Here is a 205,355-nt window from a genome sequence, read left to right as displayed (position 1 = left end):
AACTGGTGTTACGTTCCACGTATGTTTTTGTATTTTGTTTTTGTTTTTCCCTCTCTCTCTCTTTTTTTTGTTATCTCTCTGTCGAGTTTTAGGTGACGGTAAAGCGGTGCTCATCTTGGTGGCGTCATGACGCTCTGACGTCCCAACCAGCGTACTGCCAATCTGCGGGTGGCTGATCATTTAAAAGGCTTTGGCGGCATTGGATTGATCTGCTTGGAAAAGCCTAAAAATAAAAATATTTATTCAACATCATTACAAGACTGTGACACCTGAGTAAAGCAGTGAATAAAAATATACAAGTTTATCACTTAAGCCAACGTTTTCCCTACCGCAGGCAGTGCACCCACCACTCTGACGGAGCAAACCACCACAAATTCTGGCCATTTTGTACCATAAAACAGAGAGCCTAAAATTCTTTTAATAAAATGTTCACATATGGAAATGTATCACTGATTAATTAGTAAATTATTATTTTAGGATAAAGCAAAGGTAAAAAGCAAGGTTAAATGCAACCTTTCTGTAAATGAGGCGATGACATGTTCGCTGGGGTTTTGCTCCAGGGGGTTGAGAGTTGAAAAATAAGGTTATAGTATATATATATAGAATATATATATATATATATATATATATATATTATAGCCTAAGGAATATAAGAAATATAATTATCAAATGTATTAATCAATGTGGTATATCTCTGACAGAAGGAAAAGAAGCAGGTCATTTTAGTTTGTCAGCGATAAAAAAAGAAGTACAGCTGCTTCAGTTATCTTTTTGGAAGCACTATATACCAGTCGAAACTTGTAAAGTCCCCGCACTGTTTAGGGGCCCCCTCAGGAAAGTCCACCAATACAGAACTGCAAAAATATGAGTACATTAATAATAACAAAACATATATATTTCCTCATATAACATTGCAGCTGATTTACTTCTGTTGTAATTGTATTACTGTAAATGAATTTCCTCTTCATTTATACACTAAAGCTGTTCATGAACATTGTTCAAAATAATTATATAATCCACAATATTTGTTTAGCTCACATGTTCAGTGTGACAAGTGGTTGGTTTAACGCCTGAACAAAGAACCATGGCTGCCTTTTCACCTTGCTCATACAAATTAGTACGTTTTTTGCTAAATCAAATGTATTTCACGAGTTCGTACAAATACCTACCCCTAACCCCTCCCCTAAACCTACCAGTAACTTGGATTTAGACAAATCGTAAGAATTTGTGCAAGTGACCCATGTAAATACATACAAATTGGTCGTGAGATAGCGTTGCAACCTACACCATCACTGAATAATACACAGATTTTATGTCAGTCGATGCAGCTACTTTCTTTAAAAATATTTGAAAAATATTGGCCCAAGAGGAATTGCTGTACCTCTTGTATTAGGTCCATACATATTTTTGGTAGAATCCACATTTCCAGTATCATACACTATTGGAATAGCAGGTCCATTATCAGTTTTTCAAGTCCCGATTCCAAAGCTCACAGGGGATTTCTGGGAAAATTAACATAAAAATTCTTATTTTTTTTTTTATTTTTTTTTTACAGAATTGTAGTCTTTTGCCTTTAGCCTATATTTTATTTGAATATTAATAATATTAATAATATAAAATAATATATAACTCAAAACTACTGTCAAAGTTTGTCTCACCTTGAATAAATTGAAAAGGTTTCCTCCGTGTCGAGTTAAGAAGCGATTTTCAGTGTGGTATCTCAGGATGGAGGCAGTGCTCCAGTTTTCCATCACCATATTATTAGGAACGTGCCACACAGACACATCCTGTGCCGCAATTCCAAAGTATCCAGGATTCTGTGACAAAAAGAAAACAGACTGTTCATTCATTTTGTAGATTAACATGTTTTCATTTTTTAATGTAATAAAAAAATTACCTTGTAATCATCACTTGTAGCAGCCTCTGCAGTTCCAAATGTGACTCTGTTTGCCCATGTTCCTTCTCCATCAGGCCGGTTTGCGTTGCTGCCCTGATCACTAGACCAGCGATCACCAACAGTACACTTTCCATACATGTTGTTTTCATGAACTGGTGTTACGTTCCACGTATGTTTTTGTATTTTGTTTTTGTTTTTCCCTCTCTCTCTCTCTCTCTCTCTCTCTCTCTCTCTCTCTCTCTCTCTCTCTCTCTTTTTGTTATCTCTCTGTCGAGTTTTAGGTGACGGTAAAGCGGTGCTCATCTTGGTGACGTCATGAAGCTCTGACGTCCCAACCAGCGTACTGCCAATCTGCGGGTGGCTGATCATTTAAAAGGCTTTGGCGGCATTCCACCTGCAGTGAGCGTTTGGGCTCGGACCTCACTCACGCTTGTCAAGCCAGAGCCAGCCATCCTTTGTGTCTGCGAACTGTTTATTTAGTCTGTGGTTTATTGAGACAGCACCTGGTTGTTTGTTTCTGTGTAATAGTTAAGCTGACGGAGTTAGAGAGTGATACAAGTTTCTCGTGTTAAATGTTTGAGCCCATTTGAATTCTGGCGTGAAGTCATTATGTCAACCGAATAGTTGACAAATAATGAACCCTTTTGCTGCAGACGAGTTTCTCGTGTTAAATGTTTGAACCCATTCGAATTCTGGCGTGAAGTCATTATCTGTCAACCGAGGGGTTGACCGATAATGAAACCTTTTGCTGCGGACAGCTCAGAGATAACATCAACCTCCCTGACCATTGTTAATTCCGTATAGTGCGTGACGGCTCGATTTGGTAGCTAGCAATTAATGTTAGTTATTATGTGGATGTTCGCCTCCCTTGTATTTTTGTTTATTTATTTAGTGGAGTTTAGTTAAGGCGCCGTGCCGAAGTTTTCGGTTTTGTTACTACATTTTATTTTTGGTAGTTAGTTTAAGGGCGTGGGCGCTAGTTAGTGGGTTTTGTTTTGATTATTTCTTTTCTTTGGCGACATCCTCTTTTTTTTCTTACTTTCATTGAGTTTATGTCTTACTTGTGTTGATTTATTTTTTACCGTGTTAATAAATGTCGGATATTAATTGCATCCCTTGTTGCTTGGTTTGTTCCTCCCCACACTGCAACAGCTGCATCTCATTTAAATGTTGCGGTCATTCCACTTAACAACTTTAAGCACGTAACAGCTGGCCACCAGCGTCCAGCCGCCGCCCGCAGTGGTCATATCACAAAACGTCTGGTAAAGGACCCCACTTGGTGAGGTCAGATAGTACAGACCATCTGCATTAATAGAAGCATTGCTGAGTCACCTAAATTGAGTTATTGCTTGAGATAACAACAAAAAAATAACATTCCCTCATAAACATGATATTTGTCAAGAATTTCTTTGCAGCTTCGAACAACATATTTAATTCTGTCCAGAAGTTTTTCAACCTCATAATTGATGTTGGTATCATTGATATTAATGCATGGTGCTGCTGTTACTTGTATTCTTTCCTTAGTTCCCACTGTAGAAAAATCATAAAAAGAGTAAACACTGGTTAACCCATGGCATTTTGTAAGTTTTTCATGTTTTACTCCCACAAGATGGCACTAATCTACCTTAAAAAAAATGGATTTTAAATTCCTTGTCTCTATTTTAACATGGAATACTGCTTTAATTGAAAAATATATTAGAAACAATTGTGAATTATTTTCAATGGGGAAAAATAGCTAATAAAATTGTATACATATTGCATGCACAGTATCATAACATACCCTCAAAATGTTAAATAATAATAAAAAATATATATTGAAAAAAATATATATATACATTACATTGGTTTTCCTGAAAAAAAAAAAAAAATTAAAAAGTTAAAATTTAAGTGTGACACCTAAATGGAGAGGACAAGAGAGTTAAGAGAAATTGACCCACTTTATATTAAGTGGCCTTAATTACTACTACATTTAAATTAATCATTTGATACAATGCACTTATTGTGTACATGAAGAGTTTGGTTCCAAAACGCGATAAACGCCATTTTCAAAAAAATTGAGTTTCCGCCAAAATCAGTATAGTATCTGGTCTGTATTGAAAAGTCATTTATCATTTTTGCGCAAAATGTGATATCCGTCATGTTATTCTGTCATGTTTTCTCCCTTTCTTTCCAAAACGCGACAAACGCCAGTCTCCTTTTTCTGCAGAACGTGATATATCCGCTCAACCAATCACAGCGCACCATTCCACCCACTGTAAACATTGAAGGCTTTTTTAAAAAGCCGTTTTAATACCAATGTACTCTGCAAATGTGTTTATTTAACCGTGCGGTGGCGCCAGATACTCGTTAATCGGTGATGACAAATAATTTATAACATTAACAAGATGATCCGTTGAATTCATTTTGGGAGCAACGGCTGAATGTATTTTTAGTAAAATGCCTGTATATAAAATAAATATTGGCAAAGTTTAGACTCTGTCATATATGTGAATTAACTTGCTTTGTTGTGTATTTTCAATTTGAAAAATAACTTTTATATTGATGGATTAATTGCATTTTGGAAAAAAAAATGTCATGGATTTATTGCTTTTTGGGAAAAAAATAATACGTTTTTATAATAAACTTTTTAAAATAAAAATGTAGATTTGAATTTTTAATGTTTTTATAACCAAAAGATGCTATGTGAAAGTTTGAAACAGAAAATAGTGGTTTTCATCTTGCCACTTTCTTGGTAAAGAAAACACCTTTTTACTCAAATTAATCAAAATGGACTTATTGCGTTTTGGAACCAAACTCTTCACATGTTTTTACATTGTACTTATATTTTAAAAACACCTGCATGTAATTACATCTGTAATTAATTTATGTAATTACATTTATAATTACACTGTTGACCCATCCCTTAACCCTTACCCCTACCCTTAAACCTACCCATACCACCAAAGCTTTCCCTAACCTTACCCATATCCCACCTCAATAGCTGCAAAAGTGTTTCACAATTCAATATGTACATTGTACTTATTTTTTGATGTAAGTACATAGTAGTTAAGGCCACTTAATATAAAGTGGGACCAGAGAAATTAGTGTCAATCAAATCAGATAATTACACTTAATTGATTTAGCATCACAGAAGCATAAACTCAGTGCGAGACTGAGAAGGATCCCAAAAAACATTTTTGTAAGAAAGGATGATTTTCTGTCCAGTGTTTCTTGGGAATATCCCGGATGAGCCCCCAGATCTGTTAGATTTTTTTTTTAGGTAGACTATCTGAAGCCTTGAAGCTATCAGTCATCAGCTGAAAACAGACGCCTCAACCGCATCATGATGTGTGGCAGCAGCAGCAGTGTGAGGTATCATGTTTATACACACAAGATCAAGCAATAACCTTCAGGATGTCCTGGACATCCAGTCAGAGTACAGAGGTCAAACCGTACCATAAATGGCATATTAAGAAATATATTAACAAGAGATGTGTGTGTCTATAAAACAAGGGCAGTCTTACACAATAGTAGTCAAAAGTTGTAAATCATATTCTACATTTAATGTACCCAAGTGCCCACTTTGCCTTGTGTATGTGAATATTTATCACCACAAGCCAGGCACAAGTGTTCTGTGGAAGCAAATTTATTGAGGTAATATTATACATATGGTCATGACACACATCTATTAACCAAATATAAAGCAAAAAAAAAAAAAAAATAGACCTGATTCTTTTAGCAGGCATTGGCCAATGCAGACAAACACCCCAAATGAGTTGCCATCAGTAATGATACACAGTAACATTTAGCGTCATGGAAACCCTTGTGGTCCATGAAACCCCCTTTTTTTAAATTCTATCACTTGATGAGGTTCCATGCACATGTTCAGTTACAGGGTGCATGTAACTAAGAGACAGAGCGTCCGTTAAAGACACAAATTTGACGAAGTATGTCCCAAAGCTTGCACACTCTTTTACTACATATTCAAAAGTATGTACTTTTTCTTCACAAAAACAGTACATACTTTTAGGGTGAAGTATAAGTGGGCGAATTGGGATGCAGCAATTTTATTTCTTGGGAATCTGACTAGGATCCGGAATCCTATTCTTATCAAGGAAAAACCTGTAGACATTGCTGAACAATAAACAAATCATGTTTCAAATTTGGCATCATTCACTCCAAATTTGGCATCATTCACTCCTCATCATGTTGTTTTATCTTTTGTCCACACAATAAAAGTCAGAGGATCAATGTGGTATACCTCTGACAGAAGGAAAGCAGGTCATTTTAGTTTGTCAGCAATAAAAAAAAAAGAAGTGCAGCTGCTTCAGTTATCTCTTTGGAAGCACTAAATCCTGCATTAGTACCATAGCCATCCCAGTTGAAACTTGTAATGTCCCCGATTTATGATTTAAGTCTACAAGATTTTATGGGAACAACGCATCCTTAGATATGCTGCACACCTCAACAAGCATGTCTAATCAGTTGAATTCATAAAACAACTTATTAATTAAAATATTTGCAATAAAAGGCCCCAATGAAATGTTATTTTTATGTTTTAATACAAATGTATCAAAAATGTGGACATGAAGGCATAAAACATTAACAATTTATCTTTTAAAATGTAATCGAAAAATGTTTTTAACAATTCCATTTATTTTTTGGCAAAGTGCTGCACAACAGAGGTTTACTGTTCAAATTAAAACATGGAAGAAAAATTGTGTGATTATTCCTTTAAAAAATAAAGTTTTAATCATTTTATTTTTATTATTATTATTATTATTATTGTGAGAAGTACGTTCTACTGTACAATAGTATTGATATTCTGTTATAAAGAACATGTCAGAATAATTCTGTTTACTGACACCAATGATTTTAAAGAACAGTCTCTTCTCTCTTCTGGAATACTTTGCTTTGGTGTTTACACTGGTTTTTCAAAACAGCGGCACCAATCTCACTCTTTTGTACAACAGCAGCGGCTCTGGGTACATGATCTAAAGCTCAAATCTAACTGGATGGCCCATTTCACTGTGGGGAAATGGGGAAAAAAACAACACATGATCTTACTTTGTCGCGCTGTGGTTGAGGAGTTACGTCACAAGGCATCACCATTCAGAAACAGAATCTGTTTACTGACGGGAATTTGTTGCGTCACGTCGCTGTGTATCCATTGTAGACAATGTGATGTCACTGATTATTTCTATTGTCTTTTGACGCGTCACGTCGTGCTGCTTGCGTCCGTTGTAGACACGGCGTTACAAACTCACAAACCTGTAAACTGTGAGCGCTCAGTCATACTTGCTATGGTAAGGTTGCACTCCACTTTTATTACAGTTATAATTCTTTCTCTAAATAACGCAGCTTGGCAGTGTTATTTAGTCCCTTTTTTTTCGCTTCCTCCTTTTCCATTTCTTTCCAAGAAACTGTGGTGTATCATAAAAATGCAAACAAATATCACACTATTTTTCTTGGTCTCATTGTCGAAGTAACCATGGCAACGGATAGTGTATCTTTCTAATATGGCAACGCCTTCCTGTAGTGCAAATGCCGTCATGTCACCTTCTCATTCAATGTCACCTTCTTGTTTCAATTCAAGTGTGTCATCGCGTCATACATTTTGACGCTTAATTGCGATCAGTGTGAAAAGCCCATACCTTTGGCCATGGGCTGTGTCTGAAATCACATACTTTCGAGTAGGTACTTATTTTGAACAAGTAATTGCTAAAAAAGTAAGGCGCAGATTTCCTTTGTTCTCGAACAAAACTGGATGCGTGCTATCATATACACAGTTCTCTCTTATGAACTGCCTCTCCTCTCACTCAGATATTGAGTGCGCACGCTCAAACTGTGTCCTGTGCACTCGCAAATCTCTCCGGGCTCTTGCATTTGAAAAGTATTCGCTTCTGGATTAAACACTGTCAAAAGTTATCATCCAATCAGAAAAGATGACTGATCAATGAAAATGCTACGTGGAATCTTATTGGCTGAGAGTGAACTGTGCCTGGAATTCTTTCGACAAAGATGGATGTTTAATTTCTTTACAATTTAATAATATTAATCAAATTTTACCTAGTCTAACTGCATCACATTACAGGTCAAACCCCAATTTATCTAAACAAACAAACAAACAAAGTTTTTTAAAGTTATTGTGGTCGTACATTTTGTACTTGTGTTGAAATTTATTTAAAAAAATAGGTAACATTTTACAATAAGGTTTTTATTTGTTAACATTAGTTAATGTATTATCTAACATGAATTAACAATGAGCAATACATTACTGTAATTATTAAAGGAATAGTTCACCCAAAAATGAAAATTTGATGTTTATCTGCTTACCCCCAGGGCATCCAATATATAGGTGACTTTGTTTCTTCAGTAGAACACAATTATGATTTTTACTCCAACCGTTGCATTCTGTAAGTTGTATAATGCATGTCAATGGTAACAAAAGAGTAAAAAAAACATGCACAGACAAATCCAAATTAAACCCTGCGGCTCTTGACAAAACATTGATGTCCTAAGACACGAAACGATCGGTTTGTGCAAGAAATCGAACAGTATTTATATCATTTTTTTTTACCTCTGATACACCACTATGTCCAACTGCCTTGAGTGCACGCATGGCATCCAGTGCGTGAGGTGTGAGGTTCGTTAGCTCTCGTGAGGTAGTTTAAACATGGTGCCTGTTTTGTTTGTTATACAAATGGAAGTAAACCACTAAAAAAACATGGTTATATTACATCAAAACAGGGCAGCTTTACAAATAAAAAGGACACATACAAAGATCTTGTTCACATACCTCAGTTGGATGTGGAAAAACCATAGGCACAGCTGATGGTTTAAGTCTTACGTGATCCTCTCCTGCTAAAAATGCAAACTCGCCATTGGCTGGTGCATCAAAGGAGGTGTTTTGGCTTGTTTGTCCTTAAAAGACAACAACACACACCTCTCAATAGTCTCTCGATCGTCTATCGATTGTCTCTCGCCATCTCACGCATGTCACTCCCAGATGTATCTCGGCGACCGTGCTCACATCATGATGCTCCTCTCTGAGACAGACTCTTTCTTTCTTATTTTCCAGCCATCTTAATCTTAATTCAAAACCTTGTTTGAAAATCCTGCCGAAGACCCTTCCTCGAAAAAGGAAGGATTGCTCCAGCTCGCACGCACCGAAACTCCTGCAGAAAGGTGAAGTAATCACAGCAAAATTACCTATGCAAGTACTGAACAATTTCTTTCAATGTACTTCAAGCTTCCATGTGTAAGTTGTGATTTTTCTTGCGTGCGAGTGGTGTTAATGGAATGGTAGCCTAAATGAAGGGTACTGATGCATTTGGTGAGTAAGTCTAGCGTAAGAGGTTGTCTAGCACCTGGGTGGGTAGGATGAGTTTTTTGGATGCCTTTAATAAGCAGTGAGGTCTTTGAGTTTGTTATTTCGGAGGAGGGTGAGCCGAAAATTAATTTGTGAAAAAATTGGATTCCACTTAAATAGTCTTTAATGGAACCAACTTAGAGGCTCTTGGTTGTGTTGAGGTAGGAGACGAACGACGTAATGGTGAGCAGAGAAAAGTCTGGGAAAGGTAGGTTAAATATGAGAAGAAAAGTTTTAAAACATCTCCAAACAGTTAAATATGATTGGAGGGTTCTGGGCGAAAAGGCTTGGAAAATTAAGTTGAGACAAGTGTCAAGCAGTGGTCTCAAAGAGTGGTTTATGGGAAGATTAATTCTGAATAGTGAGGTACTGGGGTCGGGTTGGGGTCCGTTTCTGGAGCCAGCTGTCTGGATTTCTGGAAAGCAAAGCGGGACAGAGAGAGTCAGCAATTTGATTTTTTGACCCAGGTACATGCTTAGCTGTTATAATAAATTGATTGCAACCTGCGATCCAAATAAGGCGTCTAAGGAGTTGCATCATAGTGGGTGCATGAGAGCGGGTTTTATTAATGCAATGCACAGTTGCTTCATTGTCGCAGTAAACAATGTTTTTTGTGGTCCATTCTTTCCCTCATAGAAAAGCTGCTATGATGAGAGGATAAAGTTCAAACAGTGCTGAAGAGGCCGAGAAATGCGTCGAATCTAAAAGCTGAGGTGGCCAAGTAGATGCGAACCAACGGCCTTGATAAAATACCCCGAAGCCGGAGGGAGCTGCATCGGTGTAGAGCTGGATATCGATTGGGAGGGACACCAAAGTATTACAGAATACTGTTCCATCTGTTTAAGGAAGGTTATCCATCATTTTAGCTCGTCACGGCATGAATTGGTTAGAGAGATTTGGTCATCTAACACAGCAACGGAGGATGCGAGGGAAAGAAGATGTGAGATGAAAGCATGGCCCTGCGGGATTATGAGCATTGCGAAGTTTAGGTGGCCGAGCAGAGATAGGAGTTTGCGCTTAGAGCTGTCTAGTAACATCGAAGAGACCAGAATTATTCTGTCAATTTTCTCTTTGGGTAAAGAAGCCTGGAATTTAACGATGTCCAGATTGATGCCTAGGATTTCGATGGACATAGCTGGGCCCCTGGTTTTGTCCTGGGCGATCGGAACACCTTGCTCAGAAAAAACCTTTTGGACTGTAATGAGATGCGCTGCTGGGATGGCATCAGGAGGCGAGATGATTAATAAGTTGTCGAGCAGGTGAATAAGGTTAATAATTGCGTAAGTGTTAGAAAGAATCCAGCAAATTGCTTCAGATAGCATGTCAAAGATCTTGGGTCTGCTTTTGTATCCGAAAGTTAGGCAAGTAATATTTTTTATGCCATCGGACGCCGAATAAATACCACGAGTTTGGGTGGATGGGCATCACCTTTAAATGCCAAAATAATGTTGACTTTGGCGAGCCAATCGCCACGACCAGGGTATTTGATTAATGATATTGCTTGGTCAATGTCGTGGTAGTGAAGAGAAAACTCTTCAAGTGGGATGAGGTGGTTTATGCTTGGAAACAGACAATTGTGCAAGGCTGAGAGGTTGATTGTTAAGCGTTTTATACCAGAGAATTTCCTTGTAGCCACTCCAGTAGGGCTGATGCGAAAGTTTTCGAAAGGAGGAATATAGAATGGTTCGATCATGAAGCCTGAATTAACTTCCTTATTGATCAAGTTGTCCACTGTGTCGGGTTCTGTAAGTGCAGATTGAAAATTATCACAAATCATATTTTGTGAGGGAATGCTTTCTAGAATGCTTTCTTCAAAACCATGCTTGAGACCAGACAGCAAATATTTAGTAAATTCAAGATCAGGGTGCTGAGACTATTACGATGACAAACATAAAAAAATTCACATGACAAGTAATTTCTTGAATTTTTATTGGTAGATTTTCTTACAGGGCATATAGTGTGGGTGTGAGCGCCACCACAGTAATTGCAAATGTGCAAAAAATCATAGAGTTGTCTTGAGCAGCCGCCTGTATTAAAATGATTGCAGACCTGTCGTCTCGAGGAAAAGGCTGTGGCTATTCCTTTCTTGGTTAGGAACTGGAATTGAAGGAATTGACGGATTTCCTTGGGGACAAGTTATGGTGGAATGCACAGGAAACATTTCGAATGCTCAGGAAGATTTTGTTGTGGAAATCCGTTTAGGGGTAATAGGGGCACTGACTCCATTGGGCAGTTTGAACAGCGCATTTTGCTGAAAACAGCTTGTGGTAAGTGTAAAAATGTGTTCCCCTTTAGGATAATGCGAGCTCTGCCACTATGACGAGATAGTCATTCAGCTATGGGGAAAAGCAGTGCAGATAATTTCTGTGTATTGACCGAATGCGATGCAAAATTATGAAAATGAAAGGATTTGAGATGAGATATTATTTGGAGTTTTTAAAGTGACTAAAAAAAAGTCGCCACAATCAATCTGCCATTTAGAATCAGATGGGGAAGCAAGGCAAGGCAAGGCAAGGCAATTTTATTTGTATAGCACATTTCATACACAATGGTAATTCAAAGTGCTTTACATAAAGAAGAAGAATAAAAATAGAACATAAGGAATAGAAATAACAGTAAAAACAGATAATTTTGCTATTTGGATTTTATAAAATGCATTAAAAGTCAGAATCATGATGATACATAAAAGATATAAAAATACATTAAAAATGAAATAAAAACAGGAAAAGAATTTAAAGAATAAAAAGATAATACGTATAAAATAAAGTGCAAACAGTTCGGACATAGCACAGTGCTCAATCAGCAAATGCATAGGTAAAAAGATGTGTTTTGAGTCTGGATTTGAATGTGGCTACTGTTGGAGCACACCTGATCTCTTCTGTAAGCTGGTTCCAGCTGCAGCTGGCGTAACAGCTAAAAGCAGACTCTCCCTGCTTTGAGTGAGCCCTTGGTATTTTTAAGTGAGTTGATCCTGATGATCTGAGTGATCTATTAGGTTTATATTCTATGAGCATATCTGCAATGTATTGAGGTCCTAGGCCATTGAATGATTTATAAACAAGCAACAGTACTTTAAAATCAATTCTAAATGCAACTGGAAGCCAGTGCAAGGACCTGAGGACTGGTGTGATGTGTTCATGTTTTCGGGTTCTGCTCAGAATCCTGGCAGCAGCGTTCTGTACGAGCTGCAGCTGTCTTGTGGTCTTTTTGGGAAGACCAGTGAGGAGCCCATTACAATAATCCACCCTGCTGGTGATGAAAGCATGAATAAGTTTCTTTAAGTCTTGACTGGAGACAAAGCATCTAATTCTTGCAATATTTTTGAGATGATAATATGCTGATTTAGTTATTGTCTTTACATGGCTACTGAAACTCAGGTCTGACTCCAAAATCACACCAAGATTCCTGACTTGATTTTTAGTTGTTTGACCCCTAGAGTGAAGGTACATGTTCACTTTGAGAACTTCATCTTTGTTTCCAAATACAATGACTTCAGTTTTGTCTTTGTTTAACTGAAGGAACTTTAGGCACATCCAATTTTTAATTTCATCAATGCATTGACACAGGGAGTCAATGGAGCTGTAGTCGTTGGGTGATAGGGCTAGGTAAATCTGGGTGTCATCTGCATAGCTGTAATATGCAATTTGGTTCTTTCTCATTATTTGGCTCAGTGGCAGCATATATAGGTTGAACAGGAGGGGTGCAAGTATTGAACCTTGAGGGACTCTGCATGTCATGGATGTCCACTCTGACTTATGGTCACCGATACTCACATAATAACCTCTCCCTTCTAAGTATGATCTGAACCATTTAAGGACCATCCCAGAAAGCCCAACCCAGTTTTCGAGCCTGTCAAGAAGAATGTTGTGATCGACAGTGTCAAACGCAGCACTGAGGTCAAGTAGAACCAGCACTGATAATTTACCTGTATCTGTGTTTAGGCGAATATCATTTATTATCTTTATGAGTGCTGTTTCTGTGCTGTGATGCGGTCGGAAACCAGATTGAAAGTTATCAAAGTATCCATTCAAGCTTAAGAACTTGTTCAGCTAATTGAAAACAACTTTTTCAATGATCTTGCCTATGAAAGGAAGATTTGAGATTGGCCTGTAGTTGCTCAATATGGTGTTATCCAGATTGCTCTTTTTCAGGAGGGGCTTAACAACTGCAGATTTCAGGGATTTTGGAAAAGTCCCAGAGAGAAGTGAGGCATTTACCACTTCTAGGAGATCTGCTTCTAAACAGTTTAACACTCTTTTGAAAAAAAGATGTGGGAAGTGTGTCAAGGGCGCAGGTTGATGTTTTAAGGTGCTGTACTGTTTCTTCCAAAATTTTACCATCAATTGCTTCAAAATCAGACATAATAGCTACTTTCTGAGGTTGTGATCTGATCTGTTTTACCCCAGTGCAGCTCAAGGATGTGCTGATCGCCTTTCTGATATTATTAATTTTCTCAGAGAAGAAGGAAGCAAACTCACTACATTTGCTGTCTGAGAGCATTTCACTGGGAATCTGACTTGGGGGGTTTGTTAGTCTCTCTACTGTAGCAAAAAGAGTGCGGGTGTTGTTTAAGTTTCTGTTTATAATATTTGAGAAGAAGGTCTGTCTAGCTTTGCCTAATTCCACATTGAAAGCATGAAAAATATCTTTATAGATGTTATAATGGATTTCAAGTTTTGTCTTTCGCCACATGCGCTCAGCTTTTCTGAATTGTCTTTTCATATTTTGCACTGCTGTTGAGTTTCTCCATGGTGATTTTTGTCTGCCAGGGAAAGGAGTGATGATAGTTCAATATTTGGACCTGATAAAATCTGTGCTCTGATGTTTCTGGCGAAAGGGGAAGCAATGGCGTTTGGAGGTATGGGCAGGGGGGGGGAAGACTGGTAGGGGCAGGTAATTCCTTACAGTGCTGGAAAAACCTGCGGAGTGAGGCTGATTAGAGGACGGAGGAGGGTAGCAGCATTCCTAGCAGCAGCGGAATCTGGGGCCTGGCCCAGGCTCGCTGAAGGCCCACTGCCCCTACCTGATGATTGGCCATGGTCCAGTCTTGCTGTAGAGAAAGACTGGGTTTGGGAGGTACGTGGTTTTTTAACCTTACCAATTTTAGTTGCTTTAATGGACACCTTAGAGGGAGATGAGGGTTTAAAAGGAACAAAAGTTGACTGCATTTTAGTGTATAATTGATTTAGTTCTGATTTACTCATCTCTTTCGAAAAATGGACATCAGTGTTGATCAATGCTTGCCTTAATCCCAGCACTGTCCATTTCTTGATTGCAGGATTGTTTGGCTGGGCCATGGAGTAGGAGGATGTCGATGAAGACGATGAGAAAGAAGGTGTGTGTCTCACCGGTGGAGGTGAGGGCTGGTCTAGACGTCTCGAAGTGTGGATAGCGGAGTGGATGGGTTGGTCCCCTGGAGCATAGGTTTTATCAGCTGGCAATTTTCAATGCACATTTAAGAGTGCAAGTTGCAATTAAACAACAATAAAAATTCTAATATGTAGTACGGTGCATATATTTGTTACAGAGTATTTCGGCGGTCTCCATAGCAGTGGGTAATCCAGGAAGTGGAATTAAACTGCATGACTTTGAGAAGCAGTCTACAACAACTAGGATGGTGGTATTTCCTTCTGAGACAGGGAGATCAGTAATGAAGTCCACTCCTAGGTGTGACCATGGGCGATCTGGAACGGGCAGCGGCAGGAGTTTCCCAGCTGGCAGATGACGAGGAGACTTGGAGATGGCACACTCCCTACAGCCCTGCATGTACTTTCTGACATCTGCAGCCATCCCTGGCCACCAGAAGCATTCTTTTAGCAACGAGAGGGTCTCATTGACCCCCGGATGACCAGTGCCAAGTGACGTGTGAGCCGAGTGAATGATGGGAGTGTGTCGTGTAGAAGAAGGTAGAGCAAGCCAGGTGGACAGCCCGGCGGAGGGTTCGTGGAGGCATTGGAGGAGGGAATGGTCTCTTCTGACCAGGTGATAGGACACACGATGAGCGAGCTAGGGATGATGGGTTCAGGTTCCTCAGTCTTTTCCTCCGGAGCATGTATGCGGGAAAGAGCGTCTGCTTTCACATTTTTAGTACCAGGACGAAAGGAGATAGTGTAGTTAAAGCGGGAGAAGAACATGGCCCAGCGAGCTTGTCTAGGGTTCAATCTCTTTGCTGAACGAAGGTATTCAAGGTTTTTATGGTCCGTCAGTACCAGGAACGCATGTTTGGCTCCCTCCAGCCAATGCCTCCACTCTTCCAAGGCAAGCTTGACCGCAAGAAGTTCCCTGTCACCGATGGAGTAGTTGACTTCCGCCAGGCTGAGCTTGCGGGAGAAGATGGCGCATGGATGGAGTCTACTTGGCGTCCCCTGCTGCTGTGACAACACCGCTCCCACTCCAGTTGTTGATGCATCCACTTCAACGATGAATTGTTTCTCTGGGTCTGGATGTACGAGTAAGGGAGCGGTGGTGAAGGCTTCTTTGAGCTGGTTAAAGGCGTTGGTGGCTGCCGGGGTCCAGGACAGAGACTTGGGCTTATTGCGGAGCAGGCTGGTAAGTGGATGGGCGATGGAACTGTAACCTTTGATGAATCGTCTGTAGAAGTTGGAGAATCCTAGGAAACACTGGAGTTCTTTTATTGTGGTGGGTTCTGGCCAGTTGGTAATGGATTCCACCTTCCTCCATGGCCTTCTCCTCCGGGATGGAAAGAGGGTATATCTTACCCTTTGGCACTGGTTCACCCGGAAGCAGGTCGATGGCACAATCCCATGGCCGGTGTGGAGGCAGCTTGGAAGACCGTTGCGGGCAGAATACATCACTGAAGGGGGCATAACACTTGGGGATTTCGACGGAGCGTTGTTCAACTGGACTTTCGATGGACGTGGCGCAGAGAGAGAGGTCAGGTGATGGAGGTGGTGGAACAGGCAGTTCCGTCAGACAGCGAGTGAAGCAAGTGTCGCCCCACTTCAGGATTTCGCCCGTCTTCCAGGAGATGGTAGGGTTATGCTGCTCCAACCAGGGGCGCCCTAGAACCACGTCAGCGGTGGAGTCCTCCAGAACCAGCAGATGAGCTTCCTCTTGGTGAAGTAGACCGACTTGAAGGGTCACAGGTTCAGCCACTGTGCGGACGCGCTTACGGCTCAGGGGTCGGCCGGTTATAGAGCAGATCTTGTAGATGGTCGGAGACGGAGTGGTCTTGACACGTAGGTGGCGACAGATGGCACCTGAGATGAAGTTGCCGGCAGACCCCGAGTTGATGAGCGCGACCACTGTAAGGGAGACATTGGCAGCAGTAAGATTGACGACAGTAGTGAGTGGTTTAATTTTTCGAGCAGCAGGAATAATGGCACTCACCAGGGGTCGCGGCGGTCATGTGGGGCATGCAGCAATCACATGCCCCGGTTCACCACAATAGAGACAGAGACGAAGGGTTAGCCGGCGACGGGGCTGGTTCTGGAGTGCTGACGGGTTCGGATCGGCAGAGTAGCACGTTGGAGAGGAACTGGTCCTGGTGCTCTTGGAGGCATGCCTGCATGCGAGTGGCGCAGCAGATGGAGAGCTGGATGAACTTTTCTAGGCCGATGGAGTCCTCGCATGCAGCGAGTTGCAGCCGCACCCGAGGTTCTAATCCTTGACGATAGGTTGTTATCAGGGCTTGTTCATTCCATCCGCTGAGTGCTGCAAGCGTTCTGAATTGCAAACCATAATCGTAAATGGACATTGATCCTTGTCTTAAATTATAAAGTTTCTCACCAGCTGAAGAGTCCGTGATCGGTTTCCCGAACACTTCCCGGAAGTGGGAATAAACGCGAGTAGGATTTGGTTACAGCGCCCCGCTTGGACCAGATGGAATCGGCCCACTTCAATGCTTTGCCGCTGAGCTGAGAGATGATGAACGCTATCTTTGAAGTGTCATTCGGGTACAGGTGCGGCTGCATCTCCAGGACCAGTGTGCATTGCAGCAGGAACCCGCTGCAATCCTCCGCCGATCCTGAGTAGGGCGCCGGTTTGGCCATGGGACTGGCGTATGGCGGCAATGAAGGAGGACTGTTGACATTGGCTGTGGTGTTCGCTGGTGCTGGTGCAGGTGAAGGGACCATGACTGGAGAAGATGGCGGTGGATGGATGGCCAAGGTGCGCCGAAGCGCATCCACCAAATCCTGAAAGGGGTCGGGCTGGCTCATACTGGGTCTGCGGTGTTGGTCCGGTCTTCTGTTACAGTAGACAGGAGACAGACACAGATGTAATAGGTAACGGTTGCTTTATTTGACCACAGTAGAGAAGGGTGAAACACACAGGTAAGTGAACTGGTTGTAGATAGACTTGAGCATGGAATATGAGGTATATTTACTGTCCTTTTCTTTGCAGGTAGATACACGCTGGAGCTTGAAGATCGCTGGAGAACTTGGGAGCTGACGGGAACACACTCACACAGCAGACGAGGCACACAGAGGGAAGAGACACGCTAGAGACAGGTGAGTATGCGAAGAGGAGTCCTTGAGGTAAGCATAACATTGAGGGTATGCGAACAAAACCGGACGTGGAGTACTGTGTGCGTGTGTGCTTTATAGTGCTGTAGATGAGTTGAGTGATGAGGTGCAGGTGGCGGTGATCAGTACTCTGGAGAAGGTGCGCGCTGTGATTGGGTGACGTTGGAACCTGACGTGTCTGTGACAATATTTTTCTACTGTTAGATTATTGCTCCCGAAGTGTGCCTCATCCCAGTCCTCTTAATTGACCCTTCGCTAAGCCCCGCCCTCCTTAGTTACTGTTGCTATGCCTGTCAAGCTTTCGCGCCTGGCAAGTCGATTACAGTATGTATGCACCGCTGTCAGACATTCCGATGTAGATAATTAGTAATTTTTGGCGAACAGGTGAAATATCTGAGCGAGCAAGACAAAAGGGACTGCAGTATGCATTTGAGGGATATATCAATGATATAATATGCAACTGATTAGAAAATAATTTAATCAAAATTGAAGCTAAAGCCTATAGGTCCCAGTGCAAGCAGCAGCCGCCTCATACGCTGACCATTCAAATGGGAAACACACAAATTGAGGAACAGCTTTGTTCATGCACAGTAAGTGAAATTTGCGAAAATAATCTAATAATTATAAATCAGACAGCTTATCCATAAGTCTTGTGAAATAAAGACATTAGCCTGACCACTTTGCAATGATAACATTCTCCCACTTATATTTTTAGCTCATAAGTGATTACTGTTAATGAACTGATTACTTTTGCATACCAACCTTTTCCTTGGAGATCTCCGGCAAGCACCCTGATGTTCCCTCCCTAACCCAGGAGAGCCGCAATCGGATTGGAGTACTCAGGGGTAGGCCATCCATTAACAAAATGCTAAAATATTTTGTATGTCAGTCAGCCTCCTTCTTGCCTTTAATCATCTTATTTTACGTTCAAATATATGCATTATGAACAAAGAACCGTCATTATTTACAAGCAAAGATGTGCTGAGTTAGCTAGTGAGCTAACATTAGCGTCCTCTTACCTTGGCGCAAACGTAGGTGTTTTTGTTAATCCTGTCGAACGAGGCCTTCCGCACTGCTTGATCCAAGTCCGGTATTTCTCCCCATGGGTTTTAGGTTTAGGGAAGGGAAAACATTCCACCACCCTGTCCAAACTTTTTAGGATACCGGGTATCAGATTTACACAATCCATGGAAGAAGCGTCATGGAAGTTGTTCCAGTACATAAAGAAAACCAGATGTTATAGTATAGACTATAGCTTTAACAGAGGACAAAAGACCCTCTGTTTACCTTTCTTCAATGCTGAGACCAACACTTTAAACATAAAATCTTTCATCTACCTGACTAACGAGTTTATAGTCACTGAATATGTTTGTTCTGAGGTAAATGTATGTAATGTAACATTGTTTACAAGCGGTTTTATTAATGTATTTCCGCGGTTGGGGTGCCACGTAATACGGGCATGCAGTCTCAGGGGTTTGGACGGGACCCCATCTGCATTGGCACATCAATTGCCTCAAGTTGCTGGCAGTACGCCTTGCTCTGAGCCGCCTCAAAGGCCTGCTTCAGGGCAAGCATGTACTGGTCCGTATGGACAACACTGCGACCGTTGCGTACATCAACCGTCAAGGTGGTCTACGCTCCCGTCGCATGTACCAACTCGCCCGCCATCTCCTCCTGTGGAGTCGGAAGCATCTGAGGTCGCTTCGCGCCATTCATGTCTCCGGTGTGCTCAACCGTGTGGCCGACGAGCTATCACGAGCTGCGCTGCCAGGAGAGTGGCGACTCCACCCCCAGGTGGTTCAGCTGATCTGGAGAGAATTCGGAGAGGCTCAGGTAGACCTGTTTGCCTCACCAGAAACCTCCCACTGCCAGTTGTTTTACTCTCTGACCGAGGGGACACTCGGGACAGATGCACTGGCTCACAGCTGGCCCCGGGGCCTGCGCAAATATGCGTTTCCCCCAGTGAGCCTACTTGCACAGACCCTGTGCAAAGTCAGGGAGGACGAGGAGCAGGTCTTGTTAGTTGCGCCTTACTGGCCCAACCGGACCTGGTTCCCAGAACTCTCACTCCTCGCGACAGCCCCTCCCTGGCCCATCCCTCTGAGGAAAGACCTTCTTTCTCAGAGACGGGGCACTCTTTGGCACCCGCGTCCAGACCTCTGGAAACTCCATGTCTGGTCCCTTGGACGGGATGCGGAGGTTCTAGGTGACTTACCCCCTGAGGTACTTAACCCCATCACTTCGGCACGTGCACTGTCTACGAGACGTGCTTACGCTTCAAAGTGGAACCTGTTCGTCGAGTGGTGCTCTTCTCGCCGGGAAGACCCCCGAAGATGCTCGACCAGAGTCGTGCTTTCCTTCTTGCAGTAGGGTTGGAGCGTAGGCTGTCCCCCCTCCACCCTCAAAGTCCATACTGCTGCTATATCCGCTTACCACGACCACTTAGATGGCAAATCTGTTGGTCAGCACGACCTGGTCATCAGGTTCCTTAGGGGGGCGAGACGGTTAAATCCTTCTCGTCCCCTCTCCATACCCTCTTGGGACCTCACTCTGGTGCTGAGAGCACTTCAGATTGCTCCCTTTGAGCCTTTGCTGTCAGCAAACTTAAAGATTCTGTCTATGAAGACTTTGCTGCTGGTGGCATTGGCCTCCATCAAGAGGGTAGGGGACCTGCAGTCATTTTCGGTCGACGAATCGTGCCTGGAGTTCGGGCCGGGTGATAGCCACGTGGTACTAAAACCCCGGCCTGGCTATGTGCCCAAGGTTCCTACCACTCCCTTCAGGGACCAGGTGGTGAACCTGCAAGCGCTGCCCTCGGAGGAGGCAGACCCAGCCCTGGCTTTACTCTGTCCAGTCCGCGCTTTGCGACTGTACATAGACAGAACCTAAAGCCTCAGGACCTCAGACCAGCTCTTGTCTGTTATGGAGGCCAGCAGAAGGGAAAGGCTGTCTCCAAGCAGAGGATGGCCCACTGGATAGTGGATGCCATCGCCCTGGCTTACCAAGCTCAGGGCGTGCCCTGCCCGCTCAGGTTGCATGCTCACTCCACGAGAGGTGTCGCATCCTCCTGGGCGCTGGCTCGTGGTGCCACGCTGACAGACATTTGTAGAGCTGTGGGCTGGGCGACACCTAACACGTTCGCTAGATACTATAGCCTTCGTGTCGAGCCGGTCTCCTCCCATGTTCTCGCCACAGGTCAGAGGCACGGAGAGGCCCCGGCTTAGTGTCGGCTTGCTGCGCTACATGCGCTTCTTTTCTCCAGAGAGTCCCTACAAGGCAGACCCTGTCGAGTCTTCCGATATCCCTTCGGCAGCCGACGTGGCGGAGCGTCTGGCGCCAGGCCTATACTCCGTTGTATCCTTGAGAACCGGGTTTAGGCTGGGTTCCATATGTGTGACCCTACGGGGATCCCATATGGTTGGTTCCACGGTTGCTCCTAAACAAAGCCTGTGTCTTTCCCTCTGGGAGAACCTACCCTTCATCGGGTTGGAGTCACCCCAGCTCTTCCATATGTAGCACAGCCCTACAGGGTTAGTCCATATGTACTTCTCCACATAACTCCTTTGGGGAAGGATGTGGCTTCCGCAGCGTTCCTTTCCCAGCGAAGGGTACGCTTTCCCAGCGTTATCCAATAGTCTCACTGAATGGGTTTTGGGGAACAGCAGTGATCGACTCTCTCTGTGTTAGCCCTGTCCCACCATCCTCAGGCAAGGGGGTTCAGGTGGCTTACAACAGAGCGCTGGAAGGGGGCAGCTCCTGTGGCGCTTTGGTAGGGATTCCTATTCGTCGGTCTGTCCGACGTACGTCGAACGTGACCGACTGAATGGGAACGTCTCGGTTACAAAGGTAACCCTCGTTCCCTGAAGGAGGGAACGGAGACGTACGTCCCGTCGCCACAGTCGCTGTACCCCGCTGATGCTGCCGCCTATCCGGTTCGGCTCCTCAGCGAAAACCTGAAGATGCAACGCACCTGCTGCTCATTATATACCTGCGCTGCGAGGCGAGCAGCTGATGCATATGATTGCATGCCAATGTGCATTGGCTCGTTTTAGTTACACTCGAAGTAGATTGGCCTCTCTAGCGAGATTCCTATTTGTCGGTCTGTCCGACGTACGTCTCCGTTCCCTCCTTCAGGGAACGAGGGTTACCTTTGTAACCGAGACGTTTTTAATGATATTCTAATATCAATCTAGCTTACTGCAGTGTGCAACAAGTGAACACTCTGCAGCAACTCAAATACATTTAATATGATAAACAGCTCTGTGTTACCTCATACGCTTCTTCATCTAGTGACAAAAATACTACATACTGTGCAGTGGTGTAGTCCTAAAAAAATAAGTGGTGTACTATTACTATTACCCCCCCCCCCCCCCAAAAAAAAACAACAAAAAAACAAAAAAAAAAACAAGTAATTGTACTTTATGTTGTTGTTCACTAGTAACATGCTTCACTGAAAACAAATAAATACAGTGCATTCTAAAATTGGTTGACATTTTTAATGCTTTACAGTTTGACTATTATTTAAACATGTTGCTTTGGAATTATATTCACTGTGAAAAGTGATATCTGAAATTAAAGTTTCATTTTATTCAAAAGGGTGTTAAAAAAGCCAATTATTCGAAATCTAATTTATTAACATTATAAAAATGTGGTCACAAACAAACAAAAACAGTAATCAGGCTGAATGAAAATTTAAACCACTCTCTGTCAGTAGGTGGCGCTTATGGAGCAGCAGAAATAGAGCTGTTTCCCCGGTAACCTCTGTAAACTCAGTTTTATATTATTTATTACTATATAAGCGTATCAGTTTGACAGAATTGTCTACTTCATTGTGTTATAAGAAGTCAAACTATCATTTTCCATTATAAAAGCATTTGTTATGAAAAAAATTGCCTATACACATAGCCTATAGAAACAAGATGTCACAGATGTAATATAAATCTAGTGAATTCCCTTAATAGGTTATAAATTCTACAAGTTAGCCAAATTTACCATAATTACTATAAAACTATATAAATTCTAATAAGGGAGGGTCATGAATAGTTTAAAAAGCTCCCTAATAATTGTTGGGGCAAGATTTGTCGTCCTCTTTTCAGTCTTTTGTTCATTTTGTCCATCAGTCTAGATCACGTTTGACTTTCTCTATAGCGTTATAAAGTGTTTAACTCTCAATAGAATTCAAATGGATCGCACATTTTATCATCAGTTTCGGGATGGCTCGTGGAAATCTTTTCACACTTTTGGAGCTTAATAAGATTCATAGTAGCAGCCTAGTATGTTTCGCTTTTGATTCGCGCACTAATGCATTAAATAAGCAAGGCTTCATTTGCGTTTATGGTCTTTTCAGTTTGTACGGGAACTTAGCGCTTATAAAAGCTCTGAACGCATGATGTAGGCTATATAATTAATGAATAGTCTTATTTCCTCACCACCATATTTCTCACGCCGAGACCGCTGCAGTGAGAGAACTGCACTCAATGCGCCGCTCAAAACACCGAGCGGCTTTGATCGGAGTCTCTCACTGCAGCGCGAACACGCACAGCCTGGTTTTTAACCGATGATGAGCGGAAAAAGGTAGAATGACAGAAGTGCTCATGCACCAATTACAACAAAGAATCGCGAGTTTACACAAAAGCATTGGACACACAGTTAAAGGAGAAGATAACAGGACATTATTTTATGGACTTTCGAAGCAAAAACAAGTGGGTATACGCAAATACTGATCCTTAGAAGTCGTAATACGCAAACAGTCCTGAGCAAAAAGTAAGCATACGGCGTATGCGTGCGTATCGCCCCGACTACACCACTGATACTGTGCCTTTAAGGGTCAAAGACGTTTAGTCCACATCAATAGAAATTTACAAAAGTGATTTTATATACCTAGAAACCACATTAAATGCAAGTGAAATGTCTATTTTTAAGGTTTCAAATAAGTTTTTTGGAATAATAAAATGTCAAAATGTGGGTGAAATAATATTCCATTGTAATTAAGTGTAACACTTATATTTATATAAAAATTTAAACAACATACTCTAACCTGTACGCATTAAAATATATAAAAGAATAATCGAGCATACTAAATTGTATTGCATTTTAAATGAGTAAAACATTCTTGCTGATAAATGGGCAAATCCTAGGATAGTGGCAATGTTTAAAATGTTAATTACAAGTAATTAGCATTTGGGGTAAAAGTAATTAGTCTTTAATATGGCATAAATAGATTTTTTGTTTTAAATATCCCTGACAAGATTGCTACACTGAATTACATTTTAGTGTGTCTTCTGTAAATCATGGTAAAAACTAATTTAATAATTTTTGCTCAGAAGAAACAAACAAATTAACCCTCTATGGTTTGCATTATAGCTCTAACTATGAATTAAACAGAGCCATTCTGATGTATTGGAAAACAACAACGACAATTCAAAGTTGTATTTTACTTATTGTTTTGATGCTTGAAAACCCTTTTTCACCTTTGACCCTTAAATCAACACTGAATTGCATATTGCATTTTTTTTTTCTCAATATCGTATAACCCTACCTCTTTCTTCTACTCTTCCTGTTATGTCAGACATCTTTTTCTCCAAAGGGCCATACGGCAGTCCATGGGGAGGCGATTTCTCTGCTCCCTTTCCTTTTTGTCATTATATCTCCATTTGTATTATCTCCCTAATTTTAATGATTTTTTATCAATGATTTAGCTTTTCTGCACACAACCACATCAAATGTTTCCTTAGCTTGCCTTATGTTTTTAAGCTTTTTGTCCTTTTTCCCTTTTTTTTGGAGGCTATCCTATAGTATCTCTGTGTAACTGATGTCTATATCTTGGCATCTCTAGGTGTTGATGGTATTATAATATAAATTATGACTATATGTTTCACACTTTTTTAGTAGGCTATATGCCTCTCTAATCCCAGCTTGCATCTATTCATAACTAGTTATCACCACAATAATGAGACAATATTTAAATATTTGATTAGTCTTTCTTAGGTATTTTAAACTGGCTGTTCCTCTATTCCACTGGTGGGAATAATGTTGTTCAATAATCAAAATGTTATTCAAAGTCTATGTTGGAATATGTTCCCCACTTTCTGGTTTATAAATTAGTCACAACCAGAAAGGGTGAACTTTCTCTCTCTGTCTCCTCCCTCTACACACACACTTCTCTCCTCTCACAGCCCCGCCTTTACTGCACTCTCTAGTTTCCTCCTCTCTCTGTCAGAGGTAGCTCCACCTTTATCTTCACTCTAGTTTTCTCCTCTCTCTATCAGAGGTAGCTCCACCTTTAGCTTCACACAAGTTTTCTCCTCTCTCTGTCAGAGGCAGCCTCCCCTATCTTCACTCTCTAGTTTTTACATTGCAGGCTCAATCACACACTTTTTAAAACAATCACACACCCGGGTTTTCACTCACGCAGCACACTTTGAAAATTACTGTACACCAGTTTTTGCAAAAAATGGAGAAACTGAGTTTTCTCTATGAACTTTTGCTTACTTGTTTTGACTTATTAAGGACTGTGTTTCCGTCTGGATCGCAGCACTTACAGTCTGGAAAGTGTCCAGATAAACGACTGTTTTTTTTCAACAGTTCTTTTATAATATTTTACATATTATGTTGGATTTCAGTGTCCATTAAAAACTTGGTTTTCCATTTCACAAAATCAACAGGAATATTCACATATATTTTTAAACAATATTCTCATATGCTTTTGCCAACTTTACACCAAGCAATACAAATTTATTATATATCAATTTTTGCTAAAATGGAAAAAGTTTTCTCTGTTACCTTTTCCGTTATTGTTTTGACTTATCAAGGGCTGTGTTTGGTCAGTGTCCAACCAAATGACAGAGCCAATTTCTGGGAATGTTTTCATCAATTCTTATAATTCTTTTACATTTTTTAATCACATTTATAATTTGGAATTTTAGTGTCCATTAACAATCTTGTTTTTCCATTTCACAAAACCTGCAGAATTATTCACATATGCTTCCAAACAATACTTTTCATATGCTTTTATCAACTTTACATCAAACAATAAAAACAGTTAAAAACAAACCAAGCAATTCTATTTCACTTTCTACCTAATTCTGCAATATACACAATATTATATATCTCAGTCACTTTTTTATCAAATCGCCCTCCCTTCTCAAGGCCTTTTTTATTTACAACTAACAGTTCCCGTCTATCCGGCAGTCAGCTCGGAGCCCCCGCTCAGCGCCGGGTCCTCCCGTCCGCTCTGGCTATCACACAGACAATCGTGATCACACAACTCAGCGCTTTTCACACATACATACGTATTTCACATACAGACATAACATTTATGTGCCCCACTCAGGCAGACAAAAACGCACTTCATGCGTATTTGGACAAACGCACCTCATGCGTTGAACATTTAGACGAACGCACTTCATGCATATTTAGACGAACGCACCTCATGCGTTAAACATTTAGACAAACGAACTTCATGCGTATTTAGACGAACGCACCTCATGCGTTAAACACTTAGACGAACGCACTTCATGCGTATTTAGACGAATGCACCTCATGCGTTAAACACAAATATAAGCAAAATTGCTTACCTTATTTGTATAGCGCCTTTGTTTTGTGAAGCCTCATGCCAGCACGCCCACCGCAGTTCCACCCCGACCTCTTCCTGGCTCCTGGCTCAAGGCTCGCCAATTATGTCGTGGCAAATTTGATGTTTCTTTGTCCCTTCAGATCTGGTCTCGAAGAAAAACTTGCAGAGTCTAAGTTTCAGGTCTCAGAAAAACTCACAAAGTCGAAGTTCCAGGTCTCAGAAGTATTTAACTTTATTGTCAAGCAACAAAGTGAGATGCCAGCTCCGCATCTGAGGCTCCCTTAGCTGGGGCACAGTTTTATACCTTTTTCTTATCTCTTAAAAACACACCAAATTAATATCATTGGCTTTTTCTTATCTCTTAAAATACACCAAAGTAATATCATTGGCTGGTAATTTTCACTCTAACAGTTATTTTCCATGATATCATCTACGGGGGCTCTTCTCCCACACCTCCTTCCCATGTACTCCCCGACCTTTCTGCCATAGACACTTCACTAATATAATTGCAGGTGTTGCTTATGTAAGATAATTTTCTTAGTAAGGGTGACCAGCTTCCAGCTACTGTACATCTTTTGACTTCATTTCTCATAGGCCTTCTGCCAACTGATGGTCAACCCTTTTCCCATTGGCCAAATGAAACATTTTATCAAAACAGTGAACACTCCCAGAGGCAAGAGGCCTTCATGTGACACCCTTGACAATGTTCTTGTTCATTTCACAGCCACCTGTTGTCTAGTGGAAAATTACAAACAAAATATTCTTAGTGGTCAAGTAAACTTGTCTGACCCTTGCAGTTACAAAGGCCAAGAGGGCCTCACAACACTTCTAGCCTTTATAATAAGCAAACAAATTCTACAATTGTTTTCTATTGGATGGATAAAATACTCCATCAAGGGAAGGTACCAACACTCTTCTTTTCCAGTAAGGGGTGGCGCTATTTCTGCATGACCGTTATCAAAAAGGGTTTGCATGAATTCCTGGAAGTGACTTTTCATGTGAGGATGTTTGTTCAGCATATGACGAACTGAAGGATGAATGTAGATCACATCAGAAGTGAATTCTGCTGTCAGCATACTTCAACATGTGCTGCATTTCTCACTCTCATGCTAGTAAAGGTTAAACATAACACTCTTAACAAATACATCGCCTCCAACTGGAGGGAGAGGAAACTACTCCAGTAAACTACTCCAGCACACCTTCTACTTTTGAAAGTTCCCTGCCTAAACCTGATCGTGTGTTCATGGAAAAATTTGACCCAAGTAAAATGTGCAATTATTGTCATGAGAAGGACCACTGGAAAATGGATTGTCCAGTTCTTAGAAATAAATCTAAACATACCCGTTCCCCTGTTAAGCTGTCTGTTTCTGCAGCTCTGGTTCTGTCTGAGGGTAGAGTCACTAAACAAAAATCTGTTGACTTTTTCTCTTCTTATTCTCCTTTTATTACAGAGGGGTGTGTGTCTTTGGTTGGAGGAAAATTCCTGTTTTCCTGATTTTGCGAGACAGGATTAGTGGATTCATTTATTTTGGCATCGTTTTTTTCCCTGCAATCTCATACTAGTGAGAATGTTTTAAAGGTGCCCTAGAATGCTTTTTCACACGATGTAATATAAGTCTAAGGTGTCCCCTGAATGTGTCTGTGAAGTTTCAGCTCAAAATACCCCATAGATTTTTTTTAATTTTTTTTTTAAACTACCTATTTTGGGGCATCATTATAAATGCGTTCCCCACCCTGAGCTCGTGACTCTATAATACATTGCATAAACAAAGTTCACACAGCTAATATAACGCTCAAAATGGATCTTTACAAAGTGTTCGTCATGCAGCTTATCGGATCATGTTTACATTTGATTCAGAATGAGTTTGGTGCTCCGTGGCTAAAGCTAACATTACACACTGTTGGAGAGATTTATAAAGAATGACGTTGTGTTTATGAATTATACAGACTGCAAGTGTATAAAAATGAAAATAAAAACTTGTCTCTGTGAATACAGTAAGAAACGATGGTAACTTTAACCACATTTAATGGTACATTAGCAACATGCTAACGAAACATTTATAAAGACAATTTACAAATATCACTAAAAATATCATGGATCATGTCAGTTATTATTGCTCCATCTGCCATTTTTCGCTATTGTTCTTGCTTGCTTACCTAGTCTGTTGATTCAGCTGTGCACAGATCCAGACGTTAATACTGGCTGCACTTGTCTAATGCCTTCAACATGGACTGGCATATGCAAATATTGGGGGTGTACATATTAATGATCCCGACTGTAACAGTCGGTGTTATGTTGAGATTCACCTGTTCTTCAGAGGTCTTTTAAACAAATGAGATTTACATAAGAAGGAGGAAACAATGGCTTTTGAGACACACTGTACGTTATTTCCACGTACTGAACTCTTGTTATTCAACTATGCCAAGGTAAATTCAATTTTAAATTCTATGGCACCTTTAATTTGAGTAATCGGAATGAATGTTTTGTCTGTGCCTCTTCATACAGTGAATCTTCTATCTGATTTGATCCAAGGTAAGGTGTGCGACCAGCTCTGCCAGTTGAAGGAGTTCACATTATTTTAGGAAATGGTGAATGGGTCTGGGCTGATGGTCCAGTGTTTCCCATAGTTGCACTTAAAAAAGAAATTGAGCACAGTTCAGTGAATCAAGATGCTGTATGTGCAGTGACTCGGGCCATGACACAAATAAAGAGGAATGAATTGAATGATCCGAAGGACATTTCATCTGATAAAGTGTGTACTAATGTGTTTATATCTGATTTGTCCACTTTTTCTTACCCTGTTTTGGCAGAAGAACATGGAAAGGAACAGCGAATTTATTCCTCTTTGGATTAACTTTTTCAAAGTGCTGTCACTCCAATGGAATTGGGTAACATTTGTTGGGGATCCTGTTTTCCATGTGGTGGTTCCAGTCAAGTTCTGACATATTATGATTGAAGTTGCGCATGATAAATCTGGTCATTGGGGTGTGCTTAAAAATTATTATCGCCTGTTGCGTCATTTTTTTTGGCCACGAGTAAAACGAGATATCTCTGCTTATATTAAGCAGTGTAAAATCTGTCCGTTAACCAGCCTTGGGACCCTCGGGCTAGGAAACACCAGAGTCATGGTTGATAAATTCAATGTAGAACCCAGCTTCCTATCCACTGGAGCTTGGGTACTATAGAAAATTGTGCTTCGGGATGTTTTTAATGTGATCCCAGATAATAATTTAGATACATGTAGATGGTCTCCCACAGGAGTAAAAGATGATGTTAGTAACAAGATAAATTCTGGGTTATGTAATAATTTAGGGACTTGATGTCTGGTGAAAAATGAACCTCCAAAACTTATTTGATTTGTCATTGCAATCTCGTATAGATTTATGGTTAATATCAGAGGAGTTGACATCCTTTGTAGACAACGTTACTATTGGTCCTGCAGTTTTTACGGAACATTAATCTAAGATGTAACAATAGAAAGAACATGTGCAGAAATGGATACTGGATTTTAAAAATTTCTTGATTAGTGTGTCCATGTGCGTTTCCCAAAAATGCACTGTACATGAATGCGTGAGAACATGTCTATGTGCTACTTAAAGCTAATATTTGTGCCCATTTGCAAAGTGCTGAAATATAACCTTCAGTGCATTCCAAACGGGATATATTACCCTTTCGAAGGGCACTTCGAAGTGAAAACAATCATGGCCGCCATATTGAAGGGTCATTCCAAACCGAAGTGCTCAGAACAGGCCACTTCAAAGGGCCCTTTGGAATGATGGATTTTAAAGGGTACAACTGATGGACACTTTGGGCCCCCATGATCCTTTGCACTTGGAAATTGTTTGGCATCACAGAATGGGTACAGGAGGCTCAGAGTTCGATTTTACCTATAAATGTATGTATAGTATTTTTCTATACTACTGTAATATTTATACAAGTTAGATTTAGTACATTATTATGGTCAAAACGACATTGTACTTCAACAAAAATACTTTACAGCTACCTTTATCAGTCCATTCAGATGTTTCCAATACATAGACACAATATAAAATATGGGGCGATAAACCAAAAGTAAATAAATAAACTAATGTTAAATAAAAGGCGCAGATTGCACAATGTACTCATCGTTCAGAGTGTGTTTTTTTTTTTTTTTGGTCAACCAGCATACTAAATGTGCAACGAAGGTGCCTCCTTGATTGGCTCGTTAAGATGATGCAGAAGTGTGTTCCAAAAAAAAGAGTTTTTTTTTTTTTTTTTACCCCTACACCCTTCACCCCTTCAAAACTCTCACTCCGGAGGGTAAACCCTTTGAAGGGATTAGGACATAGGGACGAGCCCTTTCGAATGGAACACAGAGCTTATATGGAATCATATACTCAATGTTTCACCTAATAATGGTCATCTGATGTTGATTAGCAATCAAGACAAGTATATATGAAGCACCTACCTACAGGCTGAGACTCTGAAAAATGGCTGAACAAAAGGAAAAAAAAAACCTTTTCAAAAAAATGAAATTAATGTCCTTTAACAAATAACAAAGATGTTATTTTCACCAGATTTAGAGGACACCATACAAATAAGGAAAAACAAGGACATTGCTACCAAATTAACAGCAACCAGGAGGGTAAAAGATCAGGCTAGGAGGACCGCAAGAAGTGGCAGGATTTTTCAAGTCTGGCAAAAAGGAAGAGGGCACTGCAGAGGACTGCAATTAAAAAAAACAGGTGATCGGACCAATGAGTCCCCCCTTCTCACAGCAGAGGAAGAGAAGGCCTTGTCAATACTTGGCACAAGTGCTTCAGATGGCATTAGTACAAATATATTAAGTACAATATGTACTTCATCTAGTCAATACATTTCTACAGGTACAGAGAAAAAAGTTTATTGCAGACATGTTTTACCAGCACTTTTCTACGTATACAGAAGCACAACTTTTGGTCATTATGAACATTACAAACAGAGGATAGATTAAAGGAAGATGTAATCTGTACAATTTCTAAGCATGCCATGCCTTAACTTTCTTCAAGGCAGAGCCTAATGTGATCACTTAAATTGATGATAGGTAGTGGGATATGTGAACATTTTGACAGCCTGATTACCTTGATGTGGTTCCTTCAAGTAAGGATAGTATATAGAGTCCTCACTAGACACATCATGGCTGCTTTTTCAGTTAAGAATCAGAAAAAAACAAAGACAGAGATAACCACGAAGTAGATTGGTGACTTTAAATGCCTTCATCAGAAAGCATCAAAACCCCTTGGATATCCTTGATGACATGGCTGTAATTGGGAGTTATCATTTGCCAAGAGGACAAAGGGAGGCATATATGCAGCAACATTCATCTTATTCTTAATATCACAGATTACAGTCACCTTCTATTATTTTAATAAGGTGTTCGATACAGTGGAACACAAATTCATGTCTGCAACATTAGAATACTTTAAATTTGGAATTTTTTTTTTTTTTTTTTTGAAAGGCAATTACAACCCTGAATACACAGAGTGTAGCAGCTGCATTATAATTATTCATGGGACTTCCTGTAGATTTTTTATTTCTAAAGGGCATAACGCTGTCCAATCTTTCAGTTTCTTGTTCTGCTTGTCACACGGGTTCTTTTTTGTTATGCAAATATTAATTTCTTTCAAGGTATTAATGTTTAGGGGAATTAATTAAACATTTGTCAGTTGGCTGATGACACTACTGTGACATGTGTGCTCTGTTTTGGTTTAGTTTCATTGTGTTTTAGTTCTGTTTGCCTGTGTGACCAAGTTTTCTAGTGTGTTCCCTTGTTTAATGATTCTGTTCACCTGTCGTTCTATTTCATTAACTCATTTTGCCTGTGTATATACAGTATACTCTTTGTTTTGTTCAGTTTTTTGTCCGGTCTCGTCTTGTTTATGTGGATGTTTCCCCTGTAATTCTTCTGTGGATTCTGTGGATTAAAGTTTTGATAGAGTTATTTGTCTTTGTGCAAAAAAATGCTGCAGAGGTTAGCAAAACAATTGAAATCATAATAATCTATCTAAGATATCTGGATCTTAAATATTAAGAAACTGACCTTAATATTACGGTCTGCATCATAACTTAAGTAGCACTTGAAAATCATCGTAGATCTACAAGTGCACTAGATTAATCATAAAGCCCTAAGTGCATTGTAAGAACAACCTGCAGGACAATTGGCTGGTCTGGTAAAAATGCTGCCCATTTTACTATGAACAAAAAAAAAAAAAAACATAGGTTAAATACCATTTTGGTGCTCAATGTTGCGTTTGCTGTAGCGCCTCAGTTCAGTGAGGCGCATGTGAACCAGTGATGCGCGGGTTGATCCAAAATGAGCGGGTGCCTGCGGTCACCCGCGGTCACCCGCGGTTACGAGTCATCCAAAAATATTTTTAATGATATTCGGGTCGCGGTCGGTCGGGTCGTTTGAAATAAATATGCCAATTAAACCTTTGTAATTTTCAGTTTTACTTAATAAAGGTTTCAGTTTTACTTTCATGGGTATTTGTGAACATTTATTTATGGTTATTGTAGCCTCAGTCTTTGGCTTAGCCTACCTGTTTTTGTTCGTCTAAAATGCGTTAATAAATACTTTATTAACATATTCTATCCCTGCATTTTGTGCTTGTGAGAGCTTCAATTGGGCATTCATGTGGCGAAATAGCCAAGCCTACTAATACAAGTGAGAAATCCTTATTTACCTTTTGAATGTTGAGCGTTATTAACTTTTGAATAAATGCTGACGCGGGACAAAATGCCCGATTTCCCAACACGTTGAACTGAGCAATGAAATTGTACAATTTTAATAGGCTACGTTACTTTTAAACGCATATAGGTCAGTAATGTCAGTTTTATGTATTTTCTAAGAGGGGGCAGGATTTTTGTTGGGAAAGTCGGGGGAGAGACGCGCACTTCGATTAGACTGGATAAACACATGCAGCATCTTAAATGTTAAGAAAATGAAACTAAATAAATGAATAAATCAAGCCTTTATTACATAACACTACAACATTCAGAAAAAGAACGGTTTGCGCTCCTAAGGGCTTTCACACTTTTCCAAAAGTGGGCCTTCTCTCAGTTGACCTGCTGATTAGGCTAATTCTTTAAGCAGGGTCGAAACATAAACATCGCATTCATCAATAATATGCATCTGACAGCTGAAATGGAAAATGATGGGCCGCCTCAAGAACTGCCTGCTCTCGCCGCTGCACCTCTGAGGGCACCACGTCAGGTCCTGAAATATTTCTCTCCTCCACAGGCCGGATATTATTGGCCAGTGAGGCTGATGGGGGGTTCTTACGTCTATGGCCCAATGACGCTACAATGAGCATTTACTGCTTTTAAAAAAATGCGGGTCAGGAAGCGGGTCGGGTACAATATTTTCTTCTTTTTTTTTTGCGGTCCGAGTTGCGGGCAGGTTAGTTGAAAACGTCGGTCGGGTGCGGGTTGTTTATACATTGACCCGCGCATCACTGATGTGAACTGATCCTCTCCTCTCCTCTCAGTCATGACTGAAATTACATAGGAAATGAATACGGGTCATTTTTGACCCATGTGTGTAAAATGGATGTAGACAGACAAAAACTGTGTTTGTTTATAAAGTAAGAAAGAAAAAATGAACATAATGATTTTTTACAATCAAAAACAAGATATTTAAGGAATACCTGGAATAAATGAATGATAAAATACATTTCTTTTAAAGATTCAGCAAAGAAACACTCAACCATGATTGAAATTACATAGGAAATGAATACGGGTCATTTTTGACCCATGTTGCGCATTAGAAGGGTAGTGATACAAAAATGATTTTTATTAAAAAAGTAAGAAAGAAAAAATTAAAATGAGGATTTGTGATGATCAAAAACAAGTTAATTGAGGAATACCTGGAATACTGAATGATTAAAATAATTTCTTGCAAAGATATAGAAAATAAAAACTCAGCCGGGTCATTTTTGACCCATGTTGTGCATCAAAGGGTTAAGAGAGCAGCCGCTGATGATGACGCGCTTTGAAAGATGTACGGACAAGACGCACCCAGGCGTGGAAAGTTAAAGGTACTCTAAGCAATCCTGGGCTGAGTAACTTCCTGTTGACATTCGAAGTGTTGTCAAACAAAACAGAGTCTAGCTAGACCCTCCCTCCTCCTCCTCCTCCTCCCCCTCCCCTCCGTGCTTCCTGAAACAGTCATGAACACGCATTTAAAATCATTCTTGTCGGTTATTGGCTGGAGCATGTTTATTATGTTAAGTGGTCCAGGCTGCACCAGTTTGTTTTTATTGCCGTTTTTGGAGCTTGTGGCGACTACAGAGACCGCATTTTTTTTGCAGTGTGTTCAGGGGACAGGCAGCTAGCGGATATAGTGAGGAGATGTTTGCTGTATGTGACAAAAAATGTTTTGGCCTAAAAACATGTAACATCGCTTAGAGCACCTTTATGTATACCCAGGGCTTAAGTGTGCGATATTGAGACAGACTAAGCAAAATTAATTGTATAATAATAAATTAATTGTGTGCGCAATTTAATTCAAGTCAATTCTTCACAATTTTACATGCACATGATTAATAAATCGAGGGAACGAAATAGTAAATAGTGCGCTCTATTTAGCCTTGGCCTACTGTTTTTTTCCTGCATGTCGGGACTCTATTATTTCAATTTTCCTATTATTATTCCTGTGATATCTGTGAGTTCGGAGTTTATATACGCTGTTAAAGTGACCCTGTGTGGTGAATTTTAGTATTGCTATCTTTGAAGTTAGTTAAGTGATACTTGTGAAACTATTCATTTAAAATCATTTAAGAACAAAGAAAATCCAAACAACTGATTGAGTTAAACAAAAAAAAAAATTACACAAATATAAAACATGATTCAGTGTCAATTGGTTTATTTTTGTTAACTGGCAACAACACTTGATACAACTTGCCACCAATGGAGCTACGATCAACTTAGGCTTACGATGCTTTTGGGAAACACTACCCAGGACGTGACGGAGCAGACGGAGTGATGATGTGGTTTTCCTGTGGATTTCAGAAGTAGGCACAAACTGTCCCTTTTTGCTGCCATGTGTGACAGTCAAGGAAAGACTGCATGTTTAACATGGACTTGAGTTTGTAAATGCACTTATATTAGGATTATTATTCAAATGTTCCCTAACACAAGATGTTGAGTGTTTAAAGCTATGAAGCATCCTTATAATTTCAGATGTATATTCTACTCAGGTTCATGACTCGGCCAAGTGTGGTTTAACAGGAACTCGAAGACGAATTAGTAATAACAGGCTTTATTAGCAGAACAGAACGTAACCAAACCAAGTATGTTCATGGAATATGTTAAGGGTCAGTAATTTCACTCTAATGGCAATGAAAAGGACTTATTAATTGGAATTAGAATTAAATTACTGACCCTAAACATACAAGCTTGATAAAAATGCTCATTTTAGAAGAAAACTTCAGATGGCACTTAGAGGCTTTTGCATCTGAAGTCTTCATATGCACTAAAAGAAGCCTCCCAATAAACTGCTAATCTGACAGGGTTTTTTTTTTCATCACTTACAAACACCATACACATTCTTAGTTTATAGACCAATATAAAATATACAGTATATATTGTAAAGGAATATTATTTTGTAACAATTATTTTTGTCACAAATTATTGTGTATTCAGGTATTAATCACTGTGGTGTATCTCTTACAGAAGGAAAGGAAGCAGGTAATTTTAGTTTGTCAGCGATAAAAAAGAAGTACAGCAGCTTCAGTTATCTCTTTGGAAGCACTATATACTGTATTAGTACCATAGCCATCCCAGTCGAAACCTGCAAAGTCCCCGCACTGTCTAGGGGCCGCCTCAGGAAAGTGTCCACCTCCACCAATACAGAACTGAAAAAATATAAGTACATTAATAACAATGAAACGTATCTATCTCATCATATAACATTGCAGTTGATTTACTTGTGTTGTAATTGTATTACTGTAAATTAATTTCCTCTTCATTTATACACTAAAGCATGAATTTTTGCCTGTGGTGATCAGCAGCACTTCACAATTGCTGTTCATGAACATTGTTGTAAATAATCAATAATATTTGTTTAGCTCACATGTTCAGTGTGACAACCGGTTGGTTTAATGCCCGAACAAAGTGCCAGGGCTGCCTTTTCAGTATTGAAGACTCTGAATGTGATGAATCCAGGCTCAAATATTGCTGAAAAAAGCACAGAATATATAATTGATGATGGTCTGTCATGATAGGTCCATGCACACAGCATTCATTCATTAAAGTGATTGGATCTCAACATTGATGATGCTTTGTAAATAATAGGCCTACAACATCATCAAATAATACACACATTTTATGACAGTCAGTTGACAGTTGACAGTCAGCTACTTTCTTTAAAAATATTTGAAAAATATTGTCCCAAGAGGAATTGCTGTACCTCTTGAAAATGGTCCATACAGCATTTTGGTAGAATCCAAATTTCCAGTATCATACACTATTGGAATAGCAGGTCCATTATCAGTGATGCAAGTCCCGATTCCAAAGCTCACAGGGAATTTCTGGGAAAATGAAGATAACAATTATTATTATTATTATTTTATTTTATTTTTTATTTTTTTTACAAAACTAGTCTTTTGCCTTTAGCATATATTTTATTTGAATATTTAAAACTCAAAGCTGTTTTTAAACTTTGTCTGACCTTGAATAAATTGAAAAGGTTTCCTCCGTGTCGAGTTAAGAAGCGATTTTCAGTGTGGTATCTCAGGATGGAGGCAGTGCTCCAGTTTTCCAACGCCATATTATTAGGAACGTGCCACACAGACACATCCTGTGCCGCAATTTCAAAGTATCCAGGATTCTATGATAGAAAGGAAAAAGACTATTAATTCATTTTGTAGATTAACATGTTTTAATTGTGAATGTAATAAAAATTACCTTGTAATCATCACTTGTAGCAGCCTCTGCAGTTCCAAATGTGACTCTGTTTGCCCATGTTCCTTCTCCATCAGGCCGGTTTGCGTTGCTGCCCTGCTCACTAGACCAACGATCACCAACAGTACACTTTCCATACATGTTATTTTCATGAACACTAGCCACCAGCGTCCAGCCGCCGCCCGCAGTGGTCATATCACAAAACGTCTGGTAAAGGACCCCTCTTGGTGAGGTCAGATAGTACAGGCCATCTGCATTAACAAAAGCATTGCTGAGTCACCTAAATTGAGTTATTGCTTGAGATGATAACAACAAAAAAAAATTCAAAAATACCATACCCTCATAAACATGATATTTTTCAAGAATTTCTTTGCAGCTTCGAGCAACATATTTAATTCTGTCCAGAAGTTTTTCAAGCTCATGGTTGAAGTTGGTATAATTAATGCATGGTGCTTCCATAGCTCCCACTGTAGAAAGATAAAAAAATGGAGTTTTGCTGTAATGTGAGTCAGAAAATGTGAGTTACATAGTGAAATATATTGTGATTAAAAAATATGATGATGTTCTTAAGAGAAATTAGTTTCAATCAAATCATTACACTTACCTGAATTATCGTCACAGAACCATAAACTCAGTGAGAGACTGAGGAGGATCCCTGAAAACATTTTTGTAAGAAAGTATAAATTTCTGTCCAGTGTTTCTTAGGAATATTCCGGGAGAGCCGCCAGATCTATTAGATTAATTTTTAGGTAGACTATCTGAAGCCTCAAAGCTAATGTGTGGCAGCAGCAGTGCAAGATCTCGAGAGAATGATCAAGCAGACACAAATGTGGTACCATAACATTATCAAATTTGAGGAAGATGGGTCATATTTATACACACATGATCAAGCAATAACATCCAGGATGTCCTGGGCATCCAATCACAGTACTCAGAGCTCAAACTGTACCATATATGGCATACCCAGAAAGGTACTTTACAATAAGGTTCATTAGTTAACAGTAGTTAACTACATTAGTTAACATAAACTAATAATGAACTGCACTTACACAGCATTTATTAATCTTTGTTAATGTTAATTTCAGTGTTTACTAATACATTCTTAAAATCTTGTTAACATTAGTTAATGCACTGTGAACTAACATGAACAAACAATGAACAACTGTATTAACTAAACTAGAGGTCTCAAACTGCAGGCCCGCGGGCCACTTTACGCGTGGCCACTCTAGTCAATGTGTCACCAGCCGCGCCGCGGTGCGTTTTAGAAGCGTCCCAGTGGCGCCTCGCCTATTCTTTGACGGATCCCGCGTCCAAGACGCGCAGCTCAAATACAAAATAAAGTCAAAATAATCACCCTGTATAGACTCCCGCTTATATTTTCATCACTAGGATGCCAGAAACTGACAAGAGAATCTAAGTTGAAAAACTTGAAATTTCTTTGTTCTTGTTGTCCATAACTGGACTTTTAAGTGTATTAACTTCATCTGTATGCTACAACAAAATAAAGTATGGCATTGCAATAAACACAATAAAACCGTACAAAATTTAATAATTTAGCCATTAAAAACATTACAAAGTAAATGAAAACAACGTTGGACAGGCAAATCTCGTGGTATTGCGAATCCAGCATTTTCACTTCTAAAATGCTTCTGGTGTGAGCTGACACCGCGCAGACGACGGAACAAAACCTGGCCGGAGCCGTAACGCACCGCAGACGCGTGCAGTGTAAAAAAGGCTTAAAGGAGGCTTTAAAAGCACTCGCGCAAGTCGCGAGCGTCGATTTAAACCACATAAATACGTCCGATGCTACCAATAAACGTTACCGATGCTCAAACGGCATCTTGGACAAGTGTAGATCAGCTGTGTGAGCAGAAGCGCTGTCAGGTGTCTGGCAAGAAATAGAATAGTGTAAATGTATTCAGGGATTGCATTTGTTCAGTACAGTGTTGTTCAGTGCAAGATTTTGATGTTATCTAAGCTAAAATAAAGTAAGGAAAAATGTTTGCACTATAATGTACGTAACAATGATAGAGACAATGCTGTTTAAATTTTTTGTTAAGTATGGCAAAAATATTTTAGTAATGAAATTTGAAGTAAATGAGAAATAATACAAAGGAAAGTACGTTTTCAGAAATGTTGCACTTTCTTGTGCTTGAATGTTAAAATGGCCCTCCTATATGAGGTGTCAATCACAGCAATTGCCCTGGCCAATTTGAGTTTGAGACCCCTGCTATAAGCACTCAATTCTTGTCTATCCATGGGTTTCATGCTACGTCACTGTGTTTTATCGTCGCCATTTTTGTGTCCGGTCACAGCTGCGTGACCTGTAGAAGTCTATGGTAACAACTACTGGTGGAAGACCAAAAAAGTATTCCCAGAAGGTTCACAACATGCCCGGGATATGTTGTGCTGTAAACTGTAACAACAGTCATCAGAAAAACCCCGAACTGCAATTTTATCTAATTCCAGAGGAGTTAGATCGGTGGAATAAATGGTTGGCTTCTATCAGAAGGGACCACTGGCAGCCAGCATCCAACTCCAGATTGTGCAGTCAGCACATTGTCTCTGGTAAAGCCATCAATTAAACCAATTATAACCTTTATTTCTTTGCTCCCTTTTCCAGGAAAATAACTTCAGTTGCCATTTAATTAACGTTAGCAGTGCCATCATTCAAACACACCATGAGCTTATTATACTGGGACAGTGATAAAGGTAAATAGCCCACCTCATGTCTGAGTCTTGTTAACAAGAGGCCAAAACGGACACGAAGAGGAGAAAATTCTGTAGCAGGCAGAGCAGCTCGCTGTTCAGAATGCTAGAAATTTAGGAAGAAAATATAAATATTGAATTTGGGGTGAGGGGTTATATGAATTCATCTGTAAAAGGAATTTCGATGGCAACGCCATTTTATTTTACTCTTACCTCAGAATAAAGTAGCTAATTAGCGCAGTTCAGCTTTGTTTACAGCGGTAACCAAGGAAACGCTGTGTCACTGCTGTTCCATAAGTGTCACCTGCTGCCAGAGAGTGAATATGCCTCTCATTCAGCCTGCTGTTTTTGTTTCAACCTTTTTTTGTGTGTATAGCATATAATTTCACAAAGATAGTCAGACCGTTCTGTTTTTGCTTTAAATCTTGAAATTAAATCTAATTCAAATGAAAAACAACTGCTCATGCAACGTGTGTGGCATCTTTGTTTGGATTGTGATTAAAAAGCAGTGGTTATCTCAGCCATTTCAAATGAGATTTCAAATGAAATTAGATTAATGTATTTTTGTTTATTATAATAATATTAATATTAAATATTTGCAACCAGTATCAGAATCTTCCAATTTGCTTGTTAAAAAAAAAAAAAAAAAAAAAAAAAAAAAAAAAAATCAGAATCTAAATTGAAAAAAAAACTAAATACAATCTGGGCTGTCTTTTTCTATCAAGTAGATCTTGTCTTTCATAAAGGTAGAAGTCAGGGATCTTGGGCTTAAAAAGGTTGGTGACCACTGGTCTAAAGCAAGTGTTGTCAGAATGTTTAATAGTACATTAGATGTCATGTATGTTAGACTGTCATCACTTATATTTTGGCCATTGAAACAACAAATTCAGGTCAGTCTGCCCATGTGTTTCAGGGATAACTTTAACAACTGCACTTCTATCATTGACTGTTTTGAAATATTCATAGAGAAGCCAAAGAAGCATCACAACACTGTAACATATTTGATTGCTTAATCAAAGATGAAAGTCTCTGACCATTGAAAGGATACTTAATCGATCACACGCCAGGCTCATGGCAAGTACAGGTCACCACACAATCTGGTGATGCACCAATCCATGGCAGCTCGGGGTTAATGATAAGCCCTGATGCTGCGACGTTGAGGTCTGCATGGAGATCCTGCATCGCCATCAGGTCCGGATCTCTGGCAGTGTCCTCATTTTTCTTCAGTAGAAAATTGACAGGAACAGGGACAGCAAACTCTCTAAATCAAAGATGAAGATTTTTCTGTCCTGGATGCCTCATGGAAGGATGATGCCGTAACTCTCCCTGCTCTCTGATAAAACCACACTCTCGACTTTCTCTGTTCCCTGGTCTTTTCCTCAACTAACAATTACTCAAAAAAGAATTGAACTATCAAAAGAGCTGTAATTATCACAAAGGAATGAATCTAGTCTTAATGAATTAGGTCATGTATATATATTGTCAATTTGACATTCTGATAATAACTGTATAGCACTTTTCAATACAGGTTGCACTTGCCGCTTGATTTAACAACACACTTGTTTTAATGACAGCCATTCTTATTTCTTACCTGCTCTGGTGTGAGATTCAGATCCTCAAAGATTTTGGCACCCTCTTCCAGCAGAGTGGGCAAATACGTTTCAAGCCTGGTGCTTGCATAGAGAGTGGTCAGAGGTGTTGGCAGATCCAATAATACAGTCTTGGTCATGTATCTGAGGGAATGGCCTTCGGTGACTGACAAGGATGGCACTTTTCTTGGGCTTTGCCTCTTGGCCTTCACTTTGGTGGAGCTGTGCACAGAACTTGAACTCATCAGCAGATGGTGTCATGTGCTGCAAATGGTCATGAGTTGCAACTTGCTCTTGGTTAGCAAAGATGTTAGACAACTCATCGTACTTCACTTTTTTGTTTTTGGCTTTGTCCATGTGCATGGCTTCTCAGTGCATGTTTTTCCTTCTCTCTTGTCAACAGCAGCCAAAACTGTGTACATCAGTGCCGCAGTGTGGGAGCATACCTCTCCCAAACCAGACATGCATGTACAATGTGCCATCACCACTGTCCCTTCCTCCTGCACCACCATCCATGGACATGTTGCTTTTGTGTTCAAAGCCTGGGAATGATTGACCTGTTAAAGGTGCCATAGAACACTTTTTCACAAGATGTAATATAAGTCTAAGGTGTCCCCTGAATGTGTCTGTGAAGTTTCAGTTTAAAATACCCCATAGATTTTTTTTTAATTCAGTTTTTTAACTGCCTATATTGGGGCATGTGCTGATTCAGCGTGCGTCCCCTTTAAATACTCCCCGCCCCAAAGCTCGCAACTCTATAATACATTGTATAAACAAAGTTCACACAGCTAATATAACCCTCAAAATGGATCTTTACAAAGTGTTCGTCATGCAGCCTATTGGATCATGTAAGTATGGTATTTATTTGGATGTTTACATTTGATTCTGAATGAGTTTGATAGTGCTCCATGGCTAAAGCTAACATTACACACTGTTGGAGAGATTTATAAAGAATGAAGTTGTTTATGAATCATACAGACTGCAAGTGTTTAATAATGAAAATAATAATGGTTCTTGTCTCTGTGAATAAAGTAAGAAACAATGGTAACTTTAACCACATTTAACAGTACATTAGCAACATGCTAACGAAACATTTAGAAAGACGGTTTATAAATATCACTAAAAATATCATTATATCATGGATCATGTTAGTTATTATTGCTCCATCTGCCATTTTTTACTGTTGTCCTTGCTTGCATACCTGCATAAAGTCTGTTGATTCAGCTGTGCACAGATCTAGACGTTAATACTGGCTTGTCTAATGCCTTGAACATGGGCTGGCATATGCAAAAGTTGGGGGTGTACATATTAATGATCCCCACTGTTGCGTCAGAGTCTGTGTTATGTTGAGATTCGCCTGTTCTTCAGAGGTCTTTTGCACAAATCAAATTTACATAAGAAGGAGGAAACAATGGTGTTTGAGACTCACTGTATGTCATTTCCATGTACTCTAATTATTTAACTTTGCTGAGGTAAATTCAATTTTCAATTCTAGGGCACCTTTAAGTGAAAAATGTAGCATCTTAAAATATTGCTGTATCTTATTTAATATTATGACAATTTTTGAAAAGGCCATCATCAGCTGGGTTTCCATCCAATTGTCGATTAGAATAGGGTGAATTAACACGCTATTTGCATAGGTTATAAGGTTGATGGAAGCATGTTAATTCGCATTTGTTGCAATTTATTTATGTGTTTTGGTAACAGTTGCCCTGGCAGTCTTACGTTTTGATACCACCGCTGTTCACGACTCCTCACTTGATTACGAGTGTCTATTAATATCATAGAACAGCTGATGGAAATGCGCACTGATTAGCATTTTGTTTAGCCGTATTTTCATGAATGCGTGTAAAAGATGCAAATGTGTTGGATGGAAACCCAGTCTACATGAAATGTCATACCTAGTTCTAAAACAAGAGCCTCTAACGTTAGTTAACGTCTCGGTTACATAGGTAACCCTCGTTCCCTGAAGGAGGGAACGGAGACGTACGTCGGACAGACCGACGAATAGGAATCTCGCTAGAGAGGCCAATCTACTTCGAGTGTAACTAAAACGAGCCAATGCACATTGGCATGCAATCATATGCATCAGCTGCTCGCCTCGCAGCGCGGGTATATAATGAGCAGCAGGTGCGTTGCATCTTCAGGTTTTCGCTGAGGAGCCGAACCCAGCAGGCGGCAGCATCAGCAGGACAACGCCTGTGGTGATGGGACGTACGTCTCCGTTCCCTCCTTCAGGGAACGAGGGTTACCTATGTAACCGAGACGTTCCCATTCAGTCGGTCACGTTCGACGTACGTCGGACAGACCGACGAATAGGAATCCCTACCAAAGTGCCACAGGAGCTGCCCTCTTCCAGCGCTCTGTCGTGAGCCACCTGAACCCCCTTGCCTAAGGACGGTGGGACCAGGCTCACACAGAGAGGGTCGATCACTGTTGTTCCCAAAACCCACTCAGTGCGACAATTGGATAACGCTGGGAAAGCGTAGCCTTACATGCGATAAGGAACGCTGCGGAAGCCATATCCTTCCCCGAAGGAGTTATATGGATAAGTACATATGGACTAACCTTGTAGGTTGTACAACATATGGAAGAACTGGGGTGACTCCACTCGGTGAGAGATGGGTTCTCCCAGAGGGAAAGACACGGGCTTCGTTTAGGAGCAGCCGTGGAAAAAGCCATATGGGATCCCCGTAGGGTCACACATATGGAACCCAGCCTAAATCCGGTTCTCAAGGATACAACGGAGTATAGGCCTGGCGCCAGACGCTCCGCCACGTCGGCTGCCGAAGGGTAACCGGAGGACTCAACAGGGTCTGCCCGTAGGGACTCTCTGGAGAATAGAACGCGCATGTAGCGCAGCAAGCCGACACTAAGCCAGGGCCTCTCCGTGCCTCTAACCTGAGGCGAGAACACGGGAGGAGACCGGCTCGACACGAAGGCTATAGTATCTAGCGAACGTGTTAGGTGTCGCCCAGCCCGCAGCTCTACAAATGTCTGTTAGCGAGGCGCCACGAGCCAGCGCCCAGGAGGATGCCACACCTCTCGTGGAGTGAGCATGCAACCTGAGCGGGCAGGGCACGCCCTGAGCTTGGTAAGCCAGGGCGATGGCATCCACTATCCAGTGGGCCATCCTCTGCTTGGAGACAGCCTTTCCCTTCTGCTGGCCTCCGTAACAGACAAAGAGCTGGTCTGAGGTCCTGAAGCTTCGAGTTCTGTCTATGTACAGTCGCAAGGCGCGAACTGGACAGAGCAAAGCCAGGGCTGGGTCTGCCTCCTCCGAGGGCAGCGCTTGCAGGCTCACTACCTGGTCCCTGAAGGGAGTGGTAGGAATCTTGGGCACATAGCCAGGCCCGAACTCTAGGCACGATTCGTCTACCAAAAATGACTGCAGGTCCCCTACCCTCTTGATGGAGGCCAATGCCACCAGCAGCAAAGTCTTCATAGACAGAATCTTTAAGTCTGCTGACAGCAAAGGCTCAAAGGGAGCAATCTGGAGTGCTCTGAGCACCAGAGTAAGGTCCCAAGAGGGTATGGAGGGGGGACGAGGAGGATTTAACCGTCTCGCCCCCCTAAGGAACCTGACGACCAGGTCGTGCTGACCAACAGATTTGCCATCTATGTGGTCGTGGTAAGCAGATATGGCAGCAGTATGGACTTTGAGGGTAGAGGGGGACAGCCTACGCTCCAACCCTTGCTGCAAGAAGGAAAGCACGACTCCGATCGAGCATCTTCGGGGATCTTCTCGGCGAGAGGAGCACCACTCGACGAACAGGTTCCACTTCGAGGCGTAAGCACGTCTCGTAGACAGTGCACATGCCGAAGTGATGGTGTTAAGTACCTCAGGGGGTAAGTCACCTAGAACCTCCGCGTCCCGTCCAGGGACCAGACATGGAGTTTCCAGAAGTCTGGACGCGGGTGCCAAAGAGTGCCCCGTCTCTGAGAAAGAAGGTCTTTCCTCAGAGGGATGGGCCAGGGAGGGGCTGTCGCGAGGAGTGAGAGTTCTGGGAACCAGGTCCGGTTGGGCCAGTAAGGCGCAACTAACAGGACCTGCTCCTCATCCTCCCTGACTTAGCACAGGGTCTGTGCAAGTAGGCTCACTGGGGGAAATGCATATTTGCGCAGGCCCAGGGGCCAGCTGTGAGCCAGTGCATCTGTCCCAAGTGTCCCCTCGGTCAGAGAGTAAAACAACTGGCAGTGGGAGGTTTCTGGTGAGGCAAACAGGTCTACCTGAGCCTCTCCGAACTCTCTCCAGATCAGCTGAACCACCTGGGGGTGGAGTCGCCATTCTCCTGGCAGCGCAGCTCGTGATAGCTCGTCGGCCACACGGTTGAGCACACCGGGGACATAAATGGCGCGAAGCGACCTCAGAAGCTTCCGACTCCACAGGAGGAGATGGGGGGCGAGTTGCGACATGCGAAGGGAGCGTAGACCACCTTGACGGTTGATGTACGCAACGGTCGCAGTGTCCGTATGGACCAGTACATGCTTGCCCCGTAGCAGGCCTTTGAGGCGGCTCAGAGCAAGGCGAGGCAGCAACTCGAGGCAGTTGATGTGCCAATGCAGATGGGGTCCCGTCCAAACCCCTGACACTGCATGCCCGTTGTACGTGGCACCCCAGCCGGTGGCAGAAGCATCTGTGAACACCACAGCATGCCGGGACACCTGTTCTAGGGGCACTCCTGCCCGAAGAAACAAGGGGTCCGACCACGGACTGAAGGTTCGGCGGCACTCCTGAGTGATTGGCACCCGGAACGTGCCGCGCTGCCACGCCCATCTCGGGACTCGGCCGTGAAGCCAGTGCTGAAGCGGTCTCATATGAAGCAGACCGAGCGGTGTTACAGCCGCAGCAGCCGCCATATGCCCCAGGAGCCTCTGAAAGAACTTCAGTAGGACCGCTGTCCTGCCATTGAATGTATTCAGGCAGTTCAACACCGACCGAGCACGTTCCTCTGTGAGGCGTGCTATCTGCTCGACCGAATCCAACTCCATACCGAGAAAAGAGATCCTCTGCACCGGGGCGAGTTTGCTCTTTTCCCAGTTGACCTGAAGCCCCAACTGGCTGAGGTGTCTGAGCACCAAATCCCTGTGTTTGCACAACTGATCCCGGGACTGTGCTAGAATGAGACAGTCGTCTAGATAGTTGAGAATGCGAACACCCTGTTCTCTCATGGGAACAAGGGCTCCCTCCACGACTTTCGTGAAGACGCGGGGAGACAGGGCCAGCCCGAAGGGTAGGACTCTGTACTGATATGCTCGACCTTCGAATGCGAATCTCAGGAATGGCCTGTGTCGCGGAAGAATTGAAACATGGAAGTACGCGTCCTTCAGGTCAATCGCTGCAAACCAATCTCGGGGACGGATGCACTCGAAAATGCGTTTCTGCGTGAGCATTTTGAATGGTAGCTTGTGGAGGCTCCTATTCAAAACTCGCAGGTCCAAGATCAGTCGTAACCCGCCGCTTTTCTTGGGTACAATGAAGTAGGGGCTGTAGAACCCCGACCTCAAATCGGCTGGAGGGACCGGCTCTATCGCGTCCTTCGCCAGTAGGACTGTGATCTCCGCACGCAGGACAGGGGCATCGGCATCTTTCACTGTAGTGAAGAGGACGTCCCTGAACTTGGGGGGGAAGCGGGGCGAACTGAATCACAAAGCCGACCCTGATGGTCTGAAGGAGCCAGCAAGACGGACTGGGGAGCGCTAACCCGGCTCGCAGAGACCGTACAAGCAGGACCAAAGGGACCACCGGTGTACCCACAGCAGGGCAGCGAGGTGGTACACAGGGACGCGGCTCGGGGGGCTCTCTTTGTGAGGCGGCCCGAAGCGGCGTCACAGTGTGCTAGGCAACACTTACCTGGCTCCACGGATGGACAGAGGGAGCAGTCGAGGCTTTGGCTGCCCGCTGCTCGCTGCTGTCCACTGGCGACAGAAGAGGGGGATGAGAGTGGTGAGGTTTTTCACCTCCCACTGCTCTCCAAACCCTCTTCAGACCTGGAAATGGAGGAACTGCTCTTTTAAATTTGGGTACCGCTGCCTCTTGGGTCAGTGGCGGAACAGAAACAAACCCAATAAAAGGATTTACCACCTGGCCCTCCTCCAGGGGTGAAAGAGCAGCCCCACCCATCTCTGGGTCGCCCGTCTCAGGGGTGATTCTCACCAACCAGTTAAACAGCTGCAGAGACGGGAGGCGTCATCTCCCCGCAATGGATACAGCAGAGCCTGCTGGGCCGGAGTTTCTTGCAGGGGACGACACCCTTGGCGACGAGCAGACTGAGGGGCGGCCCAAGAGGAACTCAATGGTTTGTCAAGGGAAGCTCCCCGATCCGCTACTAACTGAGGAGAACCGCTGGGCTCAGTCCTCGACAGTGTCACCGAAAAGGCCACCTCGTAAGATGGGAGCATTGAGAAAGCATTTAGCTTGACAACCTCTCACACCTCACAAGGTAAGCCAGGGGGCACTTCTGGACCACTGAGGTGGACATCGTCTGGCTGAGGGCCTGCGCCGTGACTTTGATCACGGTTAGTCAACAAGCGCAGCTCAACCCCAGCACAGAACTACCCTCATGCAAAAAGAGTGCCTTGGCCTCACATGCAGGGTGGGTGTGGTCTGTGTACAGCCACCCCATCCAAGAGGGTAGTGAGAGAGGAAAAACTTATGCAGATTCTGGCACCTTTGGCATTCCATATTTATGGCACCAATATACCCCCATACTGCCAAGTTTTCCATGCACATCTGGAAGACCCAGGAAAGCATGGCCGTAAACTCCGAATCTGAGTCAGCATAAGCACACACCATTACAGTGGGCAGCGTCACCCTCATTTCCAGAGCATAACAGCACTCTCTCCGATGCTGCAATCGACGTCTGTCCCTCAGCTGGAGCTCTGAATGAAATGCTAGGTTCCCCTATGAAAAGGACCAGCAATTCAATCCAGAAACTGCACAGCTTGCAATGCGCTAGAGAGGGAGGGGCCCTAGGGGGTTGGTTCCCTGAAGGAACCCCTCAACCTCATGTCACCCAAGCCATATCAGCAAAGTAGACCTCTACTGGTGCACCAGAGAGGGTGCTACAATGGAGATTATGCAAGGGAACCGCGCATCTAGAGCGCCGAGCGAGCGCTGGGTTGCCGTGACAACCCGCGCTGCAGCCCGGCAGCTCGACGGCACACGACACGCAGAGGAGCGAGAGGTTTGCTCTCGTTGATCTCCACGGTCTCCCAGAGTGTCGGGCAGACCCGAGGCTGTGCTTTTACACACAAGCAGCAGCTCGCCAACAACAGAGGGGACTCAAGCTTCCCGGAGAAAGAAGAGTCACGACCGGCGTGTCGACGTGATCATGTTCTCATATGAAAACATGAACACCCACGATCATCATTTCAGCACGCGCCCAGACATGTGAAACGGTGATCGTGGCCGTCAGTGAGGACAGGAACGACCGCATCCAGAAACACAAGTAGGATGCTGTCTTTAAAAAGACGCGAATCTACTTGTGTAAGCTCTTTCAGGGACTTTACTCTTTTAGAAGTGCTGAAGCACGCAGGGGAACGGCCACCGCAACACAGACAGGGATTGTGTGCAGCCTGTCGTGTGCTTTCTCTCTCTTTGAAGGCGCTCACTCTTACCAGCCGTAAAAACAGCTTTTCAGCGCTCAAAAGCGCACCGTACCGGCCGTGAGAACAGCCTTCTGACGCTGTCAAACAGCTATTTGCTCAAAAACGGCAAACGAAACAAAAACAGAAAAAGAGAGGACTGCTGTGCTGTTCGCCCGCACTCGGAAAAAAAGAGAAGTTCAACCAAAAAGCTTGACTCGTCTTCTAGCAGACACTCGCTTGCAGAGAACAGGTTTTAGTTACACTCGAAGTAGATTGGTCTCTCTAGCGAGATTCCTATTCGTCGGTCTGTCCGACGTACGTCGAACGTGACCGACTGAATGGGAACTGCAAGCTAGTGTGCTAAAGTTAGCTAACCAGACTAGACTTAACCATTACCAAAATAACACGTTTGATAATTGTTGTTGAATCACTTACATGTCCTGTGATCACAAATAGATTTTTTTTCTCCAGATACCTATCTTGGTGTCGTTCACCCATCCTGCAATGGCGTATGTATAGGCATCTGTACTCTTGAAGGCCTTCAGGCTTTCTCCGCTGTATGGTGATGGATTATGTACAAGATATAAATGTCCAGAAAAGTAAGCTGGGGTAGACGTGTCACAAATTTTAAGGGACAAAATACAGTCGAGGGTAATAAATAAGGATCACAACCAATAACAGATGTTTTTTCCAAAATATTTTTTCCATCTCATTTAGATGAGAAGTGTTAGTTGCCATCTCACATGAACGCTCTTAAGATGATGCTGCTTTTTTGCAGTTTTTGTCTTATGTGTATTTTCTTTTTGTTTCTCCCACGGCTGAAGCCGGTGGCTGTCCCACCGCTGAATGTGTTGGACGGTGTGCTTTGGCCTGCCCGCAAAAGCCAGTCATAAAAATCACTGATTGCATGTAAGCCTGCTGGCATGTGATTCTGTGGGTTTAGGAGTGTAGTTTCTTTATAGTCTGTGTATTTAGTCCTGTTTGGTTGTGCCATTGTATGATTCATTTTTGTCCATTGTATGTTTTTCTTTATTGATTTAATTATTTTGTTTAGCTTGATTTGGATTATTTTCCATATTTGTTTTGTACTTATTTTTCTATCAAGTGTCTATTGTCAATTACGTTGAATATTGTGTATTATTCTTGATAATTTGGATAATTTTTGATAATTTGTGTCTTTTTAATGATTTGTGTTTTATATCAGGCTTTATATCAGGTTTCTTGTGGTGTTTTAGGCCCCTGAGTCGGGAGGCTAGCTGTTCCAGTAACTTGATGGTGGTGTTTGGAGCACAGAGTGTGGATTGCCGGTTGTGATTATTCACTTCACTTTGTGCGTGCGCATGTGGTTTAGGAATAATCACTTTGCAGCTAGCCTACCCTGCTACAGGTAAGCCTCCAGTTACTACTGTACTCAGCTGTGATCGTTTACCTCATTCCAGCTATATTTCTGTCTGGTCTTTTAAGTGTTTTATTTGATCATTGTGAGTTTAATAAACATTTTGTATATTGATACCTATTGTCTCCGCCCTTCATGGTAACGAACCTGTGTGTCTGATACTGTCAGTATTCAGTTCCCCTTATTTTAAAGGGGTTGCGTAGTCAGCATTAATACATTTTTCTTGACAGTTTTGGTATTTTTAGTGTAATTGAATTACTCCTTGTTACCCCTCCCTACAAGAGCATGTTGCAACTTCAAGCTTCAGTGACTTCAGTGAAGAAGAGGAAGAATGCTTGAAGACAACAGCGTGGGCGATAGAGGAAGGACATTCGGATTAATAAGCAAGAGATACAGAATGCCTACAACAGGGAGATTGGATCATACCAAGCATTGATCAATTGACGAGTAGCCTAATATGAATTTGGAATTCCCCAAAAGGTAGTATAAAAGTCCGAGGAGTTGCTGCCTGCATTAAGCGTAGAAGAACATCTGATACCCTAACAAGGGGTGCCTAACAGCATCTCCACTATTGCTGGATAAAGCACGGTTATAGAGCTTTTTAGCTTAAGCTGATTTAAGTTTTATTTTGTTTTAATTTGCATTAAATGCTTTGTATAGTATCCAAAAAAAGAGATATTTTGTCACGATTGCATCCATGAGACTGTTATGGCCTGGTCTAGGTCAGGTCTGCAACATAAATGACACAACAATGAATGGCCATTTAAGTACTCATTTTTATTTATGAAGTTGATCTTTTAGTGTGGTAGCAGTTTGAGAGTACAAACAATATAACAAAAAATAAATAAATAAATAAACAAAAGAAACTGAAGCAAATTTTCAGGGATGAGCAAATGCCAAAACAAACAAAGAACACTCTAACTTCCCATTAAAGAAACTAACTTCCATGTGCATCAAAATGAAGGAACCATAATACAACAATATAACCTCACTCCTTGTCTACCCAAAAACAGGAGAAAAAGGTAATGGCCAAGTGGCCTACAAAAATAAATAAGGTAAGGCAAACCCAATCTTACACCACCACACAACACCACAACTCGCTACTACTGTGCGAACAGATTGCCCCACCAGTTTAGTCCGATTCCTGAACAAATGACTCTTATGAGCGGGTTCTTTTTAATGAATCAAACACAGTGCCACCTCTGTTGTTCGATAACCAAAATGACTCAAATGACTCTGTTCTTTTTAGTGCATCAAACACAAATATCTCACTACGTATGATTAACTGTTATATTTTTATTATTATTATTATTATTTTAGTTTTTATGTTTGTTTGTGTTTTTGTAGTAAAAGGACTGGATCCAAATGTTGAATTTATGCCCCATTTAAAAAGACCATGTCATTTGTGTAACCTTTTACATGTCCACAATTGTTTTAAGTTAGAAATGTTGAACCTAGTTCAAAAACCATTGTCACAAACAGTGCTGGCATTTCTTTCCGAATGCAACAAAAACTACTAGCTGGACTGAATTGTGATGCGATTCATTTGCGTGTGCATTTTCCACAGAATGCATACAGTAGGCTATGTCCATTACTGCGAAATATAATATATTTCAATATAACTGAAATATAATTCTAATAATAAACACTATTATTCCTACTCTCTTGCTTAAAAGTTTAACCCCAGAAAAACTCACCAGCCGATTTTTTTAGTTTAACGCATTAATGTTTGCATTATCAATTCAATAAGCAGAAGGGCTAATTATAACCATAATCGAGTTGTTTCAAATCAATACACAAACATCATGATAAATTTGCTTTAATAATTCTGAATAGCCAGGACAATTTGTCAGTTCATAAACACAATACAACACAAAAACAAGCTCATAAATAACAACAAAATTACATATTAAAATAATAGCTTTAATAATAAATGTTATGGCTTCCATGCAGTCAAGAAGACACCTTGAAGAATCAGACCCAAAACCGAGCTATAATTAGTTTTTGCTCTACCCCCAGCAAATGAAAGATGTTACTGTATAGGCGAAGTTGCAAAAAAAAAGTAGATGTGGTACAAAATGTTACAAAAATGTTTTTATAAATTACCAAATACCTTAATTTTAAGTATATCAAAATAAACTACAAAATACAGCAGCCACACCATGTATCAAATAAACTACTGTATTTTTGTATTTTAAAAATACTGAAAAATACTTCCACTTAACAAGTAAGATGTTGAGTGTTTAAAGCTATGAAGCATCCTTATAATTTCAAATGTATTGTACTCAGGGATGTTGTCACGACTCAGCCAAGTGTGGTTTAACAGGAACTTGATGAAGGCAAAATGGTAATAACAGGCTTTATTAGCAAAACAGAACGTAACCAAACGTGTTATGCAATATGTTCATGGAATATTTTCAGTGTAACTTATAAACTATGAAACTAAAGTACGTTTTAATCCATTGTTTGAACAGCATTGGCAACCCTTTGGTATTATTTGAACATTATACATTTGTTTCCATTTGTGAACAGTTGGAAAAAAAACATGAACATTGAGAGGTTAAAAGTAAGTTAGGTATACACTAAAAGAAGCCTGCCAATAAATGGCTAATCCGACAGGGTTTTTTTTTTTTTTCATCAGTTACAAACACCATACTCATTTTTAGATTATGGACCAATATAAAATATACAGTATATATTGTAAAGAAATATGTTTGAGCAAATTATTATGTAGCATATAGATATTAATCAATGTGCTATATCTCTGACAGAAGGAAAGGAAGCAGGTCATTTTAGTTTGTCAGCGATAAAAAAGAAGTACAGCAGCTTCGGTTATCTCTTTGGAAGCACTCCATCCTGTATTAGTACCATAGCCATCCCAGTCAAAACTTGTAAAGTCCCCGCACTGTTTAGGGGCCGCCTCAGGAAAGTGTCCACCTCCACCAATACAGAACTGCAAAAATATGAGTACATTAATAACAACAAAACATACCCTTTTCCTCATATAACATTGCAGCTGATTTACTTCTGTTGTAATTGTATTACTGTAAATGAATTTCCTCTTCATTTATACACTAAAGCATGAATTATTGCCTGTGGTGATCAGCAGCACTTCACCAATGCTGTTTATGAGCATTGTTGTAAATAATCAATAATATTTGTTTAGCTCACATGTTCAGTGTGACAACCGGTTGGTTTAATACCAGAACAAAGTGCCAGGGCTGCCTTTTCAGTATTGAAGACTCTGAATGTGATGAATCCAGGCTCAAATGTTGCTGAAAAAAACACAGAATATATAACCGATGATGGTCTGTCATGATAGGTCCATGCACACAGCATTCATTCATTCATTCATTCATTAGTTCATAAGTGATTGGATCTCAACATGATGATGCTTTGTAAATAATAGGCCTACACAACCTGATCTCACAGCAATTCATACATATTTTACAAGGTGGATAATTTGTATGAATTTGTACGAATGACCTACCCCAATCCAGCCCCTAAACCTACCCATCACTAGGGTTTAGACAAATCGTATGAATTCGTACAAGTGACGTTGTACAAATTCGTACGAATTAGCCACCACATAAAATACATTCAAATTGGTCGTAAGATAGCACTGGCCTACACCATCACTGAATAATACACAGATTTTATGTCAGTCAATGCAGCTACTTTCTTTAAAAATATTTGAAAAATATTGTCCCAAGAGGAATTGCTGTACCTCTTGTATTAGGTCCATACAGTTTTTTAGTAGAATCCACATTTCCAGTATCATACACTATTGGAATAGCAGGTCCATTATCAATGTTGCAAGTCCCGATTCCAAACCTCACAGGGAATTTCTGGGAAAATGAACATAAGAATTATTATTATCATTATTATTATTATTTACAAAATTGTAGTCTTTTGCCTTTAGCCTATATTTTATTTGAATATGTAAAACTCAAAACTGCTGCCAAAGTTTGTCTTACCTTGAATAAATTGAGAAGGTTTCCTCCGTGTCGAGTTAAGAAGCGATTTTCAGTGTGGTATCTCAGGATGGAGGCAGTGCTCCAGTGTTCCATCACCATATTATTAGGAACATGCCACACAGACACATCCTGTGCCGCAATTTCAAAGTATCCAGGATTCTATGACAGAAAGAAAACAGACTGTTCATTCATTTTGTAGATGAACATGTTTTAATTGTTGAATGTAATAAAAATGACCTTATAATCATCACTTGTAGCGGCCTCTGCAGTTCCAAATGTGACTCTGTTTGCCCATGTTCCTTCTCCATCAGGCCGGTTTGCGTTGCTGCCCTGCTCACTAGACCAGCGATCACCAACAGTACACTTTCCATACATGTTGTTTTCATGAACGCTGGCCACCAGCGTCCAGCCGCCGCCCGCAGTGGTCATATCACAAAACGTCTGGTAAAGGACCCCTCTTGGTGAGATCAGATAGTACAGGCCATCTGCATTAACAAAAGCATTGCTGAGTCACCTTAATTGAGTTGTTGCTTAAGATAACAAAAATAAATTCAAAAATACCATACCTTCATAAACTTGATATTTGTCAAGAATTTCTTTGCAGCTTCGAGCAACATATTTAATTCTGTCCAGAAGTTTTTCAAGCTCATGGTTGCTGTTGGTATCACTGATATTAATACATGGTGCTTCTGTTTCTTGTATTACATACATAGCTCCCACTGTAGAAAGATTAAAAAAAAAAAAAAAAAAAGAGTAAAGTTTTGCTGTAGTGTGAGTCAGAAAATGTGAGTCACGTAGTGAAATATATTGTGATTAAAAAATATGATGACTTTCTTAACCCTCTGGTCCCCTTTGGTCAAAAATTACTGAAAAATTTTGTTTTTTTAATTTTTTGCTTCATTGGAATGGAATGACTCTTGCTGACTTTTGTCGGAAAGGGTTGAAAAAAAGCCACACTTGGCTCCTTCTCAGTCAGAAATGACTGCCACAAAGCAGTAAAAACAAATGAACAGCAAAGAAGAGGTTACATAAGAGTACAAAACAGACACACCCACTCACTCACTCACACACACACACACACACACTTTTATACACACAAATGAACTGGCGTGGCTGTAACAATATGGTACAATTGAGCCAAATTACTCAAATAAGAGGTTGAAATCAGATCAGACCTAGATTTATTAAGCTGCGATACCTGTTCAGTTTTGTACATTTTTATTGAATTTTGATGTTTTGTGTAACAAAATGTCCTCCTCTGTGTTCAGGTTTGACTATAGTAAAATTAATGCAAAAACTAAAGCTTTAAATCAATATTTGAAAAAAAAAAAAAAAAAAAAAAAAAAAACCTTGACAAAAAGTAGTCTGAAAATGTCTTAGTATAAATCCAAATCCATAACTTACTAAAAATAAGTGTTTATGTCTATAAACCACTAGAAAATTTATAAGCCACTTTATGGGAACTTTATAGGAATCTAGTGGTTACACCATGGCATTATGCAAGTATTTCATTTTTTACTCCCACCAGATGGCACTAATCTACCTTAAAAAAAAAAAATGGATTTTAAAGGATTAGTTCACTTTCAAATAAACTTTTCCTGATAATTTACTCACCCCCATGTCATCCAAGATGTTCATGTCCATCTTTCTTCAGTCGAAAAGAAATTAAGGTTTTTGATGAAAACATTCCATGATTATTCTCCTTATAGTGGACTTCACTGGCCTCCAGACGGTTGACAGGTCAAAATGACAGTTTCAGTGCAGCTTCAAAGGCATTAAATGATACCATACAAGGAATAAGGGTCTTATCTAGAGAAGCCATCGCTCATTTTCTAAAAAAAAAAAAAATTAAAATTATATATGTTTTAACCATAAATGTTCATCTTGAACTAGCTTTCTTCTTCTCTATTAGAATTCCAGCAGTGTAGAAACTTTTAAGTGTATTAATGCCCTCCACAGGTCAAAGTCTGAACTAATTGTTATATTCTTGCACAAGCATATTGTATATGACAAATTTTGACCATTGGAGGGCAGTAATACACTTAGCAGCATCTACACTGCTGGAATTCAAATAGAGAAGAAGAAGAAGAAGAAGAAGAGAGCTAGTTCAAGATGAGCATTAATGGTTAAAATGTATAAAATTTTATTTTATTTTTTTTTTTAGAAAATGAGTGATGCTTTATCTAGATAAGACCCTTATTTCTCGCCTGGGATCGTGTAGAAAGCTTTGAAGCTGCACTGAAACTAATTTTGACCTTCAACCGTTTGGAGGCCATTGAAGTCCACTATATGATGAAAACATTCAAGGATTTTTCTCCAAAAACCTTAATTTCTTTTCGACTGAAGAAAGAAAGATATGGACATCTTGGATGACATGGGGGTGAGTAAATTATCAGGAAATTTTAATTTGAAAGTGAATTAATCATTTAAATGCCTTGTCTCTATTTTAACATGTAACACTGATTAAATTGAAAAATTTCAAAACATATTAGAAAACAAAAAGTGAATTATTTTCAATGGGGAAGAATAGCTAATAAAAATTTTATAAATATTGCATAGTATCATAAAATACCTTCCAAATTTTAAATAATAATCAAAAAATATTATTGAACAAAAATATATTACATTGGTTTTCCTGAAGAAAAAAAAGTTACATTTCAAGTGTGACACCTAAATGAAGAGGGTTAAGAGAAATTAGTGTCAATCAAATCAGATAATTACACTTACTTGATTTAGCATCACAGAACCATAAACTCAGTCCGAGACTGAGAAGGATCCCAAAAAACATTTTTGTAGGAAAGGATGAATTTCTGTCCAGTGTTTCTTATGAATATCTCGGACAAACCCCCAGATCTGTTAGATTGTTTTTTTTAGGTAGAGTATCTGAAGCCTTCAGTTGGAAACAGGTGCCTCAACCCCTGTGATGTGTGGCAGCAGCAGAAATGCAAGATATCTCAGGAGAATGATCAAGCAGACACAAAGCCAATGTGGTACTATAACATTTGTCAAGTTTAGTAAGGAAGGTGGATCATATTTATACTCACAAGATCAAATAACATCCAGGATGTCCTGGGCATCCAATAATAGTACAGAGGTCAAACCGTACCATATGTGGCATATGGAGAAATATATTAACAAGTAAGATGTTTTTGATGTGTGTCTATAAAAGAAGGGCAGTCTTACACAAGAATAGTTAAAAGTGGAGCCTAAAGAAAAAGAGCATACAGTCTGCAAACTAGTAGAACAGTTTTTCATGATTAAAAACACTCTGAAAACTTGCAAACCTGAAATGGTTATGTGTTTGGTTCAATGTTTTGTGTGAAGAATGTTTACTAAAAGCAAACATAGTGATTAAACTGTCTTTTTTTCTATTATTTGAACAAGACAGTGTATTAACTTACCATTTCCATGAGCTAGTAGTAAAGTAACAGTTTTTTGTTGTTCTTGGTGTCTAAAGTGGCTTAAGGAAATTATGCTTATTTACATCCTTTTCTTGTCAACTGATGATTTATAATTAACTAAAGTAAATAGACATTACAGAACTTTAACTGTAAACAAGAACATAAAGAACACTTAAGAAGAAGACTTCCTTGTGCGCTTTACTGGCAAATATGACAAGAGAGAGATTGTCTTTCTTGGGAATCTGATAGACTAGGATCCGGAATCCTAAAATTATCAAGGGACAACCTGTAGATATTCCTGAACAATAAACAAATCATGTAAAATTTGTCATAATTCACTCCCCATCATGTTGTTATCTATTTTTTTCACACAATAAAGTCAGAGGATTCCAATGTTGTCAATGTTCTTTTGGACTCCACAGATTTGTATTGTATGTTTTTCACAGAAAGAAAGCCATAGGATAGTTGTCACCTAAGGGTCTGAGGCAAAAATCCAGTTGTATAAATGCTGATTCAGCTCATTGTCAGCCTGCTATCAGGGGATGAGCGGGACCATGGGCCAGTCCTCAGTGAGTTTGTAGAGTGGTGCGATAGCTCTTTTTTTACAGTTGAATGTATCTAAAACTAAGGACATGATCATTGATTTTCGTAGGACATCACCTCCTCCTACAGTCACGGTCATTAAAGGCACGGACATTGAGCTCGTGGAGACATACAAATATCTTGGAGTCATTTTAGACAACAAACTGTGTTTTGAACCTTTGGTTGACGCTGTCTCAAAGAAAATCCAACAAAGATTGTACTTCCTTAGGAAAATGAACACTTTTAATGTTTCTTCAGAAATGATGTCTCTGTTTTATCGTGCTTTTATTGAATCGGTTTTATCTTTTTGTATAGCTGCTTGGTTTGGTAGCCTCTCCCTGACAAATAAAAACAGACTTGGTAATCTGGTCAAAGTGGCGAGCAAGATTTCCAGGAGAAGTCAGGCTCAACCTGGGGAGTTATACATAAAACAAGTCCAGAGGAAAGCTAGAGTTATAGCTCAATCACAGGATCATCCCCTTAGAATAAAGTTTGAGCTTTTGCCCTCTGAGCGGCGCTATCGAGTTCCTAGCTGCCAAATAAAGAGGATGCAAATATCTTTTATTCCGTCAGCTGTGAGGCACCTTAATGGCACTTAGCACTTTGTAATAACTAGCACAAGTTGCATTTTTGTACTTGATCGTGTCCTGTATTTATTTATTTATTTGCACATTAAGTACATTGGACGTTACTGTGAATTCCTTCTCTGCTGGTTGGTTTTTGTTGGTGAGTGTTGTTGTATGTTATGTGTTTTATGTGGAGCATTGCTGCAAATCCAATTTCCCCTTGTGGGACAATAAAGGTACTTTGACTTTGACTTTGATTCATTGGTAATCTATGTTGCAAGATAATGGGTTTTTATGCCCTTGATGTCGAAAGTGTATTAAGTGGCTGATTTATGAAAAAACCCATGAGAGGTTAAAAAGTAAGTTAGATATGCACTAAAAGAAGCCTGCCAATAAATGGCTTATCTGACAGGTTGTTTTTTCATCAGTTACAAACACCATACACATTCTTAGATTGTAGACCAATATAAAAGATATCAATGTGGTATATCTCTGACAGAAGGAAACTAAGCAGGTCATTTAGCTATAAAAAAGCCGAACAGCTGCTTCAGTTATCTCTTTGGAAGCACTAAATCCTGCATTAGTACCATAACCATTCCAGTCAAAACTTGTAAAGTTCCTGGTTTATGATTCAAGTCTACTGATTTCTGAGAACAACACATCCTTAGATATGCTTCACACCTCAACAAGTAACCTTTGAAATAGGGTATGCATCCTGTAGAGCAGGGGTTCTCAAACTTTTTGGAGGCAGGGATGCCGTAGAGGGGAGAAAATGTTCTTAGGACCCCCTCATAATTATAACAGGATAAAGCATATGCTTGCTACAGCTTGTACTCTTGTAATCAAAACGCATGACTAATTAATTGAAATTATACACAATTTATCAACAATCTATTGAAAGTTACATTTTTAAGGCCATATGGAATTTGTTTTATTTTTTTCTCTCCAATTTAACGGTTGAATTCAATTTTAATAATCACGAAGCATGTCTAATAAGTTGAATTCATAAACTTTTAACAACTTATTAATTTATTAAAATGTTTGCAATAAAAGGCCCCTATGAAATGCATATTTTTAGGTTTTAAAGCTGCAGTAGGGAGTTTTTAGAAAACGTTGACTTAGACTGAAAATTTGAACAAGCACAATTCACAGGTCACTCCCCCTTGCTCTATGCTGCACTACAGCCCTCCCTCCACAGCTCCTCCCCCATCACAACGGAGCCTGCCATGAACGCGCAGGCTAGTAAGCAAGCAGGGCCACCGATGACGGCGGATAAACAGTTATAGCACATTCACTGGTACGGACGAAACATCAACAATATGATTTACATTGACTATGGCCTGCCCATACTTTGACTACAAACTTGATCCTCAAAACATTACGTATTTTGCAATACATGTAATGTAACTATATGACGTTGCACTGTTTCTATAAGTAATAAATAGCTAGTAAGATAATATAACGGTAACTAACGTTACAGTATGCAAGTAATTATTCTATCGATATGTAATGCTAAATAAGGTTTGCTAGTACATTATTTCAGCAACATGACAAGCCAGTGAATTAGTAGGTTTCAGTAGTTGCTTTGCACAGTGCGTGACATTTTATCTATATGTTATGTGGCTAGAGTTTTGACACCGAGTCAATGGGCTCTGACAAGGAATTCACACCCACAGCGACTTCGAGGAGTCAACGGGCGGGGAGAAGAGGAAGCCATGGTGTGCGCGGAGCATCAGGCAGGGAATAGGCAGGCCTGTTTTGAAATTATCTTAGTTGTGTAGTTCTTAAAAAATGAAACAAATCAAGCAGGGATACTTACTTGTCAAGCAGAAATGTGGCTAACTCTGCATTGGTTTTAATCCTTTCAGGACATGTAGCTCCCTCCACCTCGGAAAAGCCGCTCCGATATTTACCCTCGTTTTATTTCGGGCTCTATCTAATTCTTTCTTTTTGTCTTTTTCCGTTTACCCATCTTTATTTTATGAGCAGGTGCCACTCGAGGAATTGGCAGTTTGGATTGTTTGATAAGCAAAACTGCGGCACACCGGTAATCTTGAATTTGAACGCCTTTATGCGCTGTGCATGAGAGGGGTGTGATCAGCACGCACGCGAGCTTAATTGACACTGCAAAGACACTCCTCCTGGCTCTGATTGGTTGTTTCTTACCGGGAGCGGTGTATTTCTGCAAATGGCAATAGGACCACTGGGAGGAGCCAGAGGAGCTTGATTTTTTCACAGATTATCTGTCTCATATTCTACTGTCAGGACATAATGACAGGTTTAACAAATATGTAAAAAATACATTTTTACAAAAGTTACCTACTGCAGCTTTAATACAAATATATTATCAAAAAGGTGGTTATGTAATGAAGGCATAAAACATTTATTTTTTACAACAATTTATCTTTTAAACTGTAATTGAAAAATGTTTTTAACAATTCTGTTTAATTTTTGGCAAACAAAGTGCTGCACAACAGAGGTTTAAAACATGGAAGAAAAATTGTGTGATTAATCGTTAAAAAGAGAAGTATGTTCTACTGCACAATAGTACTACTGTTATTCTGTATAAAGAACATTTGAGAATAAATCTGTTCTCAGACACCAGTGATTAAAAGAACATTCTCTGAAAGGTATATATTTAAGGTAAGGTATATAGAACTGGTATATAATTTTGGCTACACAGCAGCTCTAAAAGAATAGTGTCAATGCAGGCAGATCAAAGCACTGTTGAATATCAAATGTCAAGTTAAATGTCAAGTGTCCCCAACTAAGTAAGCCAAAGGCGACAGCGGCAAGGAACCCAAACTCCAACAGGTGACATCAGGTGGCAAACAGGTGGCAAATAGGTGTTAAAATGGAGAAAAAAAACTTGGGAGAAACCAGGCTTAGTCTGGGGGACTAATATTAGCGTAGATGCCATTCTTCTTCTGATGAGTACATCTGGTGTTATAGGAAGTGTTTCCGGTTCTGACTGACCTAATTTATGCAGCCTAAAAATCTTTTAATGGATTTGAAAATATAAATTGATAATATGTTATGTGTATGCCAGTTTAAAGAGATGTGTCTTTAGTCTTGATTTAAACTAGTGTGTCTGCTTCCCAACCAATGCTAGGAAGATTGCGGTTGATTTTGATATTTTAGGTATTGTCAGCTGCCATGAATTCTGAGATCCCAATAGACGTGAAGGACTATAATGCTTTAAGAGCTCTCTCAGGTACTGGGGAGCTAAACCATTTAGTGCTTTGTAAGTAATTAGCAAGATTTTAAAATCTATACGATGTTTAACAGGAAGCCAGTGCAGTGTTGACAGAACTGGGCTAATATGGTCATACTTCCTAGTTTTAGTAAGAACTCTAGCTGCTGCATTTTGTACGAGCTGTAGTTTATTTATCAGGCGAGCAGAACTACCACCCAGTAGAGCGTTACAGTAATCTAGCCTTGAGGTCATGTACGCATGAACTAACTGTTCTGCATTTTTCATTGAGAGCATATGTCGTAGTTTAGATATATTTTTAAGATGGAAGAATGTGGTTTTACAGATGCTAGTAACATGGCCTTCAAATGAAAGATTGATATCAAAGAGCACACACAGGTTCCTAACTGACAACGAAGACTTAACAGAGCAGCCATCAAGTGTTAGACAGTATTCTAGGTTATTACGTGAAGAAGTTTTTGGTCCAAAAATTATAATCTCTGTTTTTTCTGAATTTAGTAGTAGGAAATTACTGGTCATCCAATTTTTTATATCAGCTATGTATTCCGTTAATTTTGTGAATTGGTAAGTCCTGATGATATCTCCCAACGGTAGCATGTACAGAGTGAAAAGCAACAATCCTAGTACTGAGTCTTGCGGTACTCCATATTGAACTTGTGATCGATATGACTCTTTGTTTACTACTACAAACTGATAACGGTCAGACAAGTATGATTTGAACCATGACAATGCAATTCCACTAGTCTATTTAAATGAATATTGTGATCAATAGTGTCAAATGCAGCACTAAGATCCAGTAACACTAATAGAGATACAACCACAATCTGATGATAAGAGCAAATCATTAGTAACTCTAATGAGAGCAGTCTCAGCACTATGGTACGGTCTAAATCCTGACTGGAAATCCTCACAGATACTATTTCTTTCTAAAAAGGAATATAGTTGTGATGATACTGCCTTTTCTAGTATTTTTGACAGAAAAGAAGGAAAAAGAAGTTCATAAAGACATTACTGCTGTGCTAGTTTTTAAGGCCTTTCTGTACTCAATCATTCTCTCTCTTCACAAAATGCGAAATACTTCTAGTTTTGTTTTCTTCCAGCTGCACTCCATTTTTCTGGCTGCTACCTTTAGGGCCTGAGTGTGCTCATTGTACCATGGCGTTGGATTAATTTCCTTAATCTTTTTTAAATGCAAAGGAGCAACTGAGTCTAATGTGCTGGAAAAGACAGAGGCAATAGTTTCAGGTGACAAAATGCAAACCAAAACAAACAGAACATGACGGTGACTGTAACACTGGCCTGGTGCCTTACAGTAACATCATAAAGGAGGGCTGGAGGGGGTTCTGGAGGAGGATGGCGGGCCAGGAGGAGGTGGGAAACAAAAGTCCGGGGTGAAGATGATGATGGGATGATCCAGGGTGTGGCCTTGAGCAGAGGCAGATGTTGTGAGCTGAGACTGTGCCCCATGGTGGCGGCGCAGGAGGGAGGAGCCATGGAGTAATGATCACTGGAGCCGCCATGGGGACGACCGGAGGTGATGGAGACACCAATGAAGAAGCCTACCGCGAAGCCAGAGAGCCAATGTAGTGGAGAGACTCCGAAGATCTAGACGTCCGCAATGTAGCCGTAGTGACGACCCCCCCAAGATGATGGTAGAGGGCTGATCCAGAGGGCTGAAGTCGAGCAGGAGCGACCGAGGGTGGAGGTGGAGCCTGAGGGAGGGATGAGCTGGCCGAAGACGAAGGGGTGGAGGGGTGGAGGGCCGGAGTGTAGCGACCGGCCCGTAAGTCCGTGCTCGACCCAGAAGAAGCCGACATACTGAAGGAGCCCTGTGAGGCGGAAAGTCCGACGGTCTCTGCCGGCATCGAGGGAGGAAGGAGCGTAGGCACAGGAGTTGGTACATCAGATTGAGGAGGACTGGAGCGTGCAGAGGCAGAGGGCGGAGCCAAGAGCTTCTCACAGCCATGACGAGATGACTCACAGAGGGCCCGAGGTGTAGCCTCACCACTGAGAGGAGGTGCAGAGGGACTGATGGGAGGTATCGATGAAGGGGCGACAGGAATAGCTGGGGACTGGGGCAAAAACTGTGGAGCAGAGGAAAGTCCAAAACAAAAAACAGAGTCCAAGGTGTGCTGGAGAGGTAGTGGATGAGGGAGGTTTGGAGGGAACACAGGGCTGGACGGAACCATCGTGGAGACGGACAGTTCAGGACTGGACGGAACCAGCGGGGAGACGGACAGTTCAGGGCTGGACAGAACCAACAGGGAGACGGACAGTTCAGGGCTGGGTGGGACCAGCGGGTAGACAGACAGATAGACAGACTCATGGGATAACAGAGGGGAAAACAAAACAACCTCTCCAACATAAAAAAAAAAATAATTATCTCCAGTGCAATGGCCGAACGCTCACTCTCAGTGGTGGGGGGGTGGGCGGGGCTCGCTTCCATCCCGTCAAACTCCACAAAGACTCCCTCAGTGATGGTAGTAGCAGCCAGCTCACACACCTGGTCAGGCACATGTTGCTTAGGCTCCATGGCGATGTTCAGCTCGGTCGCTCTTGTTTGCGCTGGCGTGTACGTCGCGCCGGAGTGGCTCTCGTTGCCTGCGGTGGGCTTGGGCTGTCAATCCTCGCAGTACGGGTGTTGTTGGCTGGGCACTGGATAGCTGGTGGGGCTGGTGTCATCGTCGATGATGTTAACTGTGAGCGGCGAATCACAGGACACCAGCACCCACTCAATGTATTCCGTGAAGCTCCCTCGAGGCCCCTCCCCGGACAGCAGCACCTTGGTGGTGGTGTTGAGGACGACATACAAGAAGTTGCACAGGCTGCTGTCCGGGAAATGTGTATATGGTGCTAGGAACAAAAAATCCTCCAAATGTGCCTCGAGGGAGCGGTTCTTCTGCTCCAGGCAGAGCAACAGAAATGTGGGTGTGTACATCGTGACGGAAACACAAAAAGGTGAAACGCGAAAAAACACTGACACGGAAAAACAAAAACACTGACGACAAAATAACGCCGCAACTGTTTTGGTCGGGTCTTCTGTTACATGTGCTGATAGAGCAAACACACGACGAGGAAGAGTAACATATAATAAGTCTTTACTTGATAATCCACAGGGAGAAACACAGGATCCAGAACAGAGCATACACCAACACATCCAAAGTACAAACGAGACCCGACAAAGAACTGAACACAGACAGGAACTTAAATACACTGATACAAACAAGCTTAACAGGTTAACAAGGGGGCGTGGTTCAATGAGTGTCCATGGTGACTGAATGTGGCAGGAAACAGAATAAAGGAACACGTGACAAAATGCAAACCAAAACAAACAGAACATGACGGTGACTGTAACAGAAGTGATGGTACTACCATATTTATGGCAGGGAGGCAGTTTAGCCGCCTTGACTAAATGTAGTATACACGAGACTAGATAATGATCTGAGATGTCGTCACTCTGCTGCAGAATTTCAACAGCATCGATATCAATTCCATGTGACAAAATTAGATCTAAAGTATGATTATGACAATGAGTGGGTCCTGACACATGTTGTGTAACACCAATAGAGTTTAGAATGTCTGTAAATGCCAATCCCAATGAGTCTTTTTTTATTATCTACATGGATAACAACTATCACTAACAACAAGGACTTTATCTGCAGCTAGTTCTAACTCTGATAGAAAATCAACAAATTCTTTGATAAAGTCTGTATGGTGTCCTGGTGGCCTGTATACAGTAGCCAGCACAAATGTCAACTTACATAACGTTACATAAAGTACCATCACTTCGAAGGAATTATATTTGGAAGACTTTTGACTAATACTGTAAATATTACTATAAATTACAGCAACACCTCCCCCTTTGCCTTTCTGACAAGGATTGTGTCGATAATCATAATCTTGAGGGCTAGACTTATTTAAAGTAATGTAATCGTCCAGTTTTAGCCAAGTTTCTTGTCTGTGATAATATCATTTACAATAAGTGCTTTTGAAGAAAGGGATCTAATATTTAACAACCCAAGCGTTATCATTTGTTTATCATTATTATCTCTATTTTTTATTTGTTGAACAACAATTACATTTTACCATTAAATGGGTTTGGAAGTTTTATTTTTTATTAATTCGGGGTACAGACACAGTCTCAGTCTAAAGCAAAATAACTGAGAAAAATGAGAATTAGTCCTCTGATGCCATGTACGAAATTTATAGCAAAAAATCTAGCATTAATTTGATCTCAAACAGATTCATTTAAAGAAGTTATTACTCACCACCCACGTGACGTCATTCACTAATGTGGCTGAATGACAGGTTTGTGATAATACGGTTCCGGGAAACAGACTAGCTAGTTGATTTGTTCAACGATGCATCGTACTGTGGTAGTGAAGCAGCGAGTTACATTGTTGTATGGGAAACGCACCCCTGGTTATAAATTAAACCCTGTTCTGCTCATGTTCTTTCTATTGTTAGATCTTAGATTAATGTTCCGTAAAACTGCAGGATCAATAGTAACGTTGTCTTCAAAGGATGTCAACTCCTCTAATATTAACCATAAATCTATACCAGATTGCAATGACAAATCACATAAGCCTTAGGGGGTTCATTTTTCACCAGACATCAAGTTTTTCATAACCCAGAAATTATCTTGTTATCTTGCTAACATCATCTTTTACTCCTTTGGGAGGCCATCTACATGTATCTAAGTTATGATCTTGGACCACATTAAAATCACCCCCAAGAATAATTTTGGCATTCATGCAGGCAATTTAGTTGATAAGTCTGCAACTCATTCTCTAATTCATTAAGTAAACAGCAGATTTGTAGATTTGCAATTAGTACCATACATATTAGCTATAATATATTGCATGTATGAGTCCTCTAATTTTAGTATTAGCCACCTTCCATTATTATTACTCTCATTGTGATCAATTTTCCCCCTTGAAATTTCCTTTGAGAATAGCAACTCCTGCTGAACAATTTGTACCATGACTCAACCAAATGTCCTGACCACACTGTTTCAGCCAATGAACTATATGCATTTCTTGTAATATTTAAAAATCGGCCTTTTTATCTTTTTAAGAACAATAAATAAATAATAAATTTCTTTTATTTATATTGCAGATGCCCCTAACATTAAAAGAAAATAATGAAAAGGTCAGGATTAGAAATAACTTGAACAATTACCGTACCTTGGTTTACTAAGTAGAACATCAATTCCTAGTCAACCCATCTATGTTTATGAACATGAACTTATTCAAAAATAAAACATTCTATATATTTGTTATGTTATAGGTGGAGAAGAGAGAAAGCAAAAAATGAGAAGATAAAAATAAAACACTGGGAAAATAACTGTCCATGGATATGTTTTAATGGTGAAGCACAACCCAGAGTATATAACAGTATATAACAGTCTATACAAATGAGAGCACCTGAACACAGAAATTTCATTAATAAGTCACGTCAACTGTTGCACTTCAAGGGAGAAATCTGCCTTCATTCCTTTTCCTCTCTTCTGGTACTTTGGTCTCTAAAAGAGCAAATTTATCAGTTCTCCATTTTGTCATCTTTTAGTTGATTCTGGATCCCATCAACATATGGGATCGCTCCAACAAAGAATGCTGTCTTTCCAGCTTTTCTGGCATACATGACCTTTGGCCACAACCGCAGTCTTGCTGCTCTCTCAGCAGGCAACAACTCTTCCTTGAACTCCCTTTTTTTTTTGTACTCGCAAGTATTGGATTGGGACTCGGTATCGGCAGATACTCAATATTCCGTGCCTGAGCCTCTTGACGTCATGGCCGCCACACCAGAGCTATGTCACATCATGGCCACCATGCTCACCTCAGGGCCATTCAAGTCTCGCCTGAAGATTTTTACTATAGGGGGTGCTATAGTACCTAGGCTCTGGTGGATACAGAGCTTAGTTCTACATTGAATTTATCAACCATGACTCTGGTGGTTCCTAGTCCGGAGGTCCCAAGTCCAGTGTTCCCGGAGGTCATCCCACTATCCATGGTGTGGACCACATACACTTTCTCAGAGGCCGCAGCGACCACTACAGCTCCTCCAAATCCAAATTTATTTATAAATAAATAACATAATAAAAAAACCCACTTGACCTCAGTGTTGTACAATGTCATCAAATAAAATAAAAAGAATTACAAAAATGTATAATAACTTTCATGTCATGGCCACAGAGGCCATTCACAAACTCTCTGCCTGCAGTGTTAGGGCCACGGAAGTTGTCCCCGGACTAATTGTGCTGTTACAACCCCTGGCTCAGAGGGAAGCAACAAAAAGGGACACACACAACCATAGCTTAACTCCAAAGGGAAAAAGCTTTATTAATCAAAATTAATTAGAAAAACAAGAGAATAATAAAATGAAAACAATGTTTCTGTAAGCATCAGTTCCATCAGTGCGTAAGGCAAGGTGTCTGAATGAATCTGTAATGTTCTGTTGCGGCATTGAAAAATGTAATATTTAGTTCTCTTCACAGGCCTGTACCTTCCCTTCCCCTTTTATCTTGGATTTTTTATGTTATTTTGGGGTTTTGTGTGGCTATAATGTTAGGTTTTCGGTAAAGGATTATTATCTCGGACAGCTGAGTGGTGCCCACCACACCATATCTATGGGAATGACCCACAACATCAGGTAGTGTGGCACCCTCACTCCCTCAGTGCCTTTGACCAAGAATCACTCTCAATAGAGTGAGACACTGCTTTATATTGTCTTACAGAAAAAAAAGATGATTAATTTGAAATGTTTAGATAAAGGGATTTGAGTGATTAATAATTAATATCTAATCTGATGAAAAATATGTATTAAATCTGTAACAATGTTGTGAATTTTGTAAAGATACATTTGGCTATTCACTTTTTAAATGTATGTGTAGAGAGTTTTCCAAATAAAAGATCCACCACTGGCAAATCAATGTGCTAAGTCTTTACTTTCCAACACAGTAGGAAGAATTACAGTATAAATTAAATGAACTGAAATGAAATGTGTAGTGTGTATATGAGTATGTTACCTGTGACAAGATGATTGACAGGCCAGTTTACGATGATAACATGCAAGTAACTGACATGGTTTCATGTAGTAGTAATCCACAAAGAGAGATACGTTACACAGAATGATGATTAAAGAGACTTTTTAATAAACACCAAGAACATGAAAACACTCTACACATAATCACTGACAACTGTTAACAGAACAGGAATACAGTAGGTGCAAAACTAATTAGAAACCATGGTTAAAAAAAAAAAAAAAAAAAAAAAAAAAAAAATAGAAAATAGAAATGAGATCTCAAGCAGGGAAAACCAGAGACAAAGACCCAGAAAGACGCTTAAGGCCTGGAGGGCCAAGCATGTGTGACCAAGTTGGAGACGTGGGCTTTGCAGACCTGGATGAAGATGAATTGGGACTGGGCTGAACCAGCAGAGATGAAGACTACTTGGAACTGGGCTGGAACAACGGTGAGGAAGATGACTTGGAACTGGAATAACCCAGCGGCGAGGAAGACGACTTGGAATTTGATTGAACCAGTGGTGAGGAAGACAACTTAAGAATGGGCTAAACCAGCAGAGATGAAGACAATTTGGGACTGGGCTAAACCAGCAGAGATGAAGACAACTTGGGATTGGACTAAACCAGTGTCGAGGACAACAACTTGGAACTGGGCTGAACCAGTGACGACGAAGACGACATGGGACTAGATGAGATTAGTGGAGACTGGGAATCTGGCAACATGGCATAATCCAGCTCATCAATGTATCCTGTGGAGACCCAGTTTATTGTAGGCACTTCAGCGATGGGAGTGTTGATGGGGCTCCAATCCATGCCCTCGAACTCCAATAACATTCCCTCAGTTCTTGCCAGCTCATTCACCTGGTCATACTCCACAATGTGCTCAGGCTCTGGGATGAAATTGGCCTTTGGTAAACGCTTTGGCTCTCGCTTCATGGCGGGCTCGGACTCTGAGTCTGTGGTGTGCTCTGGCTTCTGTTCAGCTGTGGGCAAGGATGAAGGCTGGCTGGGCTCTGGGTCGGACATGGGCTGGCATTGCCTTCTACAGGCTGGCGTGCCTTGGACTGCTTGTTGAGGCTGGTGTGACAGAATCTTGAAAATCTCTTGTGTGGTCCTTGAGGGAATGATCCCCTGATCGAGGAGGAGCAGGCAAACAGCAGGTATACCAATTCTCCCCCTTTTGCTGTTTTAAATCCTTTAGTAATCCACAAATGAGATGCATGATGCAGAATGACAATTAAAGAGACTTTTTAATAAACACCAAGAACATGGAAACACTACACCAGTGGCATGCAGTGGTTGTCACGGGCACACAAGAACAAGATGTTGAGATCCAGTTGCAGCATAAGTATTTATTGGGGAATCCAGAAACGTTAATCCAAAGGCAGGCAAGGGTCAAAATCCAAAATATCCAATCCACAAAACACAACGCCAGAGAAACAAAACGGTGCACGTAACAAATACAATAAATCACAACCAAGGACAGAAACAACTCAGTATAAATAGACAGACACTAATAACATAATACAAAACAGGTGTGTGTAATGAAGTGATCATGAGATAATGAGTCCGGCAGTGCGTATGGGTAATGAAGTGAATGCAATGGGTAGAAATGAGAGTCCGGGATGGAGTGCCCTCTAATGGCTGATAGGGCACTCTCACTGGTGATCGTGACATTACCCCCCCTCAAAGGAGCGGCTACCAGACGCTCCACCAGTCCAAAAAAAAAAACAAAAACACCAAAAAACCCAGGAGGGAGGTGGACAGGTGGAGGATCAGGGGGAGGGATGGTGGGCCAGGACCAGAACCCCCAACCGAAGGCCCGGGGGGCGCCGGAGGAACAAACCACGGGGGGCTCAAGAGAGTCAGGGTCCTGGCTGAATGCCAGGGCGGCGCTGGAAGAACTGACCAGGCGGGTTCCCCGGGGTCTGGAGTCCTGGCTGGTTGCCAAGGCGGCGCTGGAGGAACTGACCAGGCTGGTTCCAGCGGGTCTGGAATCCTGGCTGATTGCCAGGGTGGTGCCGGAGGAACTGACCAGGCTGGTTCCAACGGTTCAGACGGCCTGGGCAGTGGCGGCAGGGCAGAAAGCCTGGGCGGTGGCGGCAGGGCAGAAGGCTTGGATGATGGCGGCAGGACAGAAGATCTGGGCGGTGGCGGCAGGGCAGAAGACTTGGACGGCGGCAGGGCAGTAGGCCAAGGGTGCTTCATGGCCATATCAGGGAGAGCGGACAGCTCGGTGATGGCCTCCGTGGCCGTATCAAGGGGAGCGGACAGCTCGGTGATGGTACCAGGCTCGGGCTGCTCAGGCGGCAGGGCAAGGCGCTTCGGTGGCGCCGGCAGGGCAAGGCGCTTCGGTGGCGCGGCCTCCGTGGCCGTATCAAGGGGAGCGGACAGCTCGGTAACGGTCTCCGTGGCCGTATCAGGGAGAGCGGAGGACTCAGGGATGGCAGCGTGCTCAGACTGGGGCTGCTCTGGGACGGCAGCGTGCTCAGGCTGGGGCTGCTCTGGGACGGCAGCGTGCTCAGGCTGGGGCTGCTCTGGGACGGCAGCGTGCTCAGGCTGGGGCTGCTCTGGGACGGCAGCGTGCTCAGGCTGGGGCTGCTCTGGGACGGCAGCGTGCTCAGGCTGGGGCTGCTCTGGGACGGCAGCGTGCTCAGGCTGGGGCTGCTCTGGGACGGCAGCGTGCTCAGGCTGGGGCTGCTCTGGGACGGCAGCGTGCTCGGGCTGGGGCTGCTCTGGGACGGCAGCGTGCTCGGGCTGGGGCTGCTCTGGGACGGCAGCGTGCTCGGGCTGGGGCTGCTCTGGGACGGCAGCGTGCTCGGGCTGGGGCTGCTCTGGGACGGCAGCGTGCTCGGGCTGGGGCTGCTCTGGGACGGCAGCGTGCTCGGGCTGGGGCTGCTCTGGGACGGCAGCGTGCTCGGGCTGGGGCTGCTCTGGGACGGCAGCATGCTCGGGCTGGGGCTGCTCTGGGACGGCAGCGTGCTCGGGCTGGGGCTGCTCTGGGACGGCAGCGTGCTCGGGCTGGGGCTGCTCTGGGAGCATCCTCCAGGCACGCAAAACCGCCACAACATAGAACGTGAGGACAGCCCTCTTGGCCATCACTGGACTGATAGGGAGAGCATGCCGTACTGGAGCGGACTCACTGGCTGGAGCGGACTCACTGGCTGGAGCGGGCTCTGTAGTAGACCCACTGGCTGGAGCGGACTCACTGGCTGGAGCGGACTCACTGGCTGGAGCGGACTCTGGAGTGGACTCACTGACTGGAGCGGGCTCTGGAGTGGACTCACTAACTGGAGCGGGCTCTGGAGTGGACTCACTGACTAGAGTGGACTCACTGACTGGAGCGGGCTCTGGAGTGGACTCACTGACTAGAGTGGACTCACTGACTGGAACGGGCTCTGGAGTGGACTCACTAACTGGAGCGGGCTCTGGAGTGGACTCACTGACTGGAGCGGGCTCTGGAGTGGACTCACTGACTGGAGCGGGCTCTGGAGTGGACTCACTGACTGGAGCGGGCTCTGGAGTGGACTCACTGACTGGAGCGGGCTCTGGAGTGGACTCACTGACTGGAGCGGGCTCTGGAGTGGACTCACTGACTGGAGCGGGCTCTGGAGTGGACTCACTGACTGGAGCGGGCTCTGGAGTGGACTCACTGACTGGAGCGGGCTCTGGAGTGGACTCACTGACTGGAGCGGGCTCTGGAGTGGACTCACTGACTGGAGCGGGCTCTGGAGTGGACTCACTGACTGGAGCGGGCTCTGGAGTGGACTCACTGACTGGAGCGGGCTCACTGACTGGAACGGGCTCTGGAGTGGACTCACTAACTGGAGCGGGCTCACTGACTGGAGCGGCCTCTGGAGTGGAGTCACTAACTGGAGCGGGCTCTGGAGTGGACTTACTGACTGGAGCGGACTCTGGAGTGGACTTACTGACTGGAGCGGGCTCTGGAGTGGACTCACTGACTGGAGCGGGCTCTGGAGTGGACTCACTGACTGGAGCGGGCTCTGGAGTGGACTCACTGACTGGAGCGGGCTCTGGAGTGGACTCACTGACTGGAGCGGGCTCTGGAGTGGACTCACTGACTGGAGCGGGCTCTGGAGTGGACTCACTGACTGGAGCGGGCTCTGGAGTGGACTCACTGACTGGAGCGGGCTCTGGAGTGGACTCACTGACTGGAGCGGGCTCTGGAGTGGACTCACTGACTGGAGCGGGCTCTGGAGTGGACTCACTGACTGGAGCGGGCTCTGGAGTGGAGTCACTAACTGGAGCGGGCTCTGGAGTGGACTCACTGACTGGAGCGGACTCTGGAGTGGACTTACTGACTGGAGCGGGCTCTGGAGTGGACTCACTGACTGGAGCGGGCTCTGGAGTGGACTCACTGACTGGAGCGGGCTCTGGAGTGGACTCACTGACTGGAGCGGGCTCTGGAGTGGACTCACTGACTGGAGCGGGCTCTGGAGTGGACTAACTGACTGGAGCGGGCTCTGGAGTGGACTAACTGACTGGAGCGGGCTCTGGAGTGGACTCACTGACTGGAGCGGGCTCTGGAGTGGACTCACTGACTAGAGTGGACTCACTGACTGGAACGGGCTCTGGAGTGGACTCACTAACTGGAGTGGACTTACTGACTGGAGCGGACTCTGGAGTGGACTTACTGACTGGAGTGGGCTCTGGAGTGGACTCACTAACTGGAGCGGGCTCTGGAGTGGACTCACTGACTGGAGCGGGCTCTGGAGCGGACTCACTGGCTGGAGCGGACTCACTGGCTGGAGCGGGCTCACTGGCTGGAGCGGACTCACTGGCTGGAGCGGACTCACTGGCTGGAGCGGACTCACTGGCTGGAGCGGACTCACTGGCTGGAGCCTTTCTCCTCCTCTTCCTCCTTTTACGTGAGATAGACGATGTACCTGTGTCCATCTCCTCGTGGACTCTGGAGGGAACTCACAGGCTGGATCGGACTCACTGGTTGGTAGATCAGGTGAGGTCCTCCGACCCCGATCTTCGAGGTAGAAAACGAAACCCCAAAAATCCAGGGTCCGGAGCCCCTCCAACTCACACTGAGGAAGAGGGTCATCCAGGCATCCATTGAATATCTCCTTTTGCGCTGCATCATTATAACGCAGTCCTCTTGCCATTGTCCAGAAAAACTGGGCAAAACCTCCTACCTCTGCTCCCTCCTGTCGCAGAGCCAATACTGCCCGAAACAGAACACTCATGCTGCTGGATCCCTTGGTGGTGGTTTATTCTGTCACGGGCACACAAGAACAAGATGTTGAGATCCAGTTGCAGCATAAGTATTTATTGGGGAATCCAGAAACGTTAATCCAAAGGCAGGCAAGGGTCAAAATCCAAAATATCCAATCCACAAAACACAACGCCAGAGAAACAAAACGGTGCACGTAACAAATACAATAAACCACAACCAAGGACAGAAACAACTCAGTATAAATAGACAGACACTAATAACATAATACAAAACAGGTGTGTGTAATGAAGTGATCATGAGATAATGAGTCCGGCAGTGCGTATGGGTAATGAAGTGAATGCAATGGGTAGAAATGAGAGTCCGGGATGGAGTGCCCTCTAATGGCTGATAGGGCACTCTCACTGGTGATCGTGACAGTGGTGTTCTTAAATGAGGAGGCAAAGTCCTCAGTTTTTTAAATGTTGTTAATATATATATATATATATATATATATATATATATATATATATATATATATATATATATATATATATATATATATATATACAGTAGTCAGCATTTGAAGTGGATCAAAACCTTTCATTAAAGTTGTCCTAAAACCTTCTTCTTAGGACAAATTAGTTCTTAGGACAAATTTTATTAACTTTTTTGATCCACTTCAAATGTTGACTACTATATATTAGGGGGGTACATAGAAGTCACGGTTCGGAGTTTGGTACATTTACATGTCCGCCCCCACCCCTAGATTCCTGATTGCTTAAATTAAAATTTAAGGAATTGTTGATCTGTTGCTGTAATTGATAGATTGACCGTTGCTGCGATTGAAAATGCAACAGCTGTTTTCAAACGTATTGGTTTGATTAACTTGTTGTGCATAGACTATGCTCTCATTTTCTTTGCACGTAAGAGTTTATTAATATGCGGTGATAATCGCAGATGTACAAAGTTTAATATCACGCTTTTTCAAGAAAAGATCACGGAAAGATGAGTAAAAAGGAGAAAAAGAGCTTACTTCAACTTTCCACAAGGAGACAGTGAGTGAAGCAGCACCTGAGGCTTCCCATTTCCAGGACATGTTTCATTACTGTAGTGTAGCACATAGATCATTTCTTCTTCTGCTGCTCTTTTTTCCTGTTGTGGCAGTTAACAAACATTGTTGCATTACTGCGCCCTTCACCTACTGGATTGGAGTGTGGATCATCTGCAACTAATTGTATTCATCGTCTGACTGTATGACCTTAAATGTTATTTCCATCAAGAGGTGCATTATGTTTTTGGTTAAGATCTTGTATTGACAATACAAGGGTCATTTTGTGCTGTTTTTGTTGTAAACGCATATTACTCAGATTCATTAGAGGGTGAAAACAACACAACAGGAGCATGTGAGAGGCTTCATCTGAACGTGCAAAGACTCTGATTTTGTATGCAAAAAGAATTTTTGTGCTACCTATATGGGTTCAGTTTTTATTGGCTCTTAAAGAGAGACATGTAAATGGGAGCTCCATCCGGTCTTAAAGGGTTAATAATGATCTTAAGCATTTGCCTATTTAAATCCAAACAGTGACATTTTTCCCAGGCAGTGTACATAGATACCTTTGAATGGTCTTCAATAAGAAGGATGTACATATAAGGCCTCCTGAAAGTGGACAGAGCTTGAGCAACCATCACCTGTAGCTTACACACTAAGCAGACCTTAACAAGGAGCACGTCACATTTACCTCTGTCAGGGACAGTTTAATAATGGCAAAGCTGCCTACAAGCCATAACTGATCCACTGACTGTCATAAAACCATCTCATTGCCAAAGACTCTTGATTTACAAGGACTGCTAATATATTTATTTATTCTGAGTACCATTATGCCACTCAGGAATCTTCACTACTGATAACATTATTAGTGTCATGATGCTATTATATAAAATGCAGGGCAAACTCCATCAGTCTGAGCTTTTTGCATTTCATTATTTGTTGGCATGACAACTAACAGAGATGACACATGGGGTTATAGAGAAGAGAGGTGGCCTTTATGAAAGTTGTTATTTGCTTGTAGAGATTTTTTTATATAAATTGGTGAAATCAATTTCTAGAAACTCCTACTACTACCTTCTCATATGGAATATAAAGGGTTTTGTTTTAAAATGACAGAAACACTGAGTGGTGTGTTAGTGATGCAGTGAGTAAACTGTTTTTCTTTGATTTTAACTGTCATATTCATAACCCGTGGTATGTGTTCTTTCCTGTCTGTGTTATAATCTCAAACTGCCCTATTTCTATTGTACATTTTCCATTTAGTTGCTTAGCAACAATGCACTGCCAGAGGAAAGTCTGATGATAGGAATTACTGCTTCATTTTAAAAAGGATATAAAATATGTAAATGAAATATATATTATCAGGTTAACTTCCCAAATCAAATAGCTTATGCCTGTTTATGACACTGAAAAAATATTAAGATAAATAATGATAACAAATTAAATCTTTAATGGTATAGCACTACATCAAACGTACACATATATTGCAAAGAAACTACACTAGGCACTAAAATTGGAGAAAGTTTCCTTTTGCTATAGCATACTGTGTATGCTTACATGAAAGAGATATTTGTCTTGCTGAAGTACACATGCAGTTTCTGAAGATTGCAGTGTGTGTCATTTAAAATCACTCCAGCTTATGTTTATTTCACTGCTAAATTTTTAACATTCGCTCTAACAGTGCAGCGAACAACAGTAAAACATTAAAAGCATTTCTACAAACAATTTCTTCAACAAACCCTGATTTGTGAACTCAGCAGAGCTACAAGCAACACTATTGGCCCAGTTCAGGCGTGATACTCATGTATAGACATAGAATATTTGAGACACTGTTGGACAATGTTATTCCAGTAGCACCAGATCTAATGTACATCTGGCAAGTTTCTAAGTAAAATATACACAGCTGTTCACTCATTGCCTACCTCCTGATTTCATTAAACATCCAGTGTAAAGGCCTGTTCACACCGGGACGAATATCGCGTGCGATTTTCGCCGACGTTTAACGCCTCGTGACTAAACAACGGGCGCCAATATGAGTGTGCACACCGACGCGAAAAACGCGAGACGTAAAAGCGTCATTTTTAAAGGTGCCCTAGATTCAAAAATTTAATTTACCTCGACATAGTTAAATGGAAAAGACATACAGTGAGTCTCAAACTCCATTGTTTCCTCCTTCTTATATAAATCTCATTTGTTTAAAAGACCTCCGAAGAACAGGCGAATCTCAACATAACACCGACTGTTACGTAACAGTCGGCGTGTACGCCCCCAATATTTGCATATGCCAGCCCATGATCGAGGCATTACTCAAGGGCAGCCAGTATTAACGTGTTGATGTGCAGAGCTGAATCAACAGACTAGGTAAGCAAGCAAGGACAATAGCAAAAAATGGCAGATGGAGCAATAATAACTGACATGATTCATGATAACATATTTTTAGTGATATTTGTAAATTGTCTTTCTAAATATTTCGTTAGCATGTTGCTAATGTACTGTTAAATGTGGTTAAAGTTACCATCGTTTCTTACTGTATTCACGGAGACAAGAGTCGTCGCTATTTTCATTTTTAAACACTTGCAGTCTGTATAATGCATAAACTTCATTCTTTATAAATCTCTCCAACAGTGTAGCATTAGCCGTTAGTCACAGGGCATAGCCTCAAACTCATTCAGAATCAATGTAAACATCAAAAGAAAACACTGTACTTACGCGATTAGACATGCTGCATGACGAACACTTTGTAAAGATCCATTTTGAGGGTTATATTAGCTGTTTGAACTTTTTATGTTGTTTAAGGCAAGCGCAAGCTCTTGGGGCGTGGAGCACGAGAATTAAAGGGCCACACACCCTGAATCGGCTCATTTCTAATTATGCCCCAAAATAGGCAGTTAAAAAAATGAATAAAAAAAAATATATGGGGTATTTTGAGCAGAAACTTCACAGACACATTCAGGGGACACCTTAGACTTATATTACATCTTTTTAAAAAAAGTTCTAGGGCACCTTTAAAAAAACGCCTCGGGTTCGTTTTTTTTATTTGACGCGCCGCGTAAAAAACTGGCCGACCAATGAGATTGGTGCTTTTGTTCACGTGCCAGGAGGTGCTGAAGTTACAGTAAAACACGACTTGGTGGCGCTCAAGCACAAAACAGTCTTGCTGAGCACACAAGACGACGAAGAGAAAGTAAGTAGACGAGGAAGACCCCTACAAACTATCCCTGCGTCTCAAACAGCTCCCTAGCTTCCTTGGTCGTGTATCAGTATACCATTTAAATGAATGTGGCCGACTAGTGATCAGTGCCCTGACTAGTGAACTAGGGAGCTGATTGAGATGCACGCTATGTGTGCTCTGCCAGTTCTTGGCCATACCAATAGATGTGTATTATTTCTGTATTTCTGTATTTTTGCAGTTTTTTTTTCTTTTACCTTCAAGAAATATAGTTGAGAATGTTTATTTCATAAATATGTTTATTTGAACTACCGTTTCTGACTACCATATCTATCATATATATATGCCATTTAATAACTGCATTTTTATCTTCTTTAACTTTTTATTCATATCATAAATGTTTATTTGCACTACCATTAAGCACAAGCGCCACATACTGTCAGGGAGTGAATTTGCACGTTCAGTTTGCGCATCGCCCGTGAAAATCGTTTGGGTATGAACACAAAAAACATCTCGAAAAACGCTGGTGTTAGGCCTTAAGAGAAACAATACATCATACTTCGGATAAATGCAAGAGTATTTTTACATGGTCATTCCAAACCATCCATTTTGAATAATATTATGGTTGATTAACATAACTACCATTAAAGTATCATCAAAGTAAACCAAACGATTTACACACTATTCTGCAATAGCTTTGTATGAGTAACATACCAAAATTTAGCTCATAATTGTGACTGCAACCACTGCAACCTTATCAAGTAATTGCAGTTGAACCCCAGAACCGGATCTGTATGATTTGTGATAATATCATTTTATCACCGTTTTTGTAAACATGGTCAGCTGATTCATTGAAAAGATCCAAATCAAAAGACCCAGTTCTTGAATTTAACTCACTTCTCCATTCGCACGTTAACAGTTAACAGATATTTTGTATTTGAAGTGACATGAAGTTTCATATGAATGATGACTTTTTATGTTGGTAAAAACAAAAACAATCAAACAAACAAACAAAAAAAAAAAAAAAACAGTTTTTCTTTAAAGCAGTTTACAATGCCCTATGTCATTTTTCTTCCCCATGCACGCCCACACTGGAACAGAAGATCAGTGTCCTGAAGCATTTTATATTCCCTCAAGACATGAGAATATATGTGTGTATGTGTGTTTGTGTGATGTATTTATGTGTGTCCCCAATCCCGTTCTAACCACCCACCCACACACATCACATAAAGCAGAGGATGGTTTGTTTACAAGCCCTCATCACTATAGCATGCTGAACTCTACAGAGGCTTTAGTCTGTAAAGGTTCGAATGCAATATCAAATGACTAAAATTTAAAATATCTAAAATATGGAACATTATTTTAATGTATTACATTGGTCTCTTGGTTATGCCATTCAGATACACTTTATTTTAAGGTGACGTAGTTACATTGTACTTACTCAAATAATTAATTACCTACATGTACTTAGGGTTTTGTTTAGGGTTAGTTACCTTTAATTATGCATAATTTACTGTTATTAATATAGTAAGCACATATAGTAACATGTAACTACGTCACCTTAAAATAAAGTGTTACCTTTGATTCTTATTGGCTAACTGTGGCATTCTTTGGACAAATATTTTTTAATAAACACTAAAACATAGACTGTTGACCCAGGCAACATATTTCTTTCTCTACCGGTTTCTCATCTCTTGTAACACTCTTTTTATTCTCACATAATAAAAAATTTAATTTATATCAATATTTAATGTCCATTTATTAATTTATTTGAGGAGTAGCTGTGTAATAAATGGCTCCTCTTGGCATAGGCATCCTGATTGCCATGTCGGGTTTATTTTGTGGTTATGACTGGAAACTACAATACAGTGTACGTTATCCCTTACATAATTTGTTGGTGAGAGAGAAAGAGAGAGTGAGAGGGAGGGAGCAAGGGAGCGAGGGCAAGAGCGTGTCAGTGTTTCTCTCTTCACTCTGTGTGCTCTTTTGCTGATGATTATCATGGACATGGAATCGTCAAATCAGCAGGTAAAAAAATATCTGTTTTTCTTTATAGATTAAGGCTATACTGAAGTTTCTGCTAAATGTTTTGGTGTGTGGATAATTGAATTGCACTGTTTTACTTTAAATTCTGTTTTTTTTATGTTCTGTCTGTAGCTGTTTTTTTTTTTTCTTTACACAGTCAAATATTTTTCATTAGCAGTTATATAAAACTAATAAATGAGTCCATTTGCATTTTATAACATATTAGGAGTATTAGAATGTAAGTAAACATTTTTGCTTAAGTAAATGTAAGTTTTTGTCAAGGATTTTTCAGTAGTTTTAATACTGATAAAGTTTTTATTTTATTTTTTATTTTATTTTATATATTTATAATTATTTATATATTAATGTTTGTTATTTTTTATTTTATGTATTTGTTGTTGCTAGTAACAGTTCTCATCTCTGTAAATCATTGAGATTTTGTCAACCGAATGAATTTGCTGGATTTGGAGCTCAGATGATTAAGAAGTTACAATAAGTGGTGTGTCATTTCGATGGTGTGATGAAAATACACAAAATGAAAATGTGCTTATACTGAATGCTAGCAAAGTTTGGACACCAATATTCATAAGAGAACTGATCTATTAAGTGAAGAAGTGCACCAGAAAGATCATTTTATTATAAGTGGACAGGTAAAGTTAAATCCTATCAATTTGCCACCTTTAAAGCTCTCGTATATTAGATGCAGTATTAAGAGTGCCTCATAATGAAAGATGAAAATTAAAAGTGTGTTGAATTGAATCTTTATTATTAAACTGATAACAAATTAATTGTTTATCATTCACATGTTTATTTGTAATAGAGCGTAATCTCTGGTGAAAATGCAGAGGGTATCACAAACAAACCCTTTATTTTCATTAGTGGTCTTTGAAACAGATAATGCATATCTCTTTTCCATTAATTAATATGTTTTCTTTGATCCTCCTCCATATTCACTGCCTCATTTCACCCCTTCACTCAAAGAGTTCTCTCTTTCGCCCACACAGCACATTGTTGTACCTGCCAATTCGCAGCACCCACACACTCTCTCGCCCACTAACACCCATCCACACTAATGCAGTGATGCCCTGAGCCCACACACACACATACTCACACACATATTAACACCAAACCACAATAATGCAAAAGAGCAAAGTTGCCTTCAGCTCTGATGAGCTCTTCCTGAAGTCTTGAGAGAGAGAGAGAGAGAGAGAGAGAGAGAGAGAGCATCACTATGCAGATGACAAAAGCACCTTTTGAAATTATTTGGTCAAAAGGTGCTGGAACCTTGGTAACATTTTGTAGTGTTCAGGCAACCCTGCTGAAAAATATAGCAAAACCAGCATGAATTCCATCTGGGCCCAGGCTGGTTTATGCTGGTTAGAACTGGCATTAGCTATGTTTTCATCCAAAGTTGCAAATTTAACTTATGTGCAAAATTGGAATATTGCATAAGACATTTGCGAATGCAGCAGTGTTTCCATCCAGTGAGTCAAAGAGAACAAAATTGTCACTTCCTGATAAACTTGCATTAAATATTTTTTTGATGCGCATCAAGGAATTTATTCAGTAAATGTGTTTCCATCGTAGTTTATGCGCTTGTTTTCTTATCGGATAAGTGTATCTGACTCAAATTAGTGCATACGTTTTTATGCACATTTTTAGAAATTATGCGCATCTTGGTGTTTCCATCCAGCAGTTTTTATGTGATATCTCAAAATGTGCATACAAATAGGTTGATGGAAACATAGCTAGTGTCACGCTGTTCTCAAGCGAAACTATGCTGGTGTACGTGGTTCACCAGCACTTTCAATTTCCATGCTGGGGACCAGCAAGCCAGCAACTAGCATCATACTTTATACATTCCTTATGCTGGTGACCAGTAATTATGAATTTTCCATGTAGGACTCAGGGCAGGTGACTTTGGGAGTTGATTGTGCAGGGACCCACACTGGATCTGAACTTGGGCCTTGAAACAATGTCGGACCTGGTCTTGGGTTTGGAGTGTTGGTGGACCCAGTCCTGAATCGGGGAGCAATGGCCTTTGAGCAGTGGCGAAATCAGACTTTGGCCTTTGTGCAGTGGTGGACTTGGATCAGGCCCTTTGAGCAATGTGGACACAGACCCTAGGGTAATTGCAAGGCTGTGAAAGAATAGGACCAAAAGGCTAAACAGAACAGGACCACGAGTCTATCGGTGCTTTTAACATGTCACTCCCATCCAGTGACGATAGGATGTCCTTTTCCACATTCACAAACAGCTTAAGTTCTGGCAATATGCTCTCATATAATAACCCAGGTGAAAAAAAGTAAAAATGTACTTAAAGTGCTCTATTTTTCACACACTAATTTGGTACTTAATACACTAAAAAATCTTCTTTAGTACTTCTTAAGATAATCTTAAGAACATCTAAGTGTACTCAACTGTGCTATTTTGAAATATGAACTTAAATGTGCTTTTAATATACTATCTCTGTATTTAAAAAATATATTTAGATACCACTTAGTACACTATGGGTTCAAATGTACTATAAATACATTTTTTTAAATACAGAGATAGTATATTAAAAGCACAATTAAGTTCATATTTCATGGTGTCTCAAAATAGCACAGTTGAGTGCACTTAGATGATCTTAAGATGATCTTAAGAAGTAGAATTTTTAGTATATTAAGTACAAAATTAGTGCACATAAATAGAGCAATTGAAAGGTGCTCTAGAATCAAAAATTGAATTTACTTTGGCATAGTTGAATAACAAGAGTTCAGTACATGGAAATGACATACAGTGAGTCTCAAACACCATTGTTTCCTCATTCCTGTGTAAATCTCATTTGTTTAAAAGACCTCAGAAGAAACGGCGAATCTCAACTTAACACCAACTGTTAAGTGACAGTCGGGATCATTAATATGTATGACCCCAATATTTGCATATGCCAGCCCATGTTCAAGGCATTACACAAGGGAAGCCAGTATTAACATCTGGAGCTGTGCACAGCTGAATCATCAGACTAGGTAAGCAAGCAAGAACAATAGCGAAAAATGGCAGATGGAGCGATAATAACTGACATTATCCATGATTACATGATATTTTTAGTGATATTTGTAAATTATCTTTATAAATGTTTCATTAGCATGTTGCTAATGTACTGTTAAATGTGGTTAAAGTTACCATCGTTTCTTACTGTATTCACGGAGACAAGAGACACTTGCAGTCTGTATAATGCATAAACACAACTTCATTCTTTATAAATCTCTCCAACAGTGTGTAATGTTAGCTTTAGCCATGAAGCACAGCCTCAAACTCATTCGGAATCAAATGTAAACATCCAAATAAATACTATACTCACATGATCCGACGCATGCATGCAGTATGCATGATGAACATTATAGAAGTGTACTTTTTTCACCTGGGAATCTTGGTCTAGTTCAAAAGTTGCAGTAAACTTTGGGTGTCTTAAAGTGCCTGATGTGACCTGAGTACTTCTTTCCACTTGGCATCTCACCTCTTACTGCTGCTAGGTGAGCTATGGAAGTAATATGGTAAAGAAAGCATCGAAAATGTGCAGTGTTGGGGTTACTCCAGTACCAGGGTTGTGAACCTCTGCCTTATGTCATGACTTCTTTAAAGGAACCATTAAAAAAACAGAAACATTAGGAGGAATCTGAACCAGAGCCCAGAACTGTTAACCATTTATTTGATTCTAGAACTGGGCCTGCTTCAGTAAAAGAAAAAGATAGTGCTCAGTTTTCCTGGGTGCCATTGGCAGTACTATTGGCTTCCCTTGGCTTGTTTTGCACCTTGCACCTGCAAAAGATTAATGGATGTTGCAGCCTTACTAAATATATGTGGCACCTTCTTGGACAAGGTTGGCCAGATACTACTGTTTGTTTCATTCTTAACTTCTCGATATCTTGCCCTCTAAAGGACCTGACAAAGAAGTGACTGGACGAGAGAGTGGTGTTGACTGGGGTTCTGAAAGAGCCAAAAACAGAGGCGATTCTACATGCCTCAAAATTTCAACAGATCCTTCATCTTTCGAACGAACACATCAAAAATTGGATTTGGGGCTGTCCTTTCACAGACAATACAAGGTAAGAAGCATCCTGTGATTATCATTAGCCATAAGCTGTTCCCTGTAGCAATGCAATTACAATAGAAAGATCCATTGACCATTAAATGGGCTGTCCTGGAGCCAAGATATTACTTCTTAGGTTAGTGGGCAGTGACAGCAAATGACAATGCTTATTGCCTATTCAGGATTTTTCTCCTTTGTCAGGTCTCGTGAGTTACTGGTACATCCCAGCCCCCTTTGTCTTTTTTTCTTATTCTTTCACCACAGCTGCCAAAAAAAAAAAAAAAAAAAAAATTGACCTATGCCTGGAGATGAATTAAGTGTCAACATTCAGTAAGGAAGCATCTTAGGTGACATAGTCCAATAGCCCCACTCTCTTAGATAGCTTAAAGCTTAGAGGCACCCGGGAAGACCCCAAAGCTTCCATGGTTTATGACTACCTGAAAGAGGGAACTCCAGCATTAGGCCAGCCATAGCCTATCAGCTACAGGACAGGCAGTCCCTGAGAGTAGAGCTATCCGGGGGAGTTCACAGACAAAATCCATGGGACTCTGTCCAATGAAAGCTACAGGTGGAATATGGAGATGCTCACAGCAAATCTACTCATCCTCTCTCTGCATTGTCAGCCTACTAGTACCCTGCCAAATACTTACCTGTAAAGATCTTAAGGTGCAGCCCTACCAAAGGGAGTGTGCAAGGTAACACCTCTGCAGGCTAGACCCCAGACTTAATGTACTGGAGAGGGCAACAGGTAAGAGAATGGATCACCAACTATGATTCAGACCACCTCACTATGCCAGAGTGCCCCACTCTGACCTTCAATTAGCCTGAAAGGGGTATACCTAAAAGCAACCCATCCACGAGTAAGCATATAACCCTGCTTTAATCCCCAATCTGATGAATTGGGGAGGGCAACAGATGAGAAAGTGGGCTTCCACTTGTGACTCTGTCCACTTCAGCTCTCACCTGCCATGCTCTGTAATTGTAAGATATCCACAAGGCAGTATAGCCCTGCTTTAATCCCCAGTCTGATCAATTAGGGAGGGTGACAAATTTATGGGTTGCTCTTGTAACTCTGTCCACCTCATCTCACATCTGCCAGGCTTTATACCCTAAATCTCCTAGGGAGGGGAACAAAGATTCTTCCAGGAAATCTGCCAGGGAAATATCCTCCAGCTCCAAACTGGAGCGAGCAAAGGTGTAAAGTGGGACATCATAAGGTGATGTAACTGACTTCTGTTTTGACAACCTTCCATCTTGCAAATTATCAGGGGAGAGTGCCGAAATAATCATGTCTACATCATTGCCTCCAACTAACTATTTTGGAGGGGCAGTTGGCGAAAGAGCAGGATGCCAGGCGTACAGAACACTTTCCATTCTGCTAGCTGTCCATAACCAGGCATCAGCTTCTGCTTTAGCAGGAGAAAACCGAAAGACCTTTTACTGCTGAATTAGTAGGGGAGTGCGCTGGCATGCTTCACACCCATAATTCTTAGACTTAAAATGCTGGAGAGGGCAGACAACAGGAGAGCAAGACACCATAGTCTACTTTGCCCCAACACTGCCTTCTTAGGGGAGTTTGCTGACACTGATCATGTCTAAGCTCTGGCCTTCAGTTCAAGCTAACTGGAGGGGGCACCAAAGAGAGTGGATCACCTGAGCAAACACCCACTTCCATTTGCATAAAACTGCCCATTCAAACCTCTGTTCCAGAAAATGGTTGCTATTATTGCTGCGAGTCCAGCAAGGAAGGAACCACCTCCCAGGTTTTGATGCAATGGAGGGGGCCACAGAAGATACAGTGGGATGCCTATAACAATAGAATTCACTTCATTGTGACAATCTGTCCATTCAGTGTGCCAACATAGTCCTACCAAAGTGGGTACGGAAAGTATTCAGACCCCCTCAAATTTTTCAGTCTTTGTTATATTGTAGCCATTTGCTAAAATCATTTAAGTTCATTTTTTTTACCTTATTTTTTGTTAGAGTAATGTGTCTTTTGGCTTGATTACACTTGAATGCCAGCATGACATGATAGTTTAAATTATCTCTGCTTGTGTTGTTTGTAAAATTGACATTATGTTTCACTGCTTTCTGAAAACATTAATGCTACAAGCATTTTTATTTATTATAAAAGAGTGGGTTTTCTTCAGTGGCACAAGGGAACAGATGATGTGAATCACTTCTTCCTTTTTGATTTTGTCAGTCTAAATGAGTTGTATCTGCTTTTATCTTGTTCTCGTTTGGTGCTCAAAGGGTTTTTGATGAGCTGCTGTGGGTTACTGTGAACATGAGGAGCTGCTACAAAGAATCACAGAGGGGGTGGCATAGATTATTCATGGACGCCTACACCGCTACACAAATACAAGACATGAACAAACATTAGACACACAATTTTTTTGTATTTTTAGAATAAAAACATTTGATTTTTTTATATAGACATTTTACAATTGAGGAAGCTTTGTCGGTTTTAGCTCCGTTTGGTAGACTGTTTTGTCCCCAAACCATAAATAGTCATGTACACATACACACATCTGTTTGCTAAAGTAATACCAAGGTCAGGACATGCGTGAAAAGGTACATCTGCTCTGATGCTGTTGCATGTAAATATGTTTCAGAAATTTAAGGCAATTTCACAGAGGCAGAGAAAGCTGCATTTTTATCATTGTACTTCAAGCAGAAAAATGTCAGTGAATATTGCTGAAATAAATGAAACCTCATTTTATGTATAAATTTAAAATACTGTGATGAGTTTCATAAAGACAAAACTAGAATATCATAAGCTAAGAACAGAGAAAAGAAAAAAAGGCTTATACTGTACCATGGATGAGTCACTGTGCTTCCTTTGATGTATTACTTCATTTCCCAGTCACAACTTGACTTTATCAAACTTTAATGAAAAGTCCTCATCCCAGCGACAGATTAATCCCTTCATGGATGAGAATATTCCCACACTGACGTCAGAACTATATGTTTGACTGGATGTGTTCCTTATTACACCCATTACAGCTCAGCATGCTAGATTATGTGAACAGAAAGTACTGTTTAATAATTGAACATTTTTAATGCTTTCAGTGGCTTTCTTTAATTTGTTTCTTCAGTTAATTCACAATATGCAGACGAATTACAGGCAAAATTCAGAATTTAAAAACACACTCCCTTTTAATTTTAGTGTGTATTGTTTCTAATAATAATAGGAATATTGTTTTTAACATAAAAGTTCCAATAGCAAAGATAAAATATAACTACGAAACTTTGAATTGCATGTTTGCCACAGGACAATTTCAAATTAATATGAAGATATCATTTGCAGCTCAAAACTTTATCTGAAGCATTTATCTTAAGGCCCTTTCATTTGTATTATTTATTCCTATAATGTTTGTTGCCTTCTAACCTTTAAAACTGTGTTATTTGTGCTTAAATTCTAATGTGAAATGTTTTGTAGAACTAAAACTAAAACCAAGTAAATAAATCATGTAGTATTTTTAACATATTCTAAAATAGTACAATACTGAAATGCAGAAATATTACACAGAAAATCATATTATTTAAAACAACATATTACAAAGTAAATAAATCGAATAATTGTTGGGCTGCAGGTTCTTCTGACCTGGTATCAGGTTATATGAGAAAGTGATGTATGCTTGCAGTTTAACAATTTTATTATTCATACCAAGCCAGTAAATAAGTGTGTCTTTATAGAAATTTTATAATATAAATTATCTAGCAAAAAATGGCTCTTCGTTTTAAACAGACAGCAATTGTGGCGACCAGGGCGGGCGAGAGCCGTGAGGGAACGGCGCGAGGCCGGTGGCGCGAGTGTTAATGAGCTTCACCTGGGAGGCGCACCGGCCTTGAGTCCCTCACGGAGGAGCTCCGGGAGCATAAAAGGAGGAGCGACTACCGTGGAGGACGAGAGAGGACCAGGCCTGGACTTTATTTTATGTTTTATTATGTTTGTGTGGCCGGCAGACGTCCGCGAGGGTCTGCCGGCATTACTTTCGTTTTGTTGTTTGTTTATTTTTGAATTAAAGTTACGTTGAATGTTCGCCGGTTCCCGCCTCCTTCTTCCCATATCTACTAACCTTGTTACAGCAATATATTTAATCATGTCTGGCAATCTGATGTGACCCGTGCTGGCAAAAGGAATTGGAATGCACACGGGTTAAATTTGAGCAGCCAAAAAAAAAGTGAAAATTTTAATTTTTGTTTTTTCTCTGCCCGCTTCTCGATGACTCGCGCTTCCTGTCGGCATACAATTGGTATCGTTTTAAAGCAAAGCATTACAACTTTGTATATATATATATATAATTATAATTGTGCGCACGATTTACTAATTCGTTCCCTCGATTTACTAATTCGTGCGCACAATTTACTAATTCGTTCCCTCGATTTACTAAATTGTGCGCACGTTTTAGTAAATCAAGGGAACGAATTAGTAAATCGTGCGCACAATTTAGCCTACTATTTTTTTTCCTGCATGTCATGTCCAGGGCTCCGTAATAAACACATCAACTCGTCAGCGGGAAAGTAGTTGTAAAGCTAGCTAGCTGAAGTATGAAGATGTATCGTACAGCTCCGGGTTATGGAGGACCAAACCTGCAGATATTAAAAATGAATAAATAAATGAAAGAATAAATAAATAGGTAAATAAATGTGATCATACGAAAATAAATAAATGACTTGATAAAATAAATGATTCATTTTTAACAAAAAAATCATTTTTTTTTATTTCCCCCCCTTAATTTATTATTTTTACATTTTTCATTTATTTTTATATTTATATATTATTTTTACATTTATTTTTAGATTTATTTATGTATATATGTATTAATTTATTTTTAGATATATTTATTCCCACGTATTTATTTTTAGATTTATTTATTGATTCATTTATTTTTACTTTTCCGTGTGTAACATGGAAATGAGGAAGGCGGTCCTTCTGTAGCTTCAGTGCATCATTGGTTAAGAGCTCACGCCCAGACTCATCAGGCCAGTTAAACGATAGAGATCGGAGTTTTCAAAGAAAATGGCACCAGCTGGAGAGTTGCAGGTTATTTTTCGCCTAATGTTATTCGATTTGTGCCGAAATATTTAAACTATATTCCAGAAATAAAAACATGAAGCTAAAGCTACTTATGTGATCCCCAGCATCAAAATCATCGAGTCTGGAACCGTCGACTTCAGACGCTAGAGTGATGACGCCTAGGTTAGAAGATTGTTGATAGCTAGCTATAACTTTAGCAAAATGAGAAATAACATTAATGCCGTTAATGTTTTAAATTCGGAGTACGGAGAAAACTTCATACGACGATCAGATGGTCTCATATCGACATTGTTAACATGCGTAGATATATGAAGAAGAGCCAGAGGAAACCATGGGACTGTCAGAAGTTGGAGCAGCATGTAGAGGGTGTAGTTGAAAATGACTGGAATTATTTTAAATTCAGCTTTGTAAAAAAAAGTGATAACTTTGTGATTTTAGAAAAATGTATCATTTAATATAAGTTTCATAAAATCAGTTGTAAGAGTTGTTTGTTGTTATCAGGAAGCTAGAGAACTTTTACTGACCTTCATGCAATATTTCACCATTTAATTCTCATATGCAATAAACCAAGATGGAATTAATTTGCAAATTTGACATGACTTACTCCATTTAAATCAGAAGACTTCATTCCTTTAAGTTTTAAGGGGAATCTACAGAGCTTACATTATATGGTTTTATAAGAAATTACTGACTGCTAACATCTGGCCACATTGTAAAGATTAAAAAAAATTCACAAAAGATAACATCTGATCATATTACAAAGGTTTATAGAAATAACTTTACAGATAAGTAACATCTGGTCACATTGTAAAGGTTTATAAAAATGACTACATACACTATTTACACTGATTAGTTAAATCAAAACCACAGCACAGATGTGGACTGCACCTACAAATCAAAACTTATTCATCCTCTACATCAGAAATCATGTTGCTTAGAAGGTTACACAGGATCAATTCTCTACATTTTATCAATTTTAGAGGTGAGGATAATTGGAACTGTTGTAAGAAAGGATTTTTAAGTTTTTCAGTCATATGACCACTTAGGGATGCGTATAGTGTCGGTGGTGTCTTCTTCAGAGAGTCTCTCTTGGTGAATGCTGGAATGACGAGTTTCACCTTCCTTTCATAGAGGAGATCAGTAATGATGAAGCCTCTGTCTGCCGTTACTTCATCACCTGGACGAAGGGATTCCAGGAACCCTGAATTTGCAGTTATGAATTTACCACAACAACAGGTTTTGAAACACCGAACCTTTCAGCAAGATCACCCTGCAATAAATTAAGACACAGCTTCATCAGTCATCAGGAGCTGATCCCAACTGTGTAGCTGGAAGCTGTTGGTGTATGTGTTGGTAAGATGTTCGGCGACTGAATGAAACGCATCCGATGTCAACCCTGTGTGCTGACAAAGATGATTGTTTCTCAGAGTTGTGTACAATGGCGCTGGCTCAACGCATTGTGTTCTCATCTCAGATGTAGGTGGCTTCAGACTGAGATGTGATTTTGAAGTGTAGTTGTGTTCAGAGACAGATGGATCCTCCTGTTGTGTTTCTGCATCACAGTTCAGGGCATGTGGATGTGATCATCTTCACAGTTGATCACTGATGCTCATCGATGCATCTGTGGAAGAATATACAACCATAAAAATGTTTACATTAGTAATAGTACATCATGAGAATATATGATGGCACTCATACTTGAACAGAAAAGTGTGAGAGACGCATTAAAAATGAGTTTATACACAATCTCTAACTCTAGTGTTAATACTTAAGTCAATATCAATATGAGAGATGTAGCTAGATTGCCTGCCATCATATGCAATCTCTGTAACTTACAGGAATAATGTAAGCTACTGTAAGACTAATGTACTATAATACTACAGTAAATAAGTACCATTGTACTATCGTAAATATTAAATATATTGAGGGCAATGGTAATAGTGCAAGATTCATTGTGTTTTGTGAATAATACTGATTTCAAATTCATAGAAGGGGCTTCACAAATCTAGCATTAGGTTAACAAGCACATGGCTAGCTAAGTTAGCTTACCTGAATCTGACAACCTGTTCAGCAGCCGCCGTGACTTCTTTACTGGAGCATCATAGCCGAGACATTTCTCAGGTAAGGGTGTTCGTCAGTCAGCTTCCCGTCCATGAAATGCTACGAAAACACATACGGGCGCTTGGGTGGGCACTTCAAGTTTAGCGCCTTCAGCCAGTGCCTCAGGTGCTCTCGTCTTAAGGTGGAGGGTGTAAATCATAAAGTGCAGCGCAACACTCCGACCGCTTAATCTAATATACCGTTACAGCTACAGGATTACCAGGATTACGGCTAGCGACTAGCATTAGTTCCCTCTCAGCCAGAAGTAAGATAACTAAACGAACGCAATGGTGTAACCCTTGTTGTCGCGAACATAAAGTGATACACCCGCAAGAGCTGTCACTACAAAGCCAGAGTAATCGAGCGAGAGCTTCAATCAATGATGAACCAATGGTAAGCAAGCCCTATGAGCAAGACCAACCCACCTAATTATCATACAAGACAAAGAAATGTAAAAATAAATACGAAAATAAATTTAAAAAGTTGAAATAAATAAATGTTACAATAAATAAATCTGGAAAAAATATATATATTGGAATAAATAAATATAAAAATAAATGAATGCATAAAATAAGTAAATATAAAATAAATGGAAAAATAAATAAAATAATAAATATAATTAGAAATAATTAAATCATAAATGCAGAAAAATAATAAATTAAGGGGGAAAATGAATTTTATTAAAAGTTAATCATATTTATTGGTTTATTCATTTATTTATTTTCCTATTATCACATTTATTTACCTATTTATCTATTTATTAATTTATATATTTATTTATTCTTTCATTTATTTATTCATTTTTAATATCTGCAGGTTTAGTCCTCCATACCGGGTATCCACATATAGCGACAATGATTTTGTCCTCCATTGTTGTTTCAGATTTCTGCCTCCGCTTGCTATGTCGTAATCACGTCACTACTAGAGCAAGCTCCTGATTGGTTAACGCGGCGCGAATATTCGTCAAAGTTCAGATTTTTCAAATCATGCAAAATACCCCATAGATTTTTTTAAATTATTTTTTTAGCTGCTTATTTTGGGGCATCATTAACTATGCACTGATTTTTTCAACACAGTGCGTTCCCACCAGCTCTCGACTATATACATTTCATAAACAAAGTTCACACAGCTAATATAACCCTCAAATGGATCTTTACAAGATGTTCATCATGCATGCTGTATGCATGCTTCAAATTATGTGAGTAAAGTATTTATTTAGATGATTACGTTTGATTTTGTGTGAGTTTGAGGCTATGCTCTGTGGCTAACGGCTAATTCTACACTGTTGGAGAGATTTATAAAGAATGAAGTTGTGTTTATGCATTATACAGACTGCATGTGTTTAAAAATGAAAATAGCAACGACTCTCGTCTCCTTGAATACAGTAAGAAACGATGGTAACTTTAACCACATTTAACAGTAAATTAGCAGCATGCTAATGAAACATTTAGAAAGACAATTTACAAATATCCCTAAAAGTATCATGATATCATGGATCATGTCAGTTATTATTGCTCCATCTGCCATTTTTCGCTGTTGTTCTTGCTTGCTTACCTTGTCTGTGCACAGATCCAGCCGTTAATACTGCCTTTCCTTATGTGTCTAATGCGTCGAATGGGCTGGCATTATGCAAATATTGGGGTCATACATATTAATGATCCTGACTGTTACGTAACAGTCGGTGTTATGTTGAGATCCGAGTGTTTTCCGGAAGTCTTTTAAACAAATGAGATGTATAAGAAGGAGGAAACAATGGAGTTTGAGACTCACTGTATGTCTTTTCCATGTACTGAACTCTTGTTATTCAACTATGCAAATATAAATTAAATTTTTCATTCGAGGGCACCTTTAACGCTTTATTCGCGTCTGGTGTGAACGCACCAGCGCGCGATCCAGATATACACATATACACAGAATTAGCTACAGTATTTCAAAATGTCTTGATGAGTATTCACGCAAACATTATCTGTTATGTTTTAAGTGAACGTTTGGTTAACTGTTGGGGGAAAACAGCTGATGTGTAACATTATTAGATCAGTGCGGTACAGTAGGTTTATATAGGCTGTCTGTTTCATTCATGTTAATCAAATAATTGTGGTATCATGGAAAAAATAAGTTGAATATATATTTGTCCTATAGATATTTGATTTTGACTTGGTGTGTGCCAAATCTGTGTTATAGTCCCTGTATATACCAGGGATTTTAAGGTATGGTTGCTAGGTGATTATGTTTTGGAACCTTCAGAAACCAAAAAAATAAAAATAAAAAATCATACAACATTTTGAAGGTTTTTTAAATAGAGAATGTGAAAATAACTCATTATTGCTGAAAATGGTATGTCTATTTACATTAAGTGTGAATAGCATCCCTTAATAGCAAATAAATAGCAAATGCTATTTACACTAGCTCCACCCACCAATGTCTGGTTGGGCCACTCAAGTTTAAAAACAGTGGCGCAGCAGTAATACCTGGCTTTAAACACGATCAAGACCAAATCCGCCTTTTGCCGAGCTTGCTCTTCTCCATTTTCCCATCACATATCACACCTGAAATGCATTTATCTTTAATAAAAAAATATATATATATTTACTAAAAGTGGAAATAAACTGCCAAACGAGTGTTTAATTAAAGTATTTATTGGGTAGGATTAGGAGAAGGTGTAGGGAGGGATTTTATTCTCCCAATGAGGCAGCATCCATTAAATAATTTTAATAATCATTTACACTCTATGATATAATTGCATCCTGTTAATGAACAAAAAATACTGTCAATATAGCCTAAAGTAAAATAGCATTTAATTATCTAATTAGCATCTAATCTATTTACTCTTATTGCAAAGAATGGCTACTTTTACATGGTGTAAATATGTCGCTCTATTTTCACTTAGTGTAAATAGCATTTATCGCTATTTGTATTTAGTCTAAATAGCATCTATTGCTATTTGTATTTAGTGTAAATAGCATCTATTGCTAAGAAAATATGCTATTTTCACTTGAAAATTTGCTCATTGCGACTCATTTTACCAGGAAGGGTTTATTTGAGGTCTATTATTTAAGTATTTAACAGATTTCTACACTAATTATATAAAACTATACTGTCAGTATACAATGCATTTATTTCCATGGTGGAAATGTGATGGAAACTGATAGGAAAAAAAGCTATTGTGGCTCCCTCTAGTGGACAACATTAATATCACATCCTTCATCTTTTTTTATAATGGCTGATAGTTCAGAATTTGCAGTTAGCCTCCTGCACATCATGAAACTAAGCATGTTTTGCTCAGAATGACTTGTTCTCCATATGTAAAATTTTGAGAAGTTTGGACTTTATGCACACAAGATATAGGCATAATAGTCATAATAGGCCATACCAAACAAATATAAAAAGTGTATTTGATTCTGTCACACACGGCTCTGTTATAGTTATTAGCTAAAACGTAAAGTTGCTTATTATAGTGCCACCTTGTCTGTCCAGACAGCTCACCAAAAGCCCTTGTGAGTTCTGGAGCTGGAGAAGACTCATAGCCATCAGACTTCTCCTCACCCATTGTGAACCCACATTGTAGAAACACCCATCCAAGTACAGGATGATAACTCATTGGTGTTTTGCATGCCTCTCTTCACCACAAGATGGAGCTATTAGTCAGATTATTTATGCTAAAGCACATCATACTCAATTGTAAAAAATCTTAAAAAAAATCTTTTAAGCAATAAATGAGTTACAACACCAGTGCTGATGATACAGGCACAAAATATGTCACAAAATCTAATATTTAGGCCATGTTGAGGCATTGTGTTGTATGATTATATAAGGGACTATTGACTATAAAGTGATTTTGAGATTAAAATCTGATTAAGTGAGCTTTGTTAGAGATTGTTTTAAAATAAACATATGCTCGTCAGTGAACGAACATTCATTTAATTGTAATTATTTATTTACCATCTTTAACGTGTATCAGCCATGATGCAGAGCAGAAACCAAACCAAAAGAAATTCCTTGAATTAATTTCCAGCTCTGACGTTTGTAGAAAACACATAGAGACTTTCTGAGTGAAAAGTGTTGATTATTTATTAGTTCAGGCTTAAACGTTGTTTCTTTTTTCTACTGCTCAGGTGACAGAGTAATCTAACATCAGGAGAGTGTCATGAGCACGGAAAAAGAGCGCAGCGTGCTGAACGATGCAGACGAGAAGGAGGTGAAGGATGAGAAGACTAGTGTGAAGGAGGAGCTGTCTGAGGAGCAGGAGCTGGAGGAGCTGAGGGCTCAGGTACTGCAGCTCCTACTTGAGCTGGAAGAAGCTCGAGACACGTCTCAGAAACATGAGGAGGGCTTTCTGGAGCTGCAAGGTGAGGCTCCCTGAAAAACACAGTAATGACCTTACAGTTAATAGGTCATGTCATACATTTTATTTATTTATTTATTTAGTTTTATTTTTTGAGGTCCACTTTTTTGCATAGTTTTATGCATTAACATGACTATATTCCGCCCTCTCTCTCTCTCTGATCATTTGAAATAAACACAAAGGTTTTGTGTAACATGCCACAAAGTTGCAGAAATACAGTCGTTTTTGTGCTTTGGTCTCAACAAATGTTCTTTTTGTACTGTTTTGAATGATGGAATTTACAAAATGGTTAAATGCCAAACTAGTGATTTTAAACAATAAATTATGACAACATAATTTGTAATGAATTATATTAATTATTTTATATGAAATACATCAATGAATTATTAAATGCAGTTTTATTTTTAAATAATCTGGTCAAATAAATCCATGTGTTAGAAAACTTTGCTATATCACTTAAAAATCCACCTTTTTATGTCATTTTATTTATTTTATGGCGTAACGCATACCTCGTGTAATAATCTAAAATACTTGCTAGTAATGTACAGTAAAATGTAGGCACGCTTGATGCACTGCAGTCACTGTAATATTTCATTGTAACAAATAGCTGGAACATTAAAAGGTTAGTTTCACACATACTCCGTTTGCGGTGCATAATATTTTTCGTGCCCATGTTAAAGGGATAGTTCGTTCAAAAATGGAAATTCTGTCGTCATTTACTCCCGCTCAAGTTGTTCCAAACCTGTAAACATTTCTATGTTCTGCTCTAATCAAAGGAAGATAACCAAGCAGATCTCACCTCCCATTGACTGCCATTGTATTTTTTTCCCTACTATGGTAGTCACTTGGGGCGAGATCTGCTTCATTACTCTTTTTGTTGCACAAAACGTATTCTTGTCGCTTCATATCATAAAGGGTTGAAGCACTGTAGTCACATCAACTGGTTTAATGATGTTTTTACTACTTTTCTGGACCTTGAATGTGGTAATTATCTTGCTTTCAATGGAGGATAAAAAAACCTCTCAGATTTCGTCAAAAATATCTTAATTTGTGTTCAGAAGATGAACGACGATCTTACAGGTTTGGAATGACATGAGGGTGAGCATAATGACAGAAATTTCAATTTTGGTCGAACTAACCCTTTAAGAAATTATATGATAAATAATTAGCCAAGATTAAATGTTACAATTCTATATTAGCTACTATTGTTATTATTATTACCACTAATCTAATTCATTATTTTATCTTCATTTACAAGTAAATGTATATGTTGCAGTTACAGCCTTACTGAGCAATGTTGCAAACCGTCCCTTTGCGCCACCTGGTGGTGATTTCGCGAACAAGTGTCACGTGTGTTATATTTAGTTCCATAGTTTCGGGGCAGTAAAAGGCATTTTGGTTGAGTACCTACTGTATATTATCTGCATAAACCATTTTCAAATTATACAAGCCATAAACTCATAATAACTGTATGAAAATTTGCATTGTACAAATGACTAATACTTACAGTAACATTATTGCACAATGTCCTTAAAAAAATGTTTCTTTACTGAAAGTTATTAGTCAGACATACAGTTAAATGTGGTCTGTCCGTGTATTTAGCTTCATGAGTTGTTTTACTCAATGACAGGCCTGGTAAAACAGTTTCTATATATAGCCCTTTAGAGCTCTTTAATGAGTCACCTGCTATATAGCAGACGGACTCCCGGGACTGTGGTAATGATCTCGGTGCGCGGGGGTCTGTGACTGTGTGCTGTTTGTGTGTAACACGACAGGCATGTGAAAAGACAGCTGCATGCTGATGGAAGATTCCAGACGGGTTGTCCTGACCAGCTCTGCAGCAGATGCTTTTATTCCTGGATCATCTCCAGTCACCATGTTCTGCTGTTCCTGATCATTCATGATCGCAGACATAGCATTAGATCAGTCTCACCCTCTAGAGTTATACTAAAGAGTTTTCTCATGCCTGAAACAGAACATATAGTATAAAGCCTCAGAAATTAGACACTCTGAACTAATGCTCCAAGTATGGGGAAAGGGGGCAGGGGGGTGGGATACTCTACATGTTTATGTGTTAACATGTTTACTATATCAGTCTCATTGACATTAAGAGGGACACAGCATCCGTTTTGCATAATTTTGGGTTGCTTTTAAAGGTCTTTTAATTTTACTGTGTGAATTTACTCTGTCTTAAACTATTCTCCTTGCACATAATGGCTATCCATTCTCCAAACCGCTTGTCCTCTGTAGGGTCACAGGGATGCTGGAGCCCCAGCTTTTTGAGCTGCAGATGAAATCTCAAAAGTTTACATACCCCTTGCAGAGTATGCAAAAATGTTAATCATTTTAACAAAATAAGAAGGATCATGAAAATTGCATATTATTGCATTTTATTTAATACTGTCCTGAATAAACAATTTCACATAACAGATGTTTACATAAAGTCCACAAGACAAAAAAATAGCTGAATTTATTCAAAACTTTACATACCTGTGATTTTTAATACTGTTTGTTTTTACCTGGATGATCTATGACTGTTTGTTTGTTTTGTGATAGTTGTTCATGAGTCCCATGTTTGTTCTGAGCAGTTAAACTGAGCTCTGTTCTTCAGAAAAATTCTCCAAGTCCTGCAAATTCTTTGATTTTTCAGCATCTTTTGCATATTTGAACCAGCAGTTCAAATATACATACTTTCCAGCAGTGACCATATGATTTTGAGATCCATGTTTTCACACTGAGGACAATTGAGGGACTCAAACACAACTATTGCAAAAGGTTCAAACATTCATTAATGGTCCAGAAGGAAACACGATGCATTAAGAGCTGGGGGGTGAAAACTTTTGAACAAGAAGATGATGTGCAAGTTTTTCTTATTTTGTTTACAGATCATACTTTTTCAATTTAGTGCTGCCCTTTGGAAGCAACAGAAGATTCTTGCATGTTTACCAGAAGAGAAAAAAGTATCATTTATCCTGTTCATTCAATTCAAAAAGTTTACATCCCTGGCTCTTAATGCATCATGTTTCCTTCTGGAGCATCAGTGAATGTATGAACCTTTTTTAATAGTTGTGTTTGTGTCCCTCAATTGTCCTCATTGTGAAAAGATGGATTTATTCAGGACAGTACTAAATAAAAAATAACATGCAATTTTCATGATCCTTCTTATTTTGTTAAAATGATTAACATTTTTGCATATTCTGCAAGGGGTATGTAAACGTTTGAGCTCAACTGTATAAATGGGTTGCACTTTATTTTACAGTATGTGCACTTTCAATGTACTTACAGTGTACTTATGCACAAATGTAAGGTTAAAAAGTGGATTAAGGGGTTTAGGGCTAGGTTCACGGTTAGTTATTACTCAGTAAGTGTCATTACCACAATAAGTACATAGTATGTTCATTCAAATGCGATGAGTGTTTTTATTTCATTACTACAAGAAATTATAGTAATTATAGTTTATTGTAAGAAAATTAGGCTTTGTGTTGATCTGTACAATATGTAGAAAGTACTGTATATTAGGTGTCTTTAACTACTATGCACTTGTGTGACAAAAATAATAATTGTTTTGTACAGTGTACTTACTGTGTTCATGTTATAAAAAAACTTTTGCTGCTACTTTAAGTTAAAGGTGTAAGGGAAGGCTCAACAGAGAACATTTATATGTTATTACAGAAATGAATTACAGTTGTAATTATCATTTTGGTTACACTTTATTTTACGGTGCTGTAGTTACATTGAAATTACTCAAATAAGTACTGAGTACTATTAATTAATTACTTGTGCTTACTATAGAGTTACAGTTAGGGTTAGGGTTTGGCTTAGGGTTAGTTACTTGTATTTATGCATAATTTACATGTAGTAACGTGTAACTATGGCACTGTAAAATAAAGTGTTGCCATCATTTAAAGTACACTTTAAAACCACCAGTATGTAAGCAATAAGATCATTGTATCAAATAATTAATTTGAAATGTTAGTACAGAGCAGTTAAAGACACTTAATATAAAGTGGGTCCAGTATTCTTTTATAAATGTTTTTTTTTTTTTTTTTTTTTTTATCATAGGGTATTTGGATTTCAGTTTTTCATACACAGTAAAGGTACACTAGCACTGCCAAAGATAACATATGGGAATAATAAATTAATTAAATGTTGCTTTTTTTTAAGGACTGTTTTAATGTAGTGCATTTACCTAATCTACCTAAAAGTATACAATGCCTCTTTCCTTAAGAGAGACACTGAATGCATCAAGGCAGAATGCATTACATTTTTAGAGCTTTAGAGCTGTGTCTAAAATGACATACTTTGAGTATGTACTAAATTAAGTAAAGAATTTGCTTGACCATTGATAAAAATACTTTTCAAAGGTCAAGGCCGCTGCTAAAATTCACAGAAAGAATAGTGCAAAACTGGCAGTATATATAGTACAGCCTATTTCAAGCCTTGAACCTGCATATTTTACTGGTTTGGGGTACAAAATACAGTCATACAACGATTGTTCTGGTAATCTAATTTCACTGGACTAATAGTGTTCCAAGAGTGCCAAAACTTTGTATAACTGTATCACTTCACTTGACGACATGTCAAAGGTTGGTCCTACTTAATTTTCTTTTTCAGAGGAAAAATATAAAACCAGTTTGATTGTCTGCAACCTCATACCGCTACACTTTTATGAAAAAAATCATATCTGTGAGGGTATTAGATACAAGCTTGTGTGATATAGTTTTTTATATACATAATAGTGTTCAAATGTTCTACCTTCAAATATCCCCTCAATTATTTTTATATAGCCTATATACTGTATATTTTAAATGTTTTCCTCTATACTGTACCTGTTCAGGTCTTCTTGAGGAGGAACGTTTAGCTAGTGCTCATCAGGCAGAAGCCTTCACAAGACAGATCCAACGTCTGCAAGGTAACAGAGACTCTCAGTACTCAAACACAAGATGATAGGAGGTTGATATGAAGCTGCCCACAGAAATTTTTACTTAAAAGGTTAGTTCACCCAAAAATGAAAATTATGTCAATTATTACTCACCCTCATATTGTTCCACACCTGTAAGACCTTTGTTAATCTTCGGAACGCAAATTAAGATATTTTTGTTAAAATCCAATGACTCAGTAAGGCATCGCAATAACACTCCTTTTTTCAATGCCCAGAAAGCTCCTAAAAACAGTTCATGTGACTACAGTGGTTCAACATTAATATTATAAAGCAACGAAACTGTGCACCAAAAATAACAAAATAGCGACTTTATTCAACAATATCTAGTGATGGGTGATTTCAAAACACCGCTTCATGAACCTTCAAAGCTTTATGAATCTTTTGTTTCGAATCAGTGGTTCAGCCGTGTATCAAACTGCCAAAGTCACGTGAACTATTGAAGTTTCAAAACACTTATGACGTAACAAAGCCTCGTTTACTGAAATCATGTCATTTTGGCGCTCTGAACCACTGATTCAAAACAAATGATTCGTAAAAATTTTGAAGCTTCATGAAGCAGTATTTTGAAATCACCCATCACTAGATATTGAGGAATAAAATCACTATTTTGTTATTTTTGGTGCACAAAAAGTATTCTCGTCATTTTATAATATTAAAGTTAAACCACTGCAGTCACATGAACTGTTTTAAATATGTTTTTAGTAGCTTTATGGGCATTGAAAAAGGGAGTGTTATTGCTGGCAATAGAGGCCTCACTGAGCCATGGGGTTTTATCAAAAATATCTTAATTTGTGTTCTGAAGATGAAGGAAGGTCTTACGGGTGTGGGACGACAGGAGGGTGAGTAATAAATTACATAATTTTCATTTTGGGGTGAACTAACCCTTTAATATGTGAATATTATTGCATTAGATGAAAAGAATATGCATACTTTTCATTGATTCAAAATATTTGGAAAGAAGGAAGTGAATAAAAAATTTGCTGCCACACTTTGATTTTGGTTTGCAAAAGTAATGTTTCTTATTATCTCCCAACTCCTGTAGCCCAGCTTCGTTCTGTTCAGGAAGAGATGGACAGTCTAGAAGAGGAGAAGGAGAGTGAGCTTCTGGAGGCACAGGAGGAGCTGCGGACAGCACAGGAGGAGGTGCTGGTGCTGCAGCAGGCGGCGGAGGAGGCTGCAGCTGAAAGGGAGAATGACATCGCTAGTCTGCAGGAGGAGCTCTGCCGTTTACGGGCTGAAATCTCACGACTGGAGAACACGGAACAGGAGTATGAGCTGGAGATCGTCACGCTCCGAGCGGAAATAGAGATGAAGAGCCAGATCCGTCAACAGCAGAGGAAGGAGGGTGAGAACAAGCACAGGACTAAAAGAGCTCTTGGTCAGATTGTCAGGTTACTACATTTATAATGAAGAAAAAAAGTGGAAATTTTTACTTTGATACCAAGTACTAACGTTATCAACATGAGGGGTATACATTACTATAATGTTTTAATAAATGACAGAAATTACAACTAAAACTTAAAGGCATAGTTCACCCAAAAATGAAAATGATCCCATGATTTACTTACCCTCATGCTGTCCTAGGTATATATCTTCTTTCAGATGAACACAATTGGAGAAATATTTAAAAATATCCTGGCTCTTTCAAGCAGTGAACATGTTTTGAAGCCCAAAATAAATGCATCCATCCATCATAAAAGTAATCCATACGACTCCAAGGGTTAATAAAGGCCTTTTGAAGTGAAGTGATGCATCTGTGTAAGAGAAATATCCATATTTAAAACTTTATAAAATAACTAGCTTGCAGCAGACGACCGATAACTAGCTTCCGGCAGATAACGTCTCGGTTACGTATGTAACCCTCGTTCCCTGAAGGAGGGAACGGAGACGTACGTCAGTAGTGACTGACGAATTGGGATATCGCTTAGAGAGCCCTATCATCTTCGTGTAAACTAAAACAAGCCAATGGAATTGGCGTGCGATATTTGCATAATGCGCACCGCCCCCGACAGGTGTATATAAATAGGAAGCAGATGCAATCGCACTCTGTTTTTCGCTGAGTAGACAACTGGTGTCCGCGCTACAGCGAGGGTACAGAAACTGTGGCGACGGGACGTACGTCTCCGTTCCCTCCTTCAGGGAACGAGGGTTACATACGTAACTGAGACGTTCCCTTTCAGTCGGTCACGTTCGACGTACGTCAGTAGTGACCGACGTATTGGGATCCCAACTAAAGCGCCACAGTTACGAAACCCCTTCCAGTGCCCAGCGCAAGCTCAGCCGCCCATAGCACCGGCTGGCGGTGAAGGGGGCGAGCTTACACCGAGAGAGTCTACTGCTGTCTAACCAATACCCACTAAGTAAACTAGACACACTGGGGAAGCGAACCCGTAAGGGACGCTGCGGAGACCACTACCTACCCAATGGGGGAGGAGTTTACGTGGGAATACACACATGGACTGGCCCGGGGGGCAGTACGCATATGGAGTCCCTGGGATGGCTCCACCTGGTAGGGGGAGACTCATCTGACAGGTGACAGCAGAGCTGGCTCTGCTAAGGGAAAGACACAGACCCGGCCCGTAGGGAGTTTTAAACCGTGGAAAATTACACATATGGGACCGCTCACGTAGAGGGGTCACGACATATGGGCCCCAGCCAACAGACAGCGTCAGCGACGGATGTAGGCCTGGCTTCAGACACTCCGCAATGTCCGAGCCGAAGGGGGAGGCGGAGGAACTCGACAGGGTTCGCCAAGCGGGGAACACGACTGGAGTGAAAGTATGCACGTATCCGGCCAGTGGCGGGAATGGCATTGCAAGCCGACACTTAGAGTGGGTACAACACGTCTACCGACTAGTGGATGCGAGTACACGTGAGGATACCGGCTCTACACGTAGGCTATAAAACCTAGCGAACGTGTTTGGTGTCGCCCAGCCCGCAGCTCTACAGATATCTGTCAGCGAGGCGCGGACGGGACAGAGCAAAGCTAGGGCTGGGTCTGCCTCCTCCGAGGGCAGCGCTTGCAGGTTCACTACCTGATCTCTGAAGGGAGTGGTAGGAACCTTGGGCACGTATCCAGGCCGGGGTCTCAGGATGACGTGAGAATCACCGGGCCCGAATTCTAGGCACCCAAGAAGGGTTGGAGCGAAGGCTGTATCCCTCCACCCTGAAGGTGTATGTCGCTGCTATCGCTGCACATCACCACACAGTTGAGGGTAAGTCCCTGGGGAAACACGACTCGCTGGAGACCACAGCGTGCCTGGACACTCGTTCGAGGGGAACTCCGGCCCACAGGAACGAAGGGTCCAACCACCGGACAAGGGTGCGACGGCAGCTCGGTGTCACGGGGACACGGAGCGTGCCGCACTGCCACGCCCATCTCGGGACCCGGCCGCGGAGCCAGTGTTGAAGCGGTCTCATATGAAGCAATCCGAGCGGCGTTACCGCGGCTGCAGATGCCATATGCCCCAGGAGCCTCTGAAAATCTTTCAGTGGAGCCGCTGTCCTGCACTTGAGCGAGCTCAGGCAGTTCAACACCGACTGGACGCGCGCCTCTGTGAGACACGCAGTCCGTGCGACCGAGTCTAGCTCGAGACCGAGACAAGAGATCCTCTGCCCGGGGGCGAGTTTGCTCTTGTCCCAGTTGACCTGAAGACCCAACCGGCTGGGAGCTACAACCATGTCGGGTAGGACTTTGTACTGACATGCCTGACCCTCGAACGCAGACCAGAGGAAGGGTCTGCGTCGAGGCAGAATCGAGACATGAAAGTACGCGTCCTTCAGGTCTATTGCTGCAAACCAATCCTGGGGACGGTCCTGGATCTCTACAGATATCTGTCAGCTAGGCGCGGACGGGACAGAGCAAAGCTACATTTACATTTACATTTACATTTATGCATTTGGCAGACGCTTTTATCCAAAGCGACTTACATTGCATTATGCTATACATTTGTATCTGAGTATGTGCAATCCCTGGGATCGAACCCATGACCTTGGCATTGCTAGTGCCATGCTCTAACCACTGAGCTACAGGAAAGCTAGGGCTGGGTCTGCCTCCTCCGAGGGCAGCGCTTGCAGGTTCACTACCTGATCTCTGAAGGGAGTGGTAGGAACCTTGGGCACGTATCCAGGCCGGGGTCTCAGGATGACGCGAGAATCACCGGGCCCGAATTCTAGGCACATTTCGTCGACCGAAAATGCATGCAGATCCCCTACCCTCTTCAGGGAAGCCAATGCAACCAGAAGAACCGTCTTGAGAGACATTAATTTTAGGTCAACTGATCGCAAAGGCTCAAAGGGATGACCCCGGAGAGCTGTGAGAACCAGGGTCAGATCCCAAGAGGGTACGGAGGAAGGGCGAGGAGGATTTAGTCCCCTCAGGAATCTGACGATCAGATCGTGTTTCCCCAGGGACTTACCCTCAACTGTGTGGTGATGTGCAGCGATAGCAGCGACATACACCTTCAGGGTGGAGGGATACAGCCTTCGCTCCAACCCTTCTTGCAGAAAGGAAAGCACGGATCCGACCGAACATGATCGGGGGTCCTCTCGGCGAGAGGCGCACCATTCGACGAACAGGTTCCACTTCAACGCATAGAGACTCCTAGTGGAAGGAGCTCTAGCGGAAGTGATGGTGTCTACGACCGCTTGCGGGAGATCACTCAGAACCTCCGCATCCCGTCCAGGGACCACACGTGGAGGTTCCATAGATCGGGACGCGGGTGCCACAGGGTGCCCCGTCTCTGAGTCAGGGGGTCCTTCCTCAGAGGAATCGGCCAGGGAGGGGCTGTCGCGAGGAGAATGAGGTCTGAGAACCAGGTCCGAGTGGGCCAGTACGGAGCCACTAACAGAACCTGCTCCCCGTCCTCCCTGACCTTGCACATGAGTTGTGCGAGAAGGCTCACTGGGGGAAACGCATATTTGCGCAGACCCGGGGGCCAGCTGTGTGCCAGGGCATCCGTGCCGAGCGTGCCGCCGGTCAGGGAATAAAACCACTGGCAGAGGGCAGTTTCCGGGGAGGCAAACAGGTCTACCTGGGCCTCGCCGAAATGCTGCCAAATCAGCTGGACCGCCTGAGGGTGGAGCCGCCACTCGCCCGCAAGTGGATGCTGCCGTGACAGCTCGTCGGCTGCACGGTTGAGTACACCTGAGACACGAGTGGCCCGAAGGGACCTCAGATCCTTCTGACTCCACAACAAGAGATGGCAGGCGAGTTGGGACATGCGACGGAAGCGTAGACCACCTTGACGGTTGATGTACGCAACGGCCGCAGTGCTGTGTGAGCGGACTAGAACGTGCTTGCCTGACAACAGCTTCTTGAAGCGGGCCAGCGCAAGACGAACCGCTAGCAACTCGAGGCAATTGATATGCCAATGCAGCTGAGGCCCCGTCCAAAGACCTGTCACTGCATGCCCGTTGTACGTGGCCCCCCATCCCGTGGCAGAGGCATCTGTGGAGACCACAGCGTGCCTGGACACTCGTTCGAGGGGAACTCCGGCCCACAGGAACGAAGGGTCCAACCACCGGACAAGGGTGCGACGGCAACTCGGTGTCACGGGGACACGGAGCGTGCCGCACTGCCACGCCCATCTCGGGACCCGGCCGCGGAGCCAGTGTTGAAGCGGTCTCATATGAAGCAATCCGAGCGGCGTTACCGCGGCTGCAGATGCCATATGCCCCAGGAGCCTCTGAAAATCTTTCAGTGGAGCCGCTGTCCTGCACTTGAGCGAGCTCAGGCAGTTCAACACCGACTGGATGCGCGCCTCTGTGAGACACGCAGTCCGTGCGACCGAGTCTAGCTCGAGACCGAGACAAGAGATCCTCTGCCCGGGGGCGAGTTTGCTCTTGTCCCAGTTGACCTGAAGACCCAACCGGCTGGGAGCTACAACCATGTCGGGTAGGACTTTGTACTGACATGCCCGACCCTCGAACGCAGACCAGAGGAAGGGTCTGCGTCGAGGCAGAATCGAGACATGAAAGTACGCGTCCTTCAAGTCTATTGCTGCAAACCAATCCTGGGGACGGTCCAGGATTGGCCGTAGCCCACCGTCCTTTTTCGGTACAATGAAGTAGGGGCTGTAGAACCCCGACTTCATATCGGCTGGAGGGACCGGCTTGATTGCATCCTTCGCCAGGAGGACAGCAATCTCCACCCGGAGAACAGGTGCACTGTCCAACGACACCGGAGCGAAGTGGACAGCCCTGAAGACCAGGGGACGCCGGGCGAACTGAATCGCATAGCCGAGTCTGATAGTACGAATGAGCCAACTGGACAGGCTGGGGAGCGCTATCCACGCTTCCAGACACTGAGCCAGCGGGACCAAAGGCACCACAGACGCACCGGGGGTGGGGCAGCAAGGCAGAGAGGGACCCGACTCGGACGGCTTGGGAGCGGCCCGGAGTGGGGTCGGACTCTGCGAGGCAGCAGTGTGCATGGGAGACGGCGCCCGGGACGCGGTCTGCGCCATCACACTGCCGCCTGCTGGCAAATGGGGAGGGAGCTGCCAGCGGCGAGGCAGGGCCTGGCACACTGGCAGACACACCTTGTTGTGACCTGGAGTTTGAGGAAACTGCTCTTTTTGTGGCAAAGTGGGTACCGCTGGACTCCGGAGAGCCAGCGGCGGCAGATGGACAGCCGCCACAAAATCCCCCCGGCCCTCCTCCGGGGGTGGGAGAGCAGATGGAATACTCTCCCAAAGGGCAGGAACCTTCCGCTCCAGGTCGCCCGTCTCAGGGCCGAGTTTTCCCCGACCGCTTGCCACCTGGGTTGGCAGAGACGGGCTGGGCACCACGTCCGCGACCGGCACCCTGCTGTTTGGCTGGTGTAGGCTGCTGCTTTGCCGACTTAGCAGGGGCGGAGGAAGACGCAGGCGGGCGCCCTCGGCGACGAGCGGGCTGAGGCTGAGCCACGGGCGGCTGGGTGGAGGCAGCAGCGGACCGCCGTGGCATGACATGTCTGATAACCTCAGCCTGCTTCTGTGCAGCGGAGAACTGTTGGGCACAGCTCTCCACCGCGTCGCCGAAAAGGCCGACCGGAGACACGGGGGAATCCAGGAATCGATGTTTGTCGGTCTCCCTCATGTCTGCCAAGGTCAGCCAGAGGTGGCGTTGCTGGACTACCAGAGTAGACATCGCCTGGCCAACAGAACGCTCTGTCACCTTCGTTGCCCGGAGGGCAAGGTCAGTGGCAGCGCGCAGCTCCCCAAGCAGCTGTTGGTCAGGACCTTCCTTGGGTATCTGCGACAGCGCTTTTGCCTGATAGACCTGCAAAAGGGCCATCGCGTGCAGGGCAGAGGCAGCCTGCCCACAGGCACTGTAAGCTTTCTCAGTCAGACCGGCTGAGAATTCACAGGCCTGGGACGGGAGACGCGGCTCACCGCGCCAGCCAGCGGCCGTTGGACACAGCTGCATCGCAACAGACCGCTCGACTGGCGGGATCCTCGCGTATCCCCTGGCTTCCCCGCCGTCCAGGGAGGTGAAGGCGGACGAGGGACCAGTCCCTGTACGAGCCCCATACAGAGCTTGCCAAGACCTGGTCACCTCATCGTGTACTTCCGGGAAGAAAGGCATTGGGGCGGGACGCTGGATTTGACCAGCGCGACCCCCCCCCCAAGTACCAATCGTCCAACCGAGATGGGCCGGGACAGGGTGGAAGGTTCCACTCAAGCCCGACGCACAAGGCGGCCCGGGAGAGCACAGCCGTGAGCTCGGGATCCGACTCGGGCAACGCTACCATCCCGGGCGGCAGCACGTCCGAATCTTCCTCCCCCGAGGACTCAGGCTCACCTTCCGATGCAGCGATCGACATCCGATCCGCCGCCGGCACACCAAAGGTAACGGCTGGACAGTCCGTAGAGGGCCCAGCGGAAACCAACAGTGGCACAATGGGTTGCGGTGCTGATGAGGCGGCAGGGGCCCGAGGAGCGTGTCCGCTCGGCGGGGGAGCCCTGACCGTTATCCTCAGGTCGCCCTCCCTATACAGCGCCGTACCGTCATTCCGGTTCCCGGGGCCGGAAAAAACGGTCGTACGCGGCATAGGAGAGGGGACTCCCGCTTCCTGAGACTTCAGGAAGGAGAGCCTCGACCTCAGCACCGCGATGGTCATGTTCCCGCAATGGGAACATAACCATCCACAAAAGCTGCTTCAGCGTGCAGAATGCCCAAACACGAGATGCAGCGATTGTGCCCATCAGCAGGGACCAGGGAACGACCGCACCCAGTAACGCACAGACGAAATGACATACTGTCAGGGTTCGTCTGTAAAGCTCTTTTAGAAGGGGAAGTCAACTCACTCGTGCTGAAGCACCCAGGGAGCGAAGCGATGTGTCAGGTACACCACTCCCTGACACACTGAGGAACCGGCCCAAATCGCTACACACACACACTCTTTGTGTTGCTGTGAAAACAGCAGTTTTAGAGCTTATAGCTCAGCTCCTCGGACACTCGCGACCTCGCTGAACGTGCCCTCTTCACCAGCACTGAAAGCTCGCTGTAAATCCTCTTCTGAGGCAATGTTTTAGAATAAAACAAACGAAGAAAGGAGTCTTCTGGACAGGACACCAGTGAATGGCTCCGAAGCGAAAGACAGAGTGCGATTGCATCTGCTTCCTATTTATATACACCTGTCGGGGGCGGTGCGCATTATGCAAATATCGCACGCCAATTCCATTGGCTTGTTTTAGTTTACACGAAGATGATAGGGCTCTCTAAGCGATATCCCAATACGTCGGTCACTACTGACGTACGTCTAACGTGACCGACTGAAAGGGAACTGTACGCATACTGCGTAATTCGATTTGTGCCAAATAAATAACCCCTGAAGCGATGTATGACTTGGATGTAGGAGTATCGTAAGCTTAGATGCCTCTCACAGTTCAAACAAATAGAGCTGTGCAACACACTCAAGCTCCTCTTCTCTTATGTTGAATGATGAGATCATTTTCATTTTTGGGTGAACTATCCCTTTAAGTGATAATGAGTTACAACTGAACTGACAAAAACAGTAACAACATTATAAATAAAAAATATTTCAGTTATGACAGTGGTTTCAGCATGTTAATGAATATTACAATGTTAATTTTATTTTTTTTAGTCTTGGCAGAAAAGATCTGCTGCGGCATGGGTTAGGGTTTGTATGGATAAGTATGGACTTGCCACTGCCAGTAGATACACGGACACACTGCTGTGAGCATTTAAGATACGCTGCTGCTGCATAAATGGACATACAAATCCTGTAGCAGATCTAGGCAGGTGGAGCTGGGGGAGGTGGAGGGTTTCAGAAGATCTCTGAAAGAGCTGCAAGACCAGCTTACAGTGAACACTGAACCAGACAACGTTGAGCAAGCAATCTCATCAGCTGCAGATTAAATAGATGCCAAGCAGCTTGTGCCATGTAGTAAATGACGTGATTGCTAGCAAACTGCATGTAAAGGACCATCAGCCTGTTTCATAACTGAACTAGAAAAATACTGAAAATTAAGTTCAAGACATTTTAAATGACATCTGTTACTAAATAACATGCAATCACTAGTTAAAATAATATAGTTCAATTAAAATACTAGTTAAATAAAGAAATTAATGAAAAGAAGTTACAGTACATACAAACACAACACAGTCTTGTATCTAATCGAAAACAGGCCACATAGAGTTCAATAGAAAAAAAGAGAAAAATATATAAATAGCTTTTTCTTGTAGACATATACAGTATTTACCCATGAAAAAGTTAAACCCTGGTGGAAAACTATAATATAGCAATATTATTTCCTAAAAAAAGTAGCTAATTGCGTTATTTAGTTACTTTTAATGGAAAGTAATGCATTACATTACTTTTGCATTACTTTTTCGCTTCTGTGCTGTTTGTTTATCTGTTTGTTTGTTTGTTTGTTTGTTTTTATAACAACAAAATTGTTCTATTTATGGCAAATGTAAAGACCCTTTCACACCAAAAGTGAAATGAATAAGCCTCAGGCTGAAGGAAATGTAAATTCACGCCTGTACAGTAGAGGACGCAGCTCAAACAAACAAGTCTTTCAGCTGTTCTGCCATTCTGGAGTACAGAAGAATAGGACGCAGGAGAATAATAAATAAGTTAATGTATGCCCATAACACCTCTACACTTACTCCTGATTTCTCTCAACATGGAGACAGGAGAGCTGCCAGTCAATAAATAGGAAAACAAAGTAACTTGTGTTACTTATTTGAAAAAGTAGCTCAGATATTTTGTTTGTAAATGTAAAAGTAATGCGTTACTTTACTAGTTACTTGAAAAAAGTAATCTGATTATGAAACTTGCGTTACTTGTAATGTGTTACCCCCAACACTGGTCTTATATAATAATACCGTGTTTAACAATTACAAGCCATAATTAAAATAGTTCTCGGCCAGAATTTAAAACCTGACAGGAGAATAATTAATTACAATTTATGTGGAATGCTGTTCATGTATTATCATTTTAGAAACCTGATCCCAAAAGCTTGAAACGAGGATTCTGATTATCTCAAACTTTTTTGATTCCAATTTCACAATCAGTTCAATGAATTGTAAATTATTTTTCATGTAATATATTGATTTTTTTTTGTTTTTTTAGACAATGTCTGAAACATCCACTAATGTACATGTTGACATCATTTTGAAATCAATGCATGATAAATTCACTTAATTTCTAAAGCTGGTTAGCGTCCTGCAGTGATGACCATAAATCACACTAGTTTTAATAAAGGGTGGAACCCTGAAGCATTTCAGAAACGTTTGCAGCACTCAGTGTCCAGCGGGAAGAGCTCCTGCAGAATAGCAGATGGTGTGGGTAATTGTCATTGTTATGTGAAGATGCAGTAAACTCTGACACCGAAGCTTTTGAGAGCCTGGATGACTACATGCATCCCACTGGATGGAATGATTGTTCCAGTCAATGTAAGGCCAAGAAAGGGGTGAAGAAAAGTACAATGTATTGGTCACAATGAGAATAAAAGCATTTGTGGGGATGTGTTGTAAATAATTCAATTGTTATTTGCAGGTATAGCAGATATGAATAAGGTGGTTTCAGGTAAGCACAGTAAACTTACCTCTCACATAATGTTCAATAACAGATAATCAATCCCTTACACTAACTTCAGTCACTAATACAGTTATTGGTTTCTTCTCCTGTTTTTGGTGTATTAATTTTTTTAAGCAAATGCAACATATTTCACTATAGATGTGCAATTTCTTGTAGGTTTCTTTGATTAGAAAGTGTCTTTCTACAAACATAAACTAGTTAATATCATTAATACTCATGTAAAGCTCATAGCTTTCTATTTTCTTGCATTACTTGATTAGGTGATGTGGGTCAATTGATGGATGAATGTAAGAGTCTGAAGGAACAATGTCATGCACTGCAAGATGAAAACACAAGACTGACTCATAGATTGCAGATGCTACAAAAGAGGAGGTGAGCAACTACACCTTTTCCGGTGTTAACATAATTCCTGAAACCAGACTTAAGACTTGAGAAAACCAGTTCTTTAGTTTACAGCACAGCAAAGCAAATCCATTCAGAGTTAGGAGGTAATGAAGGTGGAGGGAGATTCACATTCCAGTAAGCATTTAATTGGACAAAATTGCGTACTAAATCCTCCGACATCATCTTGTCAGTCATCTCTCCTTACTATCTTCACGTGATAAGTGATGTCTGATGTACTGTAATGTAACCCACTAAGCAAGCCTAACAATGTCCCTTTAGGGGCTCCGTAGAATGTGTTATTCATTTTCCCTGCCTACCTCTGAATTCGGATTTAGGCTTTGGGCACATTTCCTACACAATACCATATAAAGGCAACCTCAAAGCTAAAAGACATAGACTACATACAAAACTGATTCCAAAAAAGTTGGGACACTGTACAAATTGTGAATAAAAACAGAATGCAATGATGTGGTGTGACCGCCAACCCAAGAGTGTTAAATTTCATGGCATCAACACATCTCAAAAAAGTTGGGACAAGGCCATGTTTACCACTGTGTGGCATCCCCTCTTCTTTTTATAACAGTCTGCAAATGTCTGGGGACTGAGGAGACAAGTTGCTCAAGTTTAGGAATAGGAATGTTGTCCCATTCTTGTTTAATACAGGCTTCTAGGTACTCAACTGCCTTAGGTCTTCTTTGTCACATCTTCCTCTTTATGATGCGCCAAATGATTTCTATGGGTGAAAGATCTGGACTGCAGGCTGGCCATTTCAGTACCCGGATCCTTCTTCTATGCAGCCATGATGTTGTAATTGATGCAGTGGTCTGGCATTGTCATGTTGGAAAATGCAAGGTCTTCCCTGAAAGAGACGACATCTGGATGGGAGCATATGTTGTTCTAGAACTTGGATATACCTTTCAGCATTGATGGTGCCTTTCCAGATGTGTAAGCTGTCTATGCCACACACACTCATGCAAACCCATACCATCAAAGATGCAGGCTTCTGAACTGAGCGCTGATAACAACTTGGGTTGTCCTTGTCCTCTTTAGTCTGGATGACATGGCGTCCCAGTTTTCCAAAAAGAACTTCACATTTTGATTCGTCTGACCACAGAACAGTTTTCCAGTTTGCCACAGTCCATTTTAAACGAGCCTTGGCCCAGAGAAAACACCTGCGCTTCTGGATCATGTTTAGATATGGCTTCTTTTTTGACCTATTGAGTTTTAGCCAGCAACGGCGAATGGCCCGGTGGATTGTGTTCACCGACAATGTTTTCTAGAAGTATTCCTGAGCCCATGTTGTGATTTCCATTACAGTAGCATTCCTGTATGTGATGCAGTGCCGTCTAAGATCACGGGCATCCAGTATGGTTTTCCGGCCTTGACCCTTACGCACAGAGATTGTTCCAGATTCTCTGAATCTTTGGATGATATTATGCACTGTAGATGATGATAACTTCAAACTCTTTGCAATTTTTCTCTGAGAAACTTCTTTCTGATATTGTTCCACTATTTTTCGCCGCAGCATTGGGGGAATTGGTATTCCTCTGTCCATCTTGAATTCTGAGAGACACTGCCACTCTGAGAGGCTCTTTTTATACCCAATCATGTTGCCAGTAGACCTAATAAGTTGCAAATTGGTCCTCCAGCTGTTCCTTATATGTACATTTAACTTTTCCTCTTATTGCTACCTGTCCCAACTTTTTGGAATGTGTAGCTCTCATGAGATCCAAAATGAGCCAATATTTGGCATGACATTTCAAAATGTCTAACTTTCAACATTTGATATGTTACCTATATTCTATTGTGAATAAAATATAAGTTTATGAGATTTGTAAATTATTGCATTCCTTTTTTATTCACAATTTGTACAGTATCCCAACTTTTTTGGAATCGGGTTTGTACTATGAAACTTTGGATTTGGATTTCATTGGGTTGTTAAAGTAACTACCATAGTATGATGCATTGTTGAAGAAATCAACTAGCTAGTCATGACTATTTCCTGAAATGTATTGACGCATATTTGCCGTTCAATTACATTGGTTACTGATGTCACGCATGTGGTGGAGTAGTAACTTATTTTAATGAATCTGTATGAGATCGAATTAATGCTAGTTTTTAAACTTTTAAATTACAGACATATCATGTACTTTCAAAATAAAAGATATAAATTGTACTGAATGTCAGCTTGCTTATTTTGCTCAAGATTAGGATTTAAGTCCACATGTCTTGTAAACAAGAAAAGTCTCGGTTACGTATGTAACCCTCGTTCCCTGAAGGAGGGAACGGAGACATACGTCAGTAGTGGCCGAAGAATTGGGATATCGCTAGAGAGCCCTATCAGCTTCGAGTGAACTAAAATAAGCCAATGGAATTGGCATGCGATATTTGCATAATGCGCACCGCCTCCGACAGGTGTATATAAATAGGAAGCATATGCAATCGCACTCTGTTTTTCGCTGAGGAGACAACTGGTGTCCGCACAACAGTGAGGGTACAGAAACTGTGGCGACGGGACGTACGTCTCCATTCCCTCCTTCAGGGAACGAGGGTTACATACGTAACCGAGACGTTCCATTACAGTCGGTCACGTTCGACATACGTCAGTAGTGTCCGACGAATTGGGATCCCAAATAAAGCGCCACAGTTACGAAACCCCTTCCAGTGCCCAGTGCAAGCTCTAGCCACTAAGTAAACTAAACTACACTGGGGAAGCTAACCCGTAGGGGACGCTGCGGAGGCCACTACCTACCCAATGGGGGAGGAGTTTACGTGGAGAAAACACATATGGACTGGCCCGGGGGGCAGTACGTATATGGAGTCCCTGGGATGGCTCCACCTGGGTAGGGGGAGACTCATCTGACAGGTGACGGCAGAGCTGGCTCTGCTAAGGGAAAGACACAGACTCGCCGTAGGGAGTTTTGGACCGTGGATAATTACACATATGGGACCGCTCACGTAGAAGAGTCACGACATATGGAACCCAGCCAACAGACAATGTCAGAGACGGATATTGGCCTGGCATCAGACACTCCGCAATGTCTGAGCCGAAGGGGGAGGCGGAGGAACTCGACAGGGTTCGCCAAGCGGGGAACACGACTGGAGTCAATAGATGCACGTATCCGGCCCAGGGGGCGGGAATGGCATTGCAAGCCGACACTTAGAGCGGGTTCAACGCGTCTACCGGCTAGTGGAAGCGAGTACACGGGAAGATACCGGCTCTACACGTAGGCTACAGAATCTAGCGAACGTGTTAGGTGTCGCCCAGCCCGCAGCTCTACAGATATCTGTCAGTGAGGCGCCATGAGCCAACGCCCAGGAAGAGGCCACTCCTCTGGTGGAGTGGGCTCTCAACCCAAGCGGACAAGGCACGCCTTGGGATTCGTACGCCAAGGCGATGGCATCCACTATCCAGTGGGCCATCCTCTGCTTGGAGACAGCCTTTCCCTTCTGCTGGCCTCCATAACAGACGAAGAGCTGGTCTGAGGTCCTAAAGCTTCGCATTCTGTCCACGTACACACGCAGAGCACGGACGGGACAGAGCAAAGCTAGGGCTGGGTCTGCCTCCTCTGAGGGCAGTGCTTGCAGGTTCACTACCTGATCTCTGAAGGGAGTGGTAGGAACCTTGGGCACATATCCGGGCCGGGGTCTCAGGATGACGTGAGAGTCACTGAGCCCAAACTCTAGGCACGATTCGTCGACCGAAAATGCATGCAGATCCCCTACCCTCTTAAGCGAAGCCAATGCAACCAGGAAGACGGTCTTGAGAGACAGTACTTTTAACTCGACTGACTGCAGAGGCTCGAAGGGATGACCCCGGAGAGATGTAAGGACCAGGGTCAGATCCCAAGAGGGTATGGAGGAAGGGCGAGAAGGATTCAGTCTCCTCGCCCCCCTCAGGAACCTGATGATCAGATCATGTTTCCCCAGGGACTTACCCTCAACTGCATAGTGATGTGCAGCGATATGGCAACATACACCTTGAGGGTGGAGGGAGACAGCCTTCGCTCCAAGCCCTCTTGCAGGAAGGAAAGCACGGATCTGACCGAGCATGATCGGGAGTCCTCTCGGCGAATAGGTTCCACTTCAGCGTGTAGAGGCTCCTCTTGGAAGGAGCTCTAGCGGAAGTGATGGTGTCTACGACCGCTTTTGGGAGATCACTCAGAACCTCTGCATCCCGTCCAGGGACCACACGTGGAGGTTCTACAGGTCGGGACACGGGTGCCATAGGGTGCCCCGTCTCTGAGTCAGGAGGTCCTTCCTCAGAGGAATCAGCCAAGGAGGGGCTGTCGTGAGGAGCATCAGGTCTGAAAACCAGGTCCGAGTGGGCCAATAATGAGCCACTAACAAGACCTGCTCCTCGTCCTCCCTGACCTTGCGCAGGAGCTGTGCGAGAAGGCTCACTGGGGGAAACGCATATTTGCGCAGACCCCGGGGCCAGCTGTGCCGCCAGCGGCAGGGTGGAGGCAGCAGCGGACCGCCGGGGCATGACATGCTTGATGGCCTCAGCCTGCTTCTGTGCGAAGCTCTCCACCGCGTCGCCGAAAAGGCCGACCGGGGACACGGGGGAGTCCAGGATTTCCCTCATGTCCACCAGCGTCAGCCAGCGGTGGGGCTGCTGGACTACTAACGTACACATCGCATGACCAACAGAACGTGCTGTCACCTTCGTCGCACGGAGGACGAGGTCGGTGGCAGCGCGCAGCTCCCCAAGCAACTGTTGGTCAAGCCCACCTTGGGGCATTTCCGATAGCACTTTTGCCTGGTAAACCTGCAAAAGGGCCATGGCATGCAGGGCGGAGGCAGCTTGTCCACAGGATCTGTAAGCTTTCTCTGTCAGTCCTGACGAGAATTTACAGGCCCGGGACGGGAGACGCGGTTCACCGCGCCAGCCGGTGGCCGTTGGACACAGCTGCATCGCAAGAGACCGCTCGACTGGGGGAATCCGATTGTATCCCTTAGCCTCTCCGCTGTCCAGGGAGGTGAAAGCGGACGAGGGTCCAGACCTGGCACAAGCGCTATACGGCGTTCGCCAAAATCTGGTCACCTCATCATGCACCTCCTGGGTTTGACCAGCGCGACCCGCTCCGAGGTACCAATCATCCAGCCGAGAAGGGCCGGGACAGGGTGGAGGGTTCCACACGAGCCCGACACTCTCGACCGCCTGGGAAAGCACAGCCGTCAACTCGGGATCAGACCCGGGCGGCGCTACAGTCCAAGAGGGAGGCAGTGGAGCCGAATCCTCATCTCCCGAGGACTCCTGCTCACCTTCCAATGCTGAGATCAACATCTGATCTGCAGCAGGTGCACCAAAGGAAACGGCTGGACAGTCCGTAGAGGGCCCAGCGGAAACCGATTGCAGCACAGTGGGTTGAAGTGCTGATGAGGCGGCAGGGGCCTGAGGAGCGGTGCTCGGTGGGGAAGCCCTAACCATAATTCTTAAATCACCCTGCCTATGCACCGCCGAACCGTCATTCCGACCGGAGACGGAAAAAACGGCCGAACCCTGAGATTTCAGGAAGGAGAGTCTCGATCTCAGCACTGCAATAGTCATATTCCTGCAATGGGAACATGAACCATCCACAAAAGCTGCTTCAGCGTGCTGAACGCCCAAACACGTGATGCAGCGATTGTGCCCGTCAGCTGGGACCAGGGAACGACCGCACCCAGTAACGCACAGACGAAATGACATACTGTCAGGGTTCGTCTGTGAAGCTCTTTTAGAAAAGGAAGAGTCAGCGCTCTCGTGCTGAAGCACAGGGAGTGACGCAATGTGTTCGGGTACACCACTCCCCGAACATACCAGGAGGAACCGGCCCAAATCGCAACAACAAACTGCGTTTTAGATGGGAATTCATTTGCTGTGAAAACAGCAGTTGAGAACTTTGAGAACTGATAGGGCTCTCTAGCGATATCCCAATTCGTCGGTCACTACTGACGTACGTCGAACGTGACCAACTGAAAGGGAACTATGCTTCTAACCACAGGTTGACAGCTGTAGTTCCAAACACAACTTTGCAATGCTGTTTGCGAATGTTCGTTGGAACTGTGGCTTCGAGAAACACAGACTGATTGCTGTAACTCCTGTAACAAAAGAAAAGAGAATACTGCTCTGGACGATTTTAATAATTATCGTCCTATCTCAAATCTTTTGTTTCTGGAAAAAATACTTGAGCGTATTGTTGCCTCTCAAATGTACAACCATCTCATCATCAATTTCACAGTACTGAGAAGGCTTGGATAAAGTCACCAATAATTTGTTAATGACTTCTGACTCTGGTACAACATCCATTCTCATCCTTCTCAATCTAAGAGATACTTTTGATACTGTTGATGAAGATTTCCGTTTCATGCCAACTTGAACAAGTTTCACTACCATGTTTAACTAGACATTTTTCTCCTGTATTTATGTGTCTTGTTTTGGCTATTATGTCACAGTTCAGGCAGTTCCTACATATCTCTTAAAGAAGAACAGGAAGAGACAGAAGAGTGTGGAACAGAGACAGAAACAGGAGGATCTTATATGAGCGTGAATCAGATGGGCTCCAACTGCAGGCTGGTGGATGCAGGTATCCAGAAGAATATATCGTTTGACGGCAAACCTATCACCCCCACCAGCTGGACAGGAGGTTTTTCAGAGATCCTCTCACTGAGAGATCAACTCAAACAGACAGAAGAGAAGGCCACACATGTGCAGCGAGAGGTAAACACTCTGATATCAGTTTTGCAAATATTAAAGTTGTTCTTAAGAATATGTTCTCTACATTTTGTTTAATTGTGTTTGTTAGTGTGATGGACTACAGAATGAACTACAAAATCTGCGGGAAATGTATGAGACCAGTCAGAAGGAGCGAGCTGAACTGGAGCTAGAGTTACTGCGCTGCAGGGAAGAGCTGGAGAGGGCTGCTGATGTGAAAGAGGTATACTGATTATATAAATGTAGGCAATATATATATAATATATATATATATATATATATAAGGGGTGTAACGGTACGCGTATTTGTACCGAACCGTTTCGGTACAGGGCTTTCGGTACGGTGCACGTGTGTACCGAAGCATTACATTGCAACCAATATTCACCACCAATAACCGCAATAAGCTCTGCGTTTTGTTACTTTCGATAAGAAACAAAGCGTCATCCTTCAAATTCTGTCCACGAAATCATGAAGTTTAAACAGAAAATGCCATTTTGACGTGCTTTGATGTGGGGTGACAGATCACTGTACAGGCGCCTCAGTTCAACCGGCAGCGCGAGTGCGGAGCGCAAGTGAATGTGTTCATCTCTTCCTCATTAATACTAGTTACAGAATAAACATGCAAGAACATCTGAAGGTATGTTGCAAGATTCAGTACAACTTACTGAAACGGTCATATCTCATGTAATCGCTCATTCAGTGTTTCAACGGTGGAAAGACATCAATGAAAGCGTCCGTATTCAACAATATGTCATGATGCATTTACCTCAGAAAAGCCATTCAGTGTTCACAGCTTGTTAGTTCGCTAGAGAAATGAACTCTTTCGCTTAATATATGCACTGTATTAGCCAATATATTCATTATTTTACTTAATCTTTTAGTGATATCCTGATTAGGCTATTTAATGTATGTTTAAATAAATCTGATGTTAAAATAACAGCCACTGTGTAGAAATTATTATATTTCAACAACGAATTGGAGTAAAAACATTTAGAAGTTAATGCAAAAACTGCCTTAGGTGCAGCTTACAGGTTTGCATACAATTTGTTATTTGAGTGTTGATTATTTTATCTAAAAATAAAAAGCAATTGAATTTAGGCTAATAGTTAGGGCTCCCTACATAGTTTATAGCATTAGCAGAGATCATTTTTTTTATCCTTAAGAAACTTTTAGTTTTAATTTAATTTAATATATTTAAAGACAAAAACACAATTTGTTCAGTAAACGTCTGTTTAATAATAAAAAAAAGCAATTTTATGTTTAGTTTTCTCTCCACCTGCTGTACCGAAAACTGTACCGAACCGTGACTTCAAAACCGAGGTACATACCGAACTGTGAGTTTTGTGTACCGTTACACCCCTAATATATATATATATATATATATATATATATATATATATATATATATAAAAGAAAGACATCAATAAAACAGCTTGATAATAATATCTCATGCAGCATTACATTTACCTCAGGCAAGTCATTCAGTGTCCACAGCAAGCAAAAATTAACTCTTTCACTAAATATATGCACTATATTAGCTTCTATATTCATTATATTTACTTTACCTGTTAGTAATGTCTTAATTATTTAATATTTGTTTTAATAAATTTGTCATGAAAACAAGTTATGACAGTAATGTTACAGATCCCTTGTTCCCCTGGACTCCATTTCCCATGATCCTCCTGTTTCATCACCTGCACTCACTTCCCTCGTCATCTCCCCATCATCACTCATCACCTGCACCTGGACTCTATTGTCAGCACTCCCTTTATATTGCACTCACTCCATTCACTCCTCGTCCGTTCTCTGTTGTGTTAATGTGTAGTTTGGTGTTTCCTTGTCTTTGATTGATTAAAGTATCTTATGTTATTTGTGGAAATCCGTATCTGCCTCATCCCTCTACCAGCTACCGTAACAAGTAACTGTGTACATGATTATATTTTAAAAATGAATTAGAGTAATAACTTTATAATTAGATTTTAGAAGTTAACACAAAACCTGCCTTGTGTGCAATTTGCATGTTTGTTTGTGTTTGTTTTTATTTGAGTGTTGATTATATTTAAAAATAAATAGCAACTGAATTTAATAGTTTGGGCTCTGATGTTAATTGTAACCTTTAATATTATAGTAATGTGTAAGAAAGGGCTCATATATATATATATATATATATATATATATATATATATATATATATATATATATATATTAGTTTACAGCATTAGCTGAGATAGATTTTTATTTTTTTTATCCTAAAGAAAATGTTAATTATAATTGAATTTATTTAAAGAGAGAGAGACAATTTGTTCAGTAAACCACTGTTTAATAAAAAATAATATATATATTATATAATATGACATTTTATATAACAACTTATAATTCTACATAAATATACACAAATATTAATTTTAAATTATTTTCATTTCTAAATGGTGTGTGTGTGTGTGTGTGTGTGTGTGTGTGTGTGTGTGTGTGTGTGTGTGTGTGTGTGTGTATATACACACACACACATCTAAATACCTGAAAATAACATCTGAATAATATCTTATTATCTGGGGATGTTATTATACTTTGAATATTAATGAACCATCAGGTTTAATGGTGATTAATATGGTGTTAAATTAACAATGAACTGAATTCCACTGTATCTCTGATGAAGACGAATTTCAGACAAATTGAGTAACGTTCCATCCTTTACAAAACATTTATATTTGTTTCTACAAATATGGGCACTTTTAGCGCTGTGAACACTTTAAAAAATAAACTCTCTTTAAACACATTCATAACTGCACTATTTTTGACTGACAAATTCTTTTATTCTACATTGAATTAAATATTAATTTAAACTGAACCCTTTATATAATTAATTTTGTTCAATACTTTTGTTTTTAAAGAGGGCCAGCTATCCAAATTAAAGAGAGTTTCATTCTTCTGCTTTGCAGACATAAGGCAGGTCATATAGTTTTGAGGTTGTGTGTCAGAGAGTGAGTGAAATCATTAGCAATGTATCAGCAAGTGATGATTTCAATGAAACATTAGCAGTGGGATGTGACAGGTGCAAAGAAAACAGACCTTCCAGGGCATGTTCATTTAGACATGATTGTGTGCCCACCAAATGACAGTAAAAGAAGTAAGATCGTTATTCCTAATCATCACTCACCAATAGGTTGATGACTTCACCTGTTTTCTCTGCTATTTTGAAATCCATTTAACATGTTATCAAACTCTGGGCACCACATGATTAAACATTAAGGTCAAGTACACCTTTGCCCTTTGGCTTTCATATTTAGCTGGCATGGACAAAACCTGATGATAAATAAATACATGTGTATGATTTAATATTACAATGTAGTCTATATTTAATATTAAATACACTATCAAATACAAAGGAACACTTTGAAAACACATCAGATCACAATGGGGAAAAATATCATGCTGGATATCTATACTGATATGGACTGGGTAATGTGTTTGGAACGAAAGGATGCCTTGGGGTATTTCCTCCCAGATCTGGACCAAGGCATCACTGAGCTCCTGGACAGTCTGAGGTGCAACCTGGTGGTGTCGGATGGACCGAAACATAATGTCTCAAAACATAATGTCCCAGAGGTGTTCTATTGGATTTAGGTCAGGGTAGGTCAGCGTGGGGGCCATGGAGTTCCTTTATCCACCAGGAACTGCCTGCATACTCTTACCACATGAGGCCAGGCATTGTCATGCACCAGGAGGAACCCAGGACCCACTGTACCAGTGTAGGGTCTGACAATGGGTCCAAGAATTTCATCTGATACCTAATGGCAGTCAGCATTGTCTAGTCTGTGCGTCCCTCCATGGATATGCCTCCCCAGACCATCACTGACCCACCACCAAACCGGTCATGCTGAATGATGTTACAGGCAGCATAACTTTCTCCATGGCTTCTCCAGACCTTTTCGTGTTTGTCACGTGCACAGGGTGAAAAGCACGGGGTGCCAGTGGCAGACCTGCCAATTCTGGTGTTCAATGGCAAATGCCAATCGAGCTCCACAGTGCCGGGCAAAGAGCACAGGGCCCATTAGAGGACGTTTGGCCCTCAGGCCACCCTCATGAATTCTGTCTCTGATTGTTTGGTCAGAGACATTTACACCAGTGGCCTGCTGGAGGTCATTTTGTAGGGCTCTGGCAGTGCTCATCCTGTTTCTCCTTGCACAAAGGAGCAGATACTGGTCCTGCTGATGGGTTAAGGACGTTCTACGGCCCTGTCCAGCTCTCCTAGAGTAACTGCCTGTCTCCTGGAATCTCCTCCATGCTCTTGAGACTGTGCTGGGAGACACAGCAAACCTTCTGGCAATGGCACGTATTGATATGCCATCCTGGAGGAGTTGAACTGCCCGTGCAACCTCTGTAGAGTCCAGGTATTGCCTCACGCTACCAGTTGTAACACTGACCCTAGCCAAATGCAAAACTAGTGAGAAACAGTCAGAAAAGATGAGTAGGGGAAAAAAAGTCAGTGCCCTTCACCTGTAAAACCATTCCTGTTTTGGGGGTTGTCTCATTGTTGCCCATCTAGTGCACCTGTTGTTAATTTCAATAACACCAAAGCAACTGAAACCGATTAACAACCCCCTCTGCTACTTAACTGACCAGATCAATATATCCAGGGAGTTTAACTGACTTGATGCTATTCTCTGATTAAAAAGTGTTCATATAGTTTTTTGAGCAGTGTATAATTTAATATAGTGCACTATTCATTCAGTCAAATTCAGTCAAATTTATTTATATAGCGCTTTTACAATTGGTAATTGTTTCAAAGCAGCTTTACATATTAGAAGCACAGAAAAAAAGGGAAGTGGTTAAAACTGTACAAACAAGCGTGGTAATATGTAACATATACAAGATGGTGCTACATTAAGCCAATGTCGGCTGACTTCCAGGGGTGGAAAAAACCCCCTAGGAGAAAAAACCCAGCGTGCTAGCACTGGGAAAAAAGTCCTAGGAGGGAAAAAACCCCTTGGAAGATATATATATGTAAATGTATATGGAGATCAAAATCTGAATTGTACATTTTTATTATAGAGATTAAAAATCGATTATATATAAATATATGTAAGCGGATACGGGGATCCTGGGCTACGTTGTAGTCAGGTCCAGACGCAGGTTCTCCATCTGACCTGGATACGGCCTGGATCCAGCACCCGGCAAACCTCAGGATAAGCAGACAGACAGATATTAGCGTAGATGCCATTCTTGTTCTGATGTACAGGTATATCTAGTGTTATAGGAAATGTTCTCGGTTCCGGCCGACCTAATTATTGCAGCGTAACAATCCTTTAACGGATTTGAAAAATGTCAGTCATTACTTTTGGTCTCAATCTCCGTCATTTTCTTTCTAAGATAGATGTCATCATCACTCGGTTTCTCTTTTCCTTTCTAGGAATGATGCTCATAAAAACCATTGATTTGATGCTGCCGGTCTGAACTATATTGTATAAAGAACAAAAGGTAATATTAAACTTTGACATATTATTATTCCTAATTTCATCTTTATGCTGTTCTGTATGATATTTATGATATTATGATATGATATTATATTTTGTAAAAACAAACTTTAAGTTCCCTTTCGTGGGAACTGTCGACGCTGCATTGAAACGCATTGGGAACCTTCTGTGTGCACGCTCTGTGGTTTCTTTCCCCGGGTTGAGGCACCGGTATTTCACATGCCCAGCTCTGAGGAGGTGGATATTGTGATATCGATCTGAGGACTCGCCACCTCACACACATCGTGTTAGGGAGTGGAGCATGCACATCAGTTCAAAAACAAAGCAGCTGACGGTTCATTCATAAAAATGTCCTGGAGTGTAAAGAAAGAAATGCACTAGCGGGAGTTTTTATCTCCACTCCTGTTGGCTTTATTCTTGAGGGAATAAAAGTCTAACACAAGGCTTAGATCTCGCGTTTGCCAAGGCAGTGCATGGATTAAGCCTGCAATAAGGAATATATAGCTCGAATCTCGCGTTTGCCAAGGCAGCGCGTAGATTAAGTGTGCAACAAAAAATATACGGCTCGCTCGGATCTTGCGTTTGCCGAGGCTGCGCATAGATTGCGTGCACGTAGTATATAGAATTTAAAGGAAAAGGATGTCACCACCCCTGCTCCCCTGCAGAAAGCTTGGAGACCGGGACAGGTGACACAGCTGAAGTCTTTGTGAAGTAAGACAGATCTGCGGACTGTTATTATCACCAAGAAGGCTTCAAAGAGGTCCTGACATCTGTGGGCCAGGATCCATGAGGGCAGCCCCCTCCGGAGGGGGTCCTGTGTTAGAATATCTGACACCCGTTCCCCTTTGGCACCCTCAGGGGGCCGTTATGCTAACCCTGCCACCCAGTGTGCGTCAGGGCGCAGCGGTCTCCACCGACACTCCGAGGAGAGCCGGTCATGACTTGATTCGTCTGTTCTTTGCCGGTGCGCTGCTCCAAAACGTCGAATCAAGTGCTCAAAAACACCAGAGGCCAGTCTCGAGAGACTGGTTCACTTAGTAGATTTTATGGCAGAATGGAAACTTCTACCGAATATATCAAAATGGGTGCTGCTCATCATAGAAAAGGGTTACAGGGTCTCGCCCGCCCACATTCAATGGAGTCTTTCCCATAGTGGTGACCCCGAGCAGTCTCTGGTTATGGAACAAGAGGTTATGACACTCTTGCGAAAAGGAGCTATAGAAAGGGTTCCTCCTCCCTGCAAGCTGTCAGGCTTCTACAGCCGCTACTTCATTGTTCCAAAGAAGGATGTGTCCTATCATAGATTTACATGTGTTAAATCGCTCAATATGAAAGCTCAAATTCAAGATGCTTACACTTAAACAGATTATCCCACAGATCAGGTCCGAGGACTGGTTTGTGGCAATAGACCTGAGAAAGGCGTACTTTCAGGTGTCCATCCATCCTTCTCACAGGAAATTCCTCAGGTTTGCTTTCGGGGGCAAAGCTTACCAATACAGGTTTCTTCCTTTCTGCCTGTTATTATCACCCCGCACACTCACATTCGCTGAGACTCCAGGGCATCCGCCTACTGAATTACATAGAAAGTGATTCTAGCTCAATCAGAGCAACTAGTAGTTCAGCATCGAGATGCTGTTCTGTCCCACATGAAAAGGTTTGGGCTGAGGCTCAATGCCAAAAAGAGTGTGCTAGTTCCGGCTCAGACTAACACTTATCTAGGTGTAGTTTGGGACTCCACCACGATGCAGGAACATTTGTCTCCTGCTCGTGTGAGTTCCATTCTCGCAGCCGTGAAAGGGGTGAAGTTAGGCCAGTCACTCAATGTAAAAAAAAATTCCAGAAACTGTTGGGTCTGATGGCAGCTGCGTCCTACGTCATGCCTTTTGGCCTTCTGCACATGAGACCCTTACAGTGGTGGCTCAGGACCAGGGGATTTTCTCTGAAGGGAAATCCTTTTCGCATGATCAAAGTCACGTGGCGATGCCTTCGTGCTCTGGGGTTGTGGAGACCATCCTTAACTCCAGAGCTTCCACCACGAGGAAGCTTTATTCCTATAAATGGAATTTATTTTCTGCTTGGTGCAGACAAAATAATATGGACCCTGTCCACTCTCCTATCAGCTTTGTGCTAAGATTTCTCCAAGAAAAATTCTCGGAGGGCCTATTGCCTTCAACCTTGAAGGTTTATGTCGCGGCTATTTCAGCCTTTCATGCTTCTCTTGAGGGTGGCTTCTCTCATTACTCCCTTCCTCCATGGTACACTGAGGTTGATCATGAATGGTCGCTCAGCTCAGGGTCTATGGGAGGACCATCAGCTCTCCTGGCACACATAAATCGGCTGGAGATGATGGCGGTGTTTCTAGCACTGAAACACTTACTCCCAGACCTGAGGGGCCACTACGTGTTGGTCCGTACGGACAACACGACGGCGGGATGGTGAAAGCATTCCTTCACGCTAGACCTGGCTATGTGCCAGGGTCCCCACCAATGTCCCAGGTCCCATTTTACTCCAGGCCTTCTATCCTCCTCCCTTTGAGTCTTCGGATCAGGAAAAACTGAATCTGCTCTGCCCGTTGAGGGCTTTGGATGCTTATGCCCACAGAGCTGCCCTGTGGCGAAAATCAGACCAATTGTTTGTCTGTTGTGGGTCCCCTAAGAAAGGGGGCCCAGCATCTAAGCATAAGATGAGCAAGTGAGTGGTTGAGGCCATCTCACTTGCATATGAATCGGCCTCTGTTCTGTCAAGATAACTTTGGCAAGTGTTTGAAGCTATGGCACAGTTGGGATAGCGTTCCCTATGCGTTTCCACGCAGCGTCGACAGTTCCCACGAAAGGGAACGTCTCAGGTTACAGATGTAACCCTGGTTCCCTGAGTAGGGAACGAGATGCTGCGTCTCCTGCCGTACCCCCTGCATACTTGCGAGTGCTTGCTTCAGACTTTTCCAGAAGTTAGCGTTCTCTGCATCCGGGTATGCTTTATAGTTTCCTGATCCGTGACGTCACCCGTCTCTGACGTCTCGCTATGCGATTGGTTAGATACATGAGTGCTTCAGTGACAACATCACGCTGAAGGTTCCCAGTGCATTTCCACGCAGCGTCTCGTTCCCTACTCAGGGAACCAGGGTTACTTCTGTAACCTGAGACATTTTGTAATAACTTGACTAAATTAGACAATGTCATATTGTTGTGTATTTATTTTGTTGACAGTTTATTATAACAAATAATCTTGCTTTGACTGCAGGAAACACTTTATTGTTATAGTCAGACTGATCTATGAGAATGGTTATGTTGTACCAGATTATTAACATGCCAATTCCTTTTTTTTACCTGTGTTCTCCCTTGATGACAACCACAAACATTGAAATGATCAGCGCTCATCACAGCCTCTACAATAACATCTGGAGTTCTGTTTTATGTCTGTGTCCTTTTGTCTTTTTGCAATAATAACCAAGACAAAAATTCCCACAACAGATCTTTTTTTTTTCAGCCTGTTCTGGATCGCACATGTCTGCTCTTGGTAAAATTCAAAAGCAGCGACCGCTCACCTCTGTTATATTCTCTGTTACATTTTCCTTATAATATTTCACATGTACTTTATATTAGTTTAGCAAAAGTTTTAATGATGTTTTAGATTTATTCACCATTTAGCTACTGATTGTGTTGTGTTGTAGGCTTAAATAGGTTTAATATTATTATAAGTCTACATTGATGAATTCTTCCTAATAGGAGATGAAGTGCAAGAAATATATTAATTGTAACAGGCCAATACAAGCACTGTTAAGGAGGTCTGAATTGGAAATCAAATTTGAAGTTTGTGAAAAATTAATGACATACTTAAATACTTAAAATAATTATTTTATACCTTATATATATATATATATATTATTTTATGATTTTTACTTAATTCTATTGGTTTGCAAAAACTGCTACAATCTGTTCTTTTTATAATTTTATGCATGTTACCGCATGAGGCAATACTATATAGTGCCATATAGATGATTGTATTTAGATTTGTACATTGATAAGAAGAATGTGCTATTACAACAAAATGTCCATATACAGTTCTAGGAAAAAAAATCTGGATTTCTGCATGTATGCCCACTAAATTGTGAACTGAACATCATTAGTCAACAAACAACACACATCATTTAACTGCGATATGCATTTTGTGTAAACTCTCAAGGTCACTGATATTTAGTAACTAATTCATCAGCCTACAGAAACCACTTCAGTGATGAGATGTCAAGCCACAGGAAACTGAGGTCGGGTTGTAAATTTACCTGCTGTAAATTTACATGTTTTGGATCATTGATGCATGCACCAAAACTGTGACCTTTTCCAGTCCATTAAACTTTAACTTTAATCTTTTCTAATGTCATCTGAAATCTATTTTCATCATGTTGCAACAAAATTACATTATTTTGAGCAGGTTATCAAATTTTGTCAAATCTGACCTGTTTGGAACTATTCATCAAAGCTTTATTATCAGGAATGTTCATATATATTTTTACTTTTCCTATCAATGACCTTGATCGTTCCAACCTTTTGTTCTATAAATATATAATTTATAAAAAATCTATATGAAAACTAAAAATCTAAGTCAGACTTTAAGTATTATGATTGAATTGCTAGTCAGATGACATTGTAGATCGTGTGTGGTCTCTTATGGTGATCATCCTGATTTAAAGACTTATGGGCCATTAATATCTCTGGTTCCCTATCTGTCAGTAACTTCGATGTGGTGTCGATGACTGACACTAGGGGTCTCACTTGGGAGCCCCAAATATCTCTCTAACTTTGAGAAAAGGCCAATGAGAATTGGCGAATGGAGTTTTCTTGCCACTGCCCCAGACATATTGATATAAAAGGAAGACAGCATGCATCACTCATTCAGATTTGTTCTTCGAAGCTGAGTGAGTCTCATCTACACACAAGCTCAATCCATTTATCGTCTGGAAAGGAAGCAAATTGCTGGTGTGACGACATATTGCAGTGGTCTTTCTAGTGGAAAGGGCACAGATAAGTGCAGAGAAAGTTCCCCATGGTGCATCAGCAAGCCTGAAAGATCAGTTTCCTTTAAAAGAGCATTTGGTGGTTAGCGGTGAAGATGATGCAAGTTGCAATGGGAGTGTTTCCACCAGGTCACGGGCCTCCCATTCCTCGTCTTGCACGATGTGTACAATGGAGCTTCTAGAAGACTTTGATGAGCTATTGAGCTACCACACCGAAGTTGGAAGTCCAGCCAAGTCATATTGATAGTTCGTCTTGATAGGACTCAGCTGGAATTCCAACTTTGGTGTGGTAGCTCAATCTGAGTCTGATGCAGAGTTAGCAGCCATGCTTTCGCGAGCATCAGGCTGGAGTGGAATCCTTTGTCCTCTCCCAAATGCTCGTGGCTGAATGATTGGTATCTGGGTTCTGAGCGGGACTTAAGCCTCAGTGCCTTTCTTCCCAGAAGTGCATGTAGAGCTGATAAAGTCATGGAGGGCACTTTTCACTGCCCAGTCCCATTTCATAAGCTCTTCCACTCTCACTACCCTTGATGGTGGGAGAGCTAGATATAGATGTTAGATATAGATGTTCCACAGGTGGAGCATGCAGTTGGTGTGCATTTATCCCCACAAAATGCCGCCACCTGGCGAAATCCTCCCAGACACCCATCCAGGGCCTGTAAGTTAACTACATCTCTAACGACGAAGGCTTACAGTGCTGCCGGACAGACCACCTCAGCCCTGCATGCCATGGCAATCCTGCAGGTCCATCAGGCCAAAGCTCTAAAAGAGCTGCACGAGGGTAGTTCTGAAGCAGGAATTGCACTCTCCAAGCAATGAAAGTCAGAGCAAGGGCTCTTGGCCAGGCGATGTCCACCATGGTGGTCCAGAAGCACCATCTCTGGCTTAACCTTGCTGAGATGAGGGAGGTTGACAATGTCTGCTTTCTTAACAACCCCATCTCACAAGGTGGTTTCATCAGCGACACTGTCGGTTACAGTGCTCGGGTTGAGACTGCTTCAGCATTGGCTACAGACTTGAGTCCCAGACAGACCTTGCATTTCTACGGGCAGGGGTGCTTCTAGAACAAGTGTCCAGGCATGTTGTGGTCACAACAGATGTGTCCAAGTCTAGCACTGGGAACCTGTGTGCATTAGGAATGCAGCATTGGGCTCCTGGACAGGACCTTGACTGCTTTGGCTTGAGGTGTTAGCAACATGGCTGGCCCTGCGGAAGTTTCAGACGTGTTTGAACATAGTTGGCCCCGTTTCTGCCACGAGTCACTGGATTTGTAGTAGTTCCTCCCTTCCTTTTCAGGTAAGACCTACCACAGGGACCTCTTTCCACGTGTGATACTTCCTGATTGTAGGTCCATGTGATGTATTCTCCACATACTAATCTCTCTTAGGGCAGGTGGTGGTCTTTGTAAATTTCTTTCTCCTGTACAGAAGAAAGTGTGCTTCCCCAGTGCAGACTCTGGTCTGCACAGCTGTGAGCTTTTATTTACAAAAAAGAGAGAGAACCTATTCCGATGGTAAGTACTGTCCTCTCTGTCCCTATGTGGTACAAAGGACTACACGGCTTGTGTGGGGCGCTGATTAGGCGACAATGTTGTGATTGCACTTGTTACCTGGCGCACGGGGCGTGCCGACATCTGCACCGCCAAAAACTTGTAACGCGGTTCAGATGTTGTGGCATTTTCCCCGGGGGACTCCTAATGTCAGTCATCAACACCATGTCAAGTCAAGTCACCATTATTTATATAGCGCTTTATACAATACAGATTGTTTAAAAGCAACTTTACAGTGATAACAGGAAAATTATGTTGTTCAGCTGAAGTCAGTTCAGTGTTGAAGTGACTTGGAGATAGGGAACATCTAGGTAACTATTGTATCCTCCGTTCCCTGATGTAGGGATCAAGATACGGTGTCCCTCCTGACAAAATACTAAACTGAAATGGGCGTGACAATGTCTCGGCTCCTCAGCAAAAATTTGAATGAGCGATGCATGCCATCTCCCTTTTTATACATGTATGTCCAGGGGAGTGGCTCGCAAATTCTCATTGGCCCTGTATCAGAGGTGTTTGGGGCTCCCAAGTGCAACTCCTAATATCAGTCATTGACACCACATCTTGTTCCCGCCCTCGGAGAACGGAGGTTACAATAGTAACTGAGATGTTCTTGTGTGAGTCAGCCAAAGGTCAGCTGAGATTATCAAAGCCTAGCAACAAATGAATTATTATTATTAGTAGTAGTTATTCTGTTGTCACAGTGGTACCAAAACAGTTGTATTTAAATATGTAAAATTTCTAGAATATTTGTATACTTTGAATAGTAATATACAGTAGATGAACCATCAGATTTAATGGTGATTAATATGGTATTAAATTAACATGAACTGAATTCCACTTTATCTCTACATTTGATGAAGACAGACAAATTCAATAATGTTCCATCCTTTCAAAACATTTATGTGTGTTTCTACAAATATGGGCACTTTTGGCGCTGTGGACACTTTTAAAAATAAACTCTTTAAAAACACTTTTCATAATTGCACATTTTCTTGTACACCATCAATGTCCAATTCTCCTGTGATCTTTTTTTTTCTTTTTTTCTGAAACATCACAAACTTCAGAAAAAAGGTCAACTGTTAAGGTTACTTTCATTTTGTATCTTAAATTTAATCATTTGTTTACACTTGGTATTATACCTCAACTAAAGAACAGTATAGTAATCTGTATAAAAGATTATATAAATCATTTTCACACAATAAATATGGTTTGTAATTTCAATCATTTGTATTTTGCTGTGTGTTGGGGATTGTCCCACTGAATGCCAGTTCTTTAATGGTCTTAACCACTTCAGCGCTCTGATCAGGGAGTAGGAGTCATCATATCTTTTCCACCTTTTATTTGTGCAGGGTTTTACCATATACATATATTATGCATTGGATGTAGTTTCTGCAATAAATAAATAAACAGCAGTAAATAACTAAATATCAAACATAAATATCTACATACTGTTGTGTTGTATAAAACAGCAAACTAAATTAAACAATAAACAACCCTTAAAGTGTGATTAGCAGAATAAGAACAATGAACTAAACAGAATATAAAAGAGCATAAACACGTTCACGTGCGTTTCACATGACGAATTAATAATCATAAGGATCGCAAAACACCTGCGACTCAGCTGAATATTAGAGATAGTCTGAAAATCACTAGGACCACCCTCAAAAGTCTCAATTTTTCACAAAAAAAACTCATGTGCTGTCCATTGCTTCTGATCATCCTTGAGATGGTTCTACACCTTCATTTGAGTCCAGCTGTGTTTGATTATACTGATTCGGACTTGATTAGGAAAGCCACATATATAAGACCTTATAGCTCATAGTGCATGTCAGAGCAAATGAGAATCATGAGGTCAAAGGAACTTCCTGAAGAGCTCAGAGACAGAATTGTGGCAAGGCACAGATCTGGCCAAGGTTACAAAAACATTTCTGCTGCACTTAAGGTTCATAAGAGCACAGTGGCCTCCATAATCCTTAAATGGAAGACGTTTGGGATGACCAGAACCCTTCCTAGAGCTGGCCGTCCGGCCAAATTGAGCTATTGGGGGAGAAGAGCCTTGGTGAGAGAGGTAAAGAAGAACCCAAAGATCACTGTGGCTGAGCTCCAGAGATGCAGTCAGGAGATAGTTGTAGAAAGTCAAACATCACTGCAGCCCTCCACCAGTCGGGGCTTTATGTCAGAGTGGCCCAATGGAAGCCTCTCCTCAGTGCAAGACACATGAAAGCCCGCATGGAGTTTGCTAAAAAACACCTGAAGGACTCTAAGATGGTGAGAAATAAGATTCTCTGGTCTGATGAGACCAAGATAGAACTTTTTGGCCTTAAGTCTAAGCGGTATGTGTGGAGAAAACCAGGCACTGCTCATTACCTGTCCAATACAGTCCCAACAGTGAAGCATGGTGGTGGCAGCATCATACTGTGGCGGTGTTTTTCAGCTGCAGGGACAGGACGACTGGTTGCAATCGAGGGAAAGATGAATGCGGCCAAGTACAGGGATATCCTGGATGAAAACCTTCTCCAGAGTGCTCAGGACCTCAGACTGGTCCGAAGGTTTACCTTTCAACAAGACAATGACCCTAAGCACACAGTTAAAATAATGGAGTGGCTTCACAACAACTCTGTGACTGTTCTTGAATGGCCCAGCCATAGCCCTGACTTAAACCCAATTGAGCATCTCTGGAGAGACCTAAAAATGGCTGTCCACCAACGTTTACCATCCAACCTGACAGAACTGGAGAGGATCTCCAGAAAAGACTCATGTCTGTATTAGATCAAAAGGGTGATCAAAAGGGTGCTTCTACTAAATACTGAGCAAAGGGTCTGAATACTTAGACCATGTGATATTTCAGTTTTTCTTTTTTAATAAATCTGCAAAAATGTCAACAATTCTGTGTTTTTCTGTCAATATGTGGTGCTGTTAGTACATTAATGAGGAAAAAATGATCTTAAATGATTTTAGCAAATGGCTGCAATATACCAAAGAGTGAAAAATGTAAGGGGGTCTAAATACTTCCCATATATATATATATATATATATATATATATAAGAAAACATTTAAGGGACACCCAGTCATGATAATTTGACAGCTCAACATTTTTTACATCTGGCTTGTCAATCACTGCCATTACGTTTCTTGTGAAAGACGTGCGCTGATTGGCCCTCTGGCTTGTCAGCATGCTGGTCAGACAGTCCACAGTTCACTATATTCATCATTAGTTTCTGGACAGACCATCTCTGATAAGTTTTTGCTCAGCTCAGCTCTTAGAGAGCCTCTTCATGCGTACTGCTGCGTTTTCAGTGCAATATGGAGTATATATATATATATATATATATATATATATATATATATATATATATACAGCTCTGGAAAAAAATGAGACCACTCCAAGTTCAGAAATCAATGTTAAGTGGTCTCTTGTGCTCTCTCTGTGTATATATATATATATATATATATATATATATATATATATATATATATATATATATATATATATATATATATATATATATGTATGTATATATATATATACACACACACAGTTGAAGTTGAACACACTTCAAAATAGCAGTTGCAATTGCTTCACATTCAAGAATAAAAACTGGATAAAACAAACACTACAGAACATTATATGAATTGTTTTACAGTCAGGATTTTCCAGTGGCAGATCTCTGACTCTAGTAAAAACATCTAGAAAACTTTCTAGAAACACCTCATTTGAGTATTGTGCTTTAAAATTATATTTGTACGATACTGAAACATATAAAATGTAGCTGTCTATTATATTTCCTTTGGGATGTTCTAAAAAAGAACACCAGAATTGTTAGAAAGTGAGGTATCACATACTTCAAATGTGTTTTAAGGTTCAAAAGAAATATGACACTGCACACTGATCTTTTTATATACTTGTGTCATAAATTGTCATATTACATTCAAGCCAAGAATTCATGCTGCCAGGTATGTTGACTCAGACTCTTCTTTTATACTTCTACTGGAACATTGGGTCAGGCATAAAAAGGCAAATTGTGGAGTTCAATCTCATCAAGCTGGAAAACCATCTGAAACCAGATGAGACCAGCAAATGTTAGGAATGTTTTTTTTTTTTTTTTCCCCAAAAAGAGCTACTCATGAACCATCTCTAAATTACACTGGCAAGAATCTGTTTGTAAACCCTATAAAAATATCTGCATTTCTGCATTGGTTGCTAATAAAATGTGGTCTCTTCTTCATCTAAGTAACACAGACTAACACAATCTGACAAAACTAATAACCAACAAACAGTACTTTTCAGAATTTTATTGAAGACATTGAGTGTTCATTCACAAAGCACACTGGGCAAAGGCATCCGGCAAAGACCACTAGAACACAACAAGTGATCCCTAAAAAGGTGAGAAAGAACTCAAAGATAACAGTTTTTTTTTTTTTTTTTTTTCATTTTGATTGTGAAAGGGTAACACATAGGAAACCGCTGCTGCCTAGCATATCTCATATGTTTGGCTAAGACCACCTGGATGTACTACAAATCATCTGAAAAAATGTTTTGTGGAGAGTTGAGGAAACCAACACTGAAACCTCATCCCAAATGTGAAATACTGCAGATGGAGCATCATGTTTTAGAGCTGCTTTGCTGCCTCAGGGTCTGAAGACTTCACAATTACTGAAGGAACAATTAATTAAAAAGTGTATCAAGACATTTTACAGGAAAATGCCAAGACAGCAGTCCATAACTTCAAGCTTTAGGAGGCTAAGTGACGCAACACGATAATGATCCAAAGCCAACAAACAATCAACTACTAAAAAATAGTTGAATAAGAAGAAAATGTGTGTTTTCTTGAGTCTTGATCTGAATCCAGTTGAGATGCTGTGGTAAAGAGTGCTGTGCTATCAAGGCAACCAAAAAATATTGATAAATGGAAACCAAATGGTCCAAAATTGGCCAAAGTGTTATAAGCAGCTTCACGAAAATGCACGATTTTATTTTCTTTGTCCAGCCTGCCTTATCAATGATCACTCAGTGTCTTCAATAAAATTATGAAAATAATAACTATTTGTGTGTTTGAACTGGTCTTTTGTGTATCAACCTTAATAAGCAATTAATCAGTGTGCTGACATAATATCTGAAAAAGAAACCCCGGTCTTATTATTTTATTGTCTCTCACAAGATAATATTTTATTGTCACCGGAATTTTGGGTTACAAAACAGATTTTAATGACCATGTGAAATGCAGGTTAATCATTTGGTGTGTCACTGATGTGTCAGTAAGTCAGAAGTGTTCATCTAAATCTGCCATGCTGAGTCATTTTGTCTGGTCATTGCTCTGCAGAGAGGACGGCCCAAAATACACATTGGTGAAAACAATCTTTGCCAAACACTATTGCAACTCAAGACATTTATAATCAGATAGAGAACCCTCTAGAACATGATGTTTTACTTGGACACTTGGCACACATTTGCTCTCTAAACAGATCAATATCAACTACTTTCACATTACCAAAGCATAGTGAAGTGCTAGAGCACATGCCATGCTCTGACTGGATTAAAATTTAAAAGCATTTTCTGTCATGTGACACCTGATACCAGTCACAGGGGACAGAGGGATTCCAAGGCCCTTATAAAAAAAAAAAAACAAAACAAAAAAACACTTGCCATTTAAATTTGGGGTGATAACTTTTGGTAACACTTTAGTATAGGGAACACGTATAAATTAACTATGAATTTTCCATCAAACTCCTTATTTATTGCTTATTAATAGTTAGTAAGGTAGTTTTTGTATGAGGTATGGAATGAATGTCACACACTGTAAAAAATATTTTCAGGATTTGTTATCACAACATTTTTTCTTTTCTCAAATCAACTTAGATAATGAAAGGATTAGTTCACTTTCAAATTAAATTTTCCTGATAATTTACTCACCCCCATGTCATCCAAGATGTTCATGTCTTTCTTTCTTCAGTCGAAAAGAAATGAAGGTTTTTGATGAAAATATTCCAGGATTTTTCTCCATATAGTGGACTTCAGTGGCCTCCAAATGGTTGAAGGTCAAAATTACAGTTTTATTGCAGCTTCAAAGCGTTCTACGTGAACCCAGATGAGAAATAATGGTAACCATCACTCATTTTCTTAAAAAATATATAAAAAATTAAAAAAAATTATATGTTTTAACCATAAATGCTCATCTTGAACTAGCGCTCTTCTTCTTCTTCTCTATTAGAATTCCGGCAGTGTAGACACTGCTAAGTGTATTACTGCCCTCCACAGGTTAAAGTTTGAACTAATTGTTATAAACTTGCACTAGCATTTTGAATATGACAATTTAGTTCAAAATTGACCTGAGGGTGCATTCATTATTTAAATGAACTTAAAATTGTAAGGCAACCAGGTAACTTCCTTTTTTAAGTTAAACCAACATATATATATATATATATATATATATATATATATATATATATATATATATATATATATATATATATATTATTTTTTTTTTTTTCTTTTTTTTTATATATACAGTTCATGGACAGTAAAAAATTTGTAGGTGTAACCTTATAGGGTTGATCACTTTGTATAATATAAAACGCAGTTTGATTTTGAGCCTATATTCTAATGAATTATTCTACTCAGCAGGTCTATTTAGGAGCTGTTTGTAATTACATATCATTATCCATACACTAATCATTTAATAACATGTAACATGTGACATGCACGCTATATTGTAAAGTGTTGCCGCCGTCACTCTCTATTTTTGCTGTGACTTTGTCATACAGGGCTGGTGACCGCACAGTTTGCAAATGAGAGGACATGCAGCCGCCCACTTACCCCGATAGTCCAGAAATAAGTGTGTCTCAACTGGCCAATCACAATGTGTGTCATTCATTTCGACCAATCTGATCTATGATAGATATCCTTCAGAATTAGAAAACTAGTTCGTCATGCTCCAGTATACAGCATTACATCAGTGTGATGTAATCCCCGGGGTCCGGGGTGCATTTAAGCCCCCTTCATTCACCCTCTCTTCATTTCAATCGGAGTTTCACTCCTGCAAACTGTGGAGCAGCAAAGTGACTTTTTCATTTTTCAAAAAGTGACATTCTTCAAACGCGAACTGTCCATTAAGAAGTGGCGACTACATTTGTCAGGGTACTGAGAATTAAAAACGGGGACCGGCCGCCGTGTAAACCGTAAATCGGATATCTATCATCGTCTTGACAGAAGATCCCTTTTCACAAGTATCTGTGAGAGTCTGTCTGTTTTTTGTTTTTTAACTTCATCCAAGTTTTGATCTGTTTAACAGCGAGCGCGCTTGACACGCTCCCGCAAAAGTGACGAGCTGTGAATTTCACGCATTAGAAGTATAAAAGGAAGAGTCCATCATGAGCAATTACACACATTTAGACGATCTCCCGCCACAATATTACCAGGGCACAGACCTTGGGGAAGAGGAAGAGGAAGAGATGCCAGCAACAGAGAAAGATCTGGCTGAGGACGCGCCGTGGAAGAAGATCCAGCAGAACACCTTCACCAGATGGTGCAATGAACATCTCAAATGTGTCAATAAGGGCATCACTGACCTCCAGAAAGACCTGGGCGATGGGCTCAAACTCATCGGGCTTCTGGAGGTCCTCAGTCAGAAGAAAATGTACAGAAAGCATCATGTCAGACCAAACTTCAGACAAATGAAATTGGAGAACGTGTCGGTGGCCCTGGAGTTTCTGGACAGAGAGCGAATCAAATTAGTGTCAATAGGTAAGTTCTGCTTTAACTAGTTAAACAGGAATAAACACCAACACTTAAAGTTTGTATTTTTATGTTTAAGTTCTAAAATATTGTATAGACCCTTTAACATTTAGATAACAATTTAGATTAGAGTATAGTAAGTGCTACTTACTAGGAGTTTTACCTCAATGAACTCATAGTTACTGCCTCGGGATAGTAAGAAAGGTTGTTGTTGTAGTGGTTATGTTTAGGTATGGGGTAAGGGACCTAGAATGTGGTCATGCAGAGTAAGGCATTAATATGTGCTTTATAAACAGCCAATATGCTAGTAATATCTAGTTAATAGTGAAATTGTGTTCCCTAATCTAAAGTGGTACCAACATTTCTATTCAAACTTCGAACAGTTACAGAAGGGCTGTCAGTTCAGGGTTTTTTATTGTCAGGTAGGAATATCTCCTTCATATTATAACTTTACATGGTCAATCTGTTTAACATTAAAATATTTGTACTTACGGAACCCTAACCCTAACGATTTACTTATTAATAAAAGTAACTTATTCATATTCGTTAATTACTTAGAAGTGAAGTTATCATGCACTAACAAGTCTCATTGATACTGCTGTTTGTGTATCTCAAGTAAAGTTGACTGGCACACCTCTCTGTCACACACAAGTCTGCCTGTAAACTTTATCAGCAGTCAGATGCTCACTTCTCTACCTCAATTCTAAAGTTGAGGTGTCAGGTCAGAGACTGGAGTAGTATTTCAGCACCATGTACGAGTAGTTCACATTGGGCTTCCATGTGTCAGTGAAATGGAAAATAGTTCTAAGGGGCTTCGGCTTGTTTGTTGAATAAAGGTGAAAGGTTATATCTGATCTGTGCAGACATGTTGTAATAACTTGTTGGAGTATTAATGAATACAGAGGAAATATTGCAGTTAAATCACTGTAGGTTTGCAGTTTACTGGTCAATGTTTAATGCTGCTTTGATAGATAAAGAACAGCACTTTGTGTAAAGCAGTGGTGTGAGGGTGTTAGGGGAGGCTTGACTAGTTCACTCAAAAATGAAATTTATGTCATTAATTACTGACCCTCATGTTGTTCTAAACCCACAAAACTTTCATTTATCTTCGGAACACAAATGATGATCTTTTAAATGAAATCTAAGAGCTTTCTGTCCCTCCATTGACAGTCTACGCAACAACCAAAAAAGTTCATGAAGAAATCTTAAAACTAATCCATTTGAATTTAGCAGTTTATTCAAAATTTGTTGAAGAGACACAATCACTTTATATGATGAACAGATTTAATTTAGGCTTTTTTCACATCTAAACATTGATCAGTGGTAAGAGAAACTCGTACTTGCTTGACGTGTGAGAACAAACCTCATTAGTTCTTGTGGAAGTTCAAATGTGCTGCGTAACACATGAGAACAAACCTTATCATTGGTTCTCGCATATCAAGCAAATGTGCTCGAGCTTCCGTTAACCACAATTGATGTGTGTGTTGATGATTATTTATATGACTAAAAGCTTAAATGAAATATATTCATAAATATAAAGCAGAAAATTGACTAAACTGCTCACTTCATATGGATTAGTTTTACGATCTCTTTATGAACTTTTTGAAGCCTTAAAATTGTAGTTGGGAGTTAATGGAGGGATAGAAATCTCTCAGATTTCATCAAGATCTTCATATGTTTTTCGAAGATGAACAAATGTCTTACGAGTGTTAGAACAACATGAAGGTGGGTAATTAATGAGAGAATTTTTGGGTGAACTAAATCTTTTATAGCCTGGAACTACTATTAATACAAACATAAATAATGTTGTGTGTTTTGCGGAACAAAAAAGTATAAATTTTTTGAGTTCATGTTGACATCCTAGGTCTTTGTAATCTTCTTTATGATGGGAATGGTAATCAAAGCAAGTGATTCAAAGAAATGTGAAAAATTAAACCCAATGTCAATTTGTAAAGTCCATTTGATAAATCAGTTTTCTTGTGATTGTCTTTGTAGACAGCAAAGCCATTGTAGATGGGAACTTGAAGCTGATTCTGGGTCTCATCTGGACACTCATTCTCCATTATTCTATCTCCATGCCCATGTGGGATGATGAGGATGATGAAGAGGTTAAGAAACTCACTCCCAAACAAAGATTGCTGGGCTGGATTCAGAACAAGGTTCCAGAGCTGCCTATTAACAACTTCAACAAGGACTGGAGGGATGGCAAGGCTCTTGGTGCCCTCGTGGACAACTGTGCTCCTGGTAAGAACACATTCTGACATTACCAGGTGTAGCTGTCTGCTTGGTTTGACTTTGGACAGTTGTGGTTGGGTGAGGAACAGTCAGGTTTGTCCAGAGATTTCAGGTTCTCACTGGGCATGTAACGGTACATTACGGTACGGACGTCACGGTTCGGTGCATACAGTTAAGCAATCCACACTCCGATCCATTAGCACGCGTGGTAATGCAGTACTGTTTGCTAACCACCACAACAGGAAAAAGCACAGAAAAAGAAGACAATCTATGTTTACGTGTAATCTCTCAACCAGTGTTTCAATCGCTGAAAGAATTAAAAAAAGCAGCTTGAGAGTAATATCTCATGCAGCATTACATTTAACAAGTTATTTAGTGTCCACAGCATGTTAGTTCACTAGAGAAATGTTATGTTTAGTTTTATGTTTATTTGTCTCCTCCTGCTGTACTGAACTACCGAACCATCATGTTTGTGTACTGTTACACCCCTAGTTCTGTAATTTTTAACTTGGTTTAACTTGCAATACAATAGAGAACAAGAGCTTTGTATATTTCATCACGACCTACTTCCTGCGCCACTTGTTGCTCACATGGAGTCATACTGAGCAGAGGGGTAGTGAACTAAAGTGTTTACTTCAGTGTAGCTGATAGGAAACAGTCCCTGTGAGACAGTCATGACCATACAAGGTGTTGCTGGCTTTTGACAAAAGCACAGAATTACCATTATCATTATATATTTAGGCTACATTACATGTTTGGTTAGACATTTTCTATAAACAATTTCTAAAGAGTAGACCAAGTTTATGGGAGGCCTGATGTCATAACTGATGTAATAACTGTTTCAATAAAATGTTTCCTTCACTTTTTTATGTATAGTTTATGGCTTAAGACCAAATGAATACTTTGACTTTAATGATTCACTCACATCAATTTAACTCTTTCTATAGGTCTGTGCCCTGACTGGAAGACATGGGACCCCAACCAGCCCGTTGCAAATGCTCGTGAGGCCATGCAGCAGGCTGATGACTGGCTCGGCGTGCCACAGGTGAACATCCACTTACATTTAACACCACATGTTCAGCCAATGAATTTACTTCAGTCATAAGGAAGGTAGTGTCTGTGTAAAATGTTAGTGGTTTCAGCACTTTGACACATAGTGGTGCCTGCTCCATTATCCTCATGGGATAAGTGTGAGATTCCATGGATGGTGTAGCATGTGTGTCATAAATTCTTGGGGCTGAATTCCCTGCTGACTGTTGAGGGGATGTGGGAGGGGTCTGGCTCCTGGTAAATCCTGACCTTGGCTTGTTGAAGGCCGCTGTCAAACCTCAGCACTGTTTGGATAAATATAGTATCTGAAGAGATTGCCACCACCCTGTGATGGTGGAACAAACGTGATGGTGAAAAGAAAATGCTGGAAGGGAGTGGCTTCTAACTGCAATGTTTATCTCATAATAAATAGGCTTTCTGACTAGTTCACTTGTTACTTCTCCAATGGAAATTAAGTGTAATAACTTTAATTAGCACAAACTTACCCAACTTGAAAGCAGTTATTAGTGAACGAGGCCCTGTATACTTAATTCTCATCAGACATCTATGAATTTTTGATCTCTAGGTGATAGCTCCAGAGGAAATTGTGGATCCAGATGTGGATGAGCATTCAGTGATGACGTACCTCTCTCAGTTTCCCAAAGCTAAACTAAAGCCTGGAGCCCCTCTCAAGCCAAAGCAGCTGTACCCCAAAAAAGCCAAGGCCTATGGACCAGGTGAGCAAACTAAAGCTGTTGAAACGTCACGAAAAGTGCTATGTCGGCACAAAATTAATAAAGAGTTTTTGAACTACACATACAAATTCAGTCAAATTCATTTTAAAATAAGAGCTATTTATGCTTTATCTTGAGAACTTTGCATTAGGGATGCCACAGTTCTCAATATAATATTGAACCATTTGGTACAGCATCCACAGTTCAATACGCACTTGTGAATTGCGTTTAAATCTCTCAGAATGGTCTCTATGCACGTTCACTTCCGTGTTTTTCCTCAGGCCACATATTTACATCAGGTGCTGCGACATAAGCCATTGTTCCTTACCTAGAGCTGTCATAATGACTGAGGAGAAGATGACTTTTTAGTGTCGCTGCTTACAAGAACTTCCCCGGATTACTGTAAACAGTGTCCATCGCATTGTGAGGCTGTCAGCTGTCACATTGTCCAGTAAAATGGAGAAGCAAATGGAGAATTTACAGTACTTTATAGACTATAATCACTAGCTTCTAGTAATGTCCATCCACGTGTTTATGAGAGAGTCGAGTTGTGGCATATGACGTAGGATGTAGAAGTAGCGTAAGCTTAGATGAGAGTAGATGCTTCTTGCGGTTCAAACAAATAGGGCTGGGCAATACTTCGGCCGGAATTGGCTCGTGTTTCGGAAGCCAGTGATTCTCCTTTATAAAGTTAGAAATATGGATATTTTTCTTACAAAAACTCATTACTTCGCTTCAAAAGGCCTTTATTAGCCCCCTGGAGCCATATGGATTACTTTTATGATGATGGATGCACTTTTTTGGGCTTTAAAATCATTGTAACCATTCAATCCCATTATAAAGCTTGGAACAGCCAGAATATGTTTTAATATAACTCCGATTGTGTTTGACTGAAAGAAGAAAGTCATATATACCTAGGAAGGCTTGAGGGGGAGATAATTATCGGATAATTTAAATTTTTGGGTGAACTACCCCTTTAGGTAAAATAAGTGAAGTTCCTAAACGTAATTTAGGGAGGAGCGAGCCCATCTAATCTTCCAATCAACAGCCAGAGTATATAAGCAGCTGCTTACCTCTCTTCAGTCTCAGCTGTTTCAGCATCCCTCCACCTCCCCAAACTCCACCTTCATTTCAGGTACCTAGCCCTATGTAATCACATCCTATATTTATTCACTGGGGGGTGTATCAGAGCTCGAGTTGAAGATGCTTCAAGCAAGCCAAATTAGCTAAACTAATACCCTAAAGATTATATGGGCAAACAAACTCGTTAAAGAAAGATTATTGTTGCATCCCTACAATAAAGTATGCAAAATGGACATTCTGAGTATTGCTGTTGAAAGACTTGATGTTTTCTTTTGTTTGGAAACAGGTATTGAGCCTCAGGGGAACATGGTTTTGAAGCCAGCTGTATTTACTGTAGAGACACTGGAGGCAGGACTTGGTGAAGTGATTGTATATGTAGAGGACCCAGAGGGTCACACTGAAGAGGTGAGATATTACAGATATATTTTTCTAACATTCTGTAAATGTTGCATTAATGTGAAACAAACCATCAATGACATTTTAACTACAATCCATCTTTTAATTTTGTTAAAATTAAGGCTAAAGTTGTCGCCAACAATGACAAGAAAAGGACATTCTCAGTCACCTATGTGCCCAAGGTTGAGGGACCCCACAAGGTATGTATGAACATGGTTGATTGTACATTGTCCATTTCAAAGTATAACCCGTTTTGCTTCCAGTGGCATAGATGTTTATTTATTATATTATATCACAGGTGAAAGTACTCTTTGCCGGTCAGGACATTGATAAGAGCCCCTTCATGGTGAATGTGGCGAAGGCTCTGGGTGATCCCAGCAAAGTTCAGGCTCGAGGTCCAGGTTTAGAGCCAGTAGGCAATGTGGCCCATAAACCTACTTATTTTGACATCTATACTGCAGGTAAGCAGAATGCACTATGTGTTTTGGAAGAGGTTTTTTTGTATGAAGCTGCTCTAACGGTTGTCTCACGCATTTCAGGTGCAGGGGCTGGAGATGTTAGTGTGGTCATTGTTGACCCTCAGAATAAAAACAACACTGTGGAAGTTATTCTAGAAAACAAGGGTGATAACATCTTCCGTTGCACCTACAAACCTCTGCAGGAGGGGCCACACACCATCCATGTGACCTTTGCTGGGCAGCCCATACCCAACAGCCCCTTTAAAGTGAACATCTCTGAAGGTAAGCATCTGATCATTTTCCTTTCTTATATACCTTACTGAAATATACAAATGTCTTTGAACATGTCAGCCATATTGGAACGGTGGGCAACAAAGAAAGTCAAAGAATCTCCCCCACACCAAAAAAAACCAATTGTTTATTTTGTAGCACACCCTAAACCTTCTGCGTTGCCTCCGAAGCAGATACCCCCTCATAAAAAGAAAGGTGCGCATACCTCTGCGGGCTAAAGCTTAGCTTCTTGCTTGTTCGCAGCAGCTTAATTCCTACCATACAACAAAACACCCATTTTGAGGCATGGTAGGAAAAGGGCAAAACCAAAGTTGTCATGTTGAGTGTCATGTTGAAAATAAAGCATAGATTTTAAATAGATTTTTATACATCTTGTTGAAATTGAGCAAAGTATTTTGGGCTTGGGTGTAATATCGTCAGTTTGGACGTTTTTAAAATGACCATTCCAACAATCTGTCATTGTAATGCTGTTATGTTTTTGTATTGAATTTCATGAATGTCCTATTGTATTTTATGGATGTCCTTACTTATCATAAATAACTTGATTGTCCTGTTTTCCTGTTTGTCATCAGAGCAACTCACCAGAAGCACAGCACCTCGCTTGACCTTACTAACACTGCTTCAGTCTATGCATTTAAAAAAGTTTGGGACATTTTATAATCTCTTAATTTTGTTTCTTTTTCCCCATCAGCCAGCAATGCCAATGCCTGTCGTGCAACTGGCCGAGGACTGCAGCCTAAGGGCGTTCGAGTTAAGGAGGTGGCAGATTTCACAGTTTTTACCAAAGGAGCAGGAACTGGAGAGTTGAAGGTCTCAGTGAAAGGGCCAGGTGAGTCTTTCTTTCTCTCAGAGGTATATTGTGGGGATTGTTTTAATATTAAAACTGCATACTTTTATTCTTACGCAATTACCTTTGCAAGAAGAAGAAAAAAAAAACATTTTAAATGTTAATGACTACATAGCCATCCTTGGCTAGATAACTATGACTATTAATTGTATACATTTTGACTCAGTACTACATTATAAATACATTTTACATGTCTCTTTGCTCATTAATTAATGTGGCTACATTTAAACAATGCTGAGAATTGTTTGCACATGTTTTCAGGAGGAGTAGACGTGCCTGTGAAAGTACGTGATGTTGGTGATGGAGTGTTCAAGTGTGATTATTGTCCCGTTAAGCCTGGAAAATATAATGTAAACATCACATGGGGAGGCCAGCCTATCCCACGCAGGTGAGAGCTAGTTGTACAACTTGGTTAACCACTGTAATGCAAATATGCACACCTTCTCCTTGCTGTGATTTTGCCAAGTAAGACATATTCCTGGATTAACATCTTTTGTTGATCCTCGAACAACATTCCTGTCCAAAAACATAGTCCTAAACCTATCCCTACCCCTCGACCTAACCCTGCCCATAACTTATCCCTGAAATCAAAGGGAAATGATAGATGAATAAGAATGGTGTAGAATGCCCTAACCCTTCTTGTAAGCCTAAACTTGACATTAACTGTAAACCTCTTGGTCAAATCTGATTGGTTGATTGAAATGTTGTTCCAGGATCAACAAGGATGTTGGTCCAGAACATGTTCTACTTGGTGAAAGGATGTTCACCCCTTTCTCTGCGTCAAAGTTTCCCCTATTATAATTTATGTCAGATCTCAGCACTCTTTAAAATGTGATTATTTTAGCCCATTTGAAGTGGAGGTCAGCAAGGAAGCTGGACTACAAAAGGTGCGGGCTTGGGGTCCTGGCTTGAAGACCGGGATGGTTGGAAAGTCAGCTGACTTTGTTGTTGAGGCTATTGGTACAGAAGTAGGAACTCTAGGTAATTCAAAATGAAGAAGAAAATAACTAAGATAATTTATTTTATGCGTCCAGCTAATATTAGGTGCAATATCTTTTCTTTAAAGGGTTTTCTATTGAGGGCCCTTCTCAAGCAAAGATAGAGTGTGACGATAAAGGTGATGGTTCCTGTGATGTGCGTTACTGGCCCACCGAACCTGGAGATTATGCGGTTCATGTCATCTGTGATGATGAAGATATCAAAGACAGCCCATTCATGGCACATATCCTTCCAGCAGCTAATGATGTCTTCCCTGAGAAGGTGGTTAACACATGGAAACAATAATCAAAAGTCATCTCTTATTGTCTTTTGCTGTCAATGCCAGTATTATTGATCTGATGGATCTTATGTGCAGGTCAAAGCATTTGGGCCAGGCCTGGAGCCCACCGGAGTTATTGTCAACAAATCAACACAATTCACTGTTGACGCTCGAGAAGCTGGCAAAGGCAGTCTGAAGATCTATGCTCAGGTTTGTCCATGTGTAATATTTTCATTTATTTATTTTCAATGTTTTCCTTTGGCAATGATTGTTAAACAATTGCAAGCAGAATCAGTGTTAAAGGGTAACATAGGACAAAGACTGAATTGCTCAAACCAACATATGTGCAAATGTGAATTCTTATATTTCTTCAAACTGGTGGCTTTTCTTCTAGGATGCCGAAGGCTGTGTGATTGACATTCAGATTACTGATAAGGGAGATGGCACTTTTGTTTGTATGTATGTTCCTACCAAGCCGTTGAAGCACACCATCATAATTACCTGGGGGGAGGTCAACGTACCCAAGAGTCCCTTCAGAGTGAGTATTCCTAGTGTAGTATTTTGGTTTGTATTATGCTTTGTAACAGCATATTATACATATTATACAACATATTATGTGTTGTAACGGCGCCATCAGATGAGTCATTGTTTTCTTTGAGATATTGCTTTGTTTTTGCACATAATTGCTGATTTTATAGACCATAACTTAAAACTTTGTTTTTAAAGGTTCTTGTTGGTGAAGGCTGTCACCCTGACAAAGTGAAGGTCTATGGACCAGGAGTTGAGAAAACTGGCCTAAAGGCAAATGAGCCCACCTACTTTACTGTCGACTGCGGTGAAGCTGGCCAAGGTTTGCATAATGAGTTTGTTTTTTCTTGTTATATGACGTAGTAAAAGAGTTTTAGTGTGGCTAACCATTCTGACTATATCTTAGGTGATGTCAGCATTGGGATCAAATGTGCCCCAGGTGTGGTGGGTCCAGCAGAGGCAGATATAGATTTTGACATCATTAAAAATGACAACGACACCTTCACTGTAAAGTACACGCCCCCTGGCCCTGGCCGTTACACCATCATGGTGCTTTTTGCAGATCAGGTAAAACTCTGAACAAACTTCATTGTTCTTGCCTGTACCCAATTGCACACTAATGCTAAATGAACATTTCAAACACTTTAAAACAGGAAATCCCCAACAGCCCATTCAAAGTCAAGGTGGATCCATCTCATGATGCTGGTAAAGTCAGGGCTGAAGGTCCTGGACTGAACAAGACAGGTGGGTGTAAGCCAGAACATTAAGACCTTAAGCCCCAGAGAACTTAATTTTAATTGACACAGCTCTGCTTTACAGGCGTTCAAGTGGATATTCCAACCCATTTCACCATCTTCACGAAGGGAGCAGGAAAGGCAAAACCAGAGGTGCAGTTCAAAAGTGCCGCCAAAGGAAACGCTGTTAAAGATTTTGAGATCATTGATAATCATGACTACTCCTACACTGTGAAGTACACTGCTCTTCATCAGGTCAGAGTCACTGTCATCTATTCCACTTTGTTTTTGCTTTGAACATGAGTATTATTAAGATTGAAAAGGTTATGTCTCACCAGCAATAAATGCCTAATCTTCTGCAAATTAGGGTGAGATGGCTGTCATGGTCACACATGGTGGAGATCCCATTCCCAAAAGCCCTTTCAAAGTCACAGTCGCCCCTTCGCTTGATCTCGGCAAAGTCAAAGTTCAAGGCCTTAATGAAAGTAAGGACTTTAACCCAACAGTTAAACCATTTATGCCAAAGTATTTTTCTTCTAGGAAAGAACTCTTTACAACCTCAGCTATCAACTTTAAACGCTCTAATGCTTAATAAACTGCTGTATGTGTTGCAGAAGTGGAAGTTGGAAAGGACCAAGAGTTCACTGTTAACACAAAAGGGGCAGGTGGACAGGGTATTGTAAAAGTGAGCACAACCTCACCATCTGGTAGACCAATACCTTGTAAGTTGGAGTCAGACAAGACAAAAGAGGCCACCTGTGTGAAATATATCCCACCTGAGGAGGGTAATTACAAGGTGGACATCAGCTATGATGGGAACCCTGTTCCAGGAAGTCCCTTTTCTGTGGAGGGACTCATGCCTGCCGATCCTTCCAAGGTAAGATCACAGGAATAAAAGGTCTCTTGACTTATTGTGTGAGCTCTATAATTTAATGTTACTGGATTTTCCACTAGGTTCGTGCCTTTGGACCAGGACTTAAGGGTGGTATTGTCGGCCAGCCTGCACCATTCACTATAGACACAAAAGGGGCAGGTGCTGGTGGTCTGGGTCTAACATTGGAAGGTCCCTGTGAGGCTAAGATTGAGTGCCAAGACAACGGCGATGGAACCTGCTCTGTTTTCTACTTGCCCACAGAGGCTGGTGACTACAACATAAATATCCTATTTGGGGAAGCTCACATCCCTGGCTCTCCTTTCAAAGCTGTTGTCAAGCCAGCTCTGGATGCTGGAAAGGTTATAGTGAGTGGACCAGGACTAGAGAGGGCTAAAGCTGGCGAGGTGGCCAGTTTCACAGTTGACTGCAGTAAGGCCGGAGAGGCTGAACTCACCATTGAGATTGTGTCGGATTCAGGGGCTCAAGCTGAAGTTTGTATTCAAAAGAACAACGATGGAACGTTCTCCGTAACCTACACCCCGCTCTTTCATGGGATACACACCATCACAATCAAATATGGAGGTCAACAGGTGCCCAAGAGCCCCATACATGTTAAGGTGGAGCCATCTGTGGACACAAGTGGGATTAAAGTGTATGGACCAGGAGTCGAGCCCAGAGGTAATATTTAACAATTTTAACTACTTTCTGTGATTAACTTTCCAACAAAAGCTATCAGTTATACCTTATTTTCCTGTTTTTCTGTCACTCAAGGGGTTCTCAGGGACGTGACAACACACTTCATTGTGGATGCCCGGGCCCAGACTAAGACCAAAGGAGGGAATCATGTTAAGATTCGCATCAACAATCCATCAGGCGCAAACACAGATGCATATATCACTGATAAGGGTGACGGCACATATAGAGTGGAATATACTGCTTTTGAGGATGGTACGTCACTCAAACACTGAACAAATAAGTTTAAAGTGAGGGTTTTTTGAAGGCTTTCAAAGAGTTTTAATTATTTTATATATAAATATCCATGAATGCTTAGTGAGTGTTATGTTTTTCACTTGTGATATCTAGCAAAGAAGGTGGAGGAACCTTTTTAGAAAGAGATACATGTATGTATGTAGCTGCTTTTCCATTGAAATTACCCTGAACGATTTGTCCCAGGAACTTTTTCCCCCAGACCTGTTGCTGTCTGTTATTTCCATCGTGGTCTAAAGTTATGTGAAGATTAGGCAAGTGACGTAGGACTGTGTGCGACTTTTCAGTTCTCGCTGGATTTCGTCCTCCGCAAATAAACTTAATAGAGTCTGAACCTCGTCACGGTCCATTGGTCGAATTTTTTAAACTCTTGTCGATTTGAATTCATTGTTGATTTGAATAGCAAACAATTCTTACTGCATGCACCACAGAATTTTAAAATGGTGGTTGAAATAAAATGCTGTGTGCAGTCAACCAATCAAAATGCTGCATAAACTCAACCAATCAGCATGTTCAGCGCCCAAGTCCCATGCCCAAAAGTTTCTGAACTTAGTACTACCTCGCGCGCAGGGACTTTCTGAGGGGTGGATTTTTACCTGGAACTTCATTTAGATCCTGGTTCAATGTGGTCGAACCACACAGAGTACCATTCCAAAGTCTCTAGTTCCTAGGAAAAGATCCTGCGTTGGAAAAGCGGCTTGTATCATACAATGGATTGGGTATATCACCCTTTGTGGTCCACTTTCTTGCAGAGTTTAGCTCCAACCCTAATCGAACACACCTGACCAAGCTAAGGTCTATATAAGAAAGTTACAGGTAGGTTGGAGCTAAACTCTGCAGGAAAGTGGAGCTTGAGGGCCAGAGTTTAGAACCCCTGGGGAGTGTATACAGACAAGACAGATTTTGAGAAGCTTTAGGAGCTTAGAAGGGGTACTGAATGAGACCATATGACAGATGGAGAGGGAGGTTATAAATAGGAAATGCATTGTAAAAAGAGATCATTAAATAGTTTTGAGCATGACTAGAGCCCTCTGCAGCAGTACAGAAATACATCTTATATTAATACCAATGACAGCTGCAGTTCACTGTTAAACAGAGCCTGTCACATATACTTTCTAGAAACACTACACAAGCAAAAGGTTATTTCATAGATGCAATTCTAAATGAAATATTACAACACAATGCAAAATAGCTTTATGTAGCATATGAAGTAGGATTTGCATAAAGCTGAATTCTTCAAATAAAAGTATCTTTTTGCTTTGTGTAGGTTTGCACCTGATCGAGGTCTTTTATGATGAGGTTGCTGTTCCTAAGAGTCCCTTTAAAGTGTCAGTTGTAGAAGGTTGTGACCCAACACGTGTTCGAGCTTATGGTCCAGGCCTGGAAGGTGGGCTAGTCAACAAACCCAACTGCTTCACAGTGGAGACAAGGTATGCGTTTACTGTAGCATCATTGATACCCTAAGAAAAACTCTTATTTGCTATAAAGCTCAATTGGATTTGGGAAATTTACATCTCATTGTACATTAATGCTTATGATTTTAAAGGGGTGCTGGGACTGGTGGTTTGGGCTTGACCATTGAAGGAGCATCAGAAGCCAAAATGTTCTGTAAGGACAACAAAGATGGTAGTTGCAGTGTTGAATATATGCCTTTCACTGCTGGAGACTATGATGTCAATATCACTTATGGAGGCCAGCCTATTCCAGGTGAAATATTATCTACCTAAATACCTATAAAGATGTTAACTACCTATACAATATTACTGTTTTATCTATACATATTGTTTTTTACTTTAAATGTATATTTCTATAACTACTTTATATTTGGGGTTACTGTTCTCAGGCAGCCCATTCCGGGTGCTGGTTAAGGATGTGGTGGATGTCAGTAAGGTGAAGTGCTCAGGTCCTGGACTTGCTAACAGAGTTACAGCACATGCTCCACAAACCTTCACTGTGGACAGCAGCAAAGCAGGTCTGGCTCCTCTAGAGGTGCAGCTGTATGGACCAAAAGGTACATAACATAAACCCCTTGCTTTGAGCCAGTCTAACACTAAATAATTTGTTTAAAGGTACTTCTCCACTGTAGAAGACTCTATTGCTGAATTCAAAAACTGCATTCTACATACTACTCTTACTATTTCTGCCATAGAAAGATATGGTAAAAGTAGTATGAGTAGTATACTAGTATGTAGGGCCGCACAATTAATCGAAATGAACCAGAATGAACTGTTTTTTATGCACAGCTTGTCAGTGAAGCATGGCTCTATAATCAGTAGTAAATGGTGCTCCATCTGAAAGCACTGCAAGTGTGAGTCACTTGTCCAACAAAAGACAACATTTAAAACATTTTCAAAGTTTATGTGATGGTGTGTATCCCATTAAAGAGCGGGGTGTAGGTTACGGAGAACGTTCCATCGTTGTTCTTTTGAATACAAACTTCAGCTTGAGCCCCTGAATCCGACACAATCTCAATGGTGAGTTCAGCCTCTCCGGCTCTACTGCAGTCGACTGTGAAACTGGCCACCTCGCCAGCTTTAGCCCTCTCTAGTCCTGGTCCACATCCTTCTGTGAGATGATGTTACTTCTTACACAGAATAAGGCACACAACATATTATTTCATAGTATTCTATACAGTGACATGCTATGTCGATGAGCACTGCAATAAATAAAGGGTGAATTCAGGTTGATTGGGACACTTTTTCCAAAATGTGAAAATGTGTCCCAATCACTCTGAATTCACTCCACTTTATTATCATGAAAATACCTAAGAAGACTTGAAGAATACGATAAACCATATATTGTCGTAGGCATGTGTTTATTAGTCATGCTTAATAAATCAATGCGTTTCGATCTTCTGTTTATTCAGCTACAGCGATAGTATGATGCAGGGATTTCCTGGAATGGCGTGTTATCTTACTTTTGTGGGTCATATTTGGAGTTTCTGCATGAGAGCGCCCTCTGGCTTTCAGATGGAGCAGCATTTACTACTGATCACAAAGCTGTGCTTCACTGACAAGCTGTGTATAAAAAATTGTAGTCTTTGCCAAATAGCGTTCGGTTTAATTTCGATTAATCTTTCAGCCATACTAGTATGCGGTTCCAAATATGCAGTATACGTTCCATATTTGCCTCCCCAGACAGCAACATATTGTGGCCCAGATCCGGCCCACATTTGGTACATGTGGATAACATGCGGCTCAGATGTGAGCCGACACTTGTTGCTGTCAGGGTCTGACCAACGCAATCTTCACTTTGTTCTGTCTTACAGGAACTCTTGAGCCTGTTGTTGTTAAAAACAACCGAGATGGAACACATACCGTCAACTACACCCCTGCACAGGAGGGGCCGCACACTGTGTCTGTCAAATACGCCAACCAAGAAGTACCTGGCAGGTAAGATCTTAAAGATCTTATTTTATTGTTACCTTATGACAGTAATGTGACTTGAAGAGATCATTTTGCCACTCTTTTATTTTGTGGTTGTAAACAGTCCATTCAAAGTCAATTCAGCCCCCTCACACGATGCCAGTAAGGTGCGGGCAAGCGGACCTGGTCTGGACACTAAAGGAGTTGCTGCCAGTCTACCAGTGGAGTTTACCATTGATGCTCGTGATGCAGGGAAAGGCCTTCTGACAGTTCAGATCCTTGTGAGCAATTTCTCTCTCTATATATAAATAGGAAACCTAAAAGATTGCTATATATTACCAAAGCAGTACATTTAAATGTTGTGTTCCATTTAGGATCCAGAGGGAAAGCCGAAAAAAGCCAGCATTCAAGACAACAGAGATGGAACTTACACTGTATCTTATGTGCCAGATATGACTGGCCGCTACACCATAACCATTAAGTATGGTGGAGATAACATTCCATACTCGCCTTACAATGTCCAAGCCTTTCCAACTGGTGATGCCAGCAAATGTCTGCTCACAGGTATTCTTTTAATTTTGGTGCTTGGTCTTTTGAGTTTTATTTTTAAAACCTCTGGTTTTACTGATTTTTATTTATTTATTTGCTTTTTATTTTCAGTGTCTATTGGAGGACGTGGTGTTGGTAAGGAATCAGGAAATTAATTTAAAATAATTTTATTATTGAATAATGGTGGCCTGTTCTATAATGAAATATTCTACCATTACACCATGTAATATGTTTCCAGAATTAAATTCTTTGTTGTTATTTGAGCAGAAAGTCTTGGGCCCAATATTAAGATGGCAGAAGAGACATTCATCACTGTGGATGCCAAGGCTGCTGGAAAAGGGAAGGTGACATGTACAGTTCTGACCCCAAATGGCATTGAGCTGGATATGGATGTTACAGAAAATCCCGATGGCACCTTCGACATATATTATACTGCACCCGAGCCGGGAAAATATGTCATCACAATCCGCTTTGGAGGGCAACACATTCCTAAAAGCCCTTTTCAAGTCATGGTAAGTGATAATACTGAACAGGTGTGTTGAACTGTGTATCACAGGCCAATACCAGGGACATTACAACAGAAAGGGATTCGAAAGAGATGGTTAAAATATTCAATACTGCAGTGACAGAAAGACAGAAAGACTGTTTGAAATGTTGATTGTCTTTCTTAGGCTACAGATCAACCTGTTCCACCAAGAGACGACGCAAAGCCCATGTTTCAACCCCTGAACCTTGTTATCCCATTCACTGTCCAGCAAGGAGAGCTCAGTGGTAACATCTTTAATCGTGTTCTTTTTCGAGCAAAAATGTTACTACTCTTGTGTGCTGTGGTCAGAAGTATACCCAGATTGTTTTGTTTTTTTTTCAGGGGAGGTGCGTATGCCCTCTGGTAAGACAGCTCGTCCCTTCATCAGGGACAACAAAGATGGAACAGTCACAGTGCAATTTCAGCCTACAGAGAGAGGCCTTCATGAAATGGACATCAAGTATGATGGCAACCACATCCCAGGTTGGACTTTCTTTTCACTTTATGTGCGAAATGGCCCAAAAAGCATTTGGACAGTCAAGATGTACTTAAAATGTATAACTTATAAACTCATTGGCATTTGGAAACACATAATTCTAGCAGAGAGTTTCACTTTTCAGTGTTCAAATATGTATTGAGACCTGTTTAAGTTATTTAAGATGGTGGAATGATACACAGCATCATGTAGTTTACAGAATCACAACTTGAATACAATTATGTTCACAGGAAGTCCTTTGCAGTTCTATGTAGATGTAATGAACAGTGGAATGGTGACTGCCTATGGACCTGGTTTGTGTCATGGCATTGTCAATAAACTGGCCACTTTTACGGTTGTTACCAAGAATGCCGGACAAGGTACATAAATGTGTTTGCCGCAAAGCAAATATATAAATATATTTTTTATAAAAAGTGTGCCAAATAGTCCATTTTGTTTGCCCGTCACAGGTGGTTTGTCCCTTGCTGTAGAGGGTCCATCTAAAGCTGAAATCAGTTGTAAGGACAATAAAGATGGTACATGCACTGTGTCCTACTTGCCCACCACACCTGGTGATTACAACATCATCGTCAAGTTTGACAACAGCCATATTCCTGGCAGCCCCTTCACGGCAAAAATTACTGGTATGATAAGAAATGTGTCACTAAGAATTAGACCTGGTAAAAATAACAAAACTCTTGCCCATATATTGGTGACTTTCTATTCTCATCGTTAATATTTCTGTTCATGTAGGTGACGATTCACTCCGAAGGTCTCAGCTGAACGTTGGCACAGCAGCAGATGTCTCACTGAAGATCACAGAAACGGACCTGAGCTATCTGACGGCTAGCATCAAAGCTCCGTCAGGAAAGGACGAACCTTGCCTACTGAAGAGGTTGCCCAACCGGCACATTGGTAAGCACAAGAGGCCATAAAATCTTTCTGCATACACTGGATTGGCATTGATTAATCTCTGCTCCCCTCATCAGGTCTCTCCTTCACCCCAAAGGAAGTGGGGGAGCATGAGGTCAGCGTGAGGAAGAGTGGGAAACATGTGAACAACAGCCCTTTTAAGATTATGGTAGGACCATCAGAAATTGGGGAGGCCAGCAGAGTCAAGGCCTTTGGTAAAGGTTTAGTTGAAGCACATACCTTTGAAGTGGCCGAGTTCTTTGTGGACACCAGAAATGCTGGTATGTTCTTAGTTTTTTTTTGCTCTTGCATGATTTGTCTATGCATTATTTCAAATTCAAATCGCGTTTAATGCACCCAATTGAACTGATTATCTTGATTCAAAGGATATGGAGGACTTGGATTGTCCATCGAGGGTCCAAGTAAGGTGGATATCAATTGTGAGGATATGGAAGATGGAACATGTAAAGTGACATATTGCCCCACTGAGCCAGGCAACTACATCATCAACATCAAGTTTGCAGAAAAACACATACCAGGTTACTTTTTCAGTGTTTCTTTCCAGTGATCTATGGAAGCTTGTTTCCACCACTAAATAAAAAAAACTAAAAAAGGTAATTGCGACTTTTTATCTCACAACTCTTTTTTTCTCAGAACTGTGAGATTGGAACTAGCAATTGCGAGTTATAAATTCAGAATTGCATGATATAAAGTTGGAATTTTGAGTTATAGTTGCAATTCTGACTTTTTTCTCGCAATTGTGTTTTTATCATGATTTTGTGAGTTTTTTGTGACTTTATCTCACAATTCTGACTTTTTTTTTTTTTTGCAGGATATAAACTCAATTACGAGTTATAAAGTCAGAAATGCATGATATAAACTTACAATTCTGACTTTATAAAGTGCAATTCTAAGAAAAACGTCAGTCTTTTTCCCCTCACAAATGGACATTATAACACACAATTGCAAGTTTATATCTCACAATTCTGACTTTATAACTTGCAATTCTGACTTTATATCACGCAATTCTGACTTTATATCATGCAATTCTGACTATATAACTTGCAATTCTGACTTTATATCTTGCAATTCTGACTTTATAACTCACAATTCTGACTTTATATCATGCAATTCTGACTTTATAACTCACTATTCTGACTTTATAACTCACAATACTGACTTTATATCACGCAATTCTGACTTTATAACTTGCAATTCTGACTTTATATCTTGCAATTCTGACTTTATATCTCACAATTCTGACTTTATATCTCACAATTCTGACTTTATATCTCACAATTCTGACTTTATAACTCGCAATTCTGACTTTATAACTCGTAATTGTGTTTATATCTCGCAATTCTGAGAAAAAAAGGTAAGAATTGAAGATAAAAAGTCACAATTACCTTTGTTATTTCATGGCGGAAACAAGCTTCCATAGTGATATGCTCATGTATGCTTGCATTCCATTACAGGAGAGATTTGTAACATTTTGTTTGCTCGCCCCACTCTGTAGGAAGCCCTTTCACAGTGAAGGTAACAGGAGAAGGAAGGATGAAGGAGAGTATAACAAGGAAAAGGCAAGCTGCCTCTATTGCTTCAGTGGGCAGCGCATGTGACCTAAACCTTAAAATTCCAGGTAAAAACAAATACCAGTAAAGGAGAGTATAATACAGTCACAGTATTAGCCAAGGTGTCTGAAAACAACTAAAAATGTAAAAAAATCTCTCTCATTCATTTTTACTTAGGAAATTGGTTTCAGATGATGTCAGCACAGGAGCGCTTAACTCGTACCTTCACACGCAGTAGCCACATGTACACACGTACAGAACGCACTGAAATCAGCAAGACGCACGGTGGTGAGACTAAACGTGAAGTACACGTAGAGGAGAGCACACAGCTCGGCGGTGACCCTTTCAGAGATGTATTTGAGTCCTTCCTGGGAAGAGATCGATTGGGTAGCTTTGGTACAGTTCTGCAAGAGGGTAAGGGTAAATCATTTTTATGCTGTACTTACACTCCCCCCCTTTCCCGCCACCAAAAAACACCACCGCCTACAGCTCTGGTTACCTTTACTTGTTTTCCCCTTTCCAGGTGACACAGGGATTCAGGAAATGACAGCCCAGGTGACCAGCCCTGGTGGAAATGTAACAGATGCAGAGATCGTTGATAGCGGAAACAGTACCTACAGAGTCCGCTTTGTACCTACCGATATGGGTTCTCACACTGTCAACGTCAAATACAGGGGTGAGCATGTCCCTGGAAGCCCCTTCCAGTTTACAGTTGGGCCCCTCGGGGAAGGAGGTTCCCACAAGGTCCGGGCTGGAGGCACAGGCCTAGAGAGAGCTGTTGCAAAAGTTCCTGGTATGTTTCAAATGTGTTTTCCTCTTATTTCTGTGATAGAAATTTACATAATTTTTTCCCCTTTCATTTAATGCATCTCTATTTTCATTACCCTATGATAGCTGAATTCAGTATTTGGACAAGAGAGGCTGGAGCAGGCGGTCTGTCCATTGCTATAGAGGGGCCAAGCAAGGCTGAAATCTCATTTGAAGATAGAAAAGATGGATCCTGTGGTGTTATTTACATTGTACAAGAGCCAGGTAAGGTTTACAAAGAAGTTGCTATGATTTGAGTCACAATCAGATAGCAAAACCATTGCATTCTCATTCTCCATTTCTCCTCTCAGGTGACTATGAAGTTTCCATCAAGTTCAATAATGAGCATATCCCAGATAGCCCCTTCGTTGTTCCTGTTGCCACATTGTCTGATGATGCACGTCGACTTACTGTTACAAGCCTTCAGGTAAGCTCCAAGTTGGTCAGCAACAGTGAAATAAAAGCTTGCCAAAACAATACTCTTTCTGCTCTTTGAGTCATGGCTGAGTTATTTTTGTCTTAAACTGTAATTCGACTCTCATGTCTGTCCAGGGTCATACTATTATTTTGTTGAGCAGAGATTAAGTGTTCTTATGTTACTCTCTTTACTCTATCTATCTATCTATCTATCTATCTATCTATCTATCTATCTATCTATCTATCTATCTATCTATCTATCTATCTATCTATCTATCTATCTATCTATCTATCTATCTATCTATCTATCTATCTATCTATCTATCTATCTATCATCTTACAAATATTGACTTTATAACTAGCAATTCTGACTTTATATCTCGCAATTCTGACTTTACAACTCATAATTCTGACTTTATATCTCGCAATTCTGACTTTATATCAAGCAATTCTGACTTTATATCTCGCAATTCTGACTTTATATCAAGCAATTCTGACTTTATATCTCGCAATTCTGACTTTATATCTCGCAATTCTGACTTTATATCAAGCAATTCTGACTTTATAACTCATAATTCTGACTTTATATCTCACAATTCTGGCTTTATATCTCGCAATTCTGACTTAAGTGTTCTTATGTGTACTCTATCTATCTATCTATCTATCTATCTATCTATCTATCTATCTATCTATCTATCTATCTATCTATCTATCTATCTATCTATCTATCTATCTATCTATCTATCTATCTATCTATCTGTATTTGAGCATTTTAGAGTGAGAAATCAAACTTGAATTCATCTTTTCACTTTCAGGAGAAGGATTTGAAGGTTAATCAGGAAGCCTCTTTTGCGGTTCAGAGGAATGGGGCAAGGGGTGTCATAGATGCTAAAGTACACGCCCCCTCTGGTGTAGTAGAGGAGTGTTATGTCACTGAACTGGATAGCGGTGAGTTGTAGACTTGTTTATTTTTGTCTTAAGAACATTGGCTATTCAGTCATCTTTGTTTATATAGTGCTTTATACAATACAGATTGTAAAAGATGACAAATGTTACTTTAATTGAAAAGGCAACATTTAATTGTTCAAACATTATAATTCCCTCCTTTTCACAGACAAGAATGCGATTCGCTTCATTCCACGCGAGAATGGCGTTCATTCGATTGATGTGAAGTTCAATGGAAGCCATATCCCAGGAAGTCCATTCAGAGTCCGTGTCGGAGAAGCAGAAAGTGTTGGCGACCCAGGAATGGTGTCTGCCTTTGGTCCAGGACTTGAGGGTGGACGCACAGGTATTGGTCCATTGTAATCCTCTGCTTGATAAGTGCAGTATGTAAAGATTAGCATTACGAAGGATTTAGCTGTAGATGGTCTTGCTCGGTCAGTTATAAATCACCAGCAGATCCCATTTTAATCTGATGTTCTTACTGTTCTGTAGGAGTCCCCTCTGAGTTTGTCGTCAACACATGCAAGGCTGGTTCCGGTTCCTTATCTGTTACTATTGATGGTCCCTCAAAGGTCAAAATGGACTGCACTGAGTGCCTAGAAGGTTATAAAGTGTCTTATACACCTATGGCACCAGGCAACTACCTTATATGCATCAAATATGGTGGCCCACAGCATATTGTTGGCAGTCCCTTCAAAGCAAAAGTTACAGGTAGGATGAACTCAAATTAATTGAATTCGTACTTTGTTGTTATGACTCAAATTCTGCCTTTGAGCTTAGAGTAAAACTGTTTCTAGTTCAATACAATCTAAGTAAGTCGTGGGACATCCAGTGTGTTTTTTCAGCTACGTAATATTTGTGCAATTAGAGAGTTGTGATTGGCTTTTAACACATCGGTCTCTTGTTGTAGGTATGCGTCTGTCTGGCGGCCACAGTTTGCATGAAACTTCATCAGTCATTGTGGAGACTGTTACCAAAACCTCTAAGATGGCCGGAGCTTACAGCTCTCTGTCCAGCTCGCAGTCAACTTCAGACGCTAGTAAGGTCGTATGTCATGGTGCTGGCCTCTCCAAAGCCTTTGTGGGTCAGAAGAACAACTTTTCCGTTGATTGTAGTAAAGCAGGTAAAATAAAACAAAAATTAAGTCAATAATGGTTTGTCACCAACAAAGTACATAAGTATACATGATATTTATTTTGCTGTCAGAGGAACATAATTTTATTTTATTTTCTTTTTTTTTTTTTTCAGGTTCAAACATGCTAATGGTCGGTGTCCATGGTCCCAGAACTCCATGTGAAGATGTAACTGTTAAACATATGGGAAACAAGCTTTACAATGTAACCTACACAGTGAAAGAGAAAGGAAACTATGTGGTTATTGTTAAATGGGGGGATGAAAGTGTACCAGGAAGTCCCTTCCATGTGATCGCTCCCTAAAAACCTAAAGTCAACCCTCTAGAGTTCCTAATCAAGAATAAATAATGAAAAAGAAATGAACAACATTAGCTTAATTCAATTGAAAGAATATATATATTAACTTCTCTGAAGAAAAGCTTATTTTATGACAGAAGCTGATCTTAGAGGCCGCTGCCCTTTATTTAATGCTAACCAATTTGACGCAAAAGCATTTTAATACTGTGTTGGATGCAGAAATGTACCTTTTATTGTTAAAAGAGTGAAGAATTTTAATTAAAAAAAGAATATAGTTTAATTAAATAAGTATGTTGTTGAAAGGCTGTTTTGTTTAATCACCAAAAGAGAAAATGTGAGTATTTTACAGAGGGAGATTTATTGTTCTTAAAGGCACTTTTGTTGGTCAGGGGAAATCAGCAATATGGTTTTGTGTTCTGACAATTTCAACAGTGTATAGATATATCCAGTGCTTTTATATGCTTTATAGAATATTTTATTATCTTAACCAACTATTTAATATGCATTTGAAAACTTAAATAAAGAATAAAACTAAGCATGTTGTTGTTGTTGTTTTTTCATTCACAAAACCTAGACATTTCAAGACTAGCCTCTTAGGACAGATAGCTGGTCAGTTAAAATCATTACATTATTGTTTTTAAAAATAATTATTCATTTTAATGTGATATTGGACAAGCCTAGTTTGCTAATTTAAATATAGGTAAAGTATATCCTATATGGCTCCCAAGTTTTGCAATAGCGTTCAACTTTAGGAACTCAGACACTCTCTGTTTAGACCAGGGAGTCCCATATTTAACCTACTGATCCCCATTCGCTTTTGCATAGACACCTGCTCGTATTAAAATGTTTCTATTTCATGAACCCTTGTCACCGTGTGAAAAAAAATATTATTAGACCTGGGTAATGCAAAACAAGTATAATTAAACCACAGGAAATAACTTTCATTTGTAAATCTGTTATCAAGTTAGAATGACTGAAATCACGTTTGATACACACTCTGAACCACTATTTCAAAATTCAAAACAAAAGATTCGCCCATCACTAGATATTGTTGAATAAAGTTGTTTTTTTTGGTGCACAAAAAGTATTCTTGTCACTTTATAACAGTTCATGTGACTACAGTGGTTCAAACTTACTGTTTTAAATATGTCTTCAGTAGCTTTCTGGGCATGTGAAAGTGTTCATTATTGTAACAAGGTTAGTAGATATGGGAAGAAGCAGGCGGGAACCGGCGAACATTCAATGTAACTTTAATTCAAAAATAAACAAACAACAAAACGAAAGTAATGCCGGCAGACCCTCGCGGACGTCTGCCGGCCACACAAACATAATAAAACATAAAATAAAGTCCAGGCCTGGTCCTCTCTCGTCCTCCACGGTAGTCGCTCCTCCTTTTATGCTCCCGGAGCTCCTCCGTGAGGGACTCAAGGCCGGTGCGCCTCCCAGGTGAAGCTCATTAACACTCGCGCCACCGGCCTCGCGCCGTTCCCTCACGGCTCTCGCCCGCCCTGGTCGCCACAATTATCTTGCCAATATTAATTATCTTGATAATTATCCTGTCAATAGAGGCCTCACTGAGCCAACAGATTTTAACAAAAATATCTTAATTAGTGTTCCGAAGATGAACGAAGCTCTTAGGGGTGTGGAATGACATGAGGGTGAGGAATTAATGACATCATTTTCATTTTTGGGTGAACTAACCCTTTAAGAAACATCAGTCAAGCAAGCAATTTTGTATCACGACACTGATGAAGAATGATTAAAATTTGTCATGTCAAAAATGAAATTAAACCACAGTGTTGGGGGTAACACATTACAAGTAACGCAAGTTACATAATCAGATTACTTTTCCCTAATAACTAGTACAGAATTACTTTTATATTTACTTTTATACCCGAGTTACTTTTTCACATTTATTGACTGACAGCTCTCCTGTCTCCATGTTGAGAGAAATCAAGGGTAAGATCTGTGTGCGCCATGAAACATGACGGTTATTCTAGACTAAATGTGAACGCATTTACTCATCTCACTTGCACAAAAACAGAATCAGTATTCCTCAAAATTAATAAAAACAAATGCAAACTCAAAATATATTTCTATTTTTTAACGTTAATTATTGCAGGTTTGCAAAATATTCTATGTATTTAATCTCTTTATTATCCAAAGTCTTTGCTGCTGACCTTGATGATCCAATTCAACAATACTAATAAGCAAAAATGACTTTAGATAAACAGTACAACTTCTGCTCAGTCAACAGTGGTGTGCTTATTTATACTTCACATTGTAGAGATTTCACTAGAGAGATTCAGATCTGCTGCTTCTTGGAGAGTTGGACAAATTCCATGTCTGTGGGCACAAAGGCACTGACCAAATACACCAGCTGTGGTGTGATACTTCCAACTACCTAAACAGCTCTTTCAAGAGCCACCCACATGATCACAGAGTATCTGTAGCATTGAAAACGTAACTAATGTTTCTTTTCAAAAAGTTATATTCTATGTACCACATTAATGTTTAAGCTAAAGCAGAAGGGAAACACCATTCTTTTTAACTAAAAAGTAGTCATAGTAGGCATCATTTGTTTGTGATTATGTATTAATAAAAAGCTTGTGGAAGAGTTTTTATCTTGGCAGCTCATTCAACCAAACTGAAGTAATGTTTCACATATACACTGACTGCAAGTGAATTATTTAATTTCATGTGTCAATTATGATAATAAATCTTTCTTGCAAACTATTGTTGTTAACATCTAAATGCTACATTTAAATAATCCCTTCAATCAATGTTCTCCAACAGAAATAAGTGGCAGATAGTAGTAGCAGTTAAACACTTACAGTCAGCCATTTCAGCACACCAACAGCATGAACCACTGCAGTGAAACAACCCTACAATTCATTACTCCTATGAAGTTTGGATTTGTGGTATGCAGTTCACACTTCTCTTGTAAGCCATGAACTTTTCCATGTAACTAAAGCTATATTCTATTTTTCTAGCTTTCATTCTCTATCACTAAGGTCACTACATTGGAAACTATTTCATGCACCTACTTGAAACACATTGCATTATAAACATTTCAGAACAGAAGGGGAGAGGAAAGCAGCAGTAATCACACTCGCTTTGCAGTGAAAAGACTTTCATGTTTTACTTATAAGTTTATGGAATGTCCACATTCAGATAGCTATTGTTTTTATAATGTAAATGCAATATTCTAAACCTATCCCAGAGACCAACAAAAAAATTGCATTATCTGCATTAGTACATACATACATATATATATATATATAAAATTTGAATAGTTTTGCAATTGAGGACATTTTAGCCCCGAAATATGAATAAGTAGTTACACACATAAATGTTTTTTGAAAGGTTTAATAGATTTTTTTATAGAAAAATAATTAAAATTCATAAATTGTGTACAACAAGCTACTGTTTAGAACAGAAAGGGAATTAAAAAAAAAAAAAAAAAAAAAAGATAAAAATGGAAGTAAAAATCAAATCAAAATTGAAAAGAAAAACATAAATGACACAGACACACAAAATCAACAGACATCTGAGAAATCCCACAATGGCGTCTAAAAACCCGAATTGATTTAGTTTTTTCTTCCAGCGTGTTCAAGGGCGAGTATGTTATTGGCCTGTTGCAGGACTTTCTTCTATATGAAGAGACTGCTTGAGTTTGCTGTTCTCCTGAAAACACAGAGACAGATTTAATAAGTAGTAATGACTTGCACATCTAGGGCCGTATTCACAAAACATCTAAAGGCTAAAAGTAGCTCCTAACTTGCCCATTATTTTTAAGAGTTTCTCCTAAATTGGCATGTCAGTCCTAATTTTAGGAGTCCTAATTTTTTGCTCTAAGAGTATTTCACAAAGTATTTTAGCACTAAAACTAGCTCTTAAGTCTGTGAAACTTTAGGAGTATTCAAGAGGACTCCTAAATCACTAAGACCAAATCACAAACAATCCTAATCCACCCAAAGACACTGTACACCATTGAGACAATAGCGACAGAGCCTTAGTTGCTGAACCTTTTCTTCATAAATGCAATACATTTTTATTTATAGATTTGAATCTATGATGAGACGCCAAAAATAAATCTTTAACAAATAAATAAATATTGTCTGATTACCTGTGGCAGGGGTTTTCATGAGTTCACACTTACACATGATATACAAATATATATTTGGTGTGTTGTGGAGATCGAGGCCCCTGAGCTTGGAATTTAGCCCAAACCCAAAGTTTTCCCCGTATCCCCAGCCGAGAGTGAGGAGCGGGGTGGCGGAGAAATCTCTCTCAAGCTGATTAGAAAGACTGTTTGAATGTGTTTTTCCCAAACTGTGTTTATAAAACATAATTTGTCACTTGAATTCTGCATTCTCTTAAGATGCAGACATCCAAGAGGCGGACAATTAACTGTATATACAAGTTTAATTAGTGACACTTTGCCTACATTTTAAAACCTTTATGGCAACAATATGGCAACATTTTTATTAAAAAAATCTTTTTGAATAGGGCAACATTTGTATTTTAAAACCTTTATTTTAATATGGAAACATGACACATCATTCTACAATATTTCTATGATTAAATCGCTGACTCCTCCCCCATCAGCCAATCACTGTGTGTTTACTCCATAGCAACGAGGTCAACCCCGCCCTTACTCTTAGCTTAAGACTTCAATCTATTCCTTAGTAAAAGTTGGTCTCAGCAGCTTTGTGAAAGGTTTTTTAAGAGAAAACTCTTAGCCAAGAACTTTTACTGCTATTTAGGAGAACTCTAAAATGTTTTGTGAATACGGCCCCAGGAGATATAGCCTATAAAAATAAATAAATAAATAAATAAATAAAAAACATGCAATTGAATTTCATCACGACAATTATATACGCGCAGGCAATATTTTTGGTGCGGCAAAAAAGCTAAATAACGACTTATATAGTAATGGCAGATTTCAAAAGACTGCTTCAGAAAGCTTCATTATGAATCTTTTGTGTCGAATCATGATTCAGATCGGGTGTCAAACCGCCAAACCGCTGAAATCAAGTGACTTTTGACTGATTCGACATGCTGATTCATAACACTCCGAAGCTTCCTGAAGCAGTATCCGGCTGTCTTAAACTGTCGGTTCATACTGACCTCCTGTAGTTTGGTCATCTCCTTTTTCAATTTGACCAGGTACTCAATCTTCTGCTTGGGGTTCTGATGGCCCAGCAGTTTCCCATTTTCCTCAGCCAGATGGTCCACCTGCTTTCTCAGAACCTCAATTTCATGAAAGACACCACAATTAAGAAAATTACATTTACAGACATTTCAATTAACTAAAAGTCCCCGTGAACCGGAAGTTGCAAACTACTTTTCTCCAGTGTTGTGACGTATTTCCAAGTGAAAGGGAATATTGAATAGAGGGCAGAGTTTTACTTTAGCGCCCCTCCTCTCCATATCTCGCTCATAACAGACACACGGTTGGAGGGGAGTGGTTTAAGCATTTTCAACCCAAGCCGTCGATCTGACGTCATCAGAGAAGGAACGCCATTCCAGACCGGAAGTAACTTTTCAGATTTTGATTAAAGATTACCACGACAAATTTTTTTTCTGTGTATAAACTTGCACAGATTAATTATTTATGTAAAGACTAGTAATATGCACTAACAAAGTAAATAGCATCAATTTTGATTTCATGCTGACTTTAAAGGCACTGTTCCCCAAAAAGAAAAATTGTCATCATTTGTTAATCCTCTTGTTCCAAATCCATATGACACTTTTTCCTTTTTTGTTCCATGGAAGAAAGAATTTTACTTAGTATGGAAAATTGTGGCCAGAACACTATGAAACTGCAGGGTTAAGAAGCTTTGCCTCAGCTTTAATGATCATCAAATGTCAATGTTTGATATCAATAATATGTGATAACCAAAGAACAACACATTTTGGTCTACAAATTATATTTTAGAGCTACAGATGTACAGATGATTTTTGATCTCTTCACAAAACTATTGTCTAAAAGAGTTTTATAACATCTTAAAAATAGTTTGTCTGACTCTCAACATATTGGTATATTATATCTCTAAGTCTTTTAGTGGTCTACAGAAGACAGTCAGTCATACGGTTCTGGAACCACGTGGGCTGAGTAAAAAATGACGACGGAATAACTCAAATAATATGAGAATTTTTAGTAGTAAAGTCCAACCAATCCAATCGATCCCCTTCCCAATCATCAGGGTTCAACATTAATGATTTCTGACCAGGCCAGTGGTTCACATTTCTACTTGCCATGACCCACCACAAAAAATAAATAATTCAATAAAATACAATACAAAGTTAAATGGGTCAGAAACAAGGAATACAATAACTAATAACTAAGGTTGTGAAGACAAGAAAATAGCAGTCACTTTTCTTGATATAAATTTCGATACCACAGTAAAAACTACTAGCCTAACACACTGAGAGGCGGCTTTGTGCGCATGCTTTGGGTGTGTGCTTGAATGGTTTAAAATGGCTTTAAAAGATCATGCTGCAACTCATTATTTTCTGACCTGCTGCAGTTTTTCCTGTTGATGCTCTTTCTGCCGCAGCTCCCGCAGCTCCAGGCAACGATTCCTAAGTTCAGTGGTCAGTTCCTGCACACACGTCTGAGACTGGGCAAGAGTAACTTCCTTGTGCTGGAGTCTATAACACAAACAGGGGGTTGGGTTGTTGGGTTGTTAGGAGTTTCATGGCAATCAATTCAGACATTTGATGTTACAGTGCATCCGGAAAGTATTCACAGCGCTTCACTTTTTCCACATTTTGTTATGTTACTGCCTTATTCCAAATTGGATTAAATTCATAATTTTCCTCAAAATTCTACAAACAATACCCCATAATGACAACATATCTTTGCAAATTTATTAAAAATAATAATAATAATAAAATAATAAAAAAAAAAAAAAATTATATATATATATATGCACATAAGTATTCACAGCCTTTGCCATGATGCTCAAAATCGAGCTCAGGTACATCCTGTTTCCACTGATCATCCTTGAGATCACCTGTGGTAAATTCAGTTGATTGGACATGATTTGGAAAAGTACACACCTGTCTATATATAAAGGTCCCAACAGTTTCAGAGCACAAACCAAGCCATGAAAAAATTGTCTATAGACCTCCGAGACAGGATTGCATTGAGGGACAGATCTGGGGAAGGGTACAGAAAAATTTCTGCAGCATTGAATGTCTCACAGTGAAGGAGCAGAGTGGCCTTGAAACCACCACGACTTTTCCTAGAGCGGGCCGCCTGGCCAAACTGAGCGATCGGGGGAGAAGGGCCTTTGTCAAAGTGACCATCAGGTTCTTGGTCACCTCCCTGACTGAGCTCCAGCGTTTCTCTGTTGAGAGAGGAGAACCTTCCAGAAGAACAACCATCTCTGCAGCACTCCACCAATCAGGCCTGTATGGTAGAGTGGGCAGACGGAAGCCACTCCTCAGTAAAAGGCACATGACAGCCCGCCTGGAGGACTCTCAGACCATGAGAAACAAAATTCTCTGATGAAACAAAAGTTCAACTCTTTGGCCTGAATAGCAAGCATCTTGTCTGGAGGAAACCAGGCACCACTCATCACCTGGCCAATACCATCCCTACAGTGAAGCATGGTGGTGGCAACATCATGCAGTGGGAATGTTTTTCAGCGGACTAGTCAGCATCGAGGGAAAGATGAATGCAGGAATGTACAGAGACATCCTTGATGAAAACCTGCTCCAGAGTGCTCTGGACTGGATCCGAGAGATTTAGTAAATTACAGGCCAATCTCGAATCTACCTTTTCTGTCAAAGATACTAGAAAAGGCAGTTTCAACACAACTGTGCTCCTTTTTAGAAAGAAATGGAATCTGTGAGGATTTCCAGTCAGGATTTAGACCATACCATAGTACTGAGACTGCTCTCGTTAGAGTTACAAACGATCTACTCTTATCATCCGATCGTGGCTGTATTTCTCTATTAGTGTTATTAGATCTCAGTGCTGCTTTTGACACTATCGATCACAACATTCTTCTAAAAAGACTTAAACTATATTGGCATTAGTGGAATTGCTTTGGCATGGTTCAAATCTTACTTATCTGACCGTTATCAGTCTGTAGTAGTTAATGAAGAGATGTCATATCGATCACAGGTTCAATATGGAGTACCACAAGGCTCAGTACTAGGACCGTTGCTTTTCACTCTGTACATGCTGCCCTTAGGAGAGATAATTAGGAAGCATGGTGTTAGTTTTCACTGCTACGCTGACGATACTCAGCTCTATATTTCCTCGCGCCCTGACGAAACCTACAAATTCACAAAACTAACAGAATGCATAGCTGACATTAAAAACTGGATGACAAGAAATTTCTTATTATTAAATTCAGAAAAAACTGATATCCTAATCTTTGGACCAAAAACTTCCTCACGAAAAAACCTTGAATACTCTCTAACACTTGACGGGTGCTCCATTAAACCTTCGTCCTCAGTTAGGAACCTGGGTGTGCTCTTTGATACCAATCTTTCATTTGAAAGCCATGTTTCCAGTATCTGTAAAAGCGCCTTCTTCCATCTAAAAAACATATCTAAATTACGACATATGCTCTCAATGACAAATGCGGAACAGTTGGTTCATGTATTCATGACCTCAAGACTAGATTACTGTAACGCTCTACTGGGTGGTTGTTCTGCTCGGCTTTTAAAGAGACTACAGATGGTCCAAAATGCGGCAGCTAGAGTTCTTACTAGAACAAGAAAGTATGACCATATTAGCCCAGTTCTGTCAACATTACATTGGCTCCCCATTAAACATTATAGATTTTAAAATCTTGCTACTTACTTATAAAGCTCTAAATGGTTTAGCTCCCCAGTACCTAAGTGAGCTCTTAATGCATTATAGTCCTTCACGTTTATTGCGATCTCAGAATTCAGGCCAGTTGATAATACCCAGAATATCAAAATCAACTGAAGGCGGCAGATCCTTTTCCTATTTAGCACCTAAACTCTGGAACAATCTTCCTAGCATTGTTCGGGAAGCAGACACACTCTGTCAGTTTAAATCTAGACTAAAAACACATCTCTTTGCTCTTGCATACACATAACACATTATCAATACATTAACATTTTTCAAATCCGTTAAAGGATTGTTACGCTGCAATAATTAGGTCGGCCGGAACCGAGAACATTTCCTATAACACTAGATATACCTGTACATCAGAATAAGAATGGCATCTACGCTAATATCTGTCTCTCTGCTTATCCTGAGGTTTGCCGGGTGCTGGATCCAGGCCGTATCCAGATCAGATGGAGAACCTGTGTCTGGACCTGACTACAATGTAGCCCAGGAGACAATGGGCCTACAGATCCAGTTCTGGCTGCATCTATAATTCAGATTTTTAATCCCCGTATCCGCTTACATATATTTATATATAATCTATTTGTAATCTCTATAATAAAAATGTATAATTCAGATTTTGATCTCCATATCCATTTATATATATATATATATATATATTATATATATATATATATATATATTATTATATATATATATATATATATATATATTATTATATATATATATATATATTATTATATATATATATATATATATATATATATATTATATATATATATATATATATTATTATATATATATATATATATATTATATATATATATATATTATTATATATATATATATATATATTATATATATATATATATTATTATATATATATATATATATATATATATATATATATTATTATATATATATATATTTTAATTATATATAATATATATAAATAAATAATCTTCCAAGGGGTTTTTTCCCTCCTAGGACTTTTTTCCCCAGTGTTAGCATGCTGGGTTTTTCTCCTAGGGTTTTTTTTCCACCCCTGGGAGTCAGCCAACATTGGCTTAATGTAGCACCATCTTGTATATGTAACATTACCATGCTTGCTTGTACAGCTTATTTTTAACCACTTTTTTTTTTTCTTCTGTGCTTCTAATATGTAAAGCTGCTTTGAAACAATTACCAATTGTAAAAAGCGCTATATAAATAAATTTGACTTCACTTGGACTGGGGCGAAGGTTCATCTTACAACAGGACAACGACCCTAAGCACACAGCCAAAATAACAATAGAGTGGCTATGGGACAACTCTGTGAATGTCCTTGAGTGGCCCACCCAGAGCCCAGACTTGAACCTGATCTTTGGAGATATTGGAAAATGGCTGTGCACAGACGTTCCCCATCCAACCTGATGGAACTTGAGAGGTCCTGCAAAGAAGAATGGGAGAAACTGCCCAAAAATAGGTGTGCCAAGCTAGTAGCATCATACTCAAAAAGACTTGAGGCTGTACAGTAATTGGTGCCAAAAGTGCTTCAACAAAGTATTGAGCAAAGGCTGTGAATACTTACGTACATGTGATTTTTTTCATTTTTAATAAATTTGCAAAATTTCAAACAAAGTTTTTTTGAGTTGTCATTATGGGGTACCGTTTGTAGAATTTTTAGGAAAATAGTGAATTTAATCCATTTTGGAATAAGGCTTTAACATAACAAAAATGTGGAAAAAGTAAAGCGCTGTGAATACTTTCCGGATACATTGTAGGGAATAACAATGTTTTTATTGCTTTTGGACAATGACAATAGAAGTTGGAGAAGCTTTGCTTTAACAGGACATCAACTGAAAGAGATGTGCCACTTCAAACACTTCCAGTGCAAACAAGTGTAAATCTGGGATAAGGACTAGTCAAAGCAAGGGCTGTTCACTTCGCCTCACACACACGCGACAGTTCTGGCATTGCTTGCCTGCTCTTTAACATATAAATACATATACCAAACAAAGTTACACTGCTCAATTTAAATAGCCCATAGTACAATGTGTGTAGTTCAGAGTGAGCCCCGCACCACTGTGGTGTTATGCAAAGCACATTTCTGCAAATGTGAAGGATGATGCTTTACGTCGATTTTGAAACACGAGTGAAGCACAAAGCCTATTTTACACAATAAATAATAGTTTAGCATCCAAATACATCACAAATGAAAACCTTTGGATTTGTGATGAATGAGAGGTAGGCTACATTTGTTTTTGCTTGACGTTTAAATAGCAATTTATATTTTTCATTCTCAGTAGAAAAGGAGTATTAGGGTGTCTTGTGCTGCTAGTTTCCTGAAAAAATTGGCTTTAATTAGGGATGCTCAAAATTAACTGGTTAACCATTAACCGCTAATAAGAATGAACCAATTAATACCATTAGTTAAATCATTTAAAAATGTAATTAATTTTTCAATATATTTTAAAAAATTTGCGGCACGGTTAAAATATGCTATACATATAAAAAAAATTTTGAGAGAGAGAGAAAATTTGAAATAATGTAAAATACCAGTAAATAAAGCAAAATGTTTACAAACATTATTAACACTATAAACATAGCTCAAACCTATTTTAGATTCCCTCACTCCACAACAAATCCTTGTCAGCTACTGGTCAAACACAAAAAAAAAAAAAAAAAAAAAAAATCATTTAGCAAAAAAAAAAAAAAAAAAAAAAAAAAAAGCTCACTTACGCTGTCTGAGCATCAGTCAACTGCATCATCAGGGAGCTCTGAGGAAAAAAATATTCAACTTAACAGAAACATTTAATTCAGTGCCTCATGTATAAATGGTGTGTTCAATAGGTCATATAACATTTCTCATTTACCTTTTTACCAAGTTAGTCAGGAATAAATAATTTGTTTACACAAACATTGAACAGACAAAAAATAAAATCAAAAGTAATACAGGTATCAGTGTTTGGTTATTGGCAAGTACTAAAAATTTAGATATCAGTATCAGACTTGTTCTGGCAAAAGTGGTATCGGTGCATCTCTATTAAATGTTATAATACTGTATTACTATTCTTATTATATTATTTCATCATTTTATCCTCATTTACAAGTAAAAATGTCACAATTACAATCTTACTGAGCAATTATACAACCATCCCTTTGTGCCACCTGGTGGTTATTTCACGAATGAGTGTCACATGTGACTGGGTTGTATTAATACTCTCGCAGTATAACAGGCATTTTAGTTGACTACCTACTGTAACAGTGATAAGCATGATATGAGGAAAACTGACACTGAACCGTTGAATTATTCAAAAAGAATGTACATATCAGTATATCATCAGTTATTCCTTACTTTTTTTCTTCAATATTAAATAAAATTATAGCATCACATAATTGACCCAGATTACTGGTAACAGTAGACTCCAGAGGGCTGATATAATCCAATTCATATAAAGATGTTTTAGATCTTGCCTTGACATACTTTTACTTTCCTCTCATCTTGTAGTTCTCTCAGCACAGAAATGTGTGTGGCCTCCATCACATCTCTATAAAGCCAAAGAAAAGGAATTATTTCAGACAGAACACACATGTATGAATGAGTGTAGGAGTGAATCTTTCTTACTCATGCGCACAGCTGCTCTGCTGCTGTCGATTCTGGGTGGTGTAAAACTTATCCAACAGCGTTTGAATCTCCATCCGCACAATCTCTTTTTCATTCAGCTGGGCCTACAGATGCACAGCCAAACATTTGTATGTAGAATGAAAACTTTTATTGGAAAAGTGTACACTGCTGTGAAAATTAATTAGGAAAAATACAGCATGAATTCAAAGATGGACATTTTTGTGGCAGTGAGACTATCTGAAAGTGAACAATAAACAGTATGCTAAAAGAGACCTCCTCCCTCTAAATTAGACTATCAGTTTCTTGAATATAATAAGTAGATAACTACAAATTAATTTGTTTATTATACAATAATCTGTGAATTTCACCCTGTAACTGAAGTGAGAATTGCTTGTGTTTGTGTGCATGAGCATCACCTTCAATCTGTCAATCTCTTGGTTCTTGGCTGTGCGCTCTGCGTTGAGTTCCTGCAGCAGAACTTCCATGGTGATCATGGAAGAGCGTCGACTCTCCAGCTCTCTCTCTTGACACTCCAGCACCTGAGACAGACTTGAGCCAAAGCCACAGGGGGTTTGGGGTGTCTGAAAAAAAAAGAAAAAGAAAACAAAAAAAAAAAACACATTGTTATAAGACAGTTTATTTAAAGATGAAACCTGTGTCACACAATCAAGTGCAAGCTCTCTCTCTCACACACACACACCTGTATTTTTCCTTTGGGTGTGGCAGCATCTGGAGGTTGATTGACAGATTCTCTCACTCTCAGAAGGTTAATCTGATCATTCAGCTGTTTCACCTGTGAACATGTTTGCACCAAAAATCATACTGTTGACATTTGTCTGACTTAACTAGCTAGTACTAAGGATGTTTTCATACTGGAAGTTTAGTTTGAATTGGTGCACGGTTCAAAATAACATTAAACGCGTTTATCGCTTAAATGCGATTCTTAGAGCAATTATGAAATTGCAAAGGCTACGATTTTTTTTTTTATGCGCAGCTTGTCAATGAAGTATGGCTCCAAATGCTAATCCATCTGAAAGCACTGCGAGTTTGAGTCGCTTATAATGTACATTTGAAAAAGCAACACGCGTCAAACATCTTTCCAGACATGAGAAGCATTTATTAACATCTTGTCCAACAAAAGACAACATTCAATAAGATGTTTTTACTCCAAACTCACTTCATAACTACAGTTGAGCTTTACTTTATTAACCCCCTGGAGCTGTATGGATTACTTTTATGATGAAAGGATGCACTTTTATGGGCTTCAAAATAGGGGTGTCACGAGATCTCGCGAGACTAAAATGTGACGAGATTTCTCGTTGAGGCGAAAAGTAGTCTTGTGATGTTGCCATGACAGAGTGTTAGGATGATTAGGAAAGAATATGCCACCGCTACGTTTACATTACACCTCCACTGTCGTTTTGCTTTGTATTTAAATAAAAAACATTTAATTCAGTTGGATAACGGATGCCGCTGCTCCATATTTACAGAGTTACGCGCGATCGCTGAAAGTGAAAGCAAACGTGAGCGCGCATTCAAACGCGATCTCAATACCCCGCATTTTGAAAGCGGCTCCCTGATGAATACAGATATCTCTCAATATGAAAGCTATTTTAGGCTGGGCAGCGTAGTTGTAACCATCTCTTAGCTCTGTATCAAAGAAAAATGTGGTCTTATTTGCACTTTGAATATTGAGAGAGTGTGATTATGGTTGCACTTATTGTAAAGTGTTACCATAGAAATGAATAACAATTTTCTCTTAATCTTATTAAGTACAAACAATAAGGTTTCATTTGTTAACATTAGTTTATGCACTGTGAACTATCATGAACTAACAATGAATGACTTTTTATTAACTAACAAACAAAGATTAATAAATACTGTAGCAAATATATTGCTCATTGTTAGTTGATGTTGGTTAATTAATGTTAATAAATTAGCCCTTATTGTAAAGTGTTACCATTTTTATTTATACTGTTTTTATGATCAGTTTGTGGAAAGGAGTTCAGTTAGTCAAAAGTTGTAGAAGTTCATAAATCATCACAGTAAGGTCTGAAGAGACTGAAATCATACAGAAGAGAAGTCAGTCTGTTGAGTTTGTGTCAAAACCTTTTACAGTACTTGAGTATTGTTGTCTTTTACTACATATGATAATTCATACTCAGAAAGTAGAACTGAAATGACATTCATTACAAGATGATTAGTTAAAACATTTCAAATACACCTGAAGAATATTTTTTCTAGTCATGTATTTCGCCATTGAGGATTTCTTAAAAATAGTGTGTAAAAATCTTGTCTCGTCTCATCTCGTGAACTCAATCTCGAGTCTCGTCTCATGAGATACCCGTCTTGTCACACCCCTACTTCAAAATAATGGTACCATTCACTTGCATTATAAAGCTGGGAAGAGCCAGGATATTTTTAATATAACGTTGATTGTGTTTGGCTGAAAGAATAAAGTCATATACACCTATCCCTTTAAGTATCCGAATCCAGAATTGGAATAGATTTTCAATTCCCAGCCCTATCTCACACCCATTTTTGGTTTGCAACAGCAGATGAGAACCACTGGTTTAGAGATCATTATTCAAAAATATTTGACTGCAGAATACCACAATTGATCAATCAGAATCAAGTATTTGCAGAGATCCATTGATAATGACTGACAGACAAGACTCTATAATAACTCTTACATATTTGATTTAAAAACTGCAGCATGAATTGAGGAGAAGGGGAAGTACCTGTTCCTCTAGGGTGTTTATTTTGTTCTCTTTCTCTGTGTTCAGGGTCCTAGAACTCTCCAGTAAAGCTGCCTGTTCCTCCACCACCTTACTGAGTCTCTCCACCTCATCTGTAGCATAGGACAGGTCTTCCTGCAGCAGCTCCAGCTGTGACACACACTTCAGTTTAGGCTTTTGACAAAAGCTCAAACCATAAAACCAGTAACACACATACCTCTACACGATCAGAAGCAAGACGCCTCTCCGAAGCTTCTCGCAGCTCCTGTAGTTCATTCTGCATTTGTGTGATGTTCTCTTTCATCTGCTCTTTCTCAGTACAAACCGTGCTGTACTTGCCCTGCAGGTACAACACTCAGGATATCAATATAACCTACCTAAAGCATTGAGCATGTAGTGTATGGATAGGGCAACTCACAGTGATGTCAGAGATCTCTCCTCGCAGCAAACACACAGTCTGAGCTCTCTCAGCCACCTCACTCCGAAGATCTCTAGTCTCCTGCATAAACTCCAGTACCACATCCTACACACAAACACACAGTGAAACCCCGGCCATGACATAGCACTAAGGAAAAACTAAATCCTGTTCTAATTAAGTTAATCTTAGTCTTGTTTTCCATTAAAACATAAGTTAAAAAGGAATTATAGATAAATTGTTTACTTGACTTGTTTTGGCTGATTTTAAGATCCAGCTGATTTCAGTGTAAATATGAATATTTTACTAAAAATTAAGTGTGTTTTGTCTTGTTCCATTAATGTAAATTTCTACATTATTTCTGACATTAAACATGTTGTATGTTAACATGAATATTAATTTATAACCATTTACCATATTGTAATAGCATTACATACATATTATAACATTTATTAGTTCTTGACACCCAAAGCATAAACTATGCATTTGTAGTTATTGTGTTTCTCTTCAGTGATTCTGCTTGTTAACAGCAGGTGTTCATCACTAATGCTCAATCATAACTTAATCACTTGATTATCTCAACTTTAACTCTGCTTCAGTGTTACTTTAACACTATATAGAAGGATGATATGTAATCTGAGCAGAGTTGGTTTAACTCTGGGGATTTTGTTCGTGTAATCCTATGTAAACCTGTAATCCTAGCTATACTATACTATACTATGTAAACCTGTAATCCTAGCTATACTATACTATACTATACTATACTATACTATATTTTTACTTATTTTTAACAGATATTTATACAGTGGGTGAAAGATTCCTGCTTTTTGATCAGTGTATTGCATTCTCACTTTGTCCTGTTCAATCTTCTGCTTGAGGCTGTTGATAGTCGTGTTGGCTGAACACACACTCTGCTGTAGAGCACTGATCTCATCACACTGCACAGACACATCACAACCAAACAGACATGTAGAGGGTCATGCCATACAGCATCAGATCATCATGCAAAATACAATCCACAAAAGACTAAAATTGTTAACAGACACACATACCTGCTGTTGATTTTTGTTTGTCAGGTCAGTGATGCGTTTTTTCAGTGAGGAATTCTCTTCTACAGACTGCACAAGCTCTCTGGAATAAACATTCGACATTTGGATATGATCCACTGACATTTGAGTGCCAAGTTGGTAAAAGCATATTTCCCATAAGCACATTGAAACATCTTTGGAAAGCTGCTTTGAAATTACAAAAGATATAGATATAAAGAAAAAAGAAAACGATCTATAAAGTAAAAATGACATAATACTTTTAATTCATAGTATATCTACCTATTGTATAACCATTTAACCCTCAGGTGCTACTCAAGTAGCAGCATGATTTTTGACTGATGTTTTTATTGCAATGAAAACTATTTTATTTCAATGTAATATACTTTAATTCAATAATGTTTTTTAATTTAATATACACATTTTTTAGGGGGATTTTGTATACTAAATTATATTTATGGAATAGTTATTTTCCATTTATTACCTGTTAATCACTTTTTGAGCATAGAAAAATGCTCAAGATAAACTGTCGTAAATCTTGAATGCTTTGGAGCACAGACTTAAGTTCAGTCTTTTTAAAAGAAGACATTTGACAGATTTTTGCTGAAGTGAAAAGGATTAAAAAAGAGAAACTAAAGAAAAAAAAATACAAAAGTTTGAAATGTATTATTATAAACAATGCATAAAAATACTATTTCTTAATTATATATGAAATATATTTTTTTCCAAAACACATTTTACTCTAAAACTGTGTAAATTTAGGGTCGCTGCACCAAATGATTCAACTAGAACATTTGGACAGAAATTTGCTTCATTTTTTTTCCAGTGCACTCATTTTTAAAGAGTACAAGTGTGCCTATTTTTTTTAGGACCATTTAACCTTTTCGAATCATGTCCATGATTTTTTGACAAGTTTTGTTCCAAAAAATTCTACAAAACCAAAAGATTAAAATTTTTGGGTCAAAAATGACCGAACAGCACCAGAGGGTTAAAAAAGAAAAATGTTTGTGCGAAATGATTTACTTAAGTAACTCTTTAAGATTAACCCAGCTCGCTTTGATATTTGGTTTTGATACAAAATACATTAAATAACATTCCACTTAATATGTGTGACTTAAGTGTTTAAATACATTTGGGGTCACTGTATGCATTCAAAACAAGATGGAGGAAAACAACAAAACTATTTAGAGGTTACATCAACAAGTGCCTTATCTATGCTTTAGGCCTTTGCACACTGAGTCCGAAATTTTCGCATGCGTTTTTTCGTATTCGCAATCCTAAAAATTCGTCACGCACAGAGACCTTGCACACTGAGTCCGATGCTTATTTCAAAAAAAATAAATTAATTAAAAAAAAAAAATTTGCAAAACAATGCAAAAATGAAGTCTTCAAGCAGCAGTGAGCACGATTAGTTGTCTCCTCTCTTCTTAAAAAGAAAAAAAAGAAAGGAAATATTGGGTCCATTCAATCCCAAGATTGCATAGAGAGAAAGGAGAATGAATTCACCTCAAGGAGCTGCGGGATTATCCAAGCGTTTCAAAGATTAGTTACTTCAGGATGTCAGTGGCTCTGTTTGATGCTTTACTACTGGCACAATATGTCTTTATATTCGGTCTCTTTGTATTCCTCACGTCGTTTGTCATTCAGTGCTACTGATTAGTTCTGTAGACGACGTGGATCAACTTGTCAGATGGCATTCTGGATTTTTGCGTTCGCGTACGGTGTCTCTGAATTGTCAAATGTCTCTCAAAATGCGTGCCATGGATGTGAAAAACGCAGAAAATCGAACCTGATCCGAATATTTTTTTGATGGACGAAAGTTTCGGAGGCAGTGTGCAAACGCGACTGACATAACGTGAGGTCGAATTTATTTTTTAACCTTCTCTATAATATCTAATACCAATATCAAATACATCAAGTATTAAGGGGTTTTGACAGACGTTTGCATGTGTCTCTCACTCACTTGGAAACACTCTCTTGGTGTGCGGTCAGCTGGGATCTCACAGTTTTGTTCTCCTCTTTCTCCTCCTGAAGAGTATGCAGCAACTCCTACAAATAAAACCATACTATACGATGAATGCTTTGATAACAGCTACACAATAAAAATCAAACAATCAGACTTTTGACTAAAAATCTTTCAACCAAGCATGTTTGAACCACTAATTAACCTGCATAATAAACAGGAACAGTTTAGGGATTTTCACACTTAAAATAGTTAACGCTGATTAATCCTGGATTAGATTGCTTCACGTTTCACACTGCTCACAATTTACTCTGGGTTAAATCCTGGGAATTCATAAGACATTTTACACTGTACATAAAGGCTCTAGCACTGCGCATCTTCATAGTACATTCAGCAATATATAATATCAAGTTTTTTCATGAATAGACTTTTCATAGTAAAAAGGTAAGAATAAAACTCCAGTTGACAATTTCTGTTACCATTTGACATTTTTCCCCTCAAACACCGAAACTATTGAAACGAAAACTGTGTGAGTGTGTGAATTAATACTGACATTAATCTTGGTTTGCATTTCTGAACACTCTCGGCTCTTGAGCTCCATCTGCTGTGTGTGCTGATCCAACTCAAACTGAAACTCAGCCTGTAATGTGTCATATGTGTCCTGAAGAACACGCTGTTTTTCCAAAATCTGCTCCCACTCCAACCTGAAACAGACAGAAAGATTAGGATGATGCTCAGTATAACCAGACAGACACGATTCCCCTCACACAGAATACATGAGCATTTTAATACATGAGAATGTATAGCTGCTTTTGTTTTACAGTCTGTGATCTAATTTAAGAGAGACGGGTTACACCGAGTATCAATCAAAACCTTGGTCCCGATATACTTCAAATGAAATCGAAGAACTAACGGATGTGATGTCATTTAGAACAAAATCAGGCCAAAACAGTTATTTTGTGTTCGTTTTTGGGGCTTCCAAACAGCTTGCCAAAGCGAACTTTCAGGAAAAGTTCACTCCAGCTGCAAAACACCTTTGTACTACCATAGGTCCGTGATGATAACGTAATAGGAGGTGTGCGCTGAGGCTCTGCCTTCTTTCACGTAGAACCTTTCTCTCCGACTCATTTCATTACTCGAGTTCAGTGAGGTAAGATCTCTGAGGGTGAAAACGTACATGCTGGATAGCCGCTTTATAGTACAAAATTAAGTTGTGCTTCTGATGAAATGAGGCACTGACAATGTTTTTCATGTTTGATACTGTAAAGCTGCTTGATTTTAATCAATCTAGTGAATAAAGTGCTATAAAATAAACATGACGTGATTGGAGTGCTAATTTGCAGAGCTCGTGCTAACATACCAATGTTGTTATGATCAGACGCTTTGTGCTTTCTATAAATGCTCTATAAAAATGCTTGCCGTTTTTTCATTTTTGTTGTTTATTTTGTTACTGAGATGAAAGCGCACAGCAAACATTCACACATTCATTTAAACAGCAGTTTGAGTGGCGTCAGATGTTCGATAACAGTATATTGCTGCTCACGTATTTCGAACTTCGATTTACCCCTAAACAAGGGCTCGGCAACCCAAAATGTTCAAAGAGCCATATTCGACCAAAAAAACAAAACAAATCTGTCTGGAGCCGCAAAAAATTAAAAGCCTTATATGAAGGCAACACACAGGCTGTAAGTGTATATTAGCTATATTAGCCTACTATCAAAATGACTAAGTAGGCTACAAATACATAATGATGTATTCCCGAGGTATATATTTAAAAACTGCTGAAAGCTACAGAAAAAAGAAGAAAATGGATCGGTGCAATTCACAGAAACAGCTGGACTCCAGAAGAGAAACATGGATTTGCAGTTATCATTTTGTGTCAAATTGTTGGATTTTGAGGTAAAATCATACCGCATATATTGTATTGTTATATATTATGTTAAATATTTTCTATTTACATCTATTAAATATTTTCCATCTTATATTCTGCATAATTGTGTTTTTTAAAATAAACACTGACAAAAACTATACTATAAAACTATATGTTTTAAGGGATGGACAATATGACGATATATATAACATTGATATAAGTGATTACGCGGATTTAAACCTTACCTTGTAGTTCTATAAAATATTCACAGGCAGATTTGCTTTATGTATTTCCCCGGCATCAAATCAGGCACATATAAATATCAGGAAACACGACTCCTGGCTACATGTCAATATCCATGGATTAGGTTTATTTGACAAGTTGTAAGAAACACTTTCGAGTCCAACCTTTAGTGTAATTCGTTTGTTTTTACTCGCATTTTCGCAGTTTCCTCTATTAAATCCAGTCATGCAGCAGATTTTTTTGCCAATCAGTCCAGCTGAGGGAGGGCGCATTCGGAGGGAAAGTGACGTTGATGGCTAAGACGCAAATCTTCGTTGACAGAAATGTTGAAATTTAATATTTATTATACACATTTTTACAGCATTGGAAAATGTTAAGAATGTTTGTGTCATGTTTGTCCTCCTACAGAAGCCATATGAAAACAAAAAAAAAATATTTTTTCCATTTTCATACATTTTTGAAAAAACTCAAGGGAGCCACTAGGGGGGGCCCTATGCGAAGAATGAAAAATAACTTCGCTTGAAGTATATCGGGGCCTTTATATGTTCAAACCAGAGTCATTGAAAAAAATCTTGTTTGAGCAGTAGTCCGGTGCAAAATGATTGGCGCAAACGTTTAAGAATATACCAGTTTTCTACGGGACATTTCCTTTGAAAATGAAATTTAACCCCGATGTCCTCAGTGACATTGGTACATTCCATAACACAACACTTGTAATGCCGCTTTGGGACAGACATTATACAACTCCAGCTGCTACAGCGAGGATACAGAAATGGCGAACTCTGTGCTTCTCACTCAGGGCTGTGTCTCTGCTAATGGGGCAGATCGTCAATGGCTGTGGGCGGGGCTTCTCCCTACAATGATGTCATCATTATGGGAGAATCTGAAAAAGCTTGTTTGAAGAGACTGCTTTTGATTTATGGAATTTATTTTAAAAAATGAGAGTAGGATTTTTACCATTATAGGCTGGTTGTTCTCATACACTGTGGACACACAACGGTGTTCAAACACCTTATAAAAGTGAATTTTACATAAAAGGTCCCCTTTAAAATAAAATTAAACCAACACAGGCTGTTTTGAAGAAACTTTTGGATAGTTTTGATTTGGTTAATTCACAGCATAATTCCTCTATTTCAATTATATATACTAATGTGTCCAAACTTTTGGCTGGTAGTGTATGTGATGTGTGAGTATGTTTGTACTTGACAGTGTCCAACTGCAGCTGTGTGCTGATCAGGCTCTTGGACAGCTGTGTTGTCTCGCTCTCGTGTTCTGCTTTCTGCTGCTGCAGTTCTGTCCGCGTGCTCTCCAGCTCTTTATCAGAGGACTGCAAGACAACACGCAGATCTCGGACCTCCTCCCGCAGCACTGCAGAGAGGTCACAGCAATCACAGACTGATTCTTTTGTACACTTGGTTCATTTTAGGAGCCTAAAAGAGGTTAGGTTTTGTACGAACTCACAGAATCCGTCATATTGGCTACTAAATCAACATAAGACTCACTCACTGAACTGCAAGTTGCACACCTATGCATCATTATTATATTATTACCAAGGTGGGTCCCAGGGTAAGAAAAAGTTTTGGGAACCCATGTGAGCATCTGAACAACTCAGGACTTACCATCCATCTCTCTCTTCTTATCTTCCAGCTGCTGTTCCAGTGTCTGGATTTTCTCCTGCAGATGGTCCTGTTTTTCCAGCAGGGAGTGCCGCTCCACACTGAACATCTACAGTTAGAGAGCATCATCAAACCCCTCATGCTCAGGAATCAGAACACCAGAAAAACTGAACAGTATTACAAACACACCTCCTCTGTGCGGCTGGACTTCTCAGTGCCTATGGTAACCTGTTCTTCCAGCTTGCTGATTTGCTGAAGCAGTTTCCTGTTCTTTGCTTCCTCTTCATCTAACTGGCCCTGAACACGAAGAGCCTGTTCCTAAAACCAAACCAAAAAGAAAGTTTAAACAGATAGCCACAATCTACAAATCAGAAGACATCAGAAGATATTCATTTTAGTTGTCAAATGAAGTGATCAAAATTTTCTGCAATATTACGAAAAAGATGAAAGATTAAGGTAACATTTCAATTAAATGTTTGGCCAATATTAAACAAGGGGTTTGATTGGCTGTAAAGTGTAACAACAATTACCGTCTGGCACCGTTGGCGACGTCTGCAGGCATTTACTATAATATTATGTATTTTAACAGTGTTGTTTAAAAAAAAAAAAAAAATTTGATGAACAGTAATTTGATGGTATGCTGGTAGGGGTGTGACGAGATCTCGTGTCACGAGATCTCGCGAGACTAAAGTGTGACGAGATTTCTCGTCGAGGCGATAAGTAGTTTCGTGATGTTGCCATGACAGAGTGTTAGGATGATTAGGAAAGAATATGCCACCGCTACGTTTACATTACACCTCCACTGTCGTTTTGCTTTGTGTTAAATAGAAAAACATCTAATTAAGTTGGTTAACGGACGCCGCCGCTCCATATTTAAAGAGTTACGTGCGATCGCTGAAAGTGAAAGTAAACGTGCGCGCGCATTCAAACGCGATTTCAATACCCCGCATTTTCAAAGCGGCTCTCTGATGAATGCAAATATCTCTCAATATGAAAGCTATTTTAGGCTGGGCAGTGTAGTTTTAACCATCTCTTAGCTGTATTGTTGTCTTTTACTGCATATGATAATTCATACTCAGAAAGTAGAACTGAATGACATTTATTCATTATAAAATAATTAGTTAAAACATTTCAAATACAGCTGCAGAATATGTATTTCGCCACTGAGGATTTCTTAAAAATAGTGTGTAAAAATATTGTCTTGTCTCGTGAGATACCCGTCTCGTCACACCCCTATATGCTGGTATTTGAAACTTTGTAAAACAGCCCTTAAAACAGAAGAAAAAGTATGGTTCTTTGTGAGCACCTGCATTTGCTTGAGCTCTTCAGTGAGCGCTTCACAGGCCAGCTCATTCATCTCAGGGGGCGGTGGTTCATTCTGGATATCATCAACGTCATTGTCCTCAGCCTGTCCGTTCAGATGGTCTGGGCTACACAGCGGCACCAGTCGATTTCGCAGGTTATAGCCTTTTGTGGGCGTAGTCAAGATCTGAGGAGGAGCAGCAGTCATTCAATAAGACATTTACAATTGAAATCATTTTAAAACAGACCAACTTAAAGTCACTCTACCTTAATGGTCTCAGCATGAATCTTGTTAAGTTGACACACTTCCATTTTACTGTGGGCTTTAGTGGCATCTAGGATCTTCTCAAGATGTTTGTTGGACTTCTCCAGATAGCGTTTCTCAGATTCCAGCTCAGCTACCTGTTTTCTGAAGAGTATAATGTTCACATGCTGGTCAGGATGGTCAAATTTATAGCCACCAAGTACTCCGCAAGCATTTGGGAAGAGATACATGAACGTGTCATGAACATACTTGTTGACCTCCTTAAATTCCTCAAAGGCTTGAATTGTTGCTGTGAGCTCTGACTGTTTCTGCAGCAGCTGAACCTTCATTCTCTCCATGGAAACAGATGACAACGTCTCCATGGTGACAGGGGTGGAGTAGATGGGAGGAGCTAATAATAAAGGTAGTAACAGTAATCTAAGTAAATTTATTGAAATATTTAATTGCAATTAATCTCTTTTTGTAGTTAAAGGTACACTAGGTAACTTTTTTGTTCAAATTGTACAAAATTTCCATAATGAGCGAGTACATCATGAATTCATCTGGTCTTATAATGAATCACAACAGTATGAACACCTATAATAAATGTTTATATTCTGACTAATACCATTTCAGACAGGGCAGAATGAGAACCACTGCGGAGCAGCAAATTTCCTGCGTGATTCTTCATAGACACAAACAGAGAGAAGAAGCTCCAGCTACAATGTTCTTCTTCAAGAAGCATGCAGATTTATTTATTAACTGCTACCGCACCAAAAGGTACATAGTGTTCTAGGGGTGTTGAAATTAATCGTTAGTACGATGCATCACGATACGGATGTGAACGATTCTGCAACAATGCCTAGCCTACTGACATTCCTCTGATGTCATTCATCGCATATGCACTTCTCACTATAGCATAAAAATGGCGGAGGGAGATGAAACACAAAAGCAAGTAATAAACAAAAAAAAAAAAAAAAAAAAATGCACCCACTATTTTACATTTGCAGCATGCGAGCATGTGTTCAAGTGTGACCAATCCTCATTGTAATGACTAAAGAACAATATGGAAGTTAATATTGCTGGTTACTGCATTTTTTATATTCAGTAATATTGTTCAAAATTAGATACTAGTGACATGACATGGAATATTCCTGTATTATGCCAGTAATCACAGCAACCAAAACACTGCACCTGAATCCCTCGTCTGTCATCTCTCTCCCTCATCGTACGTCATTCACAACTAGTTGTTCAGTTCCGTACACACTGTGTATAATTTTTGTAAATGCGGTTCTGAATCTGGTTGTCACTCCTGTAAATTACTGAACTGTGTGTGTACAGAACAGGATTAAGAATAAAGGGTAAATCGACAAACGAATTTAGCTGAAGTGGCCTTTATGTATCAGTACTCCTCCAGTTTGCAAATAGAAACAAATAGCTATAAATGTCAAATTCAAATCATCATGTGTTTCAACTAAAACATGGGTTTAACTTTGACTAGCCTATACATATCTGCATAACGACTGTGTTAAAACGAAGGTTTGAGTTCTTCACCTCCTGTGGTCTCCTCTGTTCTCTGAGCCTCCAGCAACTGTAGGAAGGTTTCCTCCAGTGCGGTTCTCGACTGAACATTGGTCTCAACGGCTGATCTGACAGAATCCAGAGCACGTAGGGCTCGAATCTCCTCCCGCAGGGCGCAGTTCTCTGCTGCGTACCGCATCATCCTTGGGTGGTGCTCCAACTGACAAAAAGAAAAATATTTTTTTGGAAAATTTTTGCATAGTTGTATAGCTACTACTAGGAATATATTAGCAGAACACCACCAAAACTGAAAAGCATTAAAAGGTGTTAAACAGCAGTTCATTATACAAATTACAGATGGAGCAATCAACATAGTAGTAGAACCTTAATTTGCAATTCTCAATCTAAATCTCTTTCTGACGCCTGCTTTTCAGTCAATTGTTTGTCTACTGACATAATATGCATTGTTAAAATTTAAAATAGCCTAGCCTTCTGTGGACATGAAGAAAAGTTTCAAAAACTACTCATGGAAGTACTTTGAAAGGACTAGGGGCCTTTGCTTTTTTTTCTTTGCTTTTTTTATTTACTAATATGAACAAACTAAAGTGTTTAAATGGAATTACAGATTTTGCAGTGACATCAAAATTTATCTAGACTTTTGATACGCACACGTATACATATGGGGCTTGAAAATAACTTTTTTGCTCAACAGCCACTGTAATATTAAAAATATCTATATGGCAGTTTTTCCCCATGGTATCCATCAAAATTGTGGCAAGTGAAATTGCTGAGTGGCTATTAACTTTGGAAAACCACTAGCCACTCAGAATTTTCACTGGCCACAATTATAGACTGTTCTATAAATAAACATGCACATCCCCAGGAAATGGTACCCATTATTATTGTTGTTGTTGTATTGCATTCACAGTGTATACATTTAAGGTAACTTCAATTAAGCCATGTTTAGTGTCTATGGATTCGTATCGAGAAAATTTAAATGCTTGTGCATACGATATGTTTGTAACACATCTGGGGCCATATTCACAAAACATTTTATCTTACCACTAAGAGTTCCCCTAAATAGCAGTAAAAGTTCTTAGCTTAGAGTTTTCTCTTAAAAACCTTTCACAAAGCTGCTGAGACCAACTTTTACTAAGGAATAGACTAAAGTCTTAAGCTAAGAGTAAGGGCGGGGTTGACCTCGTTGCTATGGAGTATACACCCAGTGATTGGTTGATGGAAGGGAGTCAGCGATTTAATCATAGAAATATTGTAGAATGAGGTTTCATGTTTCCACAATAAAGTAAAGGTTTTAAAATACAAATGTTGCATTATTAATAAAAATGTTGCCATAGTCAAAATAAAATTTTGCCATATTGTTGCCATAAAGGTTTTAAAATGTAGGCTAAGTGTCACTAATTAAACTAGTATATATGGTTAATTGTCTTTTATCTCAAGGGAATGCAGAATTCAAGCGACAAATGATGTTTTATAAACAAAGTTTGGGAGAAACACATTCAAACAGTCTTTCTAATCAGCTCGAGAGGAGGAATATATACACAGATGAGAGCCAAATCGCCTATAGTTACTTCGACGGTTTTCTGCATCCCTCCAACAAACCTGCCTCACTCTTGGCTGGGGATACGGGGATAACTTTGGGTTTGGGCTAAATTCCTTGGACAGCACGCCAAATATGCTTATCTTATATTATATTATATTATATTATATTTTGTTTAACTCTTCAATCATTTGTAAGTGTGAGCTCATGAAAACCATTGCCACAGGAAATCAGACAATATTTATTTATTTGCTAAAGTTTTTTTTGGCGTCTCATTGTAGATTCAAATCTATAAATCAAAATGTATTGTATTTATGAAGAAAAGGTTCAGCAACTAAGGCTCTATCACTATTGCCTCATGTTGTCTTTGAGTGGATTAGGACTGTTTGTGATTTGGTCTTAGTGACTTAGGAGTCCTCAACTACTCCTAACATTTCACAGATTTAGGAGCTAGATTTAACGCTAAAATGCTTTGTGAAATACTTTTAAAGCAAAAATTTAGGACTCCTAAAATTAGCACTGACACGCCCATTATTTTTAAGAGTTTCTCCTAAATCGGCAAGTTAGGAGCTACTTTTAGCCTTAAGATGTTTTGTAAATACGGCCCCTGTATTACAAGAATCTTTAATAGTTCTTTTTTTAACAACTCTAAAAGCCATTTTAAATTACGCTCAGTCATAAAAGTCCCCAGAGAGGAATTTTGCCACTCGGAGACCCTTCCCATTTCATTGGTCAGGTCAACCGTTAGGGGTGTGACTTCTCCCAGAGCTTAAAGCCGGTACGCAATGCTCCTCCCACTCTCTTACTTCGCCGACAACACAGCGACCGCAGGAGCTACCTGTGGGCCTTTGGGCCCAGGCCTGCCCTGCCCCCAACCATGTGTGTGACTAGGAGAGGGAGAATTTTTTCCCACAAAGGCTACGTTCACACTGCAGGCTGAAACGACCCAATTCCGATTTTTTTTGCCCCATGCGACCTGTATCTGATCTTTTCATGACAGTCTGAACGACACAGATCCGATCTTTTCAAATGTGACCCAGGCCACTTGGGTATGTGGTCCTGAATCCGATACGTATCCGATCTTTTGAAATGCGACCTCCGTCTGAACGGCCAGGCCACATGTATCCGACCCGTACGTCATTGATACGCTACAAATGTCATAATTGTGCGTTGAAGTAGGCGGGAACGAGAAGATAAACAACAACCATGGCGGACGATGCTGCTGAGACCAGTCAATGGAAGGGAAGCGAGGTCACAGATCTAATTAATATTTGGGGTGACAGCTCTATTCAGGCCAAACTCGAGGGCTCTTATCGGAACCGGGCGGTTTACGATAACATTTCCAGCGGAATGGCCGAGCGTGGTTACAGACGATCCTGGCTCCAATGCCAGCGAAAAATAAAAAGCCTCCGAGCCAAATACAAGGAGGTTAAAGACTGGAACAAACAAAGTGGCCGTCTACTTCCGCAAGCAACGAGTGACGTCGTTGACCGTTGCATACTCTTCTGCGCATGCGGGTCACTTCACGTTCACACAGGAGATCACAAAAGGTCGCATTTAATTGAAAATGTGAACGGCCTTGCAAAAAAGTTTTTTCAAAAAAATCGGAATTGAGCATTAAGCCCTGCAGTGTGAACGTAGCCAAATTAAGAGTCAAATTATCAGTTCAAGTTGTTACATATGTCTTCGACCAATGCAGAAGGTATTGGTTACAATTCTGGCAGATCCGATGCTCTTCAGCCTAAAAGCATTTTACAAGTATCGTACAACTGATCACTAAACAGCTATTTAGTATTAGTTTGTAAACCACCTGTGTCTGCTAAGTTGCTTTATTACTGAAGAAACTGATGATTCTTTTCCAGATTGTCTTTGACCTTTTCCCATAGCTCCATTTCCAGTCCCACTTCCGGTTCAACTCTATCATTGTTCATTTTTGCCTATGTATGTGTGTGACCTGCATGTATGTTATGTGTTTGTTAGTTAGTTAATAAAGTTTGTGCACAATACATGTTTGGTTCTAACTCCGTCTGCCAATAAATTGCCTCTTAAATGATTTAGATCTTGACTACATGCTCTGAGTAGTACTGTACAATAAGAATGTTGTTTTCCATAACCCGGAAATGAACATTTCTTAGAATTAATAAACAATTAACAATGAGTGTTCACTGGACGAAAAGGTTAATTAATTGTAATAATTGAATCAGTCAATCATAATGAATTATTAATTATTATTAATATTCCCCCTTTGAGTTGATTCGCTACAGTACTGATACCTGGTTTAATAGCAAATTGATATTTCCTTATTTTCATGCTTAATTATGCCTGTTAAAATGTACTGTAGGAGCTACTCTTACTTTGACTGTTCATATTATTGCTCTATCACAGGGGTCCTTAACTCTGGAAATCGAGATCTACTTTCCTGCAGAGATTAGCTCCAAACTGGATAAAACACACCTACCTGCAACTTTTTAGTAATCCTGAAGACCTTGATTAGCTTGTTCAGGTGTGTTTGATTAGGGTTGGAGCTAAATTTTGCAGGAAAGTAGATCTCGAGGTCCAGAGTTGAGGACACCTCTATCATATTTTATCTTTGATTTAATTGCACAGTGAATATTAAGAGCTGCTCCAGCAGGGCTCAACCAGTCAAGAGCAGTGAGTGATTTTCTCTTTGTCTTTTGTTGTTAGATTAACATGGAGGACAAAGAGCAGTAGGTTTATTCGGCTGCTGTCAAATTTAAGAGCTACACATATCCAACACTGTTGCACACACGCTTTCTTATTTGCTTTACATTCACTTAGTTAAGACATGATCAACTAGGTTTCATTTTGACAATTTTGTGTAAATTTGTCCATTCAAGTGCAAGACGACATGAAAGAGAACTTGATTTAATAGGCTATTTGAGTGCTGTCTGAGAGGCAGCTTTCTGGGTGCACTTCAGATGTTTGCGTACAGAAAACTTATTGAAAATGTAATTTGATTACTGTACCACCTTGTACATGTAGTACCATGTAATATTGTAGGGAACCACTAGTTATACATAAATCATGTAACAGTTCATGTTTTTACTTGTACATACCATTTAATGTAATCCAAATGACACATGTGCTGAGTAATCAAGAGCATGCAACAGAAGTGTGTGCACTCTTCTCTCTCTCTCTATACCATCAGTTAGTAATATGCTCCTCATTTTACTTTCTTTGCTATTGCCATATCGGACCAAACTAAAAACTTTCCGATCATGTCTGTGAAAAAGGGATGCGCTGCAGTTGCACGCTCAATGCACTCTACGTTTCGCTTATTAGCTTGTGCACAGCAACTATAGCTTGAATATTTAGTCATGCTATAATTTCTGTTAATTATATACATTTACTTTATAGACATGCTTTTCTGATATGGTATTGGAGCATTTTAATGAGTACAAGTACACGAGTGCAGTATCGGTCCCGATGTCAATATTGGTATAAGTATCAATGCTTCCTTTTTTTTTTTTTTTTTTTTAAACATTGATTGGGTTACATGGGTTACATGGGTTAAGTAAATTAATGCCAAATGTTTTTGAAATAAAAAGCTTGTTGAATTGCACTAACTGAAGAAAAAGAAATTCATTACATTAGCTGTGCTTGCATTTTGATGCATTGTATTTTTAAGGCTTGCATTTTTATGGGCTGAAATTCAACATGATCATATATTTAAGCTGTGAATATTTCAATTAAAAATAATTTTCACACACATTTTCATTATTAAAAATTCAATAATTTATATTCACCTTTCAGATTTCACTTCCAAAATATTCATTCTGTTTAAAAATACAACCTATAAAATTCAACTAGCAATTTTCAGTTGCAAATTCGCTTCCACAAATTCAGTGGTTCAAATCCGGCAGAAAATTCAACATTTCACACCCGGGAACTGCAGGAAAAGCAGTAGAGTACCGATGCATGTTCTCTATCTGCTGTTAATTTACTTCACCAGCAGGTGCCGCTAAGCGGATGTTTATGAAGAACAGAGCAACTGCTAGTAAGTCATCATTCATTCATAAAAATGGATTTATAGAAATGGAGCAAGCGGTAAGTGAATGTGTGATGATTATCAGATGTTTATGCTAAGTGAACTGGCTGAAAGTGCTTCGTACATTTCACAATCAAAAAATTATATTTCTCAAAAACACAATTTTTCTCAAATAAAATACAGAATTTGTATACCTGATCCCGAAGCAGTCGGATCTCTTCCTGCAGCTCCTTGCTCTGCTGTTCAGCATCTGATCTCTGGCCTGTCTGAAGTTCTTTCTTTAGCTGAGCGATGTGATCATCTCTGAACTTCAGGATCATGCGGTTGGACTGGATGAATTTCTCCTTCTGAGCCCAAGCAGCTTCCAGCTGTGACATTTTCTGCTGAAGAGCCTGTAAGAAAGACAGCAGCAGGTGGAAACTGTCGTTAAGACTGAGCATTATTGGGAAGAACAAGCAAACTCATCATAATAGAAAGAAGTGTTTACTGCTGAAGTCAAACAGATATGGAATGACATGACGGTGAATAAATGACAGAATTAAAATTTTGGGGGCAAATACATAAATGATTTAAAATTACAAGTTCTATATTTAAATGTTTGATTTTCTGACTTTTTGCACTTGTAGATTATAAAAATATGTAACATTACTAAATCGTAGGCACAGATTATCAGATCACAAATAATACAAAAAACAAACAAAAAAAAAAAATTAAAAAGCACCTTCTTCTCCTCCTGTCCTTTCTTCCAGAAGCTCATGGCCTGAATGAACTGTGTCTTATAGGAAACCTCAGGGTCAGAGTCTGCTGCAACACAAACACCAGTTTAAATAATAATGAATGAATGAATTTGTTCATTGTAGTTCTAGTTTCTGATAATATGTCTAGAGATGGATTGTCTGTGATCAGATGGATTGTCTGTGTGAGCTCTGTAATGTGTGTGTACCTGTTTGCTGGTCTGTTGGTGTCATCTCTACAGTGCGTGCTTGTGAAAGAGCATTTGCGAGCTGCTCCTTTAGTTTCTTCACTTCTGCTTGCAGTTGTCTGACGTTACCCTGAGTGTCTTCATTCACCATAGCCTACAGAGACACAAACACACAGATCAGTCTTCATATTTCTTCAAAAACACTGAACGTTCGGATGAATAATTCTGCTGTTCAACCTTATTTTTGATGAGTTTGGCTCTCTGAGCGAAGTGCAGAGTGGACAGCGTCTCTCCAAAGCACTTGGAACCAGGATGAACGTTAGCAATGATGTACGTCTTAGCGTTTCCGCCCAGAGAGTCCTGACAATATAAACAGCAGTCAGGCACGATTCACACATCCACATACAGTCAAAGTAACATTCCCAAAGCACCCTCACCCTAAGCAGGAAGGTCAGCTTCGAGTCTCTATAACAAATATGACGGTTTTTCCCATTGGACACATCCATCAGGGCCATGATCACCTGACCGAGACACATCAGTGACCGGTTTATACTGCTTGCTTCCTAAAGCATACAAGTCAAAGGTTACAGTTGAGTGGAGTACAGTGGAGTCACAGAAATGTCTTTAAAGCAGTTGTTTTAAAACTTGTCAGGTGGGTAGGACACAACAACAGTAAAATTGCAGAACATCTAGCAAGTATTTAAAAGTTGAATTAAAGTATAAATTAGCATAGTTTATAAACCATATCATTAAAGAGCCTCACTTCTATGACCCATACTTAAATTTACCACACTGAGAATAACTACATTGCTACTTTTGTTTAACAAACCTAAAGAAATTGGGCTGCACACTTATGTACAATGATGTATAATCATAGCCATGTCAATGAAGCAAGCAAACGAAACACACCACAAATTAATGATAACATTTACAGGGTTTCTGCATTGGGCTAAATTTAAGACTTTTAATAACAAATAAAGAAAATTTAAGGAATAAATTGAAGGGAACACAATGCATCAATATGTTCTCTGTATGTCTAGGGAGAAACACAATAAGTTTTATTAGCTACTTCAGAGTTTAAAAATACAACTTCCAACAGCTATCTATTACTTTTGCTCTGCTCCCAACCTCTAGAATATGGAAATATCTTTTTACTGTACCTTCTGGTCACACTGCAAAAAAGTGATGCTCTTTCTCAGTTTTTTTTTTTTTTTTGTCTGTTTTTCCAGTGAAAATGTCTAAAGATACTTAAATCAAGATGCATTGACTGGAGATACAAAATGACAAAATATGAAGTCTTGCTTCCTGTAAAACTGATCAAAATTAATTGAGTTTATGATTAAAAACAACAACAACAACAACATATCTCTGACAATAAGCTCAGAAAAATCAACTGAATTCAAAGGGAAGTTTTGTTCTTGTTTTGAGCATAAAAACTTCATTTTGTTCATTATTTCAAGACTTCATTTCACATTTGCCTCTCAAGTAAATGTATTTTGCTGCGTAACCAATGAGGTTCATTCTCGTGCATTATTAAAGTGCAAGAAGAGACTATTTGAATATGAATCCTGCATGTTCTGTGTGTCTGTGTGAATGAATGGCGCAGACGCGCGAATACATTTACTACACATACAGCATCTTCATCTGACTATACGACAACATGAACACAAACTTCATCTCAAGAGCTGCTCTGAGAGTCCCTTTTTTTTTAAATTTAATTTGATTAAAAATAAATTAACTTTATGCCTTCATTACCAAAAAATTTAAAATGCACAGCACAGAATTTATGAAAACTAAATAAATAATAATAATAATAATAAAAAAAAAATCATAAGGCCCTATTGTAAACAAATTAATAAATTAAGTTGTTTTTTATTAATTCAATTAATTAGACATGTTTTTGATTAAACCATTAAAATGGAATTCAGAAAAATTAAAACAGAAAACAGAATTTGGTAAAAAAATTCAAATAAATAATAATAATAATAATAAAATCAATGGAATTTGAGAAAAAATAAAGAGCCCTACATATTGAATTGCATAGCCTAATTTTTTTTCCACTGCATCGTACTGTATTGAATCACATTGTTGAATCGAATCAAAATCAGATCACACTGCATCGTAAAAGGGGTGAATCATATCGCATTCCATCTGTAACTGCTTCATATGTATCTTTCATCTACCGTGTCGTTGGCTATGCATCGAGACGTGTATCGCATCGGCCTCAGTTATGGAGATGCACATCCCTAATAAGGATTATATTTGCGATCTCTTTATGATCCTTTTGAAGCGTCAAAGTGTTGTTGCAAAGGCAGTCAATGGAGAGACAGACATCTCTCAATTTTAAAAAATCAAAAAGATCTTCATTTGTGTTCAGAAGATGAACGAAGGTCTTATGGGTGTGGAACGACATGAGGGCGAGTAATAAATGACAATTTTAATTTTTAGGTGAAATAACCCTTTAAGACTATTTAAGGCCCACAGAAACCCTGCGTTTAGTTTTATGAGTTGATTTTGCAATTACATTAGGACAGCATGATTGCCCTGAGATACAATTAAAACATTAACACCAAGGTGTATATATATATATATATATAAAAAAAATAAAATAAAATAAAAAATAATAATAAAAAATATTATACACACACACAATATTATTATATTATATTATATTATATTATAAATACACATATATATGAACTAAATTACATGAAAGTGGATTTTTGCCCCACATTAGCTGTATCACTTTTCACTTTGAATATGTATTATAATACAATATTGCAATGTAATAATGTTCATAATAATAGGAGTAATAATAATGTATTCCTGTTAACCTGAACCAAAAACCCTTATTTTGTTTGAAAACTGAACAGTTTATCAACCACTGCTTTAAAGTATTTTGAGAGGTAACTGCCAACATAAGCACCTTGAGCCGTGAACCCTCAGCATGCGTGTCCTTCTGTCTCTCTGAGCCGGCGAGATCCACCAGGTTGAGCTGAGAGGTCCTGATGTTGACCACTTCCTGTCCAGTCTCCTTCGATTCCAACGTCATGGTGAACACTGCGTGTGAACGAGATGATTCACGGTTCATTGAGGTGGATGCCACTCGCCGGTTCCGCCATCCCATCGACAACACCTACAAATACGAACATTCAGAAATACAGCACAAAGTCACAATAGAACTGACAAAATAGTATGAATAAAGATAACATACAAACAGGTTCAAGCCAAACCTGTAAGGCTGTCTAATTTTAAGTGATTTCTAGACCTGGAAAAGTCATGAAAATTAATCAAATGTAAATAGTCATGTTTTTTGTTTTTGTTTATTTAAGCATGCCAAGCTCTAAACTATATTTAAAAGGTATCTTTAAAATTTTTTATCCAGTAAATCATGAACTAAAATGTTTCTTCATAATACATTAACATCATAATTACATAAAAAAGATTTGATGTGTAGATCCAGCATGTCACAATATAGGATATTTCAAAAAGTTGGAAATTTCTGTCAAGAGTCTTGCAGTTTAAAAGTGATTAATGCCTTTCATTTACTGGCAATTCTAAGCGGTTGTTAGTGTGTTTTTTTTCTAGGTGAACATGTGTGAGACCTGATAGGCCTCTGCCGCAGATGCTGCGTATTTCTCCACAGCTCCTTCTACAAAGACGCCCCTCTTGATGTCCTCTCGCAGGAACAGGCTGGTGGACACACTGTCCAACAGGTCATAAATCTGCTCATTGTAGATTTCTATAAATGAACACTTGCAGAGGAAACTCTTCATCCCACCAGACTGCACAGAAAACAGAAAGAATTAGATAAACAAGCAAACCACCAAACAATTTAATGTATTCACTGATTAAGGAATGTAAAGTATGGAAGCTTGTTACCGCCACTAAATAAAATAAAAAAAAAATAAATAAAAAAGGTAATTGGTAAAAGGTAAACGTTTTATCCCACAATTCTGACTTCTCACAATTTTTAATTATCACGCAATTCTGAATTTATAACTCGCAATTCTGACATTTTTCTCAGAACTGCGAGATAAACTCACAACTGCGTCTTATAAAGTCAGAATTGCAAACATAATTGCGTCTTATAAAAGGTTTTTTTCTGACTTATAACTCGCAATTCTAACTTTATATTCATGCAATTCTGACTTTATAACTCGCAATTGTGAGTTTTTATCTTGCAATTCTGAGAAAAAAAAAAAGTCAGAATTTTGAGATAAATTCACAATTACCTTATTTTTTAATTTCATTGCGGAAACAAGCTTCCATAGAAAGACTTCTATGCTTCTAATCTACAATTTTACATCGCTCTAATTCTTCACACAGAATCCCACATCAGAGAGCTCTACTAAATTTGCGCAGACATTCTAGGAATCATTATATAAACCACATAAAAAATTCACGTTCAAGTTTTAGCTGGTTCTGAACAAGTGGTTCTTGATTCTGATGCATATATCATTTAAACAGCAAGACACCTCAATGAATGTGCAATTAATTGGCAACATGAAATTCATCTATAATTTTATATTTAATGAATCTTGTCTCACCCGTTCCACCTCTCGATTGATGAGGAAGAAGAGGTATTCAAAACTACGAGGAATCACACCACGCAGCTCATCAGAAAAGTTATCCAGCTCTGAGGGACCTGCACACACAAAATACATTCACCTTTCTATGTGTGTGTGTGTGGGTGTATATTCACACTAACTTTCATACAGACCTCACCTATGGAAGCTTGTTTACGCCACTAAAAAAAAAAAAATGTAATTGCGACTTTTTATCTCACAATTCTGCCATTTATTTTTTTAGATTTGTGAGATATAAACTCGCAATTGAGTGATATAGTCAGAATTGACTTTTTTTCTCAGAATTGCGAGACAAACTCAATTGCAAGTTATAAAGTCAGAATTGCATTATATAAACTCACAATTCTGACTTTTTTCTTCTCAGAATTGAGTTTATATCTCGCAATTCTGACATTATAACTTGCAATTGCGAGTTATGAAGTCAGAATTGTGAGACAAACTTGCAATTCTGAGAAAAAACGTCAGTCTTTTTTCTCTCACAACTTGACATTATAACACGCAACTGTGAGCTTATATCTCACAATTCTGAGAAAAAAAGTCAGAATTGCGAGATATAAACTCGCCGTTGTGAGAAAAATTCAAAGTTGCAATTACCTTTATAATTTTTTATTTTATAGCAGAAACAAGCTTCCATACTCACCAGTATAGTGGTCCCAAAAAAAATAAATAAATGGAAACTTCAGTCACATTTAAACATTTAATTGACAATGCATTAGATAACATAAAACCTCATCTGATCAAACAAATGATGCTGCCGCTGTTCTTACAACTTCACAGTTCTGAGCCATTTTTAAATTACTGGTGTCAGCTGTTGGGATTTGAAATGAATGTATGCATCTTAGTTCCCTTTAAGTTCCCCCATAACTATATAATATTGTAATCATATATTAAAATCATATTAACTGAGTTCAACTAGCATTTGACACAAAATGTGAAAATATTTTGCTTTTAAAGTGTGTTGGAGTCAATTTTCTAAACAAAAGCCACTTGTTTTGATATTTTGTCATCTATTGCAATGCTGTTAAAACATTTTTAGTTGTAACTCAAGTGTCTAAATACTTTTTGGGAGCTACTTCCAAGTTTGCTATGCATGCATACACAGATCTCAGCACTTACCCAGCATGGTGAAGGTCTTTCCTGAGCCGGTCTGTCCACTGAAAAACAAATACATTAACGTCATGAATGTGCTAAGCTCTAACATTTTTATACAAGCCACACAGGAACTCACTAAGCAAAAATTGTGCCGTTGTATCCGTTCATACACGACTCCACAATGTTTTTAGCCACGCTGGAGAAAACCTCCTCCTGAGAGACACAAAGAGCAGTGGATGAGATGGTTACTCAACTGATCTTCACTCAGAGAAGATTCATCTAAACCCCTGTCTCACCTGGCTGGTGTTCATGTCAGCTACATGGTCGTACGTGAAGGTCCGAGGTTCTGGTTTGCAGTGCAGTCTGACAGTGTGCGGTGAGGTCACGGTCAAGCACAGACTGTGATCTCCGTCTGTTGTTAACCCAGTGCCTTGAGTCAACGGACGAACCCGCACAAACACCTTGATGGCATCTCCATCACTGCAAGATGATGTTAAAGGAGGAAATGGGTCTTAGTAGAACACAAATCTGTTTGATCTTCATTCAGAGTAAAAGTGATGCACCGGTACAAATTTGTTTGATAAATTTACACTTTCACTCCTGCAATAATCTGTCTCCAGCCTTAGGTCTGTATTCAAAAGCATTCATGAACTACAACCATCAAAGTTCAGATCTATGCTCAAAAAGGTGGATGACAGTCAACAGTCATTATACCAGCGAAGATAAGAGGAAGAAATGTCAAACAAAGGGCAATTCATTTGTTTCAAAAAGACAAATGTCAACCGACTAGCACGATAAACTCCGTATTTCCTGAATAACTGTTCTGTTACCTGATAGAATCACAAAAAGGGAACAAACTCGGTATAATGGTGTAAAACATTAGCGGTAATCTCGTTCATTATCACTCAATCATTCCCTCTTTTTGAGCTCGCTGACAGTACGAAGTTAGTAACTTTAGTGTGTTTACTATCCTTTGGCTGTGTGTTTGTTTATGTAAGTTACCTGTTGGTGTTTGATTCCGTGGTTGCTGCATATGAAACATAAAAAGGTAAAACACATTAATAACAAAACTATAGTAAACAAGATGCTAATATATTAACGACAACAAACGTTTGTCAGTAAACATAAACGTGTAACCTTAACTTACTCCACTCCGATAATAAATTAAATCTGTTTATTAACTTAACGTTAACGTTACATGTAATAAAAAAGGTAAACATCTCGGATATTTAGTTATGTATCCTATGCGAATATACTGATCAGTATATTAACTGATAGTATGAGTAAATAATCCTCACCTTTGCCTTTAAGATTCATGATTCATTCCTATATTTATGTTTTTCCCTCCCTCACTGTATTCGTGAAGGATAAATACAAAATTTGGCGCCTCGTTCTTCTTCTTCGTCTTCGGGTTTTAAAGGCAGCTTGTAACCTGGATGTCGCACTACTGCCATCTTCTGGAGATAGTTAACGCCTGCATTGATCACAGTATTCATATTTTCCCCGTCAGTTCTCTGTTTTAAAGGTACAATATATACGAATTTTGCAGTAAAATATCCGGGGGAAAAAACACTAGGCCAGTGTTATATATTTTGTTCACTTGAGTACTTACAATATCCCAAATGTTTGCAACTATTTGTAAATCGTGAGAAAATTGCAATTTTAACCAAGGAGTCGCCTGTCAATTGTGTCATACCCGCGTTACCCTCGGTTTCCGGTTTTATTTTGTAGAAACCATGGAAAAACCGAAGACGCTTTAATATTAACATGGTTTAAACAGACAACGGAACAGCTGTTTGATATATTTATAGACAGAAAACGAATTATTGTTATATTTCAACACGTTTAGTCTTATTGTTTAAATCTAATTTTCTTTTCTTTTTTCTTTGAGTACCATGCTTTACCCTGCCTCAGAGAAAAACACTATTTTGTTAAGTAACTAACATAGCATAATCAGATGCAGCTCTATTTTTAGTAACAGTAATACAGCATTTTCTCCATCATACGTTTTAAAATTAATTGCATGCCATTTATCAACACAAGCCATCCATTTAGTATGATATTCTAAAATCGATCTATCTTACTGCAGCTGTAACAGTGTCTCACAGAAGCTGAGCGAACACACAGAGTAACATTATAACATCATTTTCAACATACTCAAATGTATCTAATATGATAAACAGAGCTGTGTTACCTCATACTCATGACCGGAAAAGCAGAAGCGGCGTCGGTGACTGTGGCATAATAAAAGTTCAGCTGCTCGTGAGGCGTGTGTTGCGCAATCATTCCAGCGGCCTCGTTCAGCTCCCACAACACTCAGTCCTGCTCTGCTTCATACTACAGTAACATCAATAATCGCATATATGAACATGATTTCTTCCCAAATCCTATCCCGATTTTTTTGAAGACCACATATCCCAAGTTTCCGCCTTTGTTTTGAATAGGCCTCTAGTGACCTCTAGAGGACAGAAAATATTACATATTGCACCTTTAATTATGAAATCGTTCATAAGCATTCATTGTCTTGTCCGGTTCTGCCCAATTCACTGGCATAAAGTTGGTTTGACGTTGGACATTCGATATTCACAAATTTAGGCAAGTTACATTCGACATTGGTACACTTTTCTAACTTCAATGTCATTTAAAGAGAATGATTTACAGTCACAAAACCTAATGTAATGTAATGTGTTCATCTATGTATCAGATATGATGCACACCTTTTAGATTTTTTGATATTTATTAAAATATACTGTCAAATCATATGTAAATATTGCTATTTTTCATTACTGTATGGGCTCATATACACAAAATATGGCATAATTTAAAGGGGACATATTATTGCCTGTCATGACAGAGAGAGCAGCTGCTTTTTTAAGCGCGTTCCATCCATACACTGTCAAAAAAAATATGGATGTAGTGTCTGTGATGTCACCCGAAGGTTTCTGAAGAGCATTTGGGCTGAATCTCAAATGACACACTTCTATGCACTTTGGGCCATGTGGACTTACATTCGCTGCCACGTGTGAGTGTCCGTTAAGTCCACGAGACCGTAGGGTGTCCCATTCATCATTTAAGGTTTCAGAAGGGAGCTCGCAAGCACCCCCGCTATGCGCCCTCGATGCACACTTCAGCCTTGTCCAAATTCCCACACCTGCGGTCTTTGCACTTGACCACTTGTCTACTTACATGACGTATTTCCTGTATTTGGCCCAAGTGTTCAAGTGGGTATGAAGACCGCAAGTGTGTGTAGAACTTTGCCTGATGGGACACACTTATAGTCTTGCAAAGCTTTTTTTTTTAAATATTTATTTTCAATACTATGTAACTAACAGAAGACACTATTTTAAAATTGTGGGGCTTCTTTAAGTGATAAAAAGCAGTTGCAAATGATGTACAAAATACATTTGTATGTACATAACCCACTCATCTTTGCATCAATAAGATGCACCACTTTATATTTTACTACCAAATTATATGTATTGTATAATTATTTTAACTTACAGTCACATGTTTTCCTTGACATCTTGCAATGTCAGGACATGTGAGTTCCCGAACATAATGCATGATGGGATACGCTTAGTCTCGAATACCGCTCAGAAGCGGTATTCAAGGTAGTGTGGGTTTAGTGTGCATTAAGGGCACTGCACTTTGGCATTTTAAGACATAGGACAGTCTTGCGCACTTACTTCCTGTCGCGTGCACAAGCTCTCAAGTGGCCAAGACCGCAAGTGTGGGTATTTGGACAAGGCACAAGTCTGCGAGCTAGAGGACTTCACCCGGCAGTCTAAGCGGCTTTACGTCACAAAAATGCGGACTCAGAGGAAGACTGTGAGTGTTTAGGGTTACATTCAGCCTTTAAAACCTAAAGCCAACCATTGTCATCTTGACAGCATCACTCTCAGATAAGAGATAACAGAAAATGGGCAAAGAGGAAGGACGCGGGTGGAGCTGAGGTGACATGACGGCAGCAGTCAAACAGCTAGTGGTGACAGCAGCGGTAATCCACCTGTCACTCAAGATATTTATGCAGAATTTTAGGGCTTAATATAATTTAAACGGATGAGTTATAAACAAAATCCACCCCCCTCATAGTTGTCATGAAGGGCAAAATTAGCTGTAAAGTTGGGCATGGGGCTCAATAAGATTTTGCTCTCTTTTGGAGTCTGTCCCTAACGGCCAGTCGATGAATTGCAGTTTAATTCACTTCCTTATTGGCTTCAAAAGAAACAGGGGAAGGTTACTGCTTGGTTCCATCATGCTCGACTAGAATCAGTCCGCTTTCGATAGCAACATCAGATTTGCAGCCGCCGTGTGCTTTGGGTGCAAGTGTGTGGCAACTAATGGCTGGCTCCATGGAGGCCATTCAGAGAAGGCCTTCCTTCAGTGTGGAGTGCAGGGTGCACAGGGGGAGTCCTCGAAATCTTCTTCTTCTTCAGAGAGAAGTCAGATTGTCCCTCTTCCTCAAAGTTAAGCGGGTCCTCTTCCTCGTCCGTGCTGGGCACAGTGGGTAGAGGGACGCACAAAAGCTGCTCACCCCAGGATAAAGCTGCCGTCGTGGACAGCACTACAGGATTGAATTCCTGCAGAGCTGGGCTAGGTGACATGAGGGTATCCTGGTCCAACAGGTTAGCTTGGCGTGCTGGCCTGCGATGAAGGTGTTCACAGTATTCACAAGAACCGGGATTCTCGATCAATGGGCATGTTTCAGCCCAAGACATGCAGAGCAGACCTGGTGTGTGTCCTTGAATGAAATTTTGTTCCCGCATGAACAAAGTCACACAGAATCTCCCTCACTAGCCAGGATAGTCTGCATTGCTGCAGCCATCTTCGCAAAGTCAGCTCCAGACTTCGCTCCAGCCTACGAGCCCTCTCCAGACTCCACTCCAGCCAAGAAACCCATAGCTCCTCCCAAGAAAATGTTTTGGGGGGGCCATATACCCGTGGCTATAGTGCAGCCCCTTTAAATTCTCGGTCTCCCTGCCCCCCGAGCTCGCGACTGCCTTAAACAGCATAAACAAAGTTCACACAGAATATAACCCTCAAAATGGATCTTTACAAAGTGTTCATCGTGCAGCATGTCAAATCGCGCATGTATGGTATTTATTTGGATGTTTACATTAAATTTGATTCTGAATGAGTTTGATGGTGCTCCGTGGCTAAAGCTAACATTACACACTGTTGGAGAGATTTATAAAGAATGAAGTTGTGTTTATGAATTATAAAGACTGCAAGTGTTTAAAAAATGAAAATAGCGACGACTCTTGTCTCCGTGAATACAGTAAGAAACGATGGTAACTTTAACCACATTTAACAGTACATTAGAAACATGCTAACGAAACATTAAGAAAGACAATTTACAAATATCACTAAAAATATCATGGATCATGTCAGTTATTATTGCTTCATCTGTCATTTTTCGCTGTTGTTCTTGCTTGCTTACCTAGTCTGATGATTCAGCTGTGCACAGATCCAGACGTTTTGCCCTTGTCTAATGCCTTGAACATGAGCTGGCATATGCAAATATTGGGGGCGTACATAATAATGATCGCGACTGTTACGTAACAGTCTGTGTTATGTTGAGATTCGCCTGTTGTTCGGAGGTCTTTTAAACAAATGAGATTTATATAAGAAGGAGGAAACAATGGTGTTGGAGACTCACTGTATGTCATTTATGTCATCATGTACTGAACTCTTGTTATTCAACTATGCCAAGGTAAATTACATTTTTAATTCTAGGGCACCTTTAACTTTCTTTAAAAGGTATGTAAATATTAGGACAAAACATTCTTAAAAACACACACACACACACACACAAAAACTGGACATTTTGAACGTTCAGAAAACATTCAGAAATAATGGTTTCATAAGATTTTCAAAATAATAGAATGGAATGTTCCTCTAACATTCACATAAAACCAAGAAAAATGTTCTTATAAACTTTTTCATAACTTGGGAATGTTAAAATGGGAACGTTAGCAAAACATTACATTTTTAGCTGGGATGAAGCCAGTGTGTTATTCCTGCATTCCTGTATATTGTGTTCTCTTCAATTCTCTTCAGATCAAACAAGTAGTAACGTTCCAAAAATGTTAGATGAACATCCAGCGAAACCATTCCAAAAAATATGTTCCATGAACATTATATAAATAATGTTTTTGTTCTGAGAATGTTCTTTGAGCAGGGAATCTGCTAAATGCAACTATAAGACATGAAGATATT

At 40.2% G+C, this 205,355-nt stretch overlaps 6 protein-coding genes and 1 pseudogene across 8 annotated transcripts in view; 2 read left to right on the top strand and 5 right to left on the bottom strand.

The window, feature by feature from the left end:
- The window catches only part of LOC137014512 (uncharacterized), a 6,991-nt gene extending 6,146 nt beyond the window's left edge, over positions 1–845 (bottom strand). Inside the window, exons 1-2 of the mRNA XM_067378865.1 lie at positions 789–845; positions 1–223 (exon numbers count right to left, since the gene is read on the bottom strand). The exon at positions 1–223 is cut by the window's left edge and continues 150 nt beyond it. Coding sequence (XP_067234966.1) covers positions 1–180 — 180 coding nt within the window. The 5' untranslated portion in view covers positions 181–223; positions 789–845. The remainder of the gene's footprint in view (positions 224–788) is intronic.
- Positions 764–15,038, bottom strand: LOC137014814 (intelectin-like; annotated as a pseudogene).
- Positions 15,039–36,029: 20,991 nt separating this feature from the next.
- LOC137014930 (intelectin-like) lies at positions 36,030–37,895 on the bottom strand. The gene is made up of 7 exons (XM_067379494.1): positions 37,835–37,895; positions 37,569–37,697; positions 37,234–37,481; positions 36,998–37,156; positions 36,737–36,857; positions 36,401–36,504; positions 36,030–36,182 (listed from the first exon to the last, which is right to left on the bottom strand). The coding sequence occupies exons 1-7, from the start codon at positions 37,893–37,895 to the stop codon at positions 36,030–36,032; spliced, it is 975 nt and encodes a 324-aa protein (XP_067235595.1).
- Positions 37,896–52,337: 14,442 nt separating this feature from the next.
- Positions 52,338–57,611, bottom strand: LOC137014769 (intelectin-like). Its single transcript, XM_067379289.1, has 8 exons — positions 57,536–57,611; positions 57,219–57,409; positions 55,058–55,210; positions 54,729–54,976; positions 54,492–54,650; positions 54,242–54,362; positions 53,686–53,789; positions 52,338–53,467 (listed from the first exon to the last, which is right to left on the bottom strand). Exons 2-8 carry the CDS (start codon positions 57,277–57,279, stop codon positions 53,315–53,317), a joined length of 999 nt encoding a protein of 332 aa, XP_067235390.1. The 5' UTR covers positions 57,280–57,409; positions 57,536–57,611; the 3' UTR covers positions 52,338–53,314.
- A 27,044-nt stretch (positions 57,612–84,655) lies between these two features.
- On the top strand, positions 84,656–123,393 carry ccdc136a (coiled-coil domain containing 136a). Its single transcript, XM_067379330.1, has 9 exons — positions 84,656–84,792; positions 96,033–96,266; positions 101,100–101,174; positions 102,247–102,549; positions 112,216–112,245; positions 112,518–112,629; positions 119,080–119,344; positions 119,430–119,561; positions 123,289–123,393. Exons 2-9 carry the CDS (start codon positions 96,065–96,067, stop codon positions 123,391–123,393), a joined length of 1,224 nt encoding a protein of 407 aa, XP_067235431.1. The 5' UTR covers positions 84,656–84,792; positions 96,033–96,064.
- A 14,995-nt stretch (positions 123,394–138,388) lies between these two features.
- On the top strand, positions 138,389–162,092 carry flnca (filamin C, gamma a (actin binding protein 280)). Of its 2 annotated transcripts, XM_067380441.1 has the most exons (48): positions 138,389–139,114; positions 141,101–141,349; positions 142,288–142,385; positions 142,956–143,106; positions 144,473–144,591; positions 144,705–144,782; positions 144,881–145,043; positions 145,122–145,322; positions 145,470–145,526; positions 146,023–146,160; positions 146,440–146,566; positions 147,023–147,159; positions 147,245–147,438; positions 147,533–147,646; positions 147,831–147,974; positions 148,163–148,286; positions 148,371–148,531; positions 148,618–148,708; positions 148,784–148,953; positions 149,066–149,183; positions 149,313–149,575; positions 149,653–150,250; positions 150,344–150,520; positions 151,827–151,989; positions 152,106–152,266; positions 152,403–152,570; positions 153,828–153,951; positions 154,049–154,205; positions 154,299–154,488; positions 154,585–154,608; positions 154,741–154,985; positions 155,145–155,244; positions 155,342–155,482; positions 155,726–155,854; positions 155,945–156,118; positions 156,228–156,389; positions 156,464–156,667; positions 156,773–156,925; positions 157,903–158,025; positions 158,135–158,371; positions 158,481–158,750; positions 158,852–158,989; positions 159,076–159,191; positions 159,997–160,129; positions 160,296–160,472; positions 160,619–160,837; positions 161,037–161,249; positions 161,375–162,092. In XM_067380441.1, exons 1-48 carry the CDS (start codon positions 138,742–138,744, stop codon positions 161,560–161,562), a joined length of 8,154 nt encoding a protein of 2,717 aa, XP_067236542.1. In that variant the 5' UTR covers positions 138,389–138,741; the 3' UTR covers positions 161,563–162,092. The 2 variants fall into 2 exon arrangements, with proteins under 2 accessions (XP_067236542.1, XP_067236543.1); XM_067380442.1 differs by lacking the exon at positions 145,470–145,526.
- A 2,886-nt stretch (positions 162,093–164,978) lies between these two features.
- Positions 164,979–200,533, bottom strand: kif15 (kinesin family member 15). 2 transcript variants are annotated; one of them, XM_067379236.1, is made up of 35 exons: positions 200,435–200,533; positions 200,139–200,163; positions 199,433–199,616; positions 199,273–199,349; positions 199,161–199,198; positions 198,006–198,103; positions 197,061–197,240; positions 196,382–196,591; positions 193,893–194,018; positions 193,693–193,815; positions 193,477–193,609; positions 193,255–193,337; positions 192,728–192,925; positions 187,000–187,186; positions 185,716–185,857; positions 185,469–185,610; positions 185,206–185,388; positions 184,089–184,217; positions 183,903–184,008; positions 183,486–183,651; positions 180,724–180,874; positions 180,171–180,256; positions 178,214–178,292; positions 178,013–178,099; positions 177,165–177,269; positions 176,964–177,086; positions 176,750–176,896; positions 174,709–174,801; positions 174,425–174,589; positions 174,009–174,112; positions 173,868–173,931; positions 173,123–173,160; positions 168,084–168,216; positions 166,690–166,812; positions 164,979–165,243 (listed from the first exon to the last, which is right to left on the bottom strand). In XM_067379236.1, the coding sequence occupies exons 1-35, from the start codon at positions 200,451–200,453 to the stop codon at positions 165,184–165,186; spliced, it is 4,107 nt and encodes a 1,368-aa protein (XP_067235337.1). In that variant the 5' UTR covers positions 200,454–200,533; the 3' UTR covers positions 164,979–165,183. The 2 variants fall into 2 exon arrangements, with proteins under 2 accessions (XP_067235337.1, XP_067235338.1); XM_067379237.1 differs by having other exon boundaries at positions 193,255–193,334.
- Positions 200,534–205,355: the final 4,822 nt, after the last annotated feature.

Source organism: Chanodichthys erythropterus, chromosome 24 (assembly GCF_024489055.1).
Source record: "Chanodichthys erythropterus isolate Z2021 chromosome 24, ASM2448905v1, whole genome shotgun sequence".
In the NCBI taxonomy this organism is placed as follows: domain Eukaryota; kingdom Metazoa; phylum Chordata; class Actinopteri; order Cypriniformes; family Xenocyprididae; genus Chanodichthys; species Chanodichthys erythropterus.
Note: the sequence above shows the minus strand (reverse complement) of the source record. Positions and strands in the feature narration are given on the sequence as shown.

What these genes read in the sequence shown, in the direction of transcription:
- LOC137014930 (XM_067379494.1), bottom strand. Translation starts at nt 37,895, where the DNA reads ATGTTTTCAGGGATCCTCCTCAGTCTCTCACTGAGTTTATGGTTCTGT. An exon ending in GTTCTGTGACGATAATTCAG is followed by an intron (nt 37,698 to 37,834) that starts GTAAGTGTAATG and finishes ATCTTTCTACAG; the next exon opens with TGGGAGCTATGGAAGCACCA. An exon ending in CCGGTTGTCACACTGAACAT is followed by an intron (nt 36,183 to 36,400) that starts GTGAGCTAAACA and finishes ATATTTTTTCAG; the next exon opens with TTCTGTATTGGTGGAGGTGG.
- ccdc136a (XM_067379330.1), top strand. Translation starts at nt 96,065, where the DNA reads ATGAGCACGGAAAAAGAGCGCAGCGTGCTGAACGATGCAGACGAGAAG. An exon ending in TCAACAGCAGAGGAAGGAGG is followed by an intron (nt 102,550 to 112,215) that starts GTGAGAACAAGC and finishes TGTTATTTGCAG; the next exon opens with GTATAGCAGATATGAATAAG. An exon ending in CCACACATGTGCAGCGAGAG is followed by an intron (nt 119,345 to 119,429) that starts GTAAACACTCTG and finishes TGTGTTTGTTAG; the next exon opens with TGTGATGGACTACAGAATGA.
- kif15 (XM_067379236.1), bottom strand. An exon ending in TCAATCGAGAGGTGGAACGG is followed by an intron (nt 197,241 to 198,005) that starts GTGAGACAAGAT and finishes TTTTCTGTGCAG; the next exon opens with TCTGGTGGGATGAAGAGTTT. An exon ending in AGAAGATTGAACAGGACAAA is followed by an intron (nt 177,270 to 178,012) that starts GTGAGAATGCAA and finishes GTTTGTGTGTAG; the next exon opens with GATGTGGTACTGGAGTTTAT.
- flnca (XM_067380441.1), top strand. Translation starts at nt 138,742, where the DNA reads ATGAGCAATTACACACATTTAGACGATCTCCCGCCACAATATTACCAG. An exon ending in AGGTTGAGGGACCCCACAAG is followed by an intron (nt 144,783 to 144,880) that starts GTATGTATGAAC and finishes ATTATATCACAG; the next exon opens with GTGAAAGTACTCTTTGCCGG. An exon ending in TACAGAAGTAGGAACTCTAG is followed by an intron (nt 147,160 to 147,244) that starts GTAATTCAAAAT and finishes TTTTCTTTAAAG; the next exon opens with GGTTTTCTATTGAGGGCCCT.
- LOC137014769 (XM_067379289.1), bottom strand. Translation starts at nt 57,279, where the DNA reads ATGTTTTTTGGGATCCTTCTCAGTCTCGGACTGAGTTTATGGTTCTGT. An exon ending in GTTCTGTGATGCTAAATCAA is followed by an intron (nt 55,211 to 57,218) that starts GTAAGTGTAATT and finishes ATCTTTCTACAG; the next exon opens with TGGGAGCTATGTATGTAATA. An exon ending in GTATGGACCTAATACAAGAG is followed by an intron (nt 53,790 to 54,241) that starts GTACAGCAATTC and finishes TGTTTTTTTCAG; the next exon opens with CAACATTTGAGCCTGGATTC.